The sequence below is a fragment of the Argopecten irradians genome, chromosome 5 (genome assembly GCF_041381155.1).
Source record: "Argopecten irradians isolate NY chromosome 5, Ai_NY, whole genome shotgun sequence".
NCBI lineage: Eukaryota > Metazoa > Mollusca > Bivalvia > Pectinida > Pectinidae > Argopecten > Argopecten irradians.
This window is the reverse complement of record NC_091138.1, coordinates 16,961,663-17,244,113: the sequence shown is the minus strand read 5'-3', so window position 1 is coordinate 17,244,113 and position 282,451 is coordinate 16,961,663. Positions and strand designations below refer to the sequence as shown.

General features: G+C 34.5%; 11 protein-coding genes across 19 annotated transcripts in view; 5 read left to right on the top strand and 6 right to left on the bottom strand.

The window, feature by feature from the left end:
* Positions 1-18,089: 18,089 nt before the first annotated feature.
* Positions 18,090-19,263, bottom strand: LOC138323047 (uncharacterized). Its single transcript, XM_069267376.1, has 2 exons — positions 18,971-19,263; positions 18,090-18,575 (listed from the first exon to the last, which is right to left on the bottom strand). Exons 1-2 carry the CDS (start codon positions 19,232-19,234, stop codon positions 18,375-18,377), a joined length of 465 nt encoding a protein of 154 aa, XP_069123477.1. The 5' UTR covers positions 19,235-19,263; the 3' UTR covers positions 18,090-18,374.
* Positions 19,264-21,508: 2,245 nt separating this feature from the next.
* On the top strand, positions 21,509-33,615 carry LOC138323046 (ubiquitin carboxyl-terminal hydrolase 36-like). Of its 2 annotated transcripts, none has more exons than XM_069267373.1 (18): positions 21,509-21,560; positions 23,234-23,496; positions 23,927-24,142; positions 24,501-24,611; positions 24,875-24,977; positions 25,616-25,683; positions 25,855-25,925; positions 26,275-26,357; positions 26,481-26,558; positions 26,792-26,882; positions 27,261-27,386; positions 28,516-28,632; positions 28,892-28,967; positions 29,152-30,582; positions 30,785-30,946; positions 31,244-31,353; positions 31,965-32,060; positions 32,333-33,615. In XM_069267373.1, exons 2-18 carry the CDS (start codon positions 23,247-23,249, stop codon positions 32,516-32,518), a joined length of 3,375 nt encoding a protein of 1,124 aa, XP_069123474.1. In that variant the 5' UTR covers positions 21,509-21,560; positions 23,234-23,246; the 3' UTR covers positions 32,519-33,615. The 2 variants fall into 2 exon arrangements, with proteins under 2 accessions (XP_069123474.1, XP_069123476.1); XM_069267375.1 differs by having other exon boundaries at positions 32,317-32,456.
* A 5,599-nt stretch (positions 33,616-39,214) lies between these two features.
* LOC138323045 (cytohesin-1-like) lies at positions 39,215-73,661 on the bottom strand. Of its 2 annotated transcripts, XM_069267371.1 has the most exons (14): positions 73,476-73,661; positions 64,785-64,858; positions 61,919-61,983; positions 57,836-57,902; positions 53,372-53,490; positions 52,967-53,047; positions 52,522-52,634; positions 51,251-51,399; positions 50,548-50,659; positions 48,086-48,103; positions 43,891-43,967; positions 43,306-43,462; positions 42,756-42,825; positions 39,215-42,411 (listed from the first exon to the last, which is right to left on the bottom strand). In XM_069267371.1, the coding sequence occupies exons 1-14, from the start codon at positions 73,510-73,512 to the stop codon at positions 42,342-42,344; spliced, it is 1,209 nt and encodes a 402-aa protein (XP_069123472.1). In that variant the 5' UTR covers positions 73,513-73,661; the 3' UTR covers positions 39,215-42,341. The 2 variants fall into 2 exon arrangements, with proteins under 2 accessions (XP_069123472.1, XP_069123473.1); XM_069267372.1 differs by lacking the exon at positions 48,086-48,103.
* A 4,778-nt stretch (positions 73,662-78,439) lies between these two features.
* On the top strand, positions 78,440-96,422 carry LOC138323043 (serine/threonine-protein kinase LMTK2-like). 2 transcript variants are annotated; one of them, XM_069267370.1, is made up of 11 exons: positions 78,440-78,534; positions 81,318-81,449; positions 82,994-83,192; positions 83,526-83,596; positions 84,234-84,361; positions 84,742-84,829; positions 85,111-85,244; positions 86,664-86,748; positions 87,068-87,336; positions 87,701-89,006; positions 91,191-96,422. In XM_069267370.1, the coding sequence occupies exons 2-11, from the start codon at positions 81,345-81,347 to the stop codon at positions 91,299-91,301; spliced, it is 2,496 nt and encodes an 831-aa protein (XP_069123471.1). In that variant the 5' UTR covers positions 78,440-78,534; positions 81,318-81,344; the 3' UTR covers positions 91,302-96,422. The 2 variants fall into 2 exon arrangements, with proteins under 2 accessions (XP_069123471.1, XP_069123470.1); XM_069267369.1 differs by having other exon boundaries at positions 87,701-89,294.
* A 421-nt stretch (positions 96,423-96,843) lies between these two features.
* On the bottom strand, positions 96,844-111,429 carry LOC138323041 (WD repeat-containing protein 13-like). Its single transcript, XM_069267367.1, has 13 exons — positions 111,305-111,429; positions 110,327-110,382; positions 107,516-107,607; positions 105,854-105,908; positions 105,432-105,583; positions 104,360-104,442; positions 103,857-103,997; positions 103,409-103,575; positions 103,067-103,126; positions 102,697-102,839; positions 102,166-102,285; positions 101,362-101,480; positions 96,844-100,892 (listed from the first exon to the last, which is right to left on the bottom strand). Exons 1-13 carry the CDS (start codon positions 111,381-111,383, stop codon positions 100,696-100,698), a joined length of 1,464 nt encoding a protein of 487 aa, XP_069123468.1. The 5' UTR covers positions 111,384-111,429; the 3' UTR covers positions 96,844-100,695.
* A 503-nt stretch (positions 111,430-111,932) lies between these two features.
* On the top strand, positions 111,933-129,333 carry LOC138323042 (ras-related C3 botulinum toxin substrate 1). The gene is made up of 5 exons (XM_069267368.1): positions 111,933-112,106; positions 113,426-113,497; positions 124,891-125,008; positions 125,507-125,569; positions 126,098-129,333. Exons 1-5 carry the CDS (start codon positions 112,072-112,074, stop codon positions 126,386-126,388), a joined length of 579 nt encoding a protein of 192 aa, XP_069123469.1. The 5' UTR covers positions 111,933-112,071; the 3' UTR covers positions 126,389-129,333.
* A 3,237-nt stretch (positions 129,334-132,570) lies between these two features.
* On the bottom strand, positions 132,571-136,302 carry LOC138323040 (acyl carrier protein, mitochondrial-like). Of its 2 annotated transcripts, none has more exons than XM_069267366.1 (5): positions 136,111-136,302; positions 134,219-134,332; positions 133,718-133,805; positions 133,269-133,377; positions 132,571-132,852 (listed from the first exon to the last, which is right to left on the bottom strand). In XM_069267366.1, exons 1-4 carry the CDS (start codon positions 136,261-136,263, stop codon positions 133,286-133,288), a joined length of 447 nt encoding a protein of 148 aa, XP_069123467.1. In that variant the 5' UTR covers positions 136,264-136,302; the 3' UTR covers positions 132,571-132,852; positions 133,269-133,285. The 2 variants fall into 2 exon arrangements, with proteins under 2 accessions (XP_069123467.1, XP_069123466.1); XM_069267365.1 differs by lacking the exon at positions 134,219-134,332 and adding an exon at positions 134,065-134,184.
* A 4,908-nt stretch (positions 136,303-141,210) lies between these two features.
* On the bottom strand, positions 141,211-167,959 carry LOC138323039 (glutathione S-transferase GstA-like). Of its 3 annotated transcripts, none has more exons than XM_069267363.1 (4): positions 167,841-167,959; positions 143,637-143,862; positions 142,464-142,646; positions 141,211-141,780 (listed from the first exon to the last, which is right to left on the bottom strand). In XM_069267363.1, the coding sequence occupies exons 1-4, from the start codon at positions 167,920-167,922 to the stop codon at positions 141,606-141,608; spliced, it is 666 nt and encodes a 221-aa protein (XP_069123464.1). In that variant the 5' UTR covers positions 167,923-167,959; the 3' UTR covers positions 141,211-141,605. The 3 variants fall into 3 exon arrangements, with proteins under 3 accessions (XP_069123464.1, XP_069123463.1, XP_069123465.1); XM_069267362.1 differs by lacking the exon at positions 167,841-167,959 and adding an exon at positions 146,923-147,057; XM_069267364.1 differs by lacking the exon at positions 167,841-167,959 and adding an exon at positions 145,272-145,734.
* On the top strand, positions 147,142-164,796 carry LOC138323038 (probable flavin-containing monoamine oxidase A). Of its 2 annotated transcripts, XM_069267359.1 has the most exons (11): positions 147,142-147,277; positions 148,460-148,547; positions 149,024-149,198; positions 150,308-150,431; positions 150,782-150,939; positions 151,860-151,949; positions 161,759-161,846; positions 161,996-162,096; positions 162,785-162,964; positions 163,329-163,516; positions 163,923-164,796. In XM_069267359.1, exons 1-11 carry the CDS (start codon positions 147,142-147,144, stop codon positions 164,191-164,193), a joined length of 1,599 nt encoding a protein of 532 aa, XP_069123460.1. In that variant the 3' UTR covers positions 164,194-164,796. The 2 variants fall into 2 exon arrangements, with proteins under 2 accessions (XP_069123460.1, XP_069123461.1); XM_069267360.1 differs by lacking the exon at positions 147,142-147,277 and having other exon boundaries at positions 149,003-149,198.
* Positions 167,960-257,622: 89,663 nt separating the features above from the next.
* On the top strand, positions 257,623-259,760 carry LOC138324518 (RYamide receptor-like). Its single transcript, XM_069269575.1, has 2 exons — positions 257,623-258,430; positions 258,717-259,760. The coding sequence occupies exons 1-2, from the start codon at positions 257,630-257,632 to the stop codon at positions 259,122-259,124; spliced, it is 1,209 nt and encodes a 402-aa protein (XP_069125676.1). The 5' UTR covers positions 257,623-257,629; the 3' UTR covers positions 259,125-259,760.
* A 9,887-nt stretch (positions 259,761-269,647) lies between these two features.
* The window catches only part of LOC138323037 (uncharacterized), a 20,358-nt gene continuing 7,554 nt past the window's right edge, over positions 269,648-282,451 (bottom strand). For both annotated transcript variants that reach the window (XM_069267357.1, XM_069267358.1), the window contains exons 2-3: positions 272,228-272,262; positions 269,648-271,990 (exon numbers count right to left, since the gene is read on the bottom strand). In XM_069267357.1, coding sequence (XP_069123458.1) covers positions 270,478-271,990; positions 272,228-272,232 — 1,518 coding nt within the window. In that variant the 5' untranslated portion in view covers positions 272,233-272,262 and the 3' untranslated portion in view covers positions 269,648-270,477. The remainder of the gene's footprint in view (positions 271,991-272,227; positions 272,263-282,451) is intronic.

Below are 282,451 nucleotides of genomic sequence, written 5' to 3'. Positions count from 1 at the left end.
GGAAACAACTTCCAAATTACCATTCAGCTTCGATTTATATCTGTATATAACGTTGGTATTGATAGTACCACTTTCTTGAATTTATATAATTTCACAAAGGCATGAAGCTTTCTGGGGTCTGTTATTCTTTCGTATACAATAATATATTAATATGCAACACAGCTTCGTTGACGTTACGTTCAAGTATCCCTTTATGTACATTGAGCGTATGGCATCAATTTAAAAAGAAAGATTGGTCGTGATGTGGTTCAGCCTTATATGTTTAAAGATGTTAGAAATGTAAATCCGAATCCTCTAGTTTAGTGTGATATGATTTGAAGTTATTCCTTTTTTGATCCGGAATCCTTGGATTCCAAACAGCTGATGAGAAAACGGAAGCAAAAAATGTCATTTCTTACCCTGCGGAGGTCTCCAAAAATCTTACTAATATGTCAATGTTACTGCTTGTGCTATATCGTTTAATGACACTTCGTATAGAAACCTTGGAATGCTAGAGGAATCGTGTTACAAATAATTCTTACCTATGCCAAAAAGATGAAAAAAGTCTTTTCATTTGTGATGCTTGGTAATTTCCATAAAGTCCTATTAGAACAAATAATCATGCGCTGCCGCCCCCCCGTTCCCCGGCAGGTTATGAATTCTACCCCACCATTGCAGATAGTGTTGAAAGCCCCGATGTAATCCACACCGGCACTTTTGAGGCTGATAAAAAAATATTTTTCGGTGTAATATCCCATAAAGATGCTCCACCGATGTGACAATTTTTCTCTATCAAAACAGGGACCAGACGATTTAGTATTTTTTTCTTCAGTAACAAACGTTTACTTACTTTACAACCCATTACCACCATTGAAAAGTCTGAGCTTCTTGTTTTACTTCAAGAAAAAAATATTAGAAATAATTAATTGCATCCCGAAAAAATCAATGGCACTATGTCCTATATGGAATGCAGTACTGATTGCGCATGCACCGAAGGCAAAATGAATTATTTTATATTATTTTTTAGTTAATTAAACATATATATACACGATTAAAAGTGATAAAAACAGATTTTAAATATGCTATTTTTATGTTGATATTTGTTTATTGTGGTGCATTTTATGATTTCCAACAAAAAATACAGGTTGTATAAAAAGATGTTATTTCAATAAAATGTGCTTGAAACGAAGTCCACAACGACCCTTGTCTAGAAGAATCGCATCGCTTATCGCCCCTGATATCACCAGGTGGCCGTAGATTCGTGACGTCATCTGAGACAAACAGCTGTGACACAAGAGCCAGGAAATTCAATGTGGCAGTGTTGCGGTATTGGCGATTGAGTATATATTTAACATATGTAAAACTGTGCATTGAGGAGGACCTTTTTTTTTCTTTTCAAGGCGAGCAAAGACACAACAGATAAATTAGGCTTGTTTTTCCTTTTAATCTACGTGTATTTTTTATGTCTCCTGATATGTTTGTAACGGATGATTTTTTCATCAAAACGTAAGTCTTAAGGAGGGTGGGCCGCAATCATTTTGCACAATTAAAATAACCAGTATGTATATCAAAACTCCCCGTTTAATTTATATGTGTAAACTATAAATTACATACATACACTAATACTTATTTCATTCGTGAAAAATGACGTTATAGTTTAAACCCCCTCACATGATACTCCACATGATGAATAAACTTCAACAAAGGAAAACCAAATCATGGGTATCATTTTAGAACATTCACCGTAATCTTGACAACCAAATCTTTTTAAAACACAGTATAATACTCTGGTTAGACCTCATTTGGAATACTGTTTCTGTCTCTTTGGTCTCCTGGATTAAAAAAGAATATAAAAACCATCGAAAACGTCCAACGAAGAGGGCACAAAAAGACTAGTAAACCGCAAAGATCTCTCCTATCCGGACCGATTGAAGACCCTGGTATCCCAACACTTGAATATTAGGCAGACTGAGGGGCCGATATGGTGGAGACCTTCAAAATTATCACAAAATCGATATTTTAACCAGTTAAGAACATGTGTAACTCCAATGAGACACACAGGTACAAGAGGTCACTAATAAAAAACTCTCTACAAGAAACCCTTTCGTCTCAACTCGTCGGCAAGAAATGTTTTCAGTAACAGGATAGTGGAGTCCTGAATTCTCTCCCTGTTGATGTGGGTCAATGCTGAAAACCTGAATATTTTTCAAAAATAGCTAAACAAGCAAGTGGTAAAACCACGCCACGAAATTTTCACGCACAACCTATGGTGAAAGACAGTATATACAATAAAACCTAATCTCATTTATAAATATTTTACCATGCATAGTCGTCAAAAATTTACATATAGATGTGGTGTGTATTGCTTTCATTAATTTTACTATTTAGAGACAAAATATAAGCAAATATCAAACTGATATATGTTTAAATAGGACATACAAATGTTTCTAGCGTATTATCTCATTTTCCATGTCCCTTCTGTTTTGATCACCTTTAAACACCAATATTAAATATTGTTCAAATGATTGGTACCATTTATGCTCTGTCGGCGGTGGAGCATCTTTATGTAACTGTATTGTTCTGACAACTATGATCAATATTCAATTCACAAACCTTCCGAATATAATGTTTCATCAAGTATTGGTGGTAAAATCCAAGGCAAACACAACACAAACTGAATACGCCGCTATGTTCAGTTCAGTTAAGATCCTTCCTGCATAGGAGAACCTCCGTTAGACAGAGTGGTCATGTTCGATTTACCGGAAACCGTGACCAAATAAAACACTCAACAGGTAAAAATTTTTAAAAAATAAAATAAAAAATAAACATTGTGAAACAGGACAAATTGTGAAACTGGACAAATGTACCCTACTATTTGAGTACCGAGTTACTTCCAACTTGTAGAGTTTAAAGGTAGGTTTCGCCCAACCAAATAAATATTTTTTTGTGAAATGCGATAAGCGGAAGAAAAGATGAAAAACATATTAAAATATCTCAATTTAATTTCTTTATGTGTTTGAGATTGAACAAATGTGTCTTGAATACAAAATTGAAGGAAATCCTTCGGAATATTACGGTGTCCGTCAGACAAAATAATATGCAAATGAAGCTGCGATGGATTGCGTTGTCGAAGTTTGGCGCATGCGCATTTTCACGCACTAAACGTAAACAAAATGGCTGAACGAAAGTGTGTGAGATGAAAAAAATATATCTGAATCGGCAACAAAGTGGAGGAAATTATAATGGATTCGGTAGCACCCTAGGATAGATTCTATAGGGATTTAAATTCAGAGACGGGACATGTAGCAATAGAAGAAACAGAAGCCACATCTCAAGCGGAACTTGCCGGGATCTGTTGGGACTCGTGTAACGGCATTGCACCGTGGTGATTAAAAATTTCAACACATATGCATAATGCCAGCGCACAGATAGCCGCAGACTAACTACAATGTATATTTGGTGTACAAAGTTAGCGAGCGTATGTAAGTAACATGAAGTGTTTTAGATTATATGATATGTAAATAAAACAGTCCCTTCGCACTTCGATTTGTTGTTGTTGTATTTTAACTAAACATAGCCGTGGCAAGAACTGGTCACTTCTATCTGACATCTCGACATTTTGTTTTGCAAACGCCTTCCGTTATGTTGCTGCGGCCTCGTTTTTTGGAAAAAATACGTCATGTTCTATGTAAAGCTTGACTTCGCTCTATTTTTAGAGAAAGTATGTTTCCTGGTCAAGCTAGGCAACTGACCCACCCCATATTGTTCGCTGTATGCATTGAAAATGATCTGAAGATTAATAATCTATGTATAGGATAAATTTCAATTTCGTATCTTTTATATTTCATTGGAACCCCAAGGATTTTATAAGTGAGAAGGATTCGTGTCTGTACACAACTAAACACCACGCAGGAACGCTTGAAAATGAAAACCGTTTTTTCTCAAACAAATACTTGTCTCCATCGAGTACAACGAAACACCAATGTAAAGTAAATTCAACATTTCACAACGTATAACGTGCTTTTAAAGATGGAAGATTTAGAATAAATGTCTTAAACGATCCGTTTAAAAAAATAAGAACCGCTCATCAGGCACGCTTTCAGAAAGTAAGACGGTAACCTCGCAACCCCCCAATGCTACATACAAAGTGCTGCCGCGGCGGATATCAACAGGAAATCAGGCGTCGCATCCAACGTCACGGTCAGTGGCACATACAGCAAAAGCGCCTGCGCTGTTCCTTTGCCTCAAAACCCAGTGTGACCTATCGAATAGTCGGGCAAGTGACTGTAAAATCGGTAAAAATGGTATTAATATATCCGGTATAATTTCTTATGAATTAGAAAAATAAAACTTTCCGTCAAAATCGCTGTACATGCGAAGAAAATAATAATATCTATGGAATCCTAAAAGTCCTCCCGACCGGCTATGAGTGCAGGTCAATCTTAACGCATGCGCAACATCCCACCACTCTCCGTAGTAAACAAAACATGGCTACCGTAGTTTTGAACCAAAAGGTTTCCGCCAAAACAACCATTGACTCACCTAAAATGCGAAAGGAAAGGCAATGGAGCAGCGACAATCCCAACAAACTGACTCGGTAAACATTACGACGCATGGAGAGTGTTAATACAACTTGTTATAGTGAAGAGAACAGTTCAAACGAGCACGCAGCTCCGGACCGCTACTGTACGTACGTACCTAGGCCTACTACCCGGTACTCCCTGCTCAGCTGATAGTGAGTGAGTCTTCGTATTTTGATCATTATGTAAATAGTCCCTAGCAGTATTTTTTCATAAATGAGTGGTCACATATGGTCACATGTTTCATACCTGTTCCCCAATCGCGTAAAACGTAACCCTGGGGTAAATAGCGGTTCTTTCGTGGGGCCTCTTTAGGGGTAATGAATGCCCTGTATATTTATAAAATGTACCGTTGTAATGCATGTACAGTTAGAATGTAACCGCTAGTGCATTATCAAGCTAAGATTTGTTTCAATTAATCTATAATATTATGCTACCGGTCAATTCATACAGTTCTGATGTAAATATTTATAGATTTTTAATTTGTAAATTTTTGTTCTGTACATGTTACTGGTAGTGTTATACACATACATTGTATATAGGATTTACATTGTAGGTTAATTGGTAAAATTGTATTGTGTATATGTTCTGATATACACATATACAATATGTACATGTAGGTTTTAGCTTGTTCTTTAGATATATTTTGGAGGACACATACAGTATTATTTCTGGTCATAATAATAAATAAGTGTTTGTATATTTTATTACAGCTGTACCTGGTTCATGTGTATATGACAAACTTTACAGAGTTGAAATGTACTGCAGCCATGTATCATTTATAATTATTCTGAATTTTTGTTGGAACTATAGATAAGAATTTTGTATCTTTTTTGAAACAATATTTGATTCTATCAAATGCATCAGTGACACATTCACAACTTATAAAATGTTTTCTCTAAAATAAAAAAAAAACCCTGTAGAAATGAACCTACATTTATTCATTTAAATATATATTTGAAATTGATCATTTTCAATTTTTGTCATATTCAACAGATATAAAAAAAATTGTTGGTTCTTTTTTTCAGGCACCATGCATGCATAGTGACATGAATACAGAAAGTTCATCCCTTGGACCTGTATACAAGTGTATGTATACATAATACATACAATTAGCATAATATGAAGACTGAAGAATGTTGATATGAGTGCTCTTGAAAGTAAACTTTTCCAATATGGACCTAGAAGATCATGAACAGAAACATTTAAACAGTATTAATTTATTAAATGTTCCTTTCAACTATAACCATTAAATAAAATTATGATGCAATACTTTTTTCATTGTTTAACTTTGTAGAAATATTTGTTTATATTAGTCCCTCTAGATCCAGTGATTATAATTCTTGCATCCATATGCCGGCCCATTTGTTTGTCAGGGCTTGTGAGATAGCTTTTCAATTACTTTTAAAATATAAGGATTTTTTTTTACATATAGCAATATAGATACCATTGTCTTAGCATTTCTAAATTCTACTTTACAAGAGAGTAGACACAACATATAAATAAAACCATAAAACTAGCAAGTTATCTGAAATGTTAAAAATCTTTTTGTCTGAACCAAATTTCACATTTATTGTCTATGTGTAACTTGTACATAGACCATTTATGTATTAATACTTGTAGTAACAGTGATTACAAACACATAGACTAAAATGTAGTATGTAGTACTATGTACATCTGTCTTTGATTTGAGTTCTAAACAAAAAAGTGGTACCTATTGGGAAGTTTGTGACTTGGGGCGGAGGGTGAAATACAGAAGAAATAGCTACACATGGAAAAAAAGAAAGATATACAGTACCATAAGGATTCAAAGTTGCATCCAAAATCAATGAGACTAAATAACCAAACAAAAGCCATGTAAACCCCAAATATGCAATGACCAGATCAATGATAAAGCACCCTTCTACTTCCAGTTATCTGTAGCTATTTCTTCTATATTTCAACCCCCCACTCAAGTTACAACTTCCCAACCTCATGATTCTTCTGTCTTTTAGCCCCCCACCCCCACCCCCACCCCCCAACACACACATACCTGATTGATTGTCATGTTATTTCAGGTTCCTATTCAGGTATTATTCCTAAAAACCAAAAAGGGTATACACACTGTGTACTCTCAAAGGAGGAGAACCACTTCATTCAAAAATGGAATTTACAATTTCATCTTAAATTTTGAAATTTTTCAATTTAATTATTAATTACTGGACTATTAAAACAGTATAGAACCCCTCGGCTACAGACAAAGTACTGTAGGTACACATTTCTCTTAATTAATTACTTTTCTTCAACTCAATCATCTTTTTCTCCAGAGCACAAAAAAGAACAGGAAACAACAGAAAAGGAAAGTAACATACATGTAAGGCCTATATGTTTTCTGGAAATATATATGATGTTAAATTCTCACAGCATAGGCCTACATGAATGTGAAGAATTAAATATTATCAATGTTTGAGAGAATTTCCTAGTTGTAATTCTATAGCAGCTACATGGAATGTACGTTTACATATATACATTGTACGATACATATACATCATAAAAGTTTCTTTCCTTCCAGCTGGACATTCATGTCATCTCTCTCCAGAACTCAAATATTGTTTACAAAAAAAAAAACAAACAGAGACATAGATAATTTAATTAAATCTCTGCAAAAAAATACACGAATAATTGAACACATATATTGTACCAAGGATTTATCTCATATACGTCCTTGATTGTCTCTTTACACTACTAAACACCACGCGAGACGCTTATGAACCGGGAATAAAAACCGTTTTTCTCAACAAATACTTGTCTTATCGAGTCAAACGAAACACCAATGTAAAGTAAATTAAATTTCACAACGTTTATAACTTGCTTTAAAGATGGAAGATTTAGAAGAAATGTCTTAAACGATCGTTAAAAAAATAAGACCGCTCATGAAATGGCAGCACGCTTCAGAAAGTAAGACGGTAACCCTCGCACCCCCCAATGCTACATCAAAGGCTGCCGCGGCGGATATCAAAGGAAATCAGTCGTCGTCCAACGTCACGGTCAGTGCACATACACAAAAGCGCCTGCGCTGTCTTTGCCCAAAACCCAGTGTGACCTATCCTTCTCATATGACGTCCTTGATAAAATATCTATGTATGAGCTAATTTATTTTCACATCTTTGACAGCTACATGCATGGACGTTCTATGGAACGTTTTCGTGTGGTTTTAAATGGGAAATTATGTTACGATTATTAGTACTTAACCTTCATGATTCGGTTGATGTAAAATACGACGAATGCGATGCTGCAATAATTGCCCCTTGCCGGGGCCCCATCTCTGCATCGGCCGAATATTTGTGTCGATTTCCATGTACAATATGCTTTTATCGAAAAATTATTACAAAGCATTGTCATTAATGTAAGAATACTTCATTTGCATCAAATGTATCATCTCAAAACAACTATTTGCATACCGCATTAGTGGTTTATCACACGAAACGAAACCGACACGACTGAGAAACACATGTCCATGTTGACATTTCCACGCAGCCTCGTTTTCAAAGAGTTTGGCGAATTTATATTTAGAACTGTGCTAAATTTACACGGGACTTCCCCAAAATTTCAATGGTCAAAACTGGACACCGTAAGCAGAACTTGACCATCATTATGGTATACAATGACTTTTGGAAGGCCAAAGAACGCATTTAGACTGGTTTCCTTTGCCCGACTATTCACTTTAAATACATTGCACATGGTGTTACAGACCGATATTCAGCTCAAGTGTTAATTAGATATCCTACCTTGTATTATGATCGTGATTTCACTCAAAGTACTCCTATTTATCACACAATTGTGACACTTACATACAGCTTAATGCGAGTTCCTAACAAAAACTTTAAGTTTTCATCTGAATCTTGCTTATTATTCAAGATATTCACAAAATATGACTGAGAAACAAATTATTAGGTTCATGTATGTATCAATCTGATATGCACTTTGCTAAATTTGATGAAGAATAAAGAGTGTTTGAACCATTGTTTACATCGTTGTGTCAGTCTTTGCGCAACGGTTTTGATCGATGATATTGCGAAAAAGTGTACGGTTTGGAGTTTGAGATTGCAACGGTTTGGTATTATTTATATGATGACATCTCCATGCGAAATAGAATCTAACCGTAACATATTAACCATTAGTTACAGTTTATATAATTAGAGACCCACCAGAGTGCCCATAGACTAGAGATTTTTAGACGTTTTAGTGACCTAGATAAAAAAAAATCCAGTAAAAATCCTATTCTACATTAAACACGCGTAATACAATAATGTAGAATAGGATGTTTACCGATGGAAAGAGCGATGTTTTTTCTGTTTAAAATCGTATGAAATAGTCCATGGGCACTGGGTTGGGTGTACATTGATACAAACTTTAGCTAATTATCATACTCTTGTGGGCATAACGTCTTGGTTTCTTGATGTCTCTTCATCATTTTTGAAATTACGTCAGATTGAATTTCGTGCCCGTTAATAACCGATATTTATATTGTCACTGTACACATGTACAGTACCTATGTCTGGCTATTAAACCCAATATATGATTATTCTCAATATTAACATTGGCAGTTACATGTAGATTTTGGTGCACTAATTTCTTCAGAGTTCAAGAGGTCACAAAAACTGAGTTTAAGTCAATGTTAGAATTCCTTGAATAACGTTAAAGTATTCTTAAAACTGATAAAGTAAATATACCTTGTATATTTGGTTTATCGGTCATTGTTTAATCGGTTGTTCATGACAACACACAAGAAGAAATCGAACCAAGTATTTCCCCCAAAATCATCAACTGTTTATCAAATAATATTCTTACTTATAAAGACGTATCCGAACACGTTTTGTTATTAAACTTTAGCTTTTTTTCCTTTATAACTTGAACGATTAGTGACTTTGCCCGTGAATCACTAGTGCAATTAAGCATGCGTTGTCATATTTTGACATGCATTGGTGTTTGACAAAAATTGGTTGTTCTTGCATATCTATTATGGTGCGGATATATGTTAAACCACAGTCACATGATATATATTTCTATTATGGTGTGTTAATTTGCACCAAGTATCTGTAAGTATATTTTAAGTCCTTGTGCATGCTATTTGATATGGGTTTTTTTTTTTAAATTACAATAGCCGATGTACAACTGTACAATGTATGCAAAAATGTTACTGTATATCAAAGCGCATTACGGGGATAAATAGAGGTTACACAACGAGTGGCTGTTGGATATGGAATTTATTCCACACGAGCGAGTTATTTTTTAAAACGTTACAAAAGACAAGAGCTTTAGCGAGTGTCTTTTGTAACTTAAAAAAAACCTTATAAGTGTGGAATAAATTCCATATCCAACAGCCACGAGTCGTGTGACCTGTTTCTACCACAATTATATCCGCTTTTAGCCGATAGAAATAGGACGAGGATAAGTACGCTATCCAACAGCAGTTTTGGCGTCAAGCGGCGATCACAGCATAGCATGACGTCACTCGATTATTGATGACGTCGACAAATGATGACACGACACTCAGAAAGACGTAGTTCGGTCAAAGTTCACCGTGTCAGCCAATCAGAATGCGTACAGAGTTTATACCTCGTGTGGTATAAACAAATTGTACAGCTGCATCGTTTATTTGATACCCTGAGAGTTGAATTAACACTTAAGGCTTTTGTGGTAGGAATACACGGTTAGTATCCAATACATTTATTTTGGTGCTAGTCCTTCCTTAATAATTATGAAAATCGATAGCATTACCAGTAAAACCAATCAACGCAACTGCCGGTTTGGCTTCGAAGCACTTACAACATTTTTGGCCTTAATAGCTTTTTATTTCCTTCATTTTGTAATTTTCAGTCGAAATTTCCACGTTCGTTTCCAACGAATTTTCCATAAATTCTGTGTTAGTGCTTACAAAAAATTGACGTCAATATCATTTCCTCTGGCGATAAAAATACATATAAAATTAAATATGACCACACGGAAAATCAATAACCATATTATGTAATCTGATTAAGGTTAATTTAAATTGTGGTTTAAATATCGAAACTTACAATACAAAAGGCAATAAAATATATTTTGAAAACTGATTTTACAAATTAATTGCACTGCGAAAGAAGTTGATTTCGACAATGCTTAAGAAAGCCGAGATGAAGCGACATTTGGCTTTGCCGACACATGTAATCTAGAGCATCTCGGCTTTCCCGTTCATATGGATTTTACGCGCGTGTCGAGCACCAAACTAAAAGTATTTTGCAACTTGTTTTTGTATAGCGACACATTGTAAGATACTAACTGACGTCGTATTGCTAATGGCGTGGCGGGGGCCTCTAGTTTCCCGCCATCCTGCAACCATTATGTCATTCAAAACGAAAGCAAATTGGACAGTTTCCTTACTACGTTGTTTAGTGGCGCTGCGAAGCGCGACGCTTCTTTTTTGTTGTTTTGATAGAGAAAAAAAATACAATGCAAATCAAGAAAAGTTGAAGCATATTTCATTCTCTTACCGATTACCTAGTACTTTAAGACCGATATTTTGTACGTTACTCTAACGCATTCAAAAGTCTGTCGACAGCATAAATTATACATTCCATTTATCTTTTAACCATTAATCATCTGTCATCCTTTGTAAATTGCCGAAAACTTGCCATTTTTTATGATCACATTTACAGGAAAAAAAACTTCAGCATTAGGAATACAAAAAACTGTATACGTACGTAAAAAGATGAATTCAAAAATAAAGAGGCGATGAGTTATAATGCAATGTTTTCAAATTGATACTATCGAGCACGAAGCCACCGTGTTGTCACAACACAGCAGACGTAATCTGTTGCTCACAATACGTCACTTCCGGTAAAAAGGGGAATTCCCTAAAGTTGAAAATTCTAAAGGATGTTTTTTGAACGGAGATTACTTTTACGCCTTTTATATGTAAAATGACGCACCGGAAAATTTTTTGCTTCGTGTTATAGTATTTTTTATGGTTAATCAATGATTTTATTTAAGGTTTGCTTCCACATTACACTACCTCTTTAAGAAAGCCGAGATGACGAGGCTTTGCCGAGTCATCTCGGCTTTCCGTGTCGAGCACCAAACTAAACCTTGTATTGTAAGATACTAACCGTGTATTCTGTTTATCCTGCAACCATTATGTCATTCAAAACGAAAGCAAATTGACAGTTCCTTACTTTGTTTCGCTCGAAGCGCGACGCTTCTTTGATGCGGAGGTAAAGATTCATTCACTTAACCGAATGAGAGTGTACTCCTTTTTACTGCCGTTGGAAATAAATAAGCGCATTCACAAACAGTAACTGTTATTCTATTCATTGTGATATATCAATGAAAGGAAAGGAAAATACTAAAATAACAATAAATACCCATTAAAGAATTACTTAACAATACATACCTTTGTCATGAGCCAAGAAAAAACGACACCGCCATACGAGATTTTCGATATCGTAAAAATGACGTCATTTCGGTGAATGTGACGTCACGTTTTAGCGGGACTGAATGACGTTTCATTCACCGGAAGGTTCAAGTTCTGGGTCAAGTTAGAAAAAGTTCCGTCAGATATGGAACAAATTCACGTGATCGTATTGACGGATAAAGCATATCGTATTGACGGATAAAGCACAAGTTTATCCGGCAGTAGTTATCGGTCAGTATGTGGGACAGTTGCAGGATAAACGTTAAATATTATGTCAAATGAATTTAATTCTAAAAATAGCACACAAATTGGTCCATTTTTCATGTCATTTTCTGAAAGAAAGAAATCCAAACCGTACACTCACTTTTGTTTTGACTGGTGTCTCAACCGCACACTATTGAAATTCAAAACCGTTGCGACACTTGTCCGATATCGAACACAAATTGTTGAATTTCATAAGTATTTTCAACATTATTGTAAACAAATTATATACCAATGGAAACGGGAAATTCTAAAGATTTCCAATATTGAATCACAGTAAAACTATACCTCAATATAAGTCGGCAAATCGAATCTGGACGAAAAATTTAGCTGTGTTTTCCGTTCATGTGTGATATTCAAATGCATTTTGTGAAATATAAGAAAACAGATAATAATACATGTATATTGTTTTGGTTTGGTTGAAACTTATCATACTCTTCAGCAATCACTACATACCATGAATCATGGTATCATCCGTAACACCAGCAAATCAGTGATACAAAGCACAGTACCGTGGTCTTCATGTCGCCGAAGCGATACCGGAAACGGATCAAAACATCGTTGCCGTACTAGTTGCACCAATCGGAACACCTCGCCCACTTCTTCGAACATAGGCTCGGACCTAACTGTATGAAGATCCGCCGAACAATGACCAAATTACCACTACCTGTAGGACTATATCATAGAGGGTTACCTCCCTTGTGAAACATACAGCGTTATTTTTGTCTGCTTCAAATCTCTATATGTACCACAAAGAAGAACTTCAAACAAACTCCCTGATTTATACTATCTAAATTTGTGTTTTACAAGACGTATGAGATATATTTGTTGGAATGAACATGAATGCTCGAATTTATCCAACGGTAACCTTTTATGAATGGAATATATGACTTAATACATTATACTCAGAATGTTCATAAATTGTACCTCAGTTCGTGCGTTATTTATACCATTAAAACCGCCGACCAATGGTATTTTTTTCTATAGTATAAAAAACAGGAGCGGACGAATCAAGTTTTTTTCAGTTTCAAAAGTTACATACTTTATAGCCCGAGATACTCTGGCCCAAACACCAGACTTGGACATTATGATAGATAGATGTCTGGTTTAGGGCCTGGCCCGATACCAAACGGTGTCGACTTATTCCATGTTTTCGAGTACTACTGCGCTCTGGCCCTAAACCAGACATCTATCTGTCATAATGTCTAAGTCTGGTGTCAGGGCCAGAGTATCTCGGGCTACATACTTTACACCATTACCGTCATTGAAAAGTTTGAGCTTCTAATTTTACTTCAAAATAAAAAATGTCAAAAATAATTAATTGCTTTCCAAAAAAGTCCATAGCACTATGTCCTATATGGAATAAAGTACTGATCACGCATGCACCATTTAGTACAATATACTATTTTACATATTTTTGTGTTAGTAAGACATACATTTACATGAGTAAACACCATTTTTTTCAAATGATGAGTAACGTTTATTCTCTGTCGGCGATGGAGCATCTTAAAACACATTTGTACCGAAATATCCATTTATTTGTGTTGTGACTGTTCCAACTTGAAGACCAGATAAGATACATTTTTTTCATATGAAAACGATATAGACGATAATCTAATTTGTTTACAAGCTTCATCCGTGATTCCGGTCGCGTGGCATTATCAGTTCAATTAATATATCATTAAAAATTTAATTCTCCATAGTTAAAACTTTTATTCCTCGAATAAGAGATACAGAAAATGAGATATAAATAGAATGTATATATATATATATATACACGTGAACATATATACAATCAAGGAAACATTATCGTAATTATTACAAACTCCTCTTCTGATTTTACTTATCAGCCATTATAATCATACATGTACAAACAAATTTACTAATACTGCAGCTATTAATATACCGCTAATTTCATTAGTTTGTAATCATGGTTTTAAAGAAGTTCATAGAATATTCAAAACCTTTTGAATGATATCCTTAATCATCATTTTAATAATACGTAAAGATAAAACAATTACATGTTACAAGACATTCACTTTTAACAAAATTGGTGATGTCCATTAAAAACACATTTTGAGTCCGATATCGCTGTTTGAAGTAGCCACATGTACCCCATTCCTAGCATTAATGTACCATAAAGACGCTAATTGATTACCACTTCGTGTTTGGTTTTAGCTTTGTGTGGCTAAGTCATATTAAATCTAGAAATATACCCGTCTCTCATATCCCTACGGCCCAATAGTCCGAAGGCCAGTTAGTCCTAAGGCCCGTTATTCCGAAGGTCCGATAGTCCCAAAACAGATAATGTATCTGGAATTTATGCGAACATGGTACTCAAAATAAGACAAAATACTTTGTAGTTAACTTGCTAAGATATAAGAGACACGGAAAATGCTATTGAAAAACGAAATGTAGCGAATTTTAAAAATTGCGAAAATGATCATAATCTTGAAATACGTAAACGTTTATGATGTTAAAGAGTATATACATGTACATTGCAATCACGTTTAACATTTTCCGAGAAAGTAATATCATGGAACAATTTTCATCATTTAAATAAATCAAAGAAAGGGGGAATGAGACGAAAATAAAAGTCGTTAGTCGTTAAATTGTACAATATAGCGACGTACAGTAACTTTCAAGAGCGGGACGCGTGGCAGAACGGACTTGTGTGTAAAAAAAAACAACATACACACACACACTCAAAAACCCAAACATACCGGCCCCTCCTTAAATCAAAAAGGTTATCTATATATGTTGCAATTGATGGTTCACAAGATCAATTGCATTTATGATTTAACTTTTTTTTCTTATTTTACAATAACTCATCTTCGTTACCACAAGAAATTTGAGGACATTACAACAATCGGACACTTTATTCAAAGTAGGAATACGTAATGAAAAAAACCCAACCTTTTATAGCATATTTTCTCTACCATTACTCCTAGGGTAGATTTTTTAAATAAACTGTGCAAAAATTTGATTAATTTGTTCACAGGATCCCCTCCAATATGCTAAATTATCTTACTACCGCTAGATAAAATTCAATTCTAGACATTTAGATATATACTTTTAGATAGTATAAGTTTGAAATATTGAACGTAAACGGTTGAAAAAGGAATAAACAACAAAGTCGTAAAATGTTTCTTGAATTTTAATTTTTACATTGATGACTCTAAATAACGGAACTGTTTTCACTGGGACCTTTTGAATCAAGGCCTGCTGTTTGACCGTACACCGCCCAAAAGAGAGCGACTGAGTCATTATCAAAAATGAGGCAATTAATCAAATTTCTAGTTGTATTCTATATACAAAATCAAAGATACCATCATCTATAACTCATGTACAGTAGATATAGATGCAGTCGAGGAATAAATACCTCTTATAGCCAACTGATTACGCTGAAGCGTGCTACCATGGGCGCCGCCATTTTTTCCGAAAGTAGTTCAAAATGGTTACTACTTAGGTCCGAGTCTAGTTTCGGAGAAAATGACGAGGTGATCCGTGATTCTAGTTTCGGAGAAAATGACGAGGTGATCCGATTGTAGTTGCACTACAGTGTTCCAGGCTTATTCCTCGCTGTTGTAGCAGCATGTTCTACTATTTTACAAAATGAACTGGACATTGTTTATATCATGTTTATCGTTACTAAGTTAAATGGCGGGTGACATATTTAGGAAACGTACAAAACGACACATACAAGGACAGTGTTGTTTATGCGGGTTTCCTTCACACAACGTCCCTAACGAGCGCTGACTTAAGGATTAACTTGCATAGATTTTTCTTATGTTATGGAGATATAACACAAAAATCTGAGTGTACACTAACTAAACCGTGAATCGGTTTATGATGAGAGTACACTCAGATTTTTGTGTTATATCTCCATAACATAAAAAATCTATTCAAATTAATCCTTATAATTCAAATTACTAAAGATAATCTCTCCAATACTCAAAATTCATTGTGGGACTCTTTTGTCTATGAAATCATTGCACCGTCATCTCAGCCAATCAGAAGCAACGTCACAAACGGCGACGCCATTTTTTCCTTAATGGGCTGATAAAAGTAAATTTTTAAACCAATGAAAATGCTCGCAACAAGCAAAATTGAATTATTGTATGATTAGGCAATATATATATTCATAGCCATGGGATGTCTCCAGTGTTAACAAGCGTTATCATTTGGAACAGGATGCAAGTTCGTCGCGCAGCCACATGGTCTGACCTGGAAATATTTTAGAGAAAAGTAGCTAGAATATGTCAGGGACTTGATTATGACTCTACTATATGTGTAAATGTGTAACCATCCAAACCCTAGTAGGATTGTGGGAAATTCGGGCACTAGTTGACAAATGCATACTAGTATTTTGGAACAGGCTTACCAAAGGGAACTCTAGCTTTCTATGGAAAAGAATTCTGAATGTCCGTGTGTATTCTTTCGTGGCTAACGAGACCATCTCATCGGGATTTATATGGGATATTGTCGTTCTACATGAAAAGTATTTTTTAATACTTTCTTTGATGAGTTCTTTATATTCGGAGATCCAATGAGAAAATTGCGCTGGAAACATTTTATTGCCAGTGTAATTAAAAACTTTCGAGAAACTTCATTCAGTGAGCGCCAAGAACTGTGCACTCGTATACTCGAATATTCATACTAAATTAGAGCTACATCCACTTTTAGAGATCGGCAAAAAACATCCGAAACATATCTAATGGAAATGATCAAACTCTCGCTTACCTGTGTTAATGATATAGATATATGTAAATTTTGTGGTCAACAAGGAAGTAATATTATCGTGCACTTTCTGATACAAAGTTATTTGAAAAAAAAGAGATCATTTGTTTGAAATTGTCATTAACATGTTAGGAACAACGAACATACAGATAAAGCTGGTGTTTTATTAGGCAATAGGCAGTACATAGACATTGCCGACGATGTCTGAGAACAGTTCGTCATTTTGAACAGTGAAAGCATGCAGCGATGCTACAACTTTTCAAGAGTCGATGATCATATGATCGATAATTTATTACAATGATGTTTTATGAATAGTTCACCTTTCTCTAATTCTAAATCTGAAATGTTTGTATTGTTAAAAATCTTCATATTTTGGAAGAAGGAAAGACTAGGAATTTATGTGTGCGATGTCTGGCGTGTTTGAAAGTATTTGCGATTTTGGAGACAGCAAAATGATCAAGTTGTGCTATCTTAAAATAGCGGAAGTTCTTGTCCGTGCCTTAAAAAAGAAGCTTGCTGTCAACGATCAAAACAGCACACACAATCCGGAGGAATGGCTACACGTGACAGATCAGTCGTTCCACTTTCTGTGCTTTTCGGTCAATGGAAGGCACCAGAACCTCCCTCACCAAACGAACGCTGAGTTCAGGGACGAAAGTCGGACGCAAGAGAAAAGAAAGTTATTTAGAAATAATAGAAAAAATAAGACCCCAAATTTAGTTGTCTTTAGGGAAGAATGTAAATGCTGTTACTTGTATGGCAGTTCAATTTTGGTGAATTAATATATCATTGATGCGTTTGTTCTATATGCAAATTGCTTGTCTGTGAAGGATGAATGAAAATCATTAAACAGAATTGTTTTAAGCACGAGATTTCCCAAGACATCTGAATTCAGAAACCGTTGTTGGTGAAGAATTGCCATATTCAATTCATAGCATTATGTATCTCCTTGGTCATACCAGAAAGAAAAAGAGTTTGATTCCATTTAACATTTTGTTGAAAACACATTGTTGCAATGAAAAAAAAAACAAGAACACATTTACTGATTGTATAAGTCTACAGTGTCTTCTCACCACAGTACATATGTAAACAACATCAAAACAAGTAATGTCATTGTTTAATATCAAAATGGTATTGTAAAATATTAAGACTATGTGCTGACTTCCCTATGTATCATTTTCTATATGTTCCTATGTCTAGCATAGTGGACACAACCAGTAACTATCGTAAAATGTTATTTAACCCGCCTTATTCATATAAAACGCTGTGACAGTGAGTTGTGGGACCTTTGGCAATGCTTGATCACATCATACCGAATGCAATACTACACCAGTATTGTATGCACAGTTTAACATTAGCTCACAAGATTTCAGAATAAATATATATCAATCTTTCAGGGCTTCCTCCAATGCAGCCTGTTGAGCTTTAAGCTCTTCCATTCGGAGTCCAATAGTCCTAACCACATTTTGTTTCTGTGTGTCGTCAAGTTTACTTAGAAGTGAGCTGTATTCCTCAAGTGTGTCGTTAACTGCTTCCTGGGCTTCAGCCATATCGTCTGAGAAGTAAACGGTTCCTTGGCTATCTCTCTGAAAGTAGAAAAATGACGTGATTACTTAAACTGAATGGAGTCATTCTAACTCTCATTGTTACATGACCATTTCCACTGCCAAGTCAAATAGATTGCGGCTAACGTTTAACACCTCACATTGCCATTAAACCATTTAATAATGTATTACGGGGACAGGCCGGCAAGATTAACAATTTTGTGTGATATTTTTTTTTCTTCTATAAGGACATATGCATTTAATATCAAGCATCCTAGTAAAAATCCATCATCTAACATGACATACATACTAGGCCTATCATGATATATAAAGTCATAGAAGATTGTGTCATAATTGCCGAATTCGTGCACATTTTAGGACCAAATTCCCCCAATCATAATGGCATCTCATAATATTGCAATCATCAGAACCCTTACTGCGTCTTGCATCAGTTCCCGGGCGTCCGTAAATTTGTCCGTGAGAACGTCCATCATCTTTTTGACATCTTCGTCGCGAACACTGGAGTAGTGTATACTTGTTAAACAAATAGGCCGACCATATACATGATGGCTCGACGGAACAGTACGGTCGACAAAGCTCAAATCGGTCTGTAAACATTTATGACAGCTTCTAAAACGATACATAGGATTTACTAATCTCGGAGCACTGACAAGAACCATTCTCCACAAGGACGCGGCCATTTTGGGCGAGTTCGTGTGAGAAATCAGCGGAACAGAACATTAAAGAAACGTTTTTCGGAAATAAAGTAATACTAATTTATTTCCTTGGAAGATACGCACTTCTCATATAAAAAGAAAAAAAAAACTTATTTGATGGTAGTGTTTATAGAACTAACTGAAATGAAAATTTAATGACTAAAGATGAAGTACCAAATACGCATGTAACTTACAACCTTAAACCATCCACACTTAGTTTCATATACCATATGGCCGGTGGTTATTGTTATTGAATGGCGATTGTGGGTTCGAAAAAAAACCATTCATTAATTAATCCTACCAGAACGAGTTGAACTTTGGTCCGAGTACAGTGGTTTGAGAATTAGTTACATTTGTTGGACCCAGCAGGGTGTCCAGAGACCATTTTAATGTACTTTACGGGAATACGAACTTAAAAGATTTTGTATCAAGACCCCAAAAACATCTGAAAATGATCTATGGATACTCTGGTGGATCCCATCCTCGAAAACCAAGTATATTCTATTTCAACTCCATTACCTAGTGTAGGCTTATTGCGTGGGTAACCGACGATGGGTGGGTCCAAATTTATATAAACCTGTGGGCCTGAGCTGCGATAGATATGCTAGATTTTATCTTGCTTTTGGGATGATCTTTTTTGTTGATACTTTGAAATTTTGCATAGCACATGAAGGAAGCATGAATTAATTCTTCGAGTTAATGAGTTGGTTAAAGAAAAGAAAAGAAAAATACAATAAATTGAATATGTTTGCTGAGAATGAAAAGTGAGATCACGTGTGGGAAATCCAATCTGAAATACAATTTTCTACAATAGTATCTTTCTAAGTAAGGATTTAAGCTATATCTAATATATATTTGAACCTATCTTTGTGTCCATAGATCGAACATGTGTTGAGGTACGATTTTACAAGTTTTCGATGTATGACAATGATAAATGGACCACAGGATACCGATAGGTCCGAATGTTGGGTGTAATTATTTCGCATGCCCCTGTTCATTAGACTACCTTAACTTGTACTTGGCTTCACAGCAGTCCACTGTCTCCATCAAGTCTTGAGCTTTATTCTTCTTCATTGTATTGTTAGAAACAGGAACATTCTGTTAAAATTGCTAAACTATAAGCAACATCAAAGGCATTTGCTGACATTAATGGTACAGACATCGAGAAAATGGTAAATTTATAAAACACTCTTTATATATAGCATAAACCCGACTGGTTAATAAGTAAAAACTTTTATATACATTGTACATGAGGTTTAAATTCGTATTCAACATAGTACTTACTATGCACTGGTCAGGTGTATATGATAAACTGGTGTGTTATACTTTGTAGAATACATATTTTACCGATTTTTGAGGAAGATCCCTAAACTTCTGAAAATGGTTAATAGGTACTACAATGGGTTCAATTGATATAAACAGGAACTTATTCTCAGATCCCTGTGATCTTGATTTGGCTCGCAATGTTCATGCCAAACCAATGGTTATTTCGGTTTTGAATGTCTGATTTTCGAAAAACCAGATAAAATTGGGTCATTTTATCAATAAATCAGGACAATATTGGTCATATCAAACCATGATATGATATTAAAACTTTGTATTGATGAAGAAAGGTCATGTTTAAAAGAATACACTTAAAAATAATTAGCCAAGGGATTTTTTTTTATAAACCGGAGGTCCCTTTGCCTGTCAACAAAAACAAAGAATAGTCTGAACTCTTTGTTTCTGCAAGGACGTATATGAGAAGGATAAGTCACACTGGGTTTTTGGGGAGTATAACGTAGGAGCTTTTGTGTTTGTGCAATGACCGTGACGTTGGGCGACGACCGTTTTCCTTTGATATCCGCCGGCGCAGCCTTTGATGTAGCTTGCGGGTGCGAGGGTTACCGTCTCACTTTCTGAAGCGGGGCCGTCATTTCATGAGCTGTCGAGTTTTTTAACGAAAATTTAAGACATATCTTCTAAATCTTACGTCCTTAAAGCAAGTAATAAACGTTGTGAAAATTAATAAACTTTACATTGGTGTTTCGTTTGACTTGATAAGACAAGTATTTGTTGAGAAAAACGGTTTTTATTCCCGGTTCATAGGCGTCTCGCGTGGTGTTTAGTAGTGTAAAGAGACAGTCACGAATCCTTCTCCCTTATAAATCCTTGGTTTCTGACATGTACAAGTATCCTTAATTCTATGTAGTATGTAATCGAACGCACTCCGCTATGAAAACGGATATTGCTTAGTGCGCATGCGAAGGAAGACCTTAATAGAAATACCCGGATGTTGCATTCGAAATCTTCACGGTGTTGGATGTTGCAGGTATTATTTCATATTTTACATGTGTTATGTTGTGAAATTATCATTGAAATCAGTTCTACATGCTTGCCTGACAATTGACCTACTAAAAAATGTTTGTTATTGGTCAATACATTGCACGAGTTTCTTAAATCAAAATAATTTTATCAACCGGTGTCGTGTCTCGTGGCCTGAAACAATGTGGATTCCATGTTGTTATCATTCGATTATTAGACCGTCTAGTTGACGGCTAGTTCATTCGGGCATGTTTTAAAATGTTTATCGTATAACACACATATCAAATAATATTACATTTGAATTATGAACCAAAATTAAAGTGAAAACGTGTTTCATTCTGAAATTTAGCTTGACCTGTTTTCATTTTATGCGCAAAAGAAATGGTGGTAAGCCCCCACGTACACCACCACGAGGTCTTGAGCCATGTACCAGTGTCAGCTAATGTGCTGGATAAATGCTACTTTTTGTGTAGAAGTGATTAATTTATATTATTTTGATGATTTGATAAAAATATCGATGCATCCATTGACATAATGGGATTTCTGTACCTGTGATAGATGTCAAGGCCATAATGATTTATTGCTTATACGTATACTTGTTCTGTAGTTTTAACGTGCATACGACTTTTGTCAGGAAATTATCACAGTAAAGATATAGTTTTGCCTGCATTGTGGTTATGGTTATGCTTCTTAATATAATATTAAATGATATCATTTGATATTATATTAATTCCAATTTACTTTGGTGGTACCTATATTTTATCCAAAATATCGTGTTTAAATTAATATAAAAATTATGATGTCATAGACTCATAATGATGCCAAAAGTATCATATGGCTGTAAGTTTAGATAACAAGTACAAATTGACCAATGGAGCAAATTTGTGCAAATTCCTTATAATACATCATTTTTTTATATGAAATTTGTATGAAATTATAATACAAGGGAAGAGGTTGAAGGGTAATTGTTTTGCTTGCAAAAAAATGTATATAATGTTTGATCTAATCTGCTTTGTTTCATTAATAATGCTTTCTTTAATTATTAATTTTTACAAAATGCATGGCAAATAATTAACCAATGCTATATTTTAGTTTTTGTATAAATTATATCATTTTAAGCAAAGCCTATCTGAGAGTGCAGCAGTTAATCCATTCATTTGTTTGTTGTTTTTTCAAACGTTTATTAAATAGAAATATATCTATGTTGTGAATGCAGTTTAGATGCCAGATAAAGAACAGCGGAAGAGTTACCTCCCCTGATCCATCAGACTTATCGCTCCATGTGTTTTGTTCTTATTGCATTGCTTATTGTGTGCATTAATTTACTGTAATGCTAGAAACCATTTATAGAATTATAAATTATTAGAATCATAGCTTTGCTGAATTACTGGAATTGAGTAAAAACAATATTTAGCATAGAATACTACTTTCACTTTTTTGCTAATATATATGACTGCGGCTACAAAACATATCTCAACGTCATTCTCCCTTGCCAGAAGGAAAATTCCAAGGCAAATGATTAAGTAACTTTAATTTTGAGAAATTTAAGGCTTGAATTAGGAAAAAAGTTAGGTATTGCAATTATCATTGGGAAAGCAAAAAAAAAAAAAAAGCATTGCATTTACATTTGTCATCAATAGGTAATGATGAATGACTGAACATAACATTCATTTTTTTCAGATTAACCAATGCTATGCCTGCAAGTTCTTCAGAAAATATCGGGCAAATTGAGGAGACATTGAAGTCCTCCTTGGCTGGGGAGGAGAGCTTAGATAGTCAACTTCTGTCCTCCTCCAAACAAGTCCTTTTGCAAAAGATTGATTTCAAACCAGCAGAGAAGCCCTACTCTCTGCAAGTGGACTCTTTGAGAGCTAAATATATACCTCTGAATCAGTGCAAAAAATATTCTACTGAGCAGAATGGCAGTAGTAAACAGAAAGAAGGTAATAAGATTGAATGATAACAGAATACATTGGTATATTTTTTTTCAGGATCAACAGTAAACTATAATTTCTTTGTGATATATGTATTTTTGAATTTATAATGACATTTTTAGGAAGCCTTGGATTTTGAAATAGACTTAGAAATTTTGATTTATGACCCTGATTCCTGGGAACGTAAGTCAAAATTTTAGAAATATGTTGCCTATTGTCATACAAAGTTCAGTTAGAGTAACAATACAATCTAAATGACAAATCTGATAATGACTGCAGAAATCATTGTGCATATCATTCACGTCATTTACGACTTGTCTTCACTGATATCAGATTGATACATTTGACTTTTTTACTCTTAGGAAACCCTGTATGTAAAACATATACATGTTTGATCAAAAAGAAAATACTATTTACTAATTTGAAATGTTGACTATAGGTTCCAGAATGAATGGAGACGGCGATTCTCTACCAGCACCTAAGGTTGTATTGTACCCTGAGGAGAAGGTTCAGTTAGAATGGAGGAAGATGCAGAAGATCGGGGCAGGTTTGGTGAACATGGGGAACACCTGCTTCCTCAACTCCACGCTGCAGTGCCTCACCTACACAGCTCCTCTGGTCAACTTCTGTCTTAGCAATGAGCACAGTACAACATGTTAGTAACTCAAGTAGACTATGCTTGTTTGTTTTCAAAATGTTATAAATATGTTGGAATTTGCCTGCTTATTCCTTATAGTATATATTACACAAACTACATGAATTGTCTTTATTTTTGAAAATGTGTCATTCAAATTCAGTTTAACATTAGAAACAATGCTTTTTTTTCTTTTTTTTTTTGCATTTGATAATAATTCAAATAATAAGACAGAAGATTATAAATATTAACTTCAGAAACTACTGCTTTGACATGCATGTTCAAACAAATATGGTATATAGATTCTGATTTGACATTTTGATATAGACATAGAATGATGAGTTAAATGTTTTTATTATAAAGAACATATATTTTACAGGCAAACAAGCAGGATTCTGCATGATGTGTGAACTACAGCGTCATGTTAAGCGTTGCTATGAAAACTCAGGAAATGCTATCAAACCACAATCTGTCTTACAGAAACTAAGAAGTGAGTCTTATAGCAAACCTTTACATACAGTATGGTATAGCATTGTATTAAAAACAATAAGGATGTCATAGAACAGTCTTTAAATATCAATTCTCGCCTTTCTTTTAGAATGATTGGGTTAAAGTTTTGAAGTAAGCTAAAAAGCTTGCTTATGTTATAACATATTAGAAACTGTGGAATTTCAATTAATTTGACTGTATATTCTGTGTTTATCAATAGATGTTAGATAACATTTCACCTTAGTTCTATAACTTTCTTTGTAGTGATAGCCAAACATATGCACTGGGGACGTCAGGAAGATGCTCACGAATTCCTGAGATATGTGGTTGATGCCATGCAGCGGTCTTGCTTGAATGGACATAACAAGTAGGTTGATAAAACATAAAACGAAAAAAGAAAAGCAAAAGTATATTGGACCATATTTAACCTTTCAATGTTATGCAAGATTAGACTTATATCCAAAATTTAGTAAAGAGGTACATGCAATTCTAATCTTGGTTCCCAAAAGCACATAAAGAGATCTGTATTTACTTTAATCTTAATGGGTTTCAATGGTTTAAGAGAAAATGAAAAGCATTTCTTAGATATAGAGGATCTTACATGAGTCTCTATGTAATATGAAATTTATCAAACGAGTTCAATATTTTAGATGCCTCAAGCCTTACGGCGAGTAGCATATCAAATTAATTAACGAGTTTGATAAATTTCATATCGCATAGTCACAAGTATACGATTCTTTTTATCACATAACTTTTTTTATAGAAATATATGCAAAACTTTAAATTTCATCTCTATATAAAATAGTAGAAATCAGGCCAGGATGTGACATTTCCGTCTGCTTATTAAAACAATCATACGATGTTGTACATATATCATGATGTCAAAACTACATGTGACGTCATAATAGAGTTATTACACTTGTCTTACAATATTTATGACATGGTCGTATGACATGGCTGGACATGCCAGTTATGTGATAAAATATCTTTTGTTTTATGTTACAGATTAGATAAGTTCAGCAAAGAGACAACTGTTGTGAACCAAATATTTGGAGGATTTCTAAGAAGTCAAGGTAGGTATAAGTCCTAAACAAACATGATGCTGTGTTAAGGGTATTATGTTCTGATTGTATACTTATCACTCAATGTTGGTGACAATTTCTCTTGTATACTATATCCATCAGGTCAAACATGTTGATATATAACAGTGAGAGACTGTAATTGTGACACCTTTATACTTTCAGTCCAGTGTATGAGATGTAAGGAGATGTCCAATACATACGACCCATTTCTAGATGTCAGCTTGGATATTAAGGTGAGAACAAACATTTAAATATCAGACAAGCAACTACCTATGATATATATTCCATTTAAAAGGAAAAACTTGTCTGGTTATACAAAGGTTCCAAGAAATCATAAACATCAGAAAGTGTCACTTTAATATTTTATCTATGTATTGTAAGCTGATGATGAGTAGCTACTCAAACCTTACACCTTGGCCACTTAAGGTTATAAGATTTATATTGGGGTCCATTTTGTCAGGACATACGATCAAACTGTGTAGAAAATATGAGTACCATAAAAATAGTATAAAGAAATAAAGGGTACAATAACTAATTCATGATGTGCATTGTTATAAAACATCAGTTCTTTTTACATACCAGGCTGTACAGACATTGGAGAAAGCTTTGGAGAAATATGTACATCCTGAGACACTGGACAATGACAATGCTTACATGTGTACAAAGTAAGTACTGCAATCAGTGTTACAAAAACGATTTTGATCACATTTGTATTGTGGTGACAGGTATTCAAATTTTTAATTAACTTTCAGATTCATAACCTGATCTGTCTTTTCTTTCCATTTTAGATGCAAACAAAAAGTTCCAGCTCACAAAAGATTTTCAATTCACAAGGCTCCAAATATATTGACAATTTCATTAAAAAGGTATGTGGTTGTTTTATTATGGGATATGGAAATGCTCGAAAAGAAGACTGAATATGAAGGCTTTATATGGTCATCTCCTGAGGAATCATAATTAGTGCAAACAAGTAACCCTTCTTGCACACTATCCTCCCAAAAAACTGAGAAATAAAAGGCATTTAAACATAATAGAAATGAGCAGGTAATTATTGAAAAAGAATTCTATATGAGTTTTGTCATTACAATTTGTTTTATAGATTTGACTACAACAGGTTGATGGGTAAAGTGAGTCGACATATTCAGTTCCCAGAGAAACTCAACCTTCGTCCTTACATGAGCAGTAGACAAGTAAGTGGAGAATGGGTCAAAAATGGACAACTGCATTTATGTAATAGTATCATCAGAAAACAAAACTGATTTTGGTTTAATATTGGACATTTTTGGGATGATATTTTGATAATTATGGATTAAAAATGTTTTTTAAGTTGATTGGATAAATGTGTAAATTGACTCTGTGGAGTAAACGCAACTTCGACAATAATCATTAAGATAGTTCTTTTAAAGTTGATTGCTATAAATCTATAGATTTTCTCCATATCCTATATATTTTCGTCCATTAGAAAATGTCTGCAGTGGTCTACTTTTCATATAAGTATAATTGATGTGATGTCATTCCAAGGAATGTTTTTATTATAGGAGATTGTTTTATGGCTGATTGTATTACAGGGAGAGAAAGTGATGTACCAACTGTATGCTGTACTGGTACACTCTGGCTTCAGCTGTAACTCGGGACATTACTACTGCTATGTAAAGTCTCCTAGTCAGATCTGGTACTGCATGAATGACTCCATGGTAGGTCTATTTAGTATACTTAAGCAATAAACTGTTACCAGATTGGACATACAGTTGATATGAAGCCCATCCGGAAGGAAGATAAATAGAATGGCGCCCGTTAGGGCGCCATGAATATTTATCTTTCGGACGGATGGGCTTCATATCAACTGTATGTCCAATCTGGTAACAGTTTATTACTTATATTTCCATTACGATTATTAAAATTCAACACTATACATGTATATCCTTTGAATTTTCCCGCTTGCGCTAGTGTTGACGTCACCAAGTTTAATAAACGGAACAGCCATATCATCAGCTTCTGAATATAGTTCAACACAAAACGGTTTGAAACAAGCGAACAGATGAAAATTATGCGATGATATTTTTTAATACATGCTAATTTGTAAACATAATAATACTATTAGATTTCAAAGACCACACAACTTTAAAACCACTTTTTAAATTATTTGACCGTTATGTATAGGCGTAAGTATATATTGTATACACTGTCCGTGACGCGGCGGAAACGTTAAATATTCATACGCTTGACCAGATTGGAGTTCATAGCGTGATATTGCCCATCTGGTTTAGCATAGATCCAACGGGAAACTGAAAGTAGAATGTAAATATAGTACAATAAGTTTGTAATGTTTAAAGCAAAGTCATGGTTATAATGTAATAATTTCCTTTCCCTGTCAAGGTTCCTTACATAAGATGTCTGTAATATGTGTATAAAAAGCTGTGCTTTTAATGAAGTAGCTTCAGTGGTTCCGTGATGTTTGTTAATATAACCATATTTTACTGTATTTAATCATATAAATCTTTTATTTGTTATGTATGTTTTGTAACACTTAATCAGTATAGCTATTGTAACTCCTAGTCTTTTCTCTCTGATTTTATGATTTCAATGCTTAATGATAAGAGAGTAGATGAGTTGATAACATTTTATTTTAAGATAGAATTGAATGCTTGATATATAAGAAAATCATATTAAACTGCTGATCAGAAATAATTCATTTTCCTAAATAAAGATCAGATAGATATGAATAAATTTCTCTAAAGAGGTGGATCTATTTGCCTGATGCTTCCATTATTAATGCAATTCTGTAAATCTGAATATAACCATGATTTTTAATTCTATTTACAGGTCCAACAAGTCAGTGCTACCCGTGTTTTGTCTTGTGAAGCCTATTTACTGTTCTACATCAAGTCTAAACCTTCTCAAATGTCATCAAAGTCTGTTCCAAGACCATTAAACAATAAGGTAATTCTTTTCAAATGTTAACAAATCATAATCAACTGTAAATTTTGTTGTTTAAATGTGTTTAAATTTAGAATAAACATTCCAGTTTATTATAAAAAGACATAGATATTAAAATAAGAAAAATGCATATTTGTTCTTGAAAAATAATCAGGAAGAGTGTCTGAAGCATTAAATGTTTAACTTTTCTTGAGCAGACGGTATATTTTTTGAAAATAAAGGAAGAATGTAATCTGATTGATGTTTATTTGTCATTTCACAGGCCCCTGTCATTGGTCCAAACCTTCCACCAAACCACACCATTAACAATAAGAAATTCAAAGTCAACGGGGTCATCAGTAAGTATTGGGCTGTAGAGAAATATTTTGGCATAATTTTTGCAATATACTTTGTAATTTTAGAATTAATCTTCCATGTTCTAACACTTAAACTTGTTATCATAATTACTAATTGCAATTCATTATTTTTATCAATAATCTATTACGATTTGATGTTATATCTGTATCTTTTGCTGTTTGACAGGTGGCCCTAGCAGTGACCTGGGATCTAGTGTGGCAAGGAAAATCAACAGTTCTTCATCATTGTCCTCATCTTCCTCGACCCAGAAGTCGATTACAACACAACCCCATAGTACTCCATTACCTGATAAACGTGATCGGGTAGCCTTTGGTATCAAACCTCAAACCTCTGTCAAACAGCCAACAACACCAGAGGACAAGCCAAGAATTGTCATGCAAATCAAAAATGGCAAAGTTACCACATTTGAAAAATCGCCCAATGGCAAATCAAAGATAGTTAAAGATTCAGACCAGGTGAAGTCACTGTTGGTACCATATGGGGACGACAGTGACTCAGATTCTGAATACACTACCAGTATAAACAAAGGTAAGAAAGCAGAAGTTAAATCACCTAAAAAGGAGGATAAAAAGGCAGGCCTACCTTTGTTTTCCCAGAAAAATATTCGAAGACATTTGGACGACTCTGCAGTTGTTTTTGACAAGAAACTAAACGCCACAACATCAGTACCGGGAAATGCCAATCTTTTGGATACCAAAGGACATGGCGATAGTAAAAATCATCGGCTGGATGGTCTCAATCTTATGGTTAGTCCATCTAAGGATTTGAATTTACAGTTCAGTGATAAGACTGCATTCAGTCCAGGAAAGCGAACACTTGGTGATAACCCTGGCATAACGTGTGTGACTAACCTGGTGCCTGCTGGGAGTTCAAAGGTCAACTCCACAACAAACTGGCAAGTGTTTAACCAAGACTCGGCTCCAAGTCCCTCTGTCGGTTCTTCCTCCAGTCGGGACAGCGTCAACTCTACCACAGAATGGACAGTGAGTGGCAATAAGGACCTGAATTTGTACCCAAAAGTGCCCGAGAGACAGTTTCCCGGGTGGAAAGTGCAGGAGAATGAAAAAGGGGGAAATTGTACAGCGGACATAAAAGATGGCAGGCCATCTTCTTTAGCAGAATCTGCTAAGGAGCATAAAACTGTGTGTGATAAAACCAAGGAGTCGTGTAAAACCGACACACTGCATGTTTCTAACTCTAGTTCTGATACAGCCTCTTCTAAGTCCTCTTTTACTTATCAGACAAGTGAGGTAATGGACGACCGATCAGTCGATATATCGGACAAACAGAGTCTGCTTTCTGACAACCCGGAGTGTTCAGATGGGAAACAGTCCTTACATAAAAAACATAAAAAGCACAAGAAACACAAAAAAGAACACAGAGACATGAAGTATCAAGAAGTCACTCATGACAGCGATAGCTCAGGTCGAATTAAAAAACATAAGAAAAAGAAACATAAGTTAAAGAAGGAAGATAAGAAAAAGATTTTAAACGGAGACGAAGAGTCGGAGGACAGCCAGGAGTTTGTATGGGTAGAGAAGACCAAGGATTCTCTTAAAGGTCCCAGTGGAGATGAAAAGGCGGGGGAAAATAAAGGTAAAGGGATTAGTTAGGTGTATTTGAGATACTCTTAATGGAAATGAAAAAAGACAATAGATATGGTTTCTATAATTGAAGAAAGTGTCATTTTGCTTATATACACACATTTCTCAAAAGTGTTAAGATATGCTGATATTGTACGTGTATTTCAATCCTAAAATACTGATGGCTGATATAAGATCTTTTTATATTGCTACAGCTCCTGTACAGAGCTGGGATCACCACATCAAAGATGGCTACAAACGGTCAAACAATGGACCTGGTGGAGACACTCGATCTGGTCAGTACTGGGATGGTACCAAGAAAGCAAGGGTCGCTGAAGAACTGGAAAAGTCTGCTCACCATGTTTATGGCTCTTCAGGTAATGTCATAGCTAGGTACAGATTAACTTATACCATCTATCCTCTGAGCCCCTAGTTAGCAGTCCTTGTCTACCCATAGATAATTGGCAAACAAATACCGGCTACTTAACGACTACAGGCTAACACATGAATACAAGATGTATATGAATTCTAGGGAATCATAAAAAATCATATATATCTCTTTATACCTGAGTTGAGGTTTCATATGTTTCATGACTTGACTCCTTTTCCACATATTCTTTTCTTATATATTTGGCATCTTAGAAATAATGTTCTGACTATTCTTGTTTATACAGTGGCATCATGGAATGGTGGCAAAAGTTCGTTGGACATAGAGGCAGATCGTGAGAAGGAAAGAAAACGTGGCTGGTCAGATGCCTATGATGAAGAATTTGATCGAGGAAAAGTAAGCGACATTAATATAGTTGTTTACCAGATTCAACACAGACAAAAAATCAAATGCCTTCATTTTATATGTTGGTTGCCAGAAGTCATATAATTGCAAAAAGTGATTTATTTATCAAACTTGACTGGGTAAGATATTGATGGATTATATGTCAGTAGATGAAAAAGACACAAGAAAAAGAAAAAAATAATAATAAAATTTCAGAGAATGTTATAAAAGATTTTATAAAACTTGTCGAACCTATCCGTATATGCTACTGGCCTATCATATATGTGGGGAGGCTACTGCTGCATTACCTCTGTGGACTTACCCTGTCTGCTATCACAATAAAAATAATGTTATCACAGTGTCATTACAATGGCTGTCTTGTCGTCAAAGATAGAATTCCTGCAGGAATTATCAGGAAAAATTACAAGAAGTCAAGTTCAGGTTTGACATAGAAAAAATGTGGATGATGTATGTATAATGGCAGTGTAGATCTACATACTCTTGGGTGGTAAGTTCCATGTTTCATAATATGTTGTGACCCTTTGTATCCTTTAATGAGAGATTATGAATAATGGTATTTTTATATAATATTCTATAATTTTATTTTGATTTGTCTTTTTCAGGTGAAGAAAGTTAAAAAGCATTACGCTAATTTTGACTTCTTACCAAACAATAACTTCCAAAAGATGCAAGATGAACGCAACCAGGATAGAAATAGAGTGAGTAGTACAGGCAGTAGAAAAAATGGGTTTTCAACTTTTTGTTATACATAATTTTGTCTTAATGGCAATGCAGTATTAATAATTTCAATTATTTTACCCATTGGCTTACTTTTAGTATAAATAACACTTTATTCTATAGATTTTGAAAAGTAATAAATTTCATTATTTATTCAAGTACCTTGATTAGTCAAGAAAGTCAGTGATAATTACTATGTTTCGTATTTTGTGATTAATCCAGAAATTTATCACACAGTGATTATTTTGTACAGTGGAAAGGCTCATATGAAGGAAGTTCCTACCACAACAACGGTTACAACAATGGCACAAACGGATCTCACCACAAACCTTCCAATGGTCCTCACTTCCATGGCTATCATAGCGATCATCGACACAACAATCGCAGCAGCTACTTCCAACACAGCAACCATTCATCATCCAAATACCATAAGCATTGACACTCAAGGTGACCTTTCCATGGACTAGACTCACTGCAAGGTCACGCTAAGCTTTGCCTTGGACTCGCCCGGCCAAAGCTTTATCACAACTTGCTTTGAACTCATCTGCAGCTAGATCGTTAACAGAAATGATCAGAGTTCGGCTGGAAAGGATTATGTCTAGAATTGGTCTCACTTTCTCTGGGAATTTTTCAAATCATGTTCTGTTACAGTGTCTCTTGTAGTTTTCATTGTTCAGATTGATTTTTGTTCACTGTTTTAGAAAGACTTGACATTAAGTTTTGTTAAATTAGACGGAATGTGTATATGGATTAACTCTGAGGAAGTGTAGCTTAGCTTGTAGGCAGTGTTAGTGTACTGCAGGGGAAAAGTGCAAATCTATATAGTAAATGATTGTCCGGTGTGTTACTGTTAGATGGACAACTGCTGAGCAGTTGATGTACTGGAATGTTTGTAAAACAGAATATGATGATGTATCCATTTCTATATTTGTAGAATATATGATAAGCATGTGTGATTTTCTCAGTCATGAGTTTTAAAAATGTGAAAATGTTATTGCTTACAGTTAACTATTTATTCTGAACTGAAAAGTTTATATTTTAAAGTCAGTTAATGTACAAGTTTAAGAGAGCGAGAGAGAGGAAATTATATTATGATTTCTGCTGTGCTAAACATGGAAATGTAAAGTAACGCTTTATTATAGTTTTGTCTAAAGATTAGTGTTAGGTTATGCTGCTTACAACAAGTAGTTGATTACTATAGAACAGTACTGTTCAATCATGCTGCTTTGGTCAATAGTTGTTTTGTTTAAGAATTGTTTTTCATCTTTTTATCAACTTACAAAGATTTTTATCAAATGATTTATCAATGATTTCATTTGACTTGAAGCAAAACCTTTTTATATATTTGCTTTTAAAAACAAGAATTATGATTTGTACTGCTCATATGCTTGTACACATGTATTTGAAATCATGTATTTAAGGAGGAATTTAAATTGTAAATGAATTACAGTATGAAATCACATCATGATGAAAAATTGAACATAACTAAAATATTTGTTAAGGATTCTTCTATTAAATTATGACAACACTGCTATTTTCGTTTGATACAGTTGGACCGTTTGTAAAAGAAAATTGTATAATTCCTGACAGACCTGCACATCTTGATACAGGCCTATATGAGAGCTTTTTGAAAAATAATATAAAATCACCAGGTCTGTCATTAATTCAAAATAAACGGTCGAACTATATGAACTAAATTCCATACTATTACTGGTAATTCTTGTTGACTTATTAAATCACCTCTAAGGATGGTAGTTTTCCATGATGAAACGTCATGGGGTGAAGTTAATACATAGAAAATGTCCTGGAGGCTAGAGTATCGGAATGTTATCCCTGATCTGGTTTTTATCAGGTAAGTGTCATACAGTGATATGATTTCCATGTTGTGGTACAGTGTTGGACAAACAATACATTTGGTATAGACATTAATCTTGGACAAAAACAGGGCAGAGAGTTTATTGTGAAACTTTATATATAGAGGTGAGATACATGTTAATTCTGAATTTACAATGAATTTTCATTACATTTTCATGAAATATTATTTTATTTTTGTTACAAGATCACCCAAAGGCTTTAAAGATATTTTGATGGTTGAGTATTTATTTATGGATAAGACTGGATATTTCCATGATCTACTTCCCACAATTTTTTGGGTGATAAAAGCTTTCAATTAGCTTATTTCAACTTAATACAGAAAATCTTTTATTTAATAATAAAGCTGTTAAAATTTATGTTTCTTATTATCTTGTGTCAGAAAATTTGACATTGAATTTGCTTATAGAAATTGGGGTCTGATGAGAGCCCATTGAAAATCATCAAATGAGATGGAAATAGAAATTGAGCTATTAAAACACACCTCTCAGTTCTCAGATTTTCTTTCTCAAACGTATGTTTTTAAACAAAAGGCAATTCATGATAATTCTGTTGTAAAGCTAACTGCTCCACCATGTCATAAAGATCATATTGACATGTGAAATAATACTTATGTGATGTGATTTCATTAGATGTGATGTCGCAGAAAAGTTGTATTGTACCATCCAAATTAAAGGTCACCTTCCTTCTATGTTCATGACTTTGCTGCTACTTTTACATTACAAGTTGTGTGATTAATAGAATTTTGGCTGTGAAAGATATGAAATTAATACTTACAAATTTAACAATCTGATATACTGTCTACCAAGAGGCATGTGTAGTATGTCAAGTTAGTGTTTTATAAATTTGGAATACATTGTTTCAGAGTAGCCCATGAAATATCCTTTATGTTTTGCCATGTCAGGAACTGATATTTTCATGCTGCAGACATGTCTAGTTTCAAGTATTTAGTAGCAATGAGAATGTGATACATAATTTGTCACACTATTTTAGTACTGCATTGCTTCCTTGTACATGTAAAAAAAATCCTTGCTGATGTTGTCTCTAAATTAAATGTCTTTAATATTTAGGCTAGTGGTGAATCTGGTTTAATACTCAGGAAATTATGGGAAAGAAATAAATCCCTATTCTATATTTTCAGCCTTCAGACTGTTGAGCTTTGACCAATAACATGCATTGGTACCTGTTATAGAACATGTAGATGCTATCTCTAGTTACTCTATCCTTAGTACCATACGTGAAACTTGTGTAATGTGTTCTAGTAACATTGTATAACTATGTAGTCAGTCCAAGTGTATACTCCCCATCACACACATTACATCCGATGTTGATATTCAGTAGACTTATATTAGATCTCCATGAGCGAATGCGAAATGTTTGCATGCAGAGTAAACCATCCATTATTTGAAATAGCAGTGTCTTTGTGCTATCAGGATTAACCCCTGTTTTCATATTGGATACTGTAATAGTATATAGATATAATACTGTAAAGGTGTTTCATCAAGTCATGTTGCACATATGATGAATGTCAATAAATGCAATGGAAGACAATTCTTCAGTCATAATAACAGTGTTTTATTTGTTTGTTACAATGGTATTGAGCTTGTTTATCCTCCACCTTTCACTGACCAGGGATTATTGCCTATTATATGCAGGCTGATAAACAAACTTTAAAATACAACAAAAATGTACTAGTATCCAGCTATCTGTTTGTCTTTGTCGTGCTTTCTGCATTAATTAAAGTTATCAAAGTAAATTCCTTTCCTGCTTAAAGCTGACAATGCAAGTTAACAAGAATTCCATGGAAGTGGATGTGTCGCCTGCACAGCATCACAAAAAATAGTTAATTAATGTTGAAAATATTGTTAATAATAAGGTGAAGTTAGCAAATCCAGTAACTCTTTCAAATATTGATGGATTTTGACTAGTATCGAACCCATCTTCGATCTCATTGATATAAAGCAATACACCAAATTTGGTTGAAATGGGACAATAAATACTGAAGTTATATAGTGGAAACCATGTTTTGATGATTTTAAATTCCCGTAACTCTTGCAAATATTGACGTATTTTGACCAGTATCATACCCATTTAAGATCTCATTGATATAAAGCAATATACCAAATTTGGTTGAAATCGGACAATAAATACTAAAGTTATTGAGCAGAAACCATGGATTTATCTGTTTTGACGATTTTAAAGTCCCGTAACACTTGCAAATATTGACAGATTTCAACCATTATTAAACTCATCTGAGATCTCATTAATATAAAGCAACTTATAAAATTTTGTTGAAATTGGACAATAAATATTTAAGTTATCGAGCGGAAACCATGGATTAATCTGTTTTGAGGATTTTAAAGTCCCATAACTCTTGCAAATATTGACGGATTGTGACCATTATCGAACTCATCCGAGATCTCATTGATATAAAGCAGTATACCAAATTTGGTTGAAATCGAACATTAAATAATTAAGTTATCGCACGGAAACCGACACCGACATAGTGATACCCAAGTGTCGCCCTTGCGTTGCATTTGAGATTTTAAAAAAGTAAGGAAGTTTTTTTTTCAAAGTTTGTTTTTAAAACAACTCCTAGTGTTTCTAAGGAAGTGCAGTCGCCAATTTTTTTTAACTCTGTTTGGATACACGACATGCCTGCCGACCCCTATATAAAGCGCATGAACCACACAAACAGGCAATCAGTCAAACACTTTCAATTTAAGGTGTTACAACTAACACCTGACCGGCTGTAGATCTACTGTACAATATACTGCTACCCAAGACGTATTTAAATAATAAAGAATACAAGAGGCCCATGGGCCTTAACGGTCATCTGACTCATGGCACAAAACAACAAAGTCACAGTATAAAGTATTGGTTAACGATTAATATAAACAATAAAAGGAACTCCTTAGTTGAATATGTAAGTTTCTGAAAAAGGTAAATGTCATTTGTTGAACAAACTTGGTAGCCCTTCATCCAAATATGATCGAAACCCATTCAAGGATTAATATAAGGAGGAGTCAGATTTTAAAGCCAAATTTAAGCAAAGCTCCCATTTTGGACCTCGGTCATACTATCCCCATGGGTCTTACCTCGGTCCTTTATAAAATATGATTGTCCTTACCTAAAATTCCCCCTTCTGAATCAATTAAAACCACTATAGACCAATTTTCATTGAGATCGGAGACTGAAACCTTAAAACAGAAAGTGGGCCAGCAGCCATCTTGGAATACCAAAATCTTAACGAAAATGTTTGCATGTTGTTCGGCATCAATTAAAACCCCTATAGACCAATTTTCATTGAGATCGGAGACTGAAACCTTAAAACAGGAAGTTGGCCAGCGGCCATCTTGGAATACCAAAATCTTTACGAAAATGTTTGCATGTTGTTTGGCATCAATTAAAACCCCTATAGACCAATTTTCATTGAGATCGGAGACTGAAACGTTAAAACAGGAAGTGGGCCAGCGGCCATCTTGGAATACCAAAATCTTTACGAAAATGTTAATCTGCATCAATCAAAACCCCTATAGACCAATATTCATTGAGATCGGAGACTGAAACCTTAAAACAGGAAGTGGGCCAGCGACCATCTTGGAATATCAAAATCTTTACGAAAATGTTTGCATGTTGTTCGGCATCAATTAAAACCCCTATAGACCAATTTTCATTGAGATCAGAGACTGAAACCTTAAAACAGGAAGTGGGACAGCGGCCATCTTGAATTACCAATATCTTTACGAAAATGTTTGCATGTTGTTCGGCATCAATTAAAACCCCTATAGACCAATTTTCATTGAGATCGGAGACTGAAACCTTAAAACAGGAAGTGGGCCAGATGAAATTAAGAAAATTTGCCTTTTGGGGCCCCACCACTCAGTTCCTAGGGTTCAGACCAGACTCATTTAAATAAAATATAATTGTGTTTCCCCAATGATGTTTCACACCAAATACTCCCCATTTGGGGCCCCACCTCTCAGCCCCTAGGGGTTGGACCATGCTCATTTATATAAAATATGATTGTCCGTCCCCAATGATGTTTCACACCAAATATGGATGAAATCCATCCAAGGATGAAGGAGGAGTAGGATTTTAAAGCTAAGATTAAGAAAGTTCCACCCCTCAGCCCCTAGGGGTCGGACCACGCTCATTTATATAAAATATGATTGTCCTTCCCCAATAATGTTTCACACCAAATATGGATGACATCCGCTTAGCGGGTAAGGAGGAGTAGCGTTTTAAAGGAAAAAGTTTACGCACGACGGACGGCGCACGGCGGGTCAGATGACCTAAAAATGGTTAGGATTTCTGAGTTAAAGTTTCGAATGACCATATAGGTCTATACAGTTGAATAAAAAGTAAAGAATAAATACATACCTTTCCACATGCGATATGTTCATTTTGATTATAACGTAAACAAACTTGGAAATTCTAATAGCAGATAATATTGTCGAAGTGAAAATAGACACTGCACTCACCTGACAAGGTATATAAAGTAATATTGTCAGCTAGATTCCAAAATATGTCAATTACGAGCAAATAAAACTTCAATATACACTAGGTTTTACACGTACATGTACACATGTGTAATATAAATACATGAATGGAAGAGTCACTTGTTCGGGACAGGTGACCAGTCGAGTACATCGGATAAGATAGTATACATGGAGATATGTGGACGGAATATTATTTGGATTCTATTCACTTAAGTGGAAATTTTATTTTGTGAAACATCTAAACGACAGTTTAGAGGAGTTGACATGTTTTCTTGCTAAAACAAGCCCTTCACAGCTTTACAGGTAGGGGCTTTGTTTACATATTGGTGATACACAGTGAACATCTGCTAGGTGTACAAGTAAATGTACATGTATAGACGTGTGTCGATTCACACACTTTATATAGGGGTCAGTGAGCATGTCGGAATACCGGTAGAGAGGAAAACAAAAATGGGTATCCTGGACAAGGGGATGTCTCATTTTTTTCTAAAAATCGTGACAAATTATTTTTGAAGCTTAGGTTACCACTTTGTTTGAATCAATATTGTTCTTTCTGATTCCTTGCATCACAACCTTTAATCTCTTGCTGAATTGGAAGGAACAAATGGCTTGCAACCATTACTGATTCTTGCCAATACATTGGTATTTGTATATATATACCTATTAGATTCTCCCAAAATTTAATGTTACGACATGCACATGCATTAGCGAGAATTTGCACTTCTGAGTTATTATCGGGTAAAAACAAGACAAGAGGTATAATTAGAGATACAAATTTATTTTAAGTTATACAGGTATTTTTTTTAAATTTGTGTTCTGTATACATCTGTAATATGATAATTGCTGATAAGAATTTTTTTTTTTTCGTAGTTGATAAAAATGATATATCATAAACGTAATTACATATTGATTCTTTACAGATTAATGTGATACATCATTAGTCTTCATCCATACATGTGGAGGTAATTCATAGTCTGTACTTAAATTAGTAATGAGCAGAAGAAATTCTGTTAATTTGCCATTTTGTTATACTGAACCATCATCCTATTAAAAGAAGGACGAGGCAGCATGTGAAAATTGTTCCAAGTTTGTGACGTAACACAAAATTAATTATATGTAAAAAAATCAATAATATGTGCTAACCTTATTACAGAGGTATAAGAATGTCATGTGACTATTTAAACCATTTCAAAATCACAACTTTACAAAAAGTGGTTTCTCGAAACAAAACGTATTTAAAATATACATTGTCCAAGTAAATGAAAATGAAAAGGATATTATGACTGTGGTATTGAGCTTATTGTAGCTCTATCTGATACAAACAACTAAATAACATATGTACATACTTGTGTAACAATAGATACTTTACACAAGGCCCCGGAGGTACCAGCTATATAGGGTGGTTAGTCTACATATTAAAATCTGCCATACTCCAGGGATTACTATCACTGTCGCTATATAATATATCCACCCCTGGACTAAGTCATAGCAAATCTGAAGGCAAGTCACAGGTAGCTTGTTATTTTGATGAACATTAATAAAGAATCCAATAACGATACATTGTACGACTTTAAAGCTGTACAGGCCTGTGATTGGTCATTTCTCTCTCTCCGTAATTGCCTTCAGTTTCACTATGACATATGCTAAGGGTTGATATTACAGTAACCCCTGGAATATTGAAGATGACATATTTTAGTCCTGTCATAATCTACAAGTCAAACAATGGGGAGAACATCTACACAATATTACTCTCTATCCAACCATCAACGATACCGCTCACAAGTGTTCATGTTACAAATGAAGTGACTTATTTCCAAATGAGTGAAATTCAAATTTTCAAATTCAAACTATGAATTTACAATTTTAGCATAATTATATATAAAATGCCATAGTGCTATGTGCAATATTTTCTAAATTTTGATATATTCAAATAAAATTGATCTAGGTATACAATAAATGTACATGAATGTGTTTCAGATTTTCATCAATATATATACCTGACTTTTAAAACCATTCAAACCAACACTCTCACTCACCAGTCTATAACACACAATCTGGCACGGATTCCAATGCTCTCCTAATTTACATCACAGTTTTAACGTTACAGGCATGCAATTTGTACATAAAGTAACATATTATTCTCACAAAATACAGTACAACCAAATAAAGGACACAACAATTCCTTTGGTCTATATGTTCCCCTTGACCTGTGGTCAGTTTGTAAGTTAGATTCATGAGGTATGAAGAACAAACAAGTCATTTCCTAAGGACACAGCTAGCAAAACTTGAGAGGACAACACTCCAATAATGTGAGAGGTCCAACACTATGAAAAAATCTTCAGAACCAGCATCAGATAATTGGCCGACCAGCGGATTATGTGGTAATGTGCTGATTTTCATGCTGGTCCTACAAGCACCAGTATGTTGTGGCATGCTTGTACTTAAGAAACACGTAGTGACAGACAGTGGCCAGAGAGACACCAAGACGTGAAGGTTATCACTGACCAAGCATAGTGACCGTTAAGCTGGTCCAGCTATCTTGTAGAGCATGACCAACATTTAGAAATCACTATTGCTGAACCAGACAAGTACACTGCACTAGCGCCAACATCAGAAACTAGGCCTATACCTAAATATGGTCCCTCTGAGTATAGAGTTATTGCCTTCTGGTACAAACTCCTTTTGGCATTAAAATATGTACAATCCAACGTCAGAATCTAAGTACTGGGGTGTAGTGTAAGGGGAGGTAATTCATGTATCACAAAGTGAGTCTAACCACCAGATATTTCACACCAAACTTACGATAAACACCATAAATAAAACTTCATATATTACGAACCAAAACAAGGACAAATTCCTATGGCTCCCAAATCAATCTCCTGACTAGAATGACTTATATAATAGAACAAAAAACAAGTTATGATACAATATGTCTTCTTATCTCCTGTAAGTTTTGTCGGAGCACCTATAAGAGTAATTCTTATTATTGCTTGAAGAAAGTCTAACTGTAGACTTATCACAGTTCTACACAATATGCTACCAATACTGTTTATACATGTTAAATATATCATATTACGGTAAGTATTTTTTCCAAATAATTTCTAATAATTTTACTCCTTCAACATCTCTTGTTTTTATCCTCATAGATACTGAAAACAATTTCATTATTCGAAGTGACTTAATTTTTGCATTTTTCTGCAGACAACTTTCATGACTATTTAATATCGCTATCTAGATTGGTATAATTCTACCTTTACTTGTTTTGACACAATTTCATGTGATTTATTTCAAATTGGCCGCAAAATACGCGAAAATACAATGGTTTACAGTACAAGGTACCTAACTCTTGTCATACATCACCCGTTACTAGGTATATGTTTTGACACAATAAATAATAATAATAAAAGAATTTTAAAATAAGAACATTATATATTTTTTTACAATTGATTATCAGATGAAGACCGCTACACACAAACCAATACCAGTGACACAATTGTTGAGGTTTACTCTATAAGGGGCACAATGGTCTAGGATCTGGCACAATCGGTGAGCAGGTAATTCAGCCATTTGTGATAGCATTTGTCAGAATATCAACAAACCAAGATATCAATAATCTAGGTATAAAATTATTCAACAAGATTTATGTTGCATTAAAATATCAGTTTTCCGATTTATATCAAGAAATCCATATAGAGCTATAGAACTTCATATATCAGTATATCGGTAATTGAACAATAAATTAAACAAGTGTCCTTTAAGTCTGTCATTGTACAAAATCACAGACGGGAGCATTACTGGGTTACATGATGTACACTACGTGTGGGTGAGTATAGGAAGATTTACACCATGTTGTTTGTGACTGTTCCAGCCCTGTATCAGGCCGTCTCATCATTTAGTAATGACCTTCTTCCTACGGGCGGACAACATGTCGTAGAACGGATTCTCACTTATACTGGCCCTGCAAACGAATTGTGTAAAAGTTAGTGCGGGTTAAAGAAAGGTCATAAAAATAGGGTTTCCATGGATCTGTTTACTGAAAGCAAAACTCATTTTACTTGTACAAGGTTTTGACTCGTCCATTTTGACTCAAGTTTGTTTCGAGAAATTGGGGCATGATCTAGGCTTCAGTTAAGACACAGAAGCCAATATAAAATGGTCATTTAATACAGCAGAAACTACACATGACTATAAAGCTTGCATATATATGTGCAATCATTTGTATATTTCTAAATTACAGAAATCTTAGTTCCAGAACTATAATCATTATCCAAATAATATCAATGAATCAGAGACAATACTAACCTGATACATCTTATCCACTCCTCTTGGTCATCGGCAGTGGCAGACGACATACGGTATACATTGTGTTTACCTGTAGAGCATCAATAACATCATATTACTGTACATCAAATACAACATTACAAATCACACATGTTACTTAATGCAAAACCACAAGTCAAAAAGTTGTTACTGTTAGTAATGATTTTAGAATTGTTTGTCCTAAATTGCACCATTCATAAAGAAAAATGAAAATTCCATATAAAGAGGAATACTCAAATGTTTGCAAAACAATAGCTAAACTTTGTTATTTCTAAGTCTGATCACTCTAAATTCTTCATGGTCTGTAAAAATTTTCAAAGTTTGAGAACACACGTTACAATTTACTGAAAACCACTTTATTTTTGTGAAATACAATTCTGTGCGTAATTTCACACAAGAGCTCAAAAGCAGCTTCAAATATTTCGTGAATAATCATTAAAACCTATATTTATGACGAAAAATAATGTACACACAAAAATAAAGTGTTCACAGTAGGTAAATGCAAATGCTTATGCTTTAATGGTATCCTTACCTTCCACGACTTTCCCTTCTCTGTCCACTTTACAAGCCTTGATGATGTCGTTACTGACAGCGTACAGCTCAAAAGCATTGGGTTTAGAGGACTTCTCCGGAGGCACTACTCTCACTTGTATGTTCTCCAGTGGTATAATCCCCTTTGGTTCTTTGTCCTGTCAAATTATTGACATCAAAATTGTGTAAAGATAATACTTTATAGGATCTATATCATGTTTTTATGCATGGTGAAAAGACACTGTGGGATTATGATAAATGCACAAATTTATGAAAAGGACGTACTCACTACTGTATTTGTAACTATGTTCATGTGCACATTATCAATTTGTTAAAATTTTACGTCAATTAATTCCTTTACTAAAATTAACATAAACCTATTATGTGTCTCAATAAAGGAGTGGACTATTTCAAAATCTTCAAAAAATAATAATTCTTCATATGCTTCACAAGAGGTGCTTCTTTTGTCCATTCTAATATTTTGAGTACCTGAAATGATCAAGTTTTATTCAGGAACTATCTTTAGCCAATAAGTGACCATGACATAAAATATTATCCAGTAAATTTGATGTTAGATGTTACTTACAGTAGTAAACTGGAAGTAGTAGAGGCAGTTATCATTAAGGATGAACCATCTTCTTTTCCAGTTCTTGTATCGGCCACCTACAACAGCAGAGTCAGTTAAAACATTATACTTAACTTTATACCTTCATATCACTGACACTTACCAATTACATGTATCACATTAAATTAATCTATAATATATACACATATACACTCTACACCATTCTACTGTTTATACTAAATGGCAAACTTAATATGTACTTTTAAAATATGAAACTACTACCATAGATTAAAAAAAAGAAGAGATTTTTAAAATTAAGATTTTTTTTTTTTTAACTATTTTTACTATCTTTCAATAGATACTATATGAATTAAGACTGATTTTGGTAAGAAGTATAATGACTATACATTTCCTGGACAAGATGGAATGTAAATGAAGTTTTGGTATGAAACATTAAATATAAGTTATGGAGACAATTTCTTGACTGATGTTTGAAGTGAGCCGGTGTGAGGCTAGACTACAGTAACATGCATCAGTGTATCCACTTCCACTGCTAAATCCTGGTTATAATAACACTTTGTCGACCTCTGGATTTATACTGACAAATCTGTCTAGAAATTAACCATCGTTACATCCATTGGCTTCTAACAAAATATCTCTGTTATAAAGAAGATAAGAAAAGTCCTGAAATGATCATCACTGGAAAGTATAAAGCTATCATATGGGATTTCTTTGTTAATTTTAAGATTGTGGGAATGTTAAAAAAGATGTATTGAAGCCGTTCAATTTGACAATCCGATATAGAGAGCAGACAGGGGAGGAAACCTAGGCTGTGTCCCTAAAACTGTCTGTAAAGCGGTGATACATTTGACCAAAGCCATCTTCATGCACATATCCACTAAAAATATTTTAACTTTGTAATGATCTAAAAAAAAACAAAAAAAACTCTAATTTAAATATCATTGACCTACATTGAGTTTATAAGTGGAGTCTATTAGATATATCAATTTATATAAATATGTACCAGGTATATATCAGCATAGAGAGCTGTATTTAGAATAGGTCAGATGGTTTATCTATATTTACACATATAGTTACATGTATATGGTTTTATACTAGCAAGAAATGTTCTGTGAGTGTGTATTCTTTATGTTGTCGGTAAATTCACTGATTTATCATGTAACTACATGTATACCTATTCATAATATCATACTTTAACATACAGGTTTATAAAATTTAATAAAAAATCAAATTAAAATGAAAAATATGAAAAAATAAACATGAACAACTAATAATTGTCTGTTTTTTAAGATGTTCCCTGTCATACATGCAGAATATGTATACTGCATTACCGCGTTCTACAACATCTAGTGGGGAAAATCACTGTTATTATGAATGAAGCAGAGGACAGAAAGGGTCAATACCATTTATAAATAGCTTAGCAATGCCTGGTCAAAACTTATCAAACTTATCATAATTATAACTTAAAATAATTATAATCAATGGCTGTGAACTTTATAACATGCCACCTGTTCAATAGAAAGATCAAATCTAACCAGTTTAAATAAGAAATTATTCTGTATTCACATATGACAAAGTTAACTGCTCTTGAGCAGATTTTTATTTTTATATCATGTGGTTGTAAATGTACCGAGAAAACAATTTCTCGCACCTCGGACAGGTGAATCTCACATGATACCCAGTGCTAGATTTTTCTATCTCATCTGACCTGTCTGGTACCTTTACGCGATTTTTATGTGGAATATTATGCCATTCATGTATCAGTCCTCGCACGTGACGTCACCCTCGAATCGGTGACATCACACGCTTCAGATAATCAATGTTATAAGAAATAAGTACATTCAGCATTTACCATGCATTGTTTGGTTGTTGTTTTTAATTATTAAAACAGTACATACCGATTGATCATCGTTTTTCTTTGATATTACCAAACTATGATTTTTCGCTGAATAACTAAATTCGAAGCACAGATGAAATGGTCAATCGGCTTTGAACCAGGAGGCCCAAGACGGGATAATTTTACACTGAGCGCGTTTATAGATGGTTTTATTATATTTTAGAGGCCAGAGAAAAAAAATCTATTACCTGTAAGTGATTGAGATCGGGTTATCTTAGTCTCGACTAAGATTTTGTAACATCCCAACCTTGGCTAACGCCTCGGTTGGGATTATGTTCCAAAATTTTAGCCCTCAACTGAGATAACCTGATCTCGATCACTTACATGTAACAGATTTTATAAGTAATTTTCGCATTGACATAACAAACAATAGCTACCCTTAAGAGCAGATAACAGTGAAACGCAAAGATAGAATATATACATGAAAGCTTATCAGTATTCAAATACTTGTCTGGAATAATCTTTTATTTTATGAGCTGCTTTGCTTCTTACTTTTTTTATTCAACATATTCATCTGATGTGAAAGTTTTGGTTATGAGTTTCAATCCAATAAACATGATATCAAAATAAGAGAATGCAGCTTATAATCAGGACAGCCACCAATGATATTCTCTATACCTGTCTAACGGACCTTGTAATATCAACTATTAATACATACATATCAAGCAGATACTAGGGTTCAGGAAAGTCACACAGTAAGATGTACAGCATATCAAATCAAGAAATTATTGACATTTACGATGAAAGGGTTGGTACCAGTATGTGACAGATCACTGCTAGAGAGAAAGATAAACTTGTATAAAACTATAGTCATTGAAAGTCGACCATAAACCAACAAATCCAGGGTTGTATGTGAGAAATATTCTGCGATCCCACGATGTACAAAGCAGATCTACTAAAGGGATTAACAGTACAGTATATATGGCAAAAGCTTTCTGATTAAATAACCCCATGGGTGATGTTATGTTAAATTATTGATACAAAGCTATCATAATAAACAGCCAAATTTTGCCAACAGTTGGCTTTTTTTTTTAAATCTAAAATTTGTTTGCAGGTTGGATGGTTGTGTTCCTTAAATCACTAAAACACTTTGTATAGTAACACAAATCCTTAAATTCATTGAAAACTTTTTTTTTTTTTTAACTTTGGATAAGGAATCTAATTATATAAGTACTTTATAGGACAGTCACATACACTCTTCATGTGAAGATATATAGCATATGACTAAAACCCTTTTTGAGTAGCAAACATTGGCTAGTTTGTTAAAAATATATTTCTGTTAAAGATAATGTTTAAAGTAATGTATACTTATGTTAAACGATAAGCTTATTTTGCCAACAAATTTGATAGACTGACAGTAAATCTATATGGAATACAGGTTATGATTTTCGTTATTACTAGCTTTTTAAAACAATTTACCTGGTAGTCAATACTTTTTTTGATTAATTTTATTTTAAGCATTAAAAATTTATGAAGCATTTTAATGTTGTGTGATATGATTATCATTATAGCTGTTACAGTTAAACTGATTCTCTTAATTATGTATGATGTAAAAGATACAACACAAGTCTTAAAATTGAAAATTCTGCATATGAGAGTTTGATAATCTGTAAACTGTTACAGCAAGTAGTTAGCCACCACCATATCATAACAAGTGCCAAGTACTGCTCTACTGGTGCTCATTAATTATACATTTCACACCATGAAACCATGGCGACAGAATGGTTCATGTTGTTGCCATGGTAACAAACATCATTTAGTATCTGATTGGCTCAAATGATGACATGCATGCAGGAAGAAAACGGGTTCTACTACTCTCTACCATGTAAACAATAGAAATGCTTTAATCTGCAGAATTAAACCAAAAAAAATTCTCAGCAAATTAACATTGAAACAAAAACATTTGCTGATTATGAACAATGTTATTATTATGTTAAATGTCTTTTATTATTTTGTTGATGATGATGAAGGTTGTAAAACAATAATTCCAAAAAATGTCAAACTAAAATGAAGCCTAAAACTGAATCTGAAATGTTTACAGACATCAATATGGTTATCATTTATGTTTTTTTTTTTACTCTTTTTGCTTTAATTATGGAGGAAAATCAAAAGTATTTTTTGAAGTGGAACATTAACCATCTCAACCAGTTTGATGCATTGCAAACATTCTACAGCAGTAATAGCCATAAATCTCCAAGCACCAAAAAGCTTTTGCCGAAAAATGAACAGGTCAGGGTTGTATAACTGTAAACAAGAGTAACGAGCAGTAAACAATGACGCAAACAACGTCACACTTACTCAATTTTTTGGAAGCTCCTGTGTAAGGAAATACAGGGATACAAAATCACAACAGTGCAATTTAAGGAAAATAATACATCAAAAGAGAAATATTTGACAACAAAAGATCAAGAAGTACCACCTTATTTCATAATTGGAGAAAGAATTATTCAAAAGTCATGCAACAATACTTCACATGCACACATATGTTTAACAACCATTCTTATCGCGACCCATAGGTACACTACATCCATAGGTATACTTGACAATATGAAACGCCTCAGTAACTGCCACAGACAACAAACAATATCCATTTTGTTTTTGAAGTTTTACAGATAATTTTATAACAGACATTTAAAAACGTTTCATTTGCTAGTCACTACAACTTCCACCCAGGCACATAGGATCTATCAATATAATCCACACATGCCAATATCTGATACAGCCTTCTGACCATCACTAGAACATTCCACTATCTATAAGTCAGTCATACAATAACTGGTATTAATATATAAGCACAAGATAATCGAAATCAGATCTCTCAAGCAACATTTATCTACACTTGGTTTCAGACATCTGAATAAATCAGCTTTCAATCCATATATATGGTACTACCAAATAGATCAAAGTTGGATCGTAAGGCAACATAGAGGACTGAGTAGTTAGAGTTAAACAAAGCTATTATTATATTTATCTCCATGCTCAAGTGTAGATTTGAAGAACAAATTATCTATGTATGCTTTGACATAAATATCATGGAGTCTTTGTCTTCCGACATTGATTAGTGAGGAAAGGACATTTATTTTGCAAGTAAGCAGTATTTGAAGTTTGAGAATAACCGCATTGTACAAATATCTGTAGTTGTGAAACTGATAACAAAAGAAATAAAGCTGCTGTCAATTTCATGAGAGATTTCTGCAATTGATTCAAATATTTAGTCTGGAATAAATAATATTGTCTTATCCTGATAATCATTTCTGAGACAAGTAATTTGATTGGTTGATCGGAGATGACCTCCAATCAATGGAATTTTGATTCCAATGTCAGATTGTCATGAAACCAGTGAAGATAAATGAAATGACGTCGACAAACCTGCTTAAACTAGACTGTAGGAGGAGGACATACTTCACAGAAGCTTGGAATTCATTTAATCTACAAGTTTACATGCTGATAAAGCATGCCCCCAATCTATCCTTTGACAGATGTTACTGTAAGTATGTTTTTATAAATCACTGCAGCAATTGTAAAGCCATGACAAGTCTGTGTGTTGAGGACATGAATGATGTAACAATTATCTAAAAGAACTTCAAACCGTGCAAAACACACTTGGGAAGACATCATGGCCAAAAGCCAAAACTGATAAAACTAATCGTGTCTTTCTCTTTCAAATGTAAAGCATTTTGGTAAAAATCAGAAATCTGTTAGTATTAAGCCAATAGAAACCTTTGTTATTTAACAGCCAATAGAAACCCTTGAAAGAGCAGTCAATAGAAACTCTTTGTTATATTAACAGCCAATCAGACACCAGTTCTAACAACATGTGCTTCAAATAGTAAACAATGGCCCAACCAAACATCCCATGATTGAAATAAAGAAGTTTTATCACTTAGTATTAATTAAAACTTAAGAAATACAGATTTCAATCAAATAAAGCAAAAATAAGAGATTTCCTTTTAAATCCATAGCCTATTCATAAGATCATTGAAGAGCATTCTATCGTAGAGCAGATTTTCAAAAGCAGCAGATTGTAGCATGAAGGAAGGCACAGTGATTCATTTCTCTTACATTTTATTCATTGGTAATAATAAGAATTATCACTTGCTATTATCAATATCAAATGCCCTATGCATATAAAAGCTGTTCATATTCATCTAACTAGATATATGTAGGTCTCATCATGCATATTTGCCAAAGGAAGGTCAGCAGCAGCTAGGTACCAAGACTGGGTCTATCACAGGGGTACATTGACACAACTAGTACACACTAACAGCAGGTGAAGCCTATAGCTAACTATCACTGCTGTAGGCTGTACCCAGACCGCCATGCATCCACACTCCCACACAGCTAGCCAACACACATTATCTACAATACACAGCTAGCCAACACACATCATCTACAATACACTGGTTCTGTAGTCAATTCATGTCTCTGGCTGTTAACATTAATTTAAATATCAATCATGTTACTTCATCATAGACTAACAGATAATACAATCAAAATATTTAACTACAGAAAAACTTTATTAACTTGAAGTTGGTGAAATATTACTAGAATTATCTGACCATTCAAATTAAGTATACTTACATATGTTCTGAAATGATCGGAAACAACAAACTACTTTGACTTTAAAGATATCTGAGTTCAAGTTAAAGAATTTGATTGTAAATTAAAATCTGAGTAGCCCATGTGCGTGTGAAGACAGAGACAAGTGATTTCACCACAGATCCATATTTTACAGATTATATTGGTATATTTTCTGTTACCTTGTTTCCACAACCAGCCCTCTTTGTCTGGGTTGAAGAAAGTGTGCATGAGGTCATTTCCATCATCCTCAGGGATCTTAAAAGGCTCCTTTTTGATGCTGTCATACAAACTCTGTAAAAATCCAGCAATGTATGAACATTAATTTTCTCGAAAAAGTTAGATACCATAAACTTGACTGATCTATAGCTCTGCTCAGTTTAAAGGAAGTTTAAAAGTAGCGTGCATACAGTTAGAAGCTCATTCAAAAGAATAGCAAGACACATAATCTATAAATCTGTTTAGTGGACCCTCGATAATCCAGACACTTGTCCCTGTCCTAGACTGTGTGGATTAGCAACATTTCCGACTGCTGAATTCTGTCAACTTTGTCAATGATCAAATCTTATCTCTGCATTTCCATCCAGATTGGGAGTTTTCCGGATTATTGATATCCGGATTATCATGGGTCCACTGTATTCAAGTAATTCAATTATGGAACCTTTAAACTACTATACAATCCCAGAGAAAAAGTATCCAGAACAAGTATTGTACACATCTAAATCAAAATAATTTCATATTATACTATTTAAATTGATGAAATGTGATATTCAATTTTTTATCTTAAAGACTCTTCTTGAAACAGAATGCTCATTCACACAATACAATGGGTAACTATCTATTTTCTGTACACATTACAATACTAGATGTTTGTTAGTAGCCTACAGTGAGCAGATCCTCGGGTAGATTGCCACCATCGTTGATGCCCCTGTTCATCTGTATAAAGCGGTCCACGGTGGGTTTGTCCTTCACACTGGGGTTGTGTAGACTGGTGTTCAGCATGATTATGGCGAAGGACAGCACATAACAGGTATCTAAAAACATCACCATAGACATATCACCATTATAAGTACATTGATTTTTAGGGCTGTTACGAGTACCCGGTTACGGGTCGGGTTGGAGATGTAACCGGGTCAAAACATGTGAACCCGGGTACCCGTCAAAATAGGACAATTCGTTTGGATGTACGTAAACAAGTCTAGAACTTATATTAAAAGTATTACAAAATCCAACTCATTTGTTTTGTTTTCACTCACCAAGGATGACATCTTATCTTTTCACAACATTTTCACATGCAACATTATTCCAATTTTTATTTCTTATGACTGTCTTATGATGCAAGAACAATCTACTTGACGGACATGTGCACTTAAATAGGTCATACTATAGTCATATCCGATTCCCTAGTACTTCCTGTTGCACCTTTTATTTCATGGAGGGGCCAAAAAATTAGCATCATTTATTTTCCAAAGGATCATGCTCTACAATGAAGAATTATTTTTTAAGATTAAGCATTATCCTTTAGCTGATACACCTGAATACAGAGACAGATAAAACAGATTCCTGGTCTGTGATCTAATAACAACTCCGACACCAACCACACACAGAAAGCCTTAGCAGCACACACAACATACACCATCGTAACTGGTATTAGGTAAATTGGAGTCATGTTTATCTGAATGTATCGTATTTCCATTTGGCTCTATTTACTGGGTGATTGAATCTTGATTTAAATGCACAGCTGCTTATAAACCATGATAAATAAAATTAATGATTTCTATTTTATATATCATATATTCTATGGATTATGGATGTTGGAATGTCAGGAGCCCAATCATACAATTAAGACATCATGGCCACACACTCTGTTCCTTATCTGTAGATGAAATGAATGAGATATCTCCTAATTACTGGTGCTGATATGTCTCCTGGATATCGTAATGGAATTATCAGATAGCTCTTTTTTTTTACTGGAAATGTTTGTAAGTCATTGCTTCCCTATAAAATATGGAAGGGACACAATGAGACAGGATGTGACAGGAAAAGACAACACTGGAGAGACAGAGATGGAAAAGACTATATATATATGTCCCCCCATGTCACGGACAGGCTATAGCAAAGATTTAGGTATATCAGTACAACAGTTATTTCTTTACCTGAACTAGTGAATACACCAGTGTTCAATTCACAATATCTCTGTGCAAAACATTCCATCATCCTGTCAATCTTCTGTGCCTCCCCTGGCAAACGGAAGCTCCAGAGAAATTGTCTAAACAAAAAAAATACATAATACATCAATACGTCCAGAGATTTTTTATTGCTTTACAAAAATAGAAACACATCATTTTTTAGACATGTTTCGAACAGATGGTGGAAATTGATGCTTTAGCACTAAGTTAGACATTCTGCTGTCGAAAGTTCTGGCAGTTTAACATTGCAGAACATATTTTAAATTTTAACGACTGAACAGATGTTTATATATCATAGCTTTCATAAATTCCCTGTACTATATAAGTCATCATAGTAAGCACATGGTCATTATAACACTATAGACATTTCTTGGTATTAAGTACTTATGATCACTATAATGACTTCTCTCACCTTAAAGCCTGAACCAGGATCATGTCCGAGAACTCGTGCAAGTTCACAAAGGCCTTCAACACATTGATGTTGAATTCATGTCTGCAAGAAAATAATATGGTAGAATGAAAACTAATGTAGTGGAAAGATATATATTTCTGGCTTTGTGTATTCCCAAATGGCCAAAAACTTTGGAGATTCTATAGAACAGGCCCCCAAGTACCAGTTACTAATGAACCTTACAATGCTAGTCATTGGACCATTATTTGATTGGAAAGAAAGACAAAGCAAGGTATGAATTTTAACAAGTTTTTTTCACTTTAAAACCAAAGTTATGGTAGTACTACCTGTATTTGTTACAGTTTTTCTATACCACAAACCAACCCTGTTTTTATTTTTACTTTCCCAACATCAGCATGATTTTACCTTTCCCCAAGGTAGTCCCCTATAGCAGTCTTGTTCAGTCCCTCTCCTTGGTGTAGGAACTTGGCCACCTCTGCTGGGTCATTTGGCAAAAGTCCATTGTCAATCAGATATTCAATGCCCTGAAATTATCATATTTCTAAATCCATCACTCAATAAAATTTAGCTGCATGTTTAATCTACATATAGAATTAACACAACAAAAAATTAAGAAAAACAAATGGATCATTATTAAAAAAATAAATTTACTCATGTTTGTGTGGATACATGCATTTAGTCAATGATTGAAGTGAATAAACTCTGACTGAAGAGTGACCTTCAAAATTCAATGCACTTTTAGTATCTTCATCTATCAAGTTTCATTTTCCTTGATAGCAAAGAAATAGACTTTGACAGTTGACCTTAAAATGACCTTAGTGAAATTATAAGCACTTAACTGAGTACTCATGCACCAAACATTTTGTATCAAACTACACAGCATTATATTATACTACAAGATTGTTTTTATTTACTTAGCATCTGCATTTCAGGAAACGTGATCTAGCATTAGACTAGAATTGTGGACAAACAAGATATGGTAAACTACTTTCAATGCATCATAGAACTGATAATATTTATAACTAAAAGAAACCAAAGACAAACTATCCCTGGTAGAGCAAGAACAAAAGAGCATTCAGACAGGCAGACATGGGCAACATTTCATATTGGTACGGCTGATCGGTTTATGACTAGGTATACTAAAATCTCATCACATCTAGGATTTTTGGCTCTTTAACAAAATCTAATGAAGAAATTTGAGCAATGCTAGCTACACACGATAAGCATGCATCATCAAGTGATGACCTCTTATCTAGTGAGGGCAGGTTGGAGCTAAATATAGACAGCTCTTACGTCTATACAATGGATGAAAGTTTGCAAAATGACAAATTGAGAAGATGCAGTTTGCCCACAAGTGTAAACGTTGTCTGTTTCTTGTTGCTCAATGCACAATGCTTGTTTAGCAACAAGAGTAAGTGTTTTAACACTGACTAACACAGATATGAAGAGCTATAGGCTTTCCTGAAGTGTAAACTTTGTCCATTCATCATTAGTTATGTGTATATATCTTGCCCTTCATTCTTGCAGCTATCTAAGCTTAGGGCTTAGTGTTTTATCTCTGTCCAACTCTGATGAGGAACTGGGCGCTCAGGAAATAAAAAAAAAAACTTTGTCTATACATAAATATATTTTTGCTGTTCTAATTTATCCTCTATCATACAGTGAATCAAATCCTGTTTAGCAATATAGGACTTAGTGTTTAACATGATAAACCTAGCCTAGGCAATCCTAGGTGGGCTGGGAGCTTGTTCCTCTCTGTGTGTAAATTCTTACTGCTGATTATAATTCCATTTATTCTCGCTATAAAACACATACATATATTGAAATAACAATTTAACACTATGGCATGACAACAGGCCCTTCATTTGGAGGTTGTTATATACAAATTAAACAGATGCTTTACAATTTACAGAAACACAGCCCCAGTGACCGGAGAATGGCCATATAGTAATGAAGCAATGAGCCAATAACCTAACAACACTGCATGTCAATATCAATACATTTGACTATATTCCGTTTTCAAGTTTTATTTGCTATTACTGCCGTTCTATCATAAGATTGCACGATTGTGTTACAGTACTAGTGTATCGACTCGCTGTAGTAGATTACATCGCTACATGGTACAGGTGAAGTGTCTATGTAACACACATTGTGATTGGCTGAAGTGTGTATATAAATAAACGTTACACAACCTAATTGTACATCCGTGGTAAAACACCCCAGTTTTAAATGGCCCCTATTTGTGCAATCGGGACGTTGTAAGTACGTCGAAACAATTACAAATGTTCAAATATATAAACATCTGAAAAATTAATATTTGTAAAATAGAAGTATTATGCCGTAAAAATAAATAACGCTGATATATAGAATTCGCGCTCTAATATACATGACATTTTTGATCCGGGGTGTTTTTTCCATAGTACACCTAGCACATGTGACGAACTTGACTGACAATAGCTGTTGTAAATATATTTATAAATAATATGATTGAAAAAAAAAATCAAACATGGAAAGAGATAACACACAATTAGGTTATACTAGCTGTAGAAGAATACATAATATTGATTTAAACATATAATACTGTTACCTTTAATGAAGGTCAAGAAGAAAGTATCTGCTAAAACATAACTGTTCAGTTTCATAATTATGGTAAGGTATATTTAAAATGTTTATTTAACTCTTAATTTGAACTTTATACTGAATAATAAAAGTGTGGAAGTACTAAAAAACATCGATCGCCAAGCTGTCAAGGCGTGCATATTTTAAGTTACATGTGTGTTTGCACATGTGTAACGTTACGTTACTATTTTAATCTCTCGCTAAAATTGCGCCAAAATTAGAAGCGGTTCAACCGATCACAGCCAAAAATAGAAGCAGTCCTCAACCGATCATATGTCGACATGTCAAAGCCACGAACCGATCTAAAAGTACGCGACAGGGTAGTGAAAATGATGGGGTGTCATATGGAAATATATCTAAAGCGGTCGGCATTTGTAAATCCACCTGTTGAAACATCGCAAAGTTGTACGAGGAACAGCATGGTTCTCTGCTTCCACGTGTTCGGCCTATCATGACACCAACAAAGGTCAGTGAAGAAGTTGTTAAATTTGTTGAATATCAGAAGAAAATGGAACCAAGGATGGCATGCTAAATAAACAGCTTTATTGTGCACAAAAATTTTTCTCTTCTATTTATAGATCAACTCAGCCAATCACAATGTGTGTTACATAGACACTTCACCTGTAACATGTAGCGATGTAATCTAATACAGTGAGTCTATACACTAGTACTGTAACACAATCGTGCAATCTTATGATAGAACGGCAGTAATGAAGAGGAATTCATTCCGTACATGACATCCATGTTCGGATTCTAGAGGTGATTTAAGTTTTGAGAAGGTTCGGTTTCGGGAAGTTACACTGTATTATATATATTGAGACCCTGTTGTAGAGAATCATAGTACAAATGTGGTTACGTAATTTACAGTAAAACAGCCTCAATAAGGGCTCAAGATATGCGGCCCTACAAGCCCTAACACTGCTGTAGAGAATCTTAGTACAAACAACCCCAGTAAGGGTCCAAGAGATGAGGCCTACATAGGCCCTAACACTGCTGTAGAGAATCCCAGAATAAACAACCCCAGTAAGGATCTAAGAGATGAGGCCTACATAGGCCCTAACACTGCTGTAGAGAATCCCAGTATAAACAACCCCATTATTGAGTAAGGGTCCAAGATACGAGACCCTTAAACTGCTGCAGAGAATTCTAGTACAAACAACCCCAGTAAGGGTCCAAGAGATGAGACCCTAAAACTGCTGCAGAGAATTCTAGTACAAACAACCCCAGTAAGGGTCCAAGAGACGAAGCCCTATACATAGGCCCTAACACTGCTGTAGAGAAGCCCCCTAATTGTACAGAGATGGTTTACATTGGGTAGCACTTTATCAAGACTAGGTCTGTCATGGTACACTGGTCTTCAAAGAAGCGTGTAATCTAGAACTGATGTTATTTTCTGAGTAAATCACTGTATTATCAGGAACCATTTCTGACCAACTTTAGGTCCAATCTCTAAAGAATCCCTACATCATCAAAACTCCTGCTTCTAATTCTATCTCAGAAATTCCAACAGTAAAGTGATCCCCTCAGTAACTTTGAATGCTAAAGTGCTACTTCCTTCAATAAGTTGTGTAGAGTAAACAGGCAGTATGGCCTTCTATACTGGTATCTGTACTGGATGAGGAAGAGGAAGTGATGCCTCAAACAAACATAAATAAACACCAAGAGACCATATAATTAAACCTACAACATGAAAGTCACCTACTTGTTATCTGATAACAGCCTAACACCAAAATAGATGGACATACATTTTTTTTTTTTTATAACTTCTACCATTGCATTGCCATACAATAATTTTTTCCCAAGTACAGAATCAGTGTAATATAATATGAATCAAATTATTTAGTATAGTTTTTGATATAATCAGAGTGTTTCCAATTTGATGTAGCTGTACAGGTTTTGCAATCAAAATTAACTGACTTCTACAGATGGTATCTTTCCATTTTTTTACAGTGGTAAACAGGAAACAGCTTTAATAAAATCTTTCAGTTACAGTTTCCAGCACGTGACAGGGATGTAGATACACATTATACAGTCATGGTAGGCTCCAAATTAAATTTTAATGGATTTCGTCAGTGTATTTTAAATGGCTGGGGGTATTAAAATGTTTGTATCGGGGATAGGAAGCACTGCCGTCAGCCTGGCCAGTGTATGTTGCTGCCAATCACACAGAAATACAGGAAGTTTACATATGTCAGCTGCCTCTGATAACCGCACCACAGATCTTGTAAAGGGGAATCGAAGAAAACCTACCTTTTTGGGGTCCATGTTGAATTTCTTCTTTCCAATGGACATTTGCTTTGTTTTGGGGTTGTTTTTGCTGTAAATAGGAAATGAGAAGTATAAACATATTAATTATATATCAATATAAATATAACTAGAAATGTCTGTATGACATCAATGCTTCTTGCTACAAAATGAGAATAGGACATTGCAGGACCAATCGGGAGGGCAGGGACATGGGTGACATTATTTTCCTATCCATTTTCTGGGCTATAAAGATACATTTTGCTCAATGAATTGTAATAGTGCCACAGTCCTTATGTTATATCATATTTGTTTTCCCTTTGTGCTATAAAATTGAGATGAGGAAGTTAAAACCTTTAAAGTATTACATGTAACTGTTACATATGTACATGCATTTCAATTTGTAACTAATGTGACCTAGTATTTTATAAAGCATATGATATAATAGCTGCCATAATAGTGGAAACAGGTTTTTCACAAGACGGTTTGCATTAGTCCCTGTGTTGGGAGATCAAAGGAACTTCTTCACATTATTATACATAAATATTACCCACAGCGACCATAAAATTTATACTTCTATTGCTGTGCCAAATTCATCTTCCTTTGTTCTGACGTCAATTATATCTCCTCCTCCTCCTCCCCCCCTTTCTTCCTATGGTTGTACTTTAATGAAGTACTGTACATATCTGTTCCCATGTATTTATAATCCCTCCTATTTATGACAAGTTACATCATAGGAAACATGTTCAACATACTCAGAAAAATGTTAGTAATCAACACATTGGGGATGTGCCCCTCCCATCTATATTTAGACCAATTAATGAGTCAGAATTCAGACTACGATATCACTTTCTGTGAGTAACAACAGTCTTCATTCATGTATGTTTTGTGTAGATATAAAATCAAAGGTCAGTGCCTTTACAATCTGACCTTGAGATCCGTTTACATGTGCACACTCTAGCTAATGCAGCTGGTAGCGGCCTTATGTCAGTTCAAATAAAACAACAAACATTCATTTAAAAGAATGCATGCACATTTAGTGCATTATGAAACTTTCCTTTATATTATTATCTTAGTTTTAAATCTTGGGTTGAACCTTTTTTTAATGAATTCCAAAAATCTTCAGTAAATAACAAAGCATTTGATGATTAGTCAGTGAAACTAGGGACATTGTTGGAGAACTAATTTCAAAATAATATGACACAGCAATATGATGTTTACTGTAAACCAACATTCTTTTATGTGTGATTTGCTTTTGTGAATTTGGCAATCAAACTTAATTTGAATTTCATGATCACAGAATTTGACCCTGCAACATAGATCTGCATTAATTTATTGAAAGCTATTAAGGTAAATTCAATCAAATTATCCACGAAAGTTACCATGACAGACTTTTCCATGTCTTTATTTAAATTGAACATTTTAAATTTGATGAAACAAATTTCAAAATGTAATAACAAAAGTGTTTTATAAATAGGTCAATGGACCATGTCAATTTATAATCTGTATTTAAATTAAAAATCTGAACATATAAGTAATAATTCCAGATAAGATAGACGTTTTTCGTTTGTTTATAAATTCAGGAAAACTTTTAAGGGATAATTTGAGATAAGACAATCAGCAGCCATGAGAAAGTATAATGATCTTTTGTTTGGAGTGGAAATCCAATCTGATTGTGTGTTGGCTCCAGGATAACCTCTACAACACTAAATCTCTTTTGTGGCAGTTCTAGCACACTGCTCCCCAGCTCACAGCATGTCAACTCTAAATATCTCCTACACAAGGTCAAAAGTGCAGATGGAATCAAATCACCTTCATGGATACATAAACTGCTACCTAAATGGTTACAACCTATGCCTAGTTCTTTATTTTCGTAACTAGGACATTAAAAATATCTATAAGGACTATTACTGTTTTCGTAAGTTTTTTGCTTTTGTTTTAAGCTTTTTTTAGCGAATTTTGCTTTTGTTTTAAGCTTTTTTTAGCGAATAAAATAAGGTTGTCATTTGTTGTTACTTGTAGGAATAAGAGTCTCGATTCTGCTATTTCATGTAGTACTTATAGACCATGGCCATTGTACATAGGACATACTGTCATCTGTTTATTTGGGTAAATACGATATACTGGTAAAGTCCTGTTTAGTGGATATATACTATTAATTGTATACAGTACACAACATTACCAATCACAGTACTTAGACCTTGTTATTAACTATTGTTAGTTTCCCATCTTTGAACAGATCTTTTCTTACTAGTATGTTATCCTCAGATAAACCTGTAAACCTGAGCCAGTGCTGCCTCAGACACACAGCCAATGATAATCTGGTCTTAAATTATACCAATAACCTCCCGGCAGTCCAAACATAAACCAATAATCCAACGCCAATATTTGTATGTTCAGTGCCAAGAACGTGTGTGTCCTGGTATCAGCACAAACAATAAACCAACCAGAAACTTCATCAATAAGAGACAACAAACAAAGTCATATATTATTTTTTATCATTAAATAATTCAAAATTTCATAACAAATATGTCCACCACCTTTACATGAGATAATGCTTGCTTAAAAAGTTCTTATCTGGTAAAATAACTCTTTCCTTGCCACTAAAATTTTTCTATTTTATCTAAAATAATATAACTTGCTTTTGGTTTATTTTTTAAATTCTTCAGCCTAATCATGAGGTATATCATGTGTAATTTAATATGCCGTTTTCTACTAATGATCACCTTGCAATTGGAGTATGTTGATATCTAGGACCAGGATCCGCAAAGTATCATAATTTTAAGGGTTTCTTGTCTGAATTGGTAATAAAAGGCCTCACATTGGGCTCTCCCTCCATTAAATTGGAAAAACAATTTCAATTTCAAGGATTAAAATACATATTTTACGAATTTAAATAGCTGAAATTTGAATTAATTTCAATTGGGGATGGGGCCCCGTCGCATAAACGTCTCAAAAACATCCTGAATTATAACATGCACAGAGAAAAAATATCATATGATCAATTGTTTATGGTTATAAGCTCAAAATGTTCTGAACATTGAAGGGTGGTTTTATGTATGTTTCCTTTTTTTTACCTCTCTAACCACCAAGACTATTTTCAAACTCTGACATGACCTAATATTTATTTTAAGTGTGTTTATACTTCCAGGTAAATAAATGATAAGTTTGGAGGCAGGTTAGTGCACTAAGGGTCTTAAAATCCTAGCTTTCTGTAGAGTGATAAAGACAAGGTGTTGAGTTGGCTGCTGCCAGCTGTATTACTGGTCTCTCATCTAGATCAGTGTCATGGGAACTCTCTGTACTGTAAAATACTGTGTTTACATCTGATAAATAAACCCCCAAGACTATAGCTTAGACCAATGAAGAGCTAATTAGGAACATATACACTACACTTAGGACAACATTTAGTACTGTCAAACAAATTATTATTCCTAGCCATGTGTCTTCAATTATAATACCTCGATAATTTCATTTATTTGACAAATGAACAAACATTATAGCTTATATGAAATGTTTTGTGATGTTACTAGTTGGGAACATGTTTTCATTCGGTGGCTCTCTATCAAACCAAACCAAAATTATTTTTGTAGCTTAATGTTTTAAAATGATTATCAAATAGCTGTCACTATTCCTTAAAACTGTCTTGTTCTGTACCCTAGTAACAGCTTGTTATACATTTTATGGTATTCAGAGTGAACTTGACACCAGCCTTAATTATGAAGAAGAATTCCGGAGTTAATTATCACCTCCTTAATTAAAATCTAGAATCAGAGAGATCCTTTTATATTAAACCAAATAGATAATACTCTGTTTTACAATCATATTACTATTTTTTCAACTCTTTCAACCCTCAAGACATATTTGAACTATTCTTATTCAAAGGCAGGAAGAGTTCATTATGAATTATCAGGGGTCAATGACTTAGCGTTAAAATAAAAAGAATGTTGAAAGGAAAGAATAAACATGAGAAAAAGAAATACAGGATTAATAATTTCTATTGATTGTTTGACCTATCACCACCTCCAAACTCATCTGTGATAAAAGTACAGGAATATACAGCTCAACAAGCGAATAAATGAAACTTACCTATCTTCGGAGACATCGATAGCCTCCATCTCATTTGCAACTTCTGCTATCTCATCTTTAAGCTCCTACAGTGGGAAAAAGGCAAGATCATCAATAACATGCATCCATATTCAGTATGGTAAGTACCCGATCCAATACTCTCAAAATGGAGAATGATTAATAATTACACAAGTCGCTATATCTAAGTTAGTATTATTGTGAACGTGGTACTTAAACATATACGGAAGTAAAAAGGAACTCCCACGTGGACAAATCATCATTGTGAAATAAAATGTATATACCCATAGTTTTAATACACAAGTTGAGATGATAATATTTGCATCATATATGTACTACATTGGACCTAATAAATTCCCAGGGAACTAAAATCAAAGAATTTGATTTGGGAACTCTTTTTATCTTCACAATTGTTTCAACAAAACTACGTCATATTTGGTTGCATGTATTTCATGGTATTTTGCATGTTTCTATAAAAACTAGGGTGACACAAGACTGATTTTACCCTGTTCTTTGTTTACAACAAAAAACATTTCACAGGGACTAGAACTACTCCCCTCGGCACTATCTGAAATGACCAACATAACTTTACTGATAGCAAACATTTAGTGTCTGTCCTTATCATAACATGTATCAGTTTCAACCTTTAATCCAAATTTGTTGTTTTCTTTTAATCTACGTGCCTCATTACTTCTCCTTTTTTACAGAGAGCAGTCGTAGACAGGTCTGCCTCAATTAGGATAAATGTGTACATGTGAGTGGATAGGGAAACAAGATATAGCCTACAGGGCAGACTACATATCAATAACAGGGACAGATGCTGACTACTAAAAACTTCCTCTTACACTGCAATGTCATTATTACTAGCTGTACGCATGAACTCCAATGTCAATAGAAATAAATGTAAATGCTGATAACTATTGATAAGGTCAAGATATTCTATTGAAACCTGATGATACTAGATCTAGATAGAGAGCCGTTAAAACATCTGTATCTCCACAAAGGAAACCAGAATGTTGTATTCATACTAATTAGGACCTCTTATGATCACTATGGATATTCAGAATATGATTTTATTTACTAATGTAGGACAGCTCTTCATGGATATTCAGAATGCTGTATTTTATTCTTTCAGAATGCTACAAATTTGTAGTACTCAAATAAGACCTTTTCAATTTCCACTACATACCAGAACCTGGGAGTGTTTTGTTAATTATACAAGTGTCTATAATTTAAAGATGCTCCACCGCCGACAGAGCATAAATGATATTCATCATTTGAACAATAATTGGTGTTAAATCGTGTATATATATATCTAATTAAAACAAAAAAATAATATAAAATCATTTATTTCGCCTTTGGTGCATGCGCAATCAGTACTTCATTCTATATAGGATATAGTGACACAGAATTTTTTCGGGACGCAATTAATTATTTTTCATGTTTTTAACTTTAAGTAAAATTAGAAGCTCAAACTTTTCAATGGTGGTAATGGTGTAAAGTAAGTAACTTTTGTAACCGAAGAAAAATACTAAATCGTCAACTCCTGTTTCTGATAGTGAAAAAATACCATTTGTCAGCGGTGGAGCAACTTTAATACTTTTCCAAAAAAACTGATGATTCTGCATATATGAAAGATAGTTTTTATAATTTTTATGACAGTGTATCAGTGGTTTAATTAATTTCAGATAATTATAATTTATGAGTTATCTCCCAAGATAGCACTCTTCTGATGTATTTTTTTCATAGGCTTTAAAGTATTTGGGCGATAGAAAATAGATCTCCATTAATATGTAAAGTCATGTCATACAGCCATACAGCAAATTAATAGACGATAGATATACAGAAATTGTAACAAATGGCATGTGTCAAAGGTGCTAAGAGAATATGTAGAAAATATGTCAGAAAATCAATTCCTGGTTACTAAGGCCAATTCCTAAAACCTTTGGGAGGGATTGATATAGTTTTTACTCATCCAGATATCTATCAAACTTGACAAGAAAAAGATCTACTGAGCCAGATATTCTGCCCTTTTTAAAACAATGCACAATTTTTTTTAGAAAAAAAAAGATCTAGTTAAAGGCAATGAACAAAGCATTTTCAAGTTTATTGTTTGTTTTACAGTGTATTTGTTTTTTATGCATTCTTTTAGTTATATTTATAGATATATCAACCAAAATTCACATTATGTTATGTTTGCATTGTGTGACAAAATTTTACTGGTACTCAATATACCTAGGGCTATTATAAATGAACACTGTCTGTCTCACACTGTGTACTTGTCTCAATGGGATACCTGGCTATATTGACCTATAGCAGTGTATGTCCTAACTGGCCTTTGTGTTCAGGTGACTTTATCTTAATTCCATTTCAAACAGACAAGGATTCCCAATAAGGTATCTAATTTATCACCCTACAGAGTTATATATTATCATCTAAGATTCCATCACCTGTTTATTTACTGTCCAGTTAGCCTGCTGTGATCACCACAGGCCAGTCTTATCACCAGGTATCAGGTGATATACCTACCTTTAATCACCCACAGATAGTTTGGCCACTAGGATAAGGCCACCAAGTACTGTATCATACAATTTCACTCTGATTGACAGTCTCTTAGATAACATTGACACTCATTGCCTTGCTATGATTAAAGATGCTCAACAAATATCTTCGGATTTTAATTCTCACAGCTGCTACTTGCGTTTTTTTCGAAGGAAAAATATGCATTCCTACCAGTCACAACACAGCGGGGATGTAGGGTGTTTTCTACCTGAGCCATGGTAGTTATATAGATAAGAGTCTATATAAAAATCATCCCCTGTAAGTCTAGGGAAAGTGATTACATATAGATATACAGCAGTAATCTTACCTGAATCTCCTTCAGTAGCTTAGCTTTCCTGTCCCTTATGCTTGTAAGCAATTTCTGTTCCTCTGGCGTCAGATCTGTAACAAGCATAAATTCTGTGTTATCAAAACATGGAAACTGTCACAGAGAATTTTCACTAGGAGTTCACTTTCCAATATGTTCTTCTGAAATGTTCAGTAGTAATAATCCAGAATTCACAAGCGTAACAATTAAATCCCAGTAATGATTGCACACAAGTCACCAGAGCAAATCATAAGTATGCGCGGTCACATTGTATTGTAGTAACTGTTATTCATTCAAATTGGTGACATTTACTACCAAACATCACAAACAGCACCCTCAGCAATGGGGGCTTACTCCAGAACAAAGCGTGTTTATTCATGGGAACAAATTGATGACATCCGTCCTGCTACAGTCTAACTGTACATGATTATCTACATGTATAATGCTATCACAGATGACAGTTATGAGATGATTTTAGTCCTGTATCAGCTATGAAAACAGACATGTCCATGCATAAGTACAGCTGGCACTCATGTTAGTTTTGTATTCCCCCAGCATGTGAGCAGTTGATTCATCATTGACATCTGGAAGTGCTAACTCCACGGAGTAGTATATATATGTGTGTGTGTAGGTAGAGGATGTTGGAGGAGGAGGAAGGCCTGGGAGTCAGCCACTGTAGCCTGTGGGTTCTCCCTCCCTATAGCCTTGGAGTGAGGCACTACAATCTCTCCCTCCCTGGCCACACTATACATACATGTACTAGCTACTGTAGACTGTTTGTATGTAGTCCGTGGGTTTTCCCTCTCTATAGGCCTGGGAGCTAGAGTCAGCCACCGTGTAGACTGTGGGTACTCCTCCCTCCCCAGACACTACAAATATCCCTCCCCTACAGCAGACTGTAGAGGTAGTGTTTGGGTTCTCCCTGCTGTACACTAGGACCAACATGAGCCCTGACGATGTTCTGGACTTGGTCTGGTGGTTCACTCCGATGAGGCACCAGCCAGTATATAGTCACTACTGCTGACTCACTGCTTCGTCTGTTCAACACATTTCAACATCAGTTTTCTCCATTACATTTTGTAGTTTCACTTCCTATTTTAGTGTTTAACAACAATCTACCCATTCACAAGAACAAGATGAAATCCAATAATGGTTAACACACTTCAGTAGATAATGCAAGTTTTAAATTATTTTCCATATAAAATGTACTGAGGTTTAACTACACAAAAACTTTGGCTTAGTATTGATCAATTATTAAAACATTGCTTTGTATACTTATGTTTTTAATTTCATGTCCACTGAAGAATAAACAAAATTAGTAAATTAAGAACCTACATTTCCTTACATTCACATAGCATTTGTTAAAATGAGAACAGTTCTTTGTCATCTAAGATGACTTGTACTGTATCCAGTTGACTCAAGTTTTTAGTGATTCATTTTTCCCAGCAAGATATTATTTCAATTCTGTCTATCAAATATTATGATCGCCCAAAAAATCTATTTTTTGTTTGTTTTATATTTATGCCCTATTTAAATGCACAGCTATTGTCATTGTATTATATTTAGGCATATGCAAGCTTTTGCCTCACTTCAGCCTAAAAATCATGACTTTGTTTTCCTCCATTATTTTACAAAGATTTACTGTATATAAATAATCATTCTGAGTAAATAATTATATAAATGTCGACCAGATTTCTTTGATATCTACCATAAATCTACAGCAGCAGTAGTTGGCTATAACAGCTATCTACCTGACAGGAACAATTTGATTCCGTCCAGATGGTGTACAGTCTTCACCTGTGTCTAATCTGATAATAATAGACATCGAATCCAATCTCTCGTTATAAATAAACCGTTTCTGACATCCATATAAAAGTGTTTGGCCCTAAAAAGCTTTCACATCCGTACTACCAGTACACACTTGTCCATTTCAAAAGAGTTGTTGTGGGTTACAATGTTAAATTCCATAACACAACGTTAACTTCTAATTTCTGGAAAACTCCAAATTGGCACAGTACAGTACAGAAATCCAATAAAGCCGAAATGGTATGGGCATCAAAAATTCATACGTATTACCAGCAGATGAATTGCTAAAAACTTAAAAATAGTAATAGTTACAGCCACAACTCTGGAAAGATAATTACATAGAAGTTTGATGAATTTCATATCCCAGATGAAATTGCAACATCCTTTTATACAGATCCATACATCTTTTTCAGAACAATCATCAAATTGAATACATCACTCATACGTACCTCAGTAATTATTAATACAGGTGTGTAAAAAGTATGGTTTTAATCAAGATTGATGGTGCACTTTACTAACCTGTTACTGACATTTTGTATGAAACATAAAATGTAACAATACCAATTATATCACTTACTTTTTTAATTAAGATACTCATCAATCATGAATTGAAGACAAGTTTGAATGAAAAAATAACCATTTAATGTTCAGAATTATTGAATTTATTTCTTGTTTAAAAAGGATATATATATCTGCTGAAAAAAAAGTTTGTGATATCTAAGATATATGAAAAACATTTTTGTACATCCACACAAGTGTAGCATTTTACTGCAAATTTAATACAGTTTTTGCTGTCATTACGATCACTGTCAGCATAGGTACTAGTGTACGGATACATGTATTACATTCAAACATCCAGCATTTTACATAATCAGCTCTATCAAAAAGTTCTAGATGACTGCCGATATATACACACAACCTGTTCATGGGCTTTTAACTTGTCATTTACTGTTTTACATATACTTCCTTGTATACCGGGTTACCAGGATAGGAGAGTCACAAGGACTCAAGATCCCGTAATATCCTGTACCGCTGGGTCATTCCTTATCTGGTTCATTTTGATTGGTTTAGCATCCCATTATACAGCCAGGGTCATTTAGGGACGTGTCAGGTTTGTAGGCCGAGGCACACCAGATCAGAGTACCAGAAGGAAAACCACTGATCATGATCAGCTATCAGTACACTACCTAGTTATAACTGATCCTGAACCACCTGGGATTCAAACCCTTGGCCTGTCACCCAATACTCAAGGTGGAAGGCTTTTGGTAATATCCTAAAATCTCCATAATAAACCTGAATTGAAAATAGGCTGGACTGGAACCCAAGCCCGAACAGATTTCTTTCAGTCACATGTATCTTGAAAACATGCCGGCTTTCATTTTTAAATACTGACTGCTGAACATTTATATTTGTATGATCAATTATCTTCATGCAGTCTACTTTATCAAATTTTTGTTTTAATTTGAAGACCTATGAAAGATTTCAAAAATAAGCCAGATTTCAAAAATAAGCCAGTCTTGTAAATTTTATGTAAGTCTGGCCTGTAGCTAACATGCCTTACAGGATATATGACACAAGAGGCCCATGGGCCTTTACGGTCATCTGACTCATGGCACAAAACAACAAAGTCACAGTATATAGTAGTGGTTAACAATTAATATAAATAATACAAGGAACTCCTTAGTTGAATATGTAAGTTTCTGAAATAGGTAAATGTCATTTGTTGAACAAACTTGGTTGCCCTTTATCCATATATGGTTGTAACCCATTCAAGGATTAATTTAAGGAGTCAGATTTTAAAGCCAAATTTCAGCTAAGCTCCCAGTTTGGACGTCCGCCGTACTATCCCCGTTGGTCTTAGCCTGGTCCTTTATAAAATATGATTGTCCTCACCTTAAGTTCCCCCTTCTGAATCAATTAAAACCCCTATAGACCAATTTTCATTGAGATCTGGAATGAACCCGAACACAGGAAGTGGGCCAGCAGCCATCTTGAAATACCAAAATTTTTACGACAATGTTTGCATGTTGTTCCGCATCAATTAAAACCCCTATAGACCAATTTTCATTAAGATCAGAGACTGAAACCTTAAAACAGGAAGTGGGCCAGCGACCATCTTGGAATACAATAATCTTTACGAAAATGTTTGCACGTTGTTCGGCGTCAATTAAAACCCCTATAGATCAATTTTCATTGAGATCAGAGAGTGAAACCTGAAAACAGGAAGTGGGCCAGCTAAAATTAAGAAAATTTGCCCTTTTGGGGCCCCACCCCTCAGCCCCTAGGGGTTGGACCAGGCTCATTTATATAAAATATGATTGTCCTTTCCCAATGATGTTTCACACTAAATATAAATGAAATCCGTCCAAGGATGAAGGAGGAGTAGAATTTTAAAGCTTAAAATAAGAAAGTTTGCCCTTTTGAGGCCCCACCCCTCAGCCCCTAGGGGTCAGACCTATCTCAAATATATAAAATATGAATGTCCTTACCTAATGATGTTTCACACTAAATATGGATGAAATCCATCAAAGGATGAAGGAGGAGTAGGAATTTAAAGCTAAAATGAGAAAATTTGCCCTTTTGGGGCCCCACCCCTCAGCCCCTAGGGGTCGGACCAGGCTCATTTATATAAAATATGATTGTCCTTCCCCAATGATGTTTCAAACCAAATATGGATGAAATCCATCCAAGGATGAAGGAGGAGTAGGATTTTAAAGCTAAAATTAAGAAAATTTGCCCTTTTGGGGCCCCGCCCCTCTGACCCTAGGGGTCGGACCAGGCTCATTTATATAAAATATGATTGTCCTTCCCCAATGATGTTTCAAACCAAATATGGATGAAATCCATCCAAGGATGAAGGAGGAGTAGGATTTTAAAGCTAAAATTAAGAAAATTTGCCCTTTTGGGGCCCCGCCCCTCTGACCCTAGGGCTCATTTATATAAAATATGATTGTCCTTCCCTTATGAAGTTTCACACCAAATATGGATGAAATCCATCAAAGGATGAAGGAGGAGTAGGATTTTAAAGCTAAAATTAAGAAAATTTGCCCTTTTGAGGTCCTGCCCCTCTGACCCTAGGGGTCGGACCATGCTCATTTATATAAAATATGATTGTCCTTCCCTAATGAAGTTTCACACCAAATATGGATGAAATCCATCAAAGGATGAAGGAGGAGTAGGATTTTAAAGCTAAAATTAAGAAAATTTGCCCTTTTGAGGTCCTGCCCCTCTGACCCTAGGGGTCGGACCATGCTCATTTATATAAAATATGATTGTCCTTCCCCAATGATGTTTCAAACCAAATATGGATGAAATCCATCCAAGGATGAAGGAGGAGTAGGATTTTGAAGCTAAAATTAAGAAAATTTGCCCTTTTGAGGCCCTGCCCCTCTGACCCTAGGGGTCGGACCATGCTCATTTATATAAAATATGATTGTCCTTCCCTAATGAAGTTTCACACCAAATATGGATGAAATCCATCAAAGGATGAAGGAGGAGTAGGAATTTAAAGCTAAAATAAGAAAATTTGCCCTTTTGGGGCCCCACCCCTCAGCCCCTAGGGGTCGGACCAGGCTCATTTATATAAAATATGATTGTCCTTCCCCAATGATGTTTCAAACCAAATATGGATGAAATCCATCCAAGGATGAAGGAGGAGTAGGATTTTAAAGCTAAAATTAAGAAAATTTGCCCTTTTGAGGCCCTGCCCCTCTGACCCTAGGGGTCGGACCATGCTCATTTATATAAAATATGATTGTCCTTCCCTAATGAAGTTTCACACCAAATATGGATGAAATCCATCCAAGGATGAAGGAGGAGTAGGATTTTAAAGCTTAAAATAAGAAAATTTGCCCTTTTGGTGCCCCACCCCTCAGCCCCTAGGGGTCGGACCAGGCTCATTTATATAAAATATGATTGTCCTTCCCCAATGATGTTTCAAACCAAATATGGATAAAATCCATCAAAGAATGAAGGAGGAGTAGGCTTTTGTATAAATAGTCTTACGCACGACGCACGGCGCACGGCGGACGGCGCACGGCGCACGGCGCACGACGACGGACGAAACACGATGACAATAGGTCATCCTGACCTTCGGTCAGATGACGTAATAAGAGAAAATTTGCATCAAGTTATCATCAAAATTCAAAATATTGTCACGATTTTTACCAAGTAAAGACAGAAGGTCGTTGAATTCAGAAGGTCGCTAAGGCAATGTTGACTGTATGTGATAACAACTCTATTCACAAATAATTATATATTATAAGAGTCTTGAAATTTGAAAACAGACTGGTCTTGAAAATGAGCCTGGGATTTCCTATCTAAAAAGAATAGAAGCCAGTCTGTTGCTTTATATTGTTGAGATTTGAGGGTATGTGAGGACATCAAATGCATGGTATCAAATTTCATAATAAGAATACTTAAATGGCGGTCTGGAATGCATTTTCATACTCTGCCAAATAGTGCTAGAACGGCTAACCGGTTAACGGTTCGGTTTCAGCTTGTATCCGGTTATATTAGCATTTTAGCTATCTGATAACCGCCATATACATTTTGTACGGCAAAAATACTCCTCAAAGTAATGAATTTCCTGTACTAACGATCGTCTTAACCTATATAGTATAAAGTATAATGCTTTCAAATGCTCAATTTTGTAATGAAATTGAAAGTGTTACGACAACAGTGTTGTTATCGGAAACTCGGTCTTCATTAAAACGCTTATATGTGTCACTTGGCTTCTATGCAAACGTTCCAGTGAGTGTGATGTGCGCAAGTGCCGTGTGCAAAAGAAACCATGTGTAGGAAGTAGGCCTACTTTAACATTGTAAGTGTTTACATCGATTTCCATTCACTGTGATGGTTTTATTAATACAAACAAAATAAATCTAATTTAAAATAATAATTCTTTGTGTTAAATGAGTGCTTCCTGAAAGATATGAACAACTGTTATGGAATCCAGATGAAGTATGACAAATTCATGGCATCGATGTACAACTGTAACGTTACTTAAACAACTACAAAATTGTAGTTATATATCCGGTTACGGTTCGGTTAATCCGATCCGGTTAACCTGTTGACATTTTTACTAACCGTTCCAGCACTACTGTCAAACAGGGATGGGTATCATGAATTATTTTGTAATACAATACATTTTCCTACAACTAGATTAGATGTGTACGTAAATTCACTGTTTTGAGGAAAGTAACAGACAACATAACCAGAGATTTCCCTCCTGTTTTTTCTTTGGGAGGCACCCAAGGGACTCCTAGGTTTGAAGTTTGTGAGTTCCTTTTAAAAACATTGGAGTTGTTTTGCTGAAATTTTGTATTACAAACTGCAAATATTTACTAACTAATTTTGAACTTTAAGTTTTGACAGTATGGTCACACTCAAAGTGAAGAAATTCCATTTATAATCATCCATAAAATTAATAGCACAATTAAAAGAACTATTTGCAGTTTCATCTTTATAGCTTGAATTATCAATATTTGTTTGGTATTTTGTTCATTGCTCTGTCCAGTCAAACATGGAACTTCACAATACTAGCCATGCTCTACGGATGGAGTTTTAATGTTTGCCACATTTATTTAAGGACTATAAGGATTTTTTTTTTATAAATTTCAAAGATGACAGAAAGCCAGCGGAAAACCTGTGACCTATATACATGGGATTCCAATTGGAATTTCAACCCAGTGGTAGGAAGGTAAGTCAGGCATTAATATGTTCAGCCACTGTGACCAGATTCATTGAGGTGACAGTATATTGTGCCTATAACATATATAGCTACCAATCAAGGCATTAAAGGCTCTTGCTTTGTTGCAATTGGGAGTGAAATTCAGACACACTCCCAATTTAAAATATTGGATATACATGTTCACAATCTCTCAAGCTTATTTTCACAACTGAGAGAAATCTACCTTACCTGGCATCCAGTAGACCGCTGAAAGTATTTTCGACTCCCAAAATCATATTTGACTCTTGGGTTTGAAGCACATGTTAATTTGTCATTGGATTTTACTCTTTGTGATTTCTGAGAAATGGTAATTTGACTTATGAATTTGCTTAAAGTCAAGGGTCAACTGGATGCCCTGAAATCTGTAATCAGCAATCACATTTTACAGTGAATAACCGATTGATAACTAGACAATTTGTTTTATAAACAGCATTTAGTAGAGAATGGACTATGAAAAAGTGAAGCACTTTCTTGACATTAAAGCAAATTAATTAGCATTATTTTTACCATGCATGGTGCCTGTTGTGAAAATGCACAAAAACACCTACATTATCTTAATATGAATATAATATTAAACATAAATATTATGGAGCATTGGGCAATTCTAAAATTTACACAAAAATCTATCATATATGGTACTGTTAATTATTTGAGCAACACCTGGTCTACTTTTCTACTATTGTTAAACAAACCCCCCCCCCCCTCTCAATCAACTAATTATTACTCATCCTCGACCTCTTTAAGATAATTTGTCTTTATTTCCAATTCACACGGCACTGACGTTAATATATATTGTAAACTAGAAAATGACACACCTTTGAGGAAACCATAATTATATGAGCCCCCTTATTTAAGTGCCAATTTTGAAATCCACTACACATACCCCCAGTCCAGTTTATTACCCGATTAGTTTTTATTTACATGTTATCCCTTTATCCCTTTCACACAAAGTGTTTTCACTTATGGTACGTTTGTTTTACCGGGGTATATGTCATGGACGTAAATCATAATACATGTAACAAATTGAGACTGTCGATATGTTCCGGGGGGATCGCTGTTGTTTAGCAAATCTAGGCCCCCTATGAGTCAGCTTTGTTGTTGAACTACAAAATTATCTTCAGTTCCACTGAAACCAAAATGCTGCTTATATTTACCTGACAAGTCGAAGTGGTTGTTGTTCTGTGGTTCCATGTTGATAGGATAGCCCTGCTACTGCTGGTGTACACAATGCAGCAGATAAAAAATGTTCAAATCCCTAATTTTACTGTAATTATGAGATTACGTTACCCACTTCCTCCTTTCTAGCCCGCCATTTGCCTTTTAGGATCGTCATATCGGAACATAATCTCGAACCAAAAATAGGTTTTCGTTTAACATGCATCGCAATGATATGCAAGCGTAGGTACGTCTTTTTATTGTATTTGATTCAAAACAAGTAATAAGACGAACCAATTTTTTTTATTAAAGCAAAAGTTTAATATTTTCAATGCATTTGCTTCTATTTTTTTCTTATCGGAATATATCGCGTAGTTTGGTTGATGTACTATGTAAAGGAGTACGGTTAAAACGGCCCCACTGCAATAACGGCCCCAGTTAAAACGGCCCCAGTCGAAACGGCCTCACTTTTATGTAGGCAGATATAAGACAAAGCTTATGACGGAACACATTGAGATTAATTAAAAGTAAATTTAAATGAATGAACATGTTTGTTGTCTATCTTATTAAAGATGGTTGGTTAGGTTAATACTGTATACCTACATATACAAGTAAATGATGTTTCAAATGATGATTTTTTTTACGTTCACGATCTCTAGCAGCGTTTGATAGATCTAATATTCAAGTAAGAAATCAATTTGAAATGTCTTCAAAATACTTTTAGTATTGATTTCTCATCGATTCATGTATGGTTGAGACGAAGATATTGTTGAAAAGGGAAGTGCTAGCATTTAACTGGGAAATTACTTGTACTTGTTTAGTAGGAGTTTTTGATATTTTGACAAACGGAAAATATTGAGAATGCAGTTAAAGTAATAAATATATTCAAATCTTTAATTATTGCAATTTTTTTTAATATGTTCAGTGTGTTGATTATATACATTTGTCTTCTAAATGTTCATTGTAAAATATGTGGTAAGTTTTGCTTGTAACATTATCTTACAAAACGAATTACATGTAGCTCACATATCAGTATCTAAGAAATTACAAGAAATAGATTATCTTTCTCATTAATTAAATAGAAAACGTCCAAATGATAGTATGTGAAACATTTTGTTAAACTATTAGAAATCAAATGTACATGTGTCAAAAATTTAGTGAATTTGAGCAAATGATTGTTCTTAGTTATGAAAGACGTTAAAATAAGTTTTAATTATGTGAATTATGATAACATGCACTGAAATTTCGAAGAGAACGGCTTGAGTTTTACATGAGACCAACAGAATGTATGAGGCAGCATTGAATTGTATCCTTTATATATAGACAAGTATTGATTTACTAATATTCATGATTTGATTTGTTCTTTCCCGTACAGTTTACCGTAATTTTGTGGGATATCAGCGCCTTTACAATTACACCGTATACACTATATAATTACCATATAATTAGGTATACACTGACCACGGCTAATTCATCTTGTGGTGACAACTGTCAATCATAACTTGTTATGGGTTCAGATTCTCTATTTGCTTTGGGTTTACAGTGACGATATACGCCACACTCACACAACTTTGATAAAAACATACATTCTTGATAAAATTGAAATGTATTGTAGTAGAGAAAGAGAGCACAAAACTTGGTCTTAATCTTAATTACAGTAATGTTCTTTTCTAGGGCTAATGAAATATAGTTACAAAGATTTATTTTATTCTTTTATATTTTGTGCATTAAGTAATTGAGCATTAAGTAATTGAACTAACTTAAACATGTTGGAATATCGGACAAAAAAATGGTTTTCTAATATGAAATCTTCATACACTTTGCACTTTTAAGGAAATAAAATTCACCCTCACTATCGTTATTGCAAAATGCAATATTCTCCTTTCTCTTCTCCTTTCTATATATAATTACACCTTATGCAGATAACCGAGATGTATGCAATAATAAGATGTTTGTATGAAGTTAATTCGAAAGTATTTCCAGCAAAAGCCATCTGTATTAATGTTTTTGTTTTTTTACCGAGGCTATGGAAAAATAAAATTAAAGCTTTCGAATGAAATATGATTGTGTCTATGACCCACAGTCCGTTCTTAGTCTCCGTGATGAACACGTATATTTCATTGACTATATTAAACAAGAGGCCCATGGGCCTTTACGGTCATCTGACTCATGGCACAAAACAACAAAGTCACAGTATATAGTAGTGGTTAACAATTAATATAAATAATACAAGGAACTCCTTAGTTGAATATGTAAGTTTCTGAAATAGGTAAATGTCATTTGTTGAACAAACTTGGTTGCCCTTTATCCATATATGGTTGTAACCCATTCAAGGATTAATATAAGGAGTCAGATTTTAAAGCCAAATTTCAGCTAAGCTCCCAGTTTGGACCTCCGCCGTACTATCCCCGTGGGTCTTAGCCTGGTCCTTTATAAAATATGATTGTCCTCACCTTAAGTTCCCCCTTCTGAATCAATTAAAACCCCTATAGACCAATTTTCATTGAGATCTGGAATGAACCCGAACACAGGAAGTGGGCCAGCAGCCATCTTGAAATACCAAAATTTTTACGACAATGTTTGCATGTTGTTCCGCATCAATTAAAACCCCTATAGACCAATTTTCATTAAGATCAGAGACTGAAACCTTAAAACAGGAAGTGGGCCAGCGACCATCTTGGAATACAATAATCTTTACGAAAATGTTTGCACGTTGTTCGGCGTCAATTAAAACCCCTATAGATCAATTTTCATTGAGATCAGAGAGTGAAACCTGAAAACAGGAAGTGGGCCAGCTAAAATTAAGAAAATTTGCCCTTTTGGGGCCCCACCCCTCAGCCCCTAGGGGTTGGACCAGGCTCATTTATATAAAATATGATTGTCCTTTCCCAATGATGTTTCACACTAAATATAAATGAAATCCGTCCAAGGATGAAGGAGGAGTAGAATTTTAAAGCTTAAAATAAGAAAGTTTGCCCTTTTGAGGCCCCACCCCTCAGCCCCTAGGGGTCAGACCTATCTCAAATATATAAAATATGAATGTCCTTACCTAATGATGTTTCACACTAAATATGGATGAAATCCATCAAAGGATGAAGGAGGAGTAGGAATTTAAAGCTAAAATGAGAAAATTTGCCCTTTTGGGGCCCCACCCCTCAGCCCCTAGGGGTCGGACCAGGCTCATTTATATAAAATATGATTGTCCTTCCCCAATGATGTTTCAAACCAAATATGGATGAAATCCATCCAAGGATGAAGGAGGAGTAGGATTTTAAAGCTAAAATAAGAAAATTTGCCCTTTTGGGGCCCCACCCCTCAGCCCCTAGGGGTCGGACCATGCTCATTTATATAAAATATGATTGTCCTTCCCCAATGATGTTTCAAACCAAATATGGATGAAATCCATCCAAGGATGAAGGAGGAGTAGGATTTTAAAGCTAAAATTAAGAAAATTTGCCCTTTTGGGGCCCCGCCCCTCTGACCCTAGGGGTCGGACCAGGCTCATTTATATAAAATATGATTGTCCTTCCCTTATGAAGTTTCACACCAAATATGGATGAAATCCATCAAAGGATGAAGGAGGAGTAGGATTTTAAAGCTAAAATTAAGAAAATTTGCCCTTTTGAGGCCCTGCCCCTCTGACCCTAGGGGTCGGACCATGCTCATTTATATAAAATATGATTGTCCTTCCCTAATGAAGTTTCACACCAAATATGGATGAAATCCATCAAAGGATGAAGGAGGAGTAGGAATTTAAAGCTAAAATAAGAAAATTTGCCCTTTTGGGGCCCCACCCCTCAGCCCCTAGGGGTCGGACCAGGCTCATTTATATAAAATATGATTGTCCTTCCCCAATGATGTTTCAAACCAAATATGGATGAAATCCATCCAAGGATGAAGGAGGAGTAGGATTTTAAAGCTAAAATTAAGAAAATTTGCCCTTTTGAGGCCCTGCCCCTCTGACCCTAGGGGTCGGACCATGCTCATTTATATAAAATATGATTGTCCTTCCCTAATGAAGTTTCACACCAAATATGGATGAAATCCATCCAAGGATGAAGGAGGAGTAGGATTTTAAAGCTTAAAATAAGAAAATTTGCCCTTTTGGTGCCCCACCCCTCAGCCCCTAGGGGTCGGACCAGGCTCATTTATATAAAATATGATTGTCCTTCCCCAATGATGTTTCAAACCAAATATGGATAAAATCCATCAAAGAATGAAGGAGGAGTAGGCTTTTGTATAAATAGTCTTACGCACGACGCACGGCGGACGGCGGACGGCGCACGGCGCACGACGACGGACGAAACACGATGACAATAGGTCATCCTGACCTTCGGTCAGATGACCTAAAAACTAAATGTACATCGCTAGAACCGTGACCAATTTCACGGCAATTTCGTCCAATTTGATCATTCCTTGATCTAATAATAAAATATCAGAAACAAAAGTATCCATAATTTAACATTTATTCTGCCAAAGAAATGTTTTACAGAGGTGTATAATTTACAATGTAGTGTTGTTAGAATAAATAGTTTCCAATTTGAAAAAAATACGTTGTACAAAAGAAAGAACAAAACACAGCAAGAAAACCTATCAAAGATATTAAACAATTTCACTGTAACAAGCAATGTAGAATATCTAGGCATAAATTCTACATGTATGATGAAATGATTAGTTACAAATTAGTGCCGTCAAGGATTTATATGTCTCATATACGTCCTTGGTGCCGTGTTTCGTATTTTTCTATCATTATAATGTACAAGACAATATATAAATTCTTATAAATAAAATAAACGAAATCAACGCTGAATATAAGCTGAAATAAACATGTGTTCCTTTTTTTAAACATTTTTTGTAACGGGGCCGTTCTGACTGGGGCCGTTATTGCAGTGGGGCCGTTCTGACTGGGGCCGTTTTAACAGTGGGGCCGTTTTAACTGGGATTCTATGTAAAAGCCCGAAATGTTCCGAACAGAAAACAAAAATGGCAGACGAAACGAAGAAGAGGGAATGAAGACTGGAATGTGATGACACGCCTCCCTGTAATTCAAGTCGTAGAGTAAGCAAAATCATAATGCGTTTTTCCACCAATTGATCATTTTTTCCCGAATGCAGATATTTTTGAAAATAGTATTCCTGTTCTAACGAAACAAAACAAGCATATGAAATGTCATTGCTGTGATTTGGTCCAGTGACAATCAGTCACGGTGAGCCTTCGGCACAGGTGTTACCTCATAATCCTACTGCTGCCGTGTGGTCAAATCGATTCATCGCTCTGAAGTCAATGTATATGATCGCATGATCGCTTATTGGAGAATTTCATTTTCATATTTTTTTTACAATCGATTTTTGTTCTTCCTGTCAGAATATTGTTTGACAAATGGCTAGCTATAGGGCTAGCCTTCTGCTGTGTAAATAGTCCTGACCCAACAGTTATATCAGAAACATCTATACATATGTATATGTGTTTCTGGTTATACATACTGGGACCCTACCAGTAGCATGATTTAGGAAAAATTTAATTGTTTACATCGCAAGAAACAGTGAAACACATTATTTCCACATAAACAAAACAACACCATCATGAAGTATTCGTCAACAGCTCCAGACATTTGGAAATCTGGATGCACAGTAGAATATGCACACAATCATGACTATTGTTCTGTCATGACTATAGAACAAATAATCATACCCTGCCTCCACTCCGGTTCCCGACAGGGTATGAATTCCACCCCGTTGCCGCTAGTGTTGCAAGCCCCGCTGTGATTCACATGCGCACTTTGAGACTGATAAAAATATATTTTTTGGATAATATCCTTATGTAACTGTATTGTTATGACAACTATGATCAATATTCAATTCACAAACCTTTCGATTATAATGTTTCATCAACTATTAGTGGTAAAATCCAAGGCAAACACAACACATGTATAATTCGATCTGTTCAAATACGCCGCCATGTTTGATTTACCGGAAACCGTGACGAAATGAAACACTCAACAGGTAAAATATGTTTAAACGTTTTTAAAAGCCAACAAACTAAGAATAAACATGATGGGACTGAAAAAATGTAAGTATTATTTAAAATTTAGCGAAAAAGAATTTTTAAAGTTCATGTTTAAAACTTTATGACATTATATTTCTTTCGTAGTGAAAATTTGTAGGTCATTCCATATATGGTACTAATTGCCATATTTGGAGCGCGAGACTTTCTAACGAGAAGCATCATGGCATCAAGTGAGCCGTGTCGGAGATGTGAGCCATTCAAAAGTGCTTTAAAACATAATTTAGACATGGAGGTGGGTAAATAAATAATCAGTTTATCTTTAAAATGTTTGATATTGTTGAATTTAATTACAAAATTACATGACACACGTGAAATGCAACATTTTCAGCGCTGGCTGTTTTGCAACACTACGGTCAATGGGACGGAATCGTAGCTCTGACAACGACCATCTGTCAGAAATCTTCCGTCCGTCGTTCAGAGCTACGTCATTGCAGCTATCACGACTACTGGTTGGGTCCCAGTATAGTACATACATACATACATCGCTCAAGCTTTTCTCTCTACTTCTGACAATTGAATAAGTATTCTATAGACTCTTAGATATGAAAATATCCGAGTCTACTGCAAGATACAAATATGGGACAAGGAAGTAATCGAAACTGTTGGCAAAATATATAGCAATACATAGGATGATACAAATGTAGTACTGCAGATTATGTTTGATAAGATAGGATCTATATTTATATTGCTAGATTGTTTTTGTATATTTTTTAGATATTTGCCTATCAAAATATTATTTGTTTGTCATTTCTCATTTAAATAAATGTGCTTTGAATCAAAGTACATATTTCACATTTTTTATGGAATCTAAAACACTTTTATAATCTATCTAAGGAGACTCTGAGTCCACAGGATGAGTTACAGAAATTCTTAAAAACTCCATTCTGCTTAAGTGTCATTAGTTGAACATGTAATGCTTTAATTGGAGTAACTATATGTATCTTGTGTTTCATGTCAAATGAAATGATACCATTGGTAAGTCTGTGATCATAATGAGTCATGAGTATATAGCAATTTGACCCTCATCCAAATACACAGTGCACTTCTATCCACCAATAAAAAAAACCTATAATGTACAATACATTGCCCAGTACAAACATAAACCAGTGGTCATAAGAATATACAGCACTGAATCACAGCCAAACTGATAAAAATTAATTCCATGTTATAGGGATCCTTATATGTTATCAATTAATTCAACATATGTACAAAACATAGTACAATGTACTTTTTTGTATTACTGAACAAGTAATAGTCTCAAGCTGTGTTTTTCTTGTTTGGCTTAGACTTGAATTGTAACAATTAAAACAAACTGATGTTGCAAGCTGATAGATCACCGTAATTAAGTTCAGTTACAGCAGTATGCTGGTACCCCCATGACTGTACAGACACAATCTTAAGTTATGGTACAATGTTAAATACTGTATTGATTTGTTTTATTATGATATTCTCTAGATCTTGTATGTATACTTGATCAGCTTTTAAACATTGGTGTTATCAAAATAATTATGAAACTGATCGATGTCCAGCTTCAGTTTGTGGAACATATCTGATCTTTTTGAATGACATCCTGATTAATTAAATGTTCTAAAAATAACTTTTTGTTTTTATGATTAGTGTCCGAGTACAGAATAACAAAATTCTGTATTACAGTTGTATTGATTTGTGAATTATGTCCGAAGATAATCATTCACAACCTCACAAGACATATAGCTAATCCATTGATAAAGAGGTTGACAACAGTTTGTATAATTATTCTATCTGCTGTGTTTCAGACATAATGGAGAAACTACAGCAATGAGATGTTGGAAATAGCAGTGATCCTCGGAGCAGGCTTTGCCTTGTGCTCTGTCACACTTGTTTTCGGTTGCTTGTGCCATCTTTTCAAGCGATCAGCCCCGTTCTCAGTAAGTACACTAAAGTCATTTTTAGTTTCAATATTATATAAATTTTGTTGAGACTTCTTATTGTTGATTAAGTCATATGATTGTCGTTAATAAATGGATTTAGGTTGATGAAGTAGATCTGCAATGAGTAGCTCAACAAAGAATTTTTTTATTATAGATTATAACACAGCAGCCAAACTGTTCTCCCAACTGATTTAGAATTACATATATTTTTTTTATCCAAATATACAAATGGGTTCCGTCCGTCCGTCCGTCCGTCCGTCCGTCCGTACGAATGGTTTCCGGAGCATAACTCTAAAACCAGCAGAAATATTTCCACGAAACTTCATACACACATTGGTCTAATGGTCTAGTAGTGCCTTTTGCTATTTTTAGGTTTTCATTGTCTGCATTTTTTCCGTAACCATGGAAACATTGCTGAAAATATCATATTTTGTACAAGGTTCGTTTCCGGAGCATAACTCTAAAACCAGAAGAGATATTTCCACGAAACTTCATAGACATATTGGTCTTATAGTCTAGTAGTGCCTTTTGCTATTTTAAGGTTTTCAGTTTTTGTACTTTTTTCTGTAACCATGGAAACATTGCTGAAATGGCAGATTTTTGTGCAAGAATCGTTTCCGGAGCACACCTCTAAAACCAGCAGAGATATTTCCATGAAACTTCATAGATACATTGTTCTTATGGTCTAGTAGTGCCTTTTGCTATTTTTAGGTTTTCACTTTTCGTGCTTTTTTCTGTAACTATAGAAACATTGCTGAAAATATCATATTTTTGTGCAAGAATCGTTTCCGGAGCACAACTCTAAAACCAGCAGAGATATTTCCATGAAACTTCATAGGCACATTAGTCTTATGGTCTAGTAGTGCCTTTTGCTATTTTAAGGTTTTCACTTTTTGTACTTTTTTCTGTAACCATGGAAACATTGCTGAAAATGTCAGATTTTTGCGTAAGAATCGTTTCCGGAGCACACCTCTAAAACCAGCAGAGATATTTCCATGAAACTTCATAGATACATTGTTCTAATGGTCTAGTAGTGCCTTTTGCTATTTTTAGGTTTTCACTTTTCGTTCTTTTTTCTGTAACTATAGAAACATTGCTGAAAATATCATATTTTTGTAGCAGGTTCATTTCCGGAGCATAACTCTAAAACCAGCAGAGATATTTCCACGAAACTTCATAGACACATTCTTTTTATGGTCAAGTTGTACCTTTTGCTATTTTTAGGTTTTCATTTTTTGCACTTTTTCCGTTACCATGGAAACATTGCTGAAAATATCATGGTAAATGGTAAATGTTACTTTGCAAAACTCCACCCATCTTTGTGTATATAGTCTAATATAAACGACAAGGCTGTATACCTGATTCAACAATTGCAGCCCCGCTCTACTTGAATTATACACCATCTTTCTTTAGCTCAACTTCCTTTTTCCTGGTTTTTTTCATACACATAAGTCTCCACAATCAAACTTACTTCAGCTTTGATATCTCCATTGGCGGGGGATCTGAATGACTATGTCCTTGTTTGTTCTTCTTTTATTTAGTCATTTGAGAATGACGAAGAGGCTGGTCATGACTATTCTATGTCCCCGACCAATGAATCGGGGGACTCTTCCATTGTTTCTAATGTGACCTTTGAACCTTTGCCTGACATCCTCGCTAAAACTGTAGCTGCTACAGCACTCAGGCCACGGATAACTTATGTGGATAAAGATTGGCAGAAGGAGGCAGCACGTCAAATCAGTATGTATACCTTCATCATGCTATTACCCGCAAGGTATTTTAATGAATCTGGACAGATATAACAGATGTTTAAATTGCCTGAATAAGATAAAGTGATTAATTTTATCAGTCACGAATTGATGGTTATAGCACTTTAAATTATTTTGTAACATTTTTTTTATTTGATATATATACATTATATAAGAATATGAAACTTATAGGCAATCCTTTGTTTAAAACTGTTTTAAGGTTGGGATAGGCATTAACTTTATAACACTTGTACTAGAATTTTATGATATGCTCAGAACTGATATTAGTGAAATATTATCATTAATTCTGATATTTGTTTTACAGCTACATACAAACCATTCCAGAGAGTTCAGCTGACATTTATAAAAGAACTTGGACTTGGATGGTTTGGACAAGTAAGTTATACTTGTTGTGTAACAAGTAGATTTCTATCATCAGATGCTAGATTCACTGTTATAATCGCTCTTTATTTTTCGTATTTGATTTAATATTGTACATTTCTCTTTCTATTTATTTTTGACTATATTATACTTTATCAAGAAGTATTACCTAATGTAAGTGTTGTTATCCAAACTTTGTATTGTTTGTATTCATTATGTTAATTGACTATGTGTACATGTCTGATCCATAAACTGAATGACCGACAGGAGGTCATCTTCAATACTCCAGGGGTTACTATTACTGACAGTATATCCACCCCTGGACTATCTGATGGTAAAACTGGAGACTGGATGTACATCAAAGGAATTGTATAGCGTTTGAAGTTGGGCACCCCTATCTCTGTATTCGAAGGAAGTTTCTGCAGGCCTGTGATTGGTCAGTTTTTTTCTCCTGAACTGCCTCCAGTTTTACTATGAGATAATCAAGGGGTGGATATAACATCAGTGATAGTAACCCTTGGAGTACAGAGGATGACAGGAGGTTGACAGGTGTAATTGATATTTATGGAAAAGAAATATGAGGAATTAATTTCGAGATCTCCATTAGACCTTTGTCTCTTTTCATACAATATAGCTTTCTTGTCTATTTCAGGTTTTAGTTGGTGATGCAGAAAGAATTTTGGCGGGATCTAAAAGGAGTCGTGTGATAGTCAAACTTTTAAAGGATGATGCAGCTCTGGCAGATAGACAGCTATTCCTGGAGGAGATGGTACCATTTAGGTAACAATTGAATATCACTCTCTGTAATAACAAAGAGCTTTCAGTAAAATAATTTGTAGATTTTATCTCAATCCTATATCATAGATTTTATCTCATTTTGCACACCTCTGTGTTCCACTGGTGATTTAACCTGTGAAGTGTATAGTAACTTACAGGTAAAACAAAACTGTTACATATGGTAAGTCAATGTATGGCAATGTACAAGTATTTATATCGTGCACATATATTGGTAAAACTAAAGATAACTTTTGAGTTTTGACTAATGAAACATTTCTCTGTTCTCAAACCTTCAGTTTGTTTCGCTTTCTGATAATAATAACATGTAAAATATAACACCTCATTTATTTGAAAAGATGACACCACATTTATTTTTCTAACAGAGAATTGGATCACTGTAACGTAGTCAGCCTCCTTGGTCAGTGTACAGAGACGTATCCATTCATTGTCATCCTGGAGCATGCTCCTCACGTAAGTCTCATATCCCAAAGGTTAGAAGCTGTATCATGTATAACATATTTCATGAAAAAATTAGTTTATTCTGGTTATTCAGCTTCATCTTTGTTTGATTGTATGTAAGTTCATCTTTAGATACAATTTGATCTTATCACAAAACAAATTTGTTGCACTTTTGATTTCTTACATTTGTTGAAAAGGTTTGATTTCTTTCATTTGTTGAAAAGGTTTTGAAAATATTTTTAAAATATTGGTTTGGGAATGATTCATGTACTTGTATGTTATTTCTTTTACAGGGTGACTTGAAGAGCTATCTGAAGCGCCATCGCCATGAGGAAGAAGATTTGGTAAAGAGAGGCGTCTTACTACAGTTTATGTTAGACATGGCTGCTGGTCTGTCCTGTCTACACCAGTACGGCTATATACACCAGTAAGTCGGACTTAGAATGATACTTCTATTGAAAAAACACACTCATATATAATAATGATACGTCTTTAATATCTATCAGTAAGTCTTACACATAGCTCTAACTGAATCTTTAGATGTCTCATAAACATGTCATGTCTACACTGTACTGTAAACCACCAATTTTTTTGCGGGCAAGTAGAAATCACTGCAGATAAGTGCTAGGCATTAGTACAGTAGTAATTTATGACTCTAAATTGGTGCAAAAAAGATAAAAAGACATAAAGACACAAAATTAAGTCACCACAAAATTAAGTTGGTTTACAGTATATAGACAAGAAAGTCTGACTAAGCTTTAACTCGGAGCACTTGGACACTAATTTACATTTTCTGTAAGCCTGATTTACTTGTTAGCTCACCTGGTCCAAAGGACCAAGGTGAGATTATGGGATACCGCAGCTTCCGGCGTTCGGCGTCCGTCAACAATCAACTTCTTCTCAATAACCGCTGGTCAGATTTCAACAAAATTTGACTGGTAGCATCCTTATGGGCTACTAACTAAAAATTGTACAAATGATGGGGCTGACCCCCCAGGGGCCTGAGGGGCGGGACCAAAAGGGATCAATTTGGCTATTTCCATATAAACGACTTCTTCTCTGAAACTAAGCATGAGATAGCACTCAAAATGCATTGGTAGTATCGTTATAGGGGGGATTCAAAATTGTACAAATGATAGGGCCGAGGGGCGGGGTCAAAAGGGGTCAATTTGGCTATTTCCATATAAACAATTTCTTCTCTGAAACCAAGCATGGGATAGCATCCATAATGCAATGGTAGCATCCTTATAGGGTGGGGATTCAAAATTGTACAAATGATGGGGCTGACTCCACGGGGGCATGAGGGGCGGGGTCAAAAGGGGCCAATTTGGCTATTTCCATATAAACGACTTCTTCTCTGAAGCTAAGCGTGCGATTGCACTCATAATGCAATGATAGTATCGTTATAGGGTGGGTATTAAAAATTGTGCAAATGATAGGGCTGACCCCCAGTGCCTTAGACGGCAATAGATGCGGCGTCAAAAAGGTCAATTAGGCTACTATTTTCTTATAAATTACTTCCTCTCTGAACCAATGTATTGGATAGCATATTTGTATGATATCAATAGCATCATTATATGGTTGTGATTCAAAATTAAACTTTCGGAGTCAATTTTGCTAATTTTTCTCTTTGTCAGAGTCTTTGTGATAAATACAAAAAAAAAGCAGGTGAGCGATACAGGCCCTCTGGGCCTCTTGTTGCTTGATCTCAGAATTCAGTTTACACTAAAACAACTCTGGGTACTTTTTCTTCAAGTTCTATCTTCACTAATATGATATTTCTTCCACTAGCTCATTCTAGGGAAAATCTTATAAAATACTTACCTTAGATAAATTCCTTTTACAGTGACTTCTCATGTCGCAACTGCTTGGTGATGGCAAACTTTAAAGTGAAAGTAGGAGACTATGGAATTTCTGAAGACCAACACAGGGTAGGTAGAATGTAGCAAGGACGACACACACAAGGAGCCTACAGGAGAGCAATATATTTCAAAAAGATTTTACAAAGGGAAAAGATATGATCAGGTTCCTGTTGCTCATTAAACATTGGTACTGATGAATAGCTATTTACAACCTGCATTCAAGTAAATTTATATAATTTTTGAGTGTGTACATGTATTATTTTGTCTACTAAAACATTTGAAAGCATTTTCTTTGCATAAAGACAGAATTATCAGAAAATGTTTGTCTTATTCTCATTATGAATTTAAAGCCAAACACAAATTCAAATGAACAAGTATTTACCTACAGGAGGATTATTACGACACTGGTCGAGATCTGCTTCCTGTGCGATGGATGGCGCCAGAGACTCTCGCTCTGAATCAACAGATATGGCAAGTGTCAGAGTTTACCAAGCCCTCTAATGTCTGGTCGTACGGAGTGGCCGTTTGGGAGGTAATAGAGATGGCTAAACTCCCGTACAGCTCTCTGAAGGATGAGGAGGTTCTCCAAAAGGTGGTCATTGACCGTCTGCTCAAACTTCCTACAACTCCTTCACAAGGGCGGACGAAACAGAGAGTGTAAGTCAGATGTACTGGTACTCAAAATATTCGTAGCAATGATTTGAAGAATTTATTGATTAGTGAACTTCAATTGTTAAAAGGAATAAATATTTAAATAAATAAGTTAATATATAGATGTACTTCGACGAATGATTTTGTAATAAGTCCATATTTATTTTTCAAAGATTTATAGTTCTAAAGATATGTGTCCATGTTTAATTAAGGTAAACTGCTAACAGTGATTTCTAATCCAAAAAAATCTTTCAGAATGAGATGTCATTATTGGAAGAATACACAAATGATGATTATAAATTATATTGTATCAAGAAATTATAATTTGTTAGTAACAACCATTATTTACATTTTTCTCAACTTTGTATAGAAATGAAGTGATGCAGTTTTGCTGGATTGTGCCAGAAGAGAGACCTACAATGGAAGATATTAGTGCCTTGATGTCCCAGATAATGCAGGACCGTGAAAAAGAGTTGCATTCAGAGTTTGATTCAAAATGGGAAAGTGCCTCACCTAATGATGCTGGTATTGCTGCTTCAAAAGAACCTGTAGATACAAATCAAGTACCCACTACTAAAGACATTGATAAAGAAAATAGTGTTGTGACTATTGGAAATACTGCTGATGATGACAGTTTCAAAATATCTAAGACTGAAGGAACTGATCTAAATTTCACAGATAATGAGCCATCCATTATCATTGCAGATAAAAGTAATGATGGTGGGACAGTGAAAGAGCCCACTTCTGAACCTCCAAGCTTTCAAACAGAAGAAGATGCAGATAAAGTGATTGTGACAATGCATGAGAAAGCTATGTCTTTGGGTGGTTCTTCATTCCAGCTGACCAGTACCCCTGTTTCCAGAAACATATCATCAGAGTATGTAACAGCAGCTAGTACGAATCTGGGAAGTGAATTTTTCTCTGCAGACACATCACTGGAGAACAGCGAGACCAGAAATTTACAAATTACGCCTACCAAGTTCGGGGAGGATATATTGAGTGAAAGGAACACGGTGATGAATACAGAGATGACTGATGATGAGGACGATACAAATAGCTGTACTAGTGCTAACAGTGTAGAATTTGTTGAACTTAACAGATCTGATGATGAACAGCAGGACAACGCTACGGCCATTAATGGAAGTGAGGCTGATAAATTACGAATGCTAAAGGAGAGCATAGAGGATGCTTTTAGCATGAAATCTAGTATTACATCGGAGCATAGTGACGGTGCTAAGGATGGTGGGGATGGATCTCCACGAGATGAGTATGACATTGCTAGAGAGATCTACATTTCTAAAGGCACCACAATACCGCCTACAGAACACACCTCATCTAGAAATCTGACAACCATTCCCGAGGATGCCGTTCCCATGGATTCGCCCTCAAACAACAGCTTAAAGTTTGTGGAACCTAGTGATGATTCCTTATTCTCCAATGGAGTGCAGGACACTTTCGAATGGGACGATTATATTGGGGATGATTTACAGTTAGTGGGTAAGGTTAAGGATGCTTCTGATTCCCCTCGCCAGACTATGGAGTTTACCGATTGGACACTAGAACAGGACTCCAGCCAGGAGTCTCAGCATTCCAAAACTGGAGGTGGTGATAAAAAGAATGCGTCGTCGTCCTCCAGCAGTAGTATCAGTACGCCATACTCCTCGTCAGACTCGGAGGTAAAACGAGGCAAATTTGGTGGTGTATCATCCAGCTCCAAATATATAAATGATATACTGACTAACAGGGTATCTGCTACTCGTAATCTTACTAACAGTAGGAGTGTATCCACCAAAAACTCATCATTCTATGCTCTATCTCATACCATAGACATAGACTCCTCTGAGCATGCGTCCTCTGACTCTGAATCCTCCACATCCGGCATGCCTTCTGATGCCCCAGCCAGCTACTTTAATGAGGAGTGGGAAATGGACTAGGGCTCATATATATAACTTACCTTCTGCCAGGTACGCTCGGCTCCTCTCTCCTATCAGTACGTGGTCAAATTGGTATCAGTCCGTCACAGTTTACATTGCAATTCAAATATCGGCATTTTTTTTTTTTTCTGAAATGAAGTACTCAAAAGTTCTTTTGAATTGATTCATTTATTACTTTTTGGGGTTGATCATGATAATTGCAGCCAAACTTCCAAAGTCACTCACTACCGAAGTTATGTTACATGTTAACAGAATCACATTCTATAAACCAGTTTTCATTCCTGTACGAATTATTTTTCGCCATCCAAGTAAATTCGCGAAAGTTTATCTCTACAATTTAACATCTTTATTATATTATATTGATAGGAATTCCCACTCAACTTTTAAATCTGTGAATGTAAATCTTCACAACTTGTTTTGAAATAAGAGATCGCGAATTTAGTAGCCGCAAAAGAAAGTTGGTTTACAGTCAATCAACCATTTCTAGTCCTGTCCCACTGGCAGCAATATATATATATATCATAAATAACCAGAGATCTCAGATATTTTAATAAATTATTGATATGATAGAAATCAATTTATTATGTAAAGTAATAAACGCTTAAAGATTGATGGACTGATGTCAAATTTTATCACATTTATATACATATATAACCATTGAAACATTTTAAGACATACAGTTTATATATTATCATAACCAGGAAAATAATACAAGTGTACAGTATTTACCCTCAATATATATAGTCCTCATCAGAGACAATGCATGACACTTTAAGACCACACGTCAGATCGTTTGTTTTTTTCTTACTTTTTTTCTTCTTTTTTTGATTGAGGGTTTCTGATTTGCTTGTGGTGGTGATAATTTTTAATTTCTAAAAATGAAAGAAATTTTGAATCAGCTTTATAATCATGCAACTAGTCTTCCATTACAATTTATTTGCTCAAGACATTTCATGCTATTTTATACATTTGAAGTAGTTAGACAAGGCATGTAACATATGGAATAAAAATGCTTAATATTAACTTATTAGAAAGTGCTGCTAGCTTGTCAAGAGTCGGATTTTGTTATTAGACACACATAAGACTTATAATACTAGTTTTTTTTTCAAATTTTTATTAAAAACCATATTAGTTGCAATTGAAATTATCTAATATCATCAAAACTTATATTATGTAAAACTAAAGTTAGCTGAATTACTTTTTTATTTATTTTTATGTTAACTTTCTTTTTCAAAATATTTTTTGTATATGTATGGCATTACCTAAAATGCCGTTTTCTTATTTAATATTGTTTTGTTAATAGAGGTGGACCTGTGTTTGACTTTCAGGTTGTTTGGCTAATTGGTGTTGTGAAGTAGATTTTTGGCTTTGATTTGTGTTGTGTGTCCTGGTGATTAGAACTAATAATATAAATATGGTGTAATGGTAGAGGAATAAACTTATTGTTATTCCAGATAAATTGGAACTTGAATAATACAGGTAGAAACTCATCCTTACACACATTCTGTATGAAATAAATATTAATGACATCTTGTGTAATACATTAATGTTATTGTGTATCTTATAATATACTTAATCAAAGCCGTCAATAATTTGATTTAAGTACTGACAATTGATGAATGATAATCAACTGACAAGTAAATATAATATATTTATATTTATTAATCCCTCTTATATAATACCATATATTTTCGCTTTGAATGCTAGTTTATCAAGACTTTCAGTCCTTAAATTGCATGAGTTTTAATAGTAGATTAAAGTGGCATGACAAACTCCAATGACCTTCTATACTGAATAAATGTGAATGCACAGTACATATTAAAAGGTAAACTGAGTATATTGGTCAGTGTGTACTAACTGTGAAGATGTTTGATATAAGCATGCCTCAGTATAAACACAGAAGCATATCTGATGATTTATTTCTAGGATTCTGACAGTGAGGACAAGTCGAAGGTGGAGAAGGACTTGGAGGTGACAGTGAAGGATGAAGGAGACACAATGGTTGATACAGTGGCTGACACTGCGGGCCAGCAGTGAGGCAACGGTTAATGTAAACCTAAATATCTCCTTCAAAGACCAGGAAACATGTATTATAACTATAAACATGTATTGTAAGCAGATTATAAGTTGTTTGGATTTAAATAATGATTGATTAATATAGATATATCCAAAAATTCTTTTTGTCTTGTTACAATTAAGGCATTCCACTATGAATTCATCTTTGATACTTCAGGGGTTACTACCATTGTTGTCATATCCACCCCTGGACTATGTCATAGCAAATCTGAGGGCATTACAGGAGGAAAACTTATTAATATAATAACCAGAGACTTTGAGATTAACAGAGAGTGACACTTTACTTCAAAGTTCTACACTCAGAATGTATTGTTATTTGATTCTTTAGATGTACAGTCTACATCAAAGGACCAAACTAGTTGTCTCATCTGTTGCCATAGACATTGCCTTCAGATTGCCATGACAGTCAAGGTATGGATATATTGACAGTAATAGTAACCTGGAATATTGAGGATGCTATTTAGTTATACCATGACAATTGTCAGAAATCAAGATATTTCACATAAATAGATTTTAGATTCAACACATTTTCCTTTCGTCTGTTTGATTAAATACAATTATGGTAGATTCAAAATAATCACAATTAGTTCACATGCATTTTGGTTTTCTATTAAGATCATCTGCTAATATGGTGTTAGCTATTGTCAAATTGTTTGATGGTGTCTTTTAAAGAACAGGTTGTACCAAGATAATTGATAATTGATGTATCACTATCACCTTATTACTGGATTTCTTTTCTTAATTTAAGAAAAAGTCAATGATCATGATTTCGAATGAGATTTATGTAAATACCTATATCCTTACATATCTCAGGTTTCGCCTCTTTTGCAAGAAAAAATATCCAGTTCTTTTCGAAATCTAAAAATTTTGAAATGATATACAAATGTACATTAAATTAATATTTTATAATAATCACATGTTGACATCTATTTCAAGGATTTAATGCTACCTGCATGTTAAACTAGCCCTTTATGTGTTACCTGATTGTTACCTTCCATTAATTTAACAGATGAATTGTGAAGTTGTGTTCAGTTTTGAATGTTCGTCGGTGCTACAGCTAGTTGTGTTTACCCCGTAACCATGGTTTTGTTATCTGTTAGACCAGGGCAGCCTAATGCATGTATATTGTACACGTAACACATTTTAACGCCAAAGTGATGCACTGTACATGTAATTTGAAGTTTTGTTATAATACCTTGATGTAGACAGGTTGAATGTGTCACCACCCGACGTGAACACAAGTTTGTTATACGTTATAATGTACTTCATATATCAAGGGATGGTTTGTAGTGTTGAAGGTTTCTTGTATTTCTTTTTTAATCCACATAGCTTAAGTACATCATTTATATGTTTGTGTATCATTTTGATGTCAACTTTGAAATTTAACATTTATACAATAAAAAATATTATTTATGTAAATATTTAGGAAAAGAGAAAGTGTAAAACCATACTTAGAAAATTTGTCTACATTCCACATGCTAACTTATGTCATTAAATATAATTAAGAATTTTTTGAGACTTTTGAGAATTTACAATATATGCATTCAAACTAAACTGAGGAATAACTATCATTATTTTTATACCCTGATTAACTTTTATTTAACAAACTTGTGTATTGGAATTTTAGGATAGAATTTCAAATAATTTATTATAATTTAACACTGACGATTCATCTAATGTCTGTATTAAATACTCCTATCAGAAGTTAATTGCAAGTATTTACATTAACAATCAAATCTTGTTAAAAATCCAGTTCCTTCTGTAATTATACTGTTGGGAACCATAATTAGTATTACATAGTTATAATCTTAGATGCTTGACCTTTAGGAATAGATTGTAGACTTGAGATAGTATGGTTCTTTATTTGCTAGTTAAATCATGAATAATCCCATGAATATTTTGTAGTTTATGATTAAGGTCCTTAAATCAGCTGATCTGAAATGGAAATGTGTATCATATACTGTGTGTATACTGTAAACAAAAAAAAGATTTTCTTCTATGAAAACAGAATGAACATTGAAAGGTAATATCCTCATCTGTGGTTGATTTTGAGGCTGTAGAAGATATGACATTGCATTAATTCTTTCAGCTGATGTGTACTCAGTCTATTTAATACAGACCTGTTTGTTATGGTACATACAGACAGTTAAGACTACATCTATTTTAGTAAAGGACGAGAAGGAATGATCTAACAATCAGAACCTACTCTCAGGGGGAGATAACTCTACATAGGAAAATGATCCATTACTGAGTAGAGGTTAGATTTTGAAAATAGGTAATATTCTTTTTAATATATAGTATACAGAGTAGTCCTTTTAAGAGTGCTGCTAAATACCCTTGCTACTGAACTTTAATTCTGGGCAGGAGTTAGTTTGTAGAAATAGACTCATCATATTACATCAAATCAGAAGAATTTTTACCATGAGTAGAAGCCAGTAGGCATCGTAATGGATTTAGATGTGGCATTATTCCTTAATAGGGTTTTATCAGTCTGTCAGTAGAATTAAGATTCTTTTAGTTTTCTACTGATAACCTTGGTAGAAGATTAGGTGGTTTACTAGATTGTGTGGTCAGAATTTGGTTTAAAGGTAGGTATAGCATAAATTAGGTACCAATGTTAGAAGTTAATATTGCATTATTCCTCTCAAAAGAATCTGTACCCTGGATGTATATGTGAGTTATCTGATATACTTAGTAGAAGATTAGGAGATTTACTAGATTTCATGGTCAGAATCAGGTTGTAAAGGTAGGCGTAGCGAAATGCCTTTGTAGAGATCGTCTGGTACCTAGGTCAGAAGTTAGGTCGTCAATATGGCATTGTTTTGTAGAGCACCGCAATTTAGGATGTAGGCATGGCATTAAAGGTTCTTTAGTTCCCTGAGTAAAAGTTAGACTATAAAGGTAGCACTGGACCATGTACCCTTGATTAGAGTTAGAATGTAGATAACTTGGAATTAGTCTTTTGTGTAGATAAGATATTAAACTGGTGCATTAAATTATCATGAGCATAATGGAGTCATAATAATTTAAAATCTAAGGTCAGTTACAATTTTTGACATAGAGTTTTATTTTCATTTTATTAATAATAAAGTATTTGTACCGGTATGTTGCAATTTAATTTTTATTTTGTATGAATTTTAATGTTAAATGAAATTATCATGCTGTAATTAGTTAGAAAACAGAAAAGTTTTTATATCTGTTGTGTTTTAAAACCTCCTGAGTTTTATTATGTTTAAATATTAACTTGGTCTTACAGGCCATAGTAAATGAACAAAATGCATGCTCTATTTGTTTACTTGCTCTTCCACTTATCAGGTTTCATATTTGGAAATGAGTAAAGCATGATGTCTTTAAAATAATTTACATCCTAAATATAGAAAGCAAAACGAACTGTAGTCAACTAAAAGAATACAAGTGTACAATGAACATCATACAGTACATACATTTTCTGACATAATTCACAAATTAACCAAAAAAAAATCTGTATTATTGTTGACATATACAGTTTTTGGTGAGGGCATGATTTTGTATGGCAGTTCTTTGTAATATTCATTTCTCAGTGTTTCAAACAGAAAGCTTACTAGTTCTTTCAAGCCATCTTTATGGCTTACATCCACTAGAGTAGGGCAGGGATACTGCGGGTGATTTGATTGAGATTTTACAACGTTATAATAGTGCTGATATTTGATACCTAAAATTGTTTTATAATTGCTATTTGTAAAAATAGCCACAAGCCTGACTTGATTTGCTTTCTTCTACTTCTAGAATATAACTTACGTTCACTTGATTTGTAACTCTTTTATTTCTCTTCCATACTCTTCCATATATATGCTGGAAGATCTTCTGAGGAGACTAAGAGCAGAAATCGAGTTGAGCTACAGAATTACATGTAATTGAATACAAAAATTAATCTAAGATACACAGAAGTGTTTGAATTGGTCTTAAATAACAAAAATGACATGTAAAGTCAGAAATTTAAGGTCCTTGATTTATGTTGAAATCTTTGTAAAAATAAATGAATGAAGACTATGCTTTTGTATAAGATGTTGGAGACATTGTTGCATGGCAATTTTTTATTGTTTAATGACTCTAGAAACAATTGTCTTCTGTGGTTTTGTGATTTATTTTGTGCAATATTGAACTGCAATGGCTGGATATCTTTATAAGAGCGGATTATTAACGTTATATGTGAGACCCTTAGAGTGCCAGCTCATCTCAAGGCATCCTCGATATTCCAGGGGTTCCGATCACTTATGATCTCCACACCCCTGGACTATCTCATAGTAAACTGAAGGCAACAGAATAGAACAGGTAATTTAGTCATTTGATGTACATCAAAAGAGCACTATAACGGTACACTGTGGTTGACTGTGTGGCTTTGATGTTAGGCGTCTCTCTCTCTGTAGTCTTCAAAGGAAATCTTTGCTAGCCTGTGATTGGTCAAATGTTTTCCGCTGAGCTGCCTTCAATTTCTCTATGAGATTGTCCAGGAGTGTAGAGATCGTAAGTGATCAGAACTCCTAGAGTATCGAGGATGACGATATACATTTAAAGTAAGTTTTGAAATCTTAAACTGTACAGCTTTTTTATCTGGTCATAATGTTATAGGTGGTCATGTTGACCCATTAGTTTTCAGTAAATCTTGTAAATGTGCCTTTGCTTGTAGTCTGGGACCAATACAACTCCACTTAGGTGGGAAATTGTGTACACGTCAGCCATGCTGTTAGAAGCATGGTTGAAGGTTTTCACATGAATATTGTGTAAATTTCTGAAGTAAAAACATGACAATGTTTGCAGCTGTTATTTCTGGTTTCTCCTGTATGCTTGTTCATTACACTGTTATCTGTAGCCATCACTTGAGCTGCTTGTTATGATTCACTATGGATAAATGAATTTGTTTGTACATGTATTGAAAATGTGATGTATTAAATCATATCATGTATTACCTGTCACAATTATCAATATTATACAATATGAAGTCCTTATTTATCCAATCATACATGGAGTTGTTGATTCATCAAAGATATATTACCTTGTTCTAAATATAATGTAAAGCATAATTAAAGGATATTTACAAACATTCATAGGATGTAATGTGATTTTTATTCTAATTTGTGCATTTACTAAAAAACCAACTTTATTTCAGCGCAGATTTAATTTCAAATTTAATTATCTACGGTTATTTTGGCAGAGATTTAGTCAAGTATCTAGACTTCTGGAGTTTCACTTTACCTTATTTGAAAGTTTCGCAGAAATTCTCATCGCCCACGGTATACGTGAAATTTAATCACACAAAAATAAGTTGGTATACAGTACCTAATTTCATTACGCCAGGTCTATGCTATAATCATCTGCTATTTCCAAGGAAGAGGTAGAGATACCAATACACAATCCTGACTGAATATACAGTCAAACCATGTATTGTTTGACTTCAGTCATCTGTGTTCTGAGCTATGATAATTGTATACCGGTAAATGAATGAACAAACTACAAAGGAAAAATATTCACCTGATTAAAACTTTTATTGTAATCCATATTCAATTATACATATTATGTTTGCAGACAAACTGGACAGATCAATGTTTTAGCAATCCTTGAAAGTCTTTGATCAAGTTCAACAGATTATCGGTATTGATCCCTGACAAGTTTTAACACTGACGAACCAAATGGTTCAAAGTAATAAACTGAACTATATAGAAATATTGAAAATAATATGGCAATTAATGAAAAAGTGTGTCTTAACTATGGAGCAGTATGACAAATATGTGTAGAATTAAATAAATACGCATGTAGGGTCCCATTACATGTTAAATAAGCATAATATGTACATATTCTGTTTTAGCTTATCACAGAGTTATCTCCCTTATGAGTAGCAATCGATTGTAGTGTCATTACTTTGTAGAAAATATTGTACACACACATTTTTATCAGTACATACTGTATGTATTACGTTTTTCAAACATTCAGAGTTATTTGCTCTTGTAGGTTTGGTATTGATTGTTATGTTGTTTTAACCTCTTAAACATATAGGTTCAATGACGCAAAAAATCAATATCTACCAAAACAACCAAATTACTCCAACATAAATACAATACAAGTTATTTTCTACCACAATAGGCGGTGTTATTCAACTCTCAGGACATTGAATAAACACTGCAGCTGTTGATTAACAATTTGTTTATACCACACGTGGTATAAACCCTGTACGCATTCTGATTGGCTGACATGGTGAACTTTGACCGAGCTACTTATTTCTCAGTGTCACGTCATCATTGTCAACATCACCAATAATCAAATGACGTCATTCTATGTTGTGATCGCCGCCTGATGTCCAAAACTGCTGTTTGAAAGCGTAATCGTCGTGGTCGTTGTGTCAAAATACGTGACATTTTCATACATGTTAAATTGACCTTTAGTACTAATAATACAACTTTACGGACAAGAATTTTTCTGGTGAGTTTCGTAGATGTAACGTGTATGAAACGAACTTGATCTTGATGGTACTATGGCTTACTGATTATCTGGCCGGAAATTGACGATGCTGTGTCGTGCGAATGCTTTTACATTGACATTGAGTTTTATTTTCTGGAAGCAACTATGAAGATTTGAACTCAATAAGACGTTACAGAAGTATCATTTAACCCTAAAGATGTTCCCAATTAGAAGAATTTGACATTGATGGATTGTTTATCAAACGATTACTTTTGAATACTAATTAGTGTCTTTTTGCTGATAAAAATATTACTACACCTTATTTGCATATTTCGGTATACACGTTAATGTATCCGTGCCGTATTTCTATCGACTAAAAACGAATATGATTGTGGTAGAAACAAGTCACACTACTCCTGGTTGTTGAATATTGAATTTATTCCACACTCGTAAGTTATTTTTTAAAAGTTACAAAAGTTGTAACTTTTTAAAAATAACTCACTCATGTGGAATAAATTCAATATTCAACAACCACTCATTGTGTAACCTCTATTTTCACTCACTAAGAGGTGAAATAAAGTAACACAACATTCAAATGCTTTGCATAAAACAGAAAACAGAGGCATGTACATATGAATCAAACAAGTATAATTAATACAGAAATAAATGTATTGCACATAGTAATAATTATATATCTAATATGATTTCATGTGGACATGGCACATTAATCACACATGACACATAGAACTATTGCCAAGGCTCTCTATCACCTGAGCACTTTTATTGTACAGGATTTCAAACAAATAAAGCTTCTATCAGATCACAAGTTTGATACTGTGTAATAAAATACAGGAAGACCTGTTGATTGGTAATCTGCTGTGATACACATATCAATAAAATATTAAGGTAATCAATATGAAAACAGAAAATTGTACAATAGCACTATAATCAATTGGAATGTGTAATATTATTATAGTAAAGAGAATGATCACAATAAAACAATGAGAATTCCCAATACAACATCACAGATTTAATCACATATTTATAAAAGCAGTAAGAAGCTAGAAATAGAAGTGTACACGGAAAATCAACACACCTGCACCAGTACATAATCAGTACCAGTCATTTCACTTTTGTGAATTCATCAATCCAAGAATATATAATTTTTTTTTTCTTTTGTTTTAATACGATGTTATCGTATTACTTATAACAGCAAGGGCCATTTAAGGCCAAGCCAGAGATATCTTATACATGTGGGTACTGCAGTCCCTAGATTATAAGATACGATGTAGAAGATACTTGAATACAAATTTCTTTTTTTTTTGAAGAAAGTTTTTAAATGTCTTGAATACATGTCTAAAACTCAAATAATCTCATTATCTCTTGAATATAAATAATAGGTCCTTTCAATGAATCCAGGGAAAATGTTGATGCTTCTGTACAAAAATTCAAGACAACACCAGTTGTTACAGTATAACCATTTAGACTATTTTTTTTTTACTTGATTTGAAAAGATTTATATAACAGAAACATACATTATCGGCAAATAAGACTGGCAAATAAGCAGAAAAGACAAGATTCTTAAAGTTAATTATTAGATCTAAATACACAATTTTTCTGGATAAATGAAACAATCCCAAATGACTTGTATCAATATCAAACATAAAGAAATATTAAAACATTATTTAGTGAATTTATTACAATCGTATGATGTAGTAAAATTTAAAACTACAAAATTATTAGTATTTATCTAAAATACACAATAACAAGTCCGGTCATCAGTCCATAGTTTTCCCCCAGATACAAAATAGTTTTAAATTTTTTGAACCATAATCTCATTTCTAACCTAAGTATATGTTAATGCTAGCTTACCTATAAACAATCTAATATCCTATTTTTGGAAAAGAATTCATATCAAGTAAATAGTGCAATTATGTTGTGTAGATTCAGCTTTTTATACCAATATTAACAACAAAAGCCTATCAAATATATTATATTAAGCTCACAACTATCTATTATTGCACATGAATATACTTTAACCTTCACAGGCCCCTGAAACATACTAGCACTCTACATATTATTATAACAAGCTTCAAATGAAAAGAGATTACAGTACTGTGTAAAACAATGAGAAAAGGACAATATTAGAACAGGACAATGTTTACTGTAAACCACTACATTTTCATGAGACAAATTATTGTATTATTTATTTTATTTCATGAGAGAGCTCAAACACAAACTATAACTTTTTGTGAACATCTGTATAAAACATATATACGAATGCACAACTGTCAGTAAGAGCTACTGAATTTATGTATTAATATAATATGAACTTTATTTATTTTACATCGATTACGAAACAAGTTATACAACTTATGTAAATCACTCTCGATGTAAGCGCACGAGGGATCTTAGTGTGGGAGGAAACGGGAGTGCCCGCAGAAAACCAACGTGATCGGGCAGGTGACCCCTAACCTTTTCACGTCCATGCTGGGGATCGAACCCCGGCCGGCTAGGTGAAAGGCGAGTGTCTTAACCACTACACCACTCGATCACCCAATTTATGCATTCACAAATATGTTTAAAATAACGAAACCATGAAGTATTGCATACCTGAAAATAATATGGTTTACAGAACATCCCATTCTATCTATTCTGAGAAAATATCCTCTGATAATATCTAACTTGTAAATATATTAATAAACAAATTTTTATCTGATATGACTTGTCTCGTGAGCATCACCAGTTGAAATGGACGCAGACAACATGACACAGCGCTTTCCTTCTGGTCCTTGTACACATTACAGTATGCCCTGCTTTCCTTCTGGTCCTTGTACACATTACATTATGCCCTGCTTTCCTTTCCTTCTGGTCCCTGTACACACTACAGTATGCCCTGCTTTCCTTCTGGTCCCTGTACACACTACAGTATGCCCTGCTTTCCTTCTCGTTTCCAGATGATAACCATACCAAGTTCATCACAGGAGGCCAGGAGACTTTCATCACAGTTGAAACACACGTCTAACACAGGAGCGGAGTGGCCCAGCAGTTTGTTTACACAAGGCTTGTTATCTTTACCAACATCAAAGAAGTATACACACATGTCTTCACTGCCAGACACTGTAAATAAATCAATGATACTTTTACTACAACTTGTCTGGAATGGAGATTTAACACTTATGAGTTACTGATCATATTTATTGTTGCAGTATTTTACTTAATTCTTCATATGAAACAAAGTCCTTGACAACTTGCCTGATGAAGGCGACAGTGTACACATCATACTAGTCATCGAATTGTCATAAAGAAATATTCACTGGTTTGTGTAACAGATACCTATAATATGTATATAACGACTATGTTTATAACTTTAATAGTGATTTTGTTGAATCTCAGAGGTTTGTTATAACCGCGTTTTACTGTATACAGTAGGTTATACCTTACCAACAACCATTAAAAGGATTCTATTAACATTGAATTGGAATGGATTATATTTGCATAAAGTGTTAATAACAAAATACATAGTTTACATGTAGTAGCAAAACAAACAAAATTGCTGATTATATTTTAGTTTTAGGTTATTACTTGCCTACACAGGCTCCCTGTCGGAATGACATGAGTGGACAGAATGTACTACGAATGTGAGACTTCTTCTGCTTTACTGGGAATGTTTTCTTCAGCTGTAACCCGCCATCATCTGTCACCACCCTATCACAGACGAAAAATCAGTATATCAATTTGGTTATGATATGCATTTTGTCTATAAAACATTGAAATCCACATCAGCATGTTAAAACTTGATAATGAAAATCAACCTTTACATATAGATAGCGATATTTGTCTTAACGGTATCAAATTTCCTTTGGTGATATAATACCTGGCTTCAGAATTATGAAATGATTTTAGACCTTTTTTTGCATAGCCATTCAAGAATGACCTCACTTCAATCTAATTAAAATTAGACTTGTAATTTCGCTCCAGTACGATGCTCTATGTCACGCTCCAATACAAGATCTAACAACTCCCCATTCAGGGTCATCTCAGCATGACCTCTTTGGTTATAATAGCCAATCAGTTTGTAGCTTATGAAATCTTCGGTGTGGTCAAATCTATCAGTATAAACGACTCCTAGTTCATCCTGAGAAGTTTGATTCTAGGCCAGGAGTAATGCTGAGGTGACCCTGAACGCGGCGTTATTAGATCTTGTATTGGAGCGTATCATAGAGCATCGTAGTGGGGCAGAATTACAAGTCTAATTTTCATTAGATTGGACCTCACTTCATCAAGCAAATGTACCCCGATCTTTATTAGATAAGTAAAAGTTTTAGACCAAAGACATAAAGATATAATGTTAAGACCTGTTATATATTTGTTCAACAAAACAACATCTCACTTGAAAAGGCACATAGAGCTGATACAGCTATTGACTAGGAGTGATGGATCACGGGCCTCACGGCTGATCCAGGAGCGGGCGGATATACTGGTGATAGCACTGCCATCACTCACTGTAATCCTGTAATGAAATCAAAACAAGTAGAATATTCTGTTACTTTTACAATTAATAATATCTATTGATGTAGATAATATTACAATATACTTAGTCTGATAAAACAGCCTTTTTTAGCCTTTAGACAGCTACTTCATTAATGACTGAATAAAAAGGACATTGTTTATCATTAGCCTATATAGAATCTAACCAGTATTCAGTCACACCTTTCCACCTCAATGTTGGCATTTTGTGATCAAATTTTGAAATTTCCGATTTCCCAGTACCAGATTTTCAAGTAAAAGGAGTACCAGGTACTTAAATAAACAAAAGTGAGTTTAATTAAAGAGGAGTAACTGCAGTTTTACTTTTAACTAGTTAATGAAGGATGTTTTACTAGTTACCGAAGGGATGTTTTACTGAAAAAGATATACTGACCTTCGTGTCTTTGTTAGTTTGCCTGTTGCCACGTCTACTGTGAAAGAGAATATGGAGCCCTTGTCATCTCCTGCCCAGAGGATGCGGCCTGTGGTGTCGAAGGCCAAGGCCGTCGCCTTTCCTTGTACTTTACTGCTGCCACCCTAGTGTAACAAAAAACCAGTATAAATACACACACCACAGAAAATCTAACACAACAGTATAAATACACACACCACAAACAACCTAACAGACCAGTAAAAAGTGCTGAGGATGACCTTTTTAAGTATGTACATGAAGAAAAAGACAACTTGAATCATTTCAAACGTTTTTAAATATATCATTGACTAAACTAAACTGTGTTTCACAACTATTAAATAAAGTTCTTTACCTTGTTTCCTTTACCTGTAGACACATTCATCATCTGTACCTGGCCTTTACTGTTGCCAGTCTGAGATTGGTTAAGGTTAATACATATGTCAAAAAGAACTATATCTATTCCTTTACAGATTTTACATTTTCTTATTTAATACATTAATAAAAACAGATTTTTTAAATTAATGAACAAAGAGCTGTTGCATATCTGTCTTTGCATATTACAGGGTTACCTCCCTTGGACCTCTCTGCAAGGACAGATAAATTTGTGCTATGCAAATGTTGAATATTTACATGACCCTAATCACAGAGGTCAAGGGTAAAACAAGGGTATCAAACTGTTATGAGACAAGGATACAACAAACATGTTATTGTTGAGGGGTTGGAAGACACAGCAGTGTAGTTCAGCTCCTGTGCTATCATTGATCACTCTCATACACTTCCCCGCGGCTACGTCCCAGAGTCTGGCTGTACCGTCCAGGGACACAGACAATATCACGTCATTGGAGAGAGACCAAACAAAATCTGAAATACAGACAAGGTCACATGGTTACGCAGGGATCAAAGAAAATCTGAAATACAGACAAGGTCACATGGTTACGCAGGGATCAAAGAAAATCTGAAATACAGACAAGGTCACATGGTAAAGCAGGGATCAGAGAAAATCTGAAATATACATACAGCAGGGATCAGAGAAAATCTTAAATATACATACAGGGTCAATTTGGTAGTAGTTAAATAAATACAACCTGTTATCATAGATAGCTTTTAGCATAGAATTTATGAAGTCATATAGTGGTGTTTACCTGTGACTCCAGCTGAGTGACCATTCAGCATACAGATGACCGTGGCCGGAGGGGGAATCACCTGACAGATGGAGAGGGTGCCGTCCAGGGAGGAACAGGCAACACGCGACCTGTCATCATTAGCAAACTTAACGCTTGTAACTGGAAGTAAAATAGTTTGTGAGAGTTAAAAACTTAAACATAAATTCTAATTTTGTTTTTATAGTTTTACAGAAAAAAAAAACATGAAAATACAATAGGTAAGTCTGGTGATATTGTTATAGACAGGTAGACTGATTCTTGGCATGAAAAAAAAGTAATAAATATAACAGAGGTTTTATGCTAATAATCCAGATCTAGCAATGCAAACTATCACATTTATAAGAGTTTAATTAAAATTTTCAATAAAATGATTAAGTAAAATAGTGAAAATCCTTCAATGCAGACCTAAAGCATGAACCTATTGTTTTAGTCCTGTTGTGTTAAATACAATGTATCATAAAATATCACAAAACCATTTATACCTGATTCTTTGTGCTGATCAAATATGTGGTGCATTCCTGTAAAGGCATAGTTTTCTGATACTGTTTTACCTCCAGCCATTGCTCTGCAAACACAGAAAATAAAATATGGAATCTTATCGTGTGCTTCATGTAGGTAATTAAACAACATAATATAGATATTGTCTACATCCCAGCTATTATGTCAGTCTGAATGTTTGCTTACATAAAAGTTATCAGCACTACACACATGTGGGACTGAATCCTTAAGTTACAACAGTCTGATATCTACCTTGATTCCTGGTAGATGTTTTATTTTATAGATAGAGGATCTTGCATTAGTGGCTTTGTGATATGAAATTCATCAAACAAGTTCAATAATTTGATATGCCACGAGCCTTTAGGCTAAATTATTTAATGAGTTCGAAAAATTTCACATTTCAGTCACAAGTGCAATATTCTATTTATCACATAACTTTTATCAATAGAAATATAAGTACAACTTTTAAAACCCTGAACTCATTCAAATCTTATCTGAACACAGACTGGAAACAACTCCCTTCAAAATTCAGCCAATAATGCTACAATACATGAATCATCCAAGTAGCCAAAGTTGTACAACCAGTAGTAGAAGAAAATATGTCAATAGTAGTCACAGACTAATGAACGTCAACAATGGTGAGTTTTAATTTCGTCTCTATATAAAACAGCTGAAATCCAGCTCGAATGTGACATTTCCATCTATTGAGACAATCCTGTGATCATATATAGATCATGACATCAAAACTACATGTGTCGCCATAATAGTGTTATTACACATGTGTGTTACGATATTTATGACATGGCCATATGATATTACCGGTATACGTCATGTTGGCCTATTGATTACAAGACTAATCATAGCAAGCTATCTCCAGTGGTAACATGACAAGACCAATGATAGACATAAAGAAACAAAATAATCTTACCACAGCAGTTTTATTATTTACAGAAAAATTCTAAAGCTGTTTTAAAATTACATCCTGTGTTAAAATGAAAGTAGAAGAACCTGTCTTCTCTAAGCATAGAAACTAGCTCTTTATTGACAGTAACAGACCTGCTGGCCTCAGCCTCCCGAGTAGGAACCACTTCAATACTGTCGTACACTCGCTTCATTGGCCCCTCGTACATGTGTTTGAATGACCCACCACTCTGGTGACGGCGGTGGTGCTTCTTTCCATCTGCTCCAATGGCTAGGTTGTCAAAGCTCTGAGAAGACAACAGAAAATTGAAATAAAACTGAGATTGTCCAGTCAAAATTTCGTGTTTAATAGAGGAATAACAAAATGGGTAATTAATAAGCTTCCTTTAGAAGAGATTGAAATTCACTGTATTTTAGCATTTGAGTGTTAGAGTGTGTAATGATAAAAATTAGTGATAGAACTTGAAAGATAAAAGACAACTGTTTTCATTTCAGCAACAGATTGAAGATTGCATCAGTATTTTGGCATTATGAGAACTTGACTTGTAATATCATACCTCCATTGTGTTTCTACTAATACTCCTAATGCTGAATGACCTGCTCCTGATACTCCTGAAATGTAAACGTAAACAAACTAGCTTTGTATGCCAAATACATTGAACCTTATCATTTATATCCATGGTGGACAACATGTACTAGGCAGTTCAATGCCCTGATGTAATTATCTCCCTTGCATGATACCAATACATGTATGGCAGTGTTTATATATTTCCATAATTGTTTTTAATAACATAGCAAAACAAAGAACACTACATAATAATGTTTACATTTATAAAAGTTATGTCCACATTTATGTGTACCTGTTGTTAAGAAATCAATTCATATTAAGAGTATATTGATTCCAGAATTAGACTGTGGTTACTGGGGTATGTGCCTTATATTACTTTAGATAAAATATAGCTAATACATATTAAGTGAACCATTGACAGCAAAACTAGTATACTCTGAGGTTCAATGTCTTCTTTTCTTTTAGCAAGACATTTAATATAAACCTCATGTGCTGTATTAGAAAACCTCACACTATATAAAACACAATTAGCACACCTTTTATATATATAACAAGAGGCCCAGAGGGCCATTTATAGGATTTACCTCTATTTCCCCTTATTGGGCCCCGCCCCTCCTGCCCCCGGGGGTTCAGAGCCAAAATTTATACAAGTTTTGTTCCCCTTCCCCCAAGGATGTTTCTGGCCAAATTTGGTTGCAATCCATGCAGAACTCTAGGACAAGTAGCGATTTATAGGATTTACCTCTATTTCCCCTATTGGGCCCCGTCCCTCCTGCCCCCTGGGGGTCAGAGCCAAAATTTATACAAGTTTTGTTCCCCTTCCCCCAAGGATGTTTCAGGCCAAATTTGGTTACAATTAATGCAGAATTCTAGGACAAGTAGCGATTTATAGGATTTACCTCTATTACCCCTATTGGGCCCCACCCTCCTGCCCCCGGGGTATCAGAGCCAAAATTTATACAAGTTCTGTTCCCCTTCCCCCAAGGATGTTTCTGGCCAAATTGGGTTACAATCCATGCAGAACTCTAGGACAAGTAGCGATTTATATGTTTTACCTCTATTACCCCTATTGGGCCCCGCCCCTCCTGCCCCCGGGGGTCAGAGCCAAAATTTATACAAGTTCTGTTCCACTTCCCCCAAGGATGTTTCTGGCCAAATTTGGTTACAATCCATGCAGAACTCTAGGATAAGTAGCGATTTATAGGATTTACCTCTATTTCCCCTATTGGGCCCCGCCCCTCCTGCCCCCGGGGGGTCAGAGCCAAAATTTATACAAGTTCTGTTCCCCTTCCCCCATGGATGTTTGTTGCCAAATTTGGTTACAATCCATGCAGAACTCTAGGACAAGTAGCGATTTATAGGATTTACCTCTATTTCCTCTATTGTGCCCCACCCCTCTTTCCCCCGGGGGGTCAGAGCCAAAATTTATACAAGTTCTGTTCCCCATCCCCCAAGGGTGTTTGTGGCCAAATTTGGTTACAATCCATGCAGAACTCTATGACTAGTAGCGATTTAAAGGAAATGTTGACGGACGGACGGACGGACGGACGGACGACGACGCCGCACCATGACATAAGCTCACCGACCCTTTGGGCCAGGTGAGCTAAAAATCAATATTTATGTTATTAAAACAGTTTTCTAGAACAGATACCCTTGGTCAGAAAAAGCTGGACTTCCGTATCTGGATGTCAATAGCTGGGCTCTTTGGTGAAGGTATTCTTTACGAACAGCTGGATCTCTTTGCTAAAACAATTAAATATTGGAATTATGAAATAAGACTATAGTAGTGTATTTATGATTGATTAAATTCATCATCAACTTTCTGCTATCTCCAATTTTCCAAGTGAAATCTAAATCAAATTATATGACCTTTCAAATGAAGGGTATGCTAACCTTTTATTAACAAGAGGCCCAGAGGGCCTGTATCGCTCACCTGGTTTGTAATGCCAAGTAATTTTCTGAATACAGGTTCATTGTTTCTTTTCTGAAGGAATTTCAATATTAACCTCTAAATCCCCTATTGGGCCCCGCCCCTCCTGCCCCCAGGGAGTCAGAGCCAAAATTTATACAACTTCTGTTCCCCTTCCCCCAAGGATGTTTATGGCCAAATTTGGTCACAATCCAAGCAAAACTCTAGGACAAGTAGCGATTTATAGGATTTACCTCTATTTCCCCTATTGGGCCCCACCCGTTCTGCCGCAAGTGGGGCCAGAGCCAAAATTTATACAAGTTCTGTTCCCCTTCCAAAAAAAATGTTTGTGGCCAAATTTGGTTACATTCCATGCCGAACTCTATGACTAGTAGCGATTTAAAGGATTCACCTCTATTTCCCCTATTGGGCCCCCCCCCCCTCTCCTGCCCCCGGAGGGTCAGAGCCAAAATTTATACAAGTTCTGTTCCCCTTCCCCCAAGGATGTTTCTGGCCAAATTTGGTCACAATCCAAGCAAAACTCTAGGACAAGTAGCGATTTATAGGATTTACCTCTATTTCCCCTATTGGGCCCCACCCGTTCTGCCCCCAGGGGGGCCAGAGCCAAAATTTATACAACTTCTGTTCCCCTTCCAAAAAAGATGTTTGTGGCCAAATTTGGTTACATTCCATGCCAAACTCTAGGAAAAGTACCGATTTATAGGAATTACCTATAATTCACCTATTGGGCCCCGCCCCTCCTGCCCCCCGGAACCAGAGCCAAAATTTATACAAACACAGTTCTTATTCTCCCAAGGATGTTTCTGGCCAAATTTGGTTACATTCCATGCAGAACTCTAAGACTAGTAGCGATTTAAAGGATTCACCTCTATTTCCCCTATTGGGCGCCACCCCTCCCCCCTCTCCTGCCCCCGGAGGGCCAGAGCCAAAATTTATACAAGTTCTGTTCTCGTACCCCAAAGGATGTTTCTGGCCAAATTTGGTTACAATCCATGCAGAACTCTAGGACAAGTAGCGATTTATAGGATTTACCTCTATTTCCCCTATTGGGCCCCGCCCCTCCTGCCCCCCGGAACCAGAGCCAAAATTTATACAAACACAGTTCTTATACCCCAAGGATGTTTCTGGCCAAATTTGTTTACATTCCATGCAGAACTCTAAGACTAGTAGCGATTTAAAGGATTTACCTCTATTTCCACTATTGGGCCCCACCCCTCCAGCCCCCGAGGGGTCAGAGCCAAAATTTATACAAGTTCTGTTCCCCTTCCCCCTAGGATATTTGTGGCCAAATTTGGTTACAATCCATGTAGAACTCTATGACTAGTAGCGATTTAAAGGATTTACCTCTATTTCCCCTATAGGGCCCCGCCCCTCCTGCCCCCGGGGGTCAGAGCCAAAATTTATACAAGTTCTGTTCCCCTTCCCCCTAGGATGTTTGTGGCCAAATTTGGTTACATTCCATTCAAAACTCTATGACTAGTAGCGATTTAAAGGATTTATCTCTATTTCCCCTATTGGGCCCTGCCCCTCTTGCCCCTGAGGGATCAGAGCCAAAATTTATACAAGTTCTGTTCCCCTTCCCCCTAGGATATTTGTGGCCAAATTTGGTTACAATCCATGTAGAACTCTATGACTAGTAGCGATTTAAAGGATTTACCTCTATTTCCCCTATAGGGCCCCGCCCCTCCTGCCCCCGGGGGTCAGAGCCAAAATTTATACAAGTTCTGTTCCCCTTCCCCCTAGGATGTTTGTGGCCAAATTTGGTTACATTCCATTCAAAACTCTATGACTAGTAGCGATTTAAAGGATTTATCTCTATTTCCCCTATTGGGCCCTGCCCCTCTTGCCCCTGAGGGATCAGAGCCAAAATTTATACAAGTTCTGTTCCCCTTTCCCCAAGGATGTTTGTGGCTAATTTTGGTTACAATCCATGCAGAACTCTAGGACAAGTAGCGTTTTAAAGGATTTACCTCTATTTCCCCTATTGGGCCCCGCCCCTCCTGCCCCCGGGGGTCAGAGTCAAAATTTATACAAGTTCTGTTCCCCCTCCCCCAAGGATGCTTGTTGCCAAATTTGGTTACAATCCATGCAGAACTCTAGGACAAGTAGCGATTTATAGGATTTACCTCTATTTCCCCTATTGGGCCCCGCCCCTCCTGCCCCCTGGGGGTCAGAGCCAAAATTTATACAACTTCTGTTCCCCTTCCCCCAAGGATGCTTGTGGCCAAATTTGGTTACAATCCATGCAGAACTCTATAACTAGTAGCGATTTAAAGGAAATGTTGACGGACAGACGGACGGACGGACGACGGACGCCGCGCCATGACATAAGCTCACCGGCCCTTCGGGCCAGGTGAGCTAAAAATAATGGTCATACTTTTGTTTACTCAAAAGCAAAATAAAGCTACCACACATTCCTTCTACAGGTACAGTACTGTGAGTCAAGCCTAGGAATAGGAATGTTTACACACTAAATTAATGATAAACAATGAAATGGTTGACAAAAAAACCAATAAGATTATATTTACTTACTCCTGACTTGGCATTCTCTCTGAGTAACTGACTTCTTCTCCGGATGTATACAGTCCCTATATAAACATAACAATTCAGCTGTGATATAGCTTTTCATGTGAAGGAAAGATATTGAAATGCATTAAGATTTCTTTGCTTTTATTAAGATTCAAATTTTCATTATAATGTAGTTGTAGCTCTTTTGTTTGAGATAAAGCCTATAGCTACAGTTAGGTTGATGTGAAAGTGATCATTCATTTCAGATAAGGGGTACTAGGATAAAAGGTGCTCATCATATGCCTAGCGTCTGCAGTGGTACAATTCTAGTAGCTACAATGTGGGATATACGCCACACAGAATTTCTCTTCTTTTGCATGATTATCAAAAAACTTTAACAAGTTGATGATAATGTTACATTTTTCACATGAAAGAAAAAAAATACATTGATTTTAAGATAGTCAAAATGATGATGTATTTAAATGGCATTTTAATTAAGAAAAACATTGTGTTTAACACTGAGTTATAGAGTAGTTAATGGACACAGGCAAAACATATGCCTCTATATCCATATCATAAATAGTCTATGAAACTGACTAAACGTTTTGAAATATAACAATGTTATACATGTCACTACATAATATATGCGTTTTGAGAGAAAAATATCTCCACTATCGATGTGTGCCAGTATGGGAACCAATGCAGTTGGATTATTTGTAAAAAAAAAACTTTGAAAGAGGTAGATCAACCTGACTCTATGTTCAAGAATAAAGTTTAGAAGGCTCGAGTAGGGATTTCCACGAGAGACATCTATCAAACGTCCTAAATAAAAGAGTCCGGGGGAGGAATCTCAAAAGTGATAAGCCTACTTCCTGACATTGTACTGTTCTTAAAGAGTTTTATGGTCTTAGATCTACAGGCCTAATGCATTGGCATGTTCTTGTGAAAAAGACTTGTATGTGATTATCTGTTATGTGTGTTAAAGAAGTATTCAGATCTTACTAAATTGGGGATTATTCGGTGTCCTGTAAGCGTTGTATTTTGCATCTAAGGCAAGAGCTTGCTGCCATACTGCTGCCATGTTTACATTTTGGAAGAAAAAGGTCGCTTATGCCAAAACGGAAAAGATAATTTTCTAACAAATTATCCGAAATCCGGTAATAAATATCCGGGTTTTACAATTTTCAAACAAAATCATTTTACAAAAGTAATTGTTGCATTCTTTAATTTTTATTGGTAAAAAAATTCACCTGTAAAAAACTAATAATTAGAGATATCCTTTTCAAATGCAAAACAAAAAGGACCCAATTTTATGTTGAATTTTCAGATAATGCAAAATTTCGATGGTGGAATTAATAATAAGAGGATTTGAGACGAACTTGTGTATTTGCAAGTAAATAACATAATGACTTGAAAATCCCATGGCATTCATTAATATAACATGTTCAGAAATAGACATTCCAAAAATAACTTGATTAAATGCCTTTAAATAGTAACACATCAACGGATCTTTGAAACGTTTGTGTTAAGGTGTTTAAAAGGCAAGCGTCCAAAAGATGCGCGCACCGGCGTCATCTGCATAAATTACAACTCGGCAATGTCCGTGAACAACCGGAAATACTAAAAATAGTTCACGTTTAATCGTTCCTATATAAGAGGCGACAGCCATATTTTCTATAGGTATTAAACTGGGAGAGGTCGGCCCATTATAAGGCCGTGATATTTGACATCTCTACTGGACGGTGATTAGCCATTGTTTACAACAGAATATGCAGGCCATCAAATGTGTTGTAGTTGGAGACGGGTGAGTAAAAAACAGAATATATTCACACTACAAACGAACCAACTTTTTCTCTTCCGTCTGTCATGAGCTAAAAAATGCACTGGCCTCAAAACGCTTCGGACTCTGAAAAATCAAGTAGTTATGAGTTATTATGCCTTGTTTGATATTGATATATTTTCAGCTTGTCTAAGTAATAAATGTAGTTTGACATGGCTACGATGGACTAAGATAAAAGGGACCAATTAGTGTGAGTTTGATGAGTTTGTTGTTAGTGTGAACTTTGCCAAGTTTATGGACAATAGTCACTCTTAGTAATCACTTCCTGTAATGTGTGGGTCGGGGCTGGATTCGGTCTAACGACATCAAGCAGCCCATCTTTGTCTTAGTGATGACCAATAATACAAATTCACAATTAGGAAAGGAAGTCATTTGTTTATAAGCTGTGGAAAATAATGGGGTCAGATTATAGATGACTAAGCCAAAGCCCTCCCCAGACACATGGTGTACAACCTCATTACTCATGTATTTGACATATATACAATGTATTTTGTTTACACAAACTCTGACTTCCAGGCCTGGTCAGTATTGTTGTAAAAAACATATCTTCGTGGTCGTATAAACTGTAAAGATTGGTATTCCCTTGAACATGTGTTGCTATGATGATATTGAAGTAAATCATGTTCATTTATCCACAGCACTACAGACTGATAGCCTTGTTACAAATGAAGATGTTCAATTATATTTCATTTTGAGTATGTTCCTTATACAGGACATGTTTTTTCATCTTTACTTTATATCAATTGACCAGATCTATACCAAATAACTAAATCTATTAATTAACTATTAACATACTCAGTGTACATTATTATTGCCACAATTTCTATCATAGAACAATATGAATGATATTTTTTCTGAGAAGGACCACATTTATCTTATGGAATACTCAGGACAAACCCTGTATGTATAACATTAGACATCAAATTAAGTTCAGAAGTGACCCTGTATTCCCAGGATACAAATCATATAAACCATGATACAAACTTGGAACGTATTGAATATACAATTTGAGTAGCAAAGTCGAAACCTATATATATTTGTTTACTAATTCCCTGAACACACTAGCTGCAATATTGTAGCTCTGAAGACTTTTCGACGGATAGTATTGTCAGCTGAAAGGTATAGTAGGCTGAGTACTTATATATTCATTCTATGAACACACATGTATAGAGCTTTGCACACTTTCGCACACTTTAGAATAAACATTTATTAATGGTCTTATATAAATTGTTTATATAGACATGTAATGATTATCTCTAAACATGTGATTCATTATTTTGCAGAGCTGTTGGTAAAACATGTCTCCTGATCAGTTACACAACAAATGCTTTCCCAGGAGAGTATATCCCCACAGTGTAAGTATTCTGTCTATATTACTGACATATAATAATTTCCATATCTATGATCATCGATATGTGCAGGTTATCATCATTCAATATTCATTTATACAAAAAGACTAGAGCTGTCACGGGTACTAAATTTTGTCTCCAGGTACCCGAATTTTAGTACCCAACCCGTACCCGGGTACTCGAAACAGATCTACTGCTTTTGTAACAAATTAGGTTCGTTATGTTTGCTGTTCGATGAAATCCTATGTGGTTCGTTATGTTTGCTGTTCGATGAAATCCTATGTGAGTTCAGTAAAGATAGCTTCAGTCGTTAATTGTCTACTTCATTTCTATTGGACATTCATAATTGCTAATGAGCTGCGTTATGTTTGCTGTTTGGGAAGATCGGTTGATCGACGGAGATTCGATGAAATCCTATTTGAGTTCAGTAAAGATAGCTTCAGTCGTTAATTGTCAACTTCATTTCTATTGGACATTCATAATTGCTAATGAGCTGCCGTAAAGTGTCAGTCTAACCAGTGTGTTTGTAGCATATACCAGTCCGAGAGGAAATGTTTTTGCACATGGGTGCAATACAACCGGAAACATTCGGACGGTCTCTAGTGTTATCCGATATGACTATAGTGTGACTTATTTAAGTGCACATGTCCGTCAAGTAGATTGTTCTCGCATCAAAAGACGGTCATGAGAATTAAAAATTGGAACAATGTTGCATTTGAAAATGTTGTGAAAAGATACAAGGTGTAATCCTTGGTAAGTGAAAACTAAACGAATGAGTTTGATTTTGTAATACTTTAATAATATAAGTTCCAGACTTGTTTACGTACATCCAGACGAATTATCCTATTTTGACAGGTACCTGGGTACACATTTGTGACCCGGTTACATCCCCAACCCGACCCATACTCGTAACAGCCCTAAAAAAGACAGAAAAAGTTAATTACATCTCAGGTTTTGGATGATATGAAAGAGCTTGAGGTGGCCAAGTTAGTAAGACGAGGGCATCCAGATCTAGAAGACCCTTAACTTTAAGCAGATGGCATCATGCAGGAGTCAAATCACAATTTCTCAGAAATCTGAAAAGTCAGCACTTTTTAGACATGTGCTTCAAACTCAAGAGTCAAATCTGACTTTTGTGATGAAAAATATAGTCTGGGGAGTCTACTGAAGGCATTTCAACACCTTTAGCCTTCCACAAATGAATAGCAAATTACAGTTATGGACTTGTATCGATCTATATAGACTGACTGAATGTTGGTGTTTTTCTTCTGGTACCAATACTTATTACTATTGCCTTCCTTGACTTTTAACCTGGTTTGTCCTTATATTTAATTAGATAACACAGGGATGTTTAACAAAAACAATGACTTTATTATTTATAATGCCTCTGTATTTTTCTCAGTCGTATGTTTGAGGAATTGCTTTCCCCATCAATTAAAATACTCATCATTAAATGAACTAAATATTCCCAAATCCATATCAGCAATACATTTAACTATGTACCTGTTCTGACATAAGTCAACATGAAAATGAAAATTCAAAAGTGACTTACATAAGCTATACATTTGTATATATGAAAGGACTCGACTGTTTAAAAATGGTTTGAGTTTGGCAATTTTGTATGCATTCAAAGAAAACAATTTTATACAGACAACATGGATCAGATTATACTCTGAGACAGGAGAATTCTTGCACACTTTACAAGGTTTGCTTGGACTGAATCTACTTCACATAGGATAGGAAAAGACACACACATGTTACAATGCAGCTCATCTCAAACATAACATGGACATCAATATTAATATAAACATTTCATAAAACATTGCAAATGATTATAAAAACACCACTTTTGATCATTATGTTTCTTCTATGGGGTATCAATGATGATTTGTAGCATGAAAAAAATCACTAAATATATATTTAGAAATACTATATTAAAGTTACTGAAACAATCAAGCTATTCAGCAGACACTATCTAAGAGATCCAAGTATATATCTTAACCTTCAAAAGGTAAGAGGTTTTAAGACATACAAGTATGTACACCCAGCAAGCACCAACTTTTGCGCCTTGGTTGAGATATCTTTGTCCATTCAACAAACCCAGATAGATTCTAATAATTGCACATGTGAATGCAGTTTCTTTTGCAAACTTTATAGTGTTACATAACTCACATTACTGAAGCATACTGCCATACCTATATACAGAGCAGTACACTTCAGCAGTCTGCTCAGCCTTTATCTGCAGCAGCAACTCCTCATTTTATAGATTCTGGTATATGTCTCAGCCAGGGGACATAACCCTGATCTAAAGCCGTCAAGATATACAGTAGTTCTAATCTTTGGCCTAACATGGGGCAGAACTCACAATCAAGGAATATATAAGTTACTTTTTGTGTTTTAGGAAGAATAAGAAAATATAATGTCCTAGATTGAACTACCTTTTGCCATCATGTCTTGGGAGAAGCAGGACAGTTGTATGTCCTCTCTGAAGGGCATTAAAAACAAGAGATAAAACATTCACCTGTATGTCAAAAATAATAATAAATGACAGTAAATAATTAACATTTCAGAATGTTTCAACTACTCATATTCATCTGGCCCCGATTTCTCGAAACAAACTTAAGTAAAAAATGAACTTATGTTAAAATTATTAACATAGATTACATCATAGAAATAACTTAAGTTTTGACTTAAGTTGTTAATTTTGTTTCGAGAAATCGGGGCCTGATGATAGTAATAAAGATTACCATAGGTATGTATACAGAAAAATGTAATCATGAGTAAAAAGAATGTTTTTAATTGCTATATATGCTGTAAGTAGGTGATAAATACCTGGTACATGCATAATATGTGTCACTAAAAGAAAATAAGGATGTTGGAGTGTTTGATGAATCAAGTCTGTTTTAAAAAAAGTTAACCAGGAATATAATTAAAAATGCAAGTGATATAAGATTCAAAAATAGCAGATACAAGAACAGGTAATATTTAAGTACCATATTCCAGGAACACTGATCATGGGTATATGTAGCGAGTTGTTTGTGGAGAAGAAAAATTCCTTATAGTTACAGTTTTGATACATTTTTTTCAGCTTTAATAAACATAGGTGTTTATATATCATTACGTACATATGTTACACAATCAGACATGTTACTTTCAGTTTCATAAATTAATCTATGAAATGTTTTGAAGGCATTTCGGATTGCCAGATAATTGATTTATGATATCATTGTTTATATATATAAGTATATGCCCTATCTGACATTACATCAACAGACTCCAGAGTATTTGCCAGCTATTTTTAGAAAGTGCCCCTCTAGCAGATATCATCATCAATTTTCACATATCACTGAATTGGGGGGGGGGGGAAATCATTGGTCTTGAGAAAATGATGACAGTCATTGTAAAATACAGATAATAGAAAGTTTAATAATATTTTAACAAATAATGATAGAAACATTTTCTTTCTTTTGAGCAAAGTTCAGTTTCCATGCAGTAATTATACATTTATAATCTTTCAGTTTGAACTGAATTCATTTTACATTTAATGCCCATTGGATAATATGAATTAATGTCTGAATCATAAGATTATTCTGAAAGTATTGTAAACCAGGGAACATGCATACCAACTGTCATACCGACCCGTATGTATGTGTACCTTGTCCTTTAATTCCCACACACACCCATGTAATGCCTTTATGAATGGAGATGTTATCCTAATCTTATGTTATTTATAATGATTAAGTCAGTATATGAAGTATACATATTGTATGAAACTTTTTCATTCACTGCACCTTGACAGGTGTATCAAGAGACCTTCAACATGTTTGTGTATTGCCAAAATGCCACAATGGTATTATGTACATTGCTTAAAATTTTACCTTATTAACAATTGAAAATTTTTTGAAATATTTGTTATAAGATGGGTTATTTTTCTGTTATAGTCTATTTCATAGATAATTTATTGTACAATTAATAATTATGATGGTTATTGACATTATTTCACAATTTATTGATTTTTTTGATGAGTAAACATATTGAACTCATTCACCCCTGAGGTAATGGACTGGACAATGTCTGGTTATAGTTAGTCAGTTGGTCATTGATTTAACAGGACAATGTCTGGTTATCGTTAGTCAGTTAGTCATTGATTTAACAGGACAATGTCTGGTTATCGTTAGTCAGTTTGTCATTGATTTAACAGGACAATGTCTGGTTATCGTTAGTCAGTTAGTCATTGATTTAACAGGACAATGTCTGGTTATCGTTAGTCAGTTAGTCAGTGATTTAACAGGACAATGTCTGGTTATAGTTAGTCAGTTAGTCATTGATTTAACAGGACAATGTCTGGTTATCGTTAGTCAGTTAGTCATTGATTTAACAGGACAATGTCTGGTTATCGTTAGTCAGTTAGTCATTGATTTAACAGGACAATGTCTGGTTATCGTTAGTCAGTTAGTCAGTGATTTAACAGGACAATGTCTGGTTATAGTTAGTCAGTTAGTCATTGATTTAACAGGACAATGTCTGGTTATAGTTAGTCAGTTGGTCATTGATTTAACAGGACAATGTCTGGTTATCGTTAGTCAGTTAGTCATTGATTTAACAGGACAATGTCTGGTTATCGTTAGTCAGTTAGTCAGTGATTTAACAGGACAATGTCTGGTTATCGTTAGTCAGTTAGTCAGTGATTTAACAGGACAATGTCTGGTTATAGTTAGTCAGTTAGTCATTGATTTAACAGGACAATGTCTGGTTATAGTTAGTCAGTTGGTCATTGATTTAACAGAAGTAATGGACTGGACAATGTCTGGTTATAGTTAGTCAGTTGGTCATTGATTTAACAGAAGTAATGGACTGGACAATGTCTGGTTATAGTTAGTCAGTTGGTCATTGATTTAACAGAAGTAATGGACTGGACAATGTCTGGTTATAGTTAGTCAGTTAGTCATTGATTTAACAGGACAATGTCTGGTTATAGTTAGTCAGTTAGTCATTGATTTAACAGGACAATGTCTGGTTATAGTTAGTCAGTTAGTCATTGATTTAACAGGACAATGTCTAGTTATAGTTAGTCAGTTAGTCATTGATTTAACTGGACAATGTCTAGTTATAGTTAGTCATTCATTTAACAGGACAATGTCTAGTTATAGTTAGTCAGTTAGTCATTGATTTAAGAGGACAATGTCTAGTTATAGTTAGTCATTCATTTAACAGGACAATGTCTAGTTATAGTTAGTCAGTTAGTCATTGATTTAACAGAAGTAATGAATAGAACAATGTCTAGTTATAGTTAGTCAGTTAGTCATTGATTTAACAGGACAATGTCTAGTTTAGTTAGTCAGTTTGTCATTGATTTAATAGAAGTAATGGACTGGACAATGTCTAGTTATATTTAGTCAGTTAGTCATTGATGTAATAGGACAATGTCTAGTTATAGTTAGTCAGTTAGTCATTGATTTAACAGAAGTAATGGACTGGACAATGTCTAGTTATAGTTAGTCAGTTAGTCATTGATTTAACAGAAGTAATGGACTGGACAATGTCTAGTTATAGTTAGTCAGTTAGTTATTGATTTAACAGGACAATGTCTAGTTTAGTTAGTCAGTTAGTCATTGATTTAACAGAAGTAATGGACTGGACAATGTCTAGCTATAGTTAGTCAGTTAGTCATTGATTTAACAGAAGTTATGGACTGGACAATGTCTAGTTATAGTTAGTCAGTTAGTCATTGATTTAACAGGACAATGTCTAGTTATAGTTAGTCAGTTAGTCATTGATTTAACAGAAGTAATGAATAGAACAATGTCTAGTTATAGTTAGTCAGTTAGTCATTGATTTAACAGGACAATGTCTAGTTTAGTTAGTCAGTTTGTCATTGATTTAATAGAAGTAATGGACTGGACAATGTCTAGTTATAGTTAGTCGGTTAGTCATTGATTTAACAGGACAATGTCTGGTTATCGTTAGTCGGTTAGTCATTGATTTAACAGGACAATGTCTAGTTATAGTTAGTCAGTTAGTCATTGATTAAACAGAAGTAATGGACTGGACAATGTCTAGTTATAGTTAGTCGGTTAGTCATTGATTTAACAGGACAATGTCTGGTTATAGTTAGTCAGTTAGTCATTGATTTAACAGGACAATGTCTGGTTATCGTTAGTCAGTTAGTCATTGATTTAACAGGACAATGTCTGGTTATCGTTAGTCAGTTAGTCAGTGATTTAACAGGACAATGTCTGGTTATAGTTAGTCAGTTAGTCATTGATTTAACAGGACAATGTCTGGTTATAGTTAGTCAGTTGGTCATTGATTTAACAGAAGTAATGGACTGGACAATGTCTGGTTATAGTTAGTCAGTTAGTCATTGATTTAACAGGACAATGTCTGGTTATAGTTAGTCAGTTAGTCATTGATTTAACAGGACAATGTCTGGTTATAGTTAGTCAGTTAGTCATTGATTTAACAGGACAATGTCTAGTTATAGTTAGTCAGTTAGTCATTGATTTAACTGGACAATGTCTAGTTATAGTTAGTCATTCATTTAACAGGACAATGTCTAGTTATAGTTAGTCAGTTAGTCATTGATTTAAGAGGACAATGTCTAGTTATAGTTAGTCATTCATTTAACAGGACAATGTCTAGTTATAGTTAGTCAGTTAGTCATTGATTTAACAGAAGTAATGAATAGAACAATGTCTAGTTATAGTTAGTCAGTTAGTCATTGATTTAACAGGACAATGTCTAGTTTAGTTAGTCAGTTTGTCATTGATTTAATAGAAGTAATGGACTGGACAATGTCTAGTTATATTTAGTCAGTTAGTCATTGATGTAATAGGACAATGTCTAGTTATAGTTAGTCAGTTAGTCATTGATTTAACAGAAGTAATGGACTGGACAATGTCTAGTTATAGTTAGTCAGTTAGTCATTGATTTAACAGAAGTAATGGACTGGACAATGTCTAGTTATAGTTAGTCAGTTAGTTATTGATTTAACAGGACAATGTCTAGTTTAGTTAGTCAGTTAGTCATTGATTTAACAGAAGTAATGGACTGGACAATGTCTAGCTATAGTTAGTCAGTTAGTCATTGATTTAACAGAAGTTATGGACTGGACAATGTCTAGTTATAGTTAGTCAGTTAGTCATTGATTTAACAGGACAATGTCTAGTTATAGTTAGTCAGTTAGTCATTGATTTAACAGAAGTAATGAATAGAACAATGTCTAGTTATAGTTAGTCAGTTAGTCATTGATTTAACAGGACAATGTCTAGTTTAGTTAGTCAGTTTGTCATTGATTTAATAGAAGTAATGGACTGGACAATGTCTAGTTATATTTAGTCAGTTAGTCATTGATGTAATAGGACAATGTCTAGTTATAGTTCGTCAGTTAGTCATTGATTTAACAGGACAATGTCTAGTTATAGTTAGTCAATTAGTCCTTGATTTAACAGAAGTAATTGACTAGACAATGTCTAGTTATAGTTAGTCAGTTAGTCATAGATTTAATAGGACAATGTCTAGTTATAGTTAGTCAGTTAGTCATTGATTTAACAGAAGTAATGGACTGGACAATGTCTAGTTATAGTTAGTCAGTTAGTCATTGATTTAACAGAAGTAATGGACTGGACAATGTCTAGTTATAGTTAGTCAGTTAGTCATTGATTTAACAGAAGTAATGGACTGGACAATGTCTAGTTATAGTTAGTCAGTTAGTTATTGATTTAACAGGACAATGTCTAGTTTAGTTAGTCAGTTAGTCATTGATTTAACAGAAGTAATGGACTGGACAATGTCTAGCTATAGTTAGTCAGTTAGTCATTGATTTAACAGAAGTTATGGACTGGACAATGTCTAGTTATAGTTAGTCAGTTAGTCATTGATTTAACAGGACAATGTTTAGTTATAGTTAGTCAGTTAGTCATTGATTTAACAGAAGTAATGGACTGGACAATTTCTACTTATAGTTAGTCAGTTAGTCATTGATTTAACAGGACAATGTCTAGTTATAGTTAGTCATTGATTTAACAGAAATAATGGACTGGACAATGTCTAGTTATAGTTAGTCAGTTAGTCATTGATTTAACAGAAGTTATGGACAGGACAATGTCTACTTATAGTCAGTCAGTTAGTCATCGATTTAACAGAGGTGAATGACCTAATGCCATGTCATATATGTATACCTCAACTAATTGTTTAGAATTATTTATCAATTGAAATTTGTGATATGAAGATCTAGAGTACACTAAAAAAAAATCAATAAATTGGAATAATTCCCAACAAATCAAATGATACCAGATAATAGTATATAAATGTATATTTACTATTGTGAGATAACCTGTACACAATTCGTCTTTAGTCTATATAAGATCAATAGCATTAAATGTAAACAAATCTCTGTCTCTAATAAACATTAACCCTAACAGGAAAACAAATGATTTAATTTAATTTAGTTTTATTCTGTCATTGGTATTGCGGTATTCGATAGGTATAATGTGTATATACATATGATTCGCACATGTCCTAAACCATGTATATAAGTTCTACTTAAATGGACCTGAAATTAACTTCCTGTTTTTATCAGCTTGTGTCGCACATCCTAGCTGTAGTAGTGACCTCAGAGATACATACACCAACAGATTACCAGGATTGAGGAGGCCGTTTATAGGTCATCCTCAATTGATGTCATACATAGGTCATAATATATACTTCCATTCAACCTATCTACTACATTTAAAAAAAAGAATAATTGGTTTCACAAGTTGTGGATCTGTGACAGATCACTCAAAAAACAAAAAATGCTTTTTCCTTATATATTACAATGTGTTTGACCATCCTTTCATTATTTTTCCGAGTAACTGGCTTGTGTGGTTTTCTCGTTATATAATTATAACTCCTTCATTTTTGTCTTGGTTTACATTTTTAATTGATATCTTATTTATAATAGAAGTTATGATAGAGATTACATAGCAATAACATACATACTACAGTAAAACATGGTTATAACAAACCTCTTGGAACCAACAAAATTACCTTGTTATAATGCACAGTTTGTTAAACACATAGGAACATTGTCTGGGAATGAACTTGTAGTCATTAGTTTGTTGTAAGCGTTAATTATAAAGAATATATGTTATTCTATTAGGCTATTAGCAAGGTTTTCTTATCTAACTCTTTATACTATAGCTATAGTTTGTCTTTGGTATGGTGAAATAACAAAAAGGTTTATTATATATAGTCTGTGAAGAATATATACATGTTGGTAAATCTTCACCCACCAGGAAGTACCTATTTGTTATCTACATTGATTGTATATTATATACACAGGCCAATAAGGTTCATACATGCATGTGCAACTCAGTTATATAAATAGCATGTTGCAACAAAAATTAAAAATCTTATAACTATGTGCCTTATACACAGAACATATATTAACAACAAAACTTAGCCACAGGTAATCGCTAATAAAGCTTATTATTGGCTTTGAGTATTGAGAAAAAATAATGAGGAGGAGGGCACAGTTAAAAAATATATGTAATAAGCTCTGGAATGCTATAGCAGGCTGACAACTGTATCCTTATATGATTACTGTAACAACATATTTTGAAACAATGAACATTTTTCTCCCTTTAGTTTGGTTTAGTCTAGCTATATATAGGTATATATATAGAAGAACTAAGGTTGGATCATACTAAATGTTAAAAGGTAGAATCCCTGTTGGTGACTGTCTAGATCTCATGCCCTCGCAATAATAATTGCTAAAACCATTAACTATGTAGAAATTTTCTAGCAGAGTAATGATGGTGTAAATATGTATATGTACTTGTTTATTTTTTCAAGACAGTGTTTAGTACATATATTTCATGCATATGTTTGCACCCCAGGGTCAGGGCTAAAGATCAAAGGTCAAACTACATATACTGCTGTAGCATTGATTGATTTTTCAGATCTGTTTATGACTAAGCTGAAGTCTATATATGTAGGAAGGATGGCACACTTGTAGTATAAACTACATGTAGTCTATTTGTGTAGAATTAAGATATATACAGACAGCAATTTACGGTAACAGTTAGATGTAGGTATATTAATTAGCCCAATGCAATAATTTGTCAACATAAATGTACATTTATAATTTTATACATAGTCTTGCTTTATTCTAAGTAACGTATGGTTAAAATATCATCATGATCATCTTTTGAATATTGTTCTTACTAGTCAATTTAAAGTATTTCAAGATGTGAATTAAACTTGATTGCTTTAGTTTTGGTTTCAGACATGTACACTTGAGAAAAAAAAAATAAAAAGAAAAGAAGCCCATACTATAACAGAAATTTTACTTTTGAAATAGATTTACATTTGTGCCCTTATAACAAGCTTCCAATTAGTTTAATGATATGATGATTATGTTAGAAACAGCTGAGTCTTGTACCACTACTTAAACACAGCTGTATTGTGTTGAGTAGCCCTGATCAGTGATAGGCTAGCACATGCTTCACTCAATTATACACATCTGTTTAGGCACCTCAGTCTCAGGAGCACCACAGAATTAACATACACAATGAAATATGGCTTAAACTTGTTATTGACAGCCAAAAGGATGTAACACTGCTCTAGTTCACTAGAACCAATATAGTGACTTGTATCCCTTTCAAGTAAGACAGCTATATAGATCTAGATAGGCCTGTGGGATTCCACACTAATTCAATTTCAAGCCTTGAAGTGTACACATTTGTGTTAGTTTGTTAAAAATGAAAAAAGTGGTTATTTTGAAGGATTTTTTATGATCCTCAGAGTCTACAAAGTTTGAATAATGCAAATACAAATAAAGTAAACATAATTCATTCTTTAATTCTTTCAAAATATAAACATGTACAATATTGCAGAAAAGACCTTAACATGATGCTCTCTGCAGTAAGCACTACTGTTCATGCTAAGGAGACATACATTATAGCATTGAATATAAATTTAAGCATAGTTGTATGTAACCAGCACACCATATATTTAGGGTATATCAAATCAGAAAATAAGTCCTGGTTTCAATTGGAGTTGATTGTGCTTAATTATAAGGATACAATTCATTAGTCTGTTTTACATTCTAAACCTGCCAAAAGTCAGGAGCTGGGCCATTTAGTTAAGGACATGCCAGGTTAAATAAGTGAAGGAAAGCCAGAGTACCCATAGAAAAACAACTGACCTATTTGTCAATACATCCCTTGATTAGCTATGTGGGATGCAAACTCAAAAATCAATAGGGCTAGTGGCCTGGCCATGGTAATATATGTCAGAACACAACAAATAACCATTCCGCCACGGCAGTCCGAACATCTGATCTGCCTATGTAAAAAAAAAATCATTGTATAATTAATTTCCTTACTTATATCTGTTTATGATTGATTTTACAGGTTTGACAACTATTCTGCAAATGTTATGGTAGATGGTAAACCAATCAACTTGGGACTCTGGGATACAGCAGGACAAGAAGATTACGACAGATTACGACCACTGTCTTACCCTCAGACTGTAAGTCACCATTATATACCAGTTATCTAATCGTCAATATAGTTGTCTTACCCTCAGACTGTAAGTCACCAGTATATACCAGTTATCTTATCGTCAATATAAATAATCAAACTGTTTTTGTGAGGGATTAGTTCAATTACATAATGCATATAACACAAATAGCAGGGAAAACAAATGGTGGTTAATTATAATGTCTGATGAATTTTATTCACTGGTGTACATACATATACTGAATACACACTGAAACTTTAATTGTTCTGTAGAGTCAGTAAAAATGAGATATATTAATAATGTTAACTGAATAAAAAGTGAATAGTTTGATCAGGACCAACAAAATGCTTTGAATTAGACGTGGAGTTTTAACTTTGAGTTAGGTTAAATGTACATATAATAACAATTTTACTACAATTTAGATTCTATGATAATATTTGTATGTTTCCCTTGTATGTTTTTTCTGTGTCTTATTGATTAATCTTGTTGATTATCTTATCATTACAGGATGTCTTCCTCATCTGTTTCTCTCTAATTAGTCCGGCAAGTTTTGAAAATGTCAGAGCAAAGGTAAGTCTAGACTTGAGATGAAAGATGCTTTATGATCAGTGTAATAATACAATGCTTTGGAATCAATTAGAATGGTTCGAGGGCTGATTATAAAAATTGCCAACTGGAGAGGACTCAAGTATATATACATGTAACTTCAAACAAGAACATTTAAACTTCAAAAAATGTTGAGAAAGGTAATTACACTGTTAATGGTCTCTGCTGTTAACTTTACTTTATAAACCATTCTACAGGTATTTTGTACCTCGGACATCATACTTCAGTGAGATATCACTATAAAAAGGGCTAGAGTACCACTATTACAAAGAGACACTACATAACTTTATACTGCAGTCTCCAAAATCACACATGCAACACATTGCATGGGAGGCCGTCCTTGAATGACCTTAGCTACATACATGTTAACCAATCATTTATAAACTGAAATGTAATGAAATGCTTTCTGTTGTAACATTTCTGTCACAATTTACCCTATGGTAAAGTTTTGAATTGTGAAAGATTTTTCATTGAACTAATATCTCATTGTAGTGGTATCCTGAAGTGAGCCATCACTGTCCGAATACACCCATCATTCTAGTAGGAACAAAGCTTGATTTGAGGGAAGATAAGGAAACGATTGAGAAACTGAAGGAAAAGAAGTTGTCACCAATCACGTACCCTCAGGGCTTGGCCATGGCCAAGGAAATCAGCGCTGTCAAGTACCTCGAATGTTCAGCTCTAACTCAGAAAGGCCTCAAAACAGTGTTCGATGAGGCAATCCGAGCAGTCCTATGTCCAAAACCGAAGCCGAAAAACAAAAAGAAGTGTATACTCCTTTAATCACATAAACATTTATTTCAAAGAATTATAAGGGAGGGATATCAAAACATAGACTGATTATAAGGGGAAGAGTGACAGTTTTATACTGTGCTGTTGGATACAAAGTTCAATGAAGGAAACCAGAAGTGATGGTTACACTGATGAGCAAAATGCATAACAGCATGCATGAGTAACTGTTCCTGGGTAATCGTCTGGTAAAATCTGTATAAATCCTTTATCAGTTTTATATATAAGATATAATCACAAGTATGATATAATATGCAGCATTGTATGCAATGAAAGTTAACTTGCCTTGGTAGGAGATTACGGTGAGAACACACGCCAGCGGTGAGGGGAGCGTTGGCCTGGTGCAGGTTACCACCAGAGGAGAGATACATGTTGTGGATCTGCAATTGTTAAAGTGCCCTTGTGTCCTCGCTCAGCTTTCATATCTGTGTGCTGCTCTTTCTGTTAACATCATAACTATATTTGCTCATGGTATTCCTTTTGAAAATTTTTATGGGAGTTCTGCTTATACCAAAGCGCATGTGTGTATTCTCTGATGTGATTTTTTCCACCATAATTCATATAGCTGATTATGTTGTAGATGCATCTTGTGCTAGAATCATCTTTTTTCCTTCGATGTTCACACCTGATAACAAATTCAGAGGGTAAATTGTGAGTTGATATTGTACCATCAGCCATTTTTATTAGTAGACATTCACTCAAATGTGAAATGTATCAATTTTGATAAAAAGAATACTATAATTTGGACGATATCTTTATATAACTAAATTCTAGCTTTTTAGATGCATTGATATTGCTTTTTAAGAATATTGTACATCTGTGGCATTGTATCTGTCTTTAAACGTGGATAAATAAGTAGCATTACTTTTGTATTGCACTCTAAATTTCTCTATTAAGTGTTAGATCGATGCTTTGTCATCGTTTCTCTAGAGTTTCGTGGTTATCTCCCTTTACCACATTGTTTCTTGCACCCCTCAATGTGAAGTGATGTCTAAAGCCTGCTTAGCATCTAATGATTCAGCTTCATTGTTGCGAACACAAACACATGTGAAGGAAGGGATTTCACCATATATATTCATACTTATTTTGATTCCATTTAAATCATCTTACGGATGTTTTACATCTATAGATAGACTTGTTATGTTTCACTTTGTAAATAAAATTTTACTTTTTAAAATTTTCGTCCTATAAAATCTCTTGCATCTCTTACATTATATATATGAATTAAACTTTTTATTAGATTATTAAAGTACATGGCGTGTACCATTATATTTACATTGTGCATGTTAAATTGTGGTGAAGATGTTATAGATCGAGTGAACAGTATACATATACATATGAATGTGGTCAGAATAATCTTACGTATATATTTTCAAATAAATTGTCCGTACGTGTCTACGTGAAAGGTCAACAAAACTTGTATAATCACGAAAAAACTGATAATCACCAGCTGGCACACTGTTTAAACAAAGAATTATTTTGTTGTGGCCTATTTGAATTTTGTTTGAAATGCACTCTGCTTCCTCTATGGAAATGCCGTTATCTGTGGTATTCTAGATATGATTTCTACACCGAAGATTTGTTTGTTTATTTGTTTTGTTGTTCTATCAATGGAATTCCCTGTATAATGAAACACGACTGTAAACATTGTGAATTTTACAGACGTGTGTGTTGGACCCGTCGTTTCATGTGTACTGTTCAGCTTTTGTTTATGATTAAAGTGCTTGGTTTTATATATGCCACACGACATGTGTTTGTATAGTTTGTACTGATGTAATATAATACTGTATAGCTTTATAACACTATCTGTAAAAGCAAGCTAGGTATTGTTTTCTTTTTCATCATCCTGGCGATGAGTTTTCATTAGGATTCAGCTAACAGCATCTGAATTTTTTCCTGCTGATATTCCATTTCTGTCCTGTAGTGTTATTTTGTGAAAATAATTACATTTAATGTACTAAGCGTTTTTCTACACTTAACATATATTATAAGAGAATCAAACTTCAGGATTTGGATAAATCAGTAGAACTGGTAATAACAGAAATTCTAATCTCAATATCTTGCTAGGGGATATGGAGAGAAAAAACTAATGAATCACTGGTAATAGAATTATAACTGGGATATTTGTAATAATATACAGACAAGTTGTAACTAATTCTCGTCTATATTCTTTATCTAGTACATCAATGTAATATCTCATAGTATTTAAAGGCTCATTTCCGAGAGTTGATAACTCTGTACTATATCCGTAGTGGACTATTCCCCCAATGTTGAACAGATTACTGTACATGTATAGCAGTGTGGTTTAGCTGTATATTTTATTGGTGCTTGTCTATAAGGTACGGCCCGAGTTTCACGACCATTCCTCTCATGGAAATTCCTTAACTTAAAATCTACCATAGGAAACCATTATAGGAGTTAAAGAACAAATCTATAGTTTCCTAACTTCTGTGATGCTTACCTATGGACAATTTTGAAGTTAAGGAATTTCCCTTCAAGTTGAAGAATATTGGTGAAACCAGGCCATGAGCCTTTGATTTCTTTTAAGTGTTGCAGACATGACAAATCAAACGCCCAAAGATTAGAGACACTGCTGTCAATGTGATACAGTCATCCATTCATTATGTCTGAAGTAGCAGTGTGGCTGGTAAAAAATTAATTTTCAATCATATTTCAGTTCATACTTTATTTCATAAGACTAATTTTATAAATTTCGTAGCCAGATGACTGGTAGCTTTTGATTAATTTTCCTTGAATATCTTAACTATAATTATTGGCATGGTGTAGCTGGCAGACTTGTGTGGATTGCCTTGAGCTTCCATGTAATGTTCTGCCTGATTCCAGACCTATTGCTTTTAAACAATCGTTGGGGAGATTGTGTAGATAATATGTAACATACAAATGTTCAGCTCTTTATGTAATAAAATGATACTTGCTGATTTTATTGTTTAGTTTCTTGTTTCAGTAATTATTTGTTTCACTATTGATAAGTTGACACAAAATAAGACCTTTTTGATATATTGGTCTTTTAAACCTGGCTCCAAAACTGGGATTTCAACTGTCAATATATGTGTACATGTATATATCATGGGTATGTATTATTGATACTATAATACATACATATTTACTTTGGTTGGAAATTTGTGACAAGCCCCTGTGCTTCAACACCTGAATAGTCAAGGCTGTTTGAAATTTTGACAATAAAAGGTGTCACCTTTTTTTCATTAACCATATTACAACATGACAGGATATTAATTGCTTAAACAATCTTCCTGGCGATGTGATGTCTCAACATGACACTTTCATACAGTCTGGTAGATAAGTGTCGGACATGACACTTTCATACAGTCTGGTAGATAAGTGTCGGACATGACACTTTCATACAGTCTGGTAGGTAAGTGATATTGTACACGTTATCATAATTTCACCAGTCTGGATCCAGAGCTCCATAGCTGGAGTTCTACAATGATTAATGCTTGGGTCACAATGATCGGCCGATATCCGGGCATAGGGTGTTAAATCGGGAGTACACCGCTGGTTTTGACAATTTTCCCCGACATCGGACAATACCGGTAAAAAAATGTCACGCACATCATTTACAGTAACGTGCCAAATGTCTTTGTAATTTTTTTCTTTCCCTATATATTCTATGTATTTAGAAAATTTTCTTTGATTTTTCCTGATCTCATCTATTGGCGGATTTTACTCAATTTTGGCATACTTGTAGAGAATTATCTACACATTCAGCTCATAATATTTGTATAATTTTCCGATACTTTGTTTTCAAAATATGTATCTTTTTTGTGCACTACTTAGACTTATGACGTCATTTTCTTATTTGTTTTTATCAAAATGGCAACGAAAAAGTATTGTGTGGTAATGAAATACGGTTTTCTCAAAAAGTGCATAAAGGAAAATTATGTAAATATAAACTGAAAGAGTAGACAATTTTCTACAAGTATGCTTAATATGATTAAAATCTGTGCCTAGATTAGATCAGGAAAAATCTAAGAAAAAATGTAAAAATACATAAAATATATAGGGAAAAATAAAAATTACGAAGACTTTTGGCACAGGAATGTAGATATCGGACAATACTTAAAAAAAATATGTGTGAAGGATATATGACCGGTTATGGAAATCTACGGGACACCGGAGTGATTTTAACTTCGAGTTGAAACTCTTCAGGCACCTCCCCGATGCTGCTTGAGAGCACTGGCCGGCCATGTTTGGTGTCCGGCCGGGAACCGGGCTAAAATGGCTCAAAATCATGCTGGGAGTACATCCTAAGCCTAATCGGAAGGGGTTGTGACCGAAGCATTAGGTATCTGATATTCTACCATTAGCTCCTGATTTTCTACCATTAGCTCTACCTCTTCCCCTGATCAAAAATTAAAGTTAATCCATATATGAAGCCTGCAAACCAAGAACCAGAATGCAATTGAATTTCTAACAAGGACATAGTCATTCAGATCCCCCGCCAATGGAGATATCAAAGCTGAAATAAGTTTGATTGTGGAGACTTATGTGTATGAAAAAAAACCAGGAAAAAGGAAGTTGAGCTAAAGAAAGATGGAGTATAATTCAAGTAGAGCGGGGCTGCAATTGTTGAATCAGGTATACAGCCTTGACTTTTATATTAGACTATATACACAAAGATGGGTGGAGTTTTACAAAGTAACATTTACCATTTACCATGATATTTTCAGCAATGTTTCCATGGTGACGGAAAAAGTGCAAAAAATGAAAACCTAAAAATAGCAAAAGGTACTACTAGACCATAAAAAGAATATGTCTATGAAGTTTCGTGGAAATATCTCTGCTTGTTTTAGAGTTATGCTCTGCAAATGAACCTGCTACAAAAATATGATATTTTCAGCAATGTTTTTATGGTTACAGAAAAAAGCACAAAAAGTGAAAACCTTAAAATAGCAAAAGGCACTACTAGACCATAAGTCTAATGTACCTATGGAGTTCCGTGCATATATCTCTTCTGGTTTTAGAGTTATGCTCCGGAAACGAACCTGGTACAAAAATATGATATTTTCAGCAATGTTTCCATGGTTACAGAAAAAGTGCAAAAAATGAAAAACCTAAAAATAGCAAAAGGCACTACTAGACCATAAGAACAATGTGTCTATGAAGTTTCATGGAAATATCTCTGCTGGTTTTAGAGTTGTGCTCCGGAAACGATTCTTACACAAAAATCTGCCATTTTCAGCAATGTATCCATGGTTACAGAAAAAAGTACAAAAAGTGAAACCTAAAAATAGCAAAAGGCACTACTAGACCTTAAGAACAATGTGTCTATGAAGTTTCGTGGAAATATCTCTTCTGGTTTTAGAGTTATGCTCCGGAAACGAACCTGGTACAAAAATATGATATTTTCAGCAATGTTTCCATGGTTACGGAAAAAATGCAAAAAATGAAAACTTAAAAATAGCAAAAGGCATATGAAGTTTCGTGGAAATATCTCTACTAGTTTTAGAGTTATGCTCCGGAAACCATTCTTACGGACGGACAGACAGACGGAACCCATTTGTATATCCCCCGCCAACTTCGTTGGGCGGGGGATAATAATAAGAGGTAAGGTGCAGGAGTGGACGTTCCTCATTTTCAAGTGACTGGTGAAGTTCCAGGAGACTTTATATATATATTTTCATAGGTACCATGGACAGCAATTACAAGTGTAGGATATGTATGGTATGCTATTTCACAAAATATTTCAAAAATGACCTTGCAAAGTTACATTGAGACATCCAGATTTTGATAATGGCACAGTTTTCTCACATCAATAACCTTGGCCTAATTTTAGGATCACTGGGGTCAAATATATTTAGTAAAAACATTTTCAAGTTCTACAATACCTAGTACAAATATTCCAACCTCGTCTCCTTTGGTTTGATCAAGAATTTTCAAAGGAAGTACCAACTGCTTAGCCGGTGGTGTTTTCTAGATCTAGGTACTTTGGCTTTCAAACACCAATAAAACTGGCACCTCTTTACATATTTATGTAAATGACTCGGATGGTTACCGGTAATAGGACTTTATCATACCGTACATTCAGTTAATTTCTTCTGGATCTGTCAATTACTGTAGTGAAAGACTTGCATACATATATTATGAAATGAGACACAATATCAGTCATTGACACAAAAGCACAATAAAAAGACATCTTTCTACTCTTAAAAGATTTAATACATAATTAGTACACTTTTGCATACATGACAAAAAGTGCCAAAGTTATTAGACCCACGTTTATTCTGTCATTCATCCAATTCAGTTTCATCTTTCAATACTAATCATGAGTCTTTAACTGCGATCATAATAAAATCCACACAAATCCATCGCATTAAGAATGAGTAGCACTATACTATCACTCCAGTACATAAGTCTCAGTCTGTTCAGATGGTACACAACACAGCCCAATGCTTCTTATACTCTTTTGAATTCTCAGTCTGCAAAGAAAGGTTAAAACATTCTTAAATACAATACAAATAGCACCCATAATGAATTATGATTTTACTAACAAGCAAGTTGTAAAATTGAATCGAAACTTATTCAAACGTGTATATCAACATGGATAAATGGGAAACAGAACAGCCATTGATTTAAAAGTTAATCCACAATACCACTACTATCAAAGTATCCTCTATAGTATCGAGGATGGCAAGTTAAAATTTAGTCAAAAGTTTCAAAGTTAAAGTTGTAATGACAAGTTTTGAAATTATGTAAGTCATGATGGTGTATTTCTGACTCTGAACAGAAGGTAAGATGTACAAAAAAAAGAGTCTTGAATACTGACTCAAATGTATTAATGTGTAATAAGCAAATTATATGTATGCTGATGATGGAATGAGCGGTAATTACGTACCTAGAAAAAAATCTTGTTCATTCATAAATATCTTCTTTGTCTGCCACATAACGGATTAAATCTTGTGGCGTTAGAAGTCTTTCAGAATCAATGTCAGGAATTTCAAAACCTAAAAGGGAATATAAAAGAACATATGAGATAATCAGCATACAGAGGTAAATAAAATATGTGAGTAACCTCGGCAAATTCTAGTAACAATATACATGTACTATGTAGTTACACAGATATTCTCTTTAACTTGCCTAGTTGAGAGTCAGATTAGAAATTCATAAGCCAGAGGGCCCCAGAGTTTTAACCCCAACAAAAACATTAAAAGTAGGGTTAAGATTTTTTACTTTTATGACGAATTTGAAAGTAAAAATAAAGTACATAGAGAAGTACTCTTTGGAAAAAAGTGAAAGGACTTGCACTATTGGCAGAAATAGAACTAGCTGCTTTCGGATACTTACCAAATTCATCTTCAATAGCCATAACTATCTCCACATGATCCAAACTGTCAAGTCCAAGATCATTCATAAAATGTGAAGTTAGTTGAAGCTGCAAACAAAATATGCATTTATGAGAAACAGAAGGTCATCAAACTGGAGATATGATCCATTATAATTTGTCTTTAAGTGTTGTTTAAAGATAAAAGTAATAGAGAATTGGTAAACTAATACAAATGTATCTAGTATATTCTGTAAAATCAAACTATTCATTGTAAAATTGGAACCTTTCTAAGTTACTGATTTAATTTAGCAGAGCTCAAAATGGCTTTAAAGATGTCATTTTATGAAGTCTGAAACCATTTCATTACCTTTTCTGGATTAATTTTATCATAGAGCTTGAGAGTGAGTAATATTCTGTCTTCGATGAGTTTCAAAGTAAGAGGAGGACCGATCCTGCCGTATGTCCTGATCAAAGGCAAACTATTCACCTGTAATGCATAAGTGTGAAACAAAAGTAAATACCTTTTCTGCATTAATTGTATCATGTGCCTTGATAACATTCATCACTCTTTCTTCAATTTCTTCTATCGTAATAGAAATCCTGGATACACAAAACCTCTTCACTGGCACAGCGATCTGTGAAATATATTTCAACAATTAAACTATGACTAATGCACATAAAGATTATCACAATGGTAAATGGCAGAAAGATAACCTGCATTACATGTAGAAATAGATCACTTGTATTATTGAATGATTTTAGATTTTAAAACGAATTTGAAAAAGTTTTGCTAAAAGGATAGCAAAACACTAATGCAGTAATGGGGGAAAATCATAGGATACCAATCTGATGATGACGATCCTAATTACTTATGTACATATATATATATGTAGACTAGTTCATAACCGAACAGTGTAGTATCATTTGAATAACGTTACTGTCTACGAGGGGAGATAAACAATGTGGCAAATGGCACAGAACTATCACAAAATATGTTTATGAATATAATGTAAAAAAACCATTTTGTCATGATTCCTTTGTAACATATCACGACAATGAAATTTGGGCATTAAAAATTTACATTAAAGCAGTTTTACATTTAAATTTCAAAAATTGACTCACTTTTTCTAAAATAATTAATTTGATTGCATAAGACACATTTGATTTCAATTTGAATGTTACCTAACTTAAGTTTGTTGCTTTACATTAGTGGATTCCACCTGATTTAGTTTGACTTTCCTTTAAAATTATCCATCAATCTTCAGGTTATGTATAGTATAAAATGCTTAACAAATTCATCATGGTTATAATGCAATAATTTCCATTCTCTGCGAGTCTGTTGAGGTTCCTGTAAGATGTTTGCAATGTGTGTACCGGGTACATTATTTTAAAATTAAAATGAAGTGATTTTGCATTGTTGATCCCAAAGGTTTGTAATATTCATGTTTTACTGTACTATCTAACAGTTTAAACCAGCTTAACATTCACTTTGTTTTTATTTTGCATGGTTGAATATTCAAATTAGCCTTTAAATCTTAAATGGATTATTGCTATAACCACCTGATCACTTTAGAGATATCAATAAAAGTGTTTTGACTAGATGGCAATAAATGAATGATAATGACAACACTCAAACCGATAAGTTGCAATGCAATCGGTACCAAATACAATAGTGAACTTTATAATGCCATGCAATTACAGTGGATCCTCACGATCTATAAACCAGACACTTGCATTCTTAGTCTGAATTGCAAATTGTTCTGGACTGCCGAATGCTCTTTACTTAGCCTGGACAATAACCAAACCTAGGACAATAACTACATTAAGGAATTTAAGCAATCACAAGTTTTTAACTGTTTACCACTAATGTGAATACTATAGCTACAGTACAATAAATATATCACTACAAGCCATAAGGCTTTTCATTGATGTTGGACTAATGAGAAACTGATGAGAAAATATTATCAAATGTAAAATCTTAAGTGTCAAATCATGATTTTTTTTTTTTTTTCTAGTAGATAGATAGACTACATTTTGTTGCAACTAAATTATAATCAAACCAATCAAATACCATATTCACTATTTCAATCATATCTTTACTGTACAGATAACCTAATAAACTAAGCTTATTAAAATATTTTATCCACCATAATCGTCATCGCTGACCAGTCTGTAATGGCAGGCGCCAAGTACTAGTGTGTCTATGAAGCAATGACACTGTCAAAGACAATGTCCACAGACTTACAGCGAGAAAAATATGTGATGAAAAATGGGTTCAGATTATTACAATTAAAGCTTCTGAACAACAAGTCTTGTGTAATTATATAACCCATTATTTCCCCGATGGAGGCAATATTGTTAGAACGTCACTAGCAAACTTTTGTTTGACATGGTTGCCGATAGTGAACTTCACCTTCGTGTTAGACAAGAGACTCTGCGAATTTGGTGATATCCTTCGATGACATTTGTGTGAAAGAGCTGCTGTCGTAAGTTTACACGTCTGACTTCTGAGGCATAGCCGGTTAACTGAGAGCGCAAGCCGCACGTTTTTCAACATTGCAGCCATTTTGATACGAATGACCTTCTGAGGCGGTGTAATGGCAATTTCACTCCCTTTTCATAACTGGACTGGAGTTATCTCCCATATACCGTTCGAGCGCTTTACGTCAAAATTCATAATAGTAGTGTGCTTTTTTAAAGATCGAAATATCTGAACTTTTGATATTATTTGTTATATATAACCTAGCGGATTGCAAAGATAAGAGCTTACAATGGATGATTTTCTATGTCAGATATAAATGAAACACTTCCTTTCTATATATTAAATAATAACGCGTGCAATTAAACACGCATCTATTGTAAGTTTTTAAAGCTATAGATGTCTAATTTAATAAAAGGGTACATGTACTTTGTGCATTCACAGTGACATTACACTTCCTCACCGAAACGGTATTTTTAATGTAATTTTCCAAATGTAAATTTAAAACGAGTTTGATAATTTTGCAGAGTCACATTAGCTTATCGTAATATAACACTGATGATCACTCTCTAGATAAATTTAAATAGTTAAATTAAAATATATATATATATATTAAGGATGTATTCTTCTGAGGTTTCAGTCCCGTTGAAGTCTCGTTTCAACATAGATCAAAGAAGTTATGAGATTTTCAAATATAATTTATCAGTATCTGTAGCAAGTTGACAGATGCAAATTTTGTCAAAAAATTACATTTCTATTTTTAGTAGATTTTTTTATACGTGGATTTTAAGAAATGGCCCATTTGGCGGCCATTTTGAAATTGTGTCTTTTTTCGCTTTAAATAGAGCAACAGTTTTACCGTTTTTTACTGAAATTGTTTTTACTTAAATCATCACTGCGCCAGCATTTTTAGCTGTATTTAGCTAATTTTTGCTGCAAATCGTTACTAGGTTCGTAGTAATTAAAATATTGAGCATTAATATGTGAAACGATACACTATTGTGACTTTATTTTTATATTTAATGGTAATTTGGGCACTTTTATTTTTTACTCTAAAATACTGAAAAATAACAGAAATTCAAATGGGGCAAAAAAGTAAGCACACGGACCCCGAATTTTTCTTCCTGATTTAGAAAGAACAACCGTTTCCCTATTGATATGCAAAATAATAGCAAAAGTTTAATACCAAAACTTTTTCAATAAAGGGTTAAATTTGGCAAAAATGGCTGAAAATGGTGCATTTTGTAGCACAAAATTAAGGGGTAGGGGCAGCATATGTTGTTATTCTGAGAAAAAATATTAGTCTAATTGATCAAAGCTGGTATATTTTTAAAGAAGTCTACTAGAAAATGAATTTTACAAACATTCATACATATCAAACACCTCATTAGGAAATTATGGCTTTAATCTCTATCTCATATGGGCAAAACGGCAAAATTCCCATAAAATCCAATATTTTGTCAACTATAGGTGTCTTTGAATGACAAAAGCTCAAAAACGAGCACACGGACATCTGTTTTTTCTTCTATTTTCTTTTATGGTATGAACTCCTTTTTCCAAAAATCGATATGAGAAAAAAAGTTTGATACAAGACAATTTTGACTTCTCAGAGGTGTACATCCTTAATTTTCATAACGCGTGTCATCTTATGTTTCCCGCTGTAGTCCCAAATACTATCACCATATATGTTGCATGGATAGAGTTTAACTCACGAAGTAAAACAGCGATTTGAACCATCGTTGTTCATAAAGGTTTACACAGAAAATCTTGCATTTGTTTGATGCTGTAACTTTATTTTAGGTCATCAATAAAGATGTTCTAACATTATAATTGCTATTGATAAACTTTAAATTTTTGTTTCGGAAACGTATTGGGCCGAGATACGAACATTTCAATATTTGATTGATTAGTTGGTAAACACATTGGGATTCACCATGTCACACATTTGGTGTATATATCTTTGTACGGCCATATTTCTACGAGAATAAAAATCTTTTCAGTGTAGTAGGTCTATGATAAGTTAATATCATCGATGACAATAAGTTGTAAAATGTCAAAAAATAATAAATAAATAAATAGCTAAATAAATAAATAAATAAATAAATAAATAAAAACACAAAAAAACATAGATAATGGTGGCACAACAAAATAAACACGGACATCTTCCGACTTCAACGTAAACCTCGTGTTGTTACAGGAAACAAACCTTTGATCCATTCTTATACATGGAAATGAAGAGCGTACGTTTGAAGTGTATGTCAGACCTTATTTGTAGTACCGAAGACTTTGTCAAAATCCAAATTTTTAACATTACAGTGTTAATGAAAGTTGTCCATGTCGATCCCAAATCCATATTTTTAACATTAAATTATAGCATTTTAACATCATTTTTACTGGCAGACAACTGTTTTACAGGAATAACCTGCAGGGAAGCCATGATACTAGAAAGACGTTGTTCTGCAGGTAAATTAGTGTCAATGAGGAGCCAGGTTTCTCAAGTGATTACATGTACATAGAACATGGTTTGTTTGTTTGTTTGTTTGATTAATTAACGTCCTATTAACAGCTATGGTCATGTAAGGACGGCCTCCCATGCATGAGGTGCGCTGCGTGTATGTTGTGCTGGGTGCGTGTTTTGGGAGACTGCGTTATATTCATGTTGTGTCTTCTTGTATAGTGGAACTGTTGCCCTTTTTATAGTGCTATATCACTGAAACATGTCGCCGAAGACACCAAGCAACACACCCCACCCGGTCACATTATACTGACAACGGGCGAACCAGTCGTTCCGCTCCCTGTTTGCTGAGCGCTAAGCAGGAGCAGAAACTACCATTTTTATAGATTTTGGTCTGTCTCGGCCAGGGGACAGAACCCAGAGCCTTCCTCGAAGGGGCGAACGCTGGTTTACACGGTTACGCAAGTAAGTGCTTGTGTCTATGGTTACTTATTCTGAACACTGGTGCGATTTTAACTGTTCCCAGTCAAATGACAGGGATCAGTTGTCAATGGAGCCTGAAAGCAGGACCAATGTTTTAATACTCTTCAATAGCATGCACATATATATTGGAAGTGTTAGTCTTCAATAGTAACTTCCTAATGCCAAAAATAGTCATTTCAATTTAGGTGAATGTTGACATACTAGATCCTTGATGTTGTCAATCTTTGCCTTTCTGGACCCACTTAACGAACATTCATTAACTTGAGGAAACCTATTCACTTGAATATTCTCAATAGGAAAGCATTACAAAGTCTTATTTTCTTTTTTCGTTGTATGTAATTCTTTCACATGGACAGTTCTAATTTAAGAATGGAAATTGGGGCCGGATCAAAATTGATTCACGGGGTATGGGATTCATCTTTAAATTAACAATTTGACTCCCTTTCTTCGAGGACGTCATGCTTAAAGAGTCCATGCATTCTGACTGGATGTTACTTCGAAAATGATTTACTATTATTTTCTTCAAATATATTTTGAAACAAGCGTTCATATAAACCGCTCGTTACCATTTAAATCTTTATATTTTCTCTGTATTTTAAAGTAATTCCACTTGTTTGCTTGGTTACTTTGTTATAGTCCCTTTTTTATTACTATGCGCGACACGTACTTCCTTTTCTTTCAAAGATGGAATGTTTTGCCAATGATTCTTTTCATGCAAATATAACACTGAATAATGTTGATGTCCATGACCACCATGGCGTGATCACCGATTTCGCCTCCAAACCAAACACTTCCCGTAAGCGCTGCTTTCATCTACCCAAAGGAATTTAAATTATCGCATGGGAAACTCTATGACGCCGCCGCCAAAGTGGTATACCTATATCGCGTTTGTGTTTAGAAGGCATACGTCACCATCAACAGTAGTTAGAGATACTGGCGATAATCACATTTTACAAAGAAATCAACAGCAAAGACTCAATGCTACCTTGAGATAAAACAATGACCCAGGCTTGGTTTATTATTTACCATACTTAATTATATTTCTATTTCAGAAGCATTTTATCATGGCAATGGAAATACCTGTTCATATATCTAGGTCAGATTTAAAACATATCTTCACTAGTAGAACAGGACGGACAGCTCATTCTTGTTATGAAAAATAGTGCTGATATATGTCCAAGACTACGATCGTGTTATCTCCGAAAAGTGAGCGTGACTCAACCCATAGAGAACTCTCAAATAGGTCGAAGCGTTTATTTAGCACAGCAGAGTCTCATTCACAGGGGGCCAACTCAATGAAAATGGATGTTGTCATACATTTTTTTTGTATTTGGAGGATGGACTGATGAGAATATATGACAGTCATGTGATTTTTTTTTCAAAAAATACGATTAGATTAAATTAGAGGAAAAATTATTAAATTTGATTAGAGTGACTTCCCCTGCAGTGTAATTCAATCGGTTAAATCAGAGATATTCCGATACGTTTGTTTTCGCGGAAAATTTGAATATTAAAACGTATCGGAATACCTCTGACTAAACCCATTGAATGACATTGCAGGGGAAGTCACTCTAATCGCTCTTCACTAGGACGTTGCTTTCGATGTCACAAGTCAGAAAGCGCCGGTAATTTTGGATTAAAATATTGCGTTTGACTATATAGACATCGTTTATATGCTTTTGCTTGGTTTGTGTGCGATTATGGATTTTCGGAGGACTGATGCGTGATTATGACTCTAGGAAAAAAGGTATAATATTGTGAAAAAATTAACTTTAATCGAGGTGGGGGTAAAAAATCCAATATGGCGACTGTCGTCCCTTTCTCTGTTTTATAGTAAATATCCCGATTTTTTAATAATTTTTCAAATCTCGTATTTTTTGAAAAAAATCACATGACTGTCATATATACTCATCAGTCCATCCTTCAAATACAAAAAAAAATGTATGACAACATACAACATCCATTTTCATTGAGTTGGCCCCCTGTGGTCTCATTGTGTGATATTGCCGACAACAGATTACAAATCTGATGGTTTGGTCCTTGTTAAGAGCCAGGGTTAAAAATATCCAAGCAGACGAAACAGAGGACGCAACATGTTAGAATTACATTTTATTGATAAAACGTAAATTAGTATCCAAGTTTACAAACTGTGTTTCTTCTAGTAGGCCTATTGCACATAAACAAACGTGAGATTGCTTGCAGAACTGCTTCATACTGGGTTGCGCTTTTTCGTTAGAATTTCATTAGCTCCTATACTAATTTTTGGATCAATATATCCTTCTTCATTGAAGATTAGTGAGGTAACAAGTTAATTACAATGTATGTACTGTGTCACTTTTCCTAAAGTTAGTGATATATAATGGTAAATATATATGCATTCTGGTATCACTTACAATGATCACACAGGATTTAGCAGATAACAGTCAGTAGTAGTCAGTTATATCCTCCTTTTTAAGTACAATGTACACCAAGTCCAGGGTTATTGGGATGACTATTGATATTGGGCCTGCAGCGGTTGTGTAGTGAATGCCTGCTTGAAGGCATCTCTACTTTTTAGACCGTCACGGTATCGGATGATTTCTGGCCAGTCATTAATAAGACACCCTTCTCTCATGACCGAGGCCCACCAAATGTTATACCCCATCACACAATCAGCGGCGGTGAATCTGGAATAAAATATAAATGTTTTTTTCAAGACCCATCCTCGATACTCCAGGGGCTACTTTCATTGACCTTATATCCACCCACTGACTGTCATAGAAAAACTGAAGGCTACAGAACATGCAGGTAAGGTGGCCCTTTGATGCATATTCAAAGAATCGTGGCTGTATGGCTTTGAACTTTGAAGTTGGGCGTCGTTCTCTCTGTAATTATCAAAGAAAGTCTTTGAAGGCCTAAATTTGGTCTTTTTTCTCCTGATCTACCACCAGTTTTGCTATGACAAAGTCCAGGGGTGGATATAACATCAGTTGATAGTAAAACCCCTGGAGTTTCGAGGATGTTCTAAGACATAGTCAGTATGATTGCTCTATTAAAGCTTGCACATTGAGTCAAAGACTTTTCCTACTTGAGGTCGATCATATAAAATGTCGATTGGCATCTTGTTCAAGCTCTTCCCAAATGGAAAATGGGATATTTTGACATCGATGCCATTTCTATTATCTATATATTATTTTAAAAATTAGTCAATGGCCTCAGATTTGAGCGTTTAAATGAAGCGTGTTCGAATGGTTACAACGATGTTTGGTTGTAATCAACTAAACGCGTTTATGAATTAACGAATGGTATACAGAATACGAAACCGTGTGATGTTGCTAACATATATGACGATGTCGTTATCAATACTCACTTGTCTCCACAAATGAAGGCTTTTCCTTTCAAGAAATTATTGAAGTACTCGGCAAAAACTTTGAACTTGTCCGCCATTTTCTGAGCAATGTCTTTGTCTTCCTGTTCAGGGCCCTTTAACATCCATTGTGTAAAAAGATGTTCCATCATTTCGTCAAGTGTGATACTGGCGTACATTATCCAGCTGTGGAGAAAGCATCACTCGTACACATAACAATGAACCATATGGGAGTGACTGAAAGACTATAAAGGACTACAGCAAAGGATTGTCAAAAGTAATTTATCTTGTAAAGGTTTTCGTCTTCCACATAATACAAACACATAAAGGATGTATCGCCTTCTTTCGAGTTCCATAAACAATGTAAACATAGATAAAAATGTACCCATACATCCACCAATGTAATGCCAATCGTCATCAAAGTGGAATAAACAATAAAAGGCTTTCCTTGGATTGGAAACCTCCAAAGGAACTTAGACATGGCCTTTATCAAACAACTCTAGCAACACTTAAACCAAACAAATATGGCCGATCTCAATTTAAAGAGGCTCCACCGCCGACAGAACATAAATGATATTCATCATTTGAACAATAATTGGTGTTTAATCGTGTATATATATGCCTAATTAAAAAAACGATACGAAATAATTTATTTCGCCTTTGGTGCATGGCAATCAGTACTTCATTCCATATAGGATACAGTGACACGGATTTTTTTCGGGATGCAAATAATCATTTTTCATATTTTTAACTTGAAGTAAAATTAAAAGCTAAAACTTTTCAATAGTGGCAATGGTGTAAAGTAAGTAACTTTTGTAACTGAAGAAAAATACTAAATCGTCTGCTCTTGTTTTTGATAGTGAAAAAATACCATTCGTCAGCGGTGGAGCATCTTTAATGAAGATCAAACTCTGCTCCCCAATCAAAGCATGGTATGTACTTGTAGTGAAGTAAAAATAATAAGTCTGACTTCAATTTTAATCTTTGATGGTTTTTCGCAGACGTAATTGCAATAACTGTAAAATGTATCCGATTTGAAGCCCCTCTTCCCCTGCCACGGCACATCGAAATAGTATTGACGTCACAACAAACAATGCTCAATCATGATCTAGTAGGACACTTGAATTTCAGAATGCCAATGGGAAGTCTATATTCTGTGTCATAACTAATACTTACTTGTAATATTCAGCTGTCCATTGTTTCTCGGGAAGAAGACGTCCGTAACGATCTGCCAGGTACAAACAGATAGCCCCTGACTCTATGATGGTCCGTCCGTCCTCCAGAACTAAGGCCGGTATTGTACCGTGTGGATGTACGTCTCTTTTGTAGGACTCAACCTTTTCTTTGTCAGGGTCCTGGGGGAACATTTCTACCGTTTTCATATTGTTCATAATCCCCATCTCTAAAACAAAGACAAAACGAAAATATAAATTAGTTTATATATAAAGTAAGAAACCTCTCGCATGTATAAAATATTCTAATGTCACATGTATTGTGTTGCTCATAATGAAACAACTAATGCACAAAACAACAAGCATTTTCTCCACCATCCAGCACAACAGACGTGACTATATATATCATCACATTAACCAGTGCATTGGAAAACTATTCCAAAATAGACATCAACACCTTAAATCCACAGGGACCTGGCACGATTTTTTTAACTAACAGTATACATATATATATATTATAGTATCAAGGGTATGAACTCGGCGGTCGAGAAAAACGAACCTATTTTCTTAAAACCGTGATTATTTTAATAAATGGGTTCTATACAACATTGAAGGATATCTTACCTTAAAGAGAAATAATTTATCTTTCCATTGAGTGCTTGATGAACAAAATTGGCCAAGTATTGAAGTAAATGAACATGGCGGTGACTGTTGAAGTAAGTGAGCTACACGATGTTTAAATGGAGTTTCTACAAAGTACGGGTCATGACACCTCCAAAGGAGATTGTGGATGAACACAGTTATGGGTACTGTTTACCACCACAAGCGTAGATTTTGTGATTTTGGCTTGGTTTTTGAGGTTCCCATTAGAGCCGAGACGACATTTCGACCGGACAGGGAAATGTCTACCTAGCATATTTTTAGCAAATTTCCCGATTCATCAAGCCATAACTTCGTCAATACTTGGCCAATTTTGTTCATCAAGCACTCAATGGAAAGATAAATTATTTCTCTTTAAGGTAAGATATCCGTCAATGTTGTATAGAACCCATTTATTAAAATAATCACGGTTTTAAGAAAATAGGTTCGTTTTTCTCGACCGCCGAGTTCATACCCTTGATACTATAATATATATATGTATACTATATTGGTTAAATTTTTTCGTGCCAGGTCCCTGTGCTTAAATCCATCTCCAATTCAGTGCCCCTGGCAAAAGACTTCCTGCAAAAGAAAGTAACTTTAGCAAATGTTGGTACTCCACAGTTTCCGAAATATTTAATATTAAAGACCCACCAAGCATAGGAAGTATGCTTTCTACCCCTCCAAGATATTTATCATGGTAAAACAAAATGAATATGATCGTCTAGAAGTACTGGGAAACGTGTATCACCAGCAAACTCAATCATTGACTCCGCAAGCAGACAGTATATTTCTCCCCTGAAATCGTTTCTGAGATTGAGTTCATTTTTGCGCAGAATGTGTTTTGCACTCCACCGACAACACATGGGCATTATGTGAAATATGCCAGAAACTAAGAGCAATGGTCTGTGAAAACCCCCACTTTATATACCCTGTGTTGGGTAGTTTGTAATTACTTAGTGAACAGGTTTGAACTGCGTATCATACTTACGATAATTACCATTACATTAAAGGTATATGCTTATCCGTTAAACCCGTCCAAACAATAGTTGTTGATAAGACTTTCTGTGTGATACTCTGAATTTGACTATTTGACAGGGTGTTCTTTAACTAGAAAGACGAGATGGTCTACAGAACAGAAAACGGTCGTCAAGCGGCGATTTCGAATTCCAACTGAAGTTTGTTACCCCCATTTTATTTCTTTAAAATTGTCGAAAGGGTCTCTTCGCAAATAGGACTCAATTAGTTCTTCATTCAACATAGTCATGTCAGGATAGGGCACCAAGTAGCAAGGTCGACGGGAATCTTAGTTTTGACAGTTGAAGTTTGCCACTGCTACTTCTGAGAAAGATGTGCAGGGATATTTTACGAAAACGTAGACCATTATACTGCTCCGTTTTTATCATTATTATGTATATTCATTTTGAAAGAAAATGAGAATATGAAAACCAAAGAAGTTATTCTTTGTTCACGTGACCATGATACATGTATATCATCCAGCTGATGTCGCAAAGATCTGGGATATCCTGTTAGACTTTAGGGTACCTTGCCCACAGGACAGAACCAAAGCACCTCTTGTTGGAGGTAATACTCATTGTAAAAATATGCTTCCTCTCGAAATTAGGCAGATGCAGCAGTGTCAGTCATTGTCATTTGTCTTTTTATTTATATCCCAACTGCAACGCTTACATCCTGAAGATCCCACCGCTGCCACCAATTAAACTGATGGTGCTACGGGATTCGTCACCAAGTCACTTGATGCAGGTAACATTCAAAAAATCTACTTTCTGTCGATATTCGGCAGATACAGCATTGTCAGTCTTTGTCATTGTTAATATCCTCGCTTCAATGGTCAATACATCCTAAATATCCCACCGCTGCCACCGAACTTGTGGCGTGTAAGAGGTTCGTCACCAAGTCACTTCGTGTGGCCTTAGCGACGCTTGTTACAAAGTGTATCAGGCTGGCACTGAAGGATGGACCGGGTCTATTTTCACTTTCTTGTTATGACCAGAAGATATCTACTTTCACTTTCCCTTACACCTCCAAGCATTGAACAGACGAGAAGCACATACAAAGTAAAATCCATAATTCAATCGTCTGAAAAAAATGCATATGGGGGGGAAAATCCTGTGTGGCATATGCTAAAATTTACATACTAGTATGGTGGATTTTGTAATAGCAAGTACATGTATACTGCATCTATGTCATGATAAATGACCTTTTATATGATTAATTACCTTCAAGTATAATTTACTTTTCATTATTTCCCCGTTCTTTCAAAATTTCAATAGACACACAGTATAAAAGTTATTTTAAGTCTATATGCTATGGTGTAGGCAAGGTTGTGTAGACCTATAATATTTGATATATGTAACATGTTACATGTGTAAGTGTATGTGTTGTACCAAGGATTCATATACGTCCTTGGTTGTACTTGTACATGTAGGTCATGTTACAAAAAAATAAATATCGGTTTGAAATATAATATAGAACTAGGGAAATAACTCTTTCATATTGTCAACTCAATGTGTACATATACAGGTAGACTTTAAAGAAGCAGTGTCTTTATAATCTTACTTGTGACCCACATCTCCATTTGGGTCGGAACTATATTTAGTGTATGTTTTTTTCGCACTTCACCGAATTACCTTTAGCTAGCCAGATGCACCTCTGAGACCTGTAATCTGGATACATGTACAATGTCATCTGCTGCATGTCATCTGTCTTTTCAGTTTGATCCATTTTCTCCGTTTTGTTCGTTGTCTGGTTGTCTGCTGTGATCGTTTAGACGATAAAATTCACAAGGTCGTCCTTGATCCTAGTCTAAAGCTGTAGTACACCAGAGTTTACCAGTTTATTCTGGTGATATGGATGAGCCGAGCGGTCCGAGTAGTCTAGATGTGGACGTAGTGGTAGTTGGTGGGGGACTGTCCGGGCTGACTACAGCTTATCATCTACACAGAAAAGACCCTGGCCTCAGAGTTATAGTCTTGGAAGCCAAAGGTAGAAAAGATAACACTATATTCAGCTAGCATTACCTTATGTACATGTACCATCAACTCAGGGACTTGACACAAAATTCCATTTCCATACACACAGAGACTTGACACAATACAACATACATGTATGTAAGGACTTGACACAGTACCCCATATATGTACAGGGAATTAAAATTGACATGTTCATTTTCATACTACCGTATTCGACCCAATAAGCGCCCAGTGCGTTTACAAAATTGAAACAATGAAAAGGTGCTAAGAAGACGCTATTACTGCAAATCTATACTGTTTTGTGTAGTTTTGGTCTATATTTATGCTTGGGCAATTGAAATTGAGGCATCAAAAAGGGGAAGGGGCGCTTATAGGGACATGGGCGCTTAAGCATAGGGTTGAATACGATATATCCAATATGCACAGATTTTCCACAATATCCCACATGCACAGGGACTTGGCACAATACCCCATTTCTTCAGGGACATGACACACTATCCACTTATGTCTGTAATATAATTTTGCACTATATCCCAAATGCACAGGGACTAGACACATTTTTACATTAACACAGGGACAAAACACAATAACCCACATGCACAGAGACTTGAGTCACTTTACACAATGTCTCATATGCACATGAACTTGACAGTGTCCCATTTGCACAGGGACTTGACATAATAATTCCAACTACACAGGGACCTGATAAAATATACTATCTCCACAGTGAGTTCACATAATGTCCTATCTCTACAGTGACTGACACTATTACACCTACACAATGATTCAATACAATATCCCATATACTCAAGGACTTGCAAGTTGATGCAATGGTCATTCTGCACAAGGACTTCACACAATAATATCACATATATACACAGGCTCTTGACACAATGCCCCATCTGCACATGGACTTGACAGTATCACATCTACATGGAACATGGAAGCAGACAAAAGATATTTCTTTCATTTGACCGATAAATGTTCAATTTTCCAGTTTCCAGATTCAAGAAGATCCATCCAGGATAATATTTTGTTCTAGGTTAATTGATAATTTTTAGTACCTTTCAAAGACATCCTTTTTCAGAAGCTTTTTATGAAAACTTTTTAAAGCATTAATAGCTGTGAAAATATATATTCACATATATTTCAATGAATAAGTTGCATGTTATAAATATTTAAATTTTCATCACAGATCGTGTTGGTGGAAGAACGCTCACAGTTGAGTTAGACCATGGAGGCAATAAAGACCATTGGGACCTTGGAGGGCAATGGGTCGGCAGGTATGATGACAGCATTGTATTTATAGTAGGGTTTAGATCATAAATACCGTAGATATGGTGTTTAAGGTAAAAAAGACAAGTTACTACTCCTTTGGTTTATATCAAAACTATTGTGACCTTGGCTAATTACATTTGGTGGCAGCGAATAGGTCTAGCATTCTGTTGGATCTTCTCAGACACCATGGAAGCTTTGGAGACATAGCTTTCCGGTGAGAGACATGGGTGGGTAGTGAAATAGATAGCATCTGTAGTCATGGTAGTTGTGCAGATGAGTGTTATGTTTGTGTATTGTAGTGAACCAACGTCGCGTGATTCTCTCAACGGCTCTTGGATGGGTGACCACTCCAATGGTTCAAACCCTAGCCTTTGCATGTTATAAAGTATGAAATAACTGTTATGCATGCATAAAATGAGAAATGTAATTCTAACGTTTATATATATATAATAAATTAAAGTTTTTTGTGATGTGAATCCAGGTGTCAGCCCCATATCACCCAGCTGTTGGACGAGTTGGGTCTGAAGACTTACCCACAGTACATACAGGGGCGGAAGTTCATGCAGCTGGGAGGAGATGCAGTGACTAGTTACACTTCTGATATACCATCTTTATCTGGACTAGCTCTCATTGACCTACAGTGCATGATAAATAGGGTAAACTAACCATGCATGAAAAATTATGTGAGAATTATATTAGATTGGATGACAATAAAAAAAAAAGTCTGAAAGGGAATTCACTATCAGTTGTGTTAGAAGTACTATACAGGTTAAATGAAAATAATAGAATCTTACATTGGTTTGTCAGGTGGACTAATAGAATCTTTTCCAACCTAGAGGGTGTGACAACAAATTAAATCACAACCCGAGGAGTAGTTCATGAACGTCCAACCAAGGCTTTCCGAGGGTTGGATATTCAGGAATTCTCCTGAGGGTTGTGATTTTGTTGACACACCCTCATAGGTAGGGAATGATTCTTTTTCTCCCACATACAAAAGAAAGAGAAGAGATAATACCCTAAACAGAAGCATTTTCACCGTGACATGAACACGGTTCCATCGTCTGCAAGTCAATATTGATGAAATCATCGAAAATGCACGACATTGTCTTCATTGATGAAATCATCGAAAATGCACGACATTGTCTTCAGGTTCAAAAGGTTAGCACGCGCAATCTGTCATACCCTAAGGGTTGACAAAGAAATCTCCCACGGCTAAAAACGGTGACAAATCAGTTAATGGTGGGAGAAAGGGATATCTCAACAAATGATGTCATCTTCAAGCATGTGTCACTGTGATCTATCTTTTCCCTACTTTGGTAGAAGACAGAGTTATATTATCCTTAGCAACCACATGATAACCTTGTCAAGTATGGGAGAGATCAATATAAATGATATTTTAGAAAGTGTTTGTTAATCATGTATCTAGTTGAACTTTGTCAACTCAGACTTAATTGACTCCAAGACCAAATTTGATTTTAATTACAAAGATGTAGTGTGTTCTATTGGTCTTAACTTCAAAATACATTATTTCACATTACATGTAAATCATACTGTGCAGATGGAGGAAATTTCACATACTGTGCAGATAGAGCAAATTATACCATTATCTCACCAACTTTAAGATAACCATGTTTTACTGCAATATATGCAAGTGAAAAAAAAGAACGTAGAAATACCAAGAAGTCAAAGCTTCCGGTTGAATTGTAAGGGCTGTCTGGGATTTCTTGTTACAAGGTTTTACTGATGGTGATGATTTTGTGTCAAGATAGAAAAGCTGAGGAAGCTGGTGGACGTCAGTGATCCGTACGACTGTCAACGTCACAAATACGCTGCTGAGTTGGATGGTATGTCACTGGACAGCTTCATGAGGAAGTACATGTGGACTAAGAGTGAGTATTACTGCTAGGTATATGGAGGTGATAAATTGGCTAAAAATAAAATTATTAAAATATAATATGCTTGATGGGCACTTTTAAATGTGTATCTAGTCCATTAAGAAATGTATCTTCCTCATTAGACAATAGCTATTGTACGTGTTAATGATTATGTTGTGACGAAAAAAAAAAATCATCATAAACCCAGGTCCCTGCTGTACCTATAAACTAATTAAGAGCTGACCTACCTCTTCTGAAAAACTAACAAAACATTGTTTAATGGATTTTGCACAGATTATTACACTTTTTACTATTAAAGTACTGATCAGGAAAGAATAAATTATGTGTGTATAATTATTATTTAGGTGCTATGGAATGTATTGATGCTGCCAACAGAACCATGTTAGGAGTAGAGGCGTCCCAGGTCTCTGTCCTGTTCTATCTGATGTACGTGTCCGCTGCCGGGGGTATTCAACCCTTAGTAGAGGCATCCGAAAACACAGGACAGGAGTCAAAAATCAATGTAAGTTATGGTATTGATCTGAAGTATTTATTTCACATATTTATTGATACAGTTTCCATTCTTATTGTCAGTCTAATCTAATTGATCTGGATTTAATTAGATTCTTACTAGAAACTTATTTAGAAATCATCCTTTTGTGATTAAAAAATGGTCGTCTTAGCAGTCGTAAAAGTGCATTCAAACTACCCCTTAACTCAATAAGTACATGTATAATTTACCATTCTGGTGGTGACAGGTCTTTATACTGTGTTTAACATACAAATGAAGTTGGACTTAGTGGCTATATCTACATGACTGATGTCCAGTTAATAACGAGAGTTGAGATGAGACAGGTGCTTGTCTCTGTAATCCTGATATCATTTATATCTTGTACACCAACCATTATCATAAACATGATCCGTGTAGACAGGTTAACTGATAACAGTTCACAAAGGTCACTGCAGAGATCTGCCTTTCTATCAGAGTTACCTCCCTTTCACAAATGAATATTTTGCAGCAAAAATGTGCCAGATAACGGAATATCTGGTGTGAATGAAATCATTTTAATCAAAGGTCACTGTGTTGTCCAATTAAAGGCCAACTGTGTCAACCAATAAAATAAAGATAAAAATTGTATTTCAGTTTGTGGTATATAGATGCAAATGAAATTACAATAATGGAAGATGTTTAAAAATAGTGTATAATTTTTATCCATCTAAGTTACAACACATTAAGACCCCAAAAAACTTTGACTATGTGTTAAATTGACATTAAAAACTTCATTATAGACAAGCTATATCATTGATAATGTAATATTTTTCTTGTATTATATTGTTTACTTAATTAAATATTTTCACTGTTAAAATACCCTTTTAATGTATGGTATTTATTCCAAACACAAAATGTAAACTATTTGATATTTACTATTATATTCCTGACAGGGAGGGTCACAACAGATATCAAAGATGTTGGTGGAGAAGATTGGGAACAGTAATGTGTTACTGGAGCACCCTGTTGATGCCATTACACAGGTAAGGATTGGTAGTCTGGTCAGTGTCCAGTCCTGTTACACAGATATAACTGCACAATATAAGAAGTCCGAGTGGTTAAAATGTCTCGACATATTATCACAAGCCTTCCATCTCTGGGTTGTGAGTTCAAATCCATGTGGGGCAATATGTTTCCAGGTAGTGATCGCATGATTGTTTTTTTTTTCTACAGGAACTCCGGCTCGTCTCAACAAATAAACTTTACATGGCTTTACCCTGGCTGTTAATCGGACATAAAACTGATAAAACCCAAACACCGCTCAATATGAAATACATTTTTGTTGTGAAGTACTTAGTTACTGTTGAGTGTATATAAGTTGTTTTGGTTTGTTCTGTGAGTGTATATCAGTTGTTTTGTTTGTTCTGTGAGTGTATATCAGTTGTTTTGGTTTGGTTCTGTGAGTGTAGTTGTTTTGGTTTGTTCTGTGAGTGTATATCAGTTGTTTTGTTTTGGTGTCTGTTGAGTGTATATCAGTTGTTTTGGTTTAGTTTCTGTTGAGTGTATATCAGTTGTTTTGGTTTAGTGTCTGTTGAGTGTATATCAGTTGTTTTGGTTTAGTTTCTGTTGAGTGTATATCAGTTGTTTTGGTTTAGTTTCTGTTGAGTGTATATCAGTTGTTTTGGTTTAGTTTCTGTTGAGTGTATATCAGTTGTTTTGGTTTGGTTTCTGTTGAGTGTATATCAGTTGTTTTGGTTTAGTTTCTGTTGAGTGTATATCAGTTGTTTTGGTTTGGTGTCTGTTGAGTGTATATCAGTTGTTTTGGTTTGGTTTCTGTTGAGTGTATATCAGTTGTTTTGGTTTGGTTTCTGTTGAGTGTATATCAGTTGTTTTGGTTTGGTTTCTGTTGAGTGTATATCAGTTGTTTTGGTTTGGTTTCTGTTGAGTGTATATCAGTTGTTTTGGTTTAGTGTCTGTTGAGTGTATATCAGTTGTTTTGGTTTAGTTTCTGTTGAGTGTATATCAGTTGTTTTGGTTTGGTGTCTGTTGAGTGTATATCAGTTGTTTTGGTTTAGTTTCTGTTGAGTGTATATCAGTTGTTTTGGTTTGGTTTCTGTTGAGTGTATATCAGTTGTTTTGGTTTAGTTTCTGTTGAGTGTATATCAGTTGTTTTGGTTTAGTTTCTGTTGAGTGTATATCAGTTGTTTTGGTTTAGTTTCTGTTGAGTGTATATCAGTTGTTTTGGTTTGGTTTCTGTTGAGTGTATATCAGTTGTTTTGGTTTAGTGTCTGTTGAGTGTATATCAGTTGTTTTGGTTTAGTTTCTGTTGAGTGTATATCAGTTGTTTTGGTTTAGTTTCTGTTGAGTGTATATCAGTTGTTTTTGTTTGGTGTCTGTTGAGTGTATATCAGTTGTTTTGGTTTAGTTTCTGTTGAGTGTATATCAGTTGTTTTGGTTTAGTGTCTGTTGAGTGTATATCAGTTGTTTTGGTTTAGTTTCTGTTGAGTGTATATCAGTTGTTTTGGTTTGGTGTCTGTTGAGTGTATATCAGTTGTTTTGGTTTAGTTTCTGTTGAGTGTATATCAGTTGTTTTGGTTTAGTTCTGTTGAGTGTTATCAGTTGTTTTGGTTTTGTTTCTGTTGAGTGTTATCAGTTGTTTTGGTTTAGTTTCTGTTGAGTGTATATCAGTTGTTTTGGTTTAGTTTCTGTTGAGTGTATATCAGTTGTTTTGGTTTAGTTTCTGTTGAGTGTATATCAGTTGTTTTGGTTTAGTTTCTGTTGAGTGTATATCAGTTGTTTTGGTTTATTCTGTGGTTTATCAGTTGTTTTGTTTGTGTATATATCAGTTGTTTTGGTTTAGTTCTGTTGAGTGTATATCAGTTGTTTTGGTTTAGTTTCTGTTGAGTGTATATCAGTTGTTTTGGTTTAGTGTCTGTTGAGTGTATATCAGTTGTTTTGGTTTAGTTTCTGTTGAGTGTATATCAGTTGTTTTGGTTTAGTGTCTGTTGAGTGTATATCAGTTGTTTTGGTTTAGTGTCTGTTGAGTGTATATCAGTTGTTTTGGTTTAGTTTCTGTTGAGTGTATATCAGTTGTTTTGGTTTAGTTTCTGTTGAGTGTATATCAGTTGTTTTGGTTTGGTTTCTGTTGAGTGTATATCAGTTGTTTTGGTTTAGTGTCGGTTGAGTGTATATCAGTTGTTTTGGTTTGGTTTCTGTTGAGTGTATATCAGTTGGTTTGGTTTAGTGTCTGTTGAGTGTATATCAGTTGTTTTGGTTTAGTTTCTGTGGAGTGTATATCAGTTGTTTTGGTTTAGTTTCTGTTGAGTGTATATCAGTTGTTTTGGTTTAGTTTCTGTTGAGTGTATATCAGTTGTTTTGGTTTGGTTTCTGTTGAGTGTATATCAGTTGTTTTGGTTTAGTTTCTGTTGAGTGTATATCAGTTGTTTTGGTTTGGTGTCTGTTGAGTGTATATCAGTTGTTTTGGTTTAGTTTCTGTTGAGTGTATATATCAGTTGTTTTGGTTTAGTTTCTGTTGAGTGTATATCAGTTGTTTTGGTTTAGTTCTGTTGAGTGTATATCAGTTGTTTTGGTTTGGTTTCTGTTGAGTGTATATATCAGTTGTTTTGGTTTGGTTTCTGTTGAGTGTATATCAGTTGTTTTGGTTTAGTTTCTGTTGAGTGTATATCAGTTGTTTTGGTTTAGTTTCTGTTGAGTGTATATCAGTTGTTTTGGTTTAGTGTCTGTTGAGTGTATATCAGTTGTTTTGGTTTAGTGTTTCTGTTGAGTGTATATATCAGTTGTTTTGGTTTGTGTTGTGAGTGTATATATCAGTTGTTTTGGTTTAGTTTCTGTTGTGAGTGTATATCAGTTGTTTTGGTTTAGTGTCTGTTGAGTGTATATCAGTTGTTTTGGTTTGGTTTCTATTGAGTTTATATCAGTTGTTTTGGTTTGGATTCTGTTGAGTGTATATCAGTTGTTTTGGTTTAGTTTCTGTTGGGTGTATATCAGTTGTTTTGGTTTAGTTTCTGTTGAGTGTATATCAGTTGTTTTGGTTTAGTTTCTGTTGAGTGTATATCAGTTGTTTTGGTTTAGTGTCTGTTGAGTGTATATCAGTTGTTTTGGTTTAGTGTCTGTTGAGTGTATATCAGTTGTTTTGGTTTAGTGTCTGTTGAGTGTATATCAGTTGTTTTGGTTTAGTGTCTGTTGAGTGTATATCAGTTGTTTTGGTTTAGTTTCTGTTGAGTGTATATCAGTTGTTTTGGTTTAGTTTCTGTTGAGTGTATATCAGTTGTTTTGGTTTAGTTTCTGTTGAGTGTATATCAGTTGTTTTGGTTTGGTGTCTGTTGGATGTATATCAGTTGTTTTGGTTTAGTTTCTGTTGGGTGTATATCAGTTGTTTTGGTTTAGTGTCTGTTGAGTGTATATCAGTTGTTTTGGTTTGGTTTCTGTTGAGTGTATATCAGTTGTTTTGGTTTGGTTTCTGTTGAGTGTATATCAGTTGTTTTGGTTTAGTGTCTGTTGAGTGTATATCAGTTGTTTTGGTTTAGTTTCTGTTGAGTGTATATCAGTTGTTTTGGTTTAGTGTCTGTTGAGTGTATATCAGTTGTTTTGGTTTAGTTTCTGTTGAGTGTATATCAGTTGTTTTGGTTTAGTGTCTGTAGAGTGTATATCAGTTGTTTTGGTTTAGTGTCTGTTGAGTGTATATCAGTTGTTTTGGTTTGGTTTCTGTTGAGTGTATATCAGTTGTTTTGGTTTAGTGTCTGTTGAGTGTATATCAGTTGTTTTGGTTTAGTTTCTGTTGAGTGTATATCAGTTGTTTTGGTTTAGTGTCTGTTGAGTGTATATCAGTTGTTTTGGTTTAGTTTCTGTTGAGTGTATATCAGTTGTTTTGGTTTAGTTTCTGTTGAGTGTATATCAGTTGTTTTGGTTTAGTTTCTGTTGAGTGTATATCAGTTGTTTTGGTTTAGTTTCTGTTGAGTGTATATCAGTTGTTTTGGTTTGTTTCTGTTGAGTGTATATCAGTTGTTTTGGTTTAGTCTGTGTTTTCTTGTTTTGTTGTTCTGTGAGTGTATATCAGTTGTTTTGGTTTAGTTTCTGTTGAGTGTATATCAGTTGTTTTGGTTTAGTGTCTGTTGAGTGTATATCAGTTGTTTTGGTTTGGTTTCTGTTGAGTGTATATCAGTTGTTTTGGTTTAGTTTCTGTTGAGTGTATATCAGTTGTTTTGGTTTAGTTTCTGTTGAGTGTATATCAGTTGTTTTGGTTTAGTTTCTGTTGAGTGTATATCAGTTGTTTTGGTTTGGTTTCTGTTGAGTGTATATCAGTTGTTTTGGTTTGGTTTCTGTTGAGTGTATATCAGTTGTTTTGGTTTAGTGTCTGTTGAGTGTATATCAGTTGTTTTGGTTTAGTTTCTGTTGAGTGTATATCAGTTGTTTTGGTTTGGTGTCTGTTGAGTGTATATCAGTTGTTTTGGTTTAGTTTCTGTTGAGTGTATATCAGTTGTTTTGGTTTAGTTTCTGTTGAGTGTATATCAGTTGTTTTGGTTTGGTGTCTGTTGGATGTATATCAGTTGTTTTGGTTTAGTTTCTGTTGAGTGTATATCAGTTGTTTTGGTTTGGTGTCTGTTGAGTGTATATCAGTTGTTTTGGTTTAGTGTCTGTTGAGTGTATATCAGTTGTTTTGGTTTAGTTTCTGTTGAGTGTATATCAGTTGTTTTGGTTTGGTGTCTGTTGAGTGTATATCAGTTGTTTTGGTTTAGTTTCTGTTGAGTGTATATCAGTTGTTTTGGTTTGGTGTCTGTTGAGTGTATATCAGTTGTTTTGGTTTAGTTTCTGTTGAGTGTATATCAGTTGTTTTGGTTTAGTGTCTGTTGAGTGTATATCAGTTGTTTTGGTTTAGTTTCTGTTGAGTGTATATCAGTTGTTTTGGTTTAGTTTCTGTTGAGTGTATATCAGTTGTTTTGGTTTGGTTTCTGTTGAGTGTATATCAGTTGTTTTGGTTTGGTTTCTGTTGAGTGTATATCAGTTGTTTTGGTTTAGTTTCTGTTGAGTGTATATCAGTTGTTTTGGTTTAGTTTCTGTTGAGTGTATATCAGTTGTTTTGGTTTAGTGTCTGTTGAGTGTATATCAGTTGTTTTGGTTTAGTTTCTGTTGAGTGTATATCAGTTGTTTTGGTTTGGTTTCTGTTGAGTGTATATCAGTTGTTTTGGTTTAGTTTCTGTTGAGTGTATATCAGTTGTTTTGGTTTAGTTTCTGTTGAGTGTATATCAGTTGTTTTGGTTTGGTTTCTGTTGAGTGTATATCAGTTGTTTTGGTTTAGTTTCTGTTGAGTGTATATCAGTTGTTTTGGTTTAGTTTCTGTTGAGTGTATATCAGTTGTTTTGGTTTAGTTTCTGTTGAGTGTATATCAGTTGTTTTGGTTTAGTGTCTGTTGAGTGTATATCAGTTGTTTTGGTTTAGTTTCTGTGGAGTGTATATCAGTTGTTTTGGTTTGGTTTCTGTTGAGTGTATATCAGTTGTTTTGGTTTAGTTTCTGTTGAGTGTATATCAGTTGTTTTGGTTTGGTTTCTGTTGAGTGTATATCAGTTGTTTTGGTTTAGTTTCTGTTGAGTGTATATCAGTTGTTTTGGTTTGTTCTGTTGAGTGTATATCATTGTTTTGGTTTAGTGTTGTGTATATCAGTTGTTTTGGTTTAGTTTCTGTTGAGTGTATATCAGTTGTTTTGGTTTGTTTCTGTTGAGTGTATATCAGTTGTTTTGGTTTGGTTTCTGTTTGGTGTATATCAGTTGTTTTGGTTTTGTTTCTGTTGAGTGTATATCAGTTGTTTTGGTTTAGTTTCTGTTGAGTGTATATCAGTTGTTTTGGTTTGGTGTCTGTTGAGTGTATATCAGTTGTTTTGGTTTAGTTTCTGTTGAGTGTATATCAGTTGTTTTGGTTTAGTTTCTGTTGAGTGTATATCAGTTGTTTTGGTTTAGTTTCTGTTGAGTGTATATCAGTTGTTTTGGTTTAGTTTCTGTTGGATGTATATCAGTTGTTTTGGTTTAGTTTCTGTTGAGTGTATATCAGTTGTTTTGGTTTAGTTTCTGTTGAGTGTATATCAGTTGTTTTGGTTTAGTTTCTGTTGAGTGGTGTATATCAGTTGTTTTGGTTTGGTTTCTGTTGAGTGTATATCAGTTGTTTTGGTTTAGTTTCTGTTGAGTGTATATCAGTTGTTTTGGTTTAGTTTCTGTTGAGTGTATATCAGTTGTTTTGGTTTGGTTTCTGTTGAGTGTATATCAGTTGTTTTGGTTTGGTTTCTGTTGAGTGTATATCAGTTGTTTTGGTTTAGTTTCTGTTGGATGTATATCAGTTGTTTTGGTTTAGTTTCTGTTGAGTGTATATCAGTTGTTTTGGTTTAGTTTCTGTTGAGTGTATATCAGTTGTTTTGGTTTAGTTTCTGTTGAGTGTATATCAGTTGTTTTGGTTTAGTTTCTGTTGAGTGTATATCAGTTGTTTTGGTTTAGTTTCTGTTGAGTGTATATATCAGTTGTTTTGGTTTAGTGTCTGTTGAGTGTATATCAGTTGTTTTGGTTTGGTTTCTGTTGAGTGTATATCAGTTGTTTTGGTTTGGTTCTGTTGAGTGTATATCAGTTGTTTTGGTTTAGTTTCTGTTGAGTGTATATCAGTTGTTTTGTGGTTTGTGTTTTGTTTGAGTGTATATCAGTTGTTTTGGTTTAGTTTTCTTTGAGTGTATATCAGTTGTTTTGGTTTGGTTTCTGTTGAGTGTATATCAGTTGTTTTGGTTTAGTTTCTGTTGAGTGTATATCAGTTGTTTTGGTTTAGTTTCTGTTGAGTGTATATCAGTTGTTTTGGTTTAGTTTCTGTTGAGTGTATATCAGTTGTTTTGGTTTAGTTTCTGTTGAGTGTATATCAGTTGTTTTGGTTTGGTTTCTGTTGAGTGTATATCAGTTGTTTTGGTTTGTTTCTGTTGAGTGTATATCAGTTGTTTTGGTTTGGTTTCTGTTGAGTGTATATCAGTTGTTTTGGTTTAGTGTCTGTTGAGTGTATATCAGTTGTTTTGGTTTAGTTTCTGTGGAGTGTATATCAGTTGTTTTGGTTTGGTTTCTGTTGAGTGTATATCAGTTGTTTTGGTTTAGTTTCTGTTGAGTGTATATCAGTTGTTTTGGTTTGGTTTCTGTTGAGTGTATATCAGTTGTTTTGGTTTGGTTTCTGTTGAGTGTATATCAGTTGTTTTGGTTTAGTTTCTGTTGAGTGTATATCAGTTGTTTTGGTTTGGTTTCTGTTGAGTGTATATCAGTTGTTTTGGTTTGGTTTCTGTTGAGTGTATATCAGTTGTTTTGGTTTGGTTTCTGTTGAGTGTATATCAGTTGTTTTGGTTTAGTTTCTGTTGAGTGTATATCAGTTGTTTTGGTTTGGTTTCTGTTGAGTGTATATCAGTTGTTTTGGTTTAGTTTCTGTTGAGTGTATATCAGTTGTTTTGGTTTAGTTTCTGTTGAGTGTATATCAGTTGTTTTGGTTTAGTTTCTGTTGAGTGTATATCAGTTGTTTTGGTTTAGTTTCTGTTGAGTGTATATCAGTTGTTTTGGTTTGGTTTCTGTTGAGTGTATATCAGTTGTTTTGGTTTAGTTTCTGTTGAGTGTATATCAGTTGTTTTGGTTTAGTTTCTGTTGAGTGTATATCAGTTGTTTGGTTTTGGTTTGTTGAGTTCTGTTGTTTGTTAGTGTATATCAGTTGTTTTGGTTTAGTTTCTGTTGAGTGTATATCAGTTGTTTTGGTTTGTTTCTGTTGAGTGTATATCAGTTGTTTTGGTTTGGTGTCTGTTGAGTGTATATCAGTTGTTTTGGTTTAGTTTCTGTGGAGTGTATATCAGTTGTTTTGGTTTGGTGTCTGTTGAGTGTATATCAGTTGTTTTGGTTTAGTTTCTGTTGAGTGTATATCAGTTGTTTTGGTTTAGTGTCTGTTGAGTGTATATCAGTTGTTTTGGTTTAGTTTCTGTTGAGTGTATATCAGTTGTTTTGGTTTAGTTTCTGTTGAGTGTATATCAGTTGTTTTGGTTTAGTTTCTGTTGAGTGTATATCAGTTGTTTTTTTGGTTTGGTTTCTGTTGAGTGTATATCAGTTGTTTTGTTTAGTTTCTGTTGAGTGTATATCAGTTGTTTTGGTTTAGTTTCTGTTGAGTGTATATCAGTTGTTTTGGTTTAGTTTCTGTTGAGTGTATATCAGTTGTTTTTTGGTTGAGTTTATCAGTTGTTTGGTTTGTTTCTGTTGAGTGTATATCAGTTGTTTTGGTTTAGTTTCTGTTGAGTGTATATCAGTTGTTTTGGTTTGGTTTCTGTTGAGTGTATATCAGTTGTTTTGGTTTGGTTTCTGTTGAGTGTATATCAGTTGTTTTGGTTTAGTTTCTGTTGAGTGTATATCAGTTGTTTTGGTTTGGTTTCTGTTGAGTGTATATCAGTTGTTTTGGTTTAGTGTCTGTTGAGTGTATATCAGTTGTTTTGGTTTAGTTTTTGTGAGGTATATCAGTTTTTTGGTTTGGTTTCTGTGAGTGTATATCAGTTGTTTTGGTTTAGTTTCTGTTGAGTGTATATCAGTTGTTTTGGTTTAGTTTCTGTGAGTGTATATCAGTTGTTTTGGTTTGTTCTGTTGAGTGTATATCAGTTGTTTTGGTTTGTTTCTGTTGAGTGTATATCAGTTGTTTTGGTTTGGTTTCTGTTGAGTGTATATCAGTTGTTTTGGTTTGTTTCTGTGAGTTTACAGTGTTTTGTTGTTTGTTGGTGTATATCAGTTTTTTGGTTTGTTCTGTGAGTGTATATCAGTTGTTTTGGTTTAGTTTCTGTTGGTGTATATCAGTTGTTTTGGTTTGTTTCTGTTGAGTGTATATCAGTTGTTTTGGTTTAGTTTCTGTTGAGTGTATATCAGTTGTTTTGGTTTAGTTTCTGTTGAGTGTATATCAGTTGTTTTGGTTTAGTTTCTGTTGAGTGTATATCAGTTGTTTTGGTTTAGTTTCTGTAGAGTGTATGATCAGCTGTTAGTACCTGGCTAGAATCAATATACATACCCAGCCTACTATATCTTTTGGCTTGGTACGAAATAGTACCTAAGTGTCCTAGTGGAGCACTGCCTCAGAAAACCACTTGGGCACAATTTTCTGTGTTGTTCTGTAGGTTTTCAATTATTTTATGCATGTATCTGCATTTATAATATATTGTTTTTGTCCAAAAGAACCATAACAAATATTCTTAACATCTACCATACCGCTCACAAGAAACCAAGTTCACAAACTGTAGACTTTCTGTATAATTTACCTTCGAAAAGACCTTCATATGTATATGTAAAAAATATTGTCTCGCTGTGAATTTGATATTTTATACAGTTCGGTTTTATTGATTAGTAGGTAAATGATATAAAACCAGTATGATAAAATGCATAAAAACATTTGAACAATGGTTTGCATAATCATTACTTTGCTCCATTAGCAGTAATAGGCACCAATTGTAGCTCTAAAGACGACACCATTTTCTGTCTTAAGTAAAACATTGCAGCTAGTCCCTGGAAACTGCCCCACACAGAATTTGAACTTGTGACCTAGAGGTGGTGGGCTTGTGGTTATATGTCTGGACATCTTAACGAGTCTGTTACCATCAGTTCAGAGTTAATGATTTATCCAGAACAGCCGACTGGCTCTGAGCATTTGACCTCAAGGTTATAGTCACATAAAACAGAATTTCAATGTAACATTCCTTATTCTATATAATGACTACCTAAATTAAACATGTATTTAAATTATCACAATGTATGAAAAATTGATTTAACTTGTGTCATATGTATATATATAAGTCTGGTTTGATATATTTCAGGAGGAAAATAGAGTTCTAATCACCTGTAAAAATGGTGTCAAGGTGACAGCAAAGAGGGTTGTCATAGCAACTCCACCACAACTAACAGGTATAAATCATATTCTAATTAAAAAGTTTCGAGTTTGTTTGTAATTTTGATGTATGACTACATAAAGTATTTCCAAAGTTATCAATATATATAACAAATATGACCGAAGAATAGGTTGGTTATGCTGAGATTCGGTTTTGTTTTTTTAGGTAAAATAACATTCATTCCACCATTACCGCCTGAAAAACAACAAATAATGAAGAGAATGCCAATGGGAGACATAATCAAAGTGATAGTAACCTACAGGGAGGTAAGAGGTTAATTTACTAATTACTAACCTCTTAGTGTCAACTACCCAGTATCCTGATTTTAATTACTTAAAAAAAAACTTCTATATTTCCTTATCATTAGAGCTATAAGTTCTCCCTAATGAAATTGTGTATCATACATCACTTTTGTACTACATGATGACTTGAGGCTAACATCAAGGAAAAATTTTCCATATTCTTCCGACAATAAGTCCTCCTACCTTAGAAATAAATGTTGAGATTTTAAAGGGAGGGGTCTTATGACCAAATGTAGTCAAGACAACATCTACTTTGCTTCTCAGTAGAATTTCCTACTTTGGAGTATTGTTGAATATATTTGTAAAGGATTACATAAGGTGTAAGCATTCTCTCTTACATAAAGTTTTACAATTGTAATTTCAATTCATCAAAAAAGAAAAAAAAATATCATGATCGAATACAGATAAGAAAGAAAAAGAAATCTACCAAAATCTTCTACCAAACAAAAAGATTGAAAAAAAACATTAACTTTTGTGATACTTGGACAGTATTATTCAATCTGTATGTTTCAAGTATTTCAGTTCTGGCTAACAAAGTAACTGAAATTCTAATTTTAATTATGATAAAGTATACAATAAGAGCTTATAATCTTGAACTTTTGGTAATAATTATGATAAAGTATACAATTAGAGCTTATAATCTGTCTGACAGGCCTTCTGGAGATCAGCTGGTCACTCTGGAGAGGTAGTGACCGATGGTGGAGCTACACGAGTGTCCGGATGTGACCGAGGTCCCTTGTGTGTTGTGTATGATAACACGTCCAGCAAAGGAAGTCCTGCACTTGTGGCCTTTATAGGTGGCAAAGCAGCTGTCCAGTGGCGTAAACATCAGGTAGTTAAATTAAAAAAAAAAAAAATCCTGTGGTACCAAGTTTAGGTTAGATTTAGGTAGCAATAAAAGGCTGTCACCTCATGATGCAACTTGCTGTTAGAATAGCTGTGTCTAGGAGTTATGACCCCTTGTCTGTAGAAATGCTTTATCGAATGGAAATAAATGTTGTTGCTAAAAGTATATCCCTTAATAGATCAAATGAATACCAAGCAAGATTTACCTTGATTTATGTGATATAATGTAAAAATGTAACATGCACTGGCATCCAGAATATCAGTTTTATTACTGAATTAATGAAATCCTTTCTCATTAATAACAAAACATGTATAAAATGTAAAATGTAATTAATACAGTTGTTTTGCAGGCGTCAGAGAGAAAATCTGCAGTATTAAAGTCCATGTCTGAGTTTTTTGGCCCAGATGTGTGGACCTGTGTTGACTATATAGAGAAGGACTGGGGCCTAGAGCCCTACATTGAGGGGGCACCCACTAGCTCAGCAGCCCCTGGAGCCATGGCTTATCTTGTCAAGGGGCTCCGACATCCCTACCTCATGTAAGTATTGCATTGTATCTATAAAATCTATCAGTACAATGGCTTCAGAGATCAAAATCAAAAACATGGAAATTGGTAAAACATTTGTAATGGTTATGAGCTGATGATTCAATTCATTTATTAAACCCTACGACTAATCATATTTCAGTTTACATCTTTCAGTACCATGGGTGAAAAGATGACTTGAAGGTCAAAAGTTTATGATACATGTGGGCTTTGGGAATGGACAAAGGTTTTCATACCATAATATAATAGCTCCTTAATAGAATTGGCATAGTAGTTTGTATTCTTTGAAATCGAAAAAGAAAGACGTCAGTAAAAATCCTTTACTTACAAGAGTAATCTTGGTCAGAATTGTCTGTTCTTTGTTAAAAATAATGTTAACATCAATTAAATCTCTCTGTAGGTTACACTTTGCTGGGACAGAGACAGCAACAGTGTGGTGTGGTTTTATGAACGGAGCTGTACAAGCAGGACTTCGGGCTGCTAACGAGGTCCTATACCATCTCCGACCCCAGTTAGTGTCAGCATTGGAACTCTCCGACACAGTGTATGGTCCAATCAAACCAAAACGGCCAGTGTCAAAGAGAAAGCGACGTAAGAAAGCACTCAAGTGGACCATAGGACTAGTGATTATAATTGGAGGTGTGTGGTACTTCAGGAAAAAATTCAGGTGATGATTTGATTGTTTGTCCTAAAGAATCATCCATCATTTACCATTGCCTTAATATTTCTGAGCTTGTAATTAATTCTGTGACATTTATTGACAATAAGAGTATGTGAGATACACCTGTATCAGTCTGGGGATAGAATGTACAGGGACTTGTAATGAAGAAGAGAGGAGTCTGCTGTGTACATGTTTATATACTGTCGGATAAAAGGACAATGGCACCAACACAATGACTGAATGAAGCATACCTGTCTTTAAAAAAGTCACTAGTATTCCATTGTATATGGTTGAATATGTACATATTTACTACCAGTATAGTGTCAAAAAAAATTTCTAATAAATATTCGATGGAATATGCATAACAAGTCCTTATGCTACAGTGTACATGTACAAGGCCTGAAAACATCATAAACATTCAGTGGTGGTGCAACATTGACAAACATTCCTACATAAACAACGCATTACCAAATGAAAAAGAGTATTTCATTTGAGCTTTAAACTAATCGTACCAATACCCATCCCATATGTATGCCAATGCTTTTTATTTGAATTTTTTTACATTCCATGATATCTATTCTATTACATTCATAAATTGTATCTTTGGACCGTGGGTTCAAAAGTTGAAAACAGGTTTTTTATTGCATTTATTGCAATACATTAGTTTTGAGATACCAAAACGACATAAGTGAAGTCTGATTACCATCGTTCAGTGCCACCTTCTTGTGACGTCATATTTATACTTGTACTCGGTACACATTCTTTGGTATAAACCTGTATTAATTATAATTAGGGTAAAGCCTATTGTGATTAAGATATTTATGAATCTTTTGATTTACATTTTGTTTAAACTTTTGCTATGCTGAATAGTGGTAATACTGCAATCATTATTTTAGAAATGTATTTTTTTTTGGTATATTTTATATTGTAATCAACCAATTTAGCATTTAAATGATCAGCAGCTTTTACAGAATTATATTTGTTTGGAACTGCATGTATGTATAAGAATAAGATTTGAAATATATGTAACAAAAAATTGATAAATGTGTTTATGGTAAATGTCAACAATTACATTGTATATCATAATTATACAGTGTGTTACAATGTTTTTGCGTATGTAATATTTTCCTTTTGAAAATCTGAATGATTTATATAATTAATGAGTTAATCAAAATTCAGGCGAGACGTTGGTATAATAATGTTTCAGTTGTGCCATATTACCTGAAATCAGTATTATAGTAAATGTAGGTCAAACATGATGGCCTTATTAAAATGGTGTCAAAATATTTTGTTTGTTCATTTTATGCAACACTTTGGTAAGATTTTCGTCTATTCTGCTGTGTAAATTAAGTATAAAATACAAATTGACAAGATCTTAAGAGCATTACTAGCAATTGAAAAACAATGTCTGTTTAATTTTGTTTCACTATTCCAAAAGAAATTGTTTGAGCCATATACAGACTTTATGTTGTAATGAAGAAACTGTTACTGAGACCACGGTTTGGTTATAAGATGGTAGGTGCAACATGTAGATAACTATTGGTGAAGATTTCACGACAGCACAGAGGCCTGGCATGAAACTTTTAACCAATAGTTATATTATAGTATCATATATATAAACTGTTTGTTGAAAAATTCGTGCCAGGTCCCTGTGTGTATAAGAATATGAAAACTGGATAAGTTTGGATACAAGCAGATAAAACAAAAAAAAAACAGTAACTAGAAGGAGGAGGATAATCAAAGCTCTTTACAGTCAGAAGGAAAGAATAAAAGCAACTGGCAATGTTGACTGATGGTCCAAAAACAGTAAAGGATCTGATTGATACAGAGGCACTACAAGGAATTCAAATAGTTCAACAACAAACGAAAGAGTATATTTTATGTGGGGAACAGACTTGCCATAGAAGATGAAGGTTACCTGCAATAGTATACAACATGTAAACAACGTATTTTAATTGAATAGTGGTAATGGATAATAAATAAATGGCATACATATTTCTAATAAATAGCGTAAAGCTATATCTAGGAGGCTGAAAAAGGTATGAAATTCTTAGATTAAGAAAAATAATATCATATACCACAAACTTTTTATTGTTAGCTGAAGTGCTTTTAGTAGAGGTGAAACCCGGGAAAGAAGATCGACAGGAAAAATAGTTGACACTTTTCAGTAATTGGTCAGAGAAATGTGGATAGTAAGATTTCAAATAAAATAACCATGCAGAATAAAACAGAGATGATGATGAAATATATGAAAAGAATTAACAATGTAATGAAAATGGATACTTCTTGTTATGCTTTGCACTAGCATGTCACCCTGAGAGAGGGAAACGATAGACCTGTGGTGAGAACTACGGAACAGGGAAATACAGTAAGTAAGTACAATGTATTGACAAGCGAAGCAGGCAGGGACCTACAGGAAGAATAAATATATATAGACACAGGATGGAAGGTGAGATGAGGTCAGTTAAGTATAATCAGTCTGTCTAGAATATAATATATAAGTTTTAAACTTCAACTAGAAGCCTTCCATCTCGTGCTTTAGCAAAGGTGTTCTACGTTATTTGTACAAAAGGACCATTGCCATACAGCGGGTCGACATACCGTACAGCCGGTCATTTTTGTGGGGATTACATTTGCGCGATTTCTTGTGACATTACTATGATTGATCCACGATTCTTAAAGGCAGATCGCGAAAATTTAAAACGGTACCGCGGGAATAACCGGCTACACGGTATCAATAATGATTGTATTAAATCTCAAGACAATCTGTAGCTAATGCTGATTATATATATATATATATATACTTTAGTATGACATTGTCCTTTCAATGAAACAAAATAAGAAGAAAAAAAATGTTTTCCCGAGCGCTTTCGCAGCTATCGCTGCTCTTCAGGGGATGTTGTTTATTTGTTTAAGCGTTAATGTCACCGATAAACAACATCCACTGTAGTGTTGCGAAAGCGCTCGGGAAAACAGATTTAGTTCGATATTTGTTCTTCCACACACACTCACACTGATCCCCCCCTACACACACACACACACCCACCCTCCCTCTCTCTCGCCCTCACACACACATACATACAATATATATAAAAAAATATCTCGTCTGCTAAACTTTCAGAAAACACGTCTTCAATTACGTGTTTGTTTTGTAAGTTTAGGAGAAAAGATTCACATATCAGCATAACTGGTATTTTATTAGTGATTTATGTAGACTTCTTTAGATATTTTACCATTTTTATAGCTGTTGAGAGATTCAAACTCTTTTAGAGATGAAACATAAATCAATATAAAAAGTGTAGGCGTACATGCTTTCAGACAATATTCAATGGATCTTTCCCCTATTGAAAAAAGAGTTTAACCTTTTTTGAAGAACAAAAAGATAAGACTCGGATGAAGTCAATAAGAAATTCATAGATGAAATCGCCAAATGCCAAATACCTTTTAACTCATTTATGGATATAAAGCACATGAATATGGAAAATCGAAACAATAAACTTCGATTCAAATCTTGATGTTTTATGAAACATGCAGGTTTTATTTACTATTTACGAACCATAAAGATTTTTTCATGTAGTAAATGGGTTTATAATAAAAAAATTCCAAGAGGACTCATTTTACCTAATGATTTACAATATCCGTTTAGAATATACTTACTTTTATTAACGGCGTGGTGAGATTCTCCGTGAGACCCCTGGTCATGACTCCATATTCTCAATAATGAAAACCTTCCTCTCATAATTTGCTTTTTTTTCGAAAACACTCTCTGAATCAAAATAAATGTATTTCATTATTGTATACGTATAAAATGACGGTTGGTTGCAACATGTTCGATCTGACCCCAGTTTCTCAAAACAAAGTAAAAAAACTGACTTAAGTTTTTTAATAAAAACATTGCATAAGTTACCAGACCCTAATTTCTCATAAAAAAGCACTGATTGAAGTCAAAGCTTCAAGTTTTTATTCATTATGTAAAAGAATTGACTTATAATTAAAGACCGCTTTTTGGGTCTAAATTTGTTTTGATAAATCGGGGCCATAGTACATAAAACTCAAGTCTTAAGAGCTGATTAACAATTTATTTTAAAAGTTACCCCTGAAACTTTACTATGACATGTCAGAAATGGATAAGGAAACGCAATGACAAACCCCGATATGTCTATCCCAAGTTTGGTGTAAGTATTGATTTAAATGTTATGCGAAGAACTTTATAATACTAATCAGCAATATTTCTAGCACTTTAGTGGATACTAATTACAAATGTAATACCTTCCGAAAATAAACTGGTAGGTAGAGTAGGACATTTACACTTCTCATGCTATAAGGATTATTTTGCTGCCAGTACAGATGATGTCAGCGCTAGATGTGGTGTGAAATCCTCTACCAATATAAAGGAGCAGTGCTCTGATTATTTTATTACACAAGAGTATGCGCAACTAATGCAACCAGAGTGAGTATAGAATATTGATGGACTCAGGTCTCAATTAATTTTTACGCTGTTCCAAGATTCCTATAAATCTGACAAGTGTACTACATGCAAAAAGGACGGACTTTTCGTCGATGATAAAGTGGTTTCATTTTTTTTTAATTACACAACTGTGACATTCCATAACATCAGTGTATTTCTAGACTGGGCAATTTCTATTTCACTTTTTTCCTTTTTGGTATAAATTGCTTTGTAATATCTTGTGATAGCCGAAAAAGAAATCTTATTAAAGTGCCGTTCCATTTTACATTAGCTGATTTGAATTGAGGAGATTTGCGGTAAGGCACGTCTAAATGCAATGGAAAGTTACACGAATTAGGAAAAATAATGCCGAACGAATTTTGAATGATAGTTTACTCCTGTTTCAACCTTGGCAGTTAAATATCATGTTTCAGGAAATTAAAACAAGAAATTCAGAAAACAAACATGCCTAAAAGTTAGCTGCTAATTTCTCCGAATGCTTAATCACAAGACAAAACATCCGAGTAATTGTTCATTAGTTTTAATGTAAAGGATTGATAGCAGCGAAGATCAACAGGAACGAAAAAAGAGTATTCCAATCCAACTAAACAAAGAGAAATCAATGGATTTGTTTTAAACTTCATCTTTTAATGGCATTGGAAATTACGGGTTGGTATTCACAGGTTGTTAGCATTGTTATATCACTAAAAGGTTAGGACATCAAATAGGAGATTAATATTGCAAAATTCCACATTAGGTAGAGATATTTGGGCCGTTATGTATTAGGAACGTGGATTTTCTGCACCCAGAGTGGGTCGACTCGCGTAGTAGTTATGTGGAAATACAATCATTCGATGAATGAAATATTCACAAGAGACACAAGAACAATTATCTTTGTTGGAATACAGCTATATAAAGATTTCAATTCCATTAGTTATATTGAGAATAATGATTTATTTTTCAATCACTTAGTTTACCTTGCCTTACAAATGCTCTTTAACTAAATAAAATTATTCATTCAACTGAAAAATACGAATACTGAACTACATTACAGAATGAAACTATTTTTTTTCGTGAGATTTATCAAAAGTGGTGCAAGCTGAAGTAAATGATTTTTTCTTGATGCCAGACAGTTGAAAAAAAAACCCAACTAGTTCCGAACAGAGGAAGCTGTCGTTTGACCTAAATAAACCATTTAGAGATCAGATAAGAATTAATGACTGGAAAATCTATATAGACGCTACTTCAAACTATGGTAAAATGCCTATTGTACGAAATCAAAGAGCAAAACTAGATGCGTTACAGAGATTATCGTAATGGCGTCTATAAACATATGATAGTGTGTGAAAAGAGACGAAATCTCGATTTCAATTTAAAGAATAGTATATTTTTTATCATTATTGAAATACTCTGTTCTTCCCAATAAAACACTACATACGTTCCATGCATCTGTGTTTTGGATAGTGAAGTGATTGCCTGTGATTGAAATGTTACTTTTAGTTATGTGTTTTACACCAATAACAAAACTTTATCATATTTACAAGGTTTTGATGATGGATGAAATCACAGAGAGAAGAAAACGCCCTACGACTTGTGCTCGACAAATTCTTTAACTCTCGGAGATGAGGCTGTAATAGCTTGTGGTTGAAAAAAACCACTTATAGACCCCGAACGTGAGTCAGAGGATGGCTCTGTAGTGCGGGGTCGCCAATGCGAAAGTGCAACATGTCCGAAATCAGCCACCATATGCTTTTACAAATAGTTTAACAAAACTTTGACGTCAATTTGTTCGTTGTTCTTACTTCATTGGCTGGCGAAATCTATAAAAGCTTAACATTAAATATCGGCGGAAAATTATACAAACATTTTCTATGAAAAAAATTGTTGAAACACGAACTCGTGATAATTGATTAATGTCAAAATGTATGAAATATATATAACTATGACATGTCCAAATACTTTTGTCCTGTCTCCGTACATAGGCTTGAGCTTGCCAGATAGATATGAGGGTGACTAGCGACAAAAAATTAAGACATCTTTATCAGAAGGTTAGTTTGGCACGAACTTGCCAGAACAATATATTAAAGTGGCTAGCGAAAAAAAAACCAACATTAAAATATCTTTATTAGATGGCTAGCTTAATTGGCTCGAGCTTGTCAGATGAGAGTGGCTGTCGAACAAAAACCACATTAAAATATCTTACTAGTAGGCTAGCTTGGCTCAAGATAAATATGAAAGTGACAATCATTTTGTCACATATCTCCGCCACCTCAGTACTCTGAAACAAAGACCATAATTAGAATATCAGATTGGACAGGTGCTACGGACAGCATTATTAGTACCATCAGCGACAGTCAGCATGTGTTACAGTCTGGTGAGATGTTATGGTGTTAAGTGACAAAAACGTCTTCACAGTTATCCAAGGAAATGCGTCAGTCGGTAAAATATAACACATTTCTGGGAAAAGCATTTTTCATCGAGGATTTCATCGTTTCAACTAAGGACGGACTTAACACATTCATGATGACAATTACAGTGACTTTTAGAATGAATACATTAATTTTTCACTTCATTCACATCTTTTTTCATGATTTTTATTGCATGAAGTCTGCAACCGGCTATGAGATTTTAACAAACAACCTTTCTCTTACCATAGGCTGACTATTTGGCACTTTTACATATATGTATTTAACAAACAACAAGTTTATGAAGGTATCAGCTGTTGCCATTACAATATCGTGGTAAAATTTTCTGTTTGCTGAACTGACATTTCTAAAACAAAGGTAGCTGCTGGTGAAATGATTCAAATCAATGGATTATCATAGAAACCTCGGAAAATGACGACTATATACTTCATTCACGTCTTCATTTATCAATAGACTACACTTTACCTTTCTTTACATAACAAAGACAATAAAACAGAGCAATAGCAATACGAGGGGTGTTCCAAAATTATTGTTACTTTGGTGATTTCTCTTTGATAGAAGTAATTCTGATCATTTTACTTTGCCCTATCCGTCGAAGTACTCCCCCTCTGTATTTATGCATCGTTTCAACTGATCGATCCACTTTTGGAAACAGTTTTCGTACTCTTGAATTGGTATACTCATAAGATACTGGTAAATGGCAGAGCCAAGGGTATTTCTTGATTTATATTTTGTTCCAGACAGGTGAAATTTTAGTTTGGGGAACAAGAAAAAGTCACAGAGGGCTAAGTCTGGTGAATATGCAGGGTGTGGGAGGACAGTGACCTTTTCTGTCTTCAAAAACTCCGTTACAATGCGCGCCTTGTGTGCTGGCGCATTATCATGTAAGAGCCTGAGGTACTTCAAACCTGTCTGTGGGCGGCGGCGTTTGTAGACTTTCTTAAGTTTTCGAAGTACAACGTCTCTAAAATACTTCGCTGTGACAGTCTGCCTTTTGGAACAGGGATTTGAATGATTGGACCCTTGTTATCGAAGAATATGACATACAAAACCTTCCTCGCGGTGCGTATTCGTCTAGCAATGCTAGGGCGCCTGGCGTTTTTGTTCGCCCAGATTCGATTAGAGCACTTTCTTTTGGGTTCGAAAAAATACACCCATGTTTCATCACCTGTGACCAAATTATCAAAAGCCTTTTTGCTGTATTTTGGGTATTTCTTCAATAAGGATTTGGCCTTGTCAACCCGGGACCTCTTTTGGTTGTCAGTTAGTAAATGGGGTATCCATTGGCATTGGTCTTGCCCAGCTTAAGATGTTTCTTTAAAATGCAATGAATACGTGCTAAAGACAAGCCTGTCATTTTAGCTAACGCCGGACAGTGTACCTTGCATCTTTTTCAAGGATTTGCCGAATTAGTTCAATGTTATGCTTTGTTGTTGTTGTTGCAGAGCGACCTGTCAAAACAATGTACACAGCACCAAGGTCAGTGTAATTGTGAGCGAGGTATTTACCTATATCACGCTTCAGATATCACGCTATTGCCACGAGGTAGTTTTAAACCCATTTAGCACTATTTCTTCCACGAGATATTGCGCAAGTAACATTAATTTCGGAACATCCCTCGTATATGTTTTTGATTACTTGATTATCGTAATGCGATAGTGATATCGTTAATGGTTGTGATAATCTCATAAAAATTAATGTTTATTATTTATAAATACTGATAACTTTTATATAGGATGAAGAATATTTCAAACCCTAAAAGTATAATAAAGTACATGTATAACGATATAGACCGAATGTTCACAATATATGCTGTAGAATAGTGGCATAACTTGCATATTTTCGTTGAAATGTATTTTGAATTCATTAACGGCCTGATACCAAGTTATATCAAATAAAATCTTGACTCAATAGGAAACTCTAATAAGAAAAATAACGTCACAATTTTCTGTTATTTGGTGATATGTTTTTAAAGTTAAAACACGTTAAAACCAAAGAAATTCTTTTTGAGACAAGAATGCAAACAACCGTCATGGAAATCACTTTTGAATCAGTATGATTGGTACTGGTGTTGACCTTATTTTTGGCGCATTCAGACTTTAGCACAGACTTTATTTTTGATCTATTACTGGATTGATGATTTCGAATTCATGCGATAGTTGTTATAGTAATGTTGTACAGAAGATCGTCAATGTGTTTTGATATTTTAGGTCAAAGCTCTGAGAGAATAGCACTAAACTATGTCAGTTGTTAAAATATGTGCATTATCTAATCTTGGCGGAGGAAAGATCGACATTTCATTACTATACATTTTCCCGTGCCAACTTAATACACAACGAGTAAATAGTACTGAATAGACATAATCATGCTCGTATTCCGAAGCATAATCATACAGCTGCTATCTTTATATTTTTACTTTTAAAATTGCCATTAATCCCAGAAAACATATTTCTTTATCTAGATTACAATGGCGAGAGTGTGTAAAGTTATTTGTATGACATGTGTTTTAAAATCGCTTACTATACATGTAGTTTACTTCATATAAATAAGTACAGCCATCTGCCACAGGCCATAGTGACCATGACGGCTTAAACCATCCTCGATATTACAGGAGTTATTATCACTGACGTTATATCCACACCTGGATTATCTCGTATTAAAACTGAAAGCAGTTAAAACGAAACAATCTGACCAATCACTGGCCTGCAAAGGCTTCATTTGAACACTAATGAAAGAGCGGCGCCCAACTTCAAAGCTACACAGTCAACCACAGTTTACCGTTATAGATGTACATCAAAAGACTAAATTACCTGTTCTGTTCTGTTGCCATCGGTTTTACTGGATACGGATATAATATAACAGCAACAGTAACCCCTGGAGTATCGAAGGGCTTTAACATGACGTTATTGCATGCCTATCCTCGACTCTTCTGTGGCAGAGGCTTGAACTCACAGTACATCTGCTCGTGACACTATTGCATGGACATCCTATTGTTGTGTAGAGGATGTGGCAACAACCAACAAGAAATAATTCATGGTAACATTGACCAATCAAATGACCTTTTCTGGTATCACGGAAGTGAATTCCGAGTTAATAATTGTTGTTTGTTTTATGGTTGGAAATTAACACCAGCTTGTGTTGACGCTTTGGCGTTGTAACGTGGCGCTGATGCGTTTTAATTAACGATTACTCGAGATTTAATTACGTTTTGATACCACACTAAAGCGCCAATAACAACAGCATAACGAATGAAATTATCGAAATCTGAATGGTGAATTTGCACAGTTAAAAGTTGAGTGTCACTTTCGTGGGTTTGCATTTAGGCACTCTTCCACTTTGCGATTTTTAATAAAAGAAAAAAAAAAAACTTATGCACACTATTTTGCTAAAATGTCAAATCATCAAAGTCCCAAAATTGCGAAATCGCTAGTTTAATATGCATATTAAAAAATGTCGTGTAAGCGTGTGCTAGTTATAATTTGGTAATGCTTTGGTGTGTTGGTTTATAAAACGCAATGTCAAATCTCACGTTATTACGATTGGAAAACGCACTAAAGCAAAAAAGGTGGTGAAACATCAACACTTTCCAGACAACCATATCTACCATATACTGAGGCCATTCGCCTTGGGAATGATCACTGTAACGGTCATCAAAACACTGACCGGATATTGTAGGGAAAACACAGTTTCAAGAAAGTTTCAAGTTCAAGAAAGGAATAAAACATCTTTCCTTGTTACTGTCAGATAAAAATGACAGGTATTCCTTCTACACCGAATTACTTAATTATTCACAGTCTTTCTAACTCGAAAACTAAAGAGTCACGGGTTTTCTTTGTTTCACAACTCACATCCTTCTGCTATTCAATAAGTCTTGATGTTGCTGGTGTATCTCATCATCCACCACTGTTCAGTTTATGTCGGGGGATGTCTGTTACATTTGGTTTCTTTTCTGTTTGTGGATGAACCAGTCGTTAATTTGCCTGCTTATTGATATATCATTTTCATTATCTGATAAAATAATAATGGCTATATGCAACTGTCTTTCATAATATCTTTACCAACTCTCCAAAGCTATTAGGAAGTTCACGTTCAGAAAGTAGCCCGGATGCTCTGCCTGTGATCTCATCACTAGGAATCACGGGTAGGTTTACCGGGCTTGTTGAGGAATGAGTTTCCGTGAAGGGTACACAAACTTTTACTCGTAAGGCACTATGGCACGGATCAATAATTTGTGCTGAATGATTCAACCCCAACGGTGTCAATTACAAATCGAGATATCTAAAAATTAAAAGATCTCTTGATTTACACGGAGAAATATCATTGTTAATGTTATGATGACACCAAAGTGCTTATTACGAAATTCGTTTCTAACTAAACTTATTATCTCCCGTGACTTCGATAAACAGTTACATAAAAAAGACTGATTGTGATTAACATATGAACAACCTTTAAAAAAGAATCATCAATCCAATATATCATGGTACTTACGAACTACATTTAGGAAATGCATGATGTTACACCTAAACGTCGTTTGGATAGTAGATGGTGGATTCCTGTCAATGGCTTTCGCCTTCTAACCATAGCTTACATAACAGGATGTATATTAAACATGGGCGAAGTTTTTGAATGCTTAGCATCATCTACAAATATAAATCCACTGAAAGTTTGGGTATCAAAACCACGAGAGGAATCATTATAATAATGTATATTTTTTATAATTGTAAAATTTCAAAAAGCCCAGTTTAATTCATACCTATTAAGCAGATTAATAGAATCTTAAATGTGTCTTTCAAGTGGACAGGGATATCTCAACCCGAGTGAAAGATTTTGGCCGGTTAACCCGAGGTTTGCCGAGGGTTGATGGCCAAAATCTTTCTCGAGGGTTGAGATATCCCTGTCCACTTCACAGACCCATGTTTGATTCTTTTTCTCTCATACTTAGTAGAAAAAAATGATGAAATTCCAGTTTGTTTCTAGCTTTTTCATCGTGCCAGTATAGCATGAACGTCGTTATGCGTCAAAATTGATGACGTCATCTACAATGCGCGCCGCAGTTACGCCGCATGTATTGATGACGTCACATTATTGTCTAGCGCGTGTGAGCTGTCTTACACCCCCCTGTGTAAGATAGAGATATCTTTTCCTTAGCAACCACGGGATATCCTTGTGAAATATGGGAGAATAATAGAATCTTACATGGGTCTGTCTTGTGGAAAGGGATATATCAACCCGAGTGAAAGAGGCTTGCCCGAGGCTTCACGAGGGTTGGGATATTCCTGTCCGCTTGATAGACCCATGTTTGATTCTTTTTCTCACATACTTTCACGAAGCATTATGAAAATGCAATTTTAGAAACACTTCCAAAGTGCCGCCATTATAGAAACGTCGTAGTGCGTCAAAATTAATGACGTCGCTGACAAAACACGGCGCATGTATTGATGACGTCACGTCATTGTCTAGCGCGTGTGAGCTGTTTTTCTCTACCCCGGTAAAAGACAGAGTTTTCTATTCCCTAGCAACCTCGGGATAATCCTATCAAGTATGGGAGAATGAGTAATCTTTTCCCTAGCAACCACGGGATATCCTTGTGAAGTAAGTGAGAAATCGTCATGCTTAACCTACCTTCGGGAGTCTTTTTAAATGCAACTTCGCTAGCCAAGGGTATTCATTTTGATCGTACTGAATACCCTTGGTTAGTGAAGTGGCAGGGAGAGTATCGTACTTAATACCCTTGGCTAGCCAATTTGTTTTAACTACTTCATCAACAAAATGATTGAAATTATTTTTAATGTTAAATCCATACCCAGTAAGTAGAGATCACCATGTTTAACCTACCACCGGGAGCTTCTTTTAGATTGTCCCGCTATACTCTCGGTACCGGGACAATCTAAAAGAAGAAAAGTCCCAAAATTGCGAAATCGCTAGTTTAATATGCATATTAAAAAATGTCGTGTAAGCGTGTGCTAGTTATAATTTGGTAATGCTTTGGTGTGTTGGTTTATAAAACGCAATGTCAAATCTCACGTTATTACGATTGGAAAACGCACTAAAGCAAAAAAGGTGGTGAAACATCAACACTTTCCAGACAACCATATCTACCATATACTGAGACCATTCGCCTTGGGAATGAACACTGTAACGGTCATCAAAACACTGATCGGATATTGTAGGGAAAACCTAAAAATTCAAGAAAGGAATAAAACATCTTTCCTTGTTACTGTCAGATAAAAATGACAGGTATTCCTTCTACACCGAATTACTTAATAATTCATAGTCTTTCTAACTCGAAAACTAAAGAGTCACGGGTTTTCTTTGTTTCACAACTCACATCCTTCTGCTATTCAATAAGTCTTGATGTTGCTGGTGTATCTCCTCATCCACCACTGTTCAGTTTATGTCGGGGGATGTCTGTTACATTTGGTTTCTCTTTTCTGTTTGTGGATGAACCAGTCGTTAATTTGCCTGCTTATTGATATATCATTTTCATTATCTGATAAAATAATAATGGCTATATGCAACTGTCTTTCATAATATCTTTACCAACTCTCCAAAGCTATTAGGAAGTTCACGTTCAGAAAGTAGCCCGGATGCTCTGCCTGTGATCTCATCACTAGGAATCACGGGTAGGTTTACCGGGCTTGTTGAGGAATGAGTTTCCGTGTAGGGTACACAAACTTTTACTCGTAAGGCACTATGGCACGGATCAATAATTTGTGCTGAATGATTCAACCCCAACGGTGTCAATTACAAATCGAGATATCTAAAAATTAAAAGATCTCTTGATTTACACGGAGAAATATCATTGTTAATGTTATGATGACACCAAAGTGCTTATTACGAATTTCGTTTCTAACTAGACTTATTATCTCCCGTGACTTCGATAAACAGTTACATAAAAAAGACTGATTGTGATTAACATATGAACAACCTTTAAAAAAGAATCATCAATCCAATATATCATGGTACTTACGAACTACATTTAGGAAATGCATGATGTTACACCTAAACGTCGTTTGGATAGTAGATGGTGGATTCCTGTCAAGGGCTTTCGCCTTCTAACCATAGCTTACATAACAGGATGTATATTAAACATGGGCGAAGTTTTTGAATGCTTAGCATCATCTACAAATAGAAATCCACTGAAAGTTTGGGTATCAAAACCACGAGAGGAATCATTATAATAATGTATATTTTTTTATAATTGTAAAATTTCAAAAAGCCCAGTTTAATTCATACCTATTAAGCAGATTAATGGAATCTTAAATGTGTCTTTCAAGTGGACAGGGATATCTCAACCCGAGTGAAAGATTTTGGCCGGTTAACCCGAGGTTTGCCGAGGGTTGATGGCCAAAATCTTTCTCGAGGGTTGAGATATCCCTGTCCACTTCACAGACCCATGTTTGATTCTTTTTTTCTCATACTTAGTAGAAAAAATGATGAAATTCCAGTTTGTTTCTAGCTTTTTCATCGTGCCATTATAGCATGAACGTCGTTATGCGTTCAAAATTGATGACGTCATCTACAATGCGCGCCGCAGTTACGCCGCATGTATTGATGACGTCACGTTATTGTCTAGCGCGTGTGAGCTGTCTTACACCCCCCTGTGTAAGATAGAGATATCTTTTCCTTAGCAACCACGGGATATCCTTGTGAAATATGGGAGAATAATAGAATCTTACATGGGTCTGTCTAGTGGAAAGGGATATATCAACCCGAGTGAAAGAGGCTTGCCCGAGGCTTCACGAGGGTTGGGATATTCCTGTCCGCTTGATAGACCCATGTTTGATTCTTTTTCTCACATACTTTCACGAAGCATTATGAAAATGCAATTTTAGAAACACTTCCAAAGTGCCGCCATTATAGAAACGTCGTAGTGCGTCAAAATTAATGACGTCGCTGACAAAACACGGCGCATGTATTGATGACGTCACGTCATTGTCTAGCGCGTGTGAGCTGTTTTTCCCTACCCCGGTAAAATACAAGTTTTCCTAGCACTCGATATTGTCCAAGTAGCAACTTTCCTACAACCACGGGATATCCTTGTGAAGTAAGTGAGAAATCGTCATGCTTAACCTACCTTCGGGAGTCTTTTTAAATGCAACTTCGCTAGCCAAGGGTATTCATTTTGATCGTACTGAATACCCTTGGTTAGTGAAGTGGCAGGGAGAGTATCGTACTTAATACCCTTGGCTAGCCAATTTGTTTTAACTACTTCATCAACAAAATGATTGAAATTATTTTTAATGTTAAATCCATACCCAGTAAGTAGAGATCACCATGTTTAACCTACCACCGGGAGCTTCTTTTAGATTGTCCCGCTATACTCTCGGTACCGGGACAATCTAAAAGAAGAAAAAGGTTATATGATTGAAATACGTAAATTCAAATATTAAGTCATTATGAATAGATCAAGTGATAACAATCTCAACTTGCAAAATAAATTAAAAAAAATTGTATGTAATTCCCTTATACTCTCGGTATAACAAAGACGAAAAATCAATGTCCGTAAAGTTTATCTACAATGCTCTCTTTAACCCACGCTGATGTTAGGCTAACATTAATCACGGTAATGACTATAAACCCACAATCTTCTCGAAACGGAATGCTATTCCTGGAAATGTTCTATCTGATGCTGGTAGCAGATGATATATAATGCCCACAACGTTTCCGGAACTGAAATAAGAAAATATTAATACCAATTATAACGTTAGAACATTTATATAAATTCATGGTCTATGATGAAGTTACAACACCAATCAGTTGCAAGATTCCCTTTTACAGTGACCGTTCATTTCACTGTTTTGTAGACTTGCCACCTATCTCTGGTAAAACAAGGGTATTGCAATATCATTAATATTTGCCTTGGCGATTTTTGCCGGTGCGACGTCATGTCTTGTAAACTAGGGGGACATATTAACAGTGCGTTGATTAGGACGACAACGGAAAACTAGACTACTCGTGTAAAAGTAATTAACATTTAATTAATATCTTTAAAATTGCTCATGAAGAAAGGCTACAATGAGTATTAAGGATAGGCTTATAACATTTGGTACAAAATGATTAATTTCGTTTTACTGTTATAATGAAATATTAAAAACCTTTATGGTATTTACTCAAACAATCAAGTACGAATGACATGGTTTTACACTAGAATTTATTCTGATATTTAGTATTCGTAGTCATGTCAATCAAGTTACCCGTATAACACTGCTTCGCGACGAGTGATATAATATATCAGTACTAAACAAGACAAAATCAAGGGATATTACATTAATCAAATGTACTCAAAAGTTTAAGTGTAGTATAAGGAACGATCTTGTCTGATCTTACGACAGGTTAACAGTCATATTTAAAATGCCCTCACTTTCACAATACTTATGTTAATAACTATTGGACAGGTTCTTCCTTGTGTTGTGGTGAATGAATTTTTGCGCCAATCCTATAATTATATTTAGTACTAAGTTGATATAAACCTCAAAATCAAGGTCATTTAGTTTACTTGTAATGAGTATATTGTTACAAAAAGATAAATTTTCTTATCATTTTCAAATTTTGAGATATCAGACTCCCCACAGAGAGAGAATTGAATGAGCTGCAGCTCCAGTACCCAACCCATTCCTAACACATTGTCATTTATTTTCAGACGCAAAACAAGGAAACCATAACCTACCTACTTTCACTGTCATTATTTCACTCCTGGACAATTAAATATTCAGGAGGGAAAAAAACTGACCAATAGCATGCCTACATTATTTTCTTTGATGTACATCGAAAGAATTGTATGACGGTCGTACAAGGGTGGATATAACGGCAGTGACTCTGGAGTATCAATGATACCTAGACAAAGGAACTACCATTACTTCACCCTACAACACCCATAATGTGTTTTCTATAAGACAGACAAAATAAATGGTTGCACAGAAGATTCCTTGCAATGTCCACACAAACTGAAAAACCCCATAACATACCAGACATGATATAAAAAGGCTAAACTATATATTTTACTTCAGCTCCTTACTAATTCAAAATCAAACAACATTTTAAATTCTGCACATCGATTGACTAGTTGGTTGGCTTGTTGATCCTATTAATGTCCTATTTATTGCCTCCTGTTTATGCGCTATGTTGTGTGTATGATGTACATGATCTAAACAAACATTAATAAAGGAATAAGTAATCAGTTATCATATTGATAAAAAAACTGGAATTAAACTATCCCCCTTGAACATGTTAATGATCCTTGCACATGTTATGCCATGTGCCTCGATACTTACATCCATTGATGTAAATGACGTGTTTTGCGCCTTTTACACAATCACCTTTGAGCATAAAAACTAAATATAATTAGTAAATTAAAGGTCATTTTGTTTACATGTTATACGAGTCAGGCATATTAATACTTTGTTATTGCAGGTACAAAATAAGATTTCCTCAATACCGAGACCTGTTACGCTGAAAAATTATTCTAATGATTATGAGAATCGCATCATGGAGCACGAATGCATGCCGATCTGTTATTCATCTATCATTATATATACCAAATACTGAGCAGACTATTAGTGTAGATACAATATTTAAAGTAAAGGGAGAGGTGAGTTGTAAAAGTAGTGACTGGGGAATAACCAAGTTGGAATCACACTAAGAGCAAGCTCACAAAGCGATATTTTATCTTTTCCATTTTAAAGCTTTGAAAACGAAATTCGACAGCAATAACACACTACAAGCAATTGTCATAATTTTCCCCATCAGTATCACACTCGGTAATTAAAACATACTGCAACATATACACTGACTCCCTGTTGACAACAATGCGTTTTACAGAAAAGAATCACTAGAAGGTAAAACATTTAGGAGAACGGGGATAAATTGTGAGGTTAAGAAGACGAATTTATTTACGATAGGTAAAGGCAACAATTCTTTTAACATTTATATTGCAAATATTAAAAACCAGTTTAAGGTAGGTACTCATTCGTAACGCAGGGACATCATATCAGACTCGGCACAGAAATGCATTTCAGTATCCACTCAAACAACATCGAACAAGCATGCTCTGTATTAAACATAGTCCACAGTCGATTCCGCGAAAGGGGACATCATACAGAAAGGGAAAACCGAAGTCCATTTCAGGGCCCAGTGTATTCCTCAAAAGGGGATACCATACGAGACGCAGATGGGATAGATAGTCCATTTAAACACCCAGTCATTACCTCAAATAGGGACATCATAGGAGATAAAGAAAAGGGAAACCGAAGTCCACTTCAGGACCCAGTGTATTCCTTAAAAGGGGATACCATACGAGACACAGAAAGGGTAGATAATCTACTTAAGCTCCCAGTCAATACATCAAATGGGGACATCATAGGAGATACAGAAAGGGAAAACCGAAGTCAACTTCTAACTCAAAAGGTGGTGTCATACAAGACACTTCACAGAAAGGGTAAACATACAGTTCACCTCAGTACCCAACAAATACAAAATCAAAGATATTACAATAATTTTTTTTGTTTTACTTTCTTAATTCCGATAATTATGATATCGTTTGGGGAACGATCTAGAATGACTTTACCACAGAAACGCTCATATCTAAACTGGGCCTCTCTCAATATGGTAATACAGTGTAATTCCTGCACATGTTAGTCCATGTGTCAAGAGATAGTTACTACTGCTGGTATAACATAACATTATTTACGCAAATCAGAAAATAACATTTTAGTACTAGTAAGTAATTAAAAATCAAGATTTAAGGTAATTTTGTTTACTTGCTAAGAATCAGTATTTTGATACTAATTAAGAAAAACTGCCAACCATCTATACCGGCGAACGAAATGAAAGTAAAAATACACTGTATCTACTTGTTGGCAATATTTGCGTACATTTGTATTATATATACTATAATTCATGAGAAATATCTATATATTTCCCCTTGTGCTATCATTTTTCATTTAGATATGATTCCGTCGTGATAAAAGGTACTAATTGGATTGGAATTTTATGCTCGAAACAATGAAATATGAATTCATAAAGTATGGTATCACCTATAACAAATGATTCATTACCAACAAAGAGGTGATATCAATATCCTAAAGGTCAATTAACACAACCTTCCTAAGTTCAGTATAATCCATTGTTAAAAATTAATGGGGTTTCTGACTAACAATTTCGCAGTTTTTGTAACTACAGAATTAAGGGATTAGATATTCATTGAAAATATAACTATCATAATCTGTTAATTTTCGGAATATTTTCTATTTGATGTGGGTAGCTGATTATCTTAACAAATATGTGTGGGAATGGTAGGATATTAATATGTAGACAGCATCAAATGTAAACATTAATTCTACCATTCTGGAGGTTATCATAGAGTCTTTCTGGAACTCCATTAATACCGCATTGCCAACAGGAACATATATTTGTATAGATAATCGAAGGAAACAAATAATGTTTTCGAAACACAGTTGAAGAATATTCATCAAATTGTGACCATTGAATGGATGTTGTTTTTTCCTGAACATTTTCAACTTTACTGACCATAAGGAATGAATGTGACCGCCCGAAAGTTTAACTACTTCTAAATCAAGAACTTCGTGAATAAAAAAGACCGCATCCAATTCATAGCAAGAAACTTATGGCCTTAAACATTCCAAATGATCCGGTTACGAGGCTACTGGGTTGCACCATCCGCACATGTTTATAACCTCTTTCAACACGCACAGTCGGGTAATGCTGCCATCAGGAGATAACCTATCGAACTATTATAAGAATTCAAAGGCAAGAAGTTAAGCATCTGTCAAAAGGTCACATTTCAACATGCATTTTTCACCATAGCATATTGTTTAACCCGTCAGGGGAAAACACACACATAGGAACTGGAACTTAGATGGAAGAGATTATTTTCTGGAAAGCAATTCCAAAAGAAATATATAGGATGAGAAAGCAAAGCATAGATAGACTGAAAGTTAGATGGTGTTGTTGAATCTGTGAAGCCCTCATCGAAAGAGGACACGGGGATGTTGTGAATGAGATATTTCCTGAAATTACTAAAGTTATTTGTTCTGGAACACCTTTAAGACCGCATCGCAACAGATATGATAGGAGGGAAATGATTTCGTTGAACTGATGATGCTTACATCACTAGTAGAAACATAGATGATCAGAGTGATACATTTCTGGGAACCCCATAAGACATTTTGTATGAGAGTCCTTACATCCGCATTTGCCAGGACGAGAAAACACATATTTCTGAAACTCCTAAGGACCACACCATCAGCAGTAACCGAGATTTTCAACTTTCACCCACATAGTCAGGAAGAATTTCGATATTGTGGATAAGTAATATCCTTAAATCCTCAGCGCCAGGAAAACAAATAGGGCTGGATTTTCTATGATTTTGATGAAAGCGTTAAGAATTAAGAGAAAAACAGAAGGTGAGAAAGAAATGATTCAATAGATCGGCATATCCAAGAGGAACAGACGTTAGGGAAAAGATAATTTCGTGGATCTCGTTAAGGCTCATAGAAACTCGATGAGACAAGTGAATGTAATATTTCCTGAAACTCTTAAACAATTATCTTTAATCCTTATTATCTTATTAATGCCCACATCCCCAGAAGAATCAGATATGTTTTGAATGAGATATTTCCTGAAAATCATTAAGCCAATATTTTATGAAAAAGTAAGTTTCGAGAATGAGATGATTTCGTCGAAGTTTTTAAGCACGCATCGCCAAAGGATGCAGCGATTTTGTGAATGATGCATTTATTGGAACTCGCGACGCATATATTTTCTAGAACTCCATTTAGACTACATCGCCAAGAGAAAGAGAGATACTGAGAGTTGATGATTTCCTTGAACGAGTTTTGGTTCTGGAACTCCTTAGGCCATGGATCCGGAGATGTTGAGGGTAAGATGAGTACATTCAACTTATCATACTGTGGTTTATTCAATATTTTATGTATTACACAAGATTAATTTTTCTAAATTACCCAAAAATTCTAATCAATGCAGGTAAGTATTCAATATGATAATTGTGGATAGAAAATATATTCCCGTATGAGGTATATAAACAGTTTTATGAACCTTTTTTAACTAGAACTTGGAAAAGTCTTTGTCAAGCAACCATCTACATTACATCCCAGATACATGATTATCATAAAACTATAACCTTTCAATATCCCAGATAACGAGACTTTATTGAAGACAACAGCGAAAGAGGTCTAAAATATGAAAAGTGTTTAAAAAGAAATAGTACGATTTGAATATATCTGAACATAATTACGTACCAGATACATATTAGATTGTTGAATTGTTTAATTCGCGCACAATTTGTCAACTGAAGCGTGGTTGTTTATTACGGCAACAAAATCGCACACTCAGTGTTTTGCCGAAGTGTACGGAAATAATTTTAAGGTAATCTTTTTATTCTTCAAATATTAATGTATATTTTGTATACTTATAAGTATACAAACTATCACCAGTTTAATCAGGGTCTATATTACTTCTTAGGTATACATATAAACATAACTAAGTTTATACAAAGTGTGTATGCATCAGGTTTAATCTTAGGTATTACTATTGACTCGTAATTTGTTGTGTAGCTTGATAATTGTGGCAAACTATGAAAACAAATCAACTCCAGTTAAACTTGTCCATAGGGTTCGCAATTTATTCAATTTTTTCAAGAACAACTCAACTGATCACCCTATGGAATCGACCTAAGCAAGATGCAATCCTTAAATACACTACGCCTGCATGTAAGAGTTGGATAATATTAGATTATACTTCTTGACCAATGATAACGAGATGAGGTAGAGGTTACATAAAATACAAATGGAATTATGTGATAAATAAGAGGTCATTAGCAAAATACGATCGATTACATGGTTGACCTTCATCAAAACGTTTTTGGCATAGAAAAATCATGTGAACAAAATACTTTTGATATTCCTTTAATCATACTCAAAGAGAGAGAGAGAGAGAGAGAGAGAGAGAGAGAGAGAGAGAGAGAGAGAGAGAGAGAGAGAGAGAGACTTAAAAAGCCGGTCATTACAGCACCCAACCCATCATATCAGACATGAAAATGGACAACTGCATCAGTCAGTATCGCTACAACAATACACTATACCAGGTATATCATTGCGGGTCAAGTTGTATCAGCTTGATCCGCTCCTTTTACACAAGAATGAAGCTCGTTGCGTTAACTTATCATAAGAGTAATATATGGTGTTACTGTTTGTGGCCACAAAATGATAATTTTATAATAATTTCCCAAATGTTATATATGTGAGAACTTGAATCATTTTAATTTTTGAACCTGCTGAAATACGCATAGACGTCACACACATTACAAAGGACAATATAATTCCAAAATTATCACAGTACATATGAGGTAAGGAGCATTTTTTTATGTATAGAAACAATATCAAGTAAAGGTCGGGTGGTTAAAGCAGATATCGAAAGTAAGGAATAAGCCATTGTTAGCTGGAGGTAGACTGAAAACAAATTCACAAAGAAATCGTTTTATCTTTTTAATTGAAAATCTGTTAATCTAGAAAACAAAATTTACAGCAATAACATACGTAAAACAGATGACATCATTTTTCATCTTATCTCTTGGGACTCTAGTAAGGTATTGGTACGTAAGTTAAACGGTGAAACAAAGAAATGTTGGTCTATAACGATCGGTATCACACTCTGTAAAGTCAAACAGGATACTTGACATTAATATAAATAATCATACAACAGGTTACTCTTCAGCAAATACATGATCATCATTGTTTGCAATGTTACTCACAATTAGTTTACTTCATTAACATAAATATCACTGGGAGGCTAGAATTCTATGTGATGTAAATAAGACGCATTATTAGTTTAAAGTAATAATTTAACAAGAACAATAATCAATTAAAAGCCGTTAAAGTATTACCTGTAACAAATACAAGTAGGAATGGCAGGATGTTGTATACGAACATAACATAAAAAATAAGCATTATAGAATCTCGTCACTATATAGTTACTTCCGTTGACGTAGATAACGTTTTTTTGCACGTTATCTTCATTCACATACTCATCTTAAAAGGCGCCCTTTCTGAATCGAGTTTTTATTTTTACGATGGAAATGTTAAATGTGATCGATAACTTTGTAGAGTCTCAAAAGTTACTATGTTACCATATATTCTACTCCTGAACAATTTAATTAAAATGGATTAAATATCAATTTTCGTACACAGGTCGTGATATGTTTCCAGCCGTTGTCCTTATTACTGTGCGCTAGTTGACTATCACTGCACTCACAGCAGACAGTCATATTCAACTTTACATAGCAACTTTTACGTGGGAACTGCCATCAGACCAAAAAATGACCAAAATTTTCAAAAAACATTGCAATCTTGATTGTCTGCCCTTGAGAAGAAGACTTGAAAATATTTTAAAATTTCTTTATATATTTTGCATTTACAATGCAAATTCTCCCATTAAAAACTTAAAACTGGTCCAACCAGCAGACATTGAAACATTCACCTCAATATTAACTATTCTGCCTAAAAATAAATAATTTCCCAAATGTTATATATTTGAGAACTTGAATCATTTTAATTTTTGAACCTGCTGAAATACGCATAGACGTCACACACATTACAAAGGACAATATAATTCCAAAATTATCACAGTACATATGAGGTAAGGAGCATTTTTATGTATAGAAACAATATCAAGTAAAGGTCGGGTGGTTAAAGCAGATATCGAAAGCAAGGAATAAGCCATTGTTAGCTGGAGGTAGACTGAAAACAAATTCACAAAGAAATCGTTTTATCTTTTTAATTGAAAATCTGTTAATCTAGAAAACAAAATTTACAGCAATAACATACGTAAAACAGATGACATCATTTTTCATCTTATCTCTTGGGACTCTAATAAGGTATTAGTACGTAAGTTAAACGGTGAAACAAAGAAATGTTGGTCTATAACGATCGGTATCACACTCTGTAAAGTCAAACAGGATACTTGACATTAATATAAATAATCACACAACAGGTTACTCTACAGCAAATACATGATCATCATTGTTTGCAATGTTACTCACAATTAGTTTACTTCATTAACATAAATATCACTGGGAGGCTAGAATTCTATGTGATGTAAATAAGACGCATTGAAATAATTTAACAAGAACAATAATCAATTAAAAGCCGTTAAAGTATTACCTGTAACAAATACAAGTAGGAATGGCAGGATGTTGTATACGAACATAACATAAAAAATAAGCATTATAGAATCTCGTCACTATATAGTTACTTCCGTTGACGTAGATAACGTTTTTTTGCACGTTATCTTCATTCACATACTCATCTTAAAAGGCGCCCTTTCTGAATCGAGTTTTTATTTTTACGATGGAAATGTTAAATGTGATCGATAACTTTGTAGAGTCTCAAAAGTTACTATGTTACCATATATTCTACTCCTGAACAATTTAATTAAAATGGATTAAATATCAATTTTCGTACACAGGTCGTGATATGTTTCCAGCCGTTGTCCTTATTACTGTGCGCTAGTTGACTATCACTGCACACAGCAGACAGTTATATTTAACTTACATAGCAACTTTTACGTGGGAACTGCCATCAGACCAAAAAATGACCAAAATTTTCAAAAAACATTGCAATCTTGATTGTCTGCCCTTGAGAAGGAAACTTGAAAATATTTTCAAATTTCTTTATATATTTTGCATTTACAATGCAAATTCTCCCATTAAAAACTTAAAACTGGCCCAACCAGCAGACATTGAAACATTCACCTCTCTATTAACTATTCTGCCTAAAACGGTATTTTAAGAAATCTATTTTTTGTTTGGTTCCACGGTCCCTATAGACGACTCACATCACAGAGGACCAATACGTTTCAGAGATCATTGTCATGACATATACCAAATAATATTCTATAAGAATGGAAACAATATCTAGGAAAGGTGGGGTTGTAAAGGCAAAAATAACCAAAAATGGAATTAGACTAAACACAAATACTCAAAGCGATTTTTTTATCATTTCGATTATAGCTCCTTAAATCTAGAAAACAACATTTGACTGCAATAACATACCTCACGCAGATATCATCTTGCATTTCTCCCATTAGTATTATAATAATTAAAGTTAAACGGGAAAACAAAGAATGCTGATTCAATATCAGTAAATGTGTAACAATGGCTCTGGTCCTAATCGATTCACTCACTGTCGTCCTTAAAACTACCACATGATATGTGACATATAAAGATCTGACTGGTAGACAAATTAAAAGGCAAGATAATCATGATACAGGAATAACAGAAAATATACACACATGTTGTCAATGTTAACAAAACGTGTCTGACCTTATTTACCGATCAGTCACCAGGTGTTAAGGTGCCATAGAGTACAAGAAGGCATGATGAGATTAATAAGACGAATTGACAGTTTATTACAATATCTAATAAGAATAAAATTTTGTGAACAAGAAAAGAAAATCGAGAAATAAAATACACAATCTTCCTACATATCGAATGTCAAGGTATGTTGGTCAACGAAGAACGCATTATGTACTTTCCTCCATATAAAATAAAGATAGATCCATAAAAAAATCAGTATTTAGTGCAAATGGTTTTAGGCCGAGGATGACTATTACGAACAATACGCGGTGGATTTCTATAATTTACAGATTAATCGTTATTGATTATGTATACCTTTTAAAACATGCTTTGTGATGGCTTCAATGCAATCATCCTCGATACTCAAGGGGTTATTATCACTGACGTGATATCCACCCATTATTTTATCAAATGGAAAAATAAAACGTTTGTAATGTCTAAACCCGACTGACGGTTTTGATATGCCAAGGTAGTGTCCAAAGCCTACATTGTGTTGATAAGGTTGATTTTGGTTCAAAATACGCTTACTTCATGAATTATTAACTATCACTATTTCCATAAACGTCGTTCTATGACTTTCTCGTTTTACTGCTCACAAGAAATCTATATTTTTATTTTGAGAATAATATCCAACATTTGACCATTATCATCTTTCAAAGGGAAACGGAATCGTAGCAAATTTCAAAAGCATTTCCGTGAAAACGAAATACTAGCATGTTGAAAACAGACAAAATATAGTTTTTTCGTGTTTCTAGTTTCGTTCATAAGATAAGTGTAATTTGAGCGCTGGAAAGAAGAATGTTAATTTATATCCGGTCCATTTTAAAGATACAATAAAAGACCTACGTACCGATGTCTAACCATATGTCAATAACCGAGTAGTAGGCAAATCATTGTCATCTATAACAAGCCAGCCATTCATTGGGTTTTTTGTCATTCACAACAAGCGAGCTTGTCATTGACTATCAGCCAGAAAAAGACGTTTTCCCTCTAGTGTTTGGTTGAAATCCGAAGATGAACGCCATATACGCAAACATTTTTGATCACTAAGCATGTTCAATATGGTTTATACTTGTCAGTATATTCTTATATTTTTGTGTAATGTCTGAAAAAGTTTGATACCTGAGAAAGAGGTATGTTTCTCATATAATTTATCTAGATCTTATAAATAGGACACAGGGGGTTGGAGTCATTGGTTGATATGAATTTGTGGTACATGATTGTGTTTGCGAGAATGGAGAAAAGTCGGGGTTCTCTGAAAAATGAATATTCTTACCAATGGCTAGGCATGACAGTTTCTTTGAATTGGATTGACTGTTCGACAGAGAAGTGGGGATCTTTTTAACATAATGTATAACACAATCTAACAACTCAGTTATCGTAATTTATCCTGCAACTGTCCCATATACTGACCGATAACAACTGCCGGATAAACTTGTGCTTTATCCGTCAATACGATATGCTTTATCCGTCAATACGATCACGTGAATTTGTTCCATATCTGACGGCACTTTTTCTAACTAGACCCAGAACTTGAACCTTCCGGTGAATGAAACGTCATTCAGTCCCGCTAAAACATGACGTCACATTCACCGAAATGACGTCATTTTTACGATATCGAAAATCTCGTATGGCTGTGCCGTCTTTTTCTTGGCTCATGACAAAGGTATGTATTGTTTAGTAATTCTTTAATGGGTATTTATTGTTATTTGAGTATTTTCATTTCCTTTCAGTGATATATCACACTGAATAGAATTACGGTGACTGTTTGTGAATGCGCTTATTTATTTCCCACGGCAGTAAAAAGGAGTGCACTCTCATTCGGTTAAGTGAATGAATCTTTACCTCCGCATCAAAGAATCGTCTCGCTTCGAGCGAAACAAAGTAAGGAACTGTCAATTTGCTTTCGTTTTGAATGTTATAATGGTTGCAGGATAAACAAAATACACGGTTAGTATCTTACAATACAAGGTTTATTTTGGTGCTCGACACGGAAAGCCGAGATGACTCGGCAAAGCCTCGTCATCTCGGCTTTCCTAAGTCTCGCACCAAAATAAACCTTGTATTGTAAGATACTAACCGTGTATTCTCTATATCTCTGGAAATAGGCAACAGACGACAACGTAAAACGTTATCACTACGTATATAACACCACTACGATGTTTATTCAGCTCAGTGAGATTTTAACGATATCTCTTTTTTAGTTTTAAGATATGTATGGTCTAAACACTGATCAGTCCATTATAAATAATCATTTCATAAAACAAATATCATTAAGTTTTATATCATCGTTCAATCCAGTGATAGTTTGCATGACAATATAAAAATTTGTTTAATTTCTTCAAGGTAAATTATGTTAAAGCAAGGGTTGGAGTAACCTGCTATAGACACAAGATAACACAATGGCGTTGTTATTTAGTGAAAGAAATATGATCTGAACATGATGCAATTTTAGTTCCTAAAATGTACAATTTTGTCAAAATCCAGAAGCTGCTCACCAAATTATGCCTGAACAGCTATGATTTATACGGAGTTTTTTTATCACCTTAGTTCCTTTTGACTGCACAAAAGAAGTGATATAGGCTTGCAAAATATCACTAGATTTAAGATGTTTATAATATGCCGTCGAACTGGATAGTTGGTTTGAAAACCAATCACTGTGTTCTTTCTAAGTATTCTCTTCTATGCTAAACTATGCCTAAAATAAGGTCAGTTACTCGAACAAATGTCTGTACTGTTCCTCTGTTCAGACTCCAAACGCTCAGCATGTATAACATTCTACATATGGTTGTGATACAGACAAATTCAACAAGAACGAACCTAATTGTACTTCCGGCAGACCCCCTCCCTCCCCTGTCTCCAGATAACAAGGCAGAACATTAATTGTATATAAGAGTATTCCCGATTTCATAGACAATCTTTATAAATGTGTATGAGTACAGAAAATGTAGGTGGGTGCATATCTTTCTAGGTTTCAGTAGTTGTCATGTACATTTACAATCTTGGTGCTTGTTTAAAAGAAGACTCGCTCGCTGAGATAGGTTTGTCCCTATCATAGTGTAGGTACCTATCCATTGCACTCAGGTACATGGGAAAACATTGAAGTGAGTGTGTGAGTAGGCTTTACAGCATGGGTAATTATGAGCTGAAAACACCTGGGGAATTGTGTCGCGTCATCCTTGATACAATTAAATGTTTCTCTCACAGTGATTATCGTCTGCTCAGAGACGTTAAAGACCTGACCTACCATTGGTGAGTACAGCAGCATGAGATGCTTGTTTATTATCACATTTACACCATAAATACACGGAACTGTGTTGTCTCTGGACACTGATGGTCATTTGGTGTGAAGGAGTACATTGTCCATACCAGTAAACGGACGAGAAATATAATCTAAAATAAACAGAAACTGAAAATACAACACAATCCTATTTAAACAAATCTTTATATCCACGCCCTTCCGGTAAACCTCTCCGTCACATCAACAGAGAGTAGGTTTATCGTAATAGCCTGAAGATCACGACATGACTAAAATACTACATATCATATGCATGGTGCAATGCATTAGACATATCACAAATCAATATCGATCCAAGTTTGAATGATATAGCCTCTGTAGTTTGTCAAAAACGGACCTTATCGATAATTTCAAAATATTTTCTTTTGCGAAATAGATTGAAGTTATTATTCACAATGTATATTGTTTGTTATATTCACAATGAACTGCCGTTTGCTATAAATATGACATTCAATTCATGCAACATCGTCGTATTCAATTAAGCATAAAAGTGTGCACTTTCTGTCTTCTGGGAGATTACTCCTATATTGTGATGCACTCGGAAGAAAATGGATTAGATGTGGCAAAGGAAATAAACTGCTTAGTTTTTATTGGGTAAGCAAACTACTGAACGATATGCTAATTGGTAAAGCTAGAGTTTTAAGATAACATTTGTCATGTTTGAAAGAGAATTCATCTGTATTATAGATTTTAAATTGTCAAAATGCTGACCATGATTTAGCTGCTACAATAAACATTGACGTTTTCATGTAAAACTTTCATCATATTTGTCTAACATCGCCTGTGTTACTTTACTTTTCATAAATTTCTGCTGATACATATTTTCGTACACGCAAAAGTATACATCATCGAGCGTTTAAAATAGTATCGGGTTCATATCTGTTTTGATAGTTCCACCAATATTGGTGCTGAATAGTCAATGCCTTCCGAAAAACCAGTACACTTTATAAAAGCTATTAGTTTTGAATTATTATGTCACGAAGGCAGTCGATAAACTATGGACAATATTAGAATATAGGCCTTCTTCTGATTGAAAAACAACTTTTTTTTTTCAAAAAGAAAATGGAAACACGCCATGAAATAGAAATAGAACATTGGTGAAAGAGAAAAATCTATCCAAAATACGTTCAAGGTCGATACGCACAAACAGACACTACCAACAGCTTTATGGAATAAGGATAATCATTATCTCCTTATGGAATAAGTATAATCATCATCTTTATGGGATAACGATAATCATCATCTTTGTGGAATAAGTATAATCATCATCTTTATGGAATAAGGATAATCATCATCTTTATGGAATAAGTATAATCATCATCTTTATGGAATAAGTATAATCATCATCTTTATGGAATAAGAATAATCATCATCTTTATGGAATAAGTATAATCATCATCTTTATGGAATAAGTATAATCATCAACTTTATGGAATAAGGATGATCATCATCTTTATGTAATACAGATAATTAGGGGTTCTTATTTACGACTTTTTTTATAAAGGTAAAATAAAGAAGAAAAATATACAATGGAAGTAGAATATAATTAGATAAAAATACTGAAGATATACCATTTATTTATTTATCGAGGATTAATCACTTATGCATTAGTCCCATACCGCTGTAAGCGGAGGGGACTATACTTTAGTGTTTGTCCCCGTCTGTCTGTCTGTCCGTCTGTCTGTCTGGATTTGGTTTCCAGATGATAATTTGATAGATTTTTATCAACCTTCACACAATGGTAGCATATGCGATACAGCTTGGGATTTAATTTGGGATGATAAAGGATCAACTACAAAGGTTACTGTTACAAAAAATAGATTCAATTGTTTCATAAATTTCAGTTTCTAGATGATAACTTGAGAACACATCGACAGAACTTGTTCAAACTTCATACAATGATAGCATAGGTGACACAGTTTGGGATTGAATTTGTGGTTAAAAGGTCAATTACAAAGGTCACTACGACTAAAAAAATATTGTTTCACAAAATATTAGTTTCCAGACGATAACTTTTTTTTTGGAAAACATCTACGGAATTTGTGTAAACTTCATGCAATGATAATGTTTACAACACTTATACTGTAAGCTTGTTACAATGTAATTGATATTGATCTTGACATGTTTTCTGATATATTGAATGCATATGTATACAAACACTAGCTCGCCCGATCCGATGTCTATCGTCAGACGTTTTCAATTGTGAGAGGGAGTTAAACTACTATATTAGCCTGACACACATAGCCATTTGCATGATATCTTTGATGCAGATTTCAATGAAACTTCTCCTATTGTACGATAATGTGTGTCTCGTCCTCGTCATCCATCCGTCTGATGACGTCATATTTGTTAATGTTTACTAATGGAATCTGTATGGCGGTGGTCCAGTTTATTAGCTTCGATATTCTCATGCGAAAACTAAAGACTGGAGAATTTCAGTAGTATTTTATACCAATTTTACTGAGTTTCCTTAAATATGACCGCAAGAAATAAATGTACATGATAATAAATTTTCCGAATATGTGGCTGAAAAAAACACTTACATACGCGGGAACCCATCATTAAGCAAAATATATTTCAAATAAATTTACAATCATGATACGTATATATATACCAATACGTTGTCTGATGAATGAGTACACATCGTACAAGTCATTGGAACGTCACACAGGATATTTTCATTGGTTATGTAAAATCATTGCATAAATCATATTTTTAAAGCAAAAAAATATCCCAATTTTGCACATAACGTGACTTTTTCTCGCGTTTTCATTGGCTCAGTCCTCGGGCGCTATTTAAATATTGTCCCGGGACTATGCTTTTCCGCGGGACTATGGTTTTGCGCGCATTTTGTTACGTACATCATATCGACGAAAATGACGTCACTATCGCTATTTGCGCTGTTCATTGGCAAACCAGCTGTGTGAAGACGATGTTTTGCAAAAAAACAAATGTCACAGTTTGGAAGCTTGAATGCAGACGAATTTACAAACGAACAAAAGCAAAAGAACTGAGCAAGCAACGAAATATGAATTGAGTACAAAGATTTCTGCCTGGAAACAAATTGTATCTATAAGACGTCTCCAACCATGACATTTCTAGCATAACGTTAGACGTGGCCGGACTAGTTAAAATAATAAATTGTTATTGTTGATCATACATTATTGTGTGTCCTATCGTTTTTATTTATTTCCTTCAATTCGTTATGTTATGGACTAAAACATTATTACCTTCTTTTGAGGGTACTATGATTGTGATGGCATAGAACCCTCGTCTCCGGCTCGGGTACCATGCCATCCTTTGACAACACTATAAGACCACAGTGCCCTCAAAAGAAGTATATATATATTTTTATATATATATACTACGCAAATTATGAATTCTAATAGCAAACCATAAGTTAAACTGATCAAAGTTACTGTAAATCTACATATTTTAGCGGTAATCTTATTTTCGCGCTCTTTATTCGAGAAAAGCTTCGCTAAATACGATTGTACTTTTTGTGGTTTTTTTATACCTTTTATATATATCCATTATGGTGATTACGCTAATTCGTTATCGCGCTAAGCTGTTCAAAAAAGCTTTTGTGCAGAAAATAAAAACGTTAACAGAAGTATGTCAGGACAGATAAGAATATTGAAAAGTGACGGAAATGTTATTGCACGACAATTCTATGAGATGACATCGCTATAAATTCTACGTCTATCCCTCACTTCAATCAATATCTTGTTTCCATGGTATGCATCTTTCTAGACACAAACTTACTTATCAATGTCAAAATAAAATAAAGCATGCCAGTATTACAGATATTGACAGATATGGTAATGGGCTGTGAAATGTATTCTATTTTGAAAATTCATTATACAACATCTGATAATACACGTTGGTGATGAAACACATTGTTATTGGCCGGTATACCATGTAGGTTTATTACACACTAAAAGATAGACTGATCGTTGATTAGACGGTATATTCGGCATGTATGGCATGTCTGTGTTTGAATTAAATATCTGTGATGTGATGTCCTGAAGGTGAACAGGATGTTTGTCACGTCGTCTGTCATTTATATGAATCAACGTAATGAGCAATAAGTCTCAGATGTCTTCGCCTCTTGTCCATGACACTAACATTGTCTACTGTGTAGAATTGTTTGTATTGCATTCACACAGTAAATGTAGATGAAATAACAGCTAGCCACGAGTAATCTGAAATGTAAGGTCATATGTCTGTACGTGTTAATAGATGGAAGAATGTTCAAGATTTATTTCAGAAAATTTGATTGATAAGATAATGAACTTGCGTTAATATTTCAATTAACCAATATTTCCTATTCGCATGCGTATCAATAACAGAAAATTTCAATTTAATTCAAAAGAAATATTTTCGTCTATCATCAGTATGACTGCAGCAGACATGGATATGGTAAATCCACTCGGTGGACGACCACCGGTGTATTAGCCAATATGGGCATGTTGGTCTGTATTCAATGGGTTATGGTGACTCCTTCATGGTTGGGTTCAATCAAAATATAAATTGTAGTGTTTTCATTCACTTCATTTGTATATACAGTACATATTGTTACTCGGAAGTTTACTTAAATAGACCTTGCCTGTTATATCTATTTTCAATTTTATTGACATAAAATTGTATTGAAATTGACATTGAAATATGTCAAAGTCTCTGCATTTATGCTTCGAAACATGGTTGTCCTGTGAAATTATAGAAAGAACTTTCCCTAAATAATCTAAATATCTACAGATGTTACTGTAGTGATACGTTTCATTTCAGAATATTTCATTGTAAGATACAAAAGGAATTGGGCAACAGGCAATGCCTATATTAGCCTTCTGCCGGTAGTGATATTTACATGTTATCAAAATAATGCATTTCCAATATTGGAAGAAACAATTAACCAGTCTAACTGAAATAACAGTCTGGAGTTATTATTCGCAATGTGTATCTCTATTATCAATACTAAAGTGTCTAGCTATAATGTCTTCTTCTGCATACCTATGCGCCTGCAAACTTTTGTCGATCTAAATGGAGTTTGATATACTCCAGCAATCAAAATTGAACAACTTTGCTGAACGCTCAGGATAAATCAATATTTCTTTGAGGTGTTTAGTCACACAAATGTTTTATGTACATATTCAATGTCACTGTTCCATAAATATTTCTTCCCTTGGCCACTGCATCACTTCTCATAGGAAAAACTCTAACTCTTGTATCAATGAATTTACTTGTATTTATTGATAACTAGCGATAGGTATACGCCGACACAATTTACAAATATTCAAACTCAATCTCATCCACATCGTACTATAAACCTACATTAATCCCCACTGTGCAAATCATAATCATTATGAAATGCAAACTAATACAACCTGCTTAAATGTATATCTTCTAAAAAATATATAAATATATAAGTGAAAATAATTTCCGTCTAATTCGCTCCGCTCAAACCCCGGAAATTTTATTAGGTGGTGTTGATGTGAAAACAAACGAACTAATGAAAAGACCTTTTAGATAAGCACTAACGTTTATACATGACCTCATTTTCACTTAAGTATCGCAATTTTATTGCTATGTGTGTCACATAACTTCAAAAAGATACGCAATTTTCAGAACATACTACTCTGGATTAAATTTACCAAAAAGGCAATAAAACAAGTTGTGGAATATATAACCTGAAGGTATTTTGAGACGTGATCAAATCTAAAGGTATTTTGAGACGTGATCAAACCTAAATGTATTTTGAGACGGGATCAAACCTAAAGGTATTTTGAGACGGGATCAAATCTAAAGGTATTTTGAGACGGGATCAAATCTAAAGGTATTTTGAGACGTGATCAAATCTAAAGGTATTTTGAGACGGGATCAAATCTAAAGGTATTTTGAGACGGGATCAAATCTAAAGGTATTTTGAGACGTGATCAAATCTAAAGGTATTTTGAGACGGGATCAAATCTAAAGGTATTTTGAGACGGGATCAAATCTAAAGGTATTTTGAGACGTGATCAAACCTAAATGTATTTTGAGACATGATCAAATCTAAAGGTATTTTGAGACGGGATCAAATCTAAAGGTATTTTGAGACGGGATCAAATCTAAAGGTATTTTGAGACGTGATCAAACCTAAATGTATTTTGAGACATGATCAAATCTAAAGGTATTTTGAGACGGGATCAAATCTAAAGGTTATTTTGAGACGTGCCAAACCGATCTGTGGAACGGCCGCGATAACTACATATTAAAAATAACGATGTTGTGTAGATATTTAAAGTTGTATTTCTTGTAGTATTCACCATCACAAACTCTCATAAAACATACAGTGTGTCAAAATGAATGCTTATATATGATGGTTTAGATCCATGAATGCACCAATATACTATTGACATAGCGGCAAATGCCGCATGTAATAGCACACGTTTTGAAAGAACCGCCACAGTCAAGCCATGTTTTAAACGTTCGTGTAATATCGGAAAACCCGTGTTGCATCACGTGACCGACATCGGCGATACCGTTATAGATCGGCAACTTTCGAGCCGTATCACTTGATCAAATCGACAATATCCGTACAGATCGGAATAGTTTGGATACTTCCGAGCTATTTTAAACGTGTACACGTTAAAAATCAATATTTTTATTTAATTGTTTAATAACTTTGCGAATACGAACTTTACCAAAGCCGGTAAATATCGAAAGTTTAAAACTTAGAGGTGTGGAGAAAAATATGTAGAACACTTTAAATACTTTTTCTATGCCAAAAATACAACAAGTCATAGACCATACAACTTTAATGATAGTTATCATTCTTTAGACGACGAAACACGCTTAACAGGTAATAAATTAAGGCGTTTTTTATATCTTCTAGTTTTATTTTTTTCCCAAACATTCCTATTAGTTTGACTTTATCCAGAATAACATATGAAATATGTAGACATAATATGTTTTGTTTTGTTTGACCACATTGACGCTTTTTTGTCGATATACATTATCCTATTGCTGTTGGCATTTACATTTTCGGGTCCATACTTATTAACCTTAATCAAACAAACTGCCAATGATTGATACATTTAAATGTAGAGTGAATGAGGTTGTGAAATCGTTGGGTCTTCAGTGCTGGTGGGAAGTATATTTTTCATTTTTGTTCTGGTTAGAGGGTCCTAGAGTTTATGTGGCGAGGTGAATGCCACGTGCGGGGAAAGTGATTAACCACTCTTTAATTCTTTGGGAAGGTCGCAATCATTAGAACGGTCTCGGCACCACAAGGGACCACCATGAATTTATCTTTACAATGCTGCTCCATCTTCTGCCATTTAAGGCAGTGTAGAATCAATTTTTCTATAATCTAATTGGGTTTACCATCATATTGTGCGCCGTCCGTTTCCATCCACTCAAGACTACCTCCAATAGAACTGTGACAGCTTGACGTAATTACCACTCACAGCACCATGGTTACGCTGTCCGACCGGCGTCCATCACAACCGGGCCTGTAGGTGGCGCCCTAGCGTCCTTAGGGTGCTCTCTTAGACACCAAGACAAAGTCTCGGCCGGAAATATTGTCACGGGACACTTTTTTATTAGTTACACTTCCATATATGGCGTATGATAAACACAAGTCATATAGTAAGTGTCATAGAATTATATAGTTTTTAATTCTGTTGACATCATTGACAAAGACCATTTATCTAAATAGAGATGAGTGCCCTAGAAATTCAAATAAGCTTATATAAAACAAATTTTAAACAAATTTTAAACAGGGCAAAGTGTCGGTAACATGACGTTGGCCTACTCTAGATACGTGTTTGATCTATTTAGTACAGGGTAATGGCATCATAATGTCATAAACTTCAGCCCTGATGAAATAACTCGTCATTAAAGCACTGTGACAGCGTCTCGATGTCTAACTTACCACCCCCAGTAGTAATACTATACCATTGTAATCACCTCTTTTACAGCAGTCAGATTATATTAGTGCTTAACACATTGGTTTCATCACGTTCTTTTCAATTTATCATGTCAATGGAATAAAACACCCCGAAGTACAAACACTCTGAACTAAAATATATGTAGAAATGTATATAAAACTACAAAAGTAGGTTGAAGTCGTTTATGACAGCTAGGTTATCTGCTCAGAGAATGAAGCTAATTGTTTGCGAATCGTGAAATAGAACAGAGATATTAAATGGCGTCATTTTATTAATGACCATAATGAAATTGTGGCACTAAAAAGTGGGAACATTAATATGTAGTACAATGACTTCTGGTAATATATATCAACAGAGATATGATACAAAACCGGCTAGAACAAAACAAGTCGTACAATGTTCACTACAGACATATAGGTAATAACGTTACAATAGGTAAAATGTGGACATTTGCAGATGTCGTGATAAATCAGGGGCAACATTGATAAATACGTGGAGTTTACCAAATAAATTCTACAATGATGAAGCAGTTGTTTTGCGTGAATGGAATCGCAACAAAAAATGTGATTATTATAATTATTTTCTAGGTCAAAAGCAGGATTGGAAAAATAACTAGATTTTCTTTTTTACTGCAGGTAACAATCAAATAATAAACAATAACTTTATTTTATGTACTTAAAGTATGACTCCAACGATGAAGAGTTCGTTGTGATTATTACAAAGTGATTCAGTTCTTGTGTCTCAAACACTGTGTACTGTGCAACCTCTTTGATGTATGTAACTTCTTTGTACTGTCTGACCTCTTTGTACCGTGTTACCTCTTTGTACTCTTTGTACCGTGTTACCTCTTTGTACTTTGTAACCTCTTTGTACTGTGTACCCTCTTCGTACTGAGTAACCTCTTTGTACTGTATAAAATCTTTGTAATGTGTGACATCTTTGTATTGTGTTACCTCTTTGTATTGTGTAACCTCTTTGTACTATGTAACCTCTTTGTACTGTGTAACCTCTTTGTACTGAGTTACCTCTTTGTACTATGTTATCTCTTTCTGCTGTGTAAAATCTTTGTAATATGTGACCTCTTTGTATTGTGTGACCTCTTTGTACTTTGTAACCTCTTTGTACTGTGTAACCTCTTTGTACTATGTTACCTCTTTGTACTGTGTAGAATCTTTGTAATATGTGACCTCTTTGTATTGTGTGACCTCTTTCCTTTGTAACATCTTTGTACTGTGTAACCTCTTTGTACTTTGTAACCTCTTTATAATGTGTAACCTCTTTGTACTTTGTAACCTCTTTATAATGTGTAACCTCTTTGTACTGTGTAACCTCTTTGAACTATGTAACATCTTTGTACTTTGTAACCTCTTTGTACTGTGTAACCTCTTTGTACTTTGTAACCTCGTTATAATGTGTAACCTCTTTGTACTGTGTAACCTCTTTGTACTGTGTAACCTCTTTGTACTATGTAACCTCTTTGTACTTTGTAACCTCTTTGTACCGTGTAACCTCTTTGTACTTTGTAACCTCTTTGTACTGTGTAACCTCTTTGTACTTTGTAACCTCTTTGTACTGTGTAACCTCTTTGTTCTATGTAACCTCTTTGTACTGTGTAAAATCTTTGTAATATGTGACCTCTTTGTATTGTGTTACCTCTTTCCTCTTTGTAACATCTTTGTACTGTGTAACCTCTTTGTGCTGTGTAACCTCTTTGAATCGTGTGACCTTTTATACTGTGCTTATTGAACCCTAACATGTCTATTGATTCAGGTTAATTATTCAATTCAAATAAACTGAAAAAGTTATAAAACTTATTTTTACATTACCCCAGTTGAAATAATTAGAATAAGAAATGACGTCTAAAGTCTATGAGTAAGGAATAATTTAAGTTTATGTGCCGGGATCATTCAAACGGGGATTTATTTCCTTTTTCTGCTGGTGATATTGACAATTAATTCTTCTTGGACCCAGAGATACCGAGTATTTCTACAAATTATCTAATTTCTTATAGCTTCTTCCGATGTAAACATTTATTTTTTGTTAATGTATTTTTAAGATGGTGTATATATTAGAATACACAGAATGATTGCGATGATAAAATTTTCAATATAGACAATCAATGATAATGAAAAAAATGGAAATGCATCCGAAATCGAAAAAAACTACCGGAGGAAACTTAACTGTAAGGAAATTCCTGTAATGCTGAAAAAAATTAACCAGATGTTCCAGCAGGAGTAGCTTACCGTGGCTAATCGACAATACCCATCATAAAAGTATACGCTGACTTGTGGCCAAGACACACTCTCACATGGGAGTCGTGTGGTCGTAAGGCAACAACAAGGCAACAAGATAGTGAAATGTAACCGCATACATTAAAATGATATATCTAATTCATGTTTTGCTTTAGGCATAAAAATATAAATTGAAAATAAATATGAAATTTAAAAATCAAACAAAAGTCATGCAAAAGTAATTTTATTGAAATTGTTTGGGTTAAATATGTCACCCTCACATTTGAACGTTCAACGTTAATTCCCATGTCTATTCGAACAACATTCAACGCCTCAAAATAAAAATTTTGTTTGTCTTTTATTTTGGCCAACTTCACGCGGCTTGTTCTAAATTTATTATGTATGAAGTATTCTTAAAGAATGGTCACAAATAAAGAAACGTGGTTTTAAAAAATGTATTTCCCATCATAGTCTAAAACTCCTTTTGAGTTTTGCGTGAGAATGCAATCTTTATTAAGACTGGAAACATCAGATGTGGGGATAATTACGAATGAGGTGATAGAAGCTAATACAATAATAATGATTATTAGTTTAACTATAATAAAAAGAACCTCCTAGCTTTCCATCAGCTCAATACTTTGTGCCTATTAGTGTCCTTCAATTAGTCAAATTAGCGGATTTTTGTAATTCAGTAATTACACAATTGTAAAAGTTAAGGTATTTTGACATTTGAAAAATTTAATCATAGATCTATACAAAATTTAAGAAAACAATTTTTAGGAAAATCTTTCAGAAAATAATGCCAAAGTTTAAAATGAATAGTAAAAGACTAATAGAATCTTATTTAGGTCTGTCAAGCGGACAGGGATATCTCAACCCGAGTGGCTTGCCAAGGGTTGGCAGTCAAAATCTTTCACGACGGTTGAGATATCCCTGTACACTTGACAGACCCATGTACGATTATTTTTCTCTCATATTAAAAAAAACAGATTTGGAATGATTTTTTTTAGTGTTGACAATTAATGGCGTCCTCGACAATAATGTACGCATGTATCGATGACGTCATTGTCAAGCGCGTGTGAGCTGTCTTTTCCCTACCCCAGTAAAAGACAGAGATAAAGTTTGCCTAGCTATACCCTATAACCCGGTCAGGCATAGGAGAAAATTATATCAATAGTACAGGTATGACAATCATCTTCAAGGGTTTCTTTACTTTTTATGCTTTACAACCATTGCAATGTAGTTTTGAGGAATGACATTTGACCTGAATCGTTCAAAAGACGTTTAATCTATAATCGAAGTTTTTTTCAGTCACAATAATAACGGAATTCATTGACCTTAATGCTATAAATGCATTGCTTACATATTTGTTTTCGAACAATGATTTCTTATATTTCAGAAAAGGTAATGTTTGCATTTTGATCAGAAACATTACATTGCAGGTCATATCCTTTCGCTCTAGATGAACTGATAAACTAGTTACTGGTGACATAAGCAATACATAGCAGACAAGAATGCAAGTTATTGTGTTAACACAGGTGTAAAATAGAGAACAACAAAGGTAGATCTCATTAGTTAACACATTGTAGTTGATGCCTACTTGACACCGATATTACAGACAATAGATCAACTGGAGGTGGCAATGTTTAAACTTTACTCGATGTCGTTTTTGTGAGTAGGTTTTGATTGCTAAGTCATTAGTTAGTGAGAAAAAAATGACGTCGTTCTTCTGAAATAAAAATGACGCTACACTCAAAAATACATGACGTATCAATCAATGCCTATCTACGAGGGCAGATAACTCTGTAACATGCATACAAAAATAGAATATTGATACTAACGAATACATGTATTGTATCCACACATATGTTTACTTAGTTTTGTCTGTATCATTGTTTATAAAACAATAATCTTAACATGTTAGTGACAGCAAAAGTCATCTAAGGGTGACCTCTACGTTAACGATGTGGTACATCTGTAAAAGTCTTGTTTCGAGAACATATCTTGCGTGCAGATCTTGTAGACTAAAATTCTATTGAAGATGATTTCTGAATTAGAAGATAGTTTGTACATATCTTCAGAATGCACTGACATTGACTCAATAACTATACTTTTAAAAATATAGTTATCACTGTTTACCGACACTGCAGCGCTCGGAGCTATTACAATGTATGTTTTTATAGATCACTTTGGGGAATGATAAAATAACGTGACGCCAATATATTGACAGAATCGTAGATTTGTTCCTTTCTTGGTTAACTCCCTAAAGGAAGTACAGAGAACGCAGCCTGTCAGAGAGTAGAGAAGTAAGGTAAGGGAACCGGTCTACAATGAATAGCAGGCTGACCGCATCGGAATGTACATGTAGATGATGGGCTCTAATTGAACTGATGTTGATTTAAGAAGTTGACAATGGCGGTATGCAAAGAGAAACTTTTTTTTTTGGTAGAAAATCTTCGAACAAAGAGAAACTATTGACTTGCACTGAAAACTGAAAATATAAGGAATGTTTCTTAAAAAAATCCGCATTCCGGAAATATATCATATGAACATCAGCGGAATTTCACATCATCGCACTAGAAGTGGCCAGGGACCGGAAAAGTACGCCCGGGGAAATCCGGCCTAGTCGTATTTATCTGTTATCTAGACGAGAAAACTCAAATCTGCAGCTGGTCCATGTTATCTAATTGGTGTAGTACTATTTTAACATGCCCTTATACATGTAGTATGTGAACACCCTTATGTCTATCATTTTACCATATTCTGTAAGATTCGAAATTTTAAGGCAAGTAATGAACTTGATATGTTTTATGTTATGGAACTATAACACATATAAAGGTATACTGTAGACAAGCTTATCCGTGAATTAAAATAATGTGAGATTACTCCTATTTTTTGTTGTGTTACATATCTTTATCAAATGAAAAAGAAAGAAATATCATTCAGTAAATTATCTGCCTTTCCTTAAAACTCCAATTTATTTGAGATGCTAGTAAAGAAATTTTTATGTCATTGCATTGTTCAGGTAGAAGCGATATCATAAACGTCGACATAATGTTTTAGTGTTAAATAAAACGTTGGTACTACATTATAACGTAGTATCTTTATTTCTACGAGATCAAACAGTTATTTTATAATTTATTATTTGTTATAAATAAAGGCTAGTCATATAAATTTTACTACTTGTAGGTGTTGACATTCTCATCTCTGTAACTTAAAATATCGACAAATGCTTAATAATAACGAAATAAAGTGTTTCCCTGTTTGATTACAGAAAGGATTTTTTTGAATTGAACAAAGGCGCATAAGGTATACGACGATTAAAACAGAAACAACACCATACACTATGATGACATAAAGCACAATGTTCGCTCACTTTTACGTCACGCCAGAATTTCATTGGAAAAAGCGTTCAACACTAAAATAATATAAGCGCAATACTATTATTTTTGATTGAAAAACAGAAAGGATATATCTATTCAATAACGGGAATTTATTAAAATATCTGCAATGTTTTTCTTCTATTGATGCGTTTTTGGTGAGAAAATGACGTTTTTGACAGATGTAACAAGCATCTCCATGCGGTTTCAGCCAAAGTGTCACTATGGTCATACTAAACACCACATGGCGGTAAAATTTGACACAGAGATTCCTAGAAATCGCACTATTATGACTTCATTTTGTTATAATGAATTATGACGTCATACTTCAAAATGCAATTTTTTGATTGATTGCTCTGTCACGCAAGATCACGCCGTTGAAAAATTACTTTATATTAGGAATTATATTTTCTACTCAGAATAACAAAATACGTTTTTGCTTAAATATACGTGTGCGAAATCTCTCTCGTCACGTTATGAAATAATGACGTTTCTTACATTCAATGATGTTACATAAAAGTGACCGAACATTTTGCGTGCCGTCTTTATATTTTTTTCCCTATAGAAGGGTTTATCTACTGTTACCATAATATTGAATGTATCCCTACTCAGTAAGAGTTTTGTGGTATCACTTTGATTAGATATTTCTCTCTCCACATTTACCTTTGCGACATATTGGAAAATAACATGGACATCATTGATGATCGATGTTATATCTGTATACTTATGACCTAAACTGATCGAGTCAGGGATACAAATAGTTCGACAAGTGTCGTCTCCCATGGGACCTAGGTGTAGCGAGCATTGCGTTTCTCTTCTTCGGAGACGTTATGAGCTCATTTTCTGGTATCAGAATGGCAAATGTGTTTAATTTAAAAACCTTTACATACACTATACATTATTTGTCAAGAATTTGTTGTATCCATAAATTACGATTACCTAAGGCATATCATTAGACGAGAACAAAACCGTTCATGGAACTGTGTTCAAGGGTTATATCAACCACAATGTAAGATTTTTGCTGATCATAATGAGTCTTGACGAGTGATTACAGCTAAGCTCTTATACGAGGGTTGAAATACCCCCTTTCACCTGACACATCCATGTTTGGTTTGGTATGATGCTTATGCAGTGGTTAAAAAGCATATTCATTTCGTTATCATCACATAAACGTCGTACTGCGTCAGAATAAGTGACATTATCAATGGAACCCGTATGTATTGATGACGTCACGCCAGTGTCTAGCGCGCTTTTGCTGCCTTTTGCCTACCCTGGCACCGCTTCTACAAAACTTCTCAAACTGAGATTTATCTCAACTTGATATTTGAGCTCAAGATATATATGAAAATTGCGATTTTTCTCAAAATGGCTTTCACAAAGTACTTACTCAGAAAATCTCACTTTAAGATTGAGGGTTTTTTTCTCTCAAATATTTGAGAAAGCTGTAACGCTTGAAATACATTTCAAGATGGCGATTGCGTATGCCATTCGGTGGCGACGATGGCGTCGGAATGTTGTTCAGAGACTTTTTTATCCAGATTTATTTCAAATTCGATGTGTGATCGTGAATACCGGGAAAGGTACAGATTTTGTTTTATAAATATACAGTTTATTCTTAATATCACTCAACCAAGCTTGATCACTATGACAAGACGCAGTAACGCTGTATCGCCACTATTACTACTTTTGGTTGATCTCCGGTATTTTGCAACTGGGTCATTTTCCCGACTGATTGGCGATTTTGTTGTCCTTTCAGAAGCGACACACTCCCGGTGTGTTCACAGATTGACGACAGCATTGTGTGGAATCGTGAGGCATTACATCAGATTTCTGACGAATCGAGAACTTCTCAAAACCAAACAGGAATTCTACCTTGAGCAGTAAGTCTTCATAACTCCCGCTAGGCTTCGTTAGCCTTGACCGAAATATATATAGGTGCACTTTTTTGACACTATTAATCGATTCACCGAGTGAATTTTGTAATACTGAAATTAAGACCGACATAACAATGAAATGCGACGTCAAATTAAACTATTATAGATACAAAACATGTCTTCATTTTGCGAATGTTGATATCTTGATAATGTAGATAAAATAAATGACAATGAGGTTTTATATAATCGACCCTGCATCTGGACTTGTTTAATTATCTGCATATTTTTCAATTGTAGACTTATGATAATTCTTTAAAATATTAATATCAAAATAAATAAACCTACTATTGCATGTCCCTTTGAAAATCTATCACAGCTACAATGATATGCATATTCAAATTTGAATCCAAGGTAAAACAATATGAATTATATACCATTGGTTCCTGTTTATGTTTATTAAACTCGACATTATTTGTTAAAAAAGATAAGTGATCGTTCACAAGTAAGCGCGAGGTAACCATGACAAGTGTGAGAAAAATACTAAATCTGGTGCCCCCATGTGGTAGTTGTTCTGAGAGGCGTCCGAGCTATTTCTCATTAGAATGTATTTTGAAATAACTAGAACATAGTCTGTTATACTTACTCACTGATAACCTTAGCAGTCTATACAATTCCTTTCCATCTTGCCATGAATTGCTGCCAGAGAGAAATCATTATGAGAACTTAAGAAAACGATTACCTCAGAGATAAACATCGTTCATAATATGCAATATTACTGAATCAACCTCCAAATCGATTGTCATCCCCTCAAATGCTATAAGACCATACGTAATGGCCAATACGTCATGTCGGGAGAGGCGGTGGTTGACGACCCAATACATTCTGCTGCAATACTAGTAACGAGATATTTTCGATAACATGATTTAAACATATTAATGCCACATAAAGGAGTTTATCAACGTTGAATTACCATCACACTGGATTCCATTTTATCAACAGGGTTCATGTACTAAATCTGCAACCCATTTGTGAATACATGTAAGTTGTTTTAACTTTACATCACATGTGTGTTGTATGTACTTTGGATTTTGTGCCATATAAAGGAAAACCCCTCAAGGTCGTTACTCAGAAAGGATTTGGGTGATTATTTTAAAATAAGATAAAAAAAAACCAATTTTGATATTTTGCTATATCAACAACCAATTTTTGATATTTTGCTATTTCATATACAACCACAGCAGTAATATTCGATGATTTCTTTGATAAATTCTATCATTCATTCCGTATATCGACATACATATTGAATAATCATGCTTTTTATCAGTAATACAGATGAACAAAAGCTAAATTCAAAGTGTCGATGATACAAAGACAAAAAATGAAAACAAATTTGAAATTTTATTCATACCTAAAATAGAAAAATGAAAAGCTTGCTCCTAAAGAATTACCGTTCACTGAGTTATCGTCAGAAATCGACATACGCATCTATGTCTAATCGGTGGACACCCTTTCATGTGGACTGGGTTGAAATAACGGATACACGGAACATGTGAAGGAGCAATGAAGAAGTTTGTCCTCAAATTGCAGATGAAATGTGCATTTCTCACACCCCACATCAGTACAGCGAAGAACCTCTACACAATATATACACGGTACAAAGACAAAAGAACTGCGGAATAATTCGGACTAACCCCTTGAGTAAACCTTTCTCCTGTAGCATTTAACATATATCAGAAAATAGGTTGGGAGATGCAGGAAAGCCAAAACCCAGAAATAAATATTATTTCGTTGTAATTTTGAATCCATGAAAAAGCCTGATACTTTAAATTTTGACGTGTCATTGATTTGAAAATTAAATGAGGTACCAACAATCGACATGATATATTAAGTGTTTGGTTTCTTAAGATCTCTTTTATCTCTTCGGATACCCACGGCTGAGTGCTCTACCCTACATCGCTACACTTATTGACAAATGTAGGACGTAGAGAAATACAATCAGATTAAGGTATCAGACGATCTATGACGATGAAAACAATATATCACCAACACAATGTTCCTATGGGCACCATTTGGAGTCTGACGAGTTCGTTTCACCTTATATCAAAATGAAAACAAAACAGGTCGAAAAGCAGAGGCGTACCATGGCCTCCAATGAAGTGTCCAAGTGTCCTATGATATTTTGTCAATAATCCCAAACGACAGAATTTCAATCTTCATCACGATCCTATCTTTGTTTATGTTCTGTGAACCGGTGTCGACTGTCTAACGAAACATGTAACTATGTACTTGTAACGCCACAAACATCCCTTAGGAAAACCACTTGAGCACGGTGATTTTCCATAAGCTTGAAATGGGGAATGGGAATGTAACACAGAAAATCGAATGTGGGTTTTTTAATTAAAGACCTTTTTCCTAAAATTCTTATTTCATTTACACCACTTCTAACGTAAGCATGGCAAACTCGACATTACTGCACCAAGTATGGAATACACGACACACCACACGGATTAATACACAATATTACTGTACGGTAAAGCCACACACCACACGGATTAATACACAATATTACCGTACGGTAAAGCGTTTACTGAAGTATTTAGCTATCGATAAACTCTCAGACTGGCCGAACGCTAAGGTCGACCTTAGATACCGCTATCTGACCTCCCAAACTCCTTTTCTATCATTAAATTGTGTATATAGACAGTGGGATTCTTACAAAACCGTGTGGTATAGTGGTACGTACAGACGGACTGTTAGTGGTGTCTGGATCCACCCAGCCTGACGAATCATCTGTATTTGTAGTTATGGGATGAAATTTGTTCAGTAACCATAGATAATCAAATGTACTTTTCGTAGAGTACGACAAACGACTCCCTTTCTATGTAAAAACGTATCGAAGACACAGATAAGTGTAAATATACAAATTTAGATGCGATTTAGCCTGATGCATGAAATATTCACAAAGAATTTTTTTTACGTTTTCGTGGGTAACAAAGCCAGACACAAGCTGTGATAACACACTTAACGATGTGGCTTATTATCCTTCAAACTAATTTCCTGGACAGGAAAGTCTGAATAACGAAGGTTGAGGTAAGAATGGAAGACTGTCTAACGTTTTAGAAAGATAGTTAATTAATAACCTAAAGCGTCGTTTTGTTACCCATTAAAACGAAAATTAATGAGTGAAAAATGATATAAAATCATCAATGTCCTCGATCTACATTTTAGTTTTGTACACAGATCAGAAAAATTGATAAAATCTAAGATTCTGATCAAATGTCCCGTTATGATTGGATAACACGGTCAAATATCAAAGTAATCTTGGAATTACATCCTAGATGAAAATATCTGACGTAAAATTCCTGCATTTATCAATCAAATTACATTTCAGTGAAACAAAATGTTGGAGAATTTCTGTAAGTTGTTAAACATGTATAGATTATGTAACAGGTTTTTGTCCTCTACTATCCATTTAAATTAAATTAAATTTCAATTCTAAATCATTTGAAAGGGAATTTACACATTATCAGTAGCATCAAAGATAACAAGTACCCGCCAATACACATTGAGTTTTCTGATCATTCAAATTCAGTATGAAATTATAACGTTTACAAACGGAAATCACTTTGTCACATAGATAATATTTGGATCATTCCGTCTTCATGAAAATTCAAATGCAGATATTAAAACTGAAGTGTTGTAATATCGCCTTTATAATCCTCGGTATAATAACCAACGTGACTTGTAAGACCAAGAAGGCTAAAATACACAATAAAACATCTTCTCAAAAAACAAAAAAACATGCTGATTGGTCGTTTTATCATATTGAATTCAAATTACATGAAGCACCGTTACTATTCGCTGTTTGGTCGCTACCAATGCTCCTCTGATACTGATTGTCAGGCCGTCCAGGACAGTCATGGTACGACATGCAGCGGGCCAGAGGTGTTGCTCTTTCAGAATATCGTGTACGCTGTTGGATAATGTTTGAACTGTTGATAAAAGCGGAAACGACAAACTTCTGTCACTGAAACTTCACATTTATCTAAAGGTTGGATTCTGTTTTCACCTAAGCTTTCCAAAGCGACTTTCTGTGGCTGTATTTGGCAATCCTACACCCGAAATATCTGATTGCCCCTGATAATTGTAAGATTGAATTTCAGTTGAAGAGCACATGACGTACGAGAACCAAATATTGCATGTAAATTTGTTTCTTTGATGGTTTGAGTAGGGATATGACCAACAAAGGACCAGTTTGGTCGTCACAGCTCTGACGAAACTGAAATTCCATTGGAGAAGTTTTCAGCTGCCCCTCTCCTGAGACACCAGTCAAACATTTTCTCTCAATTTCCAGTCTAAGTTTACCAAATCGAATGCTAGTACGTATTCGTAACACAGTTCGATAAAGTTTATCTATAATAGCTCATAGCTATATGGAGAGGAATGAACTTCAACTGGAATATGGAGCATTCTACAGGACTGCAAATAATTGTGTCCTTTTGAAAACAAATATAAAGTATTGGACATTGATGGATCGAGTGCCACAGCAATCGTGCTGGTGGAGTTACTCTTATAGCTGTGTCTAAATCAGCCCAATCAGTGACATCAGGATCGGAGGGAGAAAAGTTCCAAGTCTTTCATAACGGGTTGACGTGTGTGTTGATGATTAGCGCGGGGTAACTAGAATCGATCACCGCTATATTGTCATACAGTCCATTCGGCCTACTGTTATACTGAACGTGCGGCCAGCTCCCAACAATGCTTTAATCTCAACTTCATCAAGTAGATATGTAATTAACGAAAAAAACATATTTTCAATTTCACCAACGGTTGGGTTCTATTGATTCGGGTGTTCAATTACCGGGTGGACGTTACAGCGGCCTGTGGGCGAGGTAGACGCCGCAGAAGTGTTACCATGGATTCGGACGGAGAATAAAACTCAAAGTTTAACAAAACTTCGGCATTGAAAAAGGTACGTAAACTTTAATAATTTACCAGTTTAGAAAATTACCCAACTAAACTAATGCAGAAAGATTAAACAAGATTTTTTTATTTTCATAATCAAACAAATACAGACTGTTGATACCTACGATACAACGTATTGTTTGCAAAACAATAGCTCTAGATAATTTAACTGAAAACATTTGAATAATTCCATACGTCTTGGAAGAGATGTTAGTGAGATAATTGAAAGTTTTGACTTTAAATATGTAAAGGGTTCGTAATAATAAGTATAGAACGAATACTTTCTCGTATTGTTGCTATCACAGACACCATAGAGTTTGCCGATACCTGTATTTGCCAACATAATCAGACGCGAAACAAACTAGATCTATCATTACCGATGTGTTCTGTAAAATATAACATTATAAGTTACTTACTAGATTGGAATATGCGACCTAGAATGCTGATAGCAATATGGAGTATTGTGAAAGAAAACAAAGACTTCATATGTTGGTTTGATGAAATGGTTGAGAATTTAAAGAGTAAATAGAGTTGAATGTAAACACACGAGAAGAATTCCTTTTTTTGTCCTTTACCTTTCCTAATTTTCATTTTGATAATAGTGTGTTTTTTATCAGGTTAATGAACATGAAACGTTGGAAGAAGAAATGTGATGTCAATGCATACGATACAGATTTTCATTTTTGAATATTTATCACTTTAATATTTATCAAATTACCTAACTAATTCGTTGTACCGGTTCCTATACTCTCCTTAACTCCTTTGCTATTTCCGTATGGAACTCCCGCCTCCGTACTCCGTCCAAGGCCTCCTTGCATCTTCATACTGTCTATTTACAAACTCCCTCCTTTTCCCTCTTTCTTACTTTCTCGTCTTTACCATCTCCTCTTAACCACGTACTGCTAACTTTATTTCGTAATTTCGTTAAAATAAAAATAATGTTCCATGTCATATCAAGACCATAACAAGATGATGGACACTATTTTGTGTTTGAGTGCAAGAACAGAAAATATTTTTTTTTTAAAAAGAGAAGAACAAGTTCGTTCACACGTATTCAAAAAGTGCATCGCATGGTTATGAACTATAAGTAGACTTTAAATATCAAACCGTCGGCGATGTTTTTTCAACCTGTCACCTCCAGTTTTTCAAGTACATGTGTACTTAAGATTTTACTTTGAAACAACTTCCTCTATTCTTATTAATTTCTTAGACATTTAAAAGTACAACAAACAAAAACGTTAACCCTAACATGAGATTGATATATTTTGTCAGTTGCGATTTTGGAAATCATCGTTGACGGAAATTGATGTAATTTGAATTCCTATAAATGCACCATGGCTGTCTTTGTTTGACTATCCACCCATGTCTGTGTTTGACCTGACTGTTATTGACAGCAGGTGTCACAATCGAACACATGGGCTATTCGATCACGTGTCTACGCCGTTTTCTCGATTGGTGTCAGCAGTGGTGCTCAGTCTCAGAGAACAACAAGTTGAAAGTCGTAAGGTGTGTTTCTGATATCTTTGCTGCACGTGATTTACAAATGTCATTGCAATAATGCGTGGTGATGTTTTAGATACGTTTGAGAGGTTTGACTCCTTCAACACGTGTTGAGGAAAGGTCTGTTAGGATACCAAACTGTAATGTGAATGATTTTCAATATGACATATGTTTGGTGATTTACACTAAAAACATGTTTTGATGGGCATTTCTTGAATTTCTCTTTTGAAAGTGGGTGTTCACAAAGGACTATGTATATTTTACCAATCCTCCCATCCCATGAAACCTTTGGCATGTTTTGTAATAGTGTTACTGTTCTGCAGTCTGTTAAAGAATTTCTTAGAACTGTAATTGGTCAGTTATATTCTCCTGAATTGTTTTCAGATCTATTCAAGTGTTGTATATAACGACAATGATAGTAACCCTTGAAATATCGACGATGTTAAAACCTAAGCACTGCTAATCTGGGCTACAAAAAGGAAACACGAGACAAAATGAAATCAGTAATGTACAATGACCGTTACAAGGGAGCATATGGATGAAAACCCTTATACTTACAGCAGATGATTGGCATGTAACATGATCAGGGATCAAAGTCTGGCTAGATTAGATCTTAATAATTAGGTATGATTGTCGGTCATCCCCGGGGTAACTGGCACGTAATGACCATCCATGGTCACCTGGGCTACAACACATATCTACAAATCCTGGCGATTTCAATTCTAGTTAATTCCTCGCTATTATCACTTTATTCGGAGAAGGATGATAGGGTAGTTATTTATATCTGTATAAAGCATCATTTTAGGTAAACGGCTAGAACACCGTATCATTAGATATCTGTACTTTCATATTTTCCATATGGCGATGCCTTCCTGGAATAACGAAATTACACAAATTGATTTGAAGCCAGACACGTTTAAAGTCTGTTTGTATACCTACTGGTTCACTTTTACCGCCCAATATCAATCCCAGACTTGGACTTTATTTTACTCAGATTTAGGAACTTACTGGTGATTGGTTGTTTGTTTGATTGATTACTTAACTTCCTATTAACAGCCAAGATCGTTAATCTGAAACAAGTGAGTTTTTTGGGAGACTTCAGCATGTTGTCACTCGTTGTAATGGTGAAACTCTTACCTCATATTATACCATACGGAACACTAAGACAATTGTAGATGATGATGCTCAAAGGTCACTTGATCCTATTTAGTTTTCATTATGTTGTTGTTTTCAATCATTACTTTTGATTTTACAGTAGTACATGTTGTTTGAATAACATTGATTTATTACCTAACTGTGTTTAAAAATAAAATGATACCACGAATTTACTTTATCTAGGATTCATTAAACATGTCATTGTAATAGTACAATGTGATTTTTAAATTATATTCGCTTTGAAGTAATTCGAATAATGGTGGTATCTAACCAACGTCCGAATGAAAGAACCTCCATTGTCTCAGGGTATGAATCTCACGGAATCGTTTCGTCGATAATAGACGTTTGGCCATGTGTCACAGGCTGTAGGTGGTTTTGGCGTTTTTTATGGATATATAGTTCTATGTCCTCTTATCATGTTATTTATTATCGCCGGTTTGCGTTTGATTTCTAGCATGGCGAACTTCACTGCGTTTGATTGCATTGTTTCTTTGGGAGGCGTTTATCAGAATATGCGTAGCTCTTGTCTTCTTAACGGTCTATACATAATACAGATAATTTCAAGCAACACTTTTTTACTCATTTGTGCCAGAGTTTAAGCGAATGATCTAAAATCTGCATTTAGAAATGAAGTGATGGGAGTGTATTAGTTTCACTGAAAATATATGTAGTTCATACTGAATGTAAGAGTTCTTGAAACGATATCTGACTCGATTGATTCTTCTGCACGTGGAATTCGTCTGGAAATTTTGATACCAAGGGCTCGCAAACATTTTACAAACATTAATCTATTACTTTATTTGCCAAATTTTATCTCAAATGAGCGAGATAGATTGATTAAAAGGGGGGAAATGAAATTGAGCGGAGGCCCATGAAAACGTTACAAGAGAATTGGACCAGGGGTTCCAGGATAACATGCGTTATATACTCGATCGATGGTGCCTGTCATACAACTCTAAGACCAAACTTGGTCATTCACATACCGTACCTAATCTCAAGCTCAAGAAGCAATGTTATAAAGCGTGTAGTAACTAGGCCAATTATCCATCTAAAATGATGATAACATGCTGATAGCTGAACAATACGGCATATACAATCACGTCATAGAGCATTTTCTTTTTCTTTCTTTTTTCCTCTTTAATCTTCTTTTATTCTTTTCACATTCAGAGGTGGAGAATATGACTGCGGCAAGCAAAATTCATATTCAAACAGTAAGACATATACAAAAAGTCATTTTTTGGTGAAATCATTGTGTCAACAAGGCATCGATCTAAGAGTATTTACATTCTGCAATGACATAGACTCAATGACTATTCATTTAATAGACATCATTATAGAGTCCGTGATATATTACAGCATGCAGACAGATTCTATTGATACAAATGCAGTTGATGTAAAACAATCGAGTTGGCGAGAAATGAAGAACGTCACGCCAATATTGACGCGAATTTATGTCGCGGCATACTGCAATATGAACATCTTAGAAACCATAGAAGACAATGAAGTTCAGTTGAATCAGCTGTTATATTTTATAGGTTGACAATAAGGGGATACAAGGCAGACAAAAGTTTCTTAGGAAGATGAATAAATCCTGGCAAATGGGAAAACATTTACATAAAAAGCTACCAATATACGGATGTGAATTATGTAGGCCTGGCGAAGCCAGGTTACAAAATGACACTAGCTCGATTACAGTATTAACTTCCCACCATACGTTAAATGGCATTTAAAGTTATTTTCAAAATATGGATATATACAATATTGCATTGCTGCAAACTACAGAAATGTAGCAAACAATATTGAAATAGGGGCCGATCTAAAATATAAACGTCTGACTCTACATTATAAGTAGGTAAATGTATCAGAGACTACCAAATATCCATTTAATAAAAAAGTAGCCAAATGTACGAATATTATATATAATATTTTTTCTTTCTTTTCATACTAATCTTTCATTTGTCTATAAGTATTCGAGAATTGCGCGGGAAAACCTGCGTTATCTTGACGTCACTATAGAGACATCGACGTTGTGTATTGGTTTTGAGAGTTGTTTATTGATACGTATTACATTTCGTCTAAAAAGTGATTATAACCATTGATGTCAAAATATTTTGTTTGCAATATTTCGTCAGAATCCACTTTGTTAAGCGGATTCACACAAAAGCTTGTTCATACCCCTATAAAATTAGAAAGAAAGAGCGACATCAATGCTTAAAAGAAGTGAATTTTGCCGAATGAGAGAGACAATGATTGTTATTACCATCATCGGCTTCTCGGTAGTTGAATATTAAACTAGGAAATAAAAACTACTGCACGATATTTTGAAATTCTCTGTGGAAGCAACATTTCATTATCTGAAATAATCATTGCTTGCATGGAAAAACTCAATTATAAAGTCATTTTTAAGAAGACAAAAAGAGAACTTTCGCTAGATGCCCGACATTATGTAATGTATACACCGTCTGCATCGGACGTGCTGGACAAATGCTGTCAGCACCAGTTACCCGGTGGACAATACTATCGAGTTATGTAATAGGCAATTTCGATCGCTGTCAAATGTGAACGTGATGTGTAGAATAAAATCCTTACGACACAGGAAAGTGGCATGTCATTTGGACAGTCGTGTTGAAGAAAACATACATATCTAGCGATGAAGGACACAATGGTAATGTAACGTACTTAAGAATTAGCTAGGAAAGGTAATGGTACTTTGTCAAATTCGAAAATAAACGATAGATCATTTATTATTTCTTTCATTTTGTAGTATGTGTAGATCGTGTAGGGAGTGGGGAAGTTAAAATATCAGACACCGTAGCTAAAAAAAATTCTCGACGATTAGTTGGCTTCAATGAAATTTTAAAACTTAGGACGTATTTTAGGCACAGATAACTGCCAAAGGAAGACTATTAAGCATAGTTGTAAGACCTGAAAGCAGCGCACAAGGATGGATATTAGGGTATCTCTGGTATTGCTAAAACTATATACTCTGAAATATTCATCGTCTTGATTTAATAATGAAGAAATATTGCACTTTCAAATAATCACCAGAAAAGGGAATCATTCTGATAGTTTTATATCATACACTACGTTTCTATAAATAACATTGTACAAATGTTGCTTTATTTTTATTCATTTCATTAATCCCATTGATATGGAAATAAGGCGTGGGAAAACATACAGAATGAGCTGAGGAAAAGCAAACCAACCTTCGTTTAATTAATGAAATTTGTCGGGTCCTTGTACCAATTACTTTATCTAAAGGTCACCGATATAACATCAGGGACTCTCGACATGATTTTGTTATATAAACAGTCGACTCCGCTGTCTGTTAGGAATCAATGAAGAAGTCTCCCATATGTTCGCTCAAATCCACCCATTTCTTCAACGGAACATTTCCTTGATAATCAGCATGCACAGGAAACGTCTTAACCAAAATTGTTGGTATTACATGTAACAAAGTTAGATTACAATGTTGCTCTCTAAATACCCATCTATATGCTTATAATGTTGTTTCATGTGCAATGAATCTAAAACAATAAGATATAAATAAGGCTTCTGCAAGGTTTGCACAATAATAGAAGCTATTTCGCAATCGAAATAAGCCATTGGATCAGGTTAAGATTATTATGTTTCTAGCTGTACAATGTTCCTAATATTTAAATATACCTTAACAATGCGAGCTTCCTTATTTGATTTCAGCATATACCGGTATTATATCTACTCTCTCATCTAGTCCAAGTGAATCATCTTTTCCCTATTTAGCTAGAAACATACATATGCACAATCACATGTTTCCATTTGTTAACAAATTAAAAAGTATCTTAGAAAAAAAAACGAAATAAAACCAACCAAGATAGCTGTCAGAAGAAGATTTTTAAGCACAGATTTAAGATATGGAACATGACATAAGGATGGAAATTTAGGTTTCTCCCGTATTGCTATTTACTCTTAAATATCTGACGTCTAGGAAATTTATTATATCGATGGGAAGTTGCAAAAGATGCATATTTCCACAGAAAGGAGTCATTTACATACATCGATGCTAATGAAATCTCAAACGACACACATATCTCACCATATTACATGTTATATAATGTTATATATGGCTTATAGCTTCGGGTTTATATAAGACTTAAAAACTTTGTTTTCATTCTCGATAAAATTCATTCCTCTTTTATCTCCAGGTTAAGCGGCGTTTACTTGAAAGCAGAACTTAGTCTATATCCATCGCATACAATATAAAACGGTAATGTCTTGTAATGTTTATCGTTCACATAATTGAGAAAGGGACGATTGGTTTGCTCTTACCCAAGTATGATATGACACAGACATGGTTTGTTACCTAATGCCGAAAGTAATATACTTCAATGAGATAGCAATATACGTAGACAAGAGTCTTACACGGCTCTTATACGGAATATACGACGGTCTTTATATTATAATAACTGCACGTAACGCGTTGGAACGTTGGTGGCTACCCGTTAGTGTTGTAAGGATAAGAAGATCTATTCTAAATCTCCCTTTCGTATATCTACACAATGTAGTAAATGACCTAATTCGTTGTATTAGCATTATTCTTTTATCTAGATATGACAAACCTGCGATATTACATGCAAGGTGGTTATGAAACCTTTCCGTATTAAAATGTATGAACGGTTGACCTTTTTGATGTACAATATTATATTCGGCGAAATTCATAACCTATCTTAGTTAACCATTAACTGCATTGATGAGAGGAATGGTGATATTGTATGATTGACCGTGCTTTCATATAGAGATATGATATAGAAGTACGTGATTACATTGTGGAGAACAGATTTCCGTCTGTGAAGGGGAACGCCTGTCTGAACCAGAAAATGATTACTTTCCTTTCTGAAGCGCTATAATTACTATTGCAAACCTGTGTTATCTAATTATCTTGATAATGCTTCTTTAACATTTATGTAATGATAGTCACATATTGATATAGTATGTGTGTGGAAATTGTACCTCTTTCCAGTTTTTGTAGAAGATACAGAAACATTTAAAATTGAAATATAATGAACAAATAAAAATATGAATAAATGAAACCTTTCTCAAAATATGTGAAAAACAGGTTAATTAACCATGTCAATTAGTCCTTTCCATAATAAAAGTACAATTTTGATATCTCAGTTTAACTTTCGTAGTGTTTTAAAAGGAGTTTAAAATCAGTGGTATAAGGATGCATTTCATATTATATACAAAGTCAATGTTAGTAAAACTCTTGGTCGATGTAAAAACTATAGATCTATCTATTCGAATCGTCGAATCTGGCTGTTGCATGGTGGCAGTGCTGGACTTGTCTTAACACTAATGGTGGGATGTGGGTGTGTGAAATGGCAATAAACTTTCTTTCCCTTGGTGTCTAAGCATATAATACACAGAAGTTTTTACATTCTTTAGCACAAAACCTTAGATTTAAGTAGTGGTATTACAGTAGTTTTTACCTGCATCAAATTATACACTCTGGTAATGAGGTAGGACGCCGAGATGCTGAAAAACTATTGAATAATGTAGGACCCGTGTTTGCCCATCAAATTTAACAGTCGTTATCGTTGACGGTTTTGTCAGACCGAGGTTATAAAACCTTTCCTTAGAGAAACCTTGAGTGGTATTCACAGTTTAAAGTTGTTCGCTCAGCGATTAACGTTATCTTGTTTATACTCTTGAGAGCCCTTAAATTAAAATGAATTAGCGTGTGTAAAACACCCTCCGAACGGCCTGTTACACTGACGTCTCCCTCAACGTCTCCCCGAACGCCACTGCTGAATGGGCAGGACAAGTAAACGGCAGTTTTATTAAGGCACCAGGTGCCATTAAAAAATAGCCGAACAACTACTCCGTAATATGGTTTAATCAATACAAAAAACTTTTTAAATATTTTGATAAAATGTATCAATTCTACAGCTATTTCATTTTATTCATAATGGAGTCCTAATATTAATCTTTGTGAATACAGCCAAATCAACCTTTGAAATAATTGCGTTTTATGAGTACATTGTCATGTTTAGGTTTCGGATGTCTTAAAAGAGTTGCTGTCGAAAGATTGGACTCGGGTCTAATAGATAAGTCTGTGACCTATCTGTTTGGAAAGCTAGTAGCCTTAATTCCTCAGATAACGTCCGTCGACAAGGAAACTGGTAGTTTCTATTCACACAAATTGTCACTTTTTGATATTAGTCAACACCTAGCGATTAATTAATTACTCTGACTCTGACAGATAGCTTCATCTACATCTGCCAATGAACACGAAGGTCGTGTCCCTTTCACGCTCCTTTTATAGTAATGCTAGGTCGCAATCAGTTCAGTGCACTCAACCTGGTCACTTCTGACAGAACTGATATTATGTACTAGATACAAGAGAGCTTCTACAATTTTATACTTGCAAGCGCTGACCTTCTCACCAGACTGTGATTGACATTGAAATAGACGATGCTGTTGAAGTACGTGTCAACTTGAATGATGCGAATTTTGGACAATATATTCTTAACCCTCCTTATACTTGGTAAAGTAGTCCTACTTATTGTATGTAATGTGTTTCGTACACTTATGAGGAGAGTCAATCGTCAATTCAAAAGTTTGGTAACAAAGAACGATAATCGGTACTCACATTGATTCTATCTTACAGTTGCTTTATGCTGTTATCAAAACGATACTACAATACTATTTTTTTAATTAGATGCAAAAAGAAATTTATCAAAGACGTAAAATGATAACAGATGTTCTACTGCCGTCAGAGTATAAATGATATTCATCAGTTGAACAATAATTTCTTAATTCATTCAATATAGGGAATGGTGCTACGGATTTGTTAAATAACTTTTGTAATTGAAGAAAATAATAATTCATCTGCGTCTGTTTTCTGATAAAGAAAAAAAAACCATTGCTCAGCGGTGTAGCATCTTTAAAAAAAGAACATTTTATATTAAAAATAGCGTACTACATGATTCGTAAATGTCTAATAGTCGTGACAGCAGTACATATCCTATCAGTGGTTATTATTGCGAACCCATCCCGAGCACGTCATAGAGATGTATTTAAAATTATCAATAAGACGCCTTTTATGTCGAAAGCACCCGTAGTATCGTGCTCAGCAAAGCCAGTTAATGTGTCCTTTATAAAAAGACGCATTTTGTTACTAAACATCATGACATCGTTTGGATATTTTTCCTTATATATTCATGACCTTCGCTATATCCACCAGCTTATGTTGTCATAAATTCGCGTATTTTACAATAAAACAGAAGCACCAGACCAGTGCTGTCATGACCAGTCTGCCCAACCCCTATGGGGGATTAGGTGCCGGTATAATAAATGTCGTAAGGACTTACCGACCCAAATCGCTGAATATTCGAGGGAAATCACCTACAGGCGAAATACTTGATTCCGATGTTCATCAATCATCCAGACAAAGGTTCGGTCGATCTTTCATGGTGGAGCGACAGTGTAAACTAGAACTATTTTTGCCCCGACGAAGTCAGTATTCCTTGTTTTCACAGTTTGGAACTTAGAAATATTGCTGACAATGCTTTGTAATAAGGAGAAAACCTTTTAGTGTTTTGGATATAAGCGCCGATACTAATAGCAGGGTTGACAAAATATTTGGCATTTCGCGTCCATTTAGGCATTAAAACTGCCCTTAAGTTTTACATCTTCCGACATACTTATGCATCCTCCTGTATTGATATATCATCAAGCGTAAAGGCATTTATATCTTATTTTGGCTTAACGCATGCCAAACTCAACTATGACATATTTTTTCTTTTAGTTTTATAGGGAAATATACATATAGCAAAATTTATGCATATACGTCCAAGATTAAGTTCGACAAGAAAAAGTTTATCGAATACTTTAAAGGTGGATGTAAGTTATGGCTGAAAGGCAAGGTTTCGAATAGTGAACCGATGTAAAGGTGTTTCAGGTCAAGACAGGATAGGTGCAAGTTTGCATTTCGTCAGCAGTTGTATCTACTCATATTGTGAAAACAGGTCAATATAATGTTTATCTAAACATTTAGTTATGTACTTACACCAGCGTATCTTTTGATAGATATAATCAAATGTTCCACTGACTACACCTTTGCTCTTGGTCGAGGTGACAAGTTTGCCCACTACAGGTTCTATCTATTATTTCAAGTAGTTGTTTTTGTAATTGGTCGTGATAATCTATTTTATGGTTCAATAATTAAATGTCGACAAATAACTTCTTTATAAAATAGACATTATGTAGGTCTCATCAAGGACAAAAAACGGATATGAATATCTAGACATAATACTCATAGACAAAAGGCCGGTTACGATGATAAACTACCAGGCCCATGATTTGTTATAATTTTGATGCAACCGCGAGGATATTCGTGCACCTAAATCCTCCGTTACAATACTTTGTAATGAAGTGTCAATGATCAGCGATACTATGAAATACTGCTGTCAACATAAATAAAAAGGCTTCACCTATTTCATTACGCTATACATTGTGTGGAGTGTTGATTGAGTCTCTTTATACATTGAATAAAATGTTAGTTTCCCATGTAAAAGTGACTTAGAGCTAAACACAACTATAATACGTCTTTAAAAATGTTACAAATTCGATAGCGATGTAGTCGAGGAGACCGAAGATCAATATCATCGATGGTGTGGTTATCAAACCCAATAGTTTATTGGTTTATGACCATTTGCCGGATAGAGTTTGTGTCTAGGACTATCCATCTCCAAAATCAGTTGTGTCTATCAATATTTTATACTACTTGTTATGACTTCTACCTGTAGTCATGTCTTGGTTTTGCAGTATCAAGGATGACAACCACCACCCAACAAGATGGTCACCCCAGAACTAATTACTTTACCAATTACCAATTTTCACAATTTTAGCTAATTAGTAATTTTAAAAGTAATGGTAAGACAATATGTTTACATTTCAATAACATGATTATTTGCTGCTTCGGGATTTTTAAATTTTGAAATGTGTTTTAATACTTGCTAGCCTCATAATTTTATTTTCGGCAATCTTGACACTTCGATCAGGTAATGATGAGTGATTTATGAAAAAAAATGAATTATTCCTAACGCTGACATTAGATTGCTCTCCTCGCTTCCCCAAAATATATATTGCTGTCATGTCATTTTTCAAAACATTATGCAAGATGCAAGTCCCCGTGGTGTGACTATGATTTATGTGGGTGTACAAGATGTATAGGTGTTTAGGGAAATGACACTGGCAACACAAATAGGTCTGTCATATATCTAGCTAAACTCGTCTGTCACGCCCGATACAGTATTACTTTTCAAAATACTGATTCTATTATAAGGATGAACGAATTTGAAGCAAGTGGAAGCAAATATAATTTTAATTCAGATTATACTGGTGTAACAAGAGAGCAGAAATTTAGGTATTCGATCCGCATTCCATACGAACAGTAGAGTGAGGCATTACTAACTGATTAAGGTATCTGATTGATCCACTAGCATTTGGTTCTATTTTATATATATATAGAGAGAAAAATGTATTTAGAGCCAAATGCCTGTTGATCAGTATATTCCACTGAACTAGTTAAGTGTTTGTCAGAGCTATGTATTTAGTACTATCTTTCAACTTGGTTTTGGCAATGTCTGTGATGTTGTTTGTTTTTTTACATTGCATCTTAATTACTGAATGTATCATGCTAACAACATTGGTAAGCAATTACAAAATGTATTACGATGTAGATTCTTTTTTTTAGACATTGCTGCTTTTTAAACACACTTTGATAAAGAAACAATTTTCAAATAGAAAACTTATGCTCACATTGGCTTTTCAAAATTATAGTATTAAGGATGCACATAGAATAGGTATCATAGAATGTATTTATTCATGAAGTATACAGTTAATGTAAAGCAGATGATACATTACTCTCCAGTAGGTATTACCAGCATTATTATAACGATAGCCACTAAAAGTATCAGGATGACATAACGTTCAGCTACTATCGCTGATGACCATACAATGGCCAACAAATCAATCGTAGGCCCAGTACGATTTGTCCCACATTCCAGCATATGTGACGTCACAAATCCACGTCAAAATATGACGTCAAAATCACAGGAAGGTGGGACTAAATGACGATCAATGGTACGTTACAAGCGTTTTGTTGGTATCTCGAATCAAACGTATTCATCACAGACAAACATAACTACATTAGTATTCCGATCGTGAGTGAATGGCTTCATTGTAAGTAGGTGTTCTCGGTCGTATTACATTCCACAGTAGCTCACGACAAATGTTTCCTTAACACAGATGTAGGATTCTCAAATGCTGTTTTTCGCGACACTTAATGTCGCGTTACTAATTATCACAATGTATTTTAGCACTTTCTATGCACTTTTATGTGCTTTGAATGAAAAACGAGCAATTACAGACAATTATATCTTCCACTTACGATAAGTAAACGCATGGAGGTAATTATCAGTCGAGTGGTGAGTTTTTATATTACAATATTTTTCTATACCCAATAAGTAATGTAATTCGAAACAACGAATTGTTGTTACATGTGTGCCGAATAAAAGTCCAGGGTAATACCTTATAACACAAATAACACAAAGGTATATGTTATATGTGAAGATAAACTTTCGTGGATTGGATCCAATCAGGAACCTCTGAGTAGTTTTCTTTTATTGTTGACACCCGCAAACAACCCCTATAGTACTTCACTGGTTTTAATTGTGAATATGTAATGTAATCGGGAGTTCTTTACTGAAGTAAAATATCTTGTTAATGTGACAGATAAGATGTCGAATTCATGAAGTAATTGTATGTGGAGATATTATATAAACACATATGTAAATATAATTACCACATACATATTTATTTAAAGGTAACCTCTTAGTTTGCTTAGTTTATGAAATGATAAACCCAATGGAGCACGAGGTAAATTGTGTAAACGCGAAGCGTTTAAGTACAATTTACCGACTGCTCCATTTGGGTTTATCATCTCATAAACTAAGCAAACTAAGAGGTTAATCCTTATATTTACAATATTTTCTTTAAAAAATCAAATAAAAAAACGTCAGATAAAAATCATTTACCTGTGTTATTCGCCGTCAAAATTATACTGTCGTCATAATGATCCATGCGTAATAACCACTCCAAAAAAGCGCGCTATTTACTGACCGCTTAATCTCGGCCTTTTTTCCATGACGTCACAAAAAAGAGTTCTCATAATTTAGTTATTTTATTCATGTCAAATAGCAATAATACATTCAAAAAAAGTAAGTATTTCGTTATAAAACGCGAGGTCAAATGTGTGGGTATGTATATAAACAAACAAACACGTGAACATAATTATCAAATACATTTTTATTTCGTTATACACCCCACTGTGATTTGTGTGGGTATGTATATAAACAAACAGGTAAACATAATTATCAAATATATAACGTCAATGTCACTTTTGATTGCGTAAATTCCTCTAGGTAATTGAAGCTTGTTAATAGGAGTGCCGTGTTCAATAATGTGTAGCGCGATATGAGTTATGAAATAACAGCAAAACACGAAAAAGACAAAAGTCATATTTACTTTCATTCCCCAAACGTCAAAATAAAAAATGCAGAACACTTTCTATCACAAAACTTTAAAAAAAAATCTAATAGAGCATTTTCAATATGCAGTCTAAGAATCTGCTTCGGGTCAGTTGCGATAGTTCTACCAATCACCCTGACTTTATCCCCGCTGCGTGAGGAAACAATCAGATAGTGTAATATTTACTTCCGCTGCTTCAGTAATGATTAATCCTGCCATTCGGTTATTGGTTGAAAAGATTCCACCAATGTACCGGTTTCGATGGCTATTTGTACAGCCATTTATTTGTTTCCAGATAAAACCATTGACGAATGACTCCGGTGACCTTGAGTCGTAAATCTCACACCCAGCGTCCCTGTATCAATCATACCCCCGTCCCGACTATACAGTCGCCATGATTAAGCGAGCAGTGACACCTACGGCACTTGCTGTTTAAATATCATGTTGCTGTGACGCTTTTTTTCATAGAATCAACTAAATTATATGACTAGGAGACACAACAAATTGTATGAATATCCATCGTTTTAGGGACTGTTGGCTGATTTCCAAACTCAGACCATGTCTGTCGCCCTGTTTGATGTCAATCATCCTTTAACAAGATCTCTCTAATTTAAAACGAAATTGTATACTACATTTAAATGTGTCTGCCATTATGAGAATTGATTTGTCTGGGTAGAATTTGACCACTATATATAGTTACGTAAATTTAATATCTGTTTCTAGACCCTTCAATCACAAACATCATTAATGAACCTTAACAGGCAGCAGTTCCTTATATTACTTGAACAAAACATATCTGTTGTAATCTACTAAAGAGAGAAAGGCTGAAGTTGGTTGCGATTTCCTAGTTCCGTTGAACCTAACGGAACTAGAAACCAGACTTGAGTTCCGTTTAACTTAAACGGAACTAGGAACTAGGAGCTTGCAACCCATTTCAGCCCTCCTTAAGTGATATATGGCATATCTGGAAAAGGGGCATGCTTTCTAACGAAATATATTGAAACCCAGAAGTTCGAACGAAATCATTGAAGTCCACAGAAGAACATATACAATGTATGATGCTGTATAGACACGAAAGATCAGAGTTTCTGTTTGGACATTGATGCATAAATAACTTTAAAAGAAAACATATTAATGTTATAACGACATTTAGAGCCATAAACTACATATTTTAACGTTTATCTTGTGGTAAGTGATCTGTCTGCCTGTCTGATCTCTATAACAATCTTTTGTTTACCGATATACGTATATACCACTATTGACGGCGTTATGATGGACGTAAGTGTCTGTGTCCCTAATGAGGAGGCCATCTCCCGTCAGACGGATTCAGCAGGCGTAATGGTATGGATTTCACACAGCGTTTGTGACGGCTACAGATAAGCTGTATAGTGTTTTGATAACCTCGATGGTCTCCTCCATTACATAATACTGATGAATTTGTATTGAGAGAAAGCGAGCATCTGACCTTCAACGTTAGCTAGGGTAAAGTGAGAGGTTTTGTCATTCGCGATGAAAAGGAGGTCATTTATTCACCAATCACCAATTTATCATGTAACATGCCCGCTGATGTGAGGATCAAACCTTCAAAAGGTTGAAAACTGATGTACCTTATGTGTCTTTATAAATGTTCCGCAGAAATTTAATATCAATATGTACATAGATAATAAATAATATTCTTCATTGTAACCTCACATGTATATGAATAGGGATCAAATTTAGAATACATTTATATATATAAATTCAGTCTGCTCTTTTACAAGAATTTTCGTATAATATGATAAATCATTAGTATGTCCCAACCACTTATACATAACGTCTTAAAAGTATTTGAAGTGCTGTATTATTTTGAGCGTTTGCCTATAAAGACTAACATAAGATATGTTCCAATTTTCCTTTTTCTCATTGGTTAAACGTGAACTTCGACATATAGCATATCGACTCGGTGTTACCATTTTTATAAACATCGAGTTAATGTTCTGTGACGTCATTACTAGAACGTTGAGTTCTTCAGGGTGACGTCCTGTAGCCATCGTTCTTGTAAATGATATATAAATCGGATTATTCTTTTGACATTTGTCAAATATACATGTATCTAATTTAGAAATTAAGGACCTTCCATTCGGTCCATATGGTGTTATTTTTTTTTATCCCATTTACATTTAAATTTGACATTTTACGCCCTCAGTCATTACTTAATTCTATCAAGGCGTTATAACACCGTATGGACCTCAACAAAGGTTCATAATTGATAATTGTGTCCAGTAAAAAAAGCATTAAGTGTTATTCAGCATTATTCAGATTTGGCACAACTCCTATTTACTTAAGAGAATGAAGATTTTTTTTAATTTCCGTAACAGATATTCCGTTTTTGGTGAGCTGATTATATTGGAAGGTGGTCTATCACTTGAACGCTTGCAAATAAAGAGCACTATGATGAAGCACAGAGCTTTTGCCGGATGAAGATGACGTTCGTCGGACCATAAAAACGTTTGAACCGCTTGATTATATGATGAGCTGACTTCAAAGCATTGCATTCACACTGATGGGATTTTTTTTACAGTGGGTAAAAAAATGGCGGCCGCAAACTGAAGCTGTCAGCTTGTAGGATTGAATTTTGAAGATTGAGTTTTTTCTTATATTTACGTGTATGTGTAACCTTAGAAGTGCTTCGCAGAAGCTATCTACATATCCCGTGGAGCGCGTTAGCGCTCCTCGGAAGATATATAGATAGCTTCTGCTATTCATAGCCGCTATGAAAATTAGAAAAATACATTCAATTCATATATTTACATTAGAATAATTTATCAAAATAAAAATTATTGAAAGGTTATTATATTATATTTAAAATTATGACACACATATACAACGAGAAACGAGATTAATGGAACAGCTGGATGACAACGTTGTTCTACAACGTCGCGTTTTCAAGCTTCCGTTTTCAGGTAGACCTATTTTTGCAAATGACAAACGATAAACAAGAAATACATAATGTATTACCAGTTGACCTTTTTGATGTACAGTATTATATTCGGCGAAATTAATAACCTAACTTAGTTAACCATTAACCGCATTTATGAGAGGAATTGTGATATTGTATGATTGACCGCGCTTTCACATAGAGATATGATATAGAAGTACGTGATTTTATTGTGGAGAACAGATTTCCGTCTGTGAAGGGGAACGCCTGTCTGAACCAGAAAATGATTACTTTCCTTTCTGAAGCGCTATAATTGCTATTGCAAATCTGTGTTATCTAATGCTATTTTAACATTTATGTAATGATAGTCAAATATTGAAAGAGTATGTGTGTGGAAATTATATGTCTTTCCAGTCTTTGTAGAAGATACAAAAACATTCAAAATTGAAATATTCTAATAAATAGATATATAGATTTAAATAAAATGAACAAATAAATATATATGTATAGTTAAAATAAGTTTTGATTGACTTATTACAGTAAATCTTAGTTGATTCTATATCAAGAAACAACACATTATACATATTGTGGGGGACTATTTTTATTTATCCGAAATAGGCGTATTGTTTGAAAACAGCTGATCGTTGTATTCATAGTGTATTCATAGTGTTTTCAAATGCAAATGTTTGTTTTCGTCAGTTGGTTCATACAGTGAGGAAACACTCAGAATGTAAATATATACATATATGCTCTAAATATAACCGCCTCCTAATAAATAAACACTTTGAAAATATATCCCCGTCTTCGCGACAATAAAACTAGCTGGCTATAGCTTCACGTATTGTCATTCGTGAGATACCTGAAGTACAAAGATGACGTGTAAACTACAAATTATAACGTCCACTGAAATTGTAATCTCCTGTTTGTAACGGGAATAGTCAAACATTAATATAAAGAATGGATTATTTTAAACGACTCCTCTTTTCATTTCCCACTTTACGCCCTATAACTCTGTAACGCTGCGAGTATGGGACAATGGCGTAATCATGTAAAGATGGTCAATCAATTGTTTCCAACTAATTTACGTATATATCTATATCATCCAAACATATGGGATTGTTATAGGTAGATGCGTCGTATCATTGTCCATATGTATGGTTTTGTTAATTAGACGCTAAAACTTCTCTCCGCACTGATAAATGTATTTAGTCCGAGACAACCCAGTCTGGGGACCAGAACAATAGAAATTGATGTTTCTTAGAGTTTGAGAATGTGATTATAACAATCAATGAGTGCGTTAGTTCAGGGACTGATTCTTAACAAACCTACGTATAACCTCCTTAATCCACGATATTCTTGTTCCTTATTCAATGATATTGTAGTTTGTTTAAATTAGCATCGTGTGTACAACCAGCTGCAGCTAGAAATCAAACTTTAAATTGATTTTCCTCGGTATTGCAACGTGTGCTGCCTCAAATATTAGTGTGTAACCTTATAATATAGTAGTTGCTTAGAGTTACTTCCCTTGATTTTATTTTATAATTATTCTTCAGAGTGATCTCCCTTGTGTTCACTCTTTTGTAAAACGTTGATACAACGATCCAAAACATGGACGACCACGGTTAACGTGCATAGCCCCATATGATGTAAGTTTAGAAAATATTAGGTTGATTCTTAAGATATATTGGTATTATATGATGCATATGTATGTACATTTAATGTTTAATCGATCTAATAGCTAATAATTGTGTAATTCTAAAGATTATGTTAATATCATGATATCGTTGCTGATACAGATTTTGTTTCTGTATTTCAGCCTTACTTGATTCGTCAGCATTAAATTTCATCTTAACAAGACTAGGTTTCGTTGTCGTAATTTCGTCGCTGTACACAACGAAAGAGCCAGGAATAGCTTTCAGCTGTTTTCTTAATAACAATTTTGTTTTAATTATCTTCTTTTGAAACTCTAATTAATAACCGTCCATGTTTTCCGACTACATGCTTTCAGTGTCGTGTGCGACTTTATACTCAATTGATAGTCCCATTATTATGATTAGTAGATTAACCATAGCTAGAGGTCATACACTTATATAGCAGTGAGTGATAGGGATAGACCACATTGACACCCCGTTCTTTTACATAACAACTAGACACTCAATATATTTGATTCTCATCGAAAAAAAATTTATTTTAGGTAGAAAAATGATTCTCTCGTCCGAAATGTCTTACCGTACAAGGCAAATAAACTCTCACCATTGACCGTAGAGGTGAGTCTTGCATCTTGTGAGTAATGCTTTATGCCGTGTTTCCTTTGACTGGACTAATCATAGTTTATAAATGGTAACTTTAACGTCTGGTTAACATTTAGCATCAAGGTATTGGCACGACATGCTTGCTTGTTAACAGTCTTTAATGTGACCAGGTGGGATGTCCTTTTGGTGCATTCGACAGTACGTTTCTGAGAGATAACATTACAAATTATGTAGGAATAGCACCTTTATATTACCCCAACACTTATATCTCATTGTCTCTAAATCACATTCAGCATACTTGCCCAGACCGCCTACACAGCTGTTGGATCGGTTGTAATACCTTCGTTTCGTAGTATGCTCACTTTTATGACGTGAATTTTAATAACAGAAATCCATTTTCATTCTTTCGAAAGGAAACGTATTCTTTATTAGTTGCTATAATTTCTTCCATTCGAAGTTGGAATTCTAATGTCGTTTTCATATAAAAATATAATCAATATTCATTTGCCTTCGCTTTCTTCTTTTTTCCCGACAAAAAAAATCTAGTGTGTGCTATTTCACGTAACAACTTATTTTTTGTAGATGTTAGAAGATCTGTTACATATTGTCATCTTTATTACTTATTTCGATGCTGTTTTGATGTATTTCAAACGTAAATGGAGAATGATCCGTCATCTATTCAGAACGCATGAGCGGATTAACGCTAACACGTATTGATTTAAATTGAATAGCATCGGAAATGCACCTTATGATACCAAATGCGCCTCACACCTGGAAGCCCGCATACTTGGCTACAGCATGAGGGTAATATTTCACCCAAATCTTGTTACTTCCCTACCAAAGTCATCCATATTTTAGCTATTAGTGTGTTAACGAGTATATAGTATAGGTGATATGTTATTTTGAGTAGCTTTAAGGCATCCTCTCGCACGTTGGTAACACGTGCATATAATAACTCTTTTTGACCGTTTTGAGTTGTTGACTGGAAATTAAGTATACTTGGCTTTATTTTGTCATAGCCATATAAGAATCTCCCTCGTTAAAAAAGAAGTTAGAATGTCGGGAGTGCTCGGAGAGAAAAAAACTATAAATGATCCGAACATGGTAACTGCACCAGGTGGCTTGCGTTCTAGATAAACGGATAGTGGCGAATGCAGATTTGTCGAATATTAGATAGCAAAAAAAAAAAAAAAAATCAAAAATCCTTATTACTGGTTGATTGAAACAAGGAAAATAAGGTCATGCAATATATATATAAATATCTGTACCTATACCGCGGCCTCCCAAAACATAAGATAATCATACACCACAACACATTTCACACATGGGAGGATGGCTTTACATGGCCCTGGCTGTTAATAGGACTTTAAGTTTGATGACCCGAACATATAAATACCACATCATATAAATATACGACAGTTTTTTCAGTATTTTATGCTGTTCGAATCCAGATTTAAGGTTTTTTAGGTTCGGGATATTTAGCTGTTATGAATTTCTAAATAAACGCAAAGAGGTAAATGAGATTTAATTTAGAATCCATTCTTGGAGAGATAACCAAGCAACGGAGTATCTCCTTATATCAATAGGGATATGGTAAGAGTGTTGACTATCATGTTGATTTCGTAACCTGGAGATCTTGTAATAGATTTCACAATCATTTGATTGTAAGCTAGAGTCTAACAGTCTGACGAATGCAGACTTCATTAGGACACTTCTGTGGATTATTACATAGCAAACACATTTAATTTGTCTGCATTCGTCAGACTATAAGACTGTTGATTTTCTTGTAGTATCTAACAATCATTTGATTGTAAGCTAGAGTCTACGTTGAGGCTGATATCACAACACATTATTTTAACACATACAGGTGAGACAAATATGATAATGTGTTAATTTTATTAACATAACGACTGAAATGTGTGAGATAGTGCTGACTATGTACGTACATGTGGATTAAATACAGAACTATACTTACGTAAAACCCGGGTTATTTGTCGCTCTCATTACGAGTGAACAATGAATGAAATTTAGACCATTTCTCCTGTAGCCTTACCATGATGATCACGAGGCATGTAATTCTATTACGATATATATTTTATATTACGACACTCATCATGTTAACATTTACTGATGTTTAATCGTGTATATATGGGCCTAATCAACACAAAAGTACATCAATGAATCAATGAATAGGCAAAAGAAAAGGAAATGAAATTCCATGCCAATTTCACAATGCAATGTATTTTTTTGTATATGATATGCCCAATATAATATTTTTTTTCAAATATCTTATAAAAACATGGAGTCCTCGATCAAATTTTCACAATTAATTTATGTAAGCTTGAAGTTTGCAACTCACAACCCTATCCTCATTTCATCCAGTGCCAAGATAGGTCAAATTTGACTATTTTTTTTGAAAATCACGTGGCAAAAAAAAATCCACATTAGTTCATATGTTTTTGTGATATTATATCTGGTTTATTTTTATGATTTTCTCCAATTTTGTGTTTTAAGGAAATCCGTATGCGTTTTTTTTTAAATTACGGAATCTTGGTCCGGGCGGATCCCCTCTTATCATTTATTGCGATGAACGCTACTCCCGGTGTTTGAAAATCCGCTGCCATTTAAGACAGGAGCCACAAAAACCTCAGAGATATATATCATCTAATTTCCCTTCATTGCTTTTATTTGATTTATTTGATGGTTTTAAACATTCGATATTATACATTGACAATTTTGATCTATTGAAAAAATATCCAAGTGGAATGTCGTAGCGTATCGGAACGACAACCTCCGCAGTTTCCGGTTCAGCGTCAGATGAATTCGCGCGGTTTTCAAAAGTGGGGACCTACATATGATGTCCAAACGGACTAAAAAGCGCCATAGCTCTATATTAAAATACTTGAACACAATTAACAAGCTTATTTGATAAAACGATTTTCTTCAAACAAAAAGAATGTAAATGACGTCTGACTCGAACAATCACGATGAAAGAGTAAAATTATGATCAGCACGAACTTTTCTCCATTTAAGCGGTCCCCGATATAAACATGTACATTAAATGCTATTAGAATCAGAGCTCGTGAGCGTTATCTTAAATCACAATAATCTATAAGTGGGATAATTCAGAGTAACACACATAGCATTTTACGTTTTATTTCTTATTTAGCGCATGTTTTATATCAATTATCCGCACTAGAAACAAATAACGATACATCAATCTACGCAATTGGCTAGTTTGATATGATGGCTGCTGTTCAAAAAAATCACTTGATTTATAGTGGGGATATACAATTTGTAAAAGTTTACCATTGCACAATTTATCAATTCATGTAATTGGTGCTTGTCGTTTCTTAGGTTTGTATCCGTATATACTAAATCAAAGTAAAGACAAAAAGACGAAAACATATTGCTGTTTCATTTTCACTTGACCAGCGTTCCTCATTGGCAACACATTACAACGAGTACACAATTCAATACCATCTATCTGTTGTATAATTTGTAATAAGTATGTCGGTTTGTATATCGACTTGATCACCGACTGTCGGTCTTTATCATGATTTGACGTATAATTCGTCAGAGACAGAACACTATTCACAACTATAAATAACAATTATTACTTCAAATTCCTCCTTTCTTATCATAGATTCTCTACTAGTACATGCTCATACATAATACACAATACAAAATTGAAGTTATTCGTCAAAGAAACCGTCTATAATTAGCGGCATTATTAATTCTATATGCAGATATGGAATGAACAAATTTGGCATGCATTCGCATAAATGCTGTATGAAGAAACTCTTAAAGGTTTACTTCTTGTATTAAATGATTTACCAACACATAACGGCATCCTGTTTAAAATCCCTATATATAGACAAAATGTACACTCAGCAGTTATACCTTAATGAATGATAGACACATTGGTTTAGCTTGGTTTATTATATTTATGTCCTTTTAACAGCCAAGGTCACTAAAAGACTTTGTGGATTTGGGGTATTCCGTGTGTGTAATGCGAGGTGCATGCTCTAGGGGACTGCGGTATATTCATATTGTGTCACTCTAAACTTCTTGCATTAGGTTTCCCATAGCCCCTCTGCATATGACCTAAAACGTATGATCCTTTCCATATCGACAGAAATCGGCCCTTAAAGAAAGCGGGTATGTTCATCACAATGCCTTTCTTCTGTTGATTTCAAGTTCGATCATTAACTGTTTTCAAGACACGATCAGCGTTACAATATAAATACAGCGAGAGATATCTCTTTCGCAGATGTCTCTCACAGGTTTGGAGAAGCAATAGCAGGCTTCATATTTTTATGCAATTCATATTAATAAAAAACATATATTTTAATGCAGTTTAATTTTCGGAATGACAATTTCTTATTATCAGTTTATTTATGTCTTATATTGCTCGAATGGTATAGATTTACGTAATTTATTTTGTTCGCTGATACTTCTTCGGGCCACAACATTCTAGACTTCGTTGATAAAACAACAATGATTAATTTCAGATCTTGAAGTAAAAGAGACAAAAACAGTGTTTTAGTGTAGAAATTATTTCCCAAGTTGAACAATCAAGATACTGTTTAATCGAAAATGAAAACAAAGAGAGAAAACTACAACGCTATGTTCCAATAAATAAAATTATTGTTCTGAAATAGGAACAAACATAAGATTATCTATGTTCATGTTCAGAATGTTCTCGGGTTTTAATTAAATTTAATTACTTCCCTTTAGTGTTTTCAAATTATAAAGTAAAATTAAGAAAAAAATCCAGAGAACAAAACGTTTCAATATAATTAATAAAAATAACAATATTATTATTGTATCTTTGATAGAAGGAACATAGTATGCATTGAAGATAATAGTTAATTCTAATGTCTACGCCAGAATTAAAACAAGCAATGTAACGATAAAACTATAAAATATTAGTTAAATCTAATGTCTAAGCCAGATTTAAAACAAGCAATGTAACGATAAAACTATAAAATATTAGTTAAATCTAATGTGTACGCCAGATTTAAAAAAAAACAATGTAACGATAAAACTATAAAGCGCCAGGCCTCGCTTTCTTAAACAAAAAATTACAAGTAAAAATATGACCTATTGTTACGTAAGTTGACTTAAGTCTGCACTTTTTCTTTCCAGGTTTATATCTTACCTGTTCTGCCACATTATAAGGTCATGCCATATACATCGTAAGACACATGTGCAAGACGTTGTGACCCCTCAAGTTCTTCATTATGAATATGTAAGTGGCGTAGCTGGCTGTCTCAGTACACAGAGACGTCACATCCTGATTTCCTCTACCTAATACTGAACTTCAGTTTCATCTTCATTTGTCATTTGTTTGTTTGTTTGATTATTTTAACGTCCTATTAACAGCTATGGTCATGTAAGGACGGCCTCCCATGTATGCAGTGTGTTGCGTGTACATTGTGCGAGGTGCGTGTTTTGGGAGACTGCGGTATATTCATGTTGTGTCTTCTTGTATAGTGGAACTGTTGCCCTTTTTATAGTGCTATATCTTTATTTACGATATTAATAGTTATTTGACAAACGTGGCTTCTCAATAAATCGATAATTTAGCATGCCACTCGACTCGTGGATATCAAATTACTGAGCTCGTGTGATAAACCTCATCTTACAAACCAGTGAGTGTATATTTATCATCTACTGTTAAGTTTCTTGTGTAAGTTTTTAATAAAGCATTTTGAAGAAAAGCAGCTACCAACGGAATGTGTTAACCATGTACTTATGACCTAAGGTTAGATATTTTGTAAGTCATCAATTGCCATGAAGGGCTTTCTAGTTCTACATGACTGACCATTTCCCTAGGCCGTTGACCTGGTGTATCTAACGAAACTGAAATGGTTACTGACATCACCGCGACAGGAAATCTGTATCCCAGATGATATGCCTTTAACATGATTTGTAGTATTTCAGAGAAAACCACAATAAATAACTTTAGAAACTCGTTCGACAGTCTGGCATGTTGCTTGTGTATGTATTATATCAAAAATGGATTGCTGCAAAAGTGTTTCTGTTATGCAACATAAATCCATCTGAGTCAGCTGAATGCCAGTCGTCATATAAAAAGTTAATTGCTGCATCTGCACAGACGATACATTTTGGTTAAACCATGAAATATGTAATCCAGTAGTTTTCCAATGGTTAAGCGATGTCATTTATTTTCAAGTAATAGTTTACAAATACTTAGTCAAGACATAGTCATTGAATAAGTACACACATATACTAAAACTAAAACAAACAAACGACACACTCACTTTAGTTACAGTGATAAATTTCTATGTGGTTGGTAGGAGAGTTATAACACAGTAATCTTGATCTAATAATTTTGATTCACTTGAGTCAGAGTTATATAATTGTTTGATTATTTTAACGTCCTGTTGGTCATGTAAGACCCTCCCATGTATGCACATTTGCGTGTACATTGTGCGAGGTGCGTGTTTTGGGAGACTGTACTGCGGTATATTCATGTTGTGTCTTCTTGTATAGTGGAACTGTTGCCCTTTTTATAGTGCTATATCTTTATTTACGATATTAATAGTTATTTGACAAACGTGGCTTCTCAATAAATCGATAATTTAGCATGCCACTCGACTCGTGGATATCAAATTACTGAGCTCGTGTGATAAACCTCATCTTACAAACCAGTGAGTGTATATTTATCATCTACTGTTAAGTTTCTTGTGTAAGTTTTTAATAAAGCATTTTGAAGAAAAGCAGCTACCAACGGAATGTGTTAACCATGTACTTATGACCTAAGGTTAGATATTTTGTAAGTCATCAATTGCCATGAAGGGCTTTCTAGTTCTACATGACTGACCATTTCCCTAGGCCGTTGACCTGGTGTATCTAACGAAACTGAAATGGTTACTGACATCACCGCGACAGGAAATCTGTATCCCAGATGATATGCCTTTAACATGATTTGTAGTATTTCAGAGAAAACCACAATAAATAACTTTAGAAACTCGTTCGACAGTCTGGCATGTTGCTTGTGTATGTATTATATCAAAAATGGATTGCTGCAAAAGTGTTTCTGTTATGCAACATAAATCCATCTGAGTCAGCTGAATGCCAGTCGTCATATAAAAAGTTAATTGCTGCATCTGCACAGACGATACATTTTGGTTAAACCATGAAATATGTAATCCAGTAGTTTTCCAATGGTTAAGCGATGTCATTTATTTTCAAGTAATAGTTTACAAATACTTAGTCAAGACATAGTCATTGAATAAGTACACACATATACTAAAACTAAAACAAACAAACGACACACTCACTTTAGTTACAGTGATAAATTTCTATGTGGTTGGTAGGAGAGTTATAACACAGTAATCTTGATCTAATAATTTTGATTCACTTGAGTCAGAGTTATATAATAATGTTTTATCAATGACCATCGCACATTTATTTGTACAACTAATGGTGCATCTCCGACAGTTCAGCAGACATAAACTTCAGCTCATAAATCACAGTTCTGTCGCTCAGAATTAATCTGTATTAAAACGTCAGATCCAATAGAACATGTGTAAGTTTAAATCCTTCCTGCTCGTCCTGTAATGCTAGTATCTTCTCCATCACATCTCACGGGAATTCAACGCGACCGACATTCCGATGGTGACGATACTGTTAGAGTTGTCCAATCGGTAACTGAGAGATCATCCAATTGGTAGGCAATTATAGTATGAGTGAAACATTGGCGTTAGCAATCGCTACTACCAACGGTCCTATCATTGGGGAAAATAAATGGGGGACCGTTTTAACAGTATTATGTAATTCTTAATTTTCATTTTTTTACAGTTACCGGAAAGGACCTAAAACATTATCAACGGTAATTCTGTTCTAACACATACAATTCGATTATGGAGAAATCAAATCATCAATTGCTATTCCGAACTATTCCAAGTAATAAAATTACCTTAACTTAATGTGAGAATACTAACGTTTGTGTACCTCTCGTTCCCGACTAGCTTTTTAGCGAGAATGATACCCACAGAGATTCGGTATCGTGCTTCAAGCTGCCGTCAAAATGCTAGTTCAAAATTATGAAAATACATTTACTATAACTGAAGACTAATTATATTTTGCAAGTGCCCCATGTTTCGTCAGTATAAGTATGTACACATTCGTGCGTCCGAGCATGATCAATAGGGCAATAACATTATATTCTGCATATAATCTTAAAAAATACAGGGAGAGAACTTACATAGGCATTGCCTGTTGTTTGATTACTGATCAATTTAATTTAATTGAAATGAAATTCTGTTGAAAATGAAATATAGATAAATATGAAATATAGATGAAAATGATACAAAATGTTTAACTATTTACAAATTCAAATAGAATTAAATCGAGGTACTGCTGTCATGGAGTTGTCAATAGTTTCACTATCGAAAATGTATATATAAGTTCCATGTATTCAGAGAACAATTCCCTCGGTTATCATTTAGAACTTAGAACATGTCATTGACCGATTGCGAACTCGTTTAATTGCTCTTCATTTTAAGTTCTTTGAATTACATGACGTCATTGAATAAATATCCTTTTAAGCTGTGATATCCCGGGAATGCTCTATTGATCAATTGTCAAGAGCAAAACAGTTGTAATATATCATATGAAGATGGTACAAATTATTATATAGTTCGAACCATTGTAAATTCAAATTTTATAATATATACAAAAAATGCACTTAAAGGGTTCACAAGGCGATACTTTGTCATCATTTTTTCGATTTTGAGTATGTTGCTTACTACGATTTAGACGCCTAACTATACGATACAATGCCAATTTGTCAACAAAATTGATCGTAGTTTAGAAGCGCTACAAAACAAGGACACTTTTTTGTAATACTGTGTACAGAAAAGGACTGAATCGTAAGTAAATAATTTTGTCATTTTTCGTGATACCAAGTACTGTTAATGACATTTCCCGCTGTCTTTCTAAAACGATTAAGAGGAGTTCAGTGCGACATGGGATAAAGTATGAATCTATAGTGTTAAAATAGATAAAAGCAAGTAAATCGTTGGGAGAAAAGATATCAATGTATTGAAACGGATCCATATCACAATTATGACAATTGTTGAAAACTGGTTATCTTTTGTAAGTTGAAGAGAAAGTTTAAAAATTAATTTCGAGGAACCATTTTCAATTTTGCTATTTTTTTATCATCCGTTACCCATCGGATTTTTTTTATTGTGAAGAGTTATTTATTCGACCTGCCAATCATATCGATGGACTATATCCTACTTTCCTTTCGTTATTGATAGGCCTTATCCTCTTCTCTGTTGACTACAATGTCGAGTTCGGTTAATATCTTCCTTAATATACCAGGGAATAAATCTTAATAAGACAGTGATACCATTTTCCTTTAGATTTGCCTGGCATCATATAATATATTGTTAACCGTGATTTATTTTGAAAAGCCATCAAGCAATTTTACAATAATCGATTTCCGCTCCAGCGGTATTTTGTAATGACAACTATTAATAGTAAGCTTTGATATAGAATGATAAACTTGATTTGTTTGGTTTTTGGTTAAACAACGACTATTGATACGATTTCATATGACAGGTATAATATGATATAATATTTATAATTATATTCGAAATAACATATGCAACATATGCAAATCACCCGTATTAAATGTTACTGTATCATGTATTAAAATGGAAATGCTAATATATCTTATGTATTAGCAAATTATGTAAACATGCAGTTTCAGTAGAATGACAGTTCACATGCTAGTAGATTCAGAGACTCCATTACTCAGCTGCTCGCCCCCGTAAGATACGTAGTAGAGTTTCTTTTTTTTTTATAAAATATGTATTTGACTTGAAGTAATGATGATGGAATATTGGATCCGAAATTTATTAGTGATACAACAGAATTTCAAACACTGCTATAGATAGGAAGGGAAACAAAAAGATCCATCATATCAGATAATTGTACGTATTATTCTTCGAATAGGCACATAGGTACGTTAAAATACAAATGTACAACTATAGGAATGCCATTATTATTATTTTTTCTTTATTTTTTTCAGTTTTAGTTCAAAACATTTTATTTATGCAAAGTCATGTACTCTCTGGGCTGTTTTCGTAAATTGTAACATGTTTTGAAGTATCACAGATTTGATAATTTCAACAAGAACTCTATGAGAAAAATAGTGCTGCCATGAAAATAAGCTATCTGTCAGGGGACTCTCAAGGCGGAAGTAAGAAACTCTACACCGGTGTCAATGTTACGTTTAAGGACCCACTAACTATCACAGTATCCGCGGATCCTGCTGAAGGGACGCGAGATCTACCGAGGAGCTGCATCCAGCAAACAGGTAACTAGATACGCATATGATTATAGATAATATTTAGGTGTAATTATGTATCGATGGGTTCAAAATATATTTAAGATATATATTGGCCGGACGATGCATTAGTATTTGGTTAGTTTGTTAATTAGACTTCACGCCTTAGCTTAGGTCATTTAAGGACGGACCTTCTATATATGGAGTATGTTAGTGTACGGTGTGTGACTATCTGTAGGTTTTTAAAGGCTGCGGTATATATTCGTGTTAATTCTCCTTGTGGAACACTTGCCCTCTTCATGATGCTTTCAATCGGAGATTGGACTGTTGCTTCCGTGTGTACTGTTGTCATACCACCAGAGTTATCGGTGATAACGTAATGTTTATTGTTTACAATTCATCTATGTAAAATGTGGTCTCGATGACGACAAAAAAGGATGAAAATATTACATTTACGTCAACGTGTCACAAAAGAAATGATGATTTATGTTCGCTTTATGCTTAATAAAAAGATTACTTTTATTCTTATTTCTACAGTATATATTCCGAACACAATTTTTTTTTTTTTTTTTTTTTTTTTTGTGATCGGTTGAACCCGATAGAAATACAAACGTAAATGTTCCTCACGTTCATCCGCCAGTAAATGATTAAATTCCAGATAATACACTTACAGTATAGGAGAAGTAACTACTAGCTATAGAAATCGACTGGCTTTGCTCTTAGTCATCGACTATCTAGAGTACATTCCACTGATTAAACTGTATTTTCACGTGCTAAAGAATAAGTACTGGAAAAGTCCATATTTTCATTAAAACACACAATATCGAAATATTTTGGAAAAGAGTATATTTTATTCCGGACTTGACTATATTTCACTGCCAATACCACTACCAGCAAACAATGAATACCGGAAAGATATCAGACGTTGGCAGGAGGGAAAGTGATTAAATTTACTCTGATAGATAGTGCTGAACATGTGAAAGTCCTTAGAAAACACATAACCATTCATTGTAAAGATGTGTTTGGAAAGTATTGTCGACTGATGATTAGGTAGGAAAAGAAAAAAACACGAAATAACATGACAATGATTATGTACCTATAGGTAATTATCAAGATTTATGTTTTCATAAAAGGTATTAAGATAAAGACTATTTCATCTAAATTAAGACCGAGAGTGAATATTTAGAATTCCAATTGCATGCTGGGATACCTAAGGAAGGTGCCGCCTGTTCCTTTTCAGTAGTTATAAGGGATTCGGATTCTTTTATCCATAAATTCTGTAATTGTCTTCAGGAATTTATCATTAGAAAACGCGAAGTCTTTGTATGTTTCGAGTCTGTCACATGAATCTCCTTCAATTTGAGAATATCACGTTAGTGTACACGGTAGAGTCTTAAACTGTGTATTGCTTGGACAGAAATAATTCATTCTATTGCATAACGTTTTTATACATTATCATACCCAACTTTTTTTCAATATGGCATTCACCTAGCTAATTTTACTCATTCTTGTCTGAGAATAGTTAAGTTGCAAAATATTTGCAAAAAAAACATCAAACAAAAAAAACCCACTTAAATTGACTTTTGATAGAATATAATGTATTTAAACATATCACGATCCCCAATGAGATAGCTCCTTATATTATTATCCTGATTGGTCTTGAACTTATATTATAGCTGACAATATGCATTTAAAATGAAACACGAATTTATTTATGATGCATTTAGAATAAACATTTGTCTCTGTATAGATTGTTTTCTGACGCTGTTGTTTGTGGCTGGGGATGCTCTATAGTAAACACATAAGACTGAACAGCTGATTTTAAAAAGACATGCTTGATAAATGTTTGACTGCCAATTACCATGACAGATACATAAACAATCTGTTTATATTTTTTTATGTCAGAACCTCATATCAATTTTTTCCTCCTGTGATTGCAGAATGGTAGTCTAATGACTAGAGAACAAAGGTACATTTCTGACAGAACTAGCTTGTCTTCTATCATAGAACATGACGGCCATATGCTTAATTGATACGCCCACTTTCGTAAGGTGCTCGTTAGGCCGCCTTTATGTCCCGTAGGGCTCATTTCAATACATATTTACACGTGTACTGCTAGACTATACAGATTTGTTTATTCCTTAAATGGAGGTCATTTCAATACTCTTCCGCCTTCCTTTGTTTGTGATGTCATAAAATCGCACCAATATTGTCACAATCACTACAAAATGAGACATATCATCCTCACACCTCGTTATTTGACTTTTTATTGGCACAGCCAGACATGTCTTCTCCTCCGGTCGTTTACACCTAAGGAGTAGACGATGAATCCTTTCAATTAGCTAAGAGTTTATAGATGGCGCGTTTTGATTGAAGGTGATAGCTTATTAGATCTGCCATGTTTCTATCGACAACTTCCGGCTCTATTTAAACAACTGGACTGAGGGGGAGTGACACGTGATCATGCATGTCATTTATTGCAAACAATTGGATTGCAATTTCATTTTACCTTGGAATTCCAATGCCTGCCAAATACTCATTTCTATCTTTAAGTCTTTAAGTTTTTTGCTGAAATAAATTTGCTTTTGATTTTTTTTAAATTTTTCATCTACTTATGCTTTTTTTTCATCTGACGCAATGAAAAAGGGTACTAGTCCTATTTTGATTGATATATGGTTTACAAGGAGGGATTACCATTTGAATTATATCAAAATCATACTCGTACCAAAGAAACGATAATATTTCGTCAGAACATTTCCCTGGTATGACACCTTCAGTCAAAACCAAGGTATCATGTACCCCCTCAAAACAAATTCAATTTGGTTTTTTTCTGTTCCCATACATGTATTACACAAACGACAATGCTAATAATATTACCCGTGTAACTCTATAAGAAATTACATTTCCCTTTATACAACTAATTTGATAAGGTCACGCCATGTGTGCCTAATGAGGCCACACCAATATGTGTAGCAAGACTGTCGTCCGTCAGGTCACCCAGTCTGTGTAGGGGTCACAGAGACATATTCCATTGTACAGATGTTTCTTTCATACCTACGGGTGTAATACTGGCTGGTCTAGGGCAATACACTCATGTCGCCTGAGGCTGTATTGCATTGCTACTCATGCAATAAAGCCTCGTGACGTCACGACTTCAACAAAATCTCTTTTTTCCTCGGTAAAATTATAACATTTTTTTTCCACAAATATGACTGGTTTTACTATAAAAGATGCAAACTACAGAATTAGTGTTGAAATATCCCGTAATTTTCCATGTATGGAAAATTGACTTCCAGTCGTGGATTTCTTCGAATTTATTTCAAAATGGCGGGATAAAATTGAAAAAAAACGTCGAGGTATGAAAGAAAAATACTCTTTCATATGTGGATATGAAGGATAGGGATATTTTACCCTCGGGATCACAAAATGTTGCAAAACCCTCGGCAAGCCTCGGGTTTTACTACATTTTGTGACCCTCGGGTAGAATATCCCTATCCTTCATATCTACATATGAAAAGTCTTATAATATATCATGGTGGTGTCCTGGAAGGAATCATCACGGGTAAAGCGGTAACTTTCCGTAATTGGCTTCATTGAGCTATAATCAACGATCATAAATAATTACAGGGGCTTCTATCAATAAAAGTTTTATAACACTTGAAAGCAGCCAAGTTCGTTTAAGTCTGCGGAAACCATATGAAAGTAGTGTCTCCCTGCTGAGTGTATTTCTAGACCACAAAAAATATGTGGGACATCAGTAGGCTGGGATCTAGGGGGGTTCCTCGTGCAACCCCCCCCCCCCCCCCCCCCCCCACACACACACAACTTAACGAACCAATGGTTTTTTTCCTGAAGCCATATGACCCAATGATAACGAAATCGAGAGGTAACATTGTATAAACTGGGATGAACTGCCGGTTATGACGTAATCAAGATGTCTGCAACTGTAAGTTTCATGAAATTGACCAAATAAATAAAAAAAGACATAGCGACCCTAATTGCTGTCGGATTTGCACAAATGAGGTTTCAGAATGAAGGTATAACTCCATCCTATATTATGAAAATATGTACTTGTTGAATTTGATGATACAAAAATCCAAGATGGCCGCCAAAACTCATCTTTGCTGATTAGGATAGTTTCTCCTTATAAACCCTACATGATCAAGGTCGTCTTTGATTGACTACCCGGGTATATAGCTGTTGTTAATTAAATCCGAAAACTCCCGGTTGCTGCATTCTGTTATATGGCTTAAACAAATCCTGGATTCGACATGTGTGGGATCGGTATTCTGGTTTATTTTTTTTTGCCTTTCTGTTAATGACACATTAAAGTTGTATGGTCTATCACTTTCGCTCTTTTTGTCGTAATGAAAACTGTTTAAGTGTTATACATTTTTTTTCGTCGTCTGTCTGAGTTTAAAACTTTCTAATTTTACCACTTTTTATAAAGTTACAGCACTGGAAGTATTTTTAATTATTAATGTAAAAAATCTTTTTAACGTGTACACGTGGAAAATAGGCTCGAAAGATGCCGAATCATCCCGAACTCTTCCGAACGTCGTCGCGACAATCTCGAAGTAACACGAGAGTTGTAAAACCAAGAGAAAATGTCAACAATTTTTCATAAACAAAATATGTGGTCGTATGGTCTATCACTTTCGCTCTTTTTGTCGTAATGAAAACTGTTTAAGTGTTATACATATATTTCGCCGTCTGTCTGAGTTTAAAACTTTTTAATTTTACCACTTTTTATAAAGTTACAGCACTGGAAGTATTTTTAATTATAAATATAAAAAAATCTTTTTAACGTGTACACGTGGAAAATAGGCTCGAAAGATGCCGAATCATTCCGAACTCTTCCGAACGTCGTCGCGACAATCTCGAAGTAACACGAGAGTTGTAAAACCAAGAGAAAATGTCAACAAATTTTCATAAACAAAATATGTGGTCGACCTCAACAAACTGGATTTACAAAGAAATTAATTCCCGCTCATTACAATATTTGATACACACAATATTGAATTATGTCAATGCGTGTATTGGATGTTTCAAATACTCGCTCTGTGGACATACATATACATATACCAGCACGATTTGCTCATTTTAGCCAGAAAGAAAACGTAAACAAACACATGTGCGCTCACGCTAATTACCTTGATCACCACGTGCAGGACGTGTGGACGTCAGTCACGTGATACGATTCGGAATTCCGACAAAACCCGAAGGTACTGAACATGGCGGTGATTGAAGGCGTTTTATTCAAAACCAGGAATATATGATCCCTAGATTTCGGCTCTCTTACAGGCTGACATATGGTTTTGGGGAGCTTAATCATTAAGTTACATGTCCATGTTCAAATATCAAATATTAAAGCGACATATCGTTACAATAAAAATTACCAGAAATACAACTTTAAGAGAGGTTTTATTGTCTCCGGTATTACACCTGATACTTTTCCCCAATATCATGAAAGTGAATAAAACATGTTTGGCAGAATTCTCGAGAGAAAATTAACAAGAGAAACTTCTGAATATAAAATCACATCAAAATAATCAAATCGCCATGTAAAAAGTACAAAATTACGAAAATTAACTAAGCGATAGTTATCCAGAAACTATAACCCGAGAAAATAATATATATTCAAAGAAAGAGAATTTTAGGACGCAATGATATTAATGCAGACCAAACAGTTTAATATTTCTCGTGTCAATTCGTAATTTGATCGTAAAACCTGCGAGAAGTAGGGACATTATATATGCCAGGCAGTTGTGGACGGTTTCATACAAAACCACCAGTAGAAAACTGATCGTTAGGTTACCTGAACAATGGGATAAGTTATAACAAGGTGTCTGTCACGAACAAAGACGTAAAATAAACAATATAAGGAAAAGATACAGAAACAAAAACAAAATATAGAATCTTGATATTCTTTTATTTGCTATTTCACGAAAAAAGTATCTTTCATATATTAGGTTTATTACATACGGATCAACACTAATAAAACATAGCGCATTTATCGGTAGCTTTGCGATATATCTTTATCAGCCTTTATTCATTGAGACTGTGTCAACAAATCTTAAATGAATTACGACTTCATCCTTTTCTTCTGGCACATTTTCACAAGTTTACGAACATTTTAATGAAATCAGCAGCGATAAGACTGGGTACTGGACTGTCTTATTCTGGATGAAGCGGACATGAATATTTTCGATTTTCTAATGAATCGATAGGTATCCTACCATCACGGGACTTTTCGTTGACTGACAATCATATCCTCTCCGCCTGACATCTCTTAATTGATCTGTGCTCTCACGCCGATACCTATCTCTCATCGAATCTTACCATCGTGTATCCCTTCTGTAGATGACAGCTTCAGAAATTGAGGAATCGACCCCTAATGCTATTGTTGTATAGCGTGAAGCCAACATCACATTGTGTAATAAAATCCTTACTTTAAACAAAGCATTGGTATGTATATACTGTAAAACATACGGTTTAGTACCAATAAATAAAAGCATATCTAAACACACGTATTTACCACTTGTCTTAGTAGCTGTTTGATTTCATTTCGCTTGTACATGTAATGTGTATTACAATAATATGATTGGCATATTGTTCATTTGGTAGTGATTCAATTTATATGTTATTTAGCACAAAAATATCCAGCTGTTTGTTTTGTTTCTATGACATCAATTATCTTAATCAAACTTATTATGAATAGCCAGCATACTGATAATGTTTCATAGCTTTCACATTTCAAGTCCTGTCCAAGCTGTCTATCAAGGTCACCCGAAGGTCAAAGTGAACTGGTCCTTTAGACAAGTGGTCTTTATACTCGGGTCAAGTTATGTTTGAGGTGAACCTTCTTTAAGCAGGTTTTATTGAAACGAACAGCCAAATTTGACCACTTCCACACGGTACGAGTTGACATTCACACAACATGGTGATAAATGTTCGACCATGTATTGATGCCCACCTCATCGGTATTCAGAACATATCGTCCACAGATAGCCTCCTCTAACATGTTTGCTGTCCTATCTGTCAATTATCATTGTGTTGTGATGCGACTGATTTTACTAGATTTTTGTCAGATTATGTTTACAGAAGTGAATTCAATAACTGCTTTCAACTTTCTCTCTATTATTGTTGAAGTTAAACTCTAAATTGTTTTTTGATAAATCCTATGCATGATGCTGCTCATTCTGTTTTCCGATTGTATAGCCCATTTACCATTATTCTGGTGGTCAAAGGGCGACGAAAAAACTGGTGAGAAGTCTTCACGGAGTTCATGACTGTAACAAAAGCCATATAGAACTGTTTAATGTACTACATATACTGTAGTTCTTCCATGCAAATCCTTTCTCTCGTGTGTTATCAGTACTTTTTAGTCTTATAATTCATCCAGCTGGTCATTAGTAATAGAGTTACAGCAAGCTTCAAGATTACGTGACAGCCCTAAATCTACAACTGTCTTAAGTTTAGTCTTAGCCTATCACAGATGACGTTACAAAACGTTACATCGTTATTGAGTGTCTGTGCAAAAACGTACAAGTCTAAGTAAAGACTGTTTCATGACCCAGGGGCCGGATTAGGAGAGTGGACGATATACAACATTTAACATAACGATATTCCTCGTTAAAACAGATCATTTTAGATATATTTGTAATTTCTATAGCAACAGCCAATATATTCTATTATGAGCTTGTACATTATCAAAATAGGAAAAGGAATTAAATAGTGCTTTGTGGCGAAGTGAACATGTCTTTTTTAATAATTCTAGAAAAAAACTGCCAATACTTAAATTCTAAACTAAATAAAACCCGAATTATTTAAGAATCTTTCTTGAAACAATTTTTTATTGAAAAAAGAGTTGTAACCCCATGTGTAACCTAGCCAGTGATTAATAGACAAATATCATATACCGATAATTATACAGATATAGATTCCTTCTGATTGTTTGTAATAGCCACACCTAGGTGTAAACCAGCCACACTGTCAACAGTTTACCGCACATAATAACTTATCTATGTTTGTCCAGGAGACAATCTGAGGCTATCAGATACATCGACAGGATTCGGGAAAATGTCATGCAAAAGGGAGGCGAGCGCCCCATACCGTCATTATTCAACCAACTGATTTAAAATCATTCGCAAAACCCCTTTTATCTCAGCATATTATACATAATAAACGTTAACCTTTTGAAACTGTCATCTATGCCGAAGTAATAATCCAGAATCTCTGTTTTAATTTGTTATGCGATCTCTATACGGACGGTAGTATTCATAGAAGGGAAATTAGGATTTATTATGCCTATTCTCCGTCAAAAGGCAAAACACTGTTCCAAGGTATAGATGTACATTGTCCCAGTTTATCAGGACTGCTAAAATCAGTCATCACCGGAAGCCTGATGCCAATGTCACTACTTTGTATATTGATCACAGCCTATCATTAACATCTTATATCTGTGATTATAGGATTCTCGACTATAAAACAGTGGTTATCGTAGCCAATCAAGCAACTCTATTTCGGGGCGATAATGAATAGCTTCACCTACCTAAAACATATAGAATGTCGGAATAAAGCTAGCGGACATCCGTGAACATCATATACCACAGTAAATGTCACTAAGTGTCCTCTGATCATCGGGAGCTTATAAAAGGTTGATTTGTTATCCAGCCCTGATGGAGATCAACTTGTTGTTACTACCAAAACGTCTATCACCTCATTAGACAACAAACTGACAAACGCTGGGTCATGTCGATCTTGTTAGCTCGTGCTTGCATTATTGTATTCATTTTTACATGATTTGTCTAACAATAATTTTAATTCAAAAAGCAATTTCTTATTGCTTTATTTTCTTTGGGGTCCACTTGTAGTTGTAAGTTTGTTAGTTTGAAAAATGTAATGTTTGCCATCAATTAAAAAACAACAACTGTTGCTTGTTTCTAAACATTAATAAGATATTGCATGCTACACAGTTTCTTTATTTTCATTTACAGGAATATATGTCAAATATGTCTTTTATCGATTACGGCAATGTTAGTATATAAGATGGTAGCTGAAAAATATAATGTTAGCTATTTTTGTTTTATTTCTCCTTATTGTCTTTTCGCACTTGGAATTAGAACAGTTAAACAGCTGCTCTTGATAGAATATCCGAAGTTTATTCATTTTCAGATGAGGCGTTGCTTAAAACATCAAAAGATGACTCACTTTTATAGTTATCTTAAAGTCATCTACCTTTTGGTTTCGATATTGATACACGGAAGGGTACTGATGGCTGAAGGATATAAAGGTTAGGTTTCTCGGGGGTTTTATACAGATTTGATTTTCCGTCATTGACCTTCAAGCACCAACTCCATTCAGGCAGAAAAGATGGATAATTAAGATGCCAAGGATAAATCTGGTTTGATGACAAATATGGCTTCAGTGTATTGGTTTGATACGTATGAGTAGTGTATCGATATCGACAAGCGAAGGATGATCGTACAATGTCTCTATTCTTCACACCGCTCCCTCTCCAGCGAACTCGAAATATTGATATTCTCTTTATCTTTCTGAACATTACCAAAAACCGGGTCAAGAACGAACTATTCGACCGTTCAATAACCACAAAGACGGCGTGACGGCGGATATTAATTAACACAATTACTTTATATAATATATCTGGCGCACCTACTCTAAAACTGAGTTCACTAATTTTTCTAACATATATATTGGATACGATGACGACAACGACAAACATACTGACGTGTGACAGGAATTGTTTAACACTTTCTCGGCATATTTAAAAGCGAACACTTGGAAATCTTTTTATTCCACGGCACAACTTTACAACTTACGACAACGATTAGACTTTCTATCTCAGGAATACTCAATCCTTACACATCTATATGGTGATATGAATACAGATGTCACAAAGTAAGTGAAATATGATTCATAATCTTAAGTTTATTAATTTTCAGTTTAAATACTAATAATATAGAAGATATAATGAAGGAAAATTGGAATAACCAAAGTAAATAAGTATGGAAGTTATTAGATCTGAGGGTAGTAAGCATAAAGTGATGACAATTACACTCTATAACGCTGGCAGCAATGTTGAATTTATATTATCTCTTTTCACTCAGAAAACTTTGCACTAAGATGTGACTGCAATTATTCTATTTCAAATATATCACATCGTTTGCGAACACGACAGTTTGTCGTTATGCTAAACTTTAGAGCATAACCTAAATTAGTTCATTAACATTGGTTTCAAAGAATGATGTTGTACAAAGATCACAGAATGCGCTGTATTCATCGCTCCATGTACTACAGACGTAGACTATCGATCCTCGAATCAAAATTCCTAGCTTGGACTTACATTTTAATCGACAGGGCGAATTATTTAAGTGTGCCAATTTTCTTGCGATTAACCCGGGATTTACCTTAGTATGTAAAAACGAAATTTTATTATTCTCTTTAACCGGTTTTTAATCTTGTTAGTCATTTTGTCTTGTACCTTTAGGAAATCTGATGTGAACAATAAAACTGCGTTATCAAATTAGCCAATAGGCTATTTAATGACAAAGAATCTTTATTTTCGCTCTCAGGTGTTCTGTCGGAACGCTCTCGTGAATCTTTTGTTCTACCTATATTATAGAAAAGTATATTCCTATACAGCTTGTCCGGGTGTGGTTATAAAATTTTCTTACATTTGTTACGAGAATTGAGAATTATACCTATGATAACGATGGATTATACATTATTGCGATGGAATGTCATTCTGAGCGACTGATTGGCGACTAATAGTACAGGGAAACGTTAAAATATATCATGTTCATTGCCCCCATACTGTCGACTTTAGCTAATCTATGCTCATTTGACTGCCACAGATTTGTCAAGTCGATGATGTTCATTGCTGTCATTGTGTCTAATTAGGATTCCCACGACATTGTTAAAACGATTATTCTTTGGTTTGATCATTTGTTCATAAAACTGTATTGAGACATGTTCAATCCTTAGAAAGATAATAATGTATTAATATGCTATAAATATATGATTCATGAATGGAAAAGTACGACTCATTGGAAACTGTAAATCAGTAAGAGTGCGTCGTTACTTGTAGATACAGCTCATAATTCTATTTTGCTGGTTTATGTCATCACATGTCTCAAAACTCTCTTGCAGAGTAAATCATTTCGATTTCCATATTTGCTTTGTTCCATTGGTATTGTGTGGAATATTTAAATGCATAAAATAATATTGATTTCGCCGGACTGCAGTCTATTTTTTCATTTATTAAATAACAGTACTCACACCGCCTATAATACATCGTTGTACCGAGACTGCATCTCGTCATAAAGTATCGTGTCTTGTCGGTTATTTTCAATTATATCGGTTTGTTACATGTATTTAAGCCATAGACATTCATTTGAAATGCTAAACAAATAATTGAGCATATACGAATACAGTAAGACCTGGAATACATAGAAAAGATTTAGGGTGACGGATAAGGTAATTTATATGCAAATGAGGTTACGTAGATATCTGCAATATTATTAGCCGAATAGATTACACGGGACGATATGGGATTGAAAGAAGGGGTTATTATAACCGGCAACATAGGAACCGAGAGCAATCATCCCTGTTTGATTTGATGATGGTCTAGTATGTTACAATTTTACATAAATGCAGAATGCATATCCAGAATAGGAATGATGGAAGATTATTTAAATATTCCAAGTGTACATGCTTGTGTATCAGAAATAAGAAAACAATTTGATTCTTTGTTCAAGCATTTCAAGGAATCTGAAATCTAAATGTATGCAGGCAACAATCCATTTCTCGATTTTGCAACAAGAAAATTCCTGAAGATCAAATTGATTGATCTGCATACATTGACACTGATATTTCCTCGAGGATACACAAAGATAGAGTTTGAGAGGAATGAACTTTAACATTTAATTAGACATGGTTATCAGCTCTAAGGAATCGACCTATTGTCGGACTCATTGGGATATATACCGGTAATATTATAGTCAAATTTACCTGGACACATTTTTGCGTGAATAAAATTAAGTAAGACTTCGGTAATTTGCAGCAAGGCGAATATAAAAGTCTGATCTCTAAAAAGGTATCATCAGAAAAAAACACCAAACATTTCCGCTTGTGACGGGATGAAAATGGCAACATTTCATACATGTAGTTAGCCACAGTTTAATATGAGATCTTTAAAAAAAACACGCTTCATTTGATTGAATTGTGAAAAATATGTACGAAATTGGGTTCATTGGGCTTAACCAAGGCTTCATTGCTATATATTCTGGGTTGAGTTCTGATTTGAAAAAAAACTATTCTCACATTTATTTTGCTGCTTCACACATATGACGTTTAGAGTTTAACTCATTATGCGTGACTTGCATTTAGTTTCCTACTAATTTATGTAGAGTTTACATTTCACTAGTAGACGCAATAATTTTTTTTCTATAGTTCATTACACGTATTTCATAATAATTAATAGACATGTGTTATTTTATATGCATTTCCGTAAAAAGTGTGTAATATTTGATTCCATAATATAATTTAAAACCCACAAACCTAAATTGAGAACCCCAATGAGATAAAATTTACAACACAATTAATAACAGTACCTGTTTGGTAGTGTTTTTATTCTGTAAACGGAAACGTTTCTGCTGTTGTAGGAGTAATAATAAATGAAATATAAAAGAAAAGATGATAAAATGTGATGTTGAATCCATTGTCAAGGTAACCATGGATACCGTGTTATGTTCTGTCGAACATAGAATGGTCATTATAGATAACTAAGTACAGGACGCTATTGATATGTCCAATCTTTTCTGTTCGCTCTGGAGTAGTATCAGTTCTTCTGCGTACATTTGGGTATAATTGTTTGCTAGAAAATATTTTCCTTAATATATGCAGCTTTACGTAGTTTTGGCCGACACAGGAAATTATTGCTTATTTTGACTATTGGCGTTCAGTATTGTGGTAACTGGGCATATAAGTTCTCAGTCGACCTTTTACAGACACGACCATATGTAGTCACTTATTGATATGACAGTTTACTATACACTATAACATGGGTGTTTCTGACATGGCGAATCTGTGGGCAAATTAAAGCTCAAGATTTGATCCAAATATCGATTTTTCTCCAGCTATCTTCGATAATAAGTATATAGTTTACAATACAAGATTGCTTTTGTTCTCGTCTGTCTATGTATCCCAATATTTAGCATAAAAAAACATTCAGTATTCCACTATTTTATTTGATTGAAACCAGTTGCGATGAAATACCATTTATTAAATGCTTTTGGTAGGACATTCATTACAATGAATACTAAAAATGAGTAATAATGGTTCATGCATATACAAGTAAATAGTAGAATATGAACCGATTTTAGTTACGAATGCAGTAGTCCCATCATCTCCATCCACACACAATCATATCAACCAGTCAAAATCGACGTAACATCTGGTTATCGTTGCAAAATTTGAAGCCTATGTATAACATTGTTTCCGAATACAAATAGGACATTTTTGAATAGAAATTAATATTTCAAGAATCAAATTACATCATGGTGTATAATAATTGATCTTATTTGAATAATGAGCTATATTTTAATATTATTGTGAATATAAATTAACACTAGCGATACTACTAGGACCTTATACTGTAAATAATATTCTTTTTGTTGATCGTTATCTTCAAAGCTTGAATCGAGAATGACTATAGTGTGTGGCTATAATGCATACCTTATACATGTATTGTTCATTGGATATAACTGGTGCGAACTGCGGAGCGGAATGTACAGCTGAGAGATCATACAAATATACCATATCAATATATCTCGGAGCGCTAAGAAGCAAGTGAGAGAAGTTATCTTTCAGAACAAAGACGATCAGAATTCCTAATAGGAAAGACAAATTTGAGATTACATTGCAAGGCTTACCTTTACCAGGGATAATACTGAAATAACTGAGAGTAAAAATAAGCGAGATAATTGTTTGATTTCCAACTGTAAACAATACCCAAACCTGTACAAGACAATACATAAACCCGAAATTCTAATTGTGAAATACGCGGCACTTTTCTTTGTATGGTAATATTTTCTTACCTATTTTTCACTCTCTGTCGACGTTGGTTCTGTAAGAACTCTTACATCTTCTTAAGAACAGTTTAGACATTGCGCGTTTGGACCAGAAATATGAAGGTTTCTTTAAACAGCAGTTGCAAGACATGCGTAGTACTCATTCCTGGATTTGGAGATTGGTCAGGTCGTTATTGTTAATTGTAACCTGATGACTACTAAAATGTCTGACTGCATGATCCAGTTAAACGGCACGCTTTTAACAATTTCAACAAATACAAAACAGTATACCGCAACAAACAATCATGAAAAACGTTCGTCTTACATTACAACATAGAGATATACATAGGAAATCAAAACATATGGAAAATATGTCTATATCCCTAGTATGTTAAATGTTCAACACTAGAATAGTCTTCTTCTTCGGTCTACTATACTTTGATGATGGTTACCTCAAGGCATTAATAGACTATATCACACTAACTACCTATCAGTCATTCAGCGTTTGTTTTACACACTTTCTGTTTCAAGTGTGTCGCCTGTTGTTAGTGCTTGTTACTGAAGATTCATTTTAAACAGACTGCGTACATCATTCATTCATCATTAAGCGTTTGACAACAGAGCCCGCTGATATAAAATTAACATCAACTAACTGCTCGATTTCTTTTGCAGATTCATCATGGTGGTGAATCGCTACCTCGTCAACGCATCTCTCAGCAATCGAACAGTGACAGAGACGACAACCTTCGGGTCCCCTTTGCTGCTCACCGGGGACGAAATCTGTGTTGCTGATTTGGGTCTAGCTGAGTGGGTACTTATCGTGCTCTACGCCATTGTGATAATTGTTGACATTACCGGTAATGGGATCGTCGTTTATCTAATCCTCTCGGAAAGACAACTAAGGACAATAACAAATGTCTTCTTAGTGAATTTAGCGGTGGCGGATATTGCTAAAGCATTCACTGGTATTCCTTTTTCACTGATGGTCAACTTGATATTTAGATACTGGCCTTTTGCAGCATTCCTGTGCCCGTTCGTAGCCTACATAGAGATTGTTGTGGTGTTCGCTAGTGCTTTTACAATGGTAGCTATGAGTGTGGACAGATACATGGCCATTGTCCATCCTCTTCGTCCTAAACTCACCTATAACGGTGTCGCCCTGACACTTCTCATGGTATGGTTATTGGCCTTCGCCATGCCCATTCCTACAGCACTCAGTGCGGGCTTGCATATCCCTGACATCTCCAACGCCTCAGACAGCCATGCTTGTTACACTAAAAAGGTGCACTGTCTGGAGAACTGGTCGAACGAGTCTCAGAGGTCAGTGTACAGTCTATTGATAATGACATTACAATATGGTATCCCTTTAGTGGTCCTGGCCCTCACTTATACTCGGATTGGTGTCATCATCTGGGTACGGCGCACTCCAGGGGAAGCTGTCAGGCAACGGGACGAACGCTTCGCTTCCTCTAAACGGAAGGTAAGTTATATTATATGAAGTTCAAATATCACCAATTTATTTTCATATGACAAAGATTTCAAAAATTTAGAAAATATCCATCAACAATTTCAGATAATAAATAACAACAATAAATATTTAGAAAGAAGGCATCTAATTTGTATTCATTTGTATTTTTTATTGATTTGTAAAACGATCGGGTTGGTGTTGTTTGTAAATAGGTCTCTGTTACTCATCAATTTTGATTGAGGGGCAAATGAGCATCGTTTATCCATGAATTAATTGAAGGCATTAAAACTATTCACAGATGGTGAAGATGATGATCGTAGTTGTGCTGCTGTATGCTCTGTGTTGGCTTCCTCTGCACACCCTCCAGCTCTATACGGATCTCGACCCAACCATCTACGATCACATCCCCAACTCTCACCTACTTTGGAACTTTATCCTCTGGCTTGCTCTCGTTCACGCCTGCTGTAATCCAGTTATTTATTTCTGGATGAACAAGAAATTTAGATATGGCTTCCTTAGACTATTGGTATGCTGCCTCAAGAGGAGTGTACCGCCACGCAATGTCCGCCTTAACTCTCAGTATACAATGAACTCCATCCAACACCATAACAGCATCAAGACAGAAAAACGTTACAGCGTGTTGTCAACTCGAAGTGGCATCGGAAGGACATCAGTCACGGCACATGCGCCGTCCGGGTCCCCATAGACTTGTACGTGTCCATGAAATAGGAGGGTATTCTTTATTCGATGTTTTTTGTGTATATTTTTGCATGTTATATGGCAATTGACTACAAACATCGGTTACTGTTTATATTGATATTGTATTTTTGCAAATGAACATTTGGTGAATGGAACTCATTCTTTATGGATACTAATAATGAATCTTCAAAGCCTGCAGCAAAATAGAATGTTTCCAATTTTCATTTTACTTTAATGTTTTGTATTGACTAAAGGATATTACAATGTGTATTTTACGGCTAGTAATGTATAAGAAATTTTCTATCTCTTCTACACTTAAAGTATATTATGCGACGTATTATGTATTTAAGTTGATTAGCAGTAACTGTATAATTGTCATGCAAACATTCAGTTCGAAACATCTTCAAGATATTTTCAATGCCGATAATGATATCATGTTTCAGAGGAAGAAAATAAACTAAAGCCAAATTTTCAAATGACGACATACCAATTATCAAAGCCGTCGAAAGCTCATACTGCAGTAATTATATGCTACCCTAAATGTATTGATTAAAGTGTAATTATCCATGTGTATATTTACTCTTTGACTAATCTGAAAATGTTACTAGTTTACATGCACAAATAAAAGAGGTTCTTAAAGTTATTAATGAATGATGGTGTTTTACTAAAAATGGGAGGATAAAATTGCATCTTGTGGACTTCGTCATTAAAAAAGGTAAAAACATTCATATGATAAAGTGAATAAAAATATCGAACTTAGCCCGTATGTCTAAATGATTTTATCATACTATTATTTTCCTTACTTTAAAGATGCTCCACCGCTGGCGAATGGTATTTGTTTCACTATCAAAAACAGGAGCAGACGATTTAGTATTTTTTCGTCAGTTACAAAAGTTACTTATTTTATACCATAACCACCATTGAAAAGTTTGAGCTTCAAATTTTACTTCAAATTGAAAATTAAAAAAAAATAATAAATTGCATCCCGAAACAATTTCCTGAAACTATATCCTATATGGAATGAGTACTGATTGCGCATGCACCAAAACCAAAATGAATTATTTTCTATTATTTTTTTTGTGTCAATTAGACATACATAAACACGATTAAACACTAATTATTGTTCAAATGATGAATACCATTTATGCTCTGTTGGCGGTGGAGCATCTTTCAGCGTTTATCGCATTTTGACTTATCGTTATATCACTATTTTTAACGTACAAAATAAACGTTTCCAGTCTTTGAAATACCGTACTGAGAGAGACTCTGGCGTAACGAAATTTAAATTTTACAAGCTCTTGTTGGCAATATGTTTTCTTTCATAGATCTCTTATAACTAAAATTTCAGCCTCTTCATGTTGCCAACTTGCATTGCTTATCAGTATAATATAGGATATTGTTATCTGAGCTTTTAGTTTAGTTTGGAGACTTTGCTTACTGAAACAGATAAAACACATTTTAATCAACGTTAAAATTATTTGATAAACGATTACTTGAGACATCACATTTTTGCGCATTTTACCTTCATTCATATTTTCATGTTTATTGACCTATGGAATAAAAAAAAAACCTACAATGCTAAGTTGATCTTTTAAAAATAAAGTACATTCTATTCATCTTATTGAGCTATATCATGATTTTATTTGTGCAAATTTCTTTGGCAAGGTACTTATTTCAGTCAATCACAAGTGAAACGTTTGAAAATATAATAAAGGTTATTGTGATATGTAAAAGCAGTTTAAATAGACGTTACTAGCATATGACTAGATTTCTAGGATTCAGAATCTCGCTCTCCCACATGCAGCCAGGAGCGGCCCGAATGTCGCAGGTGTCTGCAGATGTCTTTGGGTTGTGTTAATTAGAGTGAAAAACAAACTTATCTAACACGTCAATAGCAAACGAAGGTTGTATATCAGTGGACATACCAATTTAGATTACACATAAACTGTGAACAACATATAATACTGAAATAAACAAGGTGATTTGGTGTGAGATTGTCCTTGTGAGGTAAAGATCACTTGATATTTGTTCACGACTTTTAATAAAAATGGATCAGCAAAACTTAGAAGATATCATGAAACTGTTTATAACGGGCGGTATATTTAGTGTACAGTCTGATTTTGTGCGTCTTGGACCCTCATTGGTTTGGAAATAAAATTATATGACTGATGTAATTCTATCTGTAATGCACACATCGTGAAATTAATACTTGTTTTAATGTTTATAAGAAGCAAGATTGAGTTGTTCACGGAGACGAAGTGGTCCTATATTTCGCAATAACTGGTAAAAACAAAGTGACAATTCGTCGGATATTTCAATACATTGGGAAAGATAACAGCGGATTCAGATTCAAGGAGTTTCCATAGGGTCAAACACTGGTACATCCACGACCTTTAGTCCATCGAGGTTATGAGAACGACATCGTGGATATTACAGGGGTTACTATCACTCTCGTCATGTCAAACCATGGGCTATGTCATAACAAAACTGAAGAGTATGTGTGCTACAACAGATGAGACAGGTAATTTAATCTTTTTGATAAAACGATACATAAAATAATTCGATTAACGGTGCACATCATGGTTATGTAGTTTGGGTTCGTTCTCTGTAATCTTCAAAGGAACTCTCTGTAGGCTTGTAATTGGTCAGTTTTTCTTATAATTCCCTGTAGTTATTTCTATGGCGGAGTCCAGGTAATGAATATAACGACAGTGATAGTAACCCATGAATACCAAGGATAAAAAGACGGATATCACATATAATAATTAAATATAAGTTGTTGTTTTTTCTATTTGTTTTCTATGTCAATATTCTCTAGCTAAACAAAATCTGCAAAATGACAAAACACTTTATTGGTTTGTTGCAATAGATAGTTTTGTTTCATGATAAAGTCCGCTTAAATTTTATATTTCACAGAAGGCCGAAGGACATTTCTGATAGTTGTGTTGTATCAGCTGCCTTATATTAACAGGCATTGCATAATTTTAAAGCTGAACAAACACTTTAAGAAATAGTGTTTCTCGGGATTTAATGTATAAAGTACACGCAAATAAACCCTATCTTTACCAAAATTAGCCATTTAGTCGATTCATACAGCACAGATCCATAAGTAACATTTATAAATCCAATATTACACACATGTAGAATAGGGAAAGGGAATACATATATATCAAATGGAAACGTCTAAGATATACGTCAAGCTGTTTATCTGACCACGATCGGTTTTTTAATTAGTAAAACATGGTCTCCTTAACCCTGATGAATCAAACGATCTTGCCTATCTTAAAATGAATAAATCATGTTCTTTTTAAATATTGATAAGAGAGCGATATTATCTGTAGTCGATGATTTCTAATGATTACTTTCTGTTTTGATAGCAACTTATTAAAGACCGATGCTAAGGTACCAAAAATCATGAGCAAATGAAACAGGATATCTTAAGTAGTTTTATTAAGTCCAACTTCAGTGAGAATTGAAATATTAGATTTTGTATGTCAAATGGATTCAGAGGAACTTCATCTGTTATTGATGTGATTTGTCCATGTGAATGAATAAACTCTATGGACTTTGTACATTTGACATTTTTTAAACCAAGTGAAAAGAGTGCTGACAGTTGATTAATGTCACCAAGCAGACACTACACTAATGCTAGGATTATCGTTAGTCAAGCCTTACGTGTTGTCAATGAATATTTCATGGACCTCGGACACGTTGTGAAGAGATAAAAGTGCAGATCACTTCCCTTAGAGACTTACGACAGAAGTGCTCTTCGTCACGTGCATAGATGATATAAAGAAACAAAATGAGAAAATAATTTTGTTTGGAATCATTATGTTTATTATGAAGTCTATAACGCATTATATTCATCTGCACAATGTAAGAACCATATGCACATAAATATGCATGGCAGTCATAATGGGAAGTACACATCAGCTGTGATAAAACTGTACACTTCACATACAAAAAAAGTATTTCTAGGCAAATCAGGTGTCGACATAGACATGTATCGAGGAAATTGCCGAGTCCTGCGTTAATTTCACAGTGCATTTTTTGTAAAACCAATAAGGATAGATGTAATTTGGTAAGATGTAAACTCTTGGAAGCGTGGATACTGATTAGTGATCTGTACGATAACGTTATCATCATTTTATCGGACTAAATTTGTATCTCCAATCTAAAGTAACAGAATCTACTACTCTAAACCTTATCTATGGTAGGTCGGTATGCTTTCAAAAGGACGTTAAACTAATCAAATCAAACCAAATATCCTAACAGTGCCTTAGACACTTTACCATACTGCAACACTAAGATTGAATCATACTGTTTTACAATAATGTTATAACACTGCATTATAATGAACAATAATATGACTAAGATTATGTCGCAGGAAGTCACATAATGGGGACAAGAACCAGGAAGACCTAGAGATATGGTGGTATGGAGAACACGATCTAAATCATTGGTGGTCAGGAAAACGAGGACTTATAGTACAATCAGATGTAGGAGGTGTTGACACAGATGTTTGAGAAGGATGTGGATAAAAATAATGGCTGGTGTGAGGTTTATTGTGACGTATGAAGTAGTGTGAAAGGAAATAAGTTGGGGAAGGTGAAAGGTCGCGGCCGGTATTTCCTGTCCGAGCACACTTCGGTCAATTCATAGGAGGTTCCAAATCAAAAGATATGTACCAGCGGGTCACAATACATCAGAATAAGTTACAGAAATTATGTAGTTTGTTACGCTTTCAAATCACTTCTGTTGTTATATTTCTACGATATATCACTATAATTCAATATTGCTTGTTAAGAACATATTCATTGGCTTAAAAATTTACTTTATCAGCCCATAAAGGAAAAAAATGGCGTCGCCGTTCGTGACGTTGCTTCTGATTGGCTGAGATGACGGCGTAATGATTAATAGACAAAAGAGTCCCAGAATGAATTTTGAATGAGATTATGAATGAGATTATCTTTTTATTAGTGAATGAATTATAAGGATTAATTTGAAAATTTTGAAACATCTATTCAAGTTAATCCTTAAACAAACCGTGAGGCTTTCCATTAATGTTGGACCGAGAGAGACTGAAAAAAGAGAAATGCAGACATCATTTGTTTGGCCAAATTTGACTTCATAAAGGCATAAACGTTTACCTTTGTTTGGCCTTGAAAACAGAATTGGCATACAAAACGATCAAAAATTATTTCAGTACATTATAATAACGGAACCAATGATAAGAATAGCTTGTTAATGTTTAAAATAGACTAATACGTGAAATTAAATCACTGAGACTTGGTATCAATGAAGAAACCGAAAAAAATTACCCTGTAAAATTAAACAACAGTATTTTCATCTTGATAATATTTTTCCTTATTCTCTTCATATTGTTTCAATTCAATAGCATTTGATAGTAGACTTCATGCTCATAGAAATATCCATTTGTATGTCAAGATTAAATGATACCATTTAAATCCAAACAATAACTAATACACAAATAGTGAAACTATCCGCCATCCGCTCTAGGTATCATAACATCATGATTATTTAATGTAATCTAATTACATTTCATCACTAAGAGAAATGCAATCAATAGGTTAGGTGAGGCAAATCTCACCAGCCAGTTTACTTTCATTCTGTAGTTGAGAGGTATATTAGATTGATTCTGTATAGGTGTACAAAGAATGCATGTCTACTTAAAGAAACAAATGTTCAAAATATAGTTATGTGTTAAATGTGTGTTGAAATTTCTTGTGTGAGGACACTTATGTAATAGCCTGTGAATTTCGAAATTTGATTTTGAATCTAAACAAGGAGCCGCAAAGCGTGGCATTATTCCCCGCGCCCCGCAGTTGGAATAAAACCCAAATACATCTAGGTCAAAGTAACAATTATTCAAGTATAACTTTAATTGTATGCGAGTATTGTAAAACTGGAAAAAAAATCAGCAGGTAACAAAAAGAAACTGTAATTTGGTATTTTTTTATCTGATTTTTCATGGTATCTGAAAAAAAATCCAAAAATTGAAGTTCCAAACAGCAAAAGACACAACTAGGGCACTTGTCTGATATATTCAGAAAGGTTCATGCAGCTGCGTTGAACGCTTTTGGAGTTATAGTCCGGAAACAAAAAGAAACAGTAATTTGGTATTTTTGAATAAATAATTCCATGTTAACGGAAAATATTCCAAAAATGGAAGATCCGCAATAGCAAAAGACACAACAATGGCATTTGTCTGATATATACACAAAGTTTCAAGGAGCAGCGTTGAACAGTTTTGGAGTTATAGTCCGAAAACAAAAGGAAATAGTCATTTGGTTTTTTTTACTAAGTTTCTTTGGTAACGGAAAAAATCATAAAATGGAAGGTCCGCAATAGCAAAAGACACAACAATGGCACTTGTTTGATGTAAACAGAAAGTTTCACGAAGCAGCGTTGAACGATTTTTTAGTTATAGTCCGGAAACAAAAGGAAATAGTAATTTAGTATTTTTGACAAAGTTTCCATGGTAACGAACACATTTCCAAATTGGAAGGTCCTCAATACCAAAAGGCACAACTTTGTCTGATGTATACAGAAAGTTTCAAGAAGTAGCGTTGAACGGTTTTTGAGTTATAGTCCGGAAAAGGATCTCGGACGGACGGACGGAGCCCAAAACAATATCCCCCGCTAACACGTTTCGCGGGTGATAAAAAACTGTAATATACTTGATCTGAATGAGTTTTTACATATGATTTGCGAACATTTACAGCTTAGCCAATTACATGCCTACACCAAGATATATAATAACGTAAATGAATAAAATACCTATTAAAACCCATCGAAGGTATCCGGTGTAACTGTACCAGATAAGTGATTAATAGACTTAGAACATATCTCTATATCAATCCATTCAGCCTTGATCCTTAGTAATCAAACTGGTGTTTGATGGGTGTATTAGCTTTAAACAGAGCCCCTTGGGACAAACGTCTTGGAGTAATTATGTTTTTAACAAGGAGTCCTGCGTGAAAATCGCTACCTTGACTTGATGTGACGTAAACTCAATATAAAACCACAGAGTGTGCTAATACCTAATTAGTCAGTTCTCTAATATCCTCAGATACGTTTATGGAAATTAATTATACTTCAAATTGAAATTGCGCTGAATCCGTTGAGAATAAAAACAACGTGAAGTTTAGATTTTGAATCAGAAAAATGAAAATAATTATTTTTTGTCATGCTCAAATACACGTAATGCGTTCATGGAAGAATCGCTGATACGGCGTAGATGAGTCTGTCAGAAATACCATGATCGCGATGCTTGATAAGTTTATGCCTGGTGATGTACATCTTGTATGTATGTCGGTAAAACAATATCCAAAGGGCGGCCTGCATCTCTAATCATCGGAACATGCGATATGTTGCACTCCCATTTGAAGATCATATTTTCAGATAGCATGACACAAAAGACTACTTGAATCTACATTAAGGTTTGGGTGGTCATTTTGATTTCTCAGATTTACCTCACTCCGTTTCACTAGGTCAATGAAGAGAAACGGAGGGGAGTAACTTCGATAAATCAGAATGTGGGTGAAACGTTTGATTAGAGTGATATTGGTTACACCAAGGTACATTTGTACACGAAGCATATACTATCCTTTGTGAAACGGAACACAAGATTTAGTCACATGAAAGAGATAACGAAGTATTGGTTGTGTGGTCCATTGACAACACATTATAACTGATTGCATGACGAATTGCATTATTTTTGAATGACAAATGTGATATCGGTGTACGCTTCAAACGAACTAGATAAGATAATGGTAAAGTCAACGTAAGGTAGTGTATCTAGAGAATTTGATTTCACAAAACGTAGTCTTTACATTCCGTACTTAATGACATAGTCATAAATCTGTCATCAAACTCAGGACTAGAAAGAATTAGGTCAAAGTATATCAATTAATATCAAATAGAGTTCGTGTTGGCTCAGCAGGTCACCTCTCCGCTTGTTCTACAAACACGTTTTTTTTTCTAAATGGACTTACATCACTCGCAATATATTTAATTTGAAAAAAGGTGGCACGTTTTTTTTGCAAAAGTCAATTAATTTCCAACACGTATCCCGTTGGTATGAAAGATTAGACTCATGTTCTGAACAGTCGGGTGGAAATAACATACCACGATTCTGTTATCAGCCTACACGACTGTACTTGTTCGTGTGTTACTGATCACAATATTATTTTAATAACGAAGGTCTCTTTGTCTTTTACTTTTATAAAGGAATATCGATAAGGCATCAGATCGATACCACAGAGGAGACATACAAGCTTTTTGTAGCAACACTCCCATGTGTTATTGACATGTATAGGACAGTCCAGAACAAATCCGTATCCATAAGGCATTTGATGAAATGGTATATAAAAAGTAAATAAGCAGTAATCTAAAGTTTTTTGCAAATCCTTACCGATTCCTATACGAGTATTATGGCAAGTTCTGGTAAAATTAATTTCAGCACTAGAAACTACGGCAAATAAAATCACGTAATCTTGTTTTAATTTAACATTTCTAATCAATAATAATCGTAATGAAAAACTTTCGGGGGTAAAAGTCAGAACAAACTCAAATCCAGTCTCTCGATCAAATCAATAACGTAGATTTCAGAAATAACAAATAATTTGTTTTGTCGAAAACCAGGATAACAAGTTGATAATCATTCTGATGTACAATGCATGAAGCATTTTTAAAATGTTTCACAAGGGACATTCGAAATTTTGATGAAAGATATATTTATGGTTATTTTTATTGAAAAATATCTTCCACGTTCTGGGTGTGATAGAACTGTCGCTGTTTTGCTTTCCGATTCTCTTGATGATATATACTCGAGCTTTAAAACTCGAAAGACATACCATTTATAGGATTTGATGATAACATTCTTATAATAGCTTCCCAGAAAATAGCACGCAAGGTATGGAATCAGATTCAGAAGCCCTGGGAGGTATAAAGAAATTATCTCATAGAAAACACATTGTAAAATAAACACTATACATTACCATAGTAAAATGCCATACGACCTGTTCTTTATTCAAAAATTCTCTAGTTCACTCGACTACTAATGTAGCTCGATGTTATGATGATACATAAGAAAACGTGTGGAGATGTAATTTCATCCCTCAAATTTCATATATACATTTATAAATACTGCAGTATACACAACCATATGTTTATATCTTCACTAACCTTAAAAACATATTGCTATTTATTAAATTAAAAATTATTTTCAATACGTAAATTTTGATATTAATGAAAGCAACCTCGCCTAGAAATGAAGAATATATATTTCATTAATCTTATCTTATGTCGATCGCATGTATTGCACAAAATATTCACAATAAAGTATAAACTGCACTTTAATGACTTAAAGCAAAAGCGTACATAGGCACCAAACGTATACATGTATACATGTAGATAGTCGGTCAATATTTTACAAATCACCTCTGAGCTAACAATTAAGTCCCATTGACAATTATGATAAAAGGAAATTAATCATCTCGACTGAAAACAAGTTTAAAATTCTTTGCGCTACGCACCAAATAATCGTATCAAAGTTGAATTGTCTATCGACAGAAATATTAAAGTTTTCAAATCATAATTATCTCGCAAACATCTGGTGAAAATGTGTCCATAAGGCAGAAACATGCAGTCTCCCTCAATCTCATGATTATCCCCTCGAGTTCAGGCATAATGCACAAGACCAGGGTGACACTAGCTTCATTATTTTGAACGATAAAAAAGTAGATGATTTTCAATAACGTTTCATAAAAAGTTAAAAATAGCCGCCCAGTGACAATCGTCATATACATGGTGTCTATTTCTCTAACAGACATAATGACCTTAAGGCTTCATATAAATCTTATAGACAGAAGTCACATCACAGTTACTCAGTGGTGAAAACTTACCATATAAATGACATAATAATCAGTAAGAGATGTGAGTTTAATGATTTGGTCTTGTTGGCCCTGATTGACACTAAGGAACAAATAGGAAATGCTAAAACGGTAAATTGCTAAAAAACAATATTTCAGATTTCGGTCGTATATTGTATACTGATTTTGTCTTCAAAAATTGATGCTTCCGTAATATAAGTAAAGGAGAGAGTTATAGACGCTATGTCAATAGATATATTCCAGGTAACACTGTTTTTAAAACCTTTATTTGCAGGACACGAATAACTTGTACTTAAAATGATAAATATAGGACAAAGAAATACGTCTTACGGTGTGGATAATCGATTGTTCAAGTATTAATGCTATTCACTCCTTTATCAAAGACATATTGAGGCAAAGGTGAGGTGTACATTGCATCAAAACATTGACAATATGTTTCTACAATGTACTGTTAATTCTTAACTCAAGCATTAAAAGTATATTAAAGAATAGTCAATTTAAACTCGAAGACCTATTGGGTCCTATTTTTCACAATCTTTCCTAAATATTGGTCTTGAAAAGTTGCGTGGAGAAGGAGATAAAACTTAATGATAATTAGGTCATAGTTAATGATAATTAGGTCATAGTTAATTTTTTTTCTGTTGTGAATCCACATGCTGGAAGGTTTTGTATCCCGAGAACAATATACATACCCTGTATCTACCACGTATTTGAATGCTTGGCAATCTTTAGATCTATGCCGAAGCGTCCAGTGTTTATTTTCTTGTGTGGTTTTTCCCCTTGCTCACTTATATGTTTCAAAAATTATAAAAAAAAGTTAAAATAGAACAACAAGCCCAGAACTATGGCCTTAACATAGGTCCAAAACAAAAGAGAACTGTGTCTCAATTAACCTGAAAACATTTATAAAATAGCAAAATCCGATGCCAAAAATATCCATCTCTAAGACATCATCACCTTCAAATACGATGAAATCATATTTCAATTAAGGAAGTAAGCATAAATTATATACAATGTAAATTATCAATAACATATGATTGTCTGATTAACAATGAGTAGATATGGACCACCGGCAATATTATGCTAGAAAACTAAAGGACAAAAATGAACACTCTAGCTCAAGACAAAGCAGTTATCTGACTGGCTACTAAAGGCGATTTTAAGCATTGGTATACGGTGTAAAATAAAATAATAAAAATCACTGAACACATGGAACGGTACTATATGTACCTATGTTACAACCTATAATACCTATATAATTATGCGTTTCATATTGTATATGTTTCGCTTAAAAATACATATTTGATATGTCTACAAATATTTTTTTCATATTTTACAAGTAATATATTAATTTGTGAAATATATAATACATCGAACCACTAATGCTGATATGATAATGTATTGATAAATTAATTAATGGTTAATTAATCCTGTCTGATATGGCTACACATCGGTTTCTAACATGATCAATGTCTGTGATTTATCCGAGGAAATATCCTCGTTTGTGAATCTGACACTAGCATCACTAGAGGACGAGGAATTATCATCGTTGCCTATTTCTTCAACAGTCACATCGCTGCTTATTAACTTACAACCCCTGTCATCCGGACGTGTCACTGTTGTAGACTCGCAGCCATTCTCCACAATGTGATCATCATTACATAACGAAACAGGAGACACTTCCTCCTCTCGACCCACTGACGAGTTGTCTGAACAGTCGATTTCATCGTCCCCACCGTCCAAGGTCACCGATGATTCACATGTACTAGTATCCTTGTTACTGTTGACCTCTAAAGACTCACATGTTGTATTATTATTAATGCTGTTCAGGTCAACAAGTGACTCACATGTCTTACAATCCTTGCTTCCCGCAACCACCAATGACTCGCTGTTCTTACAATCCTTGCTTCCCGCAACCACCAATGACTCGCTGTTCTTACAATCATTGCTTTCCAAATTCACCAATGACTCGCTTGTCTTGACGTTTGAGTCATTTATGGTAACCAATGACTCACATTTCTTACTATCTTCGCTAATCTCGCATTTCTTATCATCCGTACAGTTCTCTTTCACCAGTGACTCACACTTTTTATCATCTGACATTTCTTTGACCACCAATGAATTATTACTCTTAGCCAACTCATCCTGTTCTATATTAGACATGTGACTAGCTTCATTAGAGCATTGTTCATCATAAAGACCCGTCTCGAGGTCATTCGAAATCGCTGTTTTAGCTTCTTCCTTGCAACTTTGAAAACTAGTTGTGTCTAGAGCTTCAGTTCTCTTGACACAGGTTCCATTACAGACTGGTTCGTTTGAAATGACCAGATCAGGACAATTAACGCTGTCCTGTATTGGGAATCCCTGGTTCTGATTCAACAAAGCATCCACGTGACTTCGGTCCACCCCAGTCTTCGACGTTATCTGAACCTGATCAATATTGTGATACTGATGAGCGGAAGTTGTCGGAACGTCCGGTTCAACACCTGTGACGTCGATGTAACGCTCAGCCGCCATATTTACATAGTCATGGGAAGTTAAACATTGACGTTCTTCAGAAAAGCACAACGTATACTCTTCATTCGATATGCTCGGGAGTGCTTGCATGTCGTCTGTACTTAAAACATTTGCATAATCACGGGGTTCATTCTTAACTTGAGATTTATCAACTTGCCATGGAGGCGGAGTTAAAAAGCTGACGTCATTGTAGTATTCAACGACTGCTGATGTTTCCGTGGAAGCTTGTTCTCTCAGAGGAACCTCTTCGAATGGAGCTCCTTCGGTGTGGTGTATGTTGCTGAAAAAATGACCATCTTCCTTTTCACTACCGTCGTCATCGTCCTCGCTGTCAGATACTCCGTAACAAACAGGCCGAAGGCACCTGTAGCACACCGGCTTACATCCGGGGACTCTTAGACAGCCGCGCAACGCCTTCCGGCAAATCTGCCGACAGATGCTGTAAAGAAAAGATCAAATATGTAGAATATTATCTTTTTATTAGCTCTTCGAATCATGTCAGGGATATGTGGTGACACTAAATGTCTAGGTATACATAATATATGTATATGATAATATAGAGTATATTTTCTCATTTGAATAGATCAAACGGTTTCCCTTAATTTTATTGACGATCATATTGTTTTCTACCGGTGTTTGACTACATTTGATCTCGAAACAATAAGTAGTCATTTACCTCATTTCTCCGCTCTTTTGTCACGCATCCAGTACCTGCAAAAATAAACAAACCAGTTTTTAATTCTAGATACAAGCACATCATTGATGGAAATTATTTTAGGATAGGTGACAATGGCTAAAGAGGGTTGTGATACGACAGTATCTTACACCTGGTAGGAAAAATACAATTGAATTTTGTAGTAATTCATACGACAACTGGCACGGTCAATGCCATCAGGTTTACAAGGGTGGTATACATGGAATCGTGATATATAATACGGAACAACCAATGACATTTTGAGGGCGTTCTCATAAGATTAGCATACTACAGTCAGCAGTAGTATATGTTATAATATAGTATTTCTTAAGAAGTAGTTTAAACTATGGTAGTCAACGTGAGAAAGTCTGTAGCAGCACCAACATAACGGTATCGTCATGAGGAACAGACAAAATGTCAGGCAAGATCAGTGGTTCAAAAACCTGAAGTTGATCTAAAAATCGTATATAAGGGACACACAACTGAAAAGGCCTTACTTGATAATATTAACATTTAATTCAGTCACGAAATGACCGCTTTTTCAATGATAGCACATTTACTACCACAGACATGCATCTTCAACCTAACAACGAAAAAGGTAAGAAAAATGACGTATTTAAATTAATCTTGTAAATATGTTGGGTTTTTTTTTGTGTAAAGATGCCGGCACTAACATAGACAAAACACAGATCATTGTTTTGTAGACAGACACAGCTTCGTTTAGCCCCACACATCAGTAATAACCACAGTTTGTGATCAATGACAGACACTGGATTCCAAAAACAGGAAATTGTTTAAAGCATTCGACCAATAAGCCTTAGAAGCACGTTGCGCCACACTGATCATTACGTATAGGGTGTCAGACAGGAACTTGTGCCCTCTTTGTTATCGGGTCTCTGACATGTCATTTACGGCCTATTGTCCAGACAAGGACAGTCAGAAAAAAACATGGCGAGTAAATTGACCAAGAGGCGGCAGATACTATTCGCATCTAGACCTTATCAGCTGACATGGGTTGTTTTATCAATGGTAACTTTATTCTGTAATATCAGTGAAGGTTGTTATATGCGTGTGTGTGAATAGGTCTCATCTTATCACTTTAAAAGTGAAGAGCCATTGACATCAACTTAGTCTTCGTGGGTTTTTTTTCTCCTTTTAAATAGGTCAATGAAAAAACAACCATAATAAGAATACACTAAGGAATGAAATAATACAAGCATACTGTATTTTTTTTGCATTAGAACTAGAAGAACTATATCAACAAAAGAGCCAGTACAATTTGTCTATTTTGCTTATCCATGTTAAGTGGGTGTAACAGTATCATCGATCTACATTTAATTGTATTGTGAATGACTTTGTCAGTGAACCTTTAATTTAGTTGCACTGAGTAACTCCCCTTGGTTATAAAGACACCTTTTGAACTACTGCATCCTCGATACTCCAGGGCTTCCGATCACTTACGATCTCTACACCCCTGGACTATCTCACAGTGAAATTGAAGGCAGCTCAGCGGAAAACATTTGACCAATCACAGGCTAGCAAATATTTCATTTGAAGACTACAGAGAGAGCGACGCCTAACATCAAAGCCACACAGTCAACCACAGTGTACCGTTATACGGCTCTTTTGATGTACATCAAATGACTAAGTTACCTGTTCTATTCTGTTGCCTCCAGTTTTACTATGAGATAGTCCAGGGGTGTAGAGATCGTAAGTGATCGGAACCCCTGGAATATCGAGGATGGAACTACTGATACTTTTTATATTAACTACAGTCTACGGTGGTAAACAAGTGATTATGTCCCGCATGGCTCTGACGTAATCTCATAGATAATATTAACATCCCGACAGTTTTGACACATTAGACGTATTACAATACTTATATGGTAGTATATGTAAATGAATGACTGGCATCCTGTATACGTCATCGAGGATGGGCAAAACCGGACAAACGTGTTAATTCTATCCAAACATGAATGGAACTAAAATTATTTTTACAAAAATGTATCATGTACAATTCATTAATTTATATGCAAATAACAATTTGACATATTTACTAAGACAATAGTACTTAGATCAATTATATCTACATTTTAATGTTGGTTTAGTCACACGTGACCTGTGGTCTGTGCTCGAGCCTCATTTGACTCATTTTTTCTCTTGTCCAGTCTTCAGTTTTGTCAAGTCTTAGTCTCAGTTGACAATAACACAAACTCCAGACCCCAATAGGAAAAAAGTGAATCAAAACCCTCATTACAGTTGTATATAAAGCCTTGATTTCTCAGTCGCAAGTTCTCCGACATCAAGTTTGTAGGACACGTGTATGATAGTGTGTGACTCGAGACTCCTATAGTTAAGAATATCATATCTGTGGTTCAAATGTCGATGACACTATGACCATGTACTTCACAAAATCGCGAGACTTTGATAACGACTCCGATCTCCAGAAAGTTTTTTTCAATTTGTAGCTGATTTTTTTAAAGTTATCATGATCATCAGAATCACATCAAAACAAACTGTGCATTGGATCGTAAAGTATTTGAACAACTTTAAGAAAAATGCCAAGTCTGACCCCTAAATATCATTTAAACGATATAAAATAAAGCAAAACGCTCTTCAAAGATCAGTTCAAAATGTTGCGATAAATATAAATATTTGTCTATCGTTTCCGTATGAAGGGCGATAACTCCGACGACATTCTCGCCACAACACAACGTTATTCATTCTAGACCAAATGGCATTTTGCCCTTTCCATTCATCTTTTCACTGTATATGCTTATACGAACAACTGAGTGTGACCATATTCGCCTTGTAAACTAATTATTTCTTGGGATCTGAGCACCAATCATTTTGTTTGTATTTTGTGCCCGGTCAACAGCCAGTCTTGTCATGTTTATGGGGTGGAAGAAAGACAGAGTAGCCGGAGAAAGGCATCATACCTATGGTCAGTACATGATCATAAGTAATCCATATGGGATTCGAACTCGAACCACAGAGGTGGGAGGCTATTGGTAATATGTCGCTCAACTAACCAAGCACCCGACCACCGCGCCTACTCCCAGAGGGAAACATCGAGCTGATTTAATCATTTAGACCTGACGATCTGAGTGCGAATTTGTAACTTATTGAAATTCTTACTGAATTTTTTTTAACTTTTTAAGACTCCGCGAACTCGACATCCCTCGCAAGACGCGCATTATGACAAAACTTAAAAGAAATGAATTAGCACTAACCCTGGAGCTCCTTGGAGAGGAAAGATATTTGATCGTCCAAGATAGGAGGAAATTCTGCAAAACTTCATTGAAATTGGCGGTATAATATTTAAATGAATCCGTATTCAGTAATCTTCTATTAGTGTCAGCATGCTACAAATGATCCCCATGGATCTGTACATCAATCAATCAATCAATCAATATTGTATTTACATTTATAAGTGCTTAAATATCTAATATGTATCTATAGATACATACAAAAATGGTGGATGGATATTTTTATGCTGAAAATCGCTTGTATTGTTTTGTATTTCTGAAAAATGTCTTATATGTATCTGTATTTGCTTAAAAGTTTTTTTATTAAAGGGACATGAACCTAAATAAACCATGTAAATTTGAGTAAAATACATATTTAAGACGTGTCAGATACCTTACTAAGTAATATATATAAATCAGTTATTGTGCAAATGTGTCAAATAAAATAATTATAATGGAAATTCCATCTTTCTGTATTTTGAACCGGCCCGGTCGAATTTTGTAACGACAGTATAGTAGTGTTGAACTTTAGTGACCTCCCACAATGCTCAAATTAAATTGATCTGAACAAAATGTTGGGTCAAAAACGTAGGTGAAGCGAACACAAACGAATTCCATGCGCGAATTGGGAAAGTAGGTAAATATAAATGGATCACAGACGGGAGCAACTCCCCACTTTATACTTGCGTGATGTACATATGTGCAATAAGTCAGGAACCTCCCTTCACGGTGCCCTATCGAATGAAAAGTCTCGTTTGACTTTTGACTTATCATTCTTACGCTAAATACAAATTGTTTTATAACAAATATGGCTTAAACTTCATTTGTCAACCATCGTACATTAGAAAATAATCTTACTTATTAATAAATAATTATAAATTTAACATCTTAACATTTTCATATTGTTTATATTGTATTACTTGTAATTTGTATAAAATAACAAGTAAAATGTATTTGTTTTTTATTCAACTATTGTTTAAATAAGTGAATTATTATAGTTAAATAATGAATTAGCTGAATATGAGATGCGTTTGGAAACTATATTATAATACTTTATACAAGTGTTGTAATTTGTGTAAACAAATAAGTAATGTGTATTTGTATATTATTATTATTTATATATGTATTCTATCAATGTAAAACATAATGGATAGGCTTAATAAGAGATGCATTTGGAAAATATATTGTATATTATAATATTGTATGTTATAGTTTCACACTCTAATATAATGTTACTATTATTATGTAAAATGACACAGAATCTCCTTGAAGGAGGAAATAAAGAATGTCTGTAAATATATATATATATTCTAGGTTTTATTTGGTTTTTATTTTGTCTATAAGAAATTGCTATTGATTTACTATTAGCTTATATATAAATAACGTAAATGTATATATCGTGTCATTCAGTATATATAGCTAGTCTGTAAAATATACATGACAAAAAACATACATACACATGATAAAACAGTATATTTATTCCTCATAGCAATGCTTATCTGACAATACAGCCTGGCCTAATTCCACCTAAACATGCTTTAACCTTGACTGGTAGTAAAACCGATTTGTCAATCTGCAATAATCACATACAAAAGTACAATCGACGGAAAAGCTAGTCTCTTATAATGAGCCGATTCTATTTTTAGTATATTGATATGCTAATGCTTGGTCTTTTAATGAACATAACAAAATTGAAAAGACACCAGGTTCATTTTAAGAAAGATACTAAGTCTGTCTCTACAAAATAAAATAGCTTTAGTCGGACTCATATCGATCACCTGGTAAAATGATTCACTTAATCTGAATAATCTCCCTTTATCTACAGGGAGGTTTTCTCGTCTTTTCCTGACATCTACCAAATAAAGATTTTAAAACATTTAAACCAACTTGACCTTGCGATGTAAGTCAAACCATTACTTTTTTTAATTTGATAAGGCTTTTTCTGGGGAATTTATTGGCAAAGTATGACTATTGCCCAATTTGGTTAGCGACAGTGAGAAGTTGTTGGGCAGACGGACGTAGGGACGGACTGACGACAGACGTCCCACCACATCCTGTATGCTAACCTTGAACTCCAGGCCAATCCAGCTGTATATTAAGATTATAAAGTATATCAATAAGGAATGTATGGCGGTATAACATATATACAACGTGTGATCGATAAAATCTCTTTTGATAAATGAGTTGATCAATACATCTAAGTTGACAAGATTAATTATGGCCTTTGGCATATTGATTGGAAAACACATAACTTACACAATTTTAAAACAGGTAAAACATAGATATTTAAAATATATATATGATGAATAAAAGAAAGCTGGATGTTAAAATTCTTATGAATGAATATTAAAACGAGAATGACAATATTAAAGCACATTAACGTCAATTTGGTATGCTACGCAAATTCTCTTAGAGGATTTTATAAACATATATTTTTATATATCCACAAATACATGTAGTATATGTATCATGCTAAGGTAATCTCCCAGCTGCTGTTACGTTTAAAACACTACCACCCTACTGTCCGGAGATTATACACAGCTTCACTGACACTTTATAAATGCGAAAACAATTTACATTAAAGCTAAATACAGTTCCCATCATAGCCACCCTGTATGGTTTAATAGCCCTTACACAATCCGCTTTACAATGCATTTTATCAAAATTTTATGACAATGAACTTTGTTGTGTTTAATATAATGAGTCCAGGTCGCATTGATATCCGTCACTATGTACAGGTCATCTATAGAGAGCGTTACTCTTTTGGCGTCAATTATATATCACTTGCGTCAATTATATATATCACTGGCGTCAATTATATATATATCACAGAGCGTAGAATATAATCCGATTGGTTTGGTTTGTTTTACTGTACGTTCTGATAAGAGACAGGGTCCTTCAGGACGTGTCATGCACATGAATTAGATGCAAATGTCAGCCGGAGTCCTCTGAGAAAAATAATCGACCTACAGTACATTGCTACTGCACGACGAGAATTTGGAAATTGCAAAAAAGGAGGCAAATAAATATACCTTAACCTTGCCCGTATCGACCACTCAAATAGCCCTTGAACACTATCAGACGTCCATTTTATAAACAACCTAATCTGCTTACCGTCCTTTAAATTTATTATCTCTCGTAGGACAAAATCAATATATGTTTGACGTCATTTCATATACAATAAATGTGTCTGCTTCGTCATCCTTATTGTTATTTAGATTAGTGTGTTTGCTTGACGTCATTTGATAATTGTCTAGTGTTACACAATAAGTGTCTGTTAAACGTCGTTTGATAATTATCTAGTGTTACACAATAAATGTCTGTTACATGTCGTTTGATAATTGTCTAGTGTTACACAATAAGTGTCTGTTACATGTCGTTTGATAATTGTCTAGTGTTACACAATAAGTGTCTGTTAAACGTCGTTTGATAATTATCTAGTGTTACACAATAAATGTCTGTTACATGTCGTTTGATAATTGTCTAGTGTTACACAATAAGTGTCTGTTAAAACGTCGTTTGATAATTATCTAGTGTTACACAATAATGTCTGTTAATCGTTGATAATTATCTAGTGTTACACAATAAGTGTCTGTTAAACGTCGTTTGATAATTATCAACTAGTGTTACACAATAAATGTCTGTTAAACGTCGTTTGATAATTATCTAGTGTTACACAAAATGTCTGTTAAGTCGTTGATAATTATCTAGTGTGTCTGTTAAACGTCGTTTGATAATTATCTAGTGTTACACAATAAGTGTCTGTTAAACGTCGTTTGATAATTATCTAGTGTTACACAATAAGTGTCTGTTAAACGTCGTTTGATAATTATCTAGTGTTACACAATAAGTGTCTGTTAAACGTCGTTTGATAATTATCTAGTGTAACACAATAAGTGTCTGTTAAACGTCGTTTGATAATTATCTAGTGTTACACAATAAGTGTCTGTTAAACGTCGTTTGATAATTGTCTGTGTTACACAATAAGTGTCTGTTACATGTCGTTTGATAATTGTCTAGTGTTACACAATAAATGTCGTTTGATAATTATCTAGTGTTACACAATAAGTGTCTGTTAAACGTCGTTTGATAATTATCTAGTGTTACACAATAAGTGTCTGTTAAACGTCGTTTGATAATTATCTAGTGTTACACAATAAGTGTCTGTTACAATAAGTGTCTGTTAAACGTCGTTTGATAATTATCTAGTGTTACACAATAAGTGTCTGTTAAACGTCGTTTGATAATTATCTAGTGTTACACAATAAGTGTCTGTTAAACGTCGTTTGATAATTATCTAGTGTTACACAACAAGTGTCTGTTAAACGTCGTTTGATAATTATCTAGTGTTACACAATAAGTGTCTGTTAAACGTCGTTTGATAATTATCTAGTGTTACACAATAAGTGTCTGTTAAACGTCGTTTGATAATTATCTAGTGTTACACAATAAGTGTCTGTTAAACGTCGTTTGATAATTATCTAGTGTTACACAATAAGTGTCTGTTAAACGTCGTTTGATAATTATCTAGTGTTACACAATAAGTGTCTGTTACATGTCGTTTGATAATTATCTAGTGTTACACAATAAGTGTCTGTTAAACGTCGTTTGATAATTATCTAGTGTTACACAATAAGTGTCTGTTACACGTCGTTTGATAATTATCTAGTGTTACACAATAAGTGTCTGTTAAACGTCGTTTGATAATTATCTAGTGTTACACAATAAGTGTCTGTTAAACGTCGTTTGATAATTATCTAGTGTTACACAATAAGTGTCTGTTAAACGTCGTTTGATAATTATCTAGTGTTACACAATAAGTGTCTGTTAAACGTCGTTTGATAATTATCTAGTGTTACACAATAAGTGTCTGTTAAACGTCGTTTGATAATTATCTAGTGTTACACAATAAGTGTCTGTTAAACGTCGTTTGATAATTATCTAGTGTAACACAATAAGTGTCTGTTAAACGTCGTTTGATAATTATCTAGTGTTACACAATAAGTGTCTGTTAAACGTCGTTTGATAATTATCTAGTGTTACACAATAAGTGTCTGTTAAACGTCGTTTGATAATTATCTAGTGTTACACAATAAGTGTCTGTTAAACGTCGTTTGATAATTATCTAGTGTTACACAAAAGTGTCTGTTAAACGTCGTTTGATAATTATCTAGTGTTACACAATAAGTGTCTGTTAACGTCGTTTGATAATTATCTATGTACACAAAGTGCTGTTAAACCTTAATGTAATCGTTTGATAATTATCTAGTGTTACACAATAAGTGTCTGTTAAACGTCGTTTGATAATTATCTAGTGTTACACAATAAGTGTCTGTTAAATGTCGTTTGATAATTATCTAGTGTAACACAATAAGTGTCTGTTAAACGTCGTTTGATAATTATCTAGTGTTACACAATAAATGTCTGTTAAACGTCGTTTGATAATTATCTAGTGTTACACAATAAGTGTCTGTTAAACGTCGTTTGATAATTATCTAGTGTACACAATAAGTGTCTGTTACGTCGTTTGATAATTATCTAGTGTTACACAATAAGTGTCTGTTAAACGTCGTTTGATAATTATCTAGTGTTACACAATAAGTGTCTGTTAAACGTCGTTTGATAATTATCTAGTGTTACACAATAAGTGTCTGTTAAACGTCGTTTGATAATTATCTAGTGTAACACAATAAGTGTGTTTGTTTGACGTCATTTGAATTATTTAGTGTATAAAAAGACCAACGTGTCTCATTATTGTCCTTTTATAATAAAATAAGTGGGACACGAACATGTAATAAGTGTATGATGTCCTTTTATAGTCATGTGATTTAGAATAAAGTGATCATGTCTGTTTGCCGTCCTGAAAATACTACAGTGTAGAATAAAGTCAAAGCGTCCGTTTAGCGTCCATTTTAGTGATCTATTAGTACTGTAGAATAAAGTCAAAGCGTCCGTTTAGCGTCCATTTTAGTGATCTATTAGTACTGTTGAACAAAATCAGTGTGATTTTTTGGCATCGTTTAATAATAACATTAAAAATATAGAATCGACGTCTGTTTGCTTCCTTTAAAATGACTTATGTAAAACATGTGTCTCTTGTTGCATTTTATGGTAAAAATATCAGTGTATTAAAAACTCGTTGTGTCTGTCTGACGTCCATTTTGTAAATTATTTAGTGTAAGATAAGCGCTTGTCTTTATCATTTTTTTTCTAGCACCAATTTAACTGTCAAAGCTAAATCTGTACACTCACACTTAAAGTCAGAAAAGCAAGCACCAATAAAATTGTATAACCATATTTCACAGAAAAGCAAACCTGCTAAAAAGTTCACAATTGCATATACCACATCAAAGTTTTATGATTCTGTACCTGTATCTAACAGAGTTATCTGCCCATGTGGGCTATTTTTACATGTGAACATGTGTATGATATAACGTCATTTTTTTTTTTTCAGATAAAAAAAGACGTATTTTTTACTCATAAATCTAATAACGTCACACCTGCTACCAACTAGTAAGAGCAGATAACTCTGTAAGAGACAATGACTGACTATTGTACCATGCTCCAACTAATGACAATGAATGAGTAAGGAATGTTTAACAAAGCTGATTTCACCAAACAGTACATTAAACTGTTACAGACCTATATCACATTTACAACATTGTTTTCCTACAAGATTGTTTTTCACAATTAGTTTTCTCTTGCGATAAACCTACTTATACCAATGCATTGCGAATTTCAGACCAAACAAGTTCAGAGAAAACATTACATGCTATGGTACAGGACAATTATCCCATGGATTACTAGATATCATGGTATACCACCATATGACCATGGACAGTATGTATAGTTCTACATCTTGATATATTCTTTAACCATTCTATACAGACGTATTGTTAAGCTCTACAGTATTATAGCCCATCCTAATAATATTCTCAACAGACGGGTGTATCTCTAG

Coding starts and splice junctions, on each gene's coding strand:
- LOC138323040 (XM_069267365.1), bottom strand. CDS start 136,263: ATGGCTGCAATGTTGAAAAACGTGCGGCTTGCGCTCTCAGTTAACCGG. Junction 133,806..134,064: donor ATAAAATTAATCCAGAAAAG/GTAATGAAATGG, acceptor TTTTGTTTGCAG/CTTCAACTAACTTCACATTT. Junction 133,378..133,717: donor GGCTATTGAAGATGAATTTG/GTAAGTATCCGA, acceptor ATTCCCTTTTAG/GTTTTGAAATTCCTGACATT.
- LOC138323038 (XM_069267359.1), top strand. CDS start 147,142: ATGGATGAGCCGAGCGGTCCGAGTAGTCTAGATGTGGACGTAGTGGTA. Junction 161,847..161,995: donor AACTCCACCACAACTAACAG/GTATAAATCATA, acceptor TTGTTTTTTTAG/GTAAAATAACATTCATTCCA. Junction 162,097..162,784: donor TGATAGTAACCTACAGGGAG/GTAAGAGGTTAA, acceptor TCTGTCTGACAG/GCCTTCTGGAGATCAGCTGG.
- LOC138323045 (XM_069267371.1), bottom strand. CDS start 73,512: ATGGAACCACAGAACAACAACCACTTCGACTTGTCAG. Junction 64,859..73,475: donor CAACCACTTCGACTTGTCAG/GTAAATATAAGC, acceptor TGCTTGTTACAG/ATCTGACGCCAGAGGAACAG. Junction 53,048..53,371: donor GGGGACTACCTTGGGGAAAG/GTAAAATCATGC, acceptor ATTTTCTTGCAG/ACATGAATTCAACATCAATG.
- LOC138323041 (XM_069267367.1), bottom strand. CDS start 111,383: ATGGCAGCAGTATGGCAGCAAGCTCTTGCCTTAGATGCAAAATACAAC. Junction 103,127..103,408: donor TCAACAATAACATGTTTGTT/GTATCCTTGTCT, acceptor AACCAATCTCAG/ACTGGCAACAGTAAAGGCCA. Junction 102,840..103,066: donor CTACAGGTAAAGGAAACAAG/GTAAAGAACTTT, acceptor TTGTTACACTAG/GGTGGCAGCAGTAAAGTACA.
- LOC138324518 (XM_069269575.1), top strand. CDS start 257,630: ATGGTGGTGAATCGCTACCTCGTCAACGCATCTCTCAGCAATCGAACA. Junction 258,431..258,716: donor TCGCTTCCTCTAAACGGAAG/GTAAGTTATATT, acceptor AACTATTCACAG/ATGGTGAAGATGATGATCGT.
- LOC138323046 (XM_069267373.1), top strand. CDS start 23,247: ATGCCTGCAAGTTCTTCAGAAAATATCGGGCAAATTGAGGAGACATTG. Junction 26,883..27,260: donor CTTACATGAGCAGTAGACAA/GTAAGTGGAGAA, acceptor ATTGTATTACAG/GGAGAGAAAGTGATGTACCA. Junction 31,354..31,964: donor AAGAATTTGATCGAGGAAAA/GTAAGCGACATT, acceptor TGTCTTTTTCAG/GTGAAGAAAGTTAAAAAGCA.
- LOC138323039 (XM_069267362.1), bottom strand. CDS start 147,016: ATGGATCAAACTGAAAAGACAGATGACATGCAGCAGATGACATTGTAC. Junction 143,863..146,922: donor GTGCATCTGGCTAGCTAAAG/GTAATTCGGTGA, acceptor TCTTTGTTTTAG/AGATGGGGATTATGAACAAT. Junction 141,781..142,463: donor GCCTTCATTTGTGGAGACAA/GTGAGTATTGAT, acceptor ATTTTATTCCAG/ATTCACCGCCGCTGATTGTG.
- LOC138323047 (XM_069267376.1), bottom strand. CDS start 19,234: ATGGCCGCGTCCTTGTGGAGAATGGTTCTTGTCAGTGCTCCGAGATTA. Junction 18,576..18,970: donor GGGAACTGATGCAAGACGCA/GTAAGGGTTCTG, acceptor TTCTACTTTCAG/AGAGATAGCCAAGGAACCGT.
- LOC138323042 (XM_069267368.1), top strand. CDS start 112,072: ATGCAGGCCATCAAATGTGTTGTAGTTGGAGACGG. Junction 112,107..113,425: donor TGTGTTGTAGTTGGAGACGG/GTGAGTAAAAAA, acceptor ATTATTTTGCAG/AGCTGTTGGTAAAACATGTC. Junction 125,009..125,506: donor CACTGTCTTACCCTCAGACT/GTAAGTCACCAT, acceptor TTATCATTACAG/GATGTCTTCCTCATCTGTTT.
- LOC138323043 (XM_069267369.1), top strand. CDS start 81,345: ATGTTGGAAATAGCAGTGATCCTCGGAGCAGGCTTTGCCTTGTGCTCT. Junction 83,193..83,525: donor GGAGGCAGCACGTCAAATCA/GTATGTATACCT, acceptor TTTGTTTTACAG/CTACATACAAACCATTCCAG. Junction 83,597..84,233: donor GACTTGGATGGTTTGGACAA/GTAAGTTATACT, acceptor TGTCTATTTCAG/GTTTTAGTTGGTGATGCAGA.